Here is a 263,445-nt window from a genome sequence, read left to right on the forward strand (position 1 = left end):
CCGGCTGAACTCCGACCAGATGAGTTCCGATGCGTCTGCGCGGATGCATCGGGTGTGTTTCTGCATGAGCACACACACACAGTGTGTTTGCGCGAGGCTGTGTGTTTACATGTCAGCAGTCGTCACCGACAACCCAACAAACCGACAAACCAACAAACCGACCCCCGAGGAGGTGGGCCGGCCTGTCAGCCTCAGTCAGACATCACACACACACACACACACGGTCACAGTTTTAGATACATGCCCATACATGCAAGCAAAAACACACACACACACACACACACACACACACACACACACACACACACACACACACACACACACACACACACACACACACACACACACACACACACACACACACACACACACACACACACACACACACACACACACACACACACACACACTCTTTGAAGATTAAACAACCACACACAGGTCATAACCTCAACAATCTTCAACCAGAGAAAACACAGACTCGTGTGTGCGTGTGTGCATGCGTGTGTGTGTGTGCCATCCTTACAGCTGGTCCTGCTAAAGTTCACAAGCAGCCTCGACTCCTGTCAGTTACGTGCGGCTCACAAAGCTCGACAGTATTAATGGCAGCGGTGGTGTGCGACTGAGTGATGCACACACTCTTACTCACACTTCTGCCGTCTCACACACACACACACACAAACACAGAAACGCATGCATGAACCGAAGTAAAACAAACAGATTGAAAGGCAGCTCTCCCCTGCAGAGGCTTTCCCGACATGTTGCAGTGGGAGTGTGCAGGTGCTCCCGCTGACTTTAACGACGGCTCGGTTTGATTTTAAATACGACACCGACTCACACGGGGCACCGTCGTGGGTCTGCAGCGCCCACGCCAAACCCAATTGTGCCCTTATTAGACAAACTGGATTTATGACGAGCCAAAGGGTGTGTGAAGCGGATCCTCTGGGTGAATAAAGCCTCTTGTCGCCACGTTTAGAGCAGAATCAGGCTCCGTTTACACGACACTTCAATTCAATATGCTTTGTTTTTGCGTCACCGTTATGAAAATGACGTCTTTTTCCACAAATTCTTAATCTGATCTTGATGATTATAAAAACAAACGGTGCCAACTCGTGACCTGGCATGCCAGCTACAATGTTTTCAGCATTTTTTCCTGTTTACAAGTAAACAGACATAATTTTCAAAACATTAGCGTGAAATTTTGTCATGAAAATGTAAAAAAAAAAAAAAAAAACGAAGCATTTTAAATATAAACATTGTTGTTGGCCTAACTCTCACTGATGGATAAGAACATCTATTTTCTATTTTGCAGGATTTAAAAAGAAAAAATTATAGTCCGGAAAATACGGTACATAATTAATATTAACAAAAATCTCCACAACTGCATTTTGCGGATCAGGCCCTGTGTCTGTGGGCGTTCATCAGGCTCCTGCCCTCAGCTCTTGGGTGACGGAGATTATTCTTGTTCCAGGAAGTGACGGGTGGTCCGCAGCCTCTTCAATGACGTCCCACTTCTCTGTCTTTGTGTCTCCGCCGGTCACACTCGGGCGGCGTGGTGGCCGCTCGCTGCTGCTGATCGTGGGTGACAGGGACACTGCTGGCCAGAGGGAGCCGGGACCGTTGGCATGGCGATGGTGAAAGGTCATCGCCACGGCTCTGTCAGCATCACCGCGGTGACACGGGCGGGGAAGAGCCGCAGAGGACGGCGAGCACACTCGCACGGCTTTGTTTTTTTGTTGTTGTTTTTTTCCGACTTCAGCTGAACACAAAGCGCATGTGGGAGGTTTACAACCGTCAAACACGCAAAAAAAACAAAAACAAAAGAAAAACAGAGCTAATTTCATACAAAATAGGCAGAAAACAAAATGTGATGGTCACTTTGGTTTCTTTAACAAACAGTTTTGGGATAATTGTGGTTGTAAAACACTTGAATGACTTCAGAAACTCTGATGGAATTAAAAAAAAATTTAATTTCAAATTGCAAATATTACACTAATTGGAAAACAATATTTCAATGAATGTATTCCTGAACAAAGATGTATAATGTAATTGAAAATGCAACTGCACAATCATGACATGAGATTATCCCACTGCAAAAAGCCATTTTTAGTTGTTTTTAAAAAAAATGTCCTTAATATATCAATAATGTCTGAGAGACGGGACCAGACCCTCTGCCGTTCAGCCGGGCGACGGTACAGACAAAATATCAAATTAGAAATGTACACATTTTTATCATTTGTGCGACAGCAACAATTTGCATGAATTATTATTTAACATTATTTAATAGTGAAAATGTACACGACCCCAAACACAGGTCAACGTATTCAAGTGGAAACACAAAACTTTTGTCGCGTTTTAGGTGTCCGTTTCCATGACAACGGCGGTCAGAGTCACCGAAAACACAAGCTTTTGAAAATGGCTGCCGAGGTGCAACTTTTTGAAAATGCTGAGTCTCCATCAATGTGGAGCCATGGCTCATGAGCACCACGGTCGTAGTAAATAGTTCTTCTGCACATGCTCAGAAGATGGACAATAACAATGTTTCCTCCACAGTGTCGTGAGTCCATATTCTCAAGGGACTTTTATTTTGACAGTCACCATTATAACAATCCAACTTGGTCATCTGTCCGTGTTCTCCCATTGTTCATGTTTATAACATATTGTTCTCTGCGTGCATGCATGTGTGGTTTCATTACAAGAACAAGTAACTGCGCCATCTGGTGGCCTGGCATGCCAACTACATCGTTTTCAAAATGTTAGCGTAAACGTGAGACGACGCGGCAGTTGTGTAAACAGGGCCGCAGATTTGCTTATTTTGTTCGTTTCACTGGGACAGGTGTTATATTCCTCGCGATAATATACTGCAGTGTGTGTGAAGCTTAATAACATATATTCATTTCAGCTGGTTTTTTTTCTTTCTCTTCCTCTTTTCTATCCATTGTGCTTGACTGCCTCGTGCTCTTTGTCTCTCCGTTCTGCTCCCTCCTCCTCAGAACTCCTCCAGTTGGAGTGGGAGCAGAGGGCAGGGGGAGGGAGTGATTGGAATTCATTACGGTCAAATGATTGCAAACTCTGGAAGCCGAGAGGCTTTTCTAATCACAGCTGAATGGGCTGGAGAGTTAATGTGGGCAGACTGCGGAGAGGAGACGAGAGGAGACGAGAGGAGAGGAGGAGCGTCTGTGTCGCGCTGTCGAGGGCTCTTCACTCCGCTCTAATGGTGGAATTGTTCTGACACTGAATGGATACGCGGGATGTTGTTTTTCATGGTCGTGGCTCGCTGTAAACTGGAGCCCGCTTCATTTCACCGCAGGGTTTCAAACACACGTTTTCCTCCGAATGAGAACCAACTATTTAGAGCAGAGCGTCACACACGTTTTAGTTCAGGGTGCCACGTACAAACCGGCCGGACAGGTGAAACGGTGCCACGATCACCTTTAGAATTCAACTTTAAAGTGTTTCTTTACGCCGATGATGGAAAAGTCTACGTTTTCACATAAACCAAGCAAATAGCACTGAAAATGACGACAATCTCAGCATGAAGCCAATTTTAATGGTGTAAAATACCGTGAAAAAACATCTTGTATAGACAAGCTTGAGGGCAACGAGGTCGCTAGCTTTCATCGCAGCATCGCCGATGCCTCAGCTCAGTGTTCTTCTTCCTTTACTTGAATTTTTTTTTTTTTATTCTTTTCTTGGGGGTAACACCGCTTAAGAATATCAGAGGTGTCAAACATAAGGAATCCCAGAAGAACTCCTGGTTTTCAGCAGTGAACATTCAACAGATCCTACAGTCGATATGTTTCGCTCCTACAGCATGTTTTAACACTTCAGCTGTCTTAACGCTCTTTATGTAAACAGGTAATGCTCTGATCAATATGCGACGTCTGGCACGAAGAAGTTACAGGAATAAGGGCTGACGGAATACGACAGATAAATTGTAATATCAATATCGTCCGTATACAAAAATGCAAAAGAATGAAATTTATTAGATAATATATTCAAATTTAAAAAAAAAAGATTACGTTTCAGTTGATCATTCCCAGACTGGCACAGTAGATTTCTGGTCTCCTAATGATGCGGAGCTCCGTTTACTTCTATCAATGAAAGCAGCGACACTGTGACTGATTGAACTTCGCCAGGGTTTGAACAAAGTCCTCCAAAAAAAAAAAAACATTTTTGGCAGCGCTGCGCTGGCTGTGCCCACTTCCTAATATCGCACAGTGGAGGAGTCCTGCCTTTCAGATCCTGTTTGGGTCTGGGTGCTCCTCCTCCGCCCGTCTGGCCGTGTTGGCTGCCACTACAAAGGAGCGGAGTCGTTGGCACGCCGCGGGCATCCGAGGGCCCGGGGATCAGAGGGGAGCGGATCACTCATCCTGCCATCCACTTGGCGCAGGCTTTCGGGACGGACTCACTACAGATTAGCCCGCCGTGCTAACCTGTACGGCTGCGGACCGTTGGCGAGGCACATCAATGGCTAAGAGACTCCCCGCAGACTCTAAAGACATATGTGCACATGGCAGATCAAATTAAAATGCTGACACTGAGGTGGTTTCATCTTTTGGCACGGCGTTCCAAAGAGCCACCTGGCCGGTGCTGCGTGCCTGTGCTCATCGCGGATAACTGCCGGTGTTAGCCCGGAAACTTCCAGCTCGCCGATCCAAAGCCATATGTCTCTGTTAGCATGCGCATAATACTGAATACATTATGGCGGGGACTGCTGTGCTCCCGCGTCTTAAATTCACGGAGGTCCAAGAAGGTTTGGCCGGAAACAAGGGCGGGGGTCATTAGTTTTAGAAACACAAAAAAAGTAGAAACTAATCAGCGAATGATGACAGAAATACACACATTAATATATATTTTAAATGGTAAAATGACCAAATAATAAAAATGTTCCGACTCTTATAAGACACTGGCTTAAACCTACTAAACATCATATATGACTTATTTGTCATGGAAAAAACTGAATTTTCTCACTGAAGTTTATTTCATGTCAACAGAAGAGCAAATATTATTAAAATATCGTGATTGTCGTTGAGGTCACGGTAATAAAAACTGTATTTTATAATGGGCCTTTTCACAAAAAACACATAAAACGAGTGACGACTTCTGCCTGGCAACAACATGATCTGGGTGTTGCTGCAAAATATTTTGTTCCATCATCCGTCAGCCAAAATCAGTCCAGACGTTTTCTAATCAACCAGCCAAGCAAGCGACCGACCAGCCAAACAAGGTCGGAGGTTAAACATACCTGGCTTATAGCAGTTTGCGTTGCACTATTCATTGGGATATTTGTGTGTATAGTTTATCGTGAAGGTGGAGACAGTAGGCTTGAGCGAAGAGGGGACAACATGGACTGGATATCCTGGAAGCCGGACATCAAACTGGACATCCTGCCGCGTGGAGAATTTGCGCCCGTGTTGCCCCCGCGGCTCCATGGTGTAGGGTCACCTCGGCCCCGCGCGCTGATCCGGGGCCGGGCGGGCTTCTGGGTGTAACTCTAAACGGTGTTAAACTGTGCTGCAAATATAAGTCCCCGCCGCTAATGAGCCGGTTTAGCCAGCGGAGGCCGCACATAGCTGGAACGCCTGAGACTGATCGCACTGCTCAGAGGCATTTATTGAAGCTGGCAGATCTTATTTTCACACTCCGTGCAAAACCGACTCCTAGTGCGAGTCAGTGGGCGTGTGTGTGTGTGTGTGTGTGTGTGTGTGTGGGGGGGGGGGGGGGGGGATGATATGTGCGTGTGCCAGCTGCATTTCACTGATGACGGACACCAGCAGATTTATGGGAGGCCAGATGGGTCTGAGGGTGTGAGGGCTGAAACAAGCTTTTTCTGGCACTCCATTTCCCCCAGTTAGTCGGAGAGTAAAGGTCGTGCGCCCGGGCGAGCTTTCTTGTCAGCGGTGACTCAGCAAAGACAGCAAGAGGGCACGTCGGCTTTATTTATAGGGCGAGACCGCAATTAACCGCCCGTTAATTAACGGGGGGGGAGGCAACCGTGGCAGGCGTCCAGAACACGCACCGCCGTGACCCCACCGGTTTAATCAGAGTCGGGGGAAAATGAGATTATTAAAAACCCCAAACACCACCCGGGGAGACCTGACAGGCCTGGACGGAGCTGCACGCTGCTCCGTCAGCACGGTTTATAGCACTGCAGTCATCAGTTAGCGGGGAAGAATGCATCAGAATGCAGTCGGACTGGAAGATTCTCACAAGGAAAATTGATTACCAGCTAACCCAAACCACAAACGAAAAGGTCCACGTCCGAGTCTGGTTCTACAGAAACTCTCCACCTCAGTCTGGTTCTGCAGGTTTCTTTCTCTTTCCAGCCTGTCCAATGCTTCTTGTTTTATTTTTCTCTACAAGTGCCCTAAGACGTCAGTGTCGCTGCTATATAACTAAAATACAATGAGTATTATGGAGAGACACACTCGTGTTATAAACTACAGCAAACAATATGAAGAAAAAAAAAATCAGATGAGAAAATGCTGTTTTTTTTCAGTTTGGATGAGAAAAACAAAACAATAAAGCTTTAAAAAAGATGCAGCTGCAGCAGATAAGTGTGCAGTGAAAATAAATTGCAGAGGTTCAGTTCTTCCATGTCTTTGTTCGTCTCTTTGTTGGACTCTGACAGACACAATCACGGACTTCAAGATAGGAAACTGCCTGTAAGGCGGCCCCATTTGTCCATATCAATATGATTTAAACCCTTTAGCTGAGCCTGTCCGCAAAGATGGGGGGGCCCCCCATACTTGTTGTCGCTGTGTCGTGGTTAAAAGGGGGCTGAAATCTGATCCCAATCATTGATACCAACAACACAACCTGAAACCTCGGACTGCAACGACACATCAGGAATCTCCCCTGCGAGCAGCCGCCTGACTGGTGCCGTGAAATTAATCATCTATGCTCCTCCACCAGGATGTTTCATACCTGGGGCCCCCAGCATGTGAACAACCCCCCCCCCCCCCCCCCCCCCCCCGGACACAATGAATCAGCACTGCTGCAGGCGGCCATGTTGCTTCTTTGTAATTGTCATGCGACACTGCGAACCGCGGCACGGGGGACTTCCCTACTGGAGACCATCTTCTAGTCAATGGGAGTTCTTGTCCACGGCGTGGAGATGGAAGCAGCCTGCAGTACATATGTCCGTGAGCGGCGGAGCAGCCGGCGCGCTCGCTCTAAATATAGAGGCTCCAATGCCTCGCGCCGACCCACCTCCAAACATCTGACAATGCAAATCTAATCCCAGCAAACATGCCACAGTTATGTCGCGCCTCATTTTAGGTTGGTACCGTTGGCCTTTAACTGGGATGTGGAGGGCAGACACCCACCCCCCACCACCACCCCCACCCCTACCCTCACCCCCGCCCCCTCCGGGTGAGGTGGGGGTCAGGAGGGTTTAAGAGGAAACGACAGGTGGGGTCTTGGGTGATGAATCCTGGACTGCCCGTGTTGGGAGCTGCTGGTTGCTTTCAGCGCGGTACTGCGCTCACCCATTGCCCAACTGTTTGACCACTAACCCCCCCCCTCCCCCTCCCCCGCCCCAGCTTCCCGGCTTTATGCCCTGCCCCCTGCGGCAGTAGCACTCCATTCTGCCCACACCACCCGCATGACAGCAGAGACCCCCAAGCAGCTGGAGCTGATGACACTTGTCAGCAGGGAGATAGTGTGTCCACTGTGTCCCACTGCAGACTCGCGCAGGAGTTTCATGCATCGACATGTTCACACTCACATGCTTCCTGACAGGAGACGTCAGCTGATCATTCAGGACGCCCTCCACGGAAGGAGGAGACGAGAGAGGAGCTCCACACAACCCACTGCGTGGTCGTACCGGGACAATACACAGCGCAGTACATAAACTCAGGGCGATATGACTAAAGGTACAGACTCTATTTGGGTGGGAACGGAACAGAACTCCTCTCCAAGGGAGCGCTTCCCTCTCTGACAGAAACATCTCAGGGGAGACTAAGATCATGAATGAGACGCTGAAAATGTGGTCGACCGCACAGAAGCAACTAGAAATGTCGAGCTCCATTAGCGAAGCTACTAAAATAGCAGTAAATCCAGAGTTTGTCCCCTCCGCCATGGATACAGGAGACAGCAAGCGGGCAAACAAAGGACTGAGTGAAATAGCACAAGCGTTTACAGGACAGAACGTGAAGTCCCTCGAACAACTTCGGAATGAGTTTACCTGCACCAGACTACTGGGACGGGATAAGACCGCGTCAGGAATGGAGGACGTATTTATGTAATTTGCAGAAAAAGATATAAAGAAAGGTGTTATTTAAAAAGTGTATAAAGGCATTGCGATATGATTTCAACGATAACAACGCGAGGGTTAAAGAAACATGGGAACTAGAATCAAACATTATAGAAACAGATGGACAACGGGGGGAAGCATTTAAAGAGGGACATGAATTAAGAAACGATCCGATGTTTGACTGGAAAGTCAAAAATGAGATACTTTTAACATCCATCAACATCAAAATACAGCGCGACTCCTGATCTATGCTGGATGGGACAAAAACATGCAAAAATAAATAAATCACATTCTCGGCACCAATTTGATCTTGAATGCGCGGACTCTGTCTCCATGGAAACGGGAAAACTTCGAAAATGCTGCTACTGGTCATGCGCACCAGGGTCATAGTAAACAGTTGTTCTGCACATGCTCAGTAGGAGGTTTCCGCTCCAGTGTCGTGACTCACAGTTCATATTCTCCTGGGACTTGGTAGTTTTATTTTGACAGTTGCCATAATAATAATGCAACATGGTCATGTGTAAATATGAATGTTCCTGTACTCCCAGTGTGTGTGTGTGTGTGTGTGTGTGTGTGTGTGTGTGTTCTCATAAAAATGCAATTTTTATGAGAAACCAAAATGCGAAAATGTGCTTTCACTTGAAAGGCAGTGTAAACGGGGCCTTTGTGGATGTCTGTGACGATGAGCTTTGTTCTTTGTCTTTTCTGGACTCCGACTCCTTGTATTTGTGAACGTCCAAAACTCCATGTGCGTCACATAAAACCTCCCGGCGTTACGACACAAGATCACCATTCATTCACAATGTACAGCGACACAAGTCAACGTGTGCATGTGGTGCTTCTTCAGCACTGTCCCCACCCTTCCACTTGGCATGTGGACAGTGTTCGAACATGCTATGTGAACTTGACAGCCTCTCCCTCCGTCGCCACCCTGCCCCCCCCCCGACGGAGCAGGCTGAGGCGCGGTGTCATGTGGCGATCTGAATTAAAGCCGTGTCAACACATTCGGCCTGGCGGGGATGGATTTCAGCGACTCCCCGACCATTTTGTCACCGTCGTAGAAGGGCAGGCACGCACTCTGTGGCCCCTCAACCCCACACACACACACACACACACACACACACACACACACACACACACACACACACACACACACACACACACACACACACACACACACACACACACACACACACACACACACACACACACACACACACACACACACACACACACACACACAACATTATTAATCACACACACACACACACCAATAGAGGCCATGTCATGCACTCAATCCATCCATTGCTGTTTGTTTGGGGTTCGGTGTCTTGCTCAAGAGCACCTCGTCGTGTGGACAGAGGGAACGAGGGAATCAAACCATCAACCTTCCCGATTGAGACGACCACCAACAACCCAGACACAGCCAGCCACTGTTAATCTATTTAAAAACACCATTATAATGATTATCCTTCACAGAAGCAGCTCTCACTAATGCATCTCCACATGCAAAACGTTCGACGTCAAAACGTGTAACAAGTCTTCAAATATTGACATTCGATACAAGCGGAAGTTAAGAAAACATGAAAGACGTTTGATTTTGATAAAATGCAAACTTGTGGAATATATGGACGTGTAGTAAGGTGATATTTGGAACCACTTCTTGACCAAACATCTCTATTTGGTTCATGAGCTTCCGAAATTAGGATATATAAAAAAAAAATCTATTTAAAGCAACTTTGTAAAACAAACCGTGCATCACCATGTTAAACCTCTGGAAGCGTAACAGCAGGGGTTTGACAACTCTCTCACCAGCATGCAGCAGGAGGTGGATGGCTACTGAAAGGTTGCAGGTGACCTAAAAAAAAAAGGACGTTCAGACAAAAAAGCCTGCGAAAGCTTTGGAAGAGGAAAGAGTACACAGAGCGTTTTGAAAACGTGTATTGACAAACACAAATTTTCATTGAAATCGTTGTCACGTGACCCCCCGACGCAATAAATCATGCATTTATGAGTCTAACTCACATAGTGGCTGTCAATAAGGCACAACGATTCACCCGCTTGAGACCAAGCAGGACGTCTGAGGTCAGTGACGGTACGAAGTGTGACACGTGACGACCGCAGAGTGGGAGTTCGTACATCAGAACAATGCCGAGACGAGTCTTCAGCCAAAAGCTCCGTTTCCTGGAGCGCCCGCTTCCTGACAAGCTTATTCCACTTGTCACACAGACCTGAATTATATTTTGTATTACAAAGGACAACTCCACCACTCGGGCCCAAAAATATCTTCGTCACAGGAGATGATTGAAAATGTCAGGATGACGCCTCGTGACAGTGACGGCTCGCTGAGGGCTTTTCTTCCAGAGCTGGTGCATTATGGGGGGAAAGTACAAGTTCATGTCTGTGTGTCTGTGGGCGGCGTCTTGTGTTGTGATCGCTGCTCGTGTGTGTGTGTGTGTTGACTTGTTGGTATGCGACTCAATGGTGAAGCTACTTTCTGTTACACATTGAGGCAAATGTTCTGTGCAGAACAAAATGTTTTTTATTAAAGAACAATTAGAGAAGCACCGATACCGATATTGGGTCTCGGGTCCCAAACTACACGGAGTAATCGTACTTATGAAAGTTCCCCCGACATAAGGTGGATAAGAGAGCCCCAGCGATGTCCGCAGTCTGGAGGGTTTTTTTTAAATATCAATGAGGACGACAAACGTAAGACAGACTCTTCTGTCAAAAATATCAAGAGGAGAACGATTGTAAAACCTCAGCAACTGCATCACAGGAGACATTTAGAAGAGTTAGCTACACGTCGCTCATTAGTTTAAGTACTTGGCGTATTGAGGAGGGTTTAACGCCGACCTGTGCTACATGCTATATGCTAAAGGGTACACACTGCGCTATGCGCACTATAGGCAGTGAGACCGTTGTACATGTGGTGTCGATACACAGGCTGTGCCGAGGGCGTTCAGCTACGCGCAGCCTTCACACACCGTTTGCCTGCGGAGTATGAATTATCTTCATGAGTACTCGTTTCAGTACTAAGTATCGGTACTCGGTATCGGCAGGTAGCTCGAGGTTAGTACGCATACTCACTCTTTAAAGCGGTATCGCGGCATCCCAAGAAATAATCTTTCAGAGCGACACAAACACCAAAAGTTACATGTTGAGTTAATAAAAACTTCACAGAGTTCTACTACTTTTAAACATGGCCACCGTCTTCACTGAGGACGGTGCAGATTTAATCCCTGGCAGTTTCTTATTGAACTGACTTGATGTAAAACAGGCTTAAATGTTTGAGATCCAAAGAACGTGAGGACGTCTTCCCGGGAGGAGTTTGGAGGTTCTTACTTTGTCTCCACTGAATGATTTAATTAGTGTCATCAATGTTTTTGTCTTGTGGCTTCTGGTTTTATTTTATTTAGACATACTCTTCTCTTGTTTCAGGCAACTCGCTCTTTCCCTTTTGTTTCTTGCTGGTCTGATTATCCTCCTTTCGCCGATCGTCTCCGCACGTTCTCTTTTATCTTTTTGTGTCTGAATAGTCGTGTTTTCCTGAATCTCGATGGAAGGAAGTACCAGGAGAAAAATCCCCAAATTACTTGTAGCTGTGATCCTGACTGTCCCGCGAGGAAAATAGTGTCAAAGATCCTGGTGATCGTGAACAATTAGTCGTCATTGGATATTGTGTTAACTAACTCAATATCCCACCTAGTGGTGTAAACTCGTATTGCAAGATTAAAACGGTTGGTTGGATCACCAGCAGCAAATCCCGATATAAACTTTGAGATGAGATCAGGACCTCGGTTCAGATTTTGTTAACTTAAATATTGTAGTTTTAAAGTCGGAGCATTGATGTAACACCTGCAGGAGTCCAGCCAAAGGATTCAGGTGTGAAGTCACACCTTGGAGTCAAACTCATCTTCATCACCCTCCTCTTCATCCACAAACTTGTCACCTGGACAGGTTTTAATTATCATGTGAGAAGCCAGGAAAGAAGGGACACACACACACACACACGCACACACACACACACACACACACACTCTTGCTCTGGTCGGTTCCCTGTGCATCCAAAGCACTTTGCAGCTTGTTAGTGGGGTGGGAGTGTGTGTGTGTGTGTGTGTGTGTGTGTGTGTGTGTGTGTGTGTGTGTGTGTGTGTGTGTGTGTGTGTGTGTGTGTGTGTGTGTGTGTGTGTGTGTGTGTGTGTGTGTGTGTGTGTGTGTGTGTGTGGTTGGGTGGGGGGGGGGGGGGGTAGTGCAGTACCCCAGAGGCGGCGGCGTGAAGGTGACATCTATCACTTATAGTGCTGGCATGCTATAAATACCAGCGGCGAGCTCCCTGCGGTCCCGCCTTGTGACAGCTATAGCTCAGAGTGGGAGGAAAACAGCTGACGTGAGGGGAGGGAGGGAGGGAGGGAGGGAGGGGGGGGAGGGGGGGAGGATTTACTGCTGAAGGGGGGTGGGGGGTCTGATGCCTCTTGTGGATGCTGTCACTACCAGAGTTATCTTAATTATATCGCTCAGAGTGGGAATCCACCTACATCAGTACTGACATTTACATTATTGAATTTCCAGATAATTAATGCTTCATATTATTTTATTTTTTTTTACAGTTTTCTTGTTATTAGACGTTGTTGGTTTACTGTCATGATATTGACACGGTTTCCCTCAGACCCACTTTACGCAACAATTTTTCAAGTAGAAACGCAGCGTTTATATTTTAGAAAGATTTCCCATGTAATTAAAAACAATATAGTTGGCATGCCAGGCCACGGGGTAGTGTTGTCGGTTGTTTTGGTAATGAAACCACACACGAGTGCAGAGAACGGGAGAACACGGACATTCTAGTGGATTGTTCTTACAGTGATTGTCAAAATAAAAGTACCAAGTCCCAGGAGAATATGACACTCTGGAGGAAAACATTGTCGTTAATGTCCACCTACTGAGCATGTGCAGAACAACCATTTACTCCGATCGTTTCCAGAATGTAGAATTGTCGCCCGTTCACACAGCAACAGGAGTTGTAGAGTTTTTGAAAAGTTCTACCTATGGAGCCATTTCCAAACAAGTTGCGTTTTCAGTGACTTCGCGCATCATCGCCATGTAAACATGCACCCAAAATGCAACAGCTTTTGCGTTTTCCCTTGCGATTATTTCCATATAAATGGGCCCCTGCAGTGTTTGTAGATATTTGGACTCCTGGATTTCGTTGGTTGAGTCCACATGTTGAGCGTTGTGGAAAACACAGGGTGTTCACCGGATTATCTCTGTTTGCTCGTCTTATTTTTAGAGCCGTTATTATGAGGGAATCTGACTAAACACAAAAGACTTTCTTTGTTCAACAGTGAGTAAGAAACACAGTGTTCTTTGCCTCCGTCTGTCCATTCAGCTCCGAGTGTGTTCTGCTTTACCTGGAGGATTCCACCAGATTACCAAAACTTCACTCGCCCGTGTGACAGGTGAAGCCGCGGTACAAAGACGGGAGTGTCCTGAACCAACAAACCGGATCAGGTATATGCACAAACCTGCCTCCAGACCGTCGCATACTTCCACCTCTGTTATAGTTATGACTCACCCGTCCGCCTCCCACCTCCAGTCGGCATATTATCCATCTGTCATCACACAAAAAGCCTGAAACCACAAAAGCTAGAACTCCGCCACAGATATTTTCCACCGTGTCTGAGGCGTGTATTTTCCCCATGATGTATTAGATTCTTCATCAATGACTCTAAAAGACTTGGCCTGTTTCTTTCACGCTTCAGCTGGTTGGCGGCGGAGGAGCTGAGAGCTCGAACAACAAGCCAGACACGTCGAAAAGAATATAAAAATCTCATTTTCACACAAGTTTGATGCAGATTTCTCATGAAAAAAAACCCCCAAAAAACAATAACGCACCGGAAATCTGAAGGTCGTCTGCAAACGATATATTTTCGTTTGATTTCTGATCAGCAAGCCATGTAATTTATAGTTAATGTGTGTGCTCTTTGAACTCTCCAGTCAAAGACGGTCTCTTTTCTGTGTTGTTGATCTGCATTTTCCGGTGCTGTAAAAGTACCTTTATCTTGGCCTGATCTACTCAGATCCTGCATGAAATGTGTGAAATTCTATGCAAGATGGATTGAACTTTGACTTAGCAGTAAGACTAATAACTAACAATGAACCCATGAGTGACATCACGTGCAAACAGATTCGAATATACTGTCATACCATCTGGGACCACAAGATGTCACTGTATGACAACAGAAAGCTGCTAAAGCACCACAGAGAAAAACAAAAACAAACCTCCCATTTCTACTGCATTTAAGTACAAATGATAAAACATGCATCAAAAATCCAAAAGGAAAACAAAGGAGGCGAATCGTGCGGTAAAAGCTGAGGAACAAATTCATAGGAGGTTCTAGAAAAGCAGCAGATGGACTCATGGATTATCAAGACCTACATCTGGACATGGAGAACACATGTTCTTAAACACCAATAAGGTTTCAATGGTTTTTCTTTCCTTCTTTTTTTTTGTAATTTATATTTTGACAGATATGACGAATAGTCCAGAAATGACAGTAATCACAGGAGCAAAGATTGATTATTTCAATAAAGCAGACCCAGACCAAACTGGGTTGTGCGGTTCCACCGTAGGGAGTGACCCCCCCAACCCAACCCTTCACAGCGTCTGCGCCTCGTCAGCACCTCGGGGTGCTGTGTTGCACCAACATTTCAAGAAACCCAGTCGACAAAACAGCCAGTGAGCACAACGCGGAGTGTGTAGACAACGACTAAAATATGGCTGCTTGTGGAGAGCGACGTAAATCACTGACCAATCAAGCAGACGGTTGCGTTTTGCTCCTCAAAATGGGCTCCGCTCCATAGTGCTAGGTACGCTAACACAAAGGGTCATGGAAAAAATCATAACCCTTTGATACGGTTCTTTCGGAACCATGTGAGGACACGTGAAATCTGGAACCGGAGAGGCTCTAGTCCAGAGAATACGGTTACCTTTGACAAAGAACACCTGAAAACTTATTTTACATGACTGTGTGAGAGAAAGACACTTTATTCTGGATATTTTCTTGACGTATAAAAGCACCAAATAAAAAGGCACGTCCAAACTTTTGCCCGAATAAATCGACGGGAGGAATAGACGAATAGATTTTGTCTCGACGTTTCACAGCACATTTTCCAGATTGTCTCCATTAAAGACGTGTTTTTCACTTCATAGTAAACCGAGTTTACGTTAAGTACCCACAAACGACCAGTTCCCAGACGAGAGAGAGAGTAGAGAGGAAATGCCAAACTTCTAACAAGCTCTCAAGAGGACAAAAAAAAAAAATCTTGTTTATGTTCCCGTGTTCATAACCGGGCTGTGTATTGTGGTGGGGTTTTGAATAACAGCGGTTTGGCCGGCGGTGCCGTGCGCACAAACCTCAGGCCTCCACTGTTCTGGCTGAACTTCCCTTCAACAGATGCTGTGAGACTCCGTTGGAAAAGGGAGGCCGAGCTCGGCTGTGGTCACCAGACCTGTTTATGGTATTGTCATGTACACGCCGGAAAAAAAAAAAAAAAAAAAAAGTCACTGCACGACTCCGATCCAATCGCAGCCAACACGCGCCGCGTCCAAAACCACCGGCAGTGCATCTTTTTTAGTCGGCGAACCACAGAGGGGCTTTGTGTTTGTGTGCATGCTTCTATCTGCTTTGAACATATGAGCAACAAATTGACTACATAAAAATATTCTTGGACCTTACGAAACATATTATCCAGTTTTTAATTTAGCCAGCATGCGGCCAAGAACTAGCAGGGGATTTGAAGGCGCTCGGCTGCCAGTACCTTCTGCTCACTTTGTTGTAGCGCGGCGCCAAGCGAGAGGAAAGTACTGGCAGCGAAATAGTAACTCGTCCAGGAAGCGAGGCTTTGATAGGCAGAACTTTACGGGGATGATCTTTATCTGTGAAGTGGAAGTGGGTGAATCTGGCACGGACCGCTGACGGGAAAGAAGAGCAGCTGAGAATCACAACGGCCGCTTTGAAAACCAGGAAGATGCATTTAGGAAGGCAAAACTCAAAGACATGCATATATTGAGATAATCTCATAAATCCATGACTAATTCTCAATAGAACGTTAAAGAAGTTGTTACATTAGCGGCTCTTTTTCAACTTGATAGCGACAATAATTCTCCGAGAAGTTGGAGGAGCATGTTTATCATTAAGGCAGAATGCAGCTTTGGAACATTTGAGCATTTTGTACCAGAAGCGATTTTAAAAATTCTCAGAATGGTCTTGGTCAAAGGTACATGACGTTTTAAGAGGAAATGCGTAGCACATGTGCAGATCTACTATTGCGCAATCGCAGGGTTTCTACTGTTAGGCAAGGAGAAAGAGCCTGAGTGTTTTCAGTTTGCAGTCCATTTACTATTATCTAAACTTAAATTTAGTGGAACAACAACTTTTGCGGCAGACATGGGTAAGTGGTGGCTTGTGGGTCTTATGAGGTCGTCGTCCTTCTGGCCTGTGAGATCGTTTAAATGATGCTGCAAGATGAAGGTCAGATAAGTAAAAAAAACAACAAAAGAACCCTACATTTTAAGGTGGAAATGATCAATGAAGGAATTGATTTTTGCTTCATTAAGCTCAGTTTACAGCCACTGAGTTCACTTTAAACATGCAGCTCAGATTCTTAAGATTGGTGAGTGACCTATTGCAATTAGCGCATGAGATAAAGGTTGAAACTCCCTGAATGCTTCAAACCAGAGTTGTCAAACACATTTCAGTTCATGGGGCACATATCACATTGTGACACAGACTAAATGTGATAGAAAACCAAACAATTGAAATTGTAATGAAAATTACTACAATCTCAACATCGAGACAATTTTAATTAAACATTCTGGTGTAGAATGTAGTGAAAAGTTGCATTATGTTTTTGTTTTTGTGAGGAACAAGCTTTCAGAGCAGCGTCACTGATATCTCAGCTTGGGTCTCAGTGTCGTGTTAGGAAACTTGTGAAGGAAAAAAAGTAAAAAAATCGATGTTTTCTTTGCTTGATTTGGCTCATTTTGGCCCTCGGGCCTCATATTTGACACTCGTGCTTTGAGAAGGTACCTTTGACTCCTGCGAGGAAAAGCAGCAGGATGGAGCGACGGTTACTTCAAAACTGTCACCACAACAGGGCCATATAAATATATTTATGCCCGGCTCTCCACCGTGACTGAGGGGCAAGAATTATTATATCTATTTCAGTGGTTTTCACCAACAGAGCCAAACCGGCTTTCGAAATGTGTTTTCTGTGTGCCGTCCAGTAAGCGATGCTCAGTGTGGAGCTCAGGATGTCACCCCGCTGCCCCGGGCCTCTTGGCCAGGCTGGCGGGCCTGTTAGGACGGCTGCCTTCTGCCATTAGCATGGCTCTGATCAGATTAACAGGTGGGCCCGTTGCCAACGGGGGAGGCAAGGAGCCCAACTGGCTGGGCCAAAGCATGGCACATTTAGAATGCTGGATTGACCATCACATTTAGCACAACGTCACCGCGGTGGCACGAGTGGAGAGGAGCCGCTGCCAGGGGTGGGGGGAGGAGGGTGGGGTGGGGGTGGGGGTTCACCACAGCAGGATGACAGGATTATTCATCTATAGACATTCACTGTAGTAGCAATGTCTTTTATTGGTCGTGACGTGTTCATGGGCCGAATTCAAAATGGTTCACGATCAATCGGTGCGAATATGACTCCTGGTTTTGTAACGCTCAGGCAGCAGCGGGGCTTTATTCGTCCCAAAGGTGCAATCTGTGGTGGAATATAGATTAATTCCATACAATGGAGACATTGACAGAGCTCTTTACGGTTACTGAGCAGACTCTGGTGTCGGTCGGATTTTCACGTTAGAACTGAATCTCCGGGTTCCGGGTTCACGATTTGATTCTTCAAACTGAACCAGGAGTCACAGGTCTCCTTTAATCTGGATCTCATCAGTCTTCTACCTGCTTAGTACACAAGGTGAGTTGGCAGTGGATTGACATTAGCGCATTCATTGGAAACAGTTCACTGATTCGAATTCCCGGACTCACAAGGACTTGAATAATTCAGTTGGCTGTCATCAATCCAGTTAATTGGCGTCTCTTAGGGCCTATTTTACAAAAAACTTTCTCTCAGAGCCACTGAAAATGCAACGCAAAGTCCCTTCTGTCCGTATTGTTCTCTGTGTGTGTAGTTTTACTACAAAAACAACCAGAAGCACCACCTTGTGGCCCGGCAGGCCAACTGCATCGCTTGCAGCATTTCTGCCGTTTCCATGTAAACGGACATTGTGTGAAAACTGTTGCAGCGTAAAACGTAAAACGTTATGATCTGTGCCTTCCATTATCCGTCCATTCATCGTCCTTTCATCTCTCGTTTTCCTTCAATACTAATGAGGCCGACTGTGGATGTGAGCCACTTCATTTCGAACATATTTGTCAGGAGGGTTTGAGTCGATTCACGATTAATGAGGCTCCTCCTCACGTAAACATGAGTTTATTGTAATAATTTCTTTCTCCTGCTGCCTATAATTGCTCATGTGGGACTGTTCGTCTCTCTTCTATCTTTTATTAAAGCATCGAATGTTTATGTAGATGATGGCTCTTTTGTAAATGGCCCAACGTGAAGCTACCTTCTTGTATATGTGTGTGTGTGGGGAAAGCGTCAATAAAGACGAAAGGCTGAATAAGGAGAGCGGAGCGGCGGCGAAAAACGAGAGGAGGTGGTGAGGAGTGGGCGACGGCGCTAGAAAACGACGGCGTGCAGAGGAGGAGCACGAAGCGCCAGTGTGGAGAGACATGGCCGCCCCCCCGCCGCTCTACCTGCGGTGGAACAGATTGGACCCGCCGCAGAGCGTTCTGATTGCCGTGTCCGCCGAGCGTCAGCTGACAGATGGCTGCCTCCGAGCGCAGGGCCGTCCAGCTCGCACTCGTTCCAACTGCACACACACACACACACACACACACACACACACACACACACACACACACACACACACACACACACACACACACACACACACACACACACACACACACACACACACACACACACACACACACACACACACACACACACACACACACACACACACACACACACACGCAGCGCGAGTACCGAGGACGCGCTTGTTTTCGTCCCGGAGACGTCGCCGCCGTCGGCCAAGACAAACACGTCCAATCTGGGTCACGTATATCAGAGAGGCGAGCAAACGGAGGGAGCGCCATGTCGCTCCGGTGGTTCAGGGTTCCTCAGTGGCGTCAACAATCGCGTGTTGTGCGTCGGATAACGGCGCGAGCAATTTGGCGACGTGACAACGAACTCTCACTCCGTCTTCTCCTCAGTGTCCCTGAATCAAAAAGCCAGCGGCAGCGGCGCCACAGCGAGGGAAACATCAACCCGCTACACCGGCTACAGCAGGAAATAAAACTTTTTTTCTATTGATTTAGCATTCTGAAAGCTACCGAAGGACACATTTCTGCTTACTGAGAAATAATACAATCTACTGGACTCAATCTGGGAAAAATCTGCAGTCATGACGCCATTTTATAGATTAAATAAACTATACAAGCAAGCAGACGGCTCTAAGAAATTGAAGCAGACAATTGAAGCCAATCGCAGCTCCTGTGGATCAGGTTTGTTTTCAAACAACACATCAATTCATCTTTCAAAGCATTTTAGAAAGATTTGAAAGAAAGTAAAAAAAAAAACTATACTGGAGAAAGTTGAACCTCACCTGCAGCTTTTCAGCCACTTTTCTTCTTTCAAACTGGTAAGATAGACAGATGGATGGATAGATAGATATTTAGATAGATAGAGCGGCTTTTCTCAACATTCCCCTTGCCTCCACTGGGGGGCGTCGCCCCGGCGCACTCTATTGCCCAGCCACCAATGGGATAAGCTAATATAAGTTAATACTAATGTTACTTACAGTGAGATGGTTTACTTCATATGCAAATGACGTGAAGGCGATACGTTGCTGCGCGTCACTTCAGCACAGCCTCTGTAGCGACGCATTTTTAAAGTAGAAGAAGTCGAAGTACCACATTATAGAAATGCTTTATTCTGCACCGGATCGACTTTTTAGATGATTATTGATTCTGTATATGAAAGAAAAATTATGAATCGTGATCGTCGGATCAGATCAGCAATCGACTTGTCTGGCGACTAATAGCTTTACTTTTGTTGACGTTTATCTTGAATCAGCAAACTTTCTTCTCCTCTGCTTAGCCGTCAACGGCCAATCGGATTACCGACTCTACCGAGAGGTTAAGGTGACATTTTGGGCCTCTGCTGGAATGTATTTGAGCAATCAATGCAACTTCAGTTCTGAACGGTCTGTCCATTATAGATAAGCTTAATAAAGACGTTGGCATCAGATGAATTCGCCTCGGACCTGAAAGTCAGACGAGTCTCGACGCCAACCGGTTGAGAAAGAGAGCCGGCCTCCGTTATTCGGCCCAGACGTCCCCGTGTTAAAAACACCCCCCTACAATCCAGTCAGCAAACCCGTACAACTGTGAAATAGACAATAATACAGCATATCACAGCACCCATTTCCCTACACAATTCACTTTCTTTCTGCGCCATTTACTCTCTCTCTCTCTCTCGCTCTCTCTCTCTCTCTGGATCTCCGAGGCAAATGGGCTTCGTGTCTCACGCTTCTCCAACACCTCCTGTTGCCATAAATATCTTGTTATGAAAGGCAGGTAATGAGAAGCGCTGCCTTGGTAATCCGTGACGGAAGGCAGTTTCATGCTAGTTTAGCTCCCGTCGAACCCCCCCCCCCCAATCCTCCCTTTCCCCCACTGATACCAGTCCTTGTCATCTCTCATCTCTCTTCTTTGTCCCTTTTGCAGACATTTGGGGACATGACATGCGTATTTATTTGATTTCTTCTATTTACATATACTTTTTTGTCACTCCAAGTATCACAAGCTTTATACTTCCTTCACATTTGTCAAATATACTTGTTACTGGGAAGGACCACCAGTGTTTCCAGTTGGCGTTTTCAAGATCCTGGTCTTGGTTTTGACTCGGGTGTTTTCAGTAAATTATGTCCAATCAGCCGAACTGAGGCAACGTAGCAACTGAGGGCAATAATGAGCAGGTGCTGATGGATGGATGGATGGATGGATGGATGGATGAATAGATAGATAATTACTTTATTCATCCCTGAAGGGAAATTGTTTTGTTGCATAAGCACGAGAAAAAAGGAAGATAAATAAATAGTAAGGTGCAGTGGCAGAGCCATTAGAAGTAGGCATTATATAATAATAATAACAATAATATAATGCCTACTTCTAATGGCTCTGCCACTACACCTTACTACACCTTACCTTTTGCTTGTTTCTGTGATGAAACCACACACACACACACGCATGCGTTAAACGTTAACAATGTCCATCTACTGAGCATGTGCATAGCAAGTACAGCCAAGTGCAAAATGCTACTGAAAGTTTTGCGTTTTTGAAAATGTTGACAGAGGTTGTGCGTCATCCAAGTGTTTGTGTAAAACACGACCTGAAATGAAAAGTTTCACCAGGTTCTCCGACATCTTTTGATCTCACGTTGGAGAGAAAAAGAAAAAAGAAAAAAACGCACAAAAAAAAATAAAAAAAACGAAATTCACCTGCTTTGCTTGGCTCCTCGGAGCGAGAGCCATTGATCAGGGCGGATTGCAGGAGACAGCGGCTCGGAGCCGCGGCCCCTCGGAGGAAGACCCTCGCTCGCGTCCTGGCAGCCCTTCCAACAGAATAGATAATTCCGGAGCGCTCAGCTCCCCCACTTCGCCTGGCGCCGGCACATTTACAATTCAAACGTGGAGCGAGGTGCTGAGGAGTTACCGATCGAAAACACTTTGATTTGTTTTTATAGGAGCTCTGACAGAGGTCGCATACACAGGAGCGCCCGCAGAGGGAATTCAAATGAACGTTCTTGATATTTTACCCTCTGCCTCCATCGCCACCATTTCATAATAGTTTGCATTCACAGTGCAGGTTTAAATCCTGTCAAGTGAGCAGAGCACAATTAAAAGATGGTTATATATATATTGGCAATCATTTAACATTTTAATTAAACCACTAACAGTGGGAGTTTATCGTTAGGAGATGAATACGAAGCACTTTTTATGCCAAGCACTCCGTTAATTGCAAAAGTAGACATTTTGCTTGATTTTTATATCACCTTTTTCAACCTGACTGCATTATTGAAGTAAAAATATTGGCATGAAAAAGAGACTGGAGGATATTAATATCTATATGATGCCTTATTAGAATTTTTTTTTCTCAAAATTCTTTTTTTTTTCCAAATTTCAAACGAATCCAACTCTTTCACACGTATTAGTGTATCGACTCAGATAAAGGACCAGTACAAGTATGAGTACTAACCTTTAGCTACTTGCCGATATGAGTGCTTATTAAGTGCCATAAATCCTAATATAGACTCCATACGGAAACCACACGAGAAGGTTATGCCGCGAACCTCCTCCGCACAGCCTCTACATCAACGCTCTGCACGTCCAACAGCCTGAAGCTGAGCAGCGAAACTGAAGATCGACATCGCGGACGTCACCGTTGAACTCAGGAGCTGCACTTTTATTTTCACGCCACATATATACGCATCGAGCGTAAAGCTGTTTTGTGCGGTTTATATATAGAACAATGGGCATGACTTTTGTTTTACGGCGAGTTTTACTCGGAGTGAAATACTAATGCGCCGTGCGTTTCTCAAGTTCCATGAATTCTGCTGCCACGAGCGACGTTAGCCTGGTTTCTGTTTTCTCTTCCACGTCCCCAGTTCATTCCCATCTCCAACTGGGAAGTCCAACACGAGAGTCGAAACGGGAAATTGGCAAGCGCTGAAGCTTTGGCAGCAATTAACAGCTTTAACTCTGAAACAGTGACTCAATGCTGCCACCCAGTGCATGGAAGTGGTATAACTTAAACCCGACATGCTGCGGCTTTAAATCTCCAGTGTTGACGCCATCATGTTGGGAGAAGAACGAATTGGGAAAACGGGTTTGGTTTACGGTTATTGCGCAATACTTTATGGCGATCCAGTGGTTTGTGTGCTTGACCGTCTCTGGGTAAACCCGGTGTCGTTGAGACGTTGAGCCGCGTGAGCCGGCGTTTGTACGTCTACGTGCCGCGACACCGAGCTCCCCCGGACTATGTTTATCTCTCGCCATGCGCCTTCGCAGCCTTCAGGCATGAGAGCTCAGGTTCCACTGCCCTCGACCGAAATTGAAAAGCTCATCAGGAGATAATTCTGGGAGCTGCCACAATGCCAGCTATGTGCTCCTGTCACTTTATCTCCCGGGAACCTTTTTTTTTGCGCCCCCGCCGCCTCGGTCCGCACCCCCGGGGAGGAAGACGGCTTAGTGCCCCACTCCGGCTGCAGCCGAGGAGAGCGGGGCGGCGCAGATCACTCATTTTAATAGGCCTGTCACATCTGTTTTTAGAAGCTGCAGAGGTCTCCCGCTGCAGGCCCCTGAATGAAGTGACCCCAAAATGATGTGACAAGCTGCGATGGGCTCGGGGAGCGGCGCTGCAGGGCCGGGGGAGGGAGGGGGGAAGGAGGGGGAGGAGGGGAGGGGGATTAAAAAACAGGGTGCAGAGATGAAGGGATCAACATCATAAACTCCCGCACAGCCGTGAGGTTTCTACTTGGTTTCATTTTCGGGTGACGGGAGGGCGAAAGCTTTATGTGCAAGGTGTTGTGGAGGGAAACCAAAAAATATTGAAAAAAAAAAGTAGGGATACCACTTTTTTTTTTTAAAGTACCAACCTGTAGCTACTTGCTGATATGGAGTAGTGACACCAGTACTCCAGTATACTACTGCATCTACAGTAAACACCGAGCAGTACGGAGCGTCTCTATATGTTGCTACAGTTAATGAGTCTTATCAGTCATACTTTAGTCACGTTAGCATGTAGCATCGCTGGTGGTTGTATGTAGCACGTAGCATGTAGCACGTAGCATGTAGCAAGGCTCAGCGTCGCATGCTGAGCAATTAAACCAATGGACTCACTCTGCTGGTCCAAATGCTGTTGAAGATGTTGCACAAACTAACTTTCACCTCCTTTTGATAATTTATCAGAACGCAACTTACAGCCTGTACTACTTCTGTCATTCTCCAAATTGCTGACATCGTTGCAGACGCGTGACGGCACGCAGTACTCGCCGGGTTAGTACAACATAGTAATTTCGCTCACATTTGCAGATTTGACCCGCAGTGAGTGACGCCCCTAATCACTATAACGGCTGTCATTGCTGCTACAGGAGCTGCAGTCGTTCCTGTATTCGATTTAAATTGATATTTAATAAATTGTGGCTGCATGATTAGCGTTAGCGGGTGGCTACACGAATGAACTCAAAGGAACTTTCTCAGGTGCACTTCTGGAATGTAAAAAAAATGATTACAATACCAGCCACCACCACCACCACCCCCCCCACCCCACCACCTCCACCCACGTTGATGAGAACAGTGTTCTTAATGAGTTTCCTGCAGTGGTGGGGAAGCACATCGAGCAGAGTAATGGATTCCTGAGCCATCAGAGAAATTTGTAGAGCTCTGTTAAGAGGACGTCTCGTTCCAATCAGCAGCTGCAATCAGCTCAGTTTGGCCGCTCATTAATTACTACTGACCGGCCACTAATGACCCGATACGTCTGCCTGCTTCGAGCAGACAAACAGCGGGACTGAGAGGCTGCCGAGTCAAAAGAGGAACCGACTGCAAGGGGCTCACACTGTGGCGTTGATTTTTTTTTTAAATACAACACATTTTAAAACAGTTTCTAAAACTGTGTGAGTCTTTAGTCCGTGTCCCCATGAGACACTATTTCCAATAAACCACGCAGATGTTTTATTTCTTTTTAGTTGAAGCTTTCAGTGAAACACTTAGAGAATAATATCTGAAAGTGCTTTATAACAAATGGTAATTATAAAAGGTCAAACTGTAATCAAACCAAACAGCTCTTTCATCACTGAATAAACCCTTTTGATACCTTGTATAAAAAAATATCTCTTTCAAAGATCATTCCAGTAAACACACAAATATTAACACAGAGTCTCTTTAACAGGGCCTAAAGACAACTCTAAGTGAAAGCGCATAGTTTTTGTTTTCATTTCATAAAAGTTGTATGTTTACATGGCAACATTTTAAAAACAATGCCTATTTCCATGGAAAAGGCTAAAACGCTGAAAACAGGCCACTAGCTGGCGCTGTGGGTCGTTTCTGTAATGAAACCAGACGCACAGAAAAATATGTAATAAACGTGACCAAAGGGGAACACAGACATCACGTATGGGTAGACTGGGTTGTTATTACAGTGTTGTTACTTGAACAAACATGCAGAAGAAGTACTTATTACGGCTGTGGTGCACATGTGCAGTCGCAGAGTTTCAGAAAACTTTTCCAGTCTTTCTAAAGAGATGGATTCGGAGCGTTTTTGAAAAGTTGCATTTCACAACCGTTTCAACGGACCATTTTCAAAAAGTTTCACGTTAGAAGCCATTTAAAAAAAAAAAAAAAGTTATGTTTCCAGTGGCTCCGAGCACCGCTGTGGTGTAACCAGTAAACCAAAACGCGACAAAAGTTTTGCGCTTTCACTCAAAAACATTGCAGGGACTCAAAGTAATTAATTCTCAATTCCAGCCATGTGTAATTTTTTTTTTTGATGAGGAACGCGTCACGAAGTTTTCTGAGCATTTTAAAGCAAAAGTGGCGCCGTCGCTCCCGCCGCCGCGTCGCCAGCTCGCCTCGTCGGACACGCACGTCGCGGCTCCTTTGTTCTTTGTTCGTCTTGACCTCGTGTTCCCTGCAGATTTTCCGCTTGTTGTCTGAGTGCACCCACATTACTGCGTGTCCTCCAAACATCAATGAGAGAGCTCTTATCCGCCACATGAAGGGCTTCGGAGGAAGTGCACACAAACACGCCTGGAGAGCGAGCAGTGAGCAGAGAATAGGACACCAGAGACAGGCGGGTGAATCAAAGCCGTGACGGGCAGGTTGTTCCAGAGAGAAACCGAGATTAATTGTTTTATTTCCAATGATGGTAATAGAGAATCGGTTCCGTCTACCGATGTGGATACCCAACAAACAAAACTCTTGGCTGTATCGTTTACATTTTTGCATGGTGGTAGTTTTATTGCTGCCGATTCTTCGTGTCATTAGTTCATGAGTCTGTTACTTTTCTACTTTTATGAGGAAGATTTTCCACGATCCGGAGATCAGAGAGGCCTTCATCGTCTGCTTCACGGACGGACAACGACACGTTCACTCTCTGCTGGCTGCCTGATGATGATGAGCTGAACTAAACCAACACTAATCCATGTGAAGCTCCCATTTGCTGGTCCCTGTGAAAATCACCCCGCCCTCCCCCTTAAATGGCAATTTAAATGAACTGTATCCATGCGGAATTGTGAAATTGAATATTTAAGGGGTCAAGCAAGGACTGCCGACTCATAAAAACGCAGGGCGACACGGTGACACGTACATTTGGACATTTGGAGCCCAGTTACACGACGCGTTTACGCGAGAACTGGAAACTTTCGAAGCCTTTTGGATTCCGTTTCCACGACGACGGTGCCCGGAGCCACTGACAACGCAACCTTTTTCCGTTTCTGTATAAATGGACATCACTTTGAAAACGCTGCCCTGCCAACGCCAAGTTTTTCTGAAATGAAACTGCAAAAAATTTCTTTTTGTCGGGGCCCCAGAGGCACCAGGCAGATTTTAAATGTTCTTCCTATTCCAGAATGAAAACATTTAAAATGAACTAATTCAGTGCAGTGAGATCGTGTGTGTGGCGTGAAGAGACACGGCGGTTATGTTAAGTTATGTTTCCAGTGGCTCCGAGCACCGCTGTCGTGTAAACGGTAAACCAAAACACTACGAAAGTTTTGCAGTTTTCACTCAAAAACATTGCAGGGACTGAAAGTAATTCATTCTCAATTCTAGCCATGTGTATTTTTTTTTTTTGATGAGGAACGCGTCACGAAGTTTTCTGAGCATTTTAAAGCAAAGTGGCGCCGTCGCTCCCGCTGCGACAACTGGAAACTTTCAAAGCGTTTTGGATTCCGTTTCCACGACGACGGCGCCCGGAGCCACTGACAACGCAACCTTTTGCAAACTGCTCTTCAAAGTGGAACTTCTTGAGGGAGCTTCTGCCGTTTCTGTGTAAATGGACATCGCTTTGAAAACGCCAAGTTTTTCTGAAATGAAAATGTGTTTTTGTCGGGGCCTTAGAGGCACCAGGCAGATTGTAAATGTTCTTCTTTTTCCAGAATGAATACATTTAAAATGAACTAACTCGGTGCAGTGAGATCGTGTGTGGGGAGTGAAGAGACGGTATTCGGGGGGGACAACGGCGGTCTGCAGCCCACGGCTTCCATCAAGCTGCTCTTTGGCTCCGGCTTTGGATGTCGGCGGCTGTTCAAGGTGCCGCTCGAAGCCAAGCTGTTAGAAAAACTGTCATCTCGGGGACAATAGCACTATAAACTCAAACCAATTCTCTCAGCGAGAGAACAAATCTGTCGGAGGAGAAACGCGGGGGAAGACGACTTCATCCAGCCGACAGCCGGAGTGTCACTTAACGCTTCTGTCCTGGCTGAAGAGGGCAGGATAAAGACACGAGGGCTGTTCCGGCTTCCAGCTCACGCCGACTGGAGAGCTTTTAAGACGTGCCGTTTCCAACCGAGCACCTGAGCCCACAGGCCCCCGAGTAAAGAGCCATCCGTCATCCAGGATCGGCTCCACTGACCCGGGGAAACCACAACATCTCATTTCTCTTCAATTATAAATGAACTGCGATCGGCTGATGACCAAACGACACCTGCAGAGGTGGCAACAGTTCTCACGTTACCTGCATGGATAGAAATATGGATCCGTAACGCGATGAAGATAATCGCCGCTCTGAAGGTTGGGTGATGATAGCATAATAAGGCATCCCACGCTATCTAAAGGAAAAAGCAATGGTATCTGTTATTTATGACGGACTTAAGCAAAAAGCTGCTCAGAAGTGAGAAAGATGGCGGATTGCTTGACATCCAGTACGAGTTTCCTGGAAGGAAATGCTTTTCCAAAACAGCGATTCCAGATTTCTATAATAAAGTTAGAAAAGCGATCAAAATGCAGCTGTTGGGTCCTGGCAGTTACTCACTCACAACCGATACGTGGGCGTCAGCTAACATGACACCATATATGTTGGTAACTGATCACACCATTACACCTCAGTGGAAACAATGAAGTCCAAATTGGCTCCAGACTATTTACTTTCCTGAATGCCGGACAGCGGCGCTCAGAGACGTGATTCAGGATTGGCAAGAATAAGCTTTTACCGGAAAAACAAAACAAAACTGAGCGCCATTAGGCTATAGCATAATATCATCGGGGCATTTTTCACACAGCTGGCAGGGGAACTGCTGTTACAATGACAGACGTATGATTGAAAGAGGAACCGACGTGGACATGCAGTCATTTCTAATTAGTCACGGTAAAACCGTGTACTGGGGAAAATATGGGGAAGGTTTAACGGCATGGAAACATGGATACCACTCAACTGCAGTCGCTCCACAATTCAATTATGTGTCCCTGATGTTACGTCGTAATGTACCACCAAGCAAGACGATAGAATTGTTAAGGAATTTCTGTGGGACGAAAAAAAAAAACAAACCCTCGAATTAACGTCACAAAAAACGATAGTCTCCACGGGACAAGGGGTGAACGGCTTTACTCAATCTAAGATCCAGCATTCCAAATAACAAGACTGGGGCACCACTGGAAAAGAACAGAATATCTTGTTTTGGATCCGACCTGGGAAAACTGCTCGCCGGTGAGAAAACATTAAAAATGAACGACTTCTGGGGGGAAAAAAATGGCGTGAGAAGTTCAGAATGTCGTCGCTGCTGTCAGGAATCAGAAAACGTCATCACCATAAACAACAAAACCTTGTCGGCTGCAGTCTTCTGGGAGCAAATTTAGTATAATAATAATTTACCATCACTGTCGCTACGGTCCAATCATTGTTGTCAGTACGCTTCTGTGCTGCTACGCCACCTACAGGTTTGGGAGGATCATAGTTAACTTAACAAGGTTTTCATGCAGGTTTGTGCCAATGAACAATGGTATTTTTGAAAATGTAGAGAGGGGAAATATCCATTTTAGTCACAAGCCGGTAATGTGTAAAACCTAGACTATGTCCAATAGGGCAGTGTTTTTCAACCTTTTTGAGCCAAGGCACACTTTTTTCTTTGGAAAAATCTGGAGGCACACCACCACCCGAAAATGTTAAAATGTGAAACTCTGTAGCCTCTATTAACAATATAAAGTCTTTCTCATCAATGTTTTATCAACAGGAATCAAATAAATAAAGAAAAAAAGTATTTCCCAATTTCTTTTTTTTATTTTGACTCCCTCAGTGTGAAACCTGGACCTGATGGATGAAGAGCTGAGATCCTGGTTCACATTCTTCCTTTTCAAAAACTTCTCCATCACTGTCACTGACACAGTACTTTGGTACAAGATGGTAGCAGGAGGTGGAGATTAACCAGACTGACGTCTGTCAGTTTCGATTTCACCTGCAAAGTTCTGTGCTGCCATCTATTGGCGAAGAGTATTTATACATGATTACTCTTCAACACACTGCTCTCACAGCTGACAGCGGCTCTGAGAGCAAATGATTTTTAGAAAAAAATGCGAAATTGGATCATTTCCCAAGGTACACCTGACTATATCTCGCGGAAACACCAGTGTGCCGCGGCACAGTGGTTGAAAAACACTGCAATAGGGCATCAACCAGAACTACCTTGTATATCAAAATGTGATTTTACTGCAATAAAGGAGGGAACGAACACAGCTGCCAGGATAGTCCTGAGAATATAGACAAGCTACAAAACATGTCTGTCATAAACAAACTTCAGCTTGTGGATTGGCGCGTGTTAAACTGCATCAGCGTTTTTGTCTTTCTGAAGCAAAAACACCAAAATGAGAAATGCTGTTGTGTAAACGGGGTGTTAATCCCTCCTGGAGCTGGACGCTTTGGACTTCTTCGCTCTTAATATTGCCGACGTGAACAAGAAATGATCGAACGCAGCTAAAAGAACGTGAAAACACCCAAGAGTTGTCGTTTTAAATGCATAGAGAGAAAATCCCATTCAAGCCCGAGGGAGACCTTTTCCATACTATAAACATAATCCAAGCATAACGTTACAGTGAGACCATTGACACGTCTCTGCCACCGTTCCCTCGTTAACTCCGCGAAGTTGTGAAAATGTCACTTTTTACAGTGTTTGGATAACCAAGAACACTTCCCACCACACATTGATGAGAGGCGGGATAAGAGGCTGAGAAAAGGTTGCATAATTAAACAAATTTTGGAAGAAGGAGCGAATACAAAACGATCTCTAAATGGATCGGCGAGAGTGTTGTGAGACACGAGGAGCGTGTCGGAGCAGCCGAAACAGAAAACTACACACAAACCACTGACATTTTAACGACGTGCCCCAATTTGCCAAGAAAATGTGTTTCCGTGTCGTTTCTCTTTAACGTTTCTGTCGAGTCGTCCAAACAAAACAGAACAGTGAGAGTGAAGTCCCAGAGAGAGCCGCACCACACACACACACCAGCAGCTCTGCAGGAAGGAGTTGGAAACAAGGCAAGGGTATTACACACACACACACACACACACACACACACGTTTAATGACCCTCTTCCTGCGGAAACCACTAATAACACATGAGATTCTCACTCATTATGAAAGCGAACACACTCTCCCAGAAGGAGGAAGGAAACACTACACCCAGAGTGTGATTGCCTCACCGTTTCTGTACAATGCAATGTGATTTCCATTAGTGAGCGCTGAGGAGGCTGTGCAGCAATTGGGGGAAGTCGTCACGAGGAGGCGGCGCCATGAAAACGAAACCCTCGAAACGCAACTGAGGTTCAGCATTATCAGCTGAAATCGTCGCTTGTAAACCAAAGAGACTGTTTAGTCCCAACGAAGCACTAAAACACTGTCAGGGGTTTAAATATAAATCACTGTGACCACAAAATAACCATAAACTGTCTTCCAGATGTATTTCGACTCGTTGGCGGGAACTTCATTAACAGAATTAATCAAATCAATTACAGGCTTTGTGATTAATCGAATCACATTTTATCATCGTATTTTATACAGTAAGCAGTCATTTCACTTGAAACTTGTTTTGAGTAAATGACTGAATAAATAACTAGATGTGTGTACGTTTACATGACAAATTCCGATTTCACTTCATTACTGCCTCGATATTTTCTAACCTGGCGGCGACGAGGCGGAATTCAGAAGCACAAAAACATTAACACCGTCAACGTAAGTGTTTTTTTTTACAAATAGCATTCTTTCTGTAATACTCAACAACATCACCACATGTTTGTGTGATTCCATGCAGTCATCAAACGGATGACCTGGACAAGCCGAGTGTGATTTGTGGAGGACTTTGTTACTGATCCACACAGTGAGAATCACCTCTGCACCCACCCCCCCCCCCCCCCCCGAGTGGTCCAACCCCCGAGGAGCCCTTATATTTATATCTGTTGTCAGTGGAGGGCTGGAGAGCCTCATAAACCTGTCCATGCTTAGCAAGCACAAATTTCCCCCTCATTAGAGCTCGACCCCCCGTGGAGAGACCTGGAGGACTCCACATCCTGCCAATCAGCCCCGGGGGGGGGGGTGAGTACGACTCCTCCTCTGCCGGAGGCCGTGACGCCAAATACATCTGCTCTGACATGACCGCGTGTCTTTTATCCATCAAACGATTTAACAACCGAAAGGTGCGACTCCCGCGAATTAAAAGTCCACCACCTTGGATGACGTTGCTCTTTAATGCAGCTTGTTGCTCCACAGAGCAGGGAAACACATTAACCTCGTCACACACCAACGGAGGCGGCTGCCGTGTGCCCACTGGGGGCAGTTCGGAGATCAGTGCCTTGCTCAGGGGCACTCCAACGTGTGGACAGACGGGGGGAATCGAACCTGCAACATTCTGATTGGGAGACGACCCGCTCTACCAACCGGTGGGGGACAAAAAGCAGCTTTTCTGAAACGCTGTTACTGCACATGCTCAGTAGACGTGACTCATGAAAGTGGACGCAAATATTGTCGTTATTGTTCAGTACTTGGTAGTTGGTAGTCTGTAGTCTGTGTGCGCCCACTGATACAGTCTATGTTGCATTGTTTACTGTGCGTGTGTGTGTGCGTGTGTGCGTGTGTGCGTGTGTGTGTGTGTGTGTGTGTGTGTGTGTGTGTGTGTGTGTGTGTGTGTGTGTGTGTGTGTGTGTGTGTGTGGTTTCATCACAAAAACAACCAACAGCGCCGGCTTGTGGCCTGGCATGCTAATTACACCATTTGTCAACATCCATAATCGCAGCATCTTTGGCTTCTTCCCGCACCGGTGTCGCCCTGTGGGTGGATACAGCCCGTCTTTGAAGCCTAAAGTGGAGCCACAGCGAGGTATAAAACCTGCTCAATATGCCCCCCCCCCCCCCCAACCTCCCACACTAAGCCTCAGCCCTTCAGTCAGGCTTCAGTCTCTCCTCTCGGGGGAAACATGTATGTCAGAGACAGCAGGTGTGAAGTGAGATTAGAAAGCAGAGGGAGGGAGAGAGGGAGGGAGGGAGGGAGGGATGATAATGGGAAGAAAAACAGGGGTGGCGTTGCCGGTGTATGTGGCAGCGTCTCACTTTGTATGCGAGCAAGTTGTGTTAAGTTAATTTTGTGTGCTCGCGCCTCAGCTGTGCACATAGCCTGCTAATAGCCTTTGTTTCTCCTCGGAGGACGGCGCTCGTCGGGCCCGTGTGATGGACAGCTCGGCGGCTGGCGGCGGCAGATGAGGGGAAGCTCCCGGGCCACTCGCTCCTCGGAGCAGCAATTATCTCCTCGCCTCAGCCCCCCCCCCCCCAACGCCATGGGCCTGCATGAGAATGAGGCCTGGGGGGGGGGATCTGCCAACGTCTGGCGATACGGCACACGGGGACGTCGAAGCTCGGGAGTGACGGATGCGGTGTGGTCGTACCGTCCTCCAGCGTCGGCTCCTTGAAACTGACCTGCCGGAAACGTCCGCGGGGGCTCGACGTGGGAGGTTTGGGGGAAGCGAGGGCCTGACAGGTGAGGCCCTGTGGCCGCGGGGGGGGGGGGGGGGCGTCGCCGCAGCAGCCTCGGGGTGAAACACGGCAAAAAATACCTGGATCGGCTAACTGACATGCACAAGGCCAAATAATCACGGAGTGATGGAAACTCCCGAGGCTGGAAGCAGCTCAATAAATCAACAAGCAACCAAGTCGGAGGTGAAGAAGAACTTCATTACTGAGAGTGTTCATGGATCTGGGGGAAATATTCTTCACCTTACACCCGCCCCCCCAACACGGCGTGGAGACCAAAGTAACTGAGTAACTCCCCGTCACTCAAAACGCTTCCAGCTCTTCGGGTCCAAACCCGTCAAACCTGGAGCGAAAACTCCGCCCCAACAATCGGCTCTGCTGAATACAAACTGATAAAAAAAAAAAAAAAAAAATTTCGCCAAAGGTTGATCTGGACTTGTTTTTTCACTTTCACACAAATAAAGAAATCAAGAAATGGCAGGCGTATATCATTTTAATGGGGATTTCTAAGGCGTAACGTCTGTCTGTGGTGACAATCTGGCAAAGATCCGTCATCTACTTTTTACGTAATCTTATATATTTATATATATATATATATAAAGATACTGTATTTTGGTACTGTAAATATTCATATCGTCTGTAAACTTGCATTCAATGCAATCTTTTTGATTACCGTTTATTGTATCTGAACATTTTACAAGGCTTGTCGAGTTAAATATCATTTGTTGTTGTATAAATTTTGTCTCGGTATCGTCTTCTATCATCTGTTGAAACTCCTTGAATTGTACCGGCCTGCATGGAAGAAGCTTTTCTAAATGAATTTTGATTGGAAAGAAGGGAAAAGAAGGAAAAAAAAAAGCCCCTCAATGTAAAAGAGATGACTATTGTTTGACTTGTTTGGCATGAACAGCAGGCACATACGGCCCACAAACAAACACAAAGCTACAGTCAACATTAGCCTGTTTGTTTATTTGCTTGCCAAGCCCATCACTTACACTGGTGTTTTGTGCCCGTGCCCAGAACAAACAGGATTTGAAGAGAATGCTTCTCCACCAGCTGAAGACGCTTGTACTTCCTACCCACTTCCTCCCCGCTGGAGATCGCACTACAAACACACCACAGCTGCGCTTTCCCCGTCCCCGCTCGCCGAGAGTCGCGGCGAAGTTCGGCCACGCTGTGATTTCCATCGCCTCTCTGAGAAGCGGGTACGAGGACAGAACGTGGAGGCAGGTGGAGGTTCCGCTCGCATCTCTTTGACGTCTCAGTCCCAGTTTTGTTTGTCTCGTCGCGACGCGAGTGTGAAGAAACGCCATTTACCAGGCACCAACACCAATATGGTATTTACAACCGTATTTATACTTTTGAGAAAAGGTGGTGTCGGTGCATCCATAGTCATTACTGCTGCTTGTATCCATCATGATAAACATGAAAAAGTTAATTGACGGCGGCAAAAACGGTGTGATTATATGGAAAAATGCAATAGGTTGTAATGAAGGGGGCAAAGTAGAAGCGATTCAAAGGGTGAATCCCAATTCTACCCCTTAACCCTACCCCTTTGAATTGTGCGTTCACGAGAGTCTGAGGGTTGAGGGGAAGGGCTGTTCACCCTTTGAAACGGAGCGTTTACAGATGCAAACTTTAAACAGAGGGGTATGAGGACATGGCGCCGAAGGACTCGCATTTCACATATATACGCTTCTAAAGTTATATAAACCTGTTGTGTTTTATACTAGTAAGAACGGCAGTAGCGCTGCCGTATGGAGCTTCCGTGTGTATTTGTTTGGTAGAGACCGTGTTTATAACATTTTATTATTACACTGTATAGTTCCAAAGTCCAAAGGGGGTGTAAGCAGAGGGAGAGGGGGGTCCCAAATCTAATGGCTGAAACTGCCTTTGCCCTCATTTTGGAGGCGGAGGTGGAGGGCTAAGGGGTAGGGGTAGGGGTACAAAATTGAATTGGGATTGGGCCAAAGTCTTTGTTTCGGACAGACGTACATGACGGACAAAAGGATGTTTGGGAGGACAAGAGGAAAATCTCACAGAAGATTAACGGATGGAGAGAATGAGAACATGAAGATTCGTCATATTCTCGTCTCAAATAGTGAGATGCTGTTAAAATGACAGATACATGAATGAATGAAAAGAGATTTACAACAAAATCTAATTTAATAACAATGTGTATGTTTGAGTGTCGACAACATCGTCAATCGCCTCAGTGAGCTGGCGGCTACATGTTTATTGTTAACCGGTGGTGACATGTTCAGACCTGAATCAATCAAACATGCATGGTACGTTAAGAATATGGGCTTTCATACTCAAGTACTGAATTAGGATAGTGATTGTTTATGTTTGCTATTCGGGTCACAAACAAGTGAATTTTCTCCTTGATAAACTAAGATGACATTTCTGCTGTTTTCAACAAACTAAATCTCATAAAAACTGAACAATCTGAGTTGTTTTATTATTTAATTTAATTTTAAATCAATGTAAAGACTTCCTACCTCCACAGGAGTGAAGACGAAGCAGGTCCTCATCCAAGATGGCGGCGATGTTGATCTTCTGCATGGGGATGCCAGGAACTTTATGACTCGCACTGTGAATAGAAAATAAAGCACAAATAAGTGTTTTTAACTGAAATTAAAATCAACACGTACGCAGACGATGCCATACACTGAGCGTTCACACAACAACGTCTTAAAGTGAAGACGCAAAACTTTGGTCAGCTTACGTGACCGTGGCACTCAGAGCCCCTGAAAATGTCACTTTTAGGCAACAGATCTGAAAAGTGGAAGTTTTAGAAAACGCTACAACCCCGTCTCCGTGGAAAATACAACTTTTCGGAAACGCCGCGACTGCGTATGTACGGTGGCCCACAACGGATGACAGAGCACAAGCATAATGTGACAACTTCAACACGGTGACCAACATTGCCGGTTAATTGAAACGCATGACAACATTTAATTAACAATCATTATGCAAAAGCATTTTATTTAAAATAGTCCCGTCCGCTCTGCACTTCCATTGTCGAATTTTGCAGTTGAGGCTTTCTGCTGTTGCGTTTTGCCTTTTTTTTGCTGTTGTGATGTGCTTTTGGCCCTTCTGGGCCACCATACTGTACGTACGTACACCACAACGGGAGTAAGAGTTCTTCTGCACACGTGCAAGTAGATGAACAACAACTGTCCATACGAAGGTCCGCGTAACTCCCACTGTTAATGTCTGTAGCGTGTTCGTCTCTGCATGCAAGTGTGTGTGTGTGTGTGTGTGTGTGTGTGTGTGTGTGTGTGTGTGTGTGTGTGTGTGTGTGTGTGTGTGTGTGTGTGTGTGTGTGTGTGTGTGTGTGTGTGTGTGTGTGTGTGTGTGTGTGTGGTTTCTTTACAAAGATAACCAACAGCACCAACTAGTGGCCTGGCATGTTAACTACACCGTTTTCCGCATTTCTCCGGTTTCCATGAAAAAAAATCCCAATATCGATTTCAAAACATCACCATGTAAATGCAATACTCTGAGGACGTGCAAATAAAAAAAAACGTGTTTCCACTTGAACAAGTCTAAACCTACAGCAGCTGAGCTAAAATAACTAAATAAATAAATAAAATCCTCCTGACTGATCTGAACTCTAACAGTCATCAATGAGGAAAAGTTGACGCGGTGATCAGAGTCGCAGCAGCAGCAGCAGCAGCAGTAGAAGCAGCAGCAGCAGAGCAGCAGCAGCAGTAGAAGCAGCAGCAGCAGCAGCAGCGCCGGGTTGTGTTTATGGAGGCGACCAGGTGACTTCTAGGAAAACACTGTTGTCAGAACAAATTCCCCCCTTTTTTTTTCTGCCGCTCGGCAAACAGTTGTGTTGAAGATTTTTTGCATGAGGCTTAAATCCTCAACAGCCGACTGACACGAAGAGAGATAAATACTCAAGTGATTGAAACAATTTGTCGTCAGGAGAGAGGAAAAACAAAACAAAACAAAACAAAACAAAAAAAAGAAAACCTGCTAATAATAGAAAAAAAAAAATGTCTTTGTCAAACAAGAGGGCGCCTCGGGTCAGAATCAGTCCAAATTCCTGTCTCTTTGTTTTCTCCTCGCCTTTATTTTCATCGACTTTATTGTGGCTGCCTGTGTAGACAGAGCTGACAAAGAGAGGACGTTTAACACACACACACACACACACACACACACACACACACACACACACACACACACACACACACACACACACACACACACACACACACACACACACACACACACACACACACACACACACACACACACACACACACACACACACACACACACACACCCTCCGAGCTCCTCTGTGTGCTCTGCTAATATTTACCCTGCCAGCCTGAACACTGCCACTATTGAGTTTGGCCATTCAAAATAATGTTTGACCAGCATTAGAACAACAGTGAAGGAACACTGTCTGGGCAGTAAGGTCGCTCTCCCTCAGGTTGTGCCCCAGATAGAAGAAAAGAAAAAAAAAAAAAAAAAAATCTTTTCACACAAGCTAAACATCTCATGAGTCACTGTGTGTTTTTTGTGCTGTTGTGAAATGTTCGCCCTCTGAAAGAAATTAGCCTTTAAAAAAAATTTTTTTTTATTTGTGAAGTGACAAAAAAAAAGCCCTGTTTATGTGACATAAACTCTGGAGGAAAACTTTGTTATTGTCCAGAAAAATGATCTATTAAGTCCATGGTGACCAGGAGCAGTGTCTCCACACTGTAACGGCCAACATACAAATTAATGACAAAAGATCATTTCACCAAACTCAGTTTTTACCAGCCTGTTGAGAACAACACTTGTAAATAATTAAGTAGTAATTTGAGGACAACATGCTTAACTCCTCAGGGCAGCTGTGGCGGCTTACGTAGTTTACCACCACTGAAAGAATAATGCAATATATAAAGCATATTTGAGTGTCGAGTAAAGTGCTATAAAACTGATGCGTTATTATCTGTTGACTTTAATATGATGAATGACAAACCAAAGATAAGCTTTCAGTGACTTTGAGATCTGCAAACTCAAAATGAACAATTACTATCTAAATTCTTTAATTTACTTTGAGTAAATTAACTTAAAATAAGTTACCGTAATCGAAATTCTTCAATTTACTTTGAGTTCTGCAAACTCACAAGAAGTCATTTAAATTAACATTAGTTTTTGTAAGACCATGAGTTTACTTTTTTTTTTTTTTTTTTAATGAAAGTCAACATATTTTTGACAGTGTAGTCGGAGATGAAACGCGAGCATTTTCAAATAGACTGTTGTTAAGGCAGAATTGGAGGATTTTCAAAACGCTCCACCTTCGGGGTCGTTTAAAAAAAAAAAAAACAAGTTGTGTTTTCAGGCTTATTATAAGCAAGTTTTGCCGTTTCACTTTAAAATGTCATGAAAACCAGGCCTCAGTCAGAAGAAGTCAGTTCGAACAGAAAGTCTTCTCAGACAAAATTATTCATTCCAACATGTTGGAATTTCTAAGTAACAAATTTGCTTTAAATGATTTCTCTCATGCAGCTCGTCTCCTACGTCTCCATCAACATTGTTGATCACATTCATCCAGTCACACACACGCTCACACACCAATGACGATGGAGCTGCCATGCGAGGTGCTCAATCCAGCAGTTTGGGGTTGAAACGTCTTGCTCAAGGGTCACAGCGACGCGTGAATGGGAAGAAATGGGGAATCGAACCAGCAGCATTGCGATGAGAGAGGAGCACCCGACCAACCGAGCCACAGGATTGTATTTGAGTGTTTGTAATCCATTACATCCACCCCCCTGTATAAGCCTGAGTGTGTGTGTGTGTGTGTGTGTGTGTGTGTGTGTGTGTGTGTGTGTGTGTGTGTGTGTGTGTGTGTGTGTGTGTGTGTGTGTGTGTGTGTGTGTGTGTGTGTGTGTGTCTTGTCAAACATAAGCTGGACTTCCTGTTTCTCGATTCTAGTGACCAGCAGGTGTTCGGTGGAAGAGAAATGAATGAAAGAAAGAATGAGGGAGAAGCGAGGGATTGGATGAATGTGTGTGTTTCAGAGTGGAGGGTGGGGGTGGAGTTGGGGGGTGGGGGGGGCAAGATGGGGACAGAATCCTCCACCTGCCAGGGCATCTTTCATGGGCAGTAGTGCCATCTACTGGTGAGAAGGGGGAAATGAATCCCTCCTTATAATTATGCTTTTAAAACACTGATAATTAAGATTATTTAATGTCTGCAAATGCGGGAAAATTACACCCTGCTTTGAATTTTAATTGGGCACAATTTGAGTTTTTTTTTTTTTTTTTTTTAATAAGACTATTTTTTATCCTTTACATTTCTATAGAAATATCTAGACATTGTAACAGACCGCTTCCTATTTTTTGATTCACGAGTAGGTTAAATCTTGGTTTTCATCGCTGTACATAGCAAGATATTCCTTCATTGGTCCCACAATGGGGACATCTAAATCTCTACAGCAGCCAGTGGACAGTAAATAAATAAAAGAGATAAACACAAGAACAATACATGTGCAATTATAATGCACTTGCTCAATATTGAGCATTTTTCCTCAAAAACACAATTACAGTACATACATGTGTATTTCCTTTCCATGCATGTCATATTTGCTATGAGCTTCTGCAAGAAATCACAAGAAAAATGGAATACTCCCGAGTTTAAAATTAATATTGACTTTATTAGAATATAGGCAAACATATTGTACTTTAAAGGCCCCATATTATGCAAAATGACCTTTCTCGTGGTTTTCTAACAGTAATACGTGTCTCGAATAGCCCAGAAGTGGAGAAAGACTCATCTCCTTCACTTACTTGCTACACTTTTAAGGGAACGTGTGCTCATACAGGCGAAGCAGAGATCTTCCCTTCATGACATCATGAGTGGAAATAGCCACTACTGGTAGTGGAGCTTTGCCTTTCTGGTATACTGAATAAATTAACTATAACGTGAAAAAAACGTAACAGTTACCCTTACTGTTAATGCGAGCTAGCGTTAGCTACTTGGCAGTAACTGTACCAACACGTACAACCAAACCAAATATTTTTAAGTTGCCACATTCTAGGTTAGGTACTGGTTCAAAGTGGTTCGGTTGAAAAAAAAAAAAAGATTAATACGAGTCAAGTGTTTCGGATTAAGTTGGTTTCCCGGTTAAATGGTGACCCAGTTCTATGAGCGTCCATCGTTGCCGCTGGTAACGGCATATATATATCAAAATAAGACTCACAAAAGGGACGACGTTTAGAAACTTCATCGTAACACTGTTAAACGTCGTTCGTCGGAAACAGCCTGTTCTCAGTAGAGTCACCAGAGGGACTTTTAGACCGTTGGACCCATGTGAAATTCTTTGAACTGTATAATATGGGACCTTTAATATTATTTGATGTCTTTATTGAGCACGTGCTTTACAAATGGTGGATTGTAATTTCAAAGAAGCTAATTTCTCAGAAAGCGTCGCTTTTTGCGAAAAGTTTCCACTTTGGGAGCCGTTTCCAAAAAGTGTTCAGCGGCTCTGACCAGCAGACGAGAATCGTCGTGTAAACAGACCCTCTAAATGCTCGGAAATGTTTGCATTTCACTTAAAAGCGCCGTCCCGAGTCCGTGTGCCGTTTTACTTCAGTGAAGTTTGGGAAGTACTCAAAGTGTACATGAACCTCAGATAAATCTGCTCTCTAGTCATAAAATCAGTTTAATATCTCTCAATCACATTAACCGGGACAAGGATCAGTGCACGTCGGTTATTTAATGATAACCGGAGTCCGTTTATAAGAAAAGTTGACGTAACCTCAGGGTTTATACCCTCGCCTATCGACGAAACAGCGAAAACAAATATTAGCTTTGGAAGGACATTCCAGCCCATCAGGTCAGTGGCGACTTTGACGGTTCATAGCTTCAGTCCAAGCGGCTGAAAACAGACGGTGAATGGTTAAGAGGTGTTTTAATAAATGAAGGGGCATTAAACAGTATGGATGCTTTATCGCACTGCAGGGAACCCAACGTTTACGATCGCCGACTTCTACGCGACTCCACTGGCGGCGGCGTCAGGCAAGATGAGGCAGATGTTGGAACCGGTTAAATTAAACATTAAAAAAGAAAGAAGGGGAAAATGCTTGGAGCCAGCCGAGCTGATTTTGAAGAGGGAATCGAGCGACGCAGCAGAATCTAGAAATATCCGTCATAATTTACGGGGAAGCATCTGGAGCCAACTTTACTTAAACAACTATTAAACTCTTCTGCTTTAAAAGCTTCACTTATTTCTTTATATTAGAATATCAAAGTGTACAGACAGAAATTGAAATATTTGGAAAAAGCACGATCCCGATGCCCTTCTGCTCCAAACCCCCTGAACGGGAATCACAGCTTTAACCGTCCCGTCACGAAACATCGTTCAATTAAGGTGATTCTACCTTTAAAGTATTTTGTTTTCCAACATACATTTGACATGCTTCGGCTTCGTTACTCTGTCTTCGTTAGCGAGAAGGTGGAGGGACACCGTCAACGCCGAGGATGGAATTTGGCCGTATGTGGCCCTCGAAGCAGAACGTCGTCACTAAACTGGTTCAAATCTTCACACTCGTCCATTTTGTTGAACTTTGAGGACAAAATGTTCGCCGGCTGCCTGAAACATCACGATAAAACCACCAATACATACATTCTTCTTATTGTCCATCTAATTCCTGCAAAAGCAGAACTATTTACTGTGGTGGCGGTGCACGGGTGCGGCGCGTCCACAGGCTCTAACGATCAACTAACGATTATTTTAATAATCAATCGATTACTTTTTTTCGATTAATCGGTTAAATAAAACAAAAAGTCAGATTGTAGGACCAGTTGATATTGAACGAAACAAACAACAAATATACAGTATATAGTTATTTAAAAGCAAATAACTGAACCAATACAAAGATGTGTACAATATATCTACATATATACACCTGTATATGAGATTATTAAATAAGATTTAATGTACTTCAGGCCCCACATGCAGTCCAGTTTCATCCCGCGTGACCCGACTGGTAAAATATTACTGTAATAACCTTTAAATTGACACGTCAAAGTTATTCTTTGTTGTGGTCACAGTGTGTGGAACGAAATGATCTATATTTGTTACAAGATCAAAGAGTTAGCACTGAAATTGATTACAATTTAAACATAAATTTTGTGACGGCGTGTACGGTCGTGCATACGCCAGAGCTTGTGCGAGGAAATCTTCCGTCTCCCCGTCGGAACAATCACAAATTTAAGAGGAAATAAAGAGCCACACGGCTCAAAAATTCCATTCTATTCTGTTCCGTTCCCCCTCAGCCGAGCTCCGGGAACACGCTCGGTTATAAAACATTGGGATGTCTGAGAAAATGTTGCATCTGACGTGAATGCCATGTCAAAGTCTAATAATAGGGGAGCCACTGTGTGATCTTTAATAATCACATTCGAAGTGACAACGTCGGCTTACTGGGAAAAGAAAAAGGAAAAAAAAAAAAAAAAAAAAAAACCTCTACGGGGAGAAAAAGAAGAAAGAAGACTTGCTCGGCTATTTTCAAGAAAACCAGTGTGAGCTGGGCTGAAAAGAAAAGCAATTATGTGTCTTTTGAAAAGCCACTTGGACAGCTCTTGTGGCAGCCTGTGAGTAGCCCCACTCATACATGACTCATTTCTACTCATTTTCATCCAGTGACTGAAAAAGGCACCGCACTCCGCCGCTCCTGCCAGCCCTTCTTTTTTTTTTTCTTTTTTTTTGGTGCAATTATACCCGAGCTGCTCCTCCACCCTCTTATCTTCTCCCATCTGAGGTCGACCGAGGTCCTCGCAGCCACGTGTTTTACGATTTCTGCATCTTAAAAAAAAAACGCCTCATGCATTTCAATCAGAGGGGAAACAACAGCCTGTGATATTCAGTCGGAGTCAGATAGCAAAAATAAAAGGCGCACGTAATAGAAGAGACACAAGTTCAGACGACAAAGCAAGATTTACCACACCTACTATATAAAAGCATATTTAATTGTATTTATATATTATTGTATTATTGTATTTTCCCCAATAATACATTTATTTTGTGGTTGTTTGACAACTCGTATTAAGAAAATATAATTAAAATATGCCATCTGTGACCACTAGGTGTCACTGTATTGCAACAGAATGCCGCTACAGTACCACAGAAAAACCTCCAATACATTTGAAAAAAAAAAACCAAAACCATGTGCATCAGTAAATTATTGCATCAAAAAACAGAAAGCGAGCAAGAGAAGGACTTCAGACTGCAGAGAAACTGTTCTTGCGATGAAGAGGCTCATCAGAGGCGAAAAGCAAATTGACAAAAGTGTCCAGGTTCGGATGATCAAAGGTTATATTTAGAGGAATAAAAGAGACTTCAGACAATCATCTCAAGTGAAAACGGTAAACTTCCATAGCGTTTTCTGGAGGTCTTCTCGAAAACATTCCAATTCCATCTCTGTGGAGACGAGAAAAAAACGCAACTTTTCTGGCCGTAGTAGATCCGTAGGCCGTAGTTCTTCTGCACATGCTCAGTAGAGGGACAGCAACTACAATGTTTTCTCATTTTACATCATTGGCTAAATGATTAAAAGTCCACCTACTTGGCTCGTTAGCGCCACAAATACTCGTCGGCCCATTTTCACACTTTGCGTTTGTCGATCCTCGTGTGGATAGCAGATGACTCACGGCGCTCCTCGCCCTTTCACAGTGAGCTGATAACGTTCACACGTTCCACGAGGCCTCGTATGTGTACGTGTGTGTGTTCAGTTGCGTAAACGCCGTTATTGGAAAGCAAAGGTGAGAGCAGCAGATAGATTAGCAGATCGCTGGACGATCAAACGGGGAGACTGGGGGCGTGTCTCTCTGACGATCACACTGGGAATGTGACTCGCTGGGTTAAAAAAAAAAAAAAATGCAGAGGGAGTTCATCCGGAGCCACGTTGAACATTAACGACGGTCATTTATTCCGTTATCTTGTTTTGAATTCTTTGGGAGAGATGAACTTTAATGAGTCAGGAAAAAAACTAAACTTTCAGGCTTTCTTGTTTTCACAAGGGTCTGAGATATAAACTCGTCAAAACTATTTAAATTACCAAGAGATGTCTTAGGTTTTAAGTAAAAACCACTGTTTTTAATCAGCATAAACCCGAAAGTAACGACAGAATATGTCCATAATGGAGGAATGCTTTCAATCTGCATGGTTTTTTCTTTTTAGTTTTAAAAGAGAAAACATTTTAATCAGCATTTTTTTGAGCTAAAAAAATTATGACGATATTCAGATGTTTTTTTTAATGCAGGTACGTAAAGGCCCCGCTTACACCTTTTCAAGTGGAATCATACAACGTTCGTCGCGATTGTTCGCCGTTGACGTGACGACTGGGCTCGACACTACTTTATGAAAATGCCCCGTCTCCGTGGAGGCAACAGAAACCACGGCCGCGGAAAATAGTTCCTCTGCACATGCTCAGTAGACGGACAACAACAACAGTGTTCGTCTGCAGAGAAGTCGAAAAGAAAAGCGTTTTTGAAACGACGCCCGATAAATTCTTCTGTCTGAAGATGAGGGCCACTGTGGAAAAGAAAACCTTGAGTTCTGACTTTTTTTCTCAGAATTCTGACTTTTTTCTCAGAATTCTGACTTTTAAAGTCAGAATTATGAATTAAAAGCCAGACTTATGAGAAAAAAAGCCAGAATTCTGAGTTTATAGTCAGAATTCTGAGTTTAAAGTCAGAATTCTGAGTTTAAAAGGCAGAATTCTGAGTTAAAAGCCAGACATGAGAAAAAAAGCCAGAACTCAGGGTTTAAAGTCAGAATTCTGAGTTTAAAAGTCAGAATTCTTAGAAAAAAGTCAGAATGCTGAGTTTAAAGTCAGAATTCTGAGTTTAAAGTCAGAATTCTGAGAAAAAAGTCCTAATTCTGAGTTTAAAGTCAGAATTCTGAGAAAAAAAAGTCAGAACTCTAGGTTTTCTTTTCCACAGTGGCCCTAATGAGAAAAAAAGTCATAATTCTGAGAAAAAAAGTCATAATTCTGAGAAAAAACGTCAGAATTCTGAGAAAAAAAGTCAGAATTCTGAGTTTAAAGTCAGAATTCTGAGTTTAAAAGTCAGAATTCTGAGTTTAAAAGTCAGAATTCTAAGTTTAAAAGTCAGAGCTCAGGTTTTTTTCCCACAGTGGCCCTAATCCTCTTCCGTACGACACGAGATATTTCTGAAAACAAAAACACAAAAGCGATGCATTTTCACTTCAACTGCTGTGTCGGCAAGGTCCAGATTAAATGAGCCTTACTGACAACGTAGTTAAAAAGGTAACTGAGTACTGGTGTAGTACTTTCTACTCCAACACTACACAACAACCATTTCAATGTTGGATAACGGAGACCGATCCAGTCTGGTGATCTTGTGCCAATCAGCAGGAGTTTATCATCTAAATGACATGAGAGTGAGATGAGGCTGGTAAAATGATAAATACGTGACTTATTTGATCGCTACACGTATACGTCCTTCACATGACGGCGCTCGTTCAGACACTTCATAAAGTTTTCAGTGGCTACAACCACTTGTTGGCGATAACAGGGACATTTTATGAGGTGAAGATAAGCGAAGGCCACTGGGTGCAAAGAAAAGAAGGTCGACGTGTTCAACATAAGCACATTTACATTGAACGTAGGTTTGGGATATTTTCCCCCCGAGAGACACGATGTTACAACAAACTTTATACCATTTCAGGAAAAAAATATGCGGATGGTAAGTTTCAGTCTCATACTCTAGCAATTTAAATATTAGATATCGAAGCGAAGCTATTGAATATTCAATATTATCACGTGACCAGACTGATATTTATCACACTGTGCAATTATTCTTTTTTAATCTATCCCATTTCTCATCCTGCTCTTTTATTTATCGTTCATATGCACCTTATTTTAAATGTTTGACTGTTTGCACTACTTTTTTAAATATATTTAAATACGTCTTTTTTTAATGCCTTTTTTACCGGTTGCTAAGCAACGACATTTCGTTGCCAGGTCCTCACTGTGTGACGTACTGTGCAATGACAATAAAGAAAGTCTAAGTCAAAGACGTCTAAGTCTAAAAAAATATTTCCTTTTACTGGGCTATTTTTAGATTTTTTTTTTTATTTTAAAATCTGGCCACATCAGATGATTCCGTTAGCCACTAGCTGCTAACTATTGTCTCCCAAGAACTTTTAGTTTGGAATCCTGCAGTAAAATTAGTCAGACGAGATTCAGACTAGATTTATTTTTCTCTTTGTGGACTGCCTGTGAGGCGAGTAGATCAGTTTGACGACTTTTTAATGTGCTCTCCTGGAAAGAACAGAAAAGAAACTTTTAAAACCTACAAATCTGCACGTGAGGATCAAAGCACTCCAAACTGCACCAGAATTGCCTCGGTGCACGTCTGTCAGTATATTTAATTACCTTGATGTTGTTGGGGTTTTTTCTTACCGTCACAGTAAACGTGGTGCCGTCACTCCCCAGTATCACTGCAGTATTAAACGTATTAAAATACCACAACTGTTCTGTCGGCTTGTGGCAACCAAAAGCCTTGAACCCTTTTCCTCAATATCGGGACGTTTGTCATCAAAAACTGCTCCGTACTTGTTACTAATGAGTATTTTTGTGTTCATAATGTCGGATGGAGGTTGATGCAAAAATCTGAAATCTTTGTTGTGCTGAACAACAAATGTCCCACTGCAGTTCATCCCGGAGGGACGTAAGGAGGCAAGGCCACCCAGAGCGCAGTCCCGCTACAAAGGGTGGTAAAATGTAGGCGGGTCGTGAACGACGCAGCGACGTGACGTCATTACGCAACAATAATGGCACGAAGAACGTAGAATTGCGGCTGCAGGTCATGACAGCGGCTCAACTGGTGTCTGAAGCTGGGAGCTTCCTGTACCTTTCAGAGTAAAACCGCTGCGCTGCGGAGCGCCGACAGTTCCAGGAGGTTCATTGCAGACTTGTTGAGAGTGACGGCAAATTCTAGTGAATTACACAACAACTACAGGACATTGAAAGCCTCACCACTCACACTCATGGTTCTAACAATCCCAGATCTCCCACATTTATCTTCCGTTTTAATAATGTGTAGCAATAAAGGAGCTGAGAGCTGCAATGCATTATGGGAGTTTCTGTTTGTCGTGTTTTAAATGTAATTATTGGGGGTTATGTTAGGTTTGTAGTGTTGGTAATAACTGTGTTGTGTTTTTGTTGCTTAGTTCATGTAGTTTAGTTTATTAGTTGTAAGTTGTCAACCAGCAGTGAAGAAGGTTTTGTGTGTCGTGTCGTCCTGGCATGGTCTTCCTGTGGGACTGTCAAAATAAAATGTGTGCGGCTCTCTGGGTGTTGTGTTCAGTGGGGAAACGGGACCAAATGGCTCTTTGAGCATTAAAGGTTGCCGACCCCTGCTCTAGAAGGAGTTTAGACGAGAACGGCGGCGGGGAAGCCTTTTTAACGACGGACCATCAGAGGCGAGCAGAGCCAGCGAGAAGTCGGCGAAACCACCGACAGCTGCAGGAAGCGGAGGCCGCGCCAGCAGCGCCAGGAAAACATCCAACCCACTTTGGCCGAGAGTGTTTATCCCCACCCCCCGCCCCCGCCCCCCCTTGACGACGCCGTCCAACATTTTCTGTGGATGCGAGGAACCCCGAGCGCTCATTGTTCTTGGCACGGGCCCCCGTGTCCCGGTCGGTGTTGACGAGGGAGCGGCTTAACGGCGGCCGCTCGCAAATGCATTTATCTTTTATTGCCCGTGATGGCGGCCCGCTGCCTCGCAGAAGCTCCGACGGACGGACAGACTTTGGACGGTCGTTCGGGACCCCCCCCCCCCGGAAGCCCAGGTGACCCGGAGCATCACAATGAGCCACTTTAACAGTTGGTTTGCCTTGGAGCCAGAAAGTCATTACAGACCGAGCGGCGCGGCGCCTCCAAGTGAAACAAAGCCAGATTAGCGCATTTCTTTCCACTGAATCAATACAGAGAGCATCTTTTTGTGTGTGTGGATAGAGGGTGAGGGCCTCCAGTAATCTATTTATAGTATTTGTTGGAATTATGTTTGCGCTGGAGGCAGGCGGTGGGGCCGAGGCTCGGCGGGGGAATTTGTGAATGGGATTTTCTACCGTCAACGTTAAAGACGTGATATTACGGATGGATTCGTTTCCCTTCCGCCATGTTGCCGGTTTGGTTGTGCCTCAACCGCGCTCTGCCGATTGTGGCTAGGGAAGGCTCAAATCGAGAAAAACATGTTCTTTCTGTTTGAAAGTACTTTCTCATATTGGGCTCCTCGCTTTCACGGCCTGCCAACGGAAAGCCAGTGGAAGTTTTAGCGGAGGCCTAAAGTCTGTGGTTTAAGTGAAAACTAAAGAGTGATCCTTTGACTTTATTGGGGATGAAAGAACATCAAAGAGGTATATTGCCTTGCCTAATGGTCCACCATCCAGTGGTTGGGAACCCCTGAGAACAAAAGGTACTGTAGTTTTGCGAGTTGGCTTTTTCTTCATTAGAGGGGAGGTTCCATCCATGTTTTTACACATCATCTCAGGAACATATACAGAAGGGTTTTCAAAACAACAACAAATTATACATATCGTTGGAAAGTACAACCCTTGTGCTTTCCAGCCGCAGGTTACTTTATATCAGGATTTAATTTGTTAGCCGTAAAAAAGTTACGTTTTGTTTCATGAAGGCCATCGTCATTAAGCTGCTGACACCACAGCACCCACTACTGGCCAATACCCATATATTGTACTGAGAGAAGGACACATGTACTACATATACACTTAATAATATTTTACTTCATTCTGTGCTAAGACGCAATGCCAACGTCAAATTGTTCAATATTGCGTAAAATATATATATTTTTAGTTTTTTTTAAATGGCCAATTGTGTTGAACTGTTGTTGCTGTGGCAACCACGTCTGGGCCATACCCATATATTGTACTTCAAGGACACCTGTACTACATATACAGTTAATGCAATTTAACTTCATCCTGTATTATAAGAGGGAACGCCAACATCATGGGATTTTCAAGTATTTTAAATATTGCGAAAAATGTAAAAACACAAAAAAACATTGCTATGGCAACCACCCCTGGGCCATGCCCATATATATTGTACTTAGAGAAGGACACCTGTACCTGTACTAATTAATCGAAAGACACATACAGAGTTGGATTGAGTCTCTTTCAACCGCTGGACGTTTGCATGAGACACCGTCTCCTCAGGCCGTCGTCCCTCTGACTCATGGGGACGAAGTTCGGGAACTCTGCACCGTCCTAATGTATTATTGAGAGCGCGGCCCCGCTAATTGAGTTTAATGTCAGTGGCCAGTCGCGGGGGGGGAAAGTTTACATCTTGATAGATTACAGCCGGCGGCGGCTCCAAAGGTCACGGCGCCGCGGAGGAAAAGCACCACGACCTCCGTGGAGTTCAGAGGGAACCTGGTGTGACCGTTCAGATCGGCTGGGAAAATGCAGACACGGCTCAACAAGCTCCACATACCAGAGCGTGGTTAAAACAAAAAGTTCCTATTTGTGGCTCGGGGTGAAAGATTAATAAACTTAAGTTTTAACTATAAAATCCCTTGGTTGTGATTTCTACTATTTATTTAATTGCACTTTGTTTTATTCAATTGACAGTTTTCTTCTCGATTAAAAACAACAAAGTAAATAATTTATACAATAATAATTCACTATTTAGTCACTCATATTTATTGCATTAGTTGATTAGGTAAAACGGCCGAATTGGATACAGCAGCAAACACATTATGGATAAAAGAATAAAACAATAAAATGGCTTAAAGTAGATAAAACAACAAAAACAGTTGAATTGTTTTAACTTCTTACTGAGATGCAAAGAAAAAAAATGGCTCAAAATAGTTTCAACAAAAATCATAAAACAACTAAATGGTTAAAACCAAAATAAAATAGCTTTAATTGGTTAAACAGACTCAAATAACTGTATTATAGCCAAGTTTTCTGTTTAGCATTTCAGCTAAAATGCTAAAAATAAAATGTTAATATTATTTAAATGTCCTCCTGGGTGTTTTTCAAGGCCAAGACTCCGATCTCAGTCAGGCCTTACCTGCTGTAGTGGAAAGGTGCAAAGAGACCTTCCTGAACTTAAATGTGCTAAAAAAACCCTGAGAACTAAATCGCAGAACTTACGCAGAACAGCGATCTGCCACAAGGAGGCGCCGTTCACAACCAAAAGGTTGGAATTGTAGAGTCCTTATAAATATCTTGGCAGCGTGTTCGACTTGCAGCTTGAATTGGATATAAACACGCAGCTGATTGCCAAACGGGGGAAACAATTTGATGAGGAGGATAAATATCTTCTGGGAGGAACGAGTGGCTAGAAAAGCAAAACGAAGCCGGACTAATTCTCCGCCATCAGACCTCAGCAGACGTGATGAAGAAAAACTAACAGGTACTTTATTACCGCCCCCGTAAAGCTACGAAAGTCAGACCACACCCACTTTAAATGACTTTATCTGGAAGACATTTGTCCTCGTCTTATTTAGCGTTCCTGCCATTTTACTATCTTTGCACTGCCGTCGCTTTGTGATCGTCTTATCTGCTCTGAGTCATTTCTTCCGTTCTGACATTTCCCCGTGTCACATGACAGATTGATGAATGACTGAATGCATGTATGTAAATGTACAGGCTGGAGAACTACAAATTAATTTCCCCTTGTTGGAAGAATAAAGGCGTCTGAATCTGAAAAACACGGAAAAAAACCTCAAAAACCAGTTATAACAAATCCAAAAGAAAGAAGAAGAAGAAGAAAAGAGGCTCAAGCTGCTGGTAAAACGACAAAAAACAGCCGCAGGAGCTCAAACGGATCAAATGTGGACAGATATAACAATTAGCATTATCTTCATTATTTTTCAAAATAAAACATGCTTCAATGGGTTTGGCTGAAAGTCATTTGGTGAGAAGTTTTGAAAACGTCAGGCTGCAGACCTCTGCCTCCGTCAACATGCAAGGAGCCGTTTTAAAGAATCAACAGTGACGATAAAAAAACAATTTTTAAGTTATTATAGAATAGAATAGAATAGAATAGAATAGAATAGAGCTTTATTCCTCCCCAGGGGGAAACAAACTTACAATGGCTCAAGGTAAAAAGGTGCAGAAATTATAAAATTAAAGAATTAAAATATGTAAACATATGTCAATATCTAAACAAGAGCAAAAAAAGAGCACAAAAAAGAATAAGTAAAAATAAAAAATAAAACAATCCAGTAAGAAAAGAAATCCTCTCATTTACAGTGAGTTGTTAAATATCCTAACAGCTGTTGGGATGAACGACTTCCGGCAGCGTTCTGTTTTACAAATGTTTGCAAATTCATTTGTTTTCGGGATTCGGCTGGACGCACCGGATGAACGTTTCCATGCAGTTTTAAATTGAACTCTGCAAATTCCAAAACACCGACTTTAAACATGAAAGAAAAGTCACAGAAATTGTGTGATTATATAGTTTAATACAGAAAGACGGATGTTTTAATTGGGAAAAACAAATCTTCAAGCGCAAAGACATGAAGGTCCAGTTTGCACATTATTTTTATTTTCGAACTAGAAAAGTGTTGAAATGAGGGAAAAACGCTGCTTTTTGTGAAGCGCTGCCACGGCTCATGAGCAAATATTTCTTCTGCACATGCCCAGTAGATTGTTGTTGTTGTCAGTGTTTTCCTCCAGAGCGTCATGATAACAATCCCAACTTGTTCCATGTTCTCCCATTGGTAACGTCGACAGTGTTTTGGCTGCGTGTTTGCTTGTGGCGTCATTATAAAAACAAGAAATCCTCTAAATCCTCACATTGATCCAGACACATCTGATATCCAGAGAAAAAAAACCCCCAAGAGGATAAAGAAAGCCGCGATGCCGCAGATCGATGCGTCTCCAAGTTGAGAGACGGTCCACAGTTTGTCGGCCGGAGTTTGAATGCGGCGCACAAACAAACAGGAGGAAATTAGCATTTTAAACAGCAGCACATTATGTGCCGCGGCTTTGTGGAAATCATTAGTTGCGCACTTCCTTGCAATTAAGTTTGCAACTTCACCCGACACGTTGCATATGATAGGGAAGGCGGCGGTCTTTATGAGAGTCACTCACCCACGGCGCCAGATAAGCCGCGCAATAACTTATTTCAAAAAATCCCAACCGGCTAATTAACATTGTGAATCCAACCAGAAAGTCAGTATTCCTGCGACAAGTTTAACTGCATTGATGTGTGAGCCACAATTAAAGGGCTCAAACGCGGCTGCCATAGGATTTCCTCGCCCCGCACACTGTAACAGGATTTCTGATTTCCTCCCGGCGTAATGGAGTTTAGCCTTACCTGAGCTCGCTTGATGATTTAAGGGACTTAAATGAGTTTTTCCTCCCAAGGTTAATTATGAAGCGCCGAATTAAATTTGCCACTGTGCCGATTGCTTATTTATGAAAATGTCTTGGGTTGTGCTCCGCCGTGATGCGATTATTGCATCGGACGGTCGTCTTTAAGCCGGGCGGCGACTTCAGACGGTCAGAGGAGCTACAAACACATTCATACTGCTACGTACGGAATAAAGGCCTCGCTTGTTCCTTATTCGGAATATGTGAATCACTTAAGAGGAATATATATATTCGTGCTGCCAGTTGATTAAATAAAATTTGCTAATTAATCGCGATTAATCGCATTGTTTTTCTACTGAAGACTGATGCTTGTAATGTATTTATTCAGGGAAAACCACAGAATTAATGTCGACTCGACACACAGAGACTATATTTAAATTATAAGACTGCTTTTAGCTTTTGGTGAAACTGTTTCTCTCCCAGCTCAGCAAAATAATAAAAAACATAATTAAATTAACATTTTACTTGCAAGTCCTGCTCAGCCAGCATGGCAACCTGCTGTTTCGCTGCAGAAGTCGTAAACTTCGGCTTTTCAAAGTAAAGCTACTTTCTCAATCAGTCGTCAGGGAAACTTTTTAAAGTGAAACTTTCTACCTTGATATTATTCCACTGGGTATTGTGCTGCTCTGGCGTCACCGTCATCCAGAGACGCTGCTGCTCCTGGAAGAGAGTGGAAAAAACAACAACAAAAACATAAGTAAACAAAACTACGTTAATTATGTAAAGATTTTTTACAAATTAAACATTTCGAATCAACTAACTAAATTACCGCGTTATTTTTGACAGCACTAAAATAAATATATATGTACATTTTTGTGATTAAAGGTGATTTATTCACACAAAAAAATCCCAAAAATGTGAACAGTTTGAAAACAATGTAGTTAACATGCCAGGACATTAGTTGGCGCTGTTGTTTTTATAATGACGCCACAAGCAAACACGCAGCCAAAACACTGTAGACGTTACCAATGGGAGAACACGGAACAAGTTGGGATTGTTATCATGACGCTCTGGAGGAAAACACTGACAACAACAATCTACTGAGCATGTGGAGAAGAAATATTTGCTCATGAGCCGTGGCAGCGCTTCACAAAAAGCAGCGTTTTTCCCTCATTTCAACACTTTTCTGGTTCAAAAATGAAAATAATGTGCAAACTGGGCCTTCATGTCTTTGCGCTTCAAGATTTGTTTTTCCCAATTAAAACATCCGTCTTTCTGTATTAAACTATATAACCACACAATTTCTGTGACTATTCTTTCATGTTTAAAATCTATCTTTTGGAATTTGCCGAGTTCAATTTAAAACTGCATGGAAACGTTCATCGGGTGCGTCCAGCCGAATCCCGAAAACAAATGAATTTGCAAACATTTGTAAAACAGAACGCCGCCGGAAGTCGTTCATCCCAACGGCTGTTAGGATATTTAACAACTCACTGTAAATGTCCTACATTCTTCTCGTGTACCGTTTACATCTGCACTGAGTGCATCTCACTTTCTACCTTCTACACAGTGTCTATATCAATTCTGTCAATTTACTCCATTTTTAGAGGATTTCTTTTCTTACTGGATTGTTTTATTTATTTATTTTTTTTACTTATTCAATTTTTTGTGCTCTTGTTGAGATATTTACATATGTTTACATATTTTAATTCTTTAATTTTATAATTTCTGCACCTTTTTACCTTGGGCTGTTGTAAATTTGTGTTTCCCCCTATTCTATTCTATCAACAATGTCATTATGTGGTGTTACACATAGAATTTAAAGCGGGAAAAAAAATAATATTTATTTTAGAATGAGGCTGCAACATAAAATGTAGAATAATTTTAATGCTTACAGTATAGGGTCATTGGACGTGTTCAAATTGCATCAACAATTAAATTTTCATTTAAATTAAAAGTATCTTGTAAGTCTATATTAGTTGAAAGCTTTGTCTCTATTACACTTAGTTCTATATAAGAAAAGCATGCGTCTGTCCCGACCCACACTTTGAGAGCCACTCATCATCCGGCCCCCCCTGGATGACCTGCGATTGCCCTCATTGTCCACACGGGCGACCGCCGCAATTCAGAAGCGAATCTATTGAAAATGACAATAATGGAGAGTGATTGAGCTCATCCCTCAAGTTCCCGCACCGCTCCTGAAACACCCGCGGAAGCTCCTGAACGAAACAATTAAGATAATTGACTGTACAAGCCCCATTAACGGGGGCGGCGATTAGATTAATTCACATAATGGAGAAGCTCTGGCTGCTTCATTGTTCGGCCCGCTTTTGTTCCAGGTGACGCTCAAATCCTGCGGACGAGGCTTCATGTCGGCCCCGAGATGCCGGCGGCGATTGGAAACGGAGTGAAGGGCGGCTCAGAGTCGGAGGCAACGGGAAGTGTAGACACACACACACACACACACGCACACACCGAGGACCCGTTTCCACGACAACGTGAAAATGCGTCGTCTATACCAGTGTTTTTCAACCTTTTTGAGCCAAGGCACACTTTTTTGTTTGGAAAAATCTGGAGGCACACCACCACCCAAAAATGTTAAAATGTGAAACTCTGTAGCCTCTATTAACAATATAAAGTAATTATCATCAAAGTTTTATCAACAGGAATCAAATAAATACATAAAAAAGTGTTTCCCAATTTCTTTTTTTAATTTTTTTTGACTCCCTCAGTGTGAAACCTGGACCTGATGGATGAAGAGCTGAGATCCTGGTTCACATTCTTCCCTTTCAAAAACTTCTCCATCACTGTCACTGACACAGTACTTTGATACAAGATGGTAGCAGGAGGTGGAGATTAACCACACTGACGTCTGTCAGTTTCGATTTCACCGGCAAAGTTCTGTGCTGCCCTCTAGTGGCGAGGAGTATTTATACATGATTACTCTGCAACACACTGCTCTCACAGCTGACAGCGGCTCTGAGAGCAAATGATTTTTAGGAAAAAATGTGAAATTGGATCATTTCCCACGGCACACCTGACTAGATCTCGCGGAAACACCAGTGTGCCGCGGCACAGTGGTTGAAAAACACTGATCTTTATGCCTTCGTTTCAGAAAAAGGTTTGTGTTTATATGTAGTTAGCATGCCAGCCCAGAAGGTGGCGCCATCGACACACATCCGCCCTTTATAAACGTCAACAATGGGAGTACGCAGACGTACTCGTGGACAGACGACCAAGTCGGATTGTCGTTACGGTGACTGTCAAAATAAAAGCACCAAGTCCCAGGAGAACATGAAACCTTCTTGTTGTCCTCCTACTGAGCATGTGCAGAAGAATTATCCAGAATGGCGATTGTGCTTGTGCACTGGTGGCAGGGTTTCAAGAAACGTTGCATTTTACTCCTCCGTTTCCACGGAGATGGACGATTTTCTAAACGTTTTGCCGCGAGTCAGCAACGTCGCCGGCAGGTTCACGAGAGAGTGACGTCCACAGTTTGGAGAATATTCAACAATAATAATAATAATTGTGTTCTGCCAGAATATCAAGAGGACGAAGAGTTTGTAAAACTCCAGCAACTTAATCACCGGAGAGATTTGGAGTTACTTTAGTTCAACTGTTCAGTGCATCCATGAGGATTTTACTCCGCGCTACATGCTACATGCTACACGCTAAACCTAGTTAACGTATGACTGATACACTCAGTCTACAGTACAAAGAGGAGACGTACCATCGACGCAGTCTTTGGACATTTTGAAGGCATCGTAGGTTTTTTTGGACATGTTTTGCAGCAACGTGTCAAACATGCGGCCCGGGGGCCAGAACCGACCCGCCAGAGGATCTAATCCGGCCGCCAGGGGATTTTTTTTCTAAAGTACAAATATGAAAACTGACGGAGGCTGATCTAAAAACACTAGATTGGCAAAAATGACATTCAAAACCGGCCTTGGTCAGAATTTGACCCCCGACATTAATGCATCTGTGGAGGTCACATGACGCAACGCCTTTCACAATAAAACAACGATGGTGACAAATTGTTTTAATCCTGAAAAAAAATACGATATCCAGATACAGGTGACTGTACAGGTACAGGTGCAGTGTAACATGTTACGTTTGACTTGTTGGGCCTCCAGAGGTCAGATCAGGTTGATGTGGCCCCTCAACTGAAATCAGTTTGACGCCCCTGCTGTAGCTTTTGCAGTGCGAATTAGACTGAGTAGCATTAAATAAGCACTGGTATCGATACCGTGTGTTGCGTCGGTCCAGCTCTACTGAGGAATGGAGAGATTCATCCAAGAAGGAAATGATTTTGCAGAAGTGGAGATAAATACACCTTGAAAGGAGAGTTGGTCTCCCCTTCTTCTTCTTCTCTTCTCTCTCTTTTGTACCACTTCCTCCTCCTGCTCCTCCTTCGTAGGATCAACATTTTGCTTATTAAAAGTTCCTCTTCCTGAGAGGTTATTCTCCAGTGGGCTCTCTTTCCTGTCCGAACGATGATCTGCATTCCTCAGCTGGCTGCAGTGGATCTGCTCTGAGCCGAGCGTGACGGGCCGCGCCGCCGAAGGCTGAACTCCCCGCCAAGTGGACCCGCTTTAGTGGAAATAATGATTGTGGTGGTAAAAAAAAAAAAAAAAAAAAAGCCCTATAAGACACAATATCACAGCAGCGAATTTTGGAACATATTACTTGGCCGAGACACAAGGAGCTTTTCCTTTCTAATAAAAACGGGAGCACAGCTGCTTCGGGTTTGTCTGATTTTTTTTTTTTTCCTGACCACTTGCAGCGAGCGCCAAGAGGCGATGTCTGCAACCGAAGACAAAGCAAACAACCCCCCCGATCCGACCTGCACGGCAAAACAAATAAACACGGGCTCCCCCCCCCTCCTCCCGCTCAGGAATCTCACTTTTATTTTCCGCGAGGTCTTCGGGGCCAATCCGAAGGGGTCAGTGTTGCTTGGAAAGAGTAAAAGTATTAGGTCAATATTTTCAGGGAAGCCGGACTTATTGGAAATGAAAAGGCTTCCCTCTTCACCCCTGAACTCTAACGCGTACAAATGTTGTTGTTTTTTCCGTCGTGGAGCGATCGGCAGTCCTCCGGTCAAAAAAAGGCAGGAAAACCTGGACGAGTCGTCGCGTTCATCGGAACAGAACGAAACCCGGCAGGACGGAGCTTCTGAGGAGGTCCGACACTTTGTTTTCTCAGCTTTTTTTTTGGTTGTTTGTTCAGGATTCCTTCTCATGTGGCTTCAGGCAACCTGCCAGACAAATCTAATATGGATTTATATACAAAGAAAGTGCTTAGTTTAACATAATGAATATTTAATCATGCATGGACCCTGTAAAGCAATTTTGCTGAAATAATTGAAAGCAGACTTTGTCTGGAGGCTTGGGGGGAGGAGGGAGGTGGGGGTGGGGGGGGGGCAACAGCTAAACTGTTGACCCAAAGGAGCCCAAAAAAAATCTCACGCTGGATTAAATGTCTGCGCCGCCGCCGAACACACACTCTGATAAATGAGGTTAGAAAACCTGCCGTGTTAAATCTGCTGAGTCTGACGCTCAGACGCCACAGCGCCGTCCCACAGCGCCGGCTAAACGCCGTTTCACACTCCTTCACTCAGAGTTAGAGAAATAAAATAAATACATACATTTAAAAAAAGATGCTTTGGATTGATCTTCCGTGAAAAAAAAAATGTGAATATGAATTGTGGAGAAGACTCCAAAAGAACACATGAAAAGAAAGATTATTGCTTCACACCAACTAGAAGATAAGAGCAGATTTATTCTTCTTTCTTTATTTGATGATTTAAGAGTCAATTCTCAATATAAGTATGACCTACAGTCTTGAAACATGCTATAAAATGAAGCGAACCAACAGGCCACTGAACCACATGGACAACAGCAGCGACGTCTTCCTCCAAGACTTTTATTTTGACAGTCACTGTAATAACAATCCAACTCAGACGTCTGTCCCTATAAACGCCCGCGAAAACGACACGTCTTCGCTTGACAAATCGTCATTTTAACGAGACCCGAATCCGAACTAAACACCCGTCTGCCTGACGCTGGATCCGAGACCCTCGGGGGATAAATCCTGTGACGATGGCGTCACCAGAAACGTTCCGTCGTGATTATTAGCTCCGGAATTAACAAAAGGGACGACGACGACGCGCCGCCGCCGCCGCGTGCCACAGGTAAATACAAGGACAAAGCTGGAGAGCGGGGGGAAAGGGGGTGGGTGTCGGCAGGTGGAGGGACGGAGGGCGGGATAAGCGGATTTTGAAGCAAAGTGTTCACTTATGCAAAATAAAACAGGTTATCGGGTCTATTTGGCGATTCCCCTGCACCCTTAATAAATCAGCTCAGGGTTGCGGCCTAACGGCTTCATTCACCCCACAAATCTCTGCACTGCAATAACATGCGCCAGCGAGCACAGATTAATTTAATAACTCTTTAATATTCCCGATGAAAAAGAACAGGAGACCGGTGAGTCGGGGGAGGGGGGGGGGGAGAGAAGGGGGGGGGGGGCTGTCTGTGGAATAGGATATTACTGCAGCAACAGATTGAATATTACGTAATAATGTCATTTATATTCCAGTCCAGGAGCTGGTTTCCCAGCCGGGCGAACTCGGAACAGAGCTGGGGGATTTTGTCCGTGATGGAGTGCAGCGCTGCGAGGAAGAAAGTTTGCGCGGGGGGGAGTGCGAAGACGAGCGGACGAAGAGCAGGAGACGGTCCGTCGTTACCGGGATGCACAGAAGACGGCAACCGCAATAAGACTTCACATTAACCAACTAATTAGCGGCGCTGAAAGACGTCCGCTCTGCTTTTTTAATAACTTGATATGAACTAATGTCTCCCCTCGAGTAGGAACTTTCATAAAACAAGCAATGTTCTCGTCGCAGATTGTTTTATTTGGTCTCGCGGGGTAAATCTAGAAGATTCTGCAAAGACTGAAGAAGTAAATGGGATTTTATTCGTTGCCTTGCTTGTTTTTTTTACATAACCTCTTAAGTGAAAACACTCGCTTTTGGCAATTTTGTTTCAGACAGGTTGTTGGGTTTACGTGACGAGATTAAACAAAAAACAAAAAAATGATGTTTCCATGGAAACGACAGAAACGCTGCATGAAGGGTCACGAGTTGAACACACTATAAACATTAACATTGAGAGTACGCAGACGTTCTCATGGACAGACGGCAGACTTGGATTGTTATTGCAGTGGCTGTCAAAATAAAAGCGCCAAGTCCCAGGAGACTCTGGAGGAAAAACATTGTTCTTATTGTCCATCTACTGAGCATGTGCAGAAGAACTGCACGGTAGCAGTGTTTCAGAAAAGTTTACATTTTCAATCAGTTTCCACAGATTGGAGCGTTTTCAAGAAGTTCCACTTTGAGAGCCATTTTTTTTTTTTTTTTAAGTTGCATATTCAGTGGCGCCGGGGACCGTTATCTTGTAACGCAACAAAAAAAAAATGTCCATTTTAATTTAAAAACGTGACATAAATGGGGCCCAAGAGTCGATACGACTTCATAAATCAGCAAAAAAAAAAAAAAAAAAAGTGATCCACTCCACTGGATAGATCACGCCAGACAAGCTAATTTGCCATCATTTACCCAGAGACACTGGGTCAGACCTGCTTCCCCTTAACATTGACAGATTGAAGGCTGTAGAACGTTTAATGGTATATGTTGAGTTTGAATAGATGAAGCTAAATTTTAACCGACATCCAAGTTATCCGCCACGAACATACCAAATTTAAATCTGGCCGATATGACTTTTGGTTTACCCACAAAATACTTCAACACCAAACGTAAAAGCGGCTGTGAAAACGGCACCGTCGGATTACAGCCGCTGGGTCGATACGTCCATCACAAGTAGTGTGTGATTTTGCAAATTTCGAGACATCTTTTAGAGTTAGTGGGAGGAAGATGCTCTGTAATCTGGATGTCAGGGGAAGTTCCATCAGTCAATACTGAAGCCTGCTAAATTGCAACAAGCAGCTGCTCAGCATGCAGACGGCTCTCGGTTAGAGAAGCGAGATCTCAAGACAGCGGCGGTACCGTCGGGGTTACATTTTTACAAGTGTGCAGCCTCCTGCATCATGTTATTGCAGGAGGGGTTGTTTTTTTTTTGGTTTTTTTTCTGCGGCCATAATTAGAGATCATTTCATCACCCAGCCTCACAGAACAATGATGTCTGTTTCCCATTTTGTGCTAAAGATGATAAATACCCTGCAATCAGCGAAACGAGGCGCATTAAAGTGACACGTCTGCGATGGGAAACAAGTGTCGAACACATCAGATGGCGGCGCGGCGCGGAGGGGTGGAGGTGAAGCTCGTGCAGAATAAACAGAGCTTGCAGACTGTTGTAATGAGAATTTGCTCCATTTGGCAGTAGCCCGCAGCAAAGGTCTCCCATCTGTTTCCTATTGGAGAGGGAATCAACAGTTCTGAGCGGGGAGGGACGCAATCAGTTGAGCGCAGTGACATCTCGTGGCAGCAGGTGGTACGACAGGAGACGATGCTCCCATTTACTGTCGTCACGGTGTGTATTTTTCAATCTGCTTTAATACTTTTACAATCAAAAGTGTGTGGAAATGATCATCTCCTCACATGACTGTTTTTACGGAGCAATTATGTCGGAGTAGAAGTGTAAATATTACCCGGTTCATTAAAGCTGGTCATACCATGTGTCTTACTACTTCGTCAACCGATGACTTGGAACTACTCCCATTACAGTAACGCCTTATTTTTTTTTAAATACGCATGTTACAATCCACTCGTGCCATTCCAGAAGAATATGGAGTGGGAGTCCTGACGCTCCGGAGGACCTTGGGAGCCGATTTCAAAACGTTCGGATTTCAGTTTCGCCTTCGAGAAAACAGACGCTCAAAAAGGGCAACCGAGGTTTTGCGCCAACAAAAACACAAATTTTCCCCACATCACACTACTACACACTACTTCCTGTCAGGATGCCAACGGATTTAACGTGACTAAATCAGTTCACGTAAAAGCAACACGTTGGACAGAAACACCCCTTAAAGACGTGTTAAAGTAAAGCGAACGACCTTCGCTAGCGTTGGGTCGGCCCGCCGTGGCGTTTCCGCCCGGCCCGTGTCCTTGTGCTCACTGCCGGGAGTCGGCTGACACTGACAAAAGATTTGTTTGCATATCGAGTGACGGTCGTTTGTGCAGGAAGATTAAACACCGGGGTCAACGTTGGACCTGTAAAAGCACTCAGCGGAGAATGGCGTTACAGTCGTTATTAATGTGTGTGTTTAAACTGGGCACACACACTCCTGTTTGGTGTGCGTGTGTGTTTTAAGAGGGTGTGAGGGGGCTTTTAGCGGCGCGTGTAAACAAGGCCAAGCTGAGACAATCACCTGCAGAGGATGTTATAGCTTTGCTCGGCACACAGGCCCTGCTTTTAGCTGTCAAAACACACACCAAGCGGCTGGAAGGTGAAATGTCAACCAACACAGAGACAGTTGTATTTAGATCTACAACACACACACACACACACACACACACACACACACACACACACACACACACACACACACACACACACACACACACACACACACACACACACACACACACACACACACACACACACAAGAGCATCTTCCCCCCACTAACTTGATGCAACCTCAACCAATATCCAGATTACAAAACACAAGCTTTTGTGCAAATTATGGCACTATTTCACCAGGAGCACCAAAGATGAAATTGGGTTATATGTGAAATAGAATAGAGCTTTATTCCTCCCCAGGGGGGAACACAAATTACAACAGCTCAAGGTAAAAAGGGGCAGAAATTATACAATTAAAGAATTAAAATATGTAAACATATGTAAATATCTAAACAAGAGCAAAAAAAAAAAAAAGAGCACAAACAATGTGTATTTTCTGGGACAGAAGATGTGAAAAAGTGGTGGAAAAAAAGTACTGAAAATATGTACTACGAATACGATACAACTACCCAAAATAGTGAAGTCGTAGTCTGCGTTAGATTAACAGACAAACTTTAACAAACATTTTAACAGCTGGTTGCTAAATTGGCTTATATCCGGTGGGTTAAATGTTACGAAAGCAGCTAAAAAAAACAAAGAACAACAAACTCACCTGTATGGAATGTCGTTTCTGTCCCCGTGTGTCGTTTTCTTCCCGACTCGTCGTGTTAAAAAAATAAATCTGGGTGTTTGTTTGTTTTTTTAGGCGAATAGATTCGCTAATCAGTTAACTTCCGGTCAGCTGTGAGGCCGCCGCCATCTTGGATGGGGCTCGAGCGCATCCGCAGAGCTGCAGGAAACTTTATTTAAACACAAGAACAACCTTCGCAAAGTGCTTTTCTTCAACTGACAGGAGAGAAATTAAAAGAAAAATGAATTAAAACATCACAGCAACAATAATTTTTTTTTTAAATAAGCTACAAGGTAGAGGAGTTGATAAAATAGAAAAGTCTGAGCAGGGAAAGCTGTAAACTAACAGACGTTTTCAGATTTACACGAGACCAGAGTCAAAGAAAACGAAATAGGGAGGAAAGCAATGCCGAACTCGCTGCTGCCGAGAGCATCGGCATCTTGTTTAGCAAGCAGCTCAGTGGCGTGTTAGTCGCGACGCTCCTTAGCGGGTCCCCCGTTCAGTTGTGTGCCGAGCCGTTAAACTAACGAGCGACATCGGGTTGACTAAATGTCACTGCTGATTAAGTTGCTGGTGGTGTACAAACCAGCTTTCACCTCCTGGCATTTAATAAGTACAAGTATCTGTACTCATAATGACAAGAAGCTAAAGGTTATTACGCATACTTAAAAAAAATGGAAGCGTGTCATTTTTAAAAGATATATATATGCACAGTTTTTAAAATGATCTGCAAATACAGAGGTAAGCGGGAGGAAAAAATGAAGAGCATCAGCAAGAGACAAATCAGATAAAATAGGGTAAGGGTTGCTAGGTGTTTCTTAGAATATGGCTTCTTTAAAGAAATCTGAAGATGCTGAAGATGCGCCAGACCAATAAAACACCCAAAGTTACTCCTCGTCGTGACGACAGAATATCACAAACTGCATTTTGCTCATCGTTGAGCCACGAGGTTCATTTAGCTTTTTATTCCACAGAGGTGGAGGTGGAGAAGAGTGTGACGGAGGTGGTGGTGGAGGTGGAGAAGAGTGTGGTGTAGGTGGAGAAGAGTGGTGGAGGTGGAGAAGAGTGTGACGGAGGTGGTGGTGGAGGTGGAGAAGAGTGTGGTGTAGGTGGAGAAGAGTGGTGGAGGTGGAGAAGAGTGTGACGGAGGTGGTGGTGGAGGTGGAGAAGAGTGTGGTGTAGGTGGAGAAGAGTGGTGGAGGTGGAGAAGAGTGTGACGGAGGTGGTGGTGGTGGAGGTGGAGAAGAGTGTGGTGTAGGTGGAGAAGGGTGGTGGAGGTGGAGAAGAGCGTGACGGAGGTGGAGAAGACTGCGGTGAGGTGGAGAAGAGTGGTGGAGGTGGAGAAGAGTGTGATGAGGTGGAGAAGAGTGTGACGGAGGTGGAGAAGAGTGTGACGGAGGTGGCGGTGGAGAAGAGTGTGACGGAGGTGGCGGTGGAGAAGAGCGTGATGGAGGTGGAGAAGAGCGTGATGAGGTGGAGAAGAGTGTGACGGAGGTGGAGAAGAGTGTGATGGAGGTGGTGGTGGAGAAGAGCGTGATGGAGGTGGAGAAGAGCATGATGGAGGTGGAGGTGGAGAAGAGCATGATGGAGGTGGAAGTGGAGAAGAGTGTGGTGGAGGTGGAAGTGGAGAAGAGTGTGGTGGAGGTGGAGAAGAGCATGATGGAGGTGGAAGTGGAGAAGAGTGTGGTGGAGGTGGAAGTGGAGAAGAGTGTGGTGGAGGTGGAGAAGAGTATGGTGGAGGTGGAGAAGAGCATGATGGAGGTGGAAGTGGAGAAGAGTGTGATGGAGGTGGAGAGGACGAGAGTGTGGTGGAGGTGGAGAGGATGAGAGTGTGATGGAGGTGGAGGTGGAGAGGGGTCACAGAAGTTCAACTTAAATCTTCTTGGTCCTCACAGTGAATCCATGTCGAGTCCACCAGAAGGAGGTGAGACGTTCTGACGGTCTTTAGCTCCCTCTGCTGGTCAGACTGTAAACTACAAGCCTTCAGATTAAACAAGTTGTTGGAAAGTAACTAAATACATTTACTTGAGTACTGCACATGAACACAGACTGGAGATCCCTCAATACTCCCAATTGTGCTTTTTGTACATCTAGATTACATGAATTAGTTTTCTACTGTCAGAGTTTTTCTTTGTTGTGGTTGTAAAGTACATTTTCACCCAATTACTGCTGAAAACAACGACAATCTGAACATTAAGTCAATTTTAATGAACATTTCTGGTGCTAAATACAGTGAAATATACTAAAAACTGTTTACATTTGGAAAAACAAGGCCTTAAATTGTTTTTTTTTTCTTGTAATGATTTTAGCTGTTCGCTCACAACTTAAAATTGCCTGTTAAAAAATGTCAAACACCTGTAATTAAGTTAAAATAAATTTCAGCGATGACAAAATGAGTTTTTTCACCCCATAAATATTTAATTTGTTGCATTATACATTAAACCAGGATGGATTTCTTCATTCAGAAGAACCACTAGACATCAAAACAACTTTGATTTTGAAATTCAACTAAAAGGACTAATCGAAAAATTCCTTTATTCACTCACTTGATAGAAGCTAAAACAATAGTTTTTTCATAATACAGTCAGAATGTTGCTAAAGTACATTAAAAAAAAATCTTATATTAAATATTCAGGTAGGAACTTCTACTAAATCCACATACTTATGTAAACGTGAAGAAACTTGTTACGAAGCTGTTCAGGTTTCGTTTTTTTTATTATAATTACAAAATGCATTCAGAGGTTTCTAGTCCAGCATGTAAGAAGGAATCCAGCAGGTTAAAATAATCTACAGGATGTGGGTGAGGATTCAGGTTCGATTGCACGCTAAGAATAAAGTTACGTGGGATAATTGTAGAAATCCGACTTCTAGAAAAATATAGTTTGGTTCAATGTTCAGAGAGTCAGACAGGAGAAATATTAAAAAGTCCTTCCCGTGTCCGTCAAGTCATCAGGTCAAGGTTTTCTGCGCCTGCGGCGAAAGGAAAGTAATAAAAAGAGACACTTTAAAATAGTGTGAAAGAGAAACAGACTGAAGTTCTGCCAGAGAACTGAAACTCCACGTTTTAGTCCAAATGCATGTGAACCTCCAAGTAAAACTATAAATTATGATCTCTTGAGCTTTGAACCGACGTATCCATGGTGACGGCAGTTTAACTTTGCTATGAGTTCGATAATAAAAAAAAAAATAAAAAAAATTTAACATTTCAAAAAGTGTACTTTTTCCGTGTGTCTTACTTTTGGTATCCATATGCGTAGTTCGTCGTCGAGCTTTGCGGAGCCTGAATAGAGAGAAGAACAACAAAACTCATGGAAACTTATGTCCTGTTTATTACAGATTAAAATCATGAAGGTGGATCAGCAGTTTGCTTTTTTTCTTAAAAGAACTGACCTGATTTTCAATGTCCTGCATGTTGGAAGTTCCTTCTCCAGAACCTGAACGCCTCTTCCGACTGGGAAAAAAAAAACAAGAAAATATTCACATTACGACAACAACACATATAGGACTAATAACTCAGGAAAATGTGTGCGTGTTGCTTTATTATCCTTACGATTAGCAAACATTAACTTTGTTTTGACCAGATTTAACAATAGTTCATCGATATGAAACCAACCCGAGGTGACTTCCTTCATAAAATGTTGGGAAAATATTTGTCTCTTCAGCAGGAGAGAGAGAGAGACAGAGACAGAGAGAGAGACAGAGAGAGAGAGAGAGAGACAGAGAGACAGACAGAGACAGAGAGACAGACAGAGACAGAGAGACAGACAGACAGAGAGACAGACAGACAGACAGAGAGACAGAGACAGACAGAGAGAGAGATAATTACTTTATTCATCCCCGAAGAGAAATTGTTTTGTTGCAGCAATCTGGTACATACGAATATTATAAAATACGATAGAATAGAAATAAAAGTAAAAAATAAAAATATAAAAATATCTGGGTATAAGACATAAAGTAAAACACAGAACGGAACATGGGCACGTAGAAATAAGCACGAGATAAAAGCAAGATAAATAAATAATTGGGAGTACATTGCAGATTTCACACATGTAAATACATGAATAGAATAAAGACATTTGGGTCCCAATACGGATCCCTGAGGGACGCCACAAAACCACAGTTTGACTCTACCTGGACGCCGTTGGACATTCTTGTCTGAGCGTCTCGATGTCGGTGAACTGCACAGCCTGTCCTCCCGCTCTGGTCTTCAGCACATTTCCCTGAAGCGGTTTGGGACAAAGTCAAGGCGCCGTCGCACACAAGGAACGGAGCCTGTCCACGTGTTAATACCGCAAACCGACGGGTGTGTGTGTGTGTGACCCCGGTAGAGGGTGAACCAGGGGCCCCCCCCCGGTGCGGTGAAATCAATCGCATGCACAATCAACATCGTCCCGGGATCAACGTTACCTTGATGAGCCGGGTCTCGATCTCCCCGTCCGAGGCCAGCTCCTGGTGCCTGAGCACGTACTTTTGGCACTTGGCCAGAGCTTTCTCGCTGGGGGTCGACACCCTGATCGCGTTGGGGACGATCGGCTGCATGACCGTGTCTAGGTTCAAATTAGAGGGCGGATTGTGGTCTACCCATTTCTGCCCCCCCGCCGAGTGAGAGCGCCGGTGGTGGACCGGGAGAGCCGCCTGCTGGTCCCCCAGTGACAAACACAAACCCAGAGGTCAATCACATGTGAAGGGGGGGGGTTAGAGGTGATGGGGGGGAGGGGGGGGGGGGGTTCGCTGTTAAGTTAGTTAGTTAGTGAGATATTAGTTAGTGAGTTAGTTGTGGCAGTGCCCGTGTTACTGGAGAACAGAGGTCCGGTTTACACAACGTCTTCAAGGGAAGGCGCAAAAGTTCCGTAGTGTTTTTGAGGGTCTATTACCGAAAACGCAACTTTCCAAAAACGGCTCCTGTGGTGTAAGTTTTGGGAACTATTACCAAGACGGGGAAACGTTGGACTTGGAGGAAAGCGCTGTTTTATGCGACTCCGTGAAAACTAGGAAAAAACTTTTTTTTTGTTGTTGAAAACAAACCATGTCTGTGGAAACCAGGGAAAATGTAAACTTTTGAAAATGATCAGTTTCCATGGAAACGTCAAAATACACACACAAAAAGTGGGAAATGATGAACTTCAAACTTTTTGAAAACGCTACACTGCTGCACATGGCAGCAAGTCCAGGATGTTCTGAATTTCCCTAATTGGGGATGAATAAAGTATTTATCCATCCATCCATCCATTCATCCATCCATCCATCCATCCATCTCCATGGAAAAGCGCAACTTTTCAGAAACGCTACTGCACATGCGCCCCATGGTTGTAATAAATAGTTTTTCTGCACATGCTCAGTAGATGCACAATAGCAACACTTTCCCCCCCAGAGTATCACGACTCAATAGTCTCCTGGGACTTGGTAGTTTTATTTTGACAGTCACCGTAATAACGATGCAACTTTGTCGCCCGTCCATGCGCGTGTGATTCCATTACAAAAACAACCCACAGCACCAACTAGTGGCTCGGCATGCCAGCTACAGCGTTTTCACTGTTTCTGTGGAGTCGGACACCGTGTAAAAAAAAACTTTTGCCGTGGAATCGAGAAAACGTTGTGTAAACGGAGTCTAAAACACGCGATGAGGAAGGACAGGTCTAAAGACACACGAGGGGGGGGGCGGAGGTTTGCCGCCGTAGCAGAAGCAGCTCTAATTCATCGACACTGCGGCTCTACGTGAAGACGAGGCTGAAGCCTACAAGCTTGTAAGGTGGGGGGGCTACATCTACGAGGGGGGTATCTAGCATCTAACACACACACACACACACACTGACCCTTGTGCCCGCCTCTAGGTCGAGCCCGTAGACCAGGCTGGTGGGCGGGGCCTCAGAGTCTGCGGCCCAGCGCTGGCCCCTCCTGCGGCCCACGCTGCTGCTGACGAGGCCGGGGGCCCGGCTCCGGGGGGGCCGCGGGGTGCCCTGCTGACCGGGCTGCTCTACGGGGAGCCTCTGCTCCCACTCTGAGACGCAGGAGGCCACTGAGGGGTAGGACGGAGTGGAGGAGGAGGAGGGGGGGTGGTGGGGGTCCTGCACTGCTCTAACACTGAACTGTCTCTGGTGGGCGTGGCTGAAGTCCTGAAAAGTGATTGGGGGGGGGTGGGGTGGGGGTGGGGGGGTCATTGTGCACATTAGGTGGAAAAGAAGCCCACGTGTCCAGTGAGGAGAATCACAACAATCAGTGACATGCAGATTGCAGATTGGAATTAGAAGTTGAAGATTGTGAGTTGTGTTAAAGAGTAAACCACTTACAGGAGCCGGGGAGGGGGAGGTGGACCTCTGCTGGGGGGCGTTGCGGTCCCGGGACCTCGAGGGCCTCTCGGGCTTCTCGGGGGGGCCGCCACCGCCACTGCCACCGCCGCCACTGCCGCTGCCGCTCTCCGTCACAATGGCTTTGAGCTGCTTCAGCTTCTCGTCCTTCACCCACAGCTTGTTCTGCAGCTCCAGCTGCTTGGCGTTCACTCGCCTCTCCTGATCAACAGAGACGACAAAAAAACTATTAAAGAACCACAAAAAAAATCACTAAAAACACCAGGAACCTTCCAGGATCCTTCCAACGCAACAAGAACCATCGGAGGAACTGTTTCACGCCTCTAAATGCACATTAGTCTCTGAAGTTATTTTTCTCCCTCCAAGGAATAAATGTAAGAAAACTGCTACAAGAGGCAACTTAAAAAAAAAAAAAAAAGATTGTGAAAGCTATTATTGACACTGTGATTTTTTTTGCGTTTGATTTGAACTCCTTGTGTTTTTCAAAGCAGGATCTTATTAACAGAGTCCCATCGTCTTAAATTAACCTGATGTTAGTTCACATATTGTATAGAAAAAAAATAATTTTTTTTTCTCGTTATTCTGGATTTGAGGCGTTAACGTCGGCTTGGATCTCCGTCCACTCACACACTCCTTCTCCCACTTCATCTGGGTGTCGGTGACGACCCCGTGCATGCGCTGCTCCATGCGCCTCCTCTCCGACAGCTCCTTCTGCAGCCGCTGCTCCCGAGTCTCCAGCTCCTGCCGCAGGGAGCGTTTGTCCTGCTCGTACATGTCCGCCGTCTTCTGCAGGATGTCCATCTGAGCAGGATGACCAACAGCAGACATCAGATTTTACTCCATCAAAGCGGCACTTTTAAGACATTTTAATAAGATGGACATTTTTAAAGTGGGGCTGAAGCAGGAATTCTCAGTATCGGCGAGCAGCATTGAGAAAGTGTCGACGGTGCGGCCCCCCCCCGACCTTGTATTCCAGTGTTTTGGACTTCTTCTCCAGCCGCTCGATCTCCGTCCTCTGGCTGGAGATCACCCTCTCCTTCTCGCTCAGTTTGCTCCGCTGGTCCTGGAGGAACGTCTCCTTCGAGCTGAGCTGAGAGTCGAACTGCTGCAGCGTGGACGTGATCCTGTTGGCTGCAGGGAGAAAAACTCCCATATTAGAAACAAGCAGGTTTCTCTGGATTGAAACTACAAATAACGAATTAAAGAAACGAAGCCAGTTTAGGGCCGTTGTCGGAGTCTGCCTTCAGCGGCAGGCTCCGACACCCGCAGTGTAAAACGGAACGCTACCAGAAGTCATTCATCCCAACAGCTGTTAGGATATTTAACAACTCACTGTACCATTTACATCTGCACTGAGTGCATCTCTTTTACCGATCTACACTGTGTGTATATCAATCCTGGCATTTTACTCTATTTTTAGAGGATTTCTTTCTTTTTTTTTTTACTGGATTGTTTGTTTGTTTGTTTTTTTCATTTTTACATATTCTATTTTTTGTGCTTTTTTTGCTCTTGTTTAGATATTTACATATTTTAATTCTTTCATTTTATAAGTTCTGCACCTTTTTACCTTGAGCCGTTGTAAGTTTGTGTTTCCCCCTGGGGAGGAATAAAGCTCTCTACTCTTATTTTTGACACCCCTGCTCACGAGGGTTGAACACGAGTGTGAAGTGAAAATTACTCATGTTTTTCATGCACTAATATGGAATTTTTTTTAACTTAAGATTACTGTGCTTTATAACTGATGTGTTTGGGGTCCATGTTATCTGTTGGTTAAACCTGAGGAATGAAGATTACGTAAACAAAAAAAACAACAATTAAACTGGCCGAGATCATCATGGAGAAAAGAAAATTCACTGATGAAAACGAAGATTTAAAGAGTCGACGAGCCCGTACCGGTCTTGTTGAAGTGTTCTGCAATCATCTGTCGGATCTGAACTCGTCTCTCCAGGACGTCGATGAGGCGGGGCAGCGTCTGGTCGTCCGCAGGGTCCACCAGCTGGGAGGGGGGCAGCGGGGGGAGGCTCTCTATGAGCTGGTGCAGCAGAGCCAGGTCATCCCCTGTGGAACCACAAGAGGGTCAACGCAAAGAAACGGGGTTCAGAAAAATTGACATTTTTCTTTAAAGTTGCATTTTCAAAAAAAGTTGGGTTCAGCTGCTCTGCCAGTTTTCTGCTTTCACGTAAAAAAAAAAAAACCCTGGTGGTTGTAAGCGGAACCTCACCGGCGTGGCAGGGGCCTCCTCTCTCCTCCAGGCGGCGGGCCAGCTCGTCTCTCAGCGCCTGGTTCCTGTACCTGCGCCCCGGAGCCAGGCCACAGATGGGCCGGTCCACGGGCCGGGCCACCTCCACCTCCTGGGTCATCTCGGCGAAGCGCATCACCAGCTGCAGCACAACAGGGGGGGAAATAGTCTGAGGAACGAAGCTTCCGCTTTAAAGTCTTCAGCATATCTCCAAATCTAACGGTATAGAGTTTAAAGTCCTAGTGAAATGAAGATTCGACCTCCAAAACACTCTGGCTGTCGCTTCAAGGATCCTTTTTATGCTAACTGGCCGAAGGGTAAAATGTTAAAACACGGCAATCTGTGAGAAAACATCCGATAAACAGCGCTATTTTCACTGCTGGGCGGAGCTTCTGACAATAATAGAGTGACATCACGAGTTGTGCACACGCCCAAGTTGTGTTTACATTATGGAGGATCAGAGTTTTGACCACGAAGAGGCTGAATTTAACGATATTTCATCATCATCATCATCATTTCAAACCCAGTGATTGATGAAGACACAGAATGTGTCGTTCTGCCATCGGTGACCCCGTCTGGAACATGTTTGAGGAAGCAGAAGACGGTTCGTCTTCCATTTGTCCTCGTCTCCTCGCCTCAGCAGCCGCCAGTTTTCACCTTTGAGGCTTCCTGACTTTTGGAAGCACAACCCGCGCGAGCTAGCCGCTAGCCGCTCTCGCCGCCTGTGCTCCTTTTCTCCTCTCTCGGTCTCTTCAGGCTCAATCTTTCATCAAGGCTCATAAAACGCCGACTATAACTTCAAAACACTGTTAAAACTTGGATATTTAAGAGGAAACAAGCCAATGTAAACACAACAGATCGAGATCTGCACAACTCTTGACGTCACGCTCACGAAGAAGGATTCCCCCGACTTCCTCGGCTGGAGATTCAAAATTCAAATAACTTTGTTATGAGACAACAGTGGTGGGGCAGAGTCGGAGGAACCTTAGAAGTAGTAGCCCAACTATCATTTTTTTTTGCAAAGTAGTGTTTTACATTTCACTAGGCCTTTAATAAGTTCATTAAATTCATTATTTCACCATCGTCTCTTCGTAGTCGTCAGCCTTCGGGTTGACGCACACGACCATCCGGACTCTTCCCTCCCCGTCGAAGTAGTTCTTAAAGAGATGCGTGACTTTAGAGTCCCTGTATGGAACCATCTGGGAGACGGGAGAGAGAAACAAGACTGTAAGAAAGTTAAACTGTGACGGTATTAAAGAGAGAAGAGGAGGAAACACCCACCCGGTTGGTTCCACATATTTGGTTTTCACGCAGGACTTCCATACACGTGCGCAGAGTCATGAGGGACTGGTTGATGTTCCCTGTGAAGGAGACGGAGACGTTTGGTCACTTCGTTACAAGAACTGTGCTTTCATGCTCCGTCAGGTCTATTCAGGGAGAAGGAAGTATTTTGAAGTGCCAAAGACACGAAGCTGACGTTTTCTAAAATGTTGCGTCTATTGCATATTGTATTGTTATTAAAATCATCATTGCATGTTCATGTTATCTGTTGTGCTGCTCTGCTGTGAGACATGGAGATTCTTCCTCGTGTTAAAATGAGGGGAAAAGATCCGAACGGGGTTTTTGATGTAACCTTTCTGAAACAACACGGTTTAACTTAAAATGCTGTGTAAACAAGGCCTCGGTCTTTTTCTGTTTCACTGCAGCAGGCTATTAAGTGACATCTAGTTTTTAACAGATGATACACCTGTACAGATCCCCAGTCCAAAAAAAAAAAACGCAAACTGTGACTTATAGTCCAGAATAATCTGGTCGCTCGTCGTCGTTTGGGGTCATTTTATCCAATGAAAAACTAAAATGGACAGATAGAATTAAACACGACGTCACACGTTTCCTCCTCATGAAATAAAGATGGCGTTTCTTTCGTCTTCAGCTCCCGACATGTTACACATTTTTGTAGTAAATCATGGGACGCTTGAAAAGTTGTATTATTATGTCTTCTGATCTGTGGAGCATCGAGTGAACCAAAGTTTGATTTAATTATTTATTCGTAAAACAGACTCTCTGCATGTGCTTCACTTCATTTATGTTTTATATCATTAGGTTAATGGACAACTGACCAGCAACAGAGTGTGTGTGTTAGTGTGTGTGTGTGTGTGTGTGTGTGTGTGTGTGTGTGTGTGTGTGTGTGTGTGTGTGTGTACCTGCTTCTCGGAGGCGGTTCCCCTCTGCTCGGCTCCTGTTGGTGCGCTCGCTGCCCGCCAGGTCCACCAGACACAGCTGAGTCACGTTCACCTGGTTCCTGTCCTGTTTGTTTTAAAACACACGCCGTCACTCAAACACATCAGTGGAGAACGAAGAGTGAGGTGGGCGTCACCTGGGTGGGTGGAGGTGTCACGGAACAACGGAGAGGAAAAAAAAAACCAAATCCATCTGCAGGTCAGGCTAATGTCTTTCTCTTAAAGTCCTAGTGAAATGAAAATTCGACCTCCAAAACACTCTGGCTGTCGCTTCTAGGGACATTTTTTATGCTAACTGGTCCAAGGGCAAAATGTTAAAACACGGCAATCTGCGAGAAAATAGCCGATAAACAGCGGTATTTCCGCTGCTGGGCGGAGCTTCTGACAATAATAGAGTGATGTCACTGGTTGTGCACACGCCCAAGTTGTGTTTACATTATGGAGGATCAGAGTTTTGACCACGAAGAGGCTGAATTTAACGATATTTCATCATCATCATCATCATTTCAAACCCAGTGATTGATGAAGAAGACACAGAATGTGTCGTTCTGCCATCGGTGACCCCGTCTGGAACATGTTTGAGGAAGCAGAAGACGGTTCGTCCTCCATTCGTCCTCGTCTCCTCGCCTCAGCAGCCGCCAGTTTTCACCTTTGAGGCATCCTGACTTTTGGCAGAACGACCGGCTTCCTGGACCATGTCGAAGTGCTTTTCCAACTGCGTGGAATCACCGAAGATGAGTCCAGGTATTACTTGATCGTCTACCAGCCGCCCGAGCTAACCCTAGCGCCACTTTTGCTTCTTTTCTCCTCTCTCGGTCTCTTCCAGGCTCAATCTTTCATCAAGGCTCATAAAACGCAGACTATAACTTCAAAACACTGTTAAAACTTTGATATTTAAGAGGGAAACAAGCCAATATAAACACAACAGATCGAGATCTGCACAACTCTTGACGTCACGCTCACGAAGAAGGATTCCCCCGACTTCCTCGGCTGGAGATTCAAAATTCAAATAACTTTGTTATGCGACCACAGTGGTGGGGCAGAGTCGGAGAAACCTTAGAAGTAGTAGCCCAACTATCGTTTTTTGCAAAGTAGTGTTTTACATTTCACTAGGCCTTTAAGTTGGTAAAGAAATCAGTTTTTTGCCACACGTGTTTTTTTCCTCTCCAGAAAATACAGTTCAACCAAAACTGCAAAGGAAACCAACCGATAAAAAAAGACTTTTGCAGTCAGCAACGATCCCATCATGCTCAAACCTAAAACCAGTGATCCACATTCTTTCCTCACTCACACTGAATTAATGCAGACTCATCAGGAGTTGGCAAGACGCCAGAAAGTCGTTCTTCCGTCTCTCACCTGCAGGATTTGTTCGCCGTCGGCATCGAGCGGCGCCTGGACCAGCTTCAGCGTGAACACGCTGTGGGAGCGGCTGGACTCCTGGTTCAGCTGGGTGTTGCCGATCCTCCTCTTCTTTTGTCCTGAGATGAAAGAGATCGTTCACTCAGTCAAAGCCGCGGGAGGACAATGTCTCTCAAGGTGGAACTTTTGGACGACGCTCCAAACAGCGGCGGCTCAAGGCCTGGCAGGCCAACTGATAAGTGAAAATTGTACTTTACTTATTTATCACTTATTGCATGGTATAGTGGAAATTGAAATTCTTGAAGTTATCATTGATTCACGCAGGTCTATTTTAATCAATGTTCTGTTTTAAATCTGCAAGGCCACGAGTCGTCGTACTTTGATTTATCAAAACTGTAACGACTCCGAGATGTCTTCAAGGTCTCTTTGCCATTTCCGTGAAAACGGTTGTATTTGTAGTTTTTTTTAAATGTTGCTGTGTAAATAAAAACGCAGAAATGACGCCTTTTCACTTGTGAACAAAGTCCCGATTCCTTCCATCCACAGACGAGATTCATTCATCAACCTTAAGAAGACGGAGGTTAAAGGTCAACTCACCCTTCCAGAAGACTTCGAAAGCCTCCACGGTGGATTTGACCTCCACCTCCGTGCAGCCGGCCACGTACATGTTGTGGTTCTGATCTTCTCTGAGGATCTTCGACTGCGGCGGCCTGAAGAAGGCAAAACAAACCGTCAACGCGTCGCAGCGTTGTGTTTACGTGGCGAGTCGAAGCTGAAGTGTTCCCGGTGCGTGAAGGCAGGCGCCTCGACACCAACGAGCCTGAATCACGTCGGCCGCCCGCAGAGCGGGAAGCAGCATCTACGTCAAACTCTGAGGCCTACAGCGCCGCCATCTTGGGGAGGTCTCCCGCTTCTGCTCAACATGCACTCCCCCATGCAGACCATGCCAGGACGACACGACACACAAAACCTTCTTCACTGCTGGTTGACAACTTACAACTAATAAACTAAACTACATGAACTAAGGAACAAAAACACAACACAATTATTACCAACACTACAAACCTAACATAAACCCCAATAATTACATTTAAAACACAACAAACAGGAACTCCCATAATGCATTGCAGCTCTCAGCTCCTTTATTGCTACACATTATTAAAATGGAAGATAAATGTGGGAGATCTGGGATTGTTAGAACCATGAGTGTGAGTGGTGAGGCTTTAATGTCCTGTAGTTGTTGTGTAATTCACTAGAATTTGCCGTCACTCTCAACAAGTCTGTAATCAACCTCCCGGAATTGTCGGCGCTCCGCAGCGCAGCAGTTTTACTGTGAAAGGTACAGGAAGCTCCCAGCTTCAGACACCAGTTGAGCCGCTGTCATGACCTGCAGCCGCAATTCTACGTTCTTCGTGCCATTATTGTTGCGTAATGACGTCACATCGCTGCGTCGTTCACGATTCTACATTTTACCACTCTCTGTAGCGGGACTGCGCTCTGGGTGGCCTTGCCTCCTTACGTCCCTCCGGGATGAACTGCAGTGGGACCGAGGCTCAAGGAGCCGCAGTGGAGGGATGAAAGAGCCGCGGGTTGCCGACCCCTGTGCTAGTCGATGCACAAATAATGAAGAAAAGCTCCATCCTGCGGAAGATGTTTCACAATGTATACTCCACAACAAAGAAAAGCTTTGATGTTAAAAATCAAAGGTTATCAGGTCACTATTTTACCACTCTGGGGCAATAAAGATAAAATTGAGCTCGTCTGTAGCCTCTGGATTAAAATGAATTTAGTGCCGCTCATCTAGCTGGGACCAATTCATCCTCCCTCATTTAGAAACACTCTGCTACAGTAAGAAATACTCTGTTCTTCAGTTCACACACACGTCGTCATTGCTGCCTCCACCCTGCCACCTGATGAAAACAGCACTTTGTCAACTCCACCAACGTCTCCAGCAGGAATGCGACGCCGGGTCGTGACGTTTGCGATCCAGAGTTACAGTGGGAACATCTGCAGCGTTCACACACAGCCTCCATGTGTCCTTACTTTGCTTTGATGGGGTCGAAGGGGGCGTCTTCCAGGAGGTCGTAGATGTAGTTGTTGTAGATCTCGATGTAGGACACGAACACGCTGTAGCAGCAGTCTTCGTCCACGCTGTTGGATTTACACGAGCCGTCCGAGGTGATCATGTCCGCAAACTCTGGGTCCGCCTTCTGCCTGGAACGGGAGGAAAACAGACCTTTTTATGCAGGGACAAGGAAACGTGTCGACACCAGACGCCGCAGCGTTGCAGTTCAAGTTAACAAAGGAATCTTCCTTTTGCAGTTTCAACTCATGACTTCTCACAAACGAAAACGTAAACATGATGCATTTTCATTTGGACCGTCGCGTCTTGGAAGACGTTGAGCGTTCCAATTCAGCCACACGGTGAGAACCTGGCATTTTCCACTTTTAAACGTGAAATTCCAGGCCGTGAAACAACTGAAACCACTGGTATCTACCGGGAGGAGGGCGTTCTGGGAACCGCCTGCTGGCCGTCTTTCCTCTGCCTCTCCAGGACGGCGTCCACCGGGCTCTGGATTTCCATCCCGTTCTTGTCGTTCGGCTTGAAAACCTTTGAGGACAAGAAAAATAGATTTCACTCAATCGGGAAGAAGAGCTCAGGAGGCGGACGACAAAGAGGAGCGAGTCGTACAAATCTGTCGGCCTGGAAGGGCCCGATGCTGTTGAAGAGCATGTCCAGAGATCGGGGGAGGAGTCCTCCCTCGCCGGGAGCGCCGGTCATGGTGAACGTTTTCCCGCTTCCCGTCACTCCGTATGTGAAGAGCAGGCCTGGAAACACAACAACCCAGAACCCAGGGGGGAGGGTCTTACTCTACTGAACCACCGGCATCAGACGATTTTATCATCTACACCAGGGGTGTCAAACATGCGGCCCGGGGGCCAGAACCGACCCGCTAGAGGATCTAATCCAGCCGCTATGTGATTTTTCTTTTAAAGTATGAATATGAAAACTGACAGAGGCTGATCTAAAAACACTAGATGGGAAAAAATGACATTCAAAACCTCCCTTGGTCAGAATTTGACCCCCGACATTAATGCATCTGTGGAGGTCACATGACGCGACGCCTTTCACAATAAAACAATGAGTCCAATTTATGTGAAGTGATACTTTAGACACGTAAACTCAAAACAATTTCCAGACAAATTGTTTTAATCCTGAATAAAAAATATGATATCCAGATACCAGATATCTGATTCACTTTAATATGTATATTTGAGAATAGACTATTTAAATTCTTGCAGTTACAAAAGGATCAAAAGAAGGAAAGACTTTGCATTTGTCCATATCTGCAGTTTAACATGTTATGTTTGACTTGTTGGGCCTCCAGAGGTCAGATCAGGTTGATGTTGCCCCTCAACTAAAATGACACCCTGCTCTACACGGTTCCTCACCGTTCTCGCAGTGGATGAGATCCTCGATGAGCGGCTTGGCGACGTCCTCAAACAGTTCCTTCTGACTGGTGTTGATGCCAAACACCTTTTTAAAGGAGTACTGCGTCTGAAAGGACGACAAACGACACACGCTGGGTGACACCTTGCTCGAGAATATCTATTACTATTTGATACTACTCGAGTATTTGGGAAGAATAAAGTAATCAACCAAAACATTACAGCACCAGACAGGTAAAGGTATTTAAACTGCAAAATAAATATTTAAAAATAAACGGGCCTTGCACTGTGCATTTATTCTCTTTATGTCAGCAGTTTAACTGCTTTAGATTGTGAGAAGTTTTTCCACTTAATTTTGTTCCATATGTGGAAAAAAAGTGAAACTAACTGAAAACTATAAAGTCATATATATACAGCTCTGCTTCTGAAACACCGCTGATGTGCAAATAAACGTCGGAAGCCGGTGAAACAGACACTATCTCAGCTGCTTTCTGAATGAAAGTAATTCAGCCCAGGCATGATGCTTCAACTTTTTCAAGCTACCCGACCTGGAAAAAGCTGGAATTTAACTCCACCAAACCAGCTCTCGACTAAAGCCTCTGTCGTTCTTAAACTTTTTGAATTCTGACAAAAAGAAGACGGGGGTCCAGCAGCACATCAAGCCAACAGTTTGCAACCCAAGTTCTGAGCTCAAGCGAAAAAGATCAAACATTCGGAGCGATTTGGGGTCTGTTTCCATGGCGACGATGCTCCGACCCAGTAACGACGCACCTTTTTGAAAGTGAAGTGACTCCACGTAAACAGAGGAAAACTTTTCTAAAATGCTGCAACACGAAAACGACGTCTTTTTCAGCATTTCCATTGTTTGAAACCATCGATGTGCAAACGAGAAACCAAACAAGGCCGTTGCTCGGCTAATCCCCCGCCGGAGGGCTTTATATTTTCTCACAAAGCCAGCTCTAAGGCAGCACACTTGGTACACTAGAGGGTGTTCCATGGGTCCTAGTAGATAATTATGTAGAATCTGAAAGGTCTTCTTCATAAGCCATGTCAAAATACGTCTCCAGAGCCCAAAAGGTGTTTTTATGCACTTAGTGACCCTGTGACCTGATATGCAAATGAGGTCATGGTCACCATGGTGCCCCTTCTCCCCAGGTGGAGTGTCCATGTGTGAAGTTTGGTGACTGTGGGCCCAGGAACTGCTGAGAAATGAGGAGAAATGTTTATATGAAAATACATGTATTGTGCAACCGTGACGAGCAAACTTCAGACCCTACCAATCTTCAAGGTCAAGGTCAGGTCACTTGGTATACTGGAGGGTATCCCTGGAGTGTGTATCATGTGTGTATAACATTTCAGAGCCCTAGCTCAAAAACCTAGGCCTCCAGAGCCCAAAATGTGTTTTTAAGCACTTCGTGACCCTGTGACCTACTTAATATGCAAATTAGGTCAAGGTCACCATAGTATCCCTTCCCCCTCTGAGATGTATCCACATGTGAAGTTTGGTCACTGTGGGCCCAGGGGTTGCCGAGATATAGGTAGAAACGTTCGAACGGATGGACGTACGGACGTACGGAGACTGTTTCAAGATCCCCCTTCGGGGCCTATCAGCCACGGCGGGGGATAAAAATGTTTTTACTTGAAACTTGGCCCTCTGAACGGGTTCCTCGTGATCAAAACAAACTTTCAAAATAAACCCTGATGGAAACGGTCTCGAGACTTGAAAGAATTGATCTTGATGAGGTTGTGGAAACCCAAACGTATTCAAACGTGCTTTATTCGTAGACTTAAGGACGAAATGTTGAGAAAGTTCCCGTCGAGTCCCACCCTCCCCTCACAGCAGACTGCCTGGCGCTGTGACACGGTGGTAAAGTGGCTCACCTCCTTGTATTCCCCGTGGCGGTTGGCCTTGAGGCCGTCGGGAGCGTGAAGCTGAATGGTGGAGCTGCTGATCATCTCCACACAGCACTCCTCATCTTCTGCTCCCAGCGGGCGGATTCGACAGTAAACCTGCAGGACGAACACACGGAAAGTCAGAGACTTATTGACAGATCAGTGGTGAATCTGTACGTTTCAACTTTTTTTTTACATTTTTATTAATTTGATAAGAAATACAGAAATCTGCGAGCCTGAATTTTAAACCAAATAAAATTTATCTGGAGCCCGAAATCACAAAAAACATCATAAAATAAGTAAATAAAAATAGTTGTACATACAAAAACAGATTGCATTCATAAAATGTCTCAGATACAATTTTAGAAATATTTTATTACATTTTCATCTTTTTTTAAACATGGATTTTCCCTACTGGTCGCTTTAAGAGCAACTTGAGCGATACAAGCTATTTTATTTTTGCGTTGTGATAAAAAAAAGAAGCTGTGATGGCAATTAAAAAAATTGTAGCTCGACCATTCTTCCTCTATAATTTCACTTGAGTATTTTTCTTAATGTTTCTAGTAGGGCTGGACGCTTTGGCCTGGAAAAACAAAATTAAAGAAAAAAATTCGAATTTTGATTCCATTTTTTTCCCTCAAAGCACTTGAAAATGACTGCAGACATATTGTCAAAAGTGCAACTTTATTGCTGTGATTGTCCTCAGAGATAAAGCGCATATAAACAATCCCAAAATAAATGAGTAGTGAATGAGGCTCAGCTTTAATCAGGTTGAAGCAAAAGTGCGGCAGCAACTACAGAAACCCACAACAAATTGTAGAACGGAATGTGAAAAATGTTGAAACACTGTGCGGAGGGCAACATTTTTTTTTGTAAAATAAAAAATAGTTTTCAGCTACAAATTTTATAAATCAATTAAAATGATTTTTTGCCCAGCCCTAGTTTCTAGCAAACCCCATCCATTCTGAACGCTGTCGCCAAAATCAGTGTCGAATGCAAATAAATCCAAACTGAAACTAAAATGTTTTATGTACAAATAATATCTGAAAGCTTCATGGAGCCACGACAGAGGAGCAGCGGAGCGACAGGTTGAACTCCCCGGGTGACGGAGAATAAAAGCTCCGACAGGCGACGGAGGAAACTTGTTCACTTACTCCCACCGGATCCTTCTCGGTGTTGTTGGCCCTCTTCGGGCCCGGCCTCCGAGGAGTCCTCCCTTTACTGCAGGAGGAAAAAACCAAACGGTTAAATATGACGTTAAGATACGGGGCCTTTTGAAATGCCTAACATTTGAGTGAATACATGATCTATTTCTGGTCGTAGTTTAACGCATAGACATTGCAAACGTCAACATACATTGTTCACTTTAAACCAGGGGTGTCAAACTCATTTCAGTTGAGGGGCCACATGCAACCTAATCTGACCTCTGGAGGGCCCAACAAATCAAACAGAAAATATTAAACTGCAGATATGGACAAATGCAAAGTCTTTCCTTCATTTGATCCTTTTGTAACTGCAAGAATTTGCCAGTCTATTCTGAAATATACATATTAAAGGAAATCAGATATATTTGCAAAAGAAACCTCTATATCTGGATATCGTATTTTTATTCAGGATTAAAACAATTAGTCATCATCTGGAAGTTGTTTTGAGTTTACGTGTCTAAAGTATCATTTCACATAAATTGGACTCGTTGTTTTATTGTGAAAGGCGTTGCGTCATGTGACCTCCACAGATTGCATTAATGTCGGGGGTCAAATTCTGAATGTCATTTTTGCCAATCTAGTGTTTTTATATCAGCCTCTGTCAGTTTTCATATTTATACTTTAAAAAAAAAAAATCACACAGCGGGCCGGATTAGATCCTCTGTCGGGCCGGTTCTGGCCCACGGGCCACATGTTTGACACTCCTGCTTTAAATAAAGAAGAAAATGGCTTCACCCTGACAAAATGACTTCGAGGCCAATTTGAGTTCGTCATCTTGTCGACGTCACTGAAATCGGTGTCGCGACTCTAAAGAAATGCATTGCAAAATACAACATTTCTTCTAATTTTCTACCACTTGCTTGGTGTTTTGGCCCGATTGGAGGCTCTTGCTGACCGGTTTTGCCCCGCGAGCCTCATGTTTGATAGGTGTTCATGGATCTCTGGTGACCCCCGTGGGGGTGGGGGCCCCCAGGTTTAGAATCTTTGGGCTAGCTGACTGCCAGTTGTTCCTTCATCCTTTTTTTTTAATTTTCATCTTCTGGTAATTCTACATTATATTCCAATTGTGTGCCGTGTAGTTCAAAAGAACCATCCCAAATGTAAAAACAATAAACCTCCCTCTTTGTGTGCCAAACAGTCAATAAATTGATCAAATAATCCACATGATGTTGGGAAACTACAGACGTCAATGTATTTCCTGGGTTCCAATGTTATGACAGCGCCACTGATTAATCAACTCTAATTAACGAGCTGAACTCACTGAGAAAAAAAAAGTCCCCTAAAGATCTAAGATGTGTTAAAGCGAGATATCTGAAGCTGTGTTGTTGGTTTTAACAAATACGACTTTATCTTCTGGACTTTGTTGAAATCAGCAGGTGAACAGTTAGCATGTCATTAGCTCCAGTTCGCTTGTTAGCTGTTAGCACCAGCAGCAAGCGCGGAGCTAGTTTGGTAAGCATAAACTACAAACTGTCACCATGAGTCCTCTTGAGGGTGAGTTTCGGGCCAGTTTAAGGGTGTAAAAGTGAATAAAAAAGAGGGGATACAGACCCGTATCGCTGCATGTTTTGTGTCGCGAGCTCCTCACCGCGGCGCCACTTCTTTTCAAACGTTCACTGGAACGAATCCACCAATCAGAAGACATATCCGGCGTCACCGGAAGTCCCGCCCACAACAATAAACTATTAACCCTTTAGGAGCCGGATTCAATTTATCAGACACGTACTATAAAGAAAATGAATCTCTTTACACTGTTTGGAATGTCTGTATCTATCTACATCTCTCTATCGGCCTAGATAGATATTTTAAAAACGCAATATATACCGTAAGTGCTAAATACATGATACCTGTAGCGTTTTCCCACTGCTTGAACAGTCCCCAAAGCGCTTTGCTATGTTAATGACATCCACCCAATTAAAACTCTAATGAAGCCATGCAAAGTGACCCATCAGTAATTTGGGGTCCACTGTCTTGCTCAAGGACACTGACATGTGCACAGAGGGATATGGGGAATTGAACCTGCAACATTGAGGCTGATAGATGACCAGCTTACAGCCGAACCAAATACAGGAATTAGGAAATATTCTGCTTTTTACCCCTGCTATGTTTCATTCTTCTTTTATTTAATTCTGAACCAAAAGCAAACAGTTCAAACAGCATTAATGCGTGTTAAAAACCTATTTACCTAAATGATGACTGATTTAATTCCAATCCCATAATTACTTTTGTTAAGGTAGAATTGCTAACAAAGCTGTAATTATCCCAAATAAATATATTCACTCATAGTGAGTGGACTTAAAACACAGGATGTCATAGTCAGGTTTGATTTACAGTTTATTTGAAAAAGTTGATAATAAATAGCTCTGTGCTTAAATACTTTCTGTTTTGCGTTAAGAAAAACAATGTAACAATATATTTAGAAAATAAAATACAAATAAAAAAGGAAAATATTCATCATGTAGGGAATTCAATTCATCATCAGCTCAACCTTCTAATCATGATGTATGTATGTATGAGTGCAAATTGATTTTTTTGTATGTTTGTATGTATGTGTATTTTGTGCATGTTTAGATACGTCAAGAATAAATTAATAACAGTAACTTAAATCAACCCCAGTTCAGCAAAGCAAATCGTTACTTTTCCACCTAAAATGACTTTGCTGCTTTGCCAGAAGCTCAAAATATCTTTCCCCATCAGAAGTGTCATATTCATATTTGTCATATTCAAAGTTTCGCTCTTACACAGTAACATATTGAAAACGAAGTCCGTTTACATGGAAATGGCAGTAATGCTGAAAACAACATAGTTAACTACGAGGCATCCAGTTAATGCTGCAGTTTTTTTGTTTAAAAAAAAATTAAACACATATATGCACGCAGAGGAAAACACGCTACAAATATGAACATTTACACAGAGTTGGAACGTTGTCAAAAAGTTTGTTTGCCAGCGATTTCGAGTACCGTTGTCATGCGGAGGGACAACCAAGGAGCAGCGAAAGTTTTAATGTTTTCACTTGAAAATATTATCATGGAAACGTGGCCTTAAATATATATTTTTTTTTTAAACAAATTTTGGGTAAAATTTTCTGTTCTGCAGTCTCTTCATACAAAAATGTGAGTGAAATTTCTAAAGAAATGTGAAACGAATTTCTCAATAAACTTGCAAATCATCCGAGGCTGCAAAAAAAAAAGTTTCCTGGATTCCTCAATTGAATCGCCGTGACACCACCCCCCTCCTCCTCCTCCTCCTCCTCCTCCTCGTTTCAGTCCGATGACGGGCTTTGACCTTCAGGGCGCCTCTTCTTCATCTTCGTCTTCGTCTTCGTCTTCGTCTTCGTCTTCGTCTTCGTCTTCGTCGTGCAGACGGACTCGGAGAGGAGCGGGAGGCTGAAGAGCATGACGACGCCCAGGCTGATCACCACGCAGAGCAGAGCCGGGCCCAGGGAGTTGGAGAACGCGACGGGGACGGAGTTCTCGGAGAGCCACCGGCGCCGCGTCACCATGTCCTGCTCCACGGCCTTCATCTGGAAGTGTGTGCCGAGGATGCCGCACACGTGGAAGAGCTGGTGGCTGTGGCCTGCAGGGGGCGACAGTCGACAGACACAAAGACACAAAGACAGACATGATGTCATAAAGGAAACACAGGAACCATTGAGAAACATCAAGGACACAAAGAAAAATACAAAGAGACAAAAGATCCAGAAAGAGACACTAGAATATACAGCTAAATAGAGGACGATGACTCATCTGGACCGACAGCGAGGCTCTAATGAACAAATAATCAAGTGAGTTCAATATTAATAACTCATATCTTGATTTGAACAAACTTGTTTTGAAGAGGCGCTCAAGCGAATTATCCTTCATTAATGCGGCGCGGTTAAATCTGATTATAATACTTAACGACATTAAAGAGAACAAGCCTGCTGAGAAGCTGACATTAAAATAAAAATTCCTAAACGAGAAAACAAACGTAGAGGTTGTGTGCGTGTGTGTGTGTGTGTGTGTGTGTGTGTGTGTGTGTGTGTGTGTGTGTATGTGTGTGAGTTGTAGATCATCTAAATATGACAACATTTGACCTTTCAGCCACTAGGGGGCAGTAGAGAACCTTTCCTCCTCTGCCAGTCTACCTGTGTTTTGTGTTTCTGTTTTTTGTTTTGTTTTTTTGTTTTTTTTAACATTGAGAACAGAATCGACCTCCTGATGTGACTGGAAACCACAGAAGAAGAGACCAGAGGGTCAAACTACTGGAAAGGAAGCAGCACAGAGAAGAGAAACACCCCTCCTCCTCCTCCCCCTCCTCCTCCTCCCTCTTCCTTCTCCTCCTCTCCTCTTCCTCCTCCTCCCCCTCCTCCTCCTCCCCCTCCCTCCTCCTCCACCCCCTCCCCCTCCTCCTCCTCCCCCTCCTCCTCCCTCTTCCTCCTCCTCCTCCTCCCCTCCTCCTCCTCCTCCTCCCTCTTTTTCCTCCTCCTCCTCCCTCTTCCTTCTCCTCCTCCCTCTTCCTCCTCCTTCTCCTCCTCCTCCCTCTTCCCTCCTCCCTCCCAGTCTCCCTCCTCCTCCTCCTCCTCTTCCTCCTCCCCCTTCCCTCCTCCTCCACCCCCCTCCCCCTCCTTCTCTCCCTCCCCCTCTCCTCCTCCTCCCTCCTCTCTTCCTCCTCCCCCCTCCTCTTCTTCCTCCCTCCTCCTCCCCCTCCCCCTCCTCTTCCCCCTCCTCTTCCCCCTCCTCCTCCTCCTCCTCCCCCTCCTCATCCTCCTCCTCCTCCCCCCTCCTCCTCCCTCCTCCCCCCCTCACCAATGTAGTCGAAGCTGCCGGGCGCCAGGCGTTCAGGCAGATGTGTGGCGAACAGGAACCCGGTGAGTAAGGACAGTGAGATGTGGTAGTAGTGCAGGACGTTGGCATCGTTGTCGGTGCAGCCGTCTCCCACACACACAAACACCTGAGAAGAAGAAACGCCATCGTTCACCCGCATCGTTCACCTTGCACAAAGTGGATTTCCCACTTGATGTATATTTTTTTTTACAAAGGACAGTAACTGAGTCCGGACACTTGAGGGGGGAGACAACGGCGTCCTTACCCTGTAGAAGAGAGGAAGGCTGTCGAACAGGTAGGGGAAGGCAAAAGCGACAACGCGGAGCATCTTGCTGAACCTCGGACTCCGACGCTCTGGAAATCTGAAAACGATGCGAAAAAGACGTCAAATCATCAAGAGTGAAATGGTCGAGACGAAACGCTCGGCGCTCCACAGCGAGGCGTCGAATCTCAACATCCCACTGTGAGGGAGAGTTTGTAAAAACACCCACAATGCAACAGCTTTAAGAGAAGATATTTAAACATTTCTATGTATTTCACACCGGTGATTAGCTTTAAGTTTGGCTTTTTTTTTTTTTTGTCGATTTCAGTCTGAGTTGTTCACATATTGTCTGCGCCACAAGGGAAAAACATTCAACTTTATATTTAAAGGTTGTCACGGCGCTCAAGATGAAACTGGGCTGGAGGTGAGGCCTGAACTAAAATTTCTTTAAGGAATCAAGTCAATTCAAAAAGTAGCAGAAAGTCAAGTACATGATGTAAACTATAGATTTTACTTGTTTTATAAACTTTATCCTGATTAAGCTTTTACTGCACTTATTCTATGTTTGAATGTATTTCTTCTATTTTATTTGTAAAGCTGAATTTCCTGCAGTCTGAATGTTGCTTTATGAGATCTGAGGCTTGGATCCAGTGCAACATCATTTATAAGGATATGTATGCAGTATATTTGATATATTTATACAGATATTTAAGAAGTGTATATATGGTATAAATGTATATAGATATATGTATGAAATGTATATATTAGTATTGCTGTATTAGATAACGATAAGAATATCTGTGTACAAACTAAAGAATAGGTAATAAGGGGTGGGAACTTTAAAAAAAAAAAGTTTTGTACTTCTCCCCATTCCTTTTTTGGACAATGTGCAGTGTTTTGTTATGTATTGGCTCCATGTTTATTTATTTTACTTTTTCTTTCTTTTGTATGAACAAATAGTTCGAAATAAAAAAAAAATAATTCATTCATTAATGTATTACTTTGTGTGGTTTTTAAAAAAAATCTTTTTTAAAGTATTTTTTAAGTTCTTGGGCTTTAAGTGTGGCTTTCTGAGCCGTTTGCGATGAAAGTGTGTTAAAGTAAAAAGATCTATGAATCTATTGTTCAGTCAATTTGCCTTGCTTTGCCTTAACACGGAAAATTCCCCATTTCCCAGTTGGACTTCCCAGAAAGTCTGCAGGTGCATTAAAAACAGGTTCTGGAGGAGGAGGAGGAGGGAGGGGGGTGGGGGGGTGTTGGGGTTCCAGGGATTCAGCTGGAATGAGGTCGGTTTGTTCCGGAACACGTTTGTCGGCTCTGACTCAGTCCTCTCCTCTCTTCTCCTCTCGGGTCGGTCAGGTCGGTCGGGTCACACCCAACCAGTTAGTCAACAAAAAGTTTCACCAGCAACACATTAATTTACTCACTTTTTCATGGTGTCGTGGTCGAACTGAAGGAATGGAAATCCCAGCCTGAGAGGAGGGGAGAGGAGAGGAGAGGAGGGGAGGGGAGGGGAGGGGAGGAGAGGAGAGGACATGAGAGGAGAGGAGAGAACAAGGAGAGGAGAGGGGAGAACGAGGAGAGGAGAGGAGAGGAGAGGAGAGGAGAGGAGAGGAGAGGAGAGGGGAAGAGAGGAGAGGAGAGGAGAGGAGGGGGGAGGAGAGGACATGAGAGGAGAGGAGAGAACAAGGAGAGGAGAGGGGAGAACGAGGAGAGGAGAGGAGAGGAGAGGAGAGGAGAGGAGAGGAGAGGAGAGGAGAGGAGAGGAGAGGAGAGGAGAGGAGAGGAGAGGAGAGGGGAGGGGAGGGGAGGAGAGGGGAGGAGAGGACATGAGAGGAGAGGAGAGAACAAGGAGAGGAGAGGGGAGAACGAGGAGAGGAGAGGAGAGGAGAGGAGAGGAGAGGAGAGGAGAGGAGAGGAGGGGAGAGAATGAGGAGAGGAGAGGAGAGCAGAGGAGAGGAGTGGAGGGGAGGGGAGAGAACGAGGAGAGGGGAGGAGAGGAGAGGAGAGGAGAGGAGAGAAGGGGAGGAGAGGAGAGGGGAGAGGGGAGAGGGGGGGAGGAGAGGAGAGGAGAGGAGAGGAGAGGAGAGGAGAGGAGAGGAGAGGAGAGGAGAGGAGAGAAGGGGAGGAGAGGGGAGGGGAGAGGGGGGAGGAGAGGAGAGGAGAGGAGAAGAAAGAACGAGGATCAGCTCGTCAATGTGATAAAACTATCGCTGCATGACAATCATGAAAGTGACGCGACGTCACGGCGTTGGAGTGCTGTTTTGTTTTGTTTTGTTTGTTTTGATGGAGTCACACATTCACTCTGGTAAATGTGCAGCAGAGAAGTGAGAGCTGCAGTAAAACATTGTCAGGAAGTGGAATCAGAGGTCGCGGGACGAGCGGCACGTCGTTATATTGAGCTTTATTGAGCTCCAGACATTCCTCTGGTGAAACGCTGTCACGTTTTAAATAAAAATAAAAAACAACTTCCTGGATGTCTCTAAATTGTGTGTAGTTTTAATATGTTTAAGTTTTAACTACAAATGTACACATTTACAAACTAATTAAAACATTTTTTCAAGCATCAAAACAATTCCTTGAGCATGTTTGTGACTTTAACTACAAGAAATGATGACTTCTGAGTGTTTTTCATTCAGTTTCATGAAGTAGATTTATTTTTAAAGCTCAACTGTCATTAAGATGAATGTGTGTGTAAAAAAAAAGATTATTATGTCCTCGTTAAGGTTACCTTCTATTATTCCATGTAGAATAAAGCACTACCGTAATTTCCAGACGTTGAGCACACCCGAATACTAAGCTGCACCCACCAAATTCGAAAAGAATAAAAAGAAAGTTCGGAGCTACGTGATGCACCTGAACGCATCACCCATGTATTGGAGGCGTGAATCTCATTAACCTCTAAAAGAAAAATTATAAATTAGTTGCGTCATCCTTTCGGCAAACTCCTGTGAAAAAAGTAGCGGCTTATAGTCCGGAAATTACGGTAATATTTCCAGTTTGATTGGGATTCAAAGATTTAGTTTGTGTGGCGTCTCACCTGGAGTAGCAGGACAGGACGGTGCAGACCACCGTGTTGACCACGGCCATGACCACGAAGCCCCGGTGGAAGGACCCGCCCACCCACCTGTCGGGGAAAACGTACGCCGAGTAGACGACGGCCGAGCCTGAGGGAGCGAAGGAACACTTTGATCCCACTTTGATCTCAATCCGTACCAACTTTGATTGAAACGTTTTTATAGACACCGGTTCGCCAATGAGTCACCAAACCTGTCTGTTTACATGACAGCAGTCCTGAAAACAACCGTTTTTCTTTTGTTTTGTTTTTTTAAACGGCTCACAAGGTGGAACTTTTCAAAACTGCTCTGACTCCATGTCCACGAAAATTGGAGAAACTTTAGGAAAAGTGATGTTCATTTTTCCAAATGTGCATCTAGCATTTGGTTCTGTTTCATTACAAAAACAAACAAAAAACAAACAGTGCCCACTAGTGGTCCAACATACTAACGTCACCATTTTCGTGTGAACAGACATCAAGATTTTTTTCACTTTTTTAAAATTTTGAAATACTATGATGACGTAGAGACCAAGGAGACGCTCCAGCAAACCTGAACTATTCCGCTGAGGGTTCGGTTTCTTACCCAGGCTGTAGAAACTGAGAGCCGCGTAGTCAAAGAAGAAGCAGATGTGTCGCGCTCGAGCCGACATGGTGCTGAAGGTGTGAGCACAGCTGGACGCCAGCGGGTAGACGCAGCAGGACAGCAGGAAGACCAGCAGGGGCCAGGTGAAGGGGTCCTGCCAGGCCGTCTGCATGAGCACCACCGTCACCAGCTTCCACAGGAAGTACCTGTCAGCGGGGAGGGGGCGCTGTCAAGACACTGAGCTGGACCAGGAACTATAATCAGGATGTTAGAGGAGGAAGATGCTCTATAATCTGGATGTTAGAGGAGGAAGATGCTCTATAATCTGGTTTAAGAGGAGGGAGATGCTCTATAATCTGGATGTTAGAGGAGGAAGGTGCTCTATAATCTGGATGTTAGAGGAGGAAGATGCTCTATAATCTGGTTTAAGAGGAGGAAGATGCTCTATAATCTGGTTTAAGAGGAGGACGATGCTCTATAATCTGGATGTTAGAGGAGGAAGGTGCTCTATAATCTGGATGTTAGAGGAGGAAGATGCTCTATAATCTGGATGTTAGAGGAGGAAGATGCTCTATAATCTGGTTTAAGAGGAGGAAGATGCTCTATAATCTGGTTTAAGAGGAGGAAGATGCTCTATAATCTGGATGTTAGAGGAGGAAGGTGCTCTATAATCTGGATGTTAGAGGAGGAAGATGCTCTATAATCTGGATGTTAGGGGAGGAAGATGCTCTATAATCTGGACATTAGAGGAGGAAGATGCTCTATAATCCGGATGTTAGAGGAGGAAGATGCTCTATAATCTGGATGTTTATTACTTAGAATGAAGAGGCAGCAACTGTTTTCACATGAACTTAATTATCTATAACGATATTGATCATTTTACAAAAGTGAACAGTAAAATCAAAAAGTGTGTTTTCCGACCGTGTCAATCACAAAAACATGACAAGACAGGAGGACGACATCATCATCATCATCATCATCTTCCTCACTGTCTTGTGGATGAACTCAGGACATGACGACTTGACAGATTAAATTGACGGACGTCGTTGCGCCTCATTAACCAATCAGCTTCAGTCACTGTTTTGTGTTTCGCTTTTCGTGGAGGAGAGATGAAGCTCATTAGGAGCCGCCCCTCCCCCGACACACACACCCAGGAGGCAGGCACACACACACACACACACACACACACACACACACACACACACACACACACACACACACACACACACACACACACACACACACACACACACACACACACACACACACACACACACACACACACACACACACACTGCAGCCAGAGCAACCTGCTCTCAGGGAGGAAACACAAACCTTCACCGTGACTTTAACCCTCAGACACAAAACACACAAACATCAAACACGAGACCAAGACCAGGACCAGGACCAGGACCAGGACCAGGACCAGGACCAGGACTAGGACTAGGACTAGGACTAGGACTAGGACCAGGACCAGGACCAGGACCGAGTCCAGCTGTTGCTTGTAGGACCACTGGATGAAGGGCCAAGCTCTGGTTTTATCAAGCAAAGCTGCTTTTATTTACTTGAATTTTGCCGAATGAAAACTTTAAATATCGGACGATAAAAGACAAAGTGACAGAAGATCGACCTTCCAGGTCTGAGCCGCGAGCGGCGGACTCCTCTGAGTGTCACCTGCTTGTACCCGTCTCATTAGTCCTGCGTCTCTCAACATCGAATGTCCAAAAAACACGATTTTCCAGCTCTGCAGGATTCCTGCTGCACGAAGCTGCTCCGTCTGGCCACAACGAAAACATCCTGCTTACTAAGAAATATGTCTTGTTGTTATACGACAAATTCTTCTTCTTAAAAAAAAACAACAACTGTCATTTATATGACAGAAAATTAAGTGTGAAACAGTTCTGGTTAAGTGAACTACATTTAGCCTTTCTTCTTGTTTTAAGGGATAATTTAATGTGTGATGGGGGGGGTGTTTCTCTGTGTTGTATTGTCTGTGTGCATAAAAACAATCAAATGTGACAAAATAAAAAAAGAAGAAAGAAATCTGTCATTTTCCGAAATAAAGGAATTGAATTATAAAAACAAAAGTGTGAAGGCGTCATCGCATGTTTGCGCCTTCTACTAAAAAGACAATCTAAATTAGTAAAAAATAAAAATAGAATGACAGTGGATATCTTCAAAAAGCTTTCAGAGGATTTGTTTTCATCAAAGAATGGTTCCATTAAATACTGAGAGCGGTTGGGTCAAAGGTCAAAGGTCACGGACATATTTCCGTCCCAATTGCAGTCAGTTTTAATTCGACTGACGTCAAAACAAAGCCAACATGTTCAGCTTTCAATTCCCCATCCTCTGACGTGTCACATGATGCAGTGACATCATCACCCTGGTTAGGGGTTGGGGGTCAAAGGTCAGCGGGGGAGGGGGTCACGTTGAATTTGTAAAATGTGTGTCAATCTGTGAAAGTAGGAAGCAATTCAAACGGCCACGACAAACGATGAGAAGGAGCGGTGGATTAAATAACCTCGTAATCCACTGGTTTCCATGGTGACAGATGTGGTGTTGGCGAAGGTCATGTGCTCTAACGCGTGTCGTTCGAGCTTCTATGTGTGATTCTGTCTGTAATTAATCCGCTTTGTATTCAGTTCCAAACTGCAAAGATTCTGCGGCGGTGGCGGCGGCGGTACCAGGTGGGCAGGAAGTGCGTCCAGATGTTGAGCGTCTCGTTGGTGAGCTGGAAGAGGCTGAGGATGCAGTCCGTGGCCGAGCTGCGAGGGTGCCGGTACCCCGACATGATGCTGTCCTCGTGGAAAACCTGGAGACGCGGAACAAAACGGGTTTTGTTTTTTTTCCCCCCAAAACAAGAAACAAAACTTAAAAACTGCAAACGGTCCTGAGATCTACAGCAGTGTGAGAAAAAAAAAACAATCCCCAAAACGTTTCAAACTCAGCCTTTACAAAACTTTACAAGAAGGATTCGTCAAGATCGTATTTGGCTTCCAAATGTTTTTTATGTTATAAAATATTCTCGTTTAGAAGTGCTTTAGAAAGTTTAATCTTTACATGGCAACATTTTGAAAATAAAGTCCGTTTACACGACAGAAATGCTAAAAAAAAAAATATGTCGTTAGCATGTCAGGCCACAAGATACTATTATGGTGACTTTCAAAATAAAAGTACAAAGTCCGAGGAGAACATGGAGTCATGACGCTCTGGAGGAAACATTATTATTGCCCATCGACTGAGCATGTGCAGAACAGCTGTTTACTATGGCATTCAGAGAAGTTGCGTTTTCATCGTTTCCATGGAGACGGAGCAAAAAGTTGCATTTTTCAGTGACTCCGAGCAGCGTAGCTTTTCCTAAACCGATTTTTTTTTCTCTTGAGCACGTTGTGTCTAACTGTTTTTCACTGTTTCCATTCGTCTCGATTAATAATAACGATAAATTCAGTTAGAAAACCTGTTTTAATAAAACAACAATCACTTTTTTTTTTTTACAGTTCAGCCATTTGGTTTCTATCAGGATTTGTGGGAAAAGGCCTCCCCCTGACCCCCCCCCCCCCCACCAGTGAATCTGGATAAATCTGGATAAATCCCATGTGTCCCGGTGGGAAAAGCTCCCCAGTGTGAGCGTGAACTTACTTTAGGAACCTGGTTGATGGTGAAGCCGCGAGGCAGCCTGAAGAGGCTGAGCATGGCTCCTCTTGACGACCTGAAACCAGGTGCGAGGAGCAGATCTGCACCGCCGCCGGGGCGCGCCTGGCTCTTTATTGGCTTTGTGTTGCCATGCCGTCCTCCCGGTTCCTCCCTTCCATCTCCTCCCTCCTTCGTACCCAGAGAGAATACCTACCTGTGCCCCTCCTCCTCCTCCACTCAGGTGTATTCTCTCACACTCGCATACCTGCTGCCGCTGGAGGACGAGTTTTTCCAGCTGCGAGGTGAAAGTCACGCCCGCCGCCGTGGAGCCGAGTCTCAATCACGACCACGGAGTCAGAGAAGCGAGTGAAGTTACTCCACTACTGTAGTATCTAAAGAAGTAACTGCCAGGTGCAGTGGGATGCGGTGCACACTTGAGACGTTTGTACCATTTTGTCATTTCAATCTAATTTATTTTTGCATTTACATGGAAAAGATTTGAATCTTGCTGTGGGGCCACTAGAGGGAGCCGTTTCTCAATATTGATCAATATCAAAGTTGAGCTCCTTTAAAGTGTCTTTATCCGTCGTTTCGGTTCAGCCAGAAGCCGTCGTTTAGTGAAGTCACTAAAAGAAGTTTGAATCCTGCAGGGACTCGTCTGGATCGATTAAAGTGTAACTCAGAATCGAGCCGCCCGGGTTAATGCCTGATGTGACGGCAGGAGTGTGTTAATGGTTAATCTTCATCTTCACCTTCATCTGGCTTCTGTTTGCTCAGGCGAGACTTTAAAATCAAACACATTGAGACTCCAGATGAACAAGAATAAATCCTCATCAGGAAATAAAATACATGTGAAATGCCTATTAAAATATATCTACTTCAAAATGTCTCTACTTCAATTACAGAGTATAAAGTCATCAAAAATTTTTTTTAATATAAAATAAATATCATTTCCATTCATATTTGATTTTTGAAAAATCTAACCCTAACCCCATCTATTATCCATTATCTTTTAAGTTGATTTATTTTATTTTTTCTTTATTGCTTGCATAATAATTTTTTTTTAACTTTTGTTTCTAAAAAATTCCATCAAATAGAAACTTCTTTTTTTTTTTTAATCTTCAGCATGAACTAAATTCCGTCACTTTCCTAACTGGCCACAAGGTGTCAGTGTTTCCTAAAGAAACAACGGAGGTTGGAGCTCACTGAAAAACATGAACAAGCATTTTAATGATATTAAAGGATATTTCAAGGATTCTATAATTCAGACTTCATTAAAACAATAAAATAACACTTATACATATTAAATCTGTTTTTCCAACTCCGTGGACTTGGGTCAATTTCTTTGGAAGCCTGGTGGATTTCACTGGAACCCGGCGAGTCGCTCCTTCAGGTTCGGCGTAAAGAAGTAAATGCCGAGTCATGTTCTCTTTGCTGAAGATCAAAGGCCACTTTACCGAACCGAAGATGAAAAATGGGTGGTTGCTCTTCAGGTGTCTTTGGTTCAGTGTTGCTGGATGCTTCCACATATCCCCCCCCAACCACACAAACAAATCCAATAAGTTCAGGTTCAACGGGGTGTTAATTTCATCAAGTGGGGAAGTTTATGGGCGCCACAAAGCCGGCGGCCTCTTGAGGATGTGGAGCATCTGAAAGGCAGTGGGGGAGGGGCGCCGAGGACATCCTGATTATCGGGTTTATGTGGGGGCTAATTACAGGAGCTGGGGGGGCTGTCAGGAGGGACAGTAATATCACCAGTGAGGAGGAGGATGAAGAGGAGGAGGAGGAGGAGGGATGATGCTGCAGTGTATTAATGGCAGCAGGTAATGAAAACTGCAGGCGGGTGGCGACACAGATGCTCCGTCTCCTTCTCAGGTGTCGGCGGATCTGAAGACTCTAATTAGGATAAATTATTGATCCGGATTGTTTTTCTCCTCGGCGCTTTCTCAGAGCCAACAAACTGTTTTTGTGTATGACGAGCGAAAAAAAGACGACAAACTCTAACTGAAAACAGAAAAACATCACATACAACAAACTTTAATAAACTAGAACTACCAACATCTACATCAAAACTACAACTGAACACACGAAAGCGTCAAATTCAATAAACTACCGTAAAGAACTGCTACAAGTATGACAGACTACAACGGAACATGCAAAAGCGCCAACTACAACAAACTACAACACCTTCAAATTAAACAAATGGCTCCATCAATAATAAACAAGAAATAAAACTAACTACACCAAACAATGACTCCATCTATAATAAACTACAAGAAATAAAACAAATCGCTCTACCTATGACAAACACATAAAAGCTGTAACTGCAACAAACTACAAGAAACACCAACAAACTACAAAAATGGCCCAATCTGCAGCAAACTACAAATGAATACAGAAAAAACCTCAACTACACCTTGAAAGGAAAAACAATGGCCACATCAACAACAAACTACGAGTGAATACATAAACGTTGCTTCAAACTAAAATTAACAACAAACTACAACAATGTTTTCAAATGTATCAAACAATAACATCCATAAATGGAAAAAAGTCTTCAACCAGAACAAACTACAACGTTCCTAAATCACAACAAAAAGACTCTAAATACAATAAACAATGGCTGCAACTACAACAAACTACAACAAACCCCAACAAGGTACAAACAGGAACATCTGCAAAATAAACAAAATGCAATGTTGCAAATACAACAAACGTCCGTAATTATAAAAAAAAAACGTCCAACAACAACGCCACCAATTATAATAAACTACAACTAACAAGACCTCCAAACTACAACAAATGAGAAAAGCAGCAGCAAAGTAAACAACAGTAGCAGCAACTAAATCACCAACAGACACAAACACCTTCAACGATAAAAGCAACAGTATCAATTTTTAACTTTCACTTTGTATTTTTGAAATTCTTATCTTTTTAATCTGTGAAAAGCACTTTATAAATAAACTTTACCGGCAACAGCAACGAAAAAAAGAACAAACACCACAACAAAGACAATAAATCAACAAAAACGACCCACAATCACATCAACGACACACAAAACAGAAAATTATTATTTACCGATGTCCTGCTGTTAAAAGAATGTAAAAAGATCAGGTTATTTCACAGTTTCCGTTGAACGATGGACCCTCGTGACGAAGAATTGGAACAAACACAAGCGACACGGACGTTTAAGAAAAATGCTTTGTTTTTAATTTTGTACACCTTTAAAAAGCAACATTTTCAAAGCACAAAGATTTCCTCTGTATAGAAACACCTCTCTCCCGAAGGACTAAAAAAATGGTAGCATATGCACATTGTGCTTGGATTGCAGAGTCTGTACAACGGCTCTGGGCCTCTCGCGGTGTCACGACCCCAGTAAACATTTTATTGCATAAATCACATTTGACCTCAGCGGTCAATTGTTAAGTTGTTGTTTTTTTTTGTTGTTGTTTTTTTTTTTTAAACAGATGGTGGAAAAACAAAAGAAAAACCCAAGTAAGAAGCTCTGGTAAGCTGTTACACAGTGAACAACAGTAGCAGCTTTCTTAATGAAGGCGTCAAACATCGTCCTGTAAAGGAAAACAAAAACCAAAAACAAAATAAAGTGACGACAGACGACACTTGTGCTTTTATCTAATAAAATTAAAAAAAGATCGGAACGCTCCACAGACGACTCCCAACACTCCGCCACTCTTTTCCCGTGAGAACGATAGCAGGCTAAACACTAAACTCTAGTTGCACACCCCCGTTAACAAAAAGCAATTTTTACATTATCTGGTTTTTTTAAGGGTTTTTTTTTTTTGTTGTTTTTTGCTAAAATCTATTCACCCGACGTTGGAAAAAACTATCATCTGTCAGAAGGCAGTGTCTCTCTGCGGCGTCTCCGGTGAGACGCAACGTCGATAAATGCTTAATGGAAGTCGCTTCGCACAAAAATATACAGATTCAAAATAGACGATGACTTTGGTATAAACGACATGAAGTGTGTCACATGCACACAAGCAAACACACAAACTGGTCTTTGTTGTTTAAGGGGACCGGGACCCGGACCGCCACTGGCGGGGACCTTGATTTCTCAACGCTCCATTTGGAATTTCTCCTTTTTTTTTTTTGGCAAAATGGCTAATTATAGAGACAAATTGGACAGTACTGTCCTCGTGGACCGGGCGAGTACCGCGCACGTTTTGAAAAAGTGTGTCTGTGTGGCGAGAAGTGAGTGCAGTACCTGTACCGGACCCTTGGTGGAGCCGTGCGCATTCAGATCCAAACGAGAAATGGGCGTTTTTGCAGCAAAGATAAAATGCCAAAGACTTCTTCAGAATCGCTTCAAGAAATATTGCGATGTTCGGAGGATAGATGTTAATATCGCCTTAAGGATGGGAAGACACACACACAGACACAGAGACACACACACACACACACCCGTCAGTTCCTGAATGTTTCCTTTAAACTACTATAAAACTGATCAACTGGAGGAAAAGAAAAACTAAAAAACTCTGAACATTCATGCAACAAGGAAGCTCAACAGTTTGAAAAAAAATCTATATTTCAATAATTTTTTATGGAATACATCCGCTGCTCAACGGCCACGTTTTTAACCATTCTATATTATTTTATAACACAAGTATTTTGCTTTCGTCTTTTCAGGCGAGTAGGTTTTTACATCACACCTTTGACGTTTTGCCGCGTCATCATGAAGTTTTATAATGAACTAAAATGACGAGATTTAAGTCTGATGATTTAATCCGTGTCAGAAAAATGTTACCGTGTTGAAATTTGTAAAAGTACTGATCCACGCATTTCTTTGTTCGGTTTCAGTAAAAAAGCTTCGGGAAGCCGAGGCCTGAAAGTTCTGCCTCCCGTTAATAATCTGCGAGGCAGATCGATGAGGGCCTCATTGATGTCGAGGGCTCCGCTTTGTTTTTTTCCACGGCGACGCCACGGAAGTGCCGAGTCATCACGACTCCGCTGTGTTTCCGCGGCTCTCCGGCCTATTAGCCCGGTGAGTTGATAGCGTCTTGGCTGGCGTCTCTCTCTCTCTCTCGCTCCGCTCGCGTGAAAAGCGCTGAGTTCACGGACTCTCGGCGAGCGGGGCCCGCCGGGACCCGGCGTTCGCCCGTTATTGTCGATTTAGAGCGTTATGAATTGACACGGCGGTGATGGCGGCCCATGTGGATACGCAGAGCGGACGTCCGCACCGCCCACGCGCATCTCCTGCTATTAGCGCTCTGAAGGATGGGTTACAGAGGGAGGAAGATTCAGAGCATCCGTGTGTATTTGTTTAGTCGAGACCGTGTTTATAACATTTTATTATTACACTGTAGAGTTCCAAAGTCTTCCAATATGGGTGTTTGGAAAACAGGGACCCCCGAGCAAACAAGGAAGCTCCTCCGCTCTGCTGATGTAACGGCGCCGGATTATGATGTCATAACTGTGAGACGGAGCGAGAGGGGGAGGGGTGGAGGGGTGAGCAGAGGGAGAGGGGGGTCCCAAATCTAAGGGCTGAAACTTTTACCCCTTTGCCTTTGCCCTCGCTTTGGAGGCGGAGGGCTAAGGGGTAGGGGTACAAAAGAGAATTGGGATTGGGCCTTAGTCATTGTTGATCTGAAATGACCTCAAAAGTAGCCAAGAAGTCCAGCTTTTCTTCATGCGTCTACTGAATATTTCTAATAAACTGACTGCTGAAATGAAAAGATGTTTCTGAAGGGCCCGAATAGGAATCGCACTACCAACTTCTAGATCAGACACGACCAACAGCTCCATCAATAAACTGAACTATGAAATAAAGCTATAAAAAACAAACAGGACTGATAGTGAATCTCAGCCGAGCTTCGGACTGTTTTTAAACATTTCAGACCAATTTCTACTTATATTTAATACATTTTTAGCGTTTTTTAAATTACAATGCATTTCAGATTTATTCCCGACATCATAGAGAACCGCCTCACTACTCGTTTCTGTTCCCGGGACCATTAATAGACTGGTTTTTTTAAAACTTTGTGATCCAAGAAAACCACTTTTCTGTTGGCTTTTACTCAAAATTCCTCAGATGCTCGAGACTCCTAACGTGTGTAAATTTAATTAGAACTAACTTTGCATGGCTTGATAAAAAGCAACTTCCCGTCCCGTCTCGTCTCCTGCTTCACCTCCGTAGAGGCGTCTGCAGCTCGTCACCATGAATTATTGAGACGCTCTGTGGGATCGTCGCCGGGCCTGACGGGACGACGCAGCAGCTGCTGGCCTCGGATTCTGCAGAGCTGATTTATACGCAGCTATTTAACACAGAAAACCAAAGTTGATCTGTAATTACCTAATGTGACTCACGATTACAGTTTACTCGTATTTATGTGCATTTAGAGTAATGAGATTAGAAAAATAACTGTTTTTGTTCCAGTAGATTTCAAAGTGTGGAGATAAACAGGCAAAAAAACCCAAAGTTGTGCTTATTGGATTCGCTGAAGTTTAATAATAACCAGAATTCAGTTTTTAAGTTATTGATTCTATATGAAAGCTTATTTTAAATTGGCAATATTTCAGAATTGTGGGTTTCAATAAAGTATTTAAGTTTTTCACATATTTCTGCTTATGATTTGTTCGCTGTTTTTAAAAGGCTCAATGGCGCCCCCCAGAGGATTCCACAGAAAAAAACCCAAAACAAACTGTTTATATGTTGTTTTTCCTTATAGATATGTTTTTTTTTTTGTTTGGCAACTTTCTCTATTAGATCATTTGTAATATCTGTTATTTACATCTTAAATGATTTAATAAACTCTAAATCTGACAAGATGTGGTAAAAAAATACAGTTGCAGAAGGAAACCGGTGGATGCATTGAAGAAACAAAACAAAACACACACAAACTAGGTCTGTGCATAATTACAAACACGAGCTGGCGGAGAAACGGGGAGGAGAGCGAAGGTCAATGCTGCAGAAAATATAAATCCTGGAACGGAGCACGCCACGAAGTTTCAGTATTGAGAGCTACACACACACACGCACGCAAATTGTGTGTATGTAGTACGTTTGGTTTGTAAGTGCATACTGAAGTGTGTGATATAGGTTTGTTGTATGTGTACACCATTTGTGAATCCGTAACAATGTGTGTGGAAGTATATATGTGCGTGTATGTAATTAGATTTGTGTGTACACAAAAAAACCGTAAACAGTTGATATTTCCGTCTCTATAATACGATTTGCAAGTTTGCAAGACTTTTTGCAGCCAAACTGATGAATTGATAAAATGTGGGTGTTTTTTGTGTGTGTGATTTTAAAACCAGATTAAGATTTTCTACAAACTCTGGAACGTTGTTCTTCAGGTTTTCTCTGACGATCGTCAACAGCATTAGTTTGAAAGAAACAGGAAGTGACATGGAAGTTTTCAAATATGGTCATTTGCCAATAAAGGGTTACGTTCGCACCTTTCTTTATCACAAACCGAGACACACACACACACACACACACGCGTTAAATTATCCCGGGAACCGGCGGCTCTCGCTCGCGGACCTCCTAGAACCTCTGGTCTAGTTGTGCTTGGATCGGAAGCCCTTCATGTAGCTCTTCCAGCGCTTGACCACGTCCTTGAAGATGGGCGCGCTGTCGATGGAGGCGAGCAGCTGCAGCTGGTTGATGTGCGTGGTGTGGTAGTCCCAGCGCGCCAGGTTGAGCGACGTGCCCAGCATGAAGTGCCGCAGGTCGTAGATGCTGCCGGAGCCCGAGTCGTAGAGCGGCAGCATGGCCTTCAGCGACGCCATGCCGCGCTCGTACAGCAGCGCCGCGCCGCGGCCCAGCTTCTCGCCGGCCGTCTCCTTCAGGTCGTAGAGTCCCAGCAGCGAGTAGATGAAGCCGTTGAGCACGAAGGAGCCGGGCGTGGTGGGGTACTCCTCGTACCAGTCGTACTTGTCCATGAACACGGCCTTGACGCCGTGCTGCGCCGACGGCACCTTGTAGGGCCCCGTGGCCCTGACGGCGGCGCTGAGGTACGCCTGGTCCCTGGTGAGCAGGTAGGCCCGGACCAGCGTGGACATGGCCTGGCCCTGGGCCATGGCCGAGTACCAGCCGGGCTCCAGCGGCTGGAAGCCCTCGCCCAGCTTGCGGGTGACCATGATGGGCCAGCCGCCCTGCTTGTCCTGGTTGCGCACCAGCCAGTCGCTGGCGGCGAAGAAGGCGGCCATGTGGGCGGTGGTGGAGACGGTGACGTTGTCCACGAAGCCGCGCCCGTGCAGGACCAGCCGCACCACCCGGCGAGGCATGATCTGGGAGGAAGACGCAAACTGAACGGGTAGAAGTGGGATTTTTTTTTTTTAAAACCGGAGCCGCTCGGACGCAGCCGGAGTCGCCTGCACCGAGCGCTCACCACCACCACCACGGGGGACAAGACTTTGTGGTCAAAATAGATGAGAGAATAGGAAAAAGGTTATTTATTTACACATTTCATTTTGGGGGGGGAAAAAAAAAAATTGCATAGAGAAATAAGAAATTAATGTGGAAGAAGTTAGGGATGCACCGATACCACTTCTTTAAAGTAGCTAATTGCCAATAATGAATACAAGCACTTTTTGAATTCCATTAACCCTTGTGTGGCGTTCAAAAAAACTTCCTTATGTGGCGTTCGTGGCTGTTTTCATCCACTTCCACAAGTTTGACAGCCGTAAAATTATATCAGAAGAAAAAAAATTTCAACTTTTTTTTTGCATAAATCTGTTAATCAACCTCAGTCCTGATCAAAACTACCAAATATTTAAAAATATATATTTTTTATTAACCCTTTAAATGCCCATTTGATGAAGTTACTGTATCTGGTTCTGGTTCTGCAGGATTCTCCAGCTCTCTGTCTGGTTCTTCAGAAAAGTTCCAGATTTCAGTGTGGTTGTGAAAAGATTTCTTTTTCCCCATTTCCACTCACACGGTAGTGGTAGGTGTCCTCCGGAAAAGTGCCTTGAAACAGTTCTAATTTGGCTCTACAGAAATTGAATTGATTTTTAACGTCAATTTTCATCCTTCATAGTGAATAAAACCGATTTTAGTCAAAGTTCGTTTTCAATCAAATCTGATTTTGCCTGAATTAATTTTTTCAAAAGCACTTTTCATTTTATGCCAGAAGAAGAAAAAAAAACCCAAAACCCCTCTTGTCTTGCTCTGTGGTGCTTTGACCTCCAGTGTTTCTGCCCTGTGGACGGTCCGACTCACCTTGGTGGACTTCACGGCCTTGGTGTTGGACAGCCCCACGCCCTTCTTCAGGTCGGTGACCAGGTCCCGGGTCAGCGTGCTCCAGGAGGTCCGGGCGCCGATGCCGTAGGTGATGTCCCGGTCCTTGAAGGCGATGAGCCGCGTGTTGGTCACGTAGTGGATGGTGAAGGGCGGCCCCTTCTCCGTGGTCTCCAGGACCACCGACACGCTGCCGTTGGACACGAACCTGATGTCCAGGCTGAGGACGAAGTCTTTGGCGTTTCCCAGCTGCCGCTGAATGCCGTCCGACGACTCTGCGCGGGACAACGGAGGACTTAATGGCCCGTTCACGTCGGGATTCGGAGCCACTGAAAACACAACTTTCAAGAAAATCCTTCAAACCCGGTCTCCGTGGAAGCGGCGGGGGGGGGGGGTGCAACTTTTCAAAAAAAAAAAAAAAAAAGTTCCTTCTCCCTGGAAACACATGCACCACGGCCCTAGTAAAGAGTTGTTCTGCACACGCTCAGTAGACGGATAACAAGGTTTGGACACCGAGTCCAGATTCTCCTGGGACTCGGCACTTTTATTTTGACAGTCGCTGCAATAACAACGCCTGAACGTCTGTGTTCTGCCACTGTAAATGTTTATCGCGTGTGGTTTCATTACAAAAACAACCAACAGCGCCGACTCGTGGACCGGAATGCAAACTGCATTTCTGCCGTTTGTGTAAACTTACATCGGTTTTGTGTGCAAAAACAAAAAATGATGCATTTTCCCTTGAAATGTCACGTTAACAGGTCGGTGAGCCAGCTCAGTCACACACAGACACGTTTGAGTATTTGTTGAAGTTTCCTACAAAAAATAAATAAATAAAACATTTTTCTCCAACATTTTAGTGCGTTGGGCCTGGAAACACATGACGCCTCACGATGTGATTCTTAAACCCTTCAAACAGGCAGCGCATGATAAAGGTTCTTTTTATAGCCGGCTGTCTGGAAGCCTTTAAACACACCCTCCCTTGATAGTCTGTTTATATCAGAGCTCCCGTGTCACCTTATTAGACTTTGAAGATTAAACAACTTTGGAAATAAACTGAAAATTGCCATTTTTATTAGATGAGCTACTGTATTGTTATTGCTGTGTGTGTGTGTGTGTGTGTGTGTGTGTGTGTGTGTGTGTGTGTGTGTGTGTGTGTGTGTGTGTGTGTGTGTGTGTGTGTGTGTGTGTGTGTGTGTGTGTGTGTGTGTGTGTGTGTGTGTGTGTGTGTGTGTGTGTGTGTGTGTGTGTTTGCAAACACTCAGAGCTTGTGCAGGTCCTCCTGGGACGTACAGTACAGATGTGTCACTGCACACTGGGTTTAATTAGGACGGGAGGAAAGAGTCGAGCAGCAGGAAGGAGGAGGAGGAGAAGAAGCTCGGCATCGCCGGCTTCTCTCCCTCGTTCCTCCACATCTCGCCGACAAAAGCAGAGACAGAAACTCAAGACGACGTTCACTTTTCCAGACTGTCGCCCGGCAAGCTGCTCCGACTGTCACTTCACTTCGCTGGAAGCTCAACACTTCTTTTCAAGCCCGTCAAACTGTGGTTTTTCCCCAGAGTGGGACGCGACTGCAGCTCCTGCAGTTCCTGCAGCTCCTGCAGCTCCTGCAGCTCCTGCAGCGGGTGAGAGGAGCTGCATCCGTATCCTGGCCACTAAGACGGGCCTGTTCAATGTGGCCGCCTGCAGCGTTCACTAGAACACTTCAGTGTGAAGCAGATCAGAACCTCCAGATCAGAGTCTGGGACGAGAGACAGAGACAGAGAGAGAGAGACAGAGACAGAGACAGAGAGAAAAAGAGAGAGAGAGAGATAAAGAGAGAGAGAGAGATAAAGAGAGAGAGAGAGACTGAGCGAGAGACAGAGAGAGAGACAGAGACAGAGAGACAGACACAGAGAGACAGAGAGAGAGACGTCCACGAGAGACACAGCGAGAGAGACGTCCACGAGAGACAGAGACAGAGAGACAGAGAGAGAGAGAGCGAGAGAGAGAGAGCGAGAGAGAACGAGGTGGATGTTGGTGCAGCAGAGTGCAGAACCTTCTCTCTGTAGGCCGTCTCGTTATTTCTACTTCTCTTTTGGAAGTAGGACTATTGTGGCAGGCTTCAAGCTGGGGGGGTGGTAGTGGGTAGTAACAAAAATAAATCGATTGAATAGATTTATCGAATTTGGAAGCAAATAAAATATTTTTATTTCGCAAATAGTTTATCAGCATTTACCACGTTGAGTTCTACCAATCCTCGTGGGTTTCTGTAACTGCTGTAGCACTTTGTTTAAACCTTCATTGTAAAATATATGAATGACAGACCAAGAAAAGGGGGGGGGGGGGGGGGGGGGGGGTTGAGAAGCACCATCGATCTCTGCTTTGGCCTCGTTAGGAAGAAAAAGAAAAAGAAAGAACTTTTCCTAATCAAGGCTCCCCAAAGGATGCAGAGGTGTGGGTTTCCAAAGGGAAGGGGGAGTAAAGTAAAGCCTGAGACGAGGGAGGGTGAAAATGAGTCGGTAGACAACGAGACGGAGGAGATCTCACATGACGAGAGCTGAGGCAGCAGATGAAGCGGCTGAGACACAAAGGCAGTCGATCAGGAGGAGAATGAAGGGAAGAGACAGTCAGGCAGGGGCCTCTGGATGACTACGGCTCTTTAATGCACTCATAAATCCATTACTTAAGGCAATCCACAGAGTAAGTGGATTTGTACTCTGGCCCTGTGATTACTCTGCCATCAATAACGGATGGGCAGGGAATATAGAGGAGATTCCACCTCCGCCGCTCCGGCTTGTTTAGCAATCAGTCCGAAGGTGCTGCCGGAAATAATGTCATCGTGAAAGGGGGGGGTGGGGGGGGGGGGGGGTCTTCAGGTGAAAACGTAAAAACTTCCGTTGCAGTTTCGTCCGTTCACATGACGACGACGCTCCCCGCTGTGGAAAAATGACTCTGGAGGTTTAAAAAACAATAACAACTTTTAACCTTCAGAGTGACTCCGCCCAGATTCTCCTGGGATGTGTATGTGGTTTCATTACAAACAACAAACATCACAAACAGACTCTCGCAAAATGAGAAGGGTTCCTGCAAATCGTCTGACAAGTAATCGGTCTCATTTCCACGGCGTTCACTCGAGGCCGATGATAAAAAATAAATAAATCATCATGCGGGTCACGAGCCGACCTGAACAACTGGACTTTGTGATGTTGGTAATAGCAGGCGTGTTTTAAATTTTCTTCCTTTCTGTTTCGTGAATGTGTCTTTAAGAACACATTGACAATAAAACCTGTGTATAATGATTATTTTTTTATTTTTTATATAAACCATTCTTGATTATAGAGCCCAGCCGTGTCATTTTGCATGGAGACTGTGAGTGGGAAGCATTTTTCCTCCCACTGATTCCAATTTGGACTCAGTTTCAACGTCGATAAAGTTAGAATTGCTTATGAAAATAAACCCTATAATTAAGACACATTTATGTTTTCCATTTTTTTTTAGGTCATGTATACACTAATTTAAATATATGGTGAAATAAGATTCCAGTCGATTCGAATGATGTGTTGTGAGCAGATGATAAAAATGCTCATATTAAAATTCAATCTTGAATTTTTAATTTAAAAAAAATTACCATTGGAAAGATATTCCATTTCTGCATGCATCACCTTCTTTCTTTTGATTTTGTTGGATCCAACAACTTATTTTGTGATGATCGAGATCATGCTACTAATAATGCCAGTTTATAATCATAATATCACTGCTACTAAAACTGTACAGTTTTTCTGCTCAATTAAAAACTATGCATGTTCGTTTTTGGTTCAAAACTTCAACAGGCCACAAGTGAGTGCTGCTGTTTGTTTTCGTAATGAAAAACCAAACACATTAAACAACATTCTAAAAAGCGATGGAAGCTCACAAGACATTCTCGTGGACAGTCGACCCGAGTTGGATTGTCACCGCAGTGACTGTCAAAATAAAACTACCACGTCCAGGAGAACATGGACTGGGAGTCACGACACTCTGGAGGAAAACGTTATTGTTCATGTGAGCACACGTGTTCAGCAGCACCGTTTCGGAAGCGTAAAACCAGAGGGGACAGAGCGTTCTCTGTTGTCGGCCCTAAGCTGTGGAACGCTCTGCCCCTCCACGTCCGAACAGCCCCCCCCCCCCCCCCCCCCCCACTGTGGACTGTTTTAAATCACGTCTTAAAACCCACTTTATTCTCAGGCTTTTAACGCCGCGTGAGTCGTGTGGTCCCCTGTGTCTTTTTATTTATTTTATTGCTTTTTAAGCGTTTTTATATTTCTATTTATTCTTTTAAATTGTTTTATTCTTATTTGTAGTTTTTTAATGTGTTTGTAGTTTTTATTTTTATTGATGGTTTTATACTTATTTAGTGTTGGAGCTAATTTTCCGGTTTTATTGTTTTTATGTGCAGTCTCACGTGCAGCACTTTGGAAACGCTTTGTTGTTTAAATGTGCTATATAAAAAAAGTGGATTGGATTGGAAGTTGCGTTTTAACCCGTTTCCACAGAGACGGAGTTGCATTTTTCAGTAGCTTCCGGCAGTGTTTTGTACCCTCATTTGAAAACGCCATATGAACGGAGGTGGAAAGTGGGGGCGGAGGCCGTTGTCGGGATGTCGTCACAGCGTCTCGGTGTGAACGATGTCAGGCCGGCCAATCGCACGACGGCTTGTGAATATCAAAGCCATAAGTCAGCGCTTCATTTTCCTCCCGGTCCTCGTCTGGAGAAACTCCACAAAACATGTTTTCTGAACTATCGATCGGCGACATGAAGGTGGCGGCTGTCGGGCCGTGCTGGGTCAGGAATGTGCAGATGGAAGATTGTGGGAGGAGGAGGGGGGGGGGGGGGGAGGGGGGGGTGATAATCAGGGGACACACCATTGATCTTCTTGTCACACTGTGAGGGATTGTTCCACACCCGTGGCCTCCTTACAGTACGGACGGGGGGAAAAAAAAAAAAAAGGGAGGGGTGTCAGAAAGAGAAAGTGACAGCAGGGGGAAGAGAAGTTTGATGAGAGAGCAGAGAGAGGAATTAGAGCCGCTCCACCAAATGTGACAATTAGGAGACAGCCGAGGGCCGGCGAGAGGGCGGGGACGAGTGCACGGAGGTGGAAGACGAAAAGAAACGCACCAGATTGAAATACAGAATGAGAAAAAAATGGAGGGAGAGAGAGAAAGAATATACATTTTTCAGTTGTTTTTGAATAAAAGTTGTGCGACGAGCCAAACTGGAAAAAAAAAAAAATAAATAGAAGTGACTTTTCGTCTGTGAACTCTCATATACACCGACTTTACAGTGGAGCACCTCTCTGTGTGAATTCCTTTCATAACGTTCCATACCCACCTACTGTGAACGCAACTGGACTTCCTGTGCAATACTTTACAATGTGCAATATCATTTTTACTTTCCACCCACAATGTGAACACATCTTGTATATAGTATATTTATTTCCTGTAAATGACACACATCATACTGGACTGTGCACCTTACCTCCTTTACACCCCCACCCTCCTCCTTGCACTATTTTCCTTACTATGTCTTTCACATATTCTGCACTTTCTTTTTCTTAATATGTTTTTTACATATTCTCTACACTGTTGCTGGAGTTGTTTTTAATCTTATTGTACCTGGTATAGTGACAATAAAAAGGCATTCTATTCTATTCTATGCTATTCGTCACCCCCACGGCTGGGAATGTTTTAGTACTATTAAAAGTGTTTATGTGATGTTGTGTGACCGTATGACATGAGCATGTCTTGTAAAAAAGCCATTAAAGAGACGAGCTTAATGCCGTCACTTCCTAATAAGGATAATGGAGGGTAATCGTCTGTGGCTGACGGCGTCTGGATACAGATGTGACCGCCGATATTGGCGTTGTGGCTCAGCGAAACAGAGTTAAAAATGCATTTTATTAATTATTATTTTCAATTCATGTTTGTTATTGTTATGTTGAGTATTTGTGAATTTGATCTCAATAGTTTCTTTTCATTGCCAATATTTGATTGATTTTGCTTTATTTTTTAAATCGCCTTTTTGCAGTCTGTCTGGTTTGTCCCTCCCGGGCCTCCGTCGTTCCTCCCGTTATCCTCAGTGTTGGTTTTAATAGCTGAGGGCAAGTTGTATTGGAATTCACTGCCGTGACATCGTGCTGCTTTGTCTATAAGTGTAGTAGTTTATGTCGAGGCTTTTGCTGAATATAGTTTGTCATAGTGTGGCGTCATGTTACTGAGCTGCTTGGTTTGGTTTTAACCTCTATTTTAACTTTCAGAGACATATATAGGTTCTTTCATTTTGGCGCGATTTGCCAGTAAAGGCACGCCGCCCGGGTGAACACTATTTGTTTTATGTTGAGAACCAGAGTGGAGAAAGGCCAGTGAGAAGATTAATTATATTTTAAATCTTTTCTGCAGGTATGTTTTAAATTTTTGTTGTATTTCCGTTCATTTGTCCCACCCCGTGCATCGTATTTATGTATCCAACAGATGGCAGTATTACAAATTTTGTATTTGATTGGATTTCATTGTTCAGATTTAATGTTCAAAATTTACTTTTTAAACTGTTGTCAGTGTTTTAATGGCTGAGGAACCAGAAAGGCCAGTGAGAAGATTCATTATATTTAAAATCTTTTTCTGCAGTGAATAAAATCAAGACTGAAGAACACTCAATCGACTCGTCGTTATTTCGAAGTCTAAATCACGTCCATCACATCAGTGTTTTTCAACCTTTTTGAGCCAAGGAACACTTTATTCTTTGGAAAAATCTGGAGCCACACCACCACCCAAAAATGTTAAAATGTGAAACTCTGTCGCCTCTATTAACAATATAAAGTCATTCTCATCAACGTTTTATCAACAGGAATCAAATAAATACAGAAAAAAAAGTATTTCCTAATTTCTTTTTTTTAATAGTGACTCCCTCAGTGTGAAACCTGGACCTGATGGATGAAGAGCTGAGATCCTGGTTCACATTCTTCCTTTTCAAAAACTTCTCCATCACTGTCACTGACACAGTACTTTGATACAAGATGGTAGCAGGAGGTGGAGATTAACCAGACTGACGTCTGTCAGTTTCGATTTCACCGGCAAAGTTCTGTGCTGCCCTCTAGTGGCGAAGAGTATTGTAGCGATCACTGAGTTGGTCGCTGCAGGGCATGATGGGAGTTCAGGTTATGTGTTGCCGGAGGTTATTGAGGGTCATTGTCGGGGTTGTTGTGTGTGTCGATTTGTGCTTGTGTTGTGTTTTTGTTCCTCGGTTCAGATAGTTAATTATTTTGTCTAGTTTGGTTTGTTGGATGTTGGTGAGCAACCGTGAGTGAGAAATGTGTTGTGTGGAGTCTCATCCTGTTATGAAGTTCCCGTTGTGTGTGATCATGTCAAAATAAAAGCCTCTGGTGATCAGCTGGCAGAAAAGAATCTCGGCTCAGAGCAATTCTTCCGTGGCGCGAAATTCGATAATTTCCCACGGCACACCTGACTAGATCTCGCGGAACACCAGTGTGCCACAGTGGCTTAAAAACACTGCGTTAACATCAGCACGGTGAAAACCCTTGTCGACTCGGAGTGTTTCGTTGTGTCTGGTTAAGTAGAAACCAAAGCCGGATGAAACGTTGCACTGTAGCGAGGCCGACTGTGCTAGCGGCGGCGTGACGTACCTGCGGCGCTGAACTGACGCACCGCGCTAGCTCTGCCGGAGTCGTAGACGCGCGTCAGGCTGCAGCACTTCGCCACGCTCCAGCCCGCCAGGCCCCGCTCGTCGCCCGTGTCGTAGACCTCCACGCTGGGGGCGTGCTCCGTCAGGTTCTTGCTGTAGTGGCTCAGGCCGTACTGGGCGATCTGGATGGCGTAGAAGTAGCCCTGGGGCCCCCACTGGGTGGACAGAGGGACGCCTGGACGGAAGACGAGCAGAGGACACTCGGTGAACGCGGGTTTTTTTTTTTTTTTTTTCTGCAGCTCTTTATAACAATCAGACGTGTTCAGCTCGTTTCAGTTCAGGGGCCACGTTCAATCCAATTTCATCCCCGAGTCCTCGGGGAGCCGGGAAACTTCATTTCATTTTTTTTCCCCATTTCATTTTATTATTCATTTCATTCATTTAAAACAACGCAACAGCAGCATTTCATATGAATGAAAAGGAGCAGAAAGAAGTCAAACTTATAACGCCTGCCCCTTGTCAACACAAAATCATTTACAGTTCCAGTTCATTCACATGCAGCGTCTTTTTCCAAAACATCAAACACAAAATAAATAAATAAGGTTGATCTGCTGCTCCGCAGTGTCGTATTTCTGTAACATTGATAATTTAACAAGTTTCTTAAACACATCAATGGATTTAGAAGTTTTAATTTTAAAATCAAGACTGTTCCACAGACCGACTCCTTCCATTGAGGTGCATTTTTCCATTATGGCCGATTGAAACCTGGGTTTTGTAAAAAACCTCAGTTCCTTTCAGTTCATATCTACTTTTTCTCTTGGCGAACCTGTTTTACAATTTGTTCGGTAAAATTTCCAGATGAGCTTTAAACATGGTTTTTAGAAGGTTATACGCCACTAAATCTTTAAATTTCAGTGTTTTTAGTTGTCTAAATAAAGGATTAGTATGGTCTCTGTAACCACTTCCAAAGTAGTAGTACCTTTAAATTTAAACTTGCTGTGACGCAGATTGGAAACCCCTGGACACCCCTGCTCTAAATATTTAGCTAAAGTTATATATAACTGTGAGATACTGTGGGAGTAACGAATCGCCGTACTTTCTGGAGTAAAAGATGCAGAAAGTTGCATCTGCCCAAAAGAAAAGGAAAAAAAAAAAGTGTCATGATACAAAAATCAATCAAGCCTCACTGGTGTTTATTTGCATTCAGAAACATCTGGGCCAGGGTGACGGCTTTTCCTTTGATTACTGTTCAAGAAATCTTGATAAAACACGATAAATACAAAGTAAATCTAGTAAATACTTGATGACAACACAATCTCTTTTTTTTTTTTAATTGTAAGATGATTTGAAACAAATATAAAATAGTATTAATTGTTATTTTATGCAAATATAAATGAACAAATGTATTTATTTGAGGACCAGGGTGAGTTCAGGTGATCAGGATTACCACAGTGTCCACAATAATGATCATTTCGACAATTGGACAAATTATTCTGATTATAATCAGAACCAGCCTTTGATCGTTTGCAGTTCCAGCTCCATGTGTCCAAATGTTTTACATCATTCAATCCATCCATCCATCAAAAGAAAACACACTTCCAGGTGTGGTAAACGGTGAAAACCCAAGGTAAAGTGCAGCGCTTCACCGGAGGCGACCCTGACTGTTCCGCCAGCCAGAAATAGCTCCGGCAGGGAGGAGAATCAGTCTGATTAACAGATAGCTCACTTTCAGACCTTGTGATGGAGAGGGCACATGTGCTACCCGATCTCCCCGTCCTCCTGAGGAAGAGCTAATACACTCGGATTAAGGCAGAAAATGAGCCGCCACCTTTCAAACTAATCACCGCGGCTCAACACAGTGTGCTTTTCAGGTTCACACCGACTCAGGTTATTGTAATCGGGTGGCATTTTGTTAAAATATGTAACGCATGTGCAACGGGTTTTTACATTTTGCCGTTTTCTGCTGATGTGAGAAAAATATCCCAGACCGTGACAAAAAAAGAACATTATCAAGCTACCTGCTTTCTCTTTATCGGTAATCTATCCGTGTCGTCTCCTCCTATGGATCCATTTGGTTTGTATCCTTCCATCTACACAAGCTGGTCTCTACCCGTCTCCTCTGTACGACTACATGGATCTACCAGGTCTCCATTTTATCCATCCACCTGGTCTCTATGGAATCTCTATTAGAAAGGACAGTCGTTGTCCTGGAAGTGACCAATCAATCATGACAAGTTGAAACCGTTCCTATTAGACCTCCATTGGCCATTGGTATGAGGAATTTAAGTTTGGATTGGACTGTTCGGGACACTTAAAGGGAAGCAGAGTACTGATTGAGCCTCAGTTTGGTGAAGTACTATGAAGTAGTGTTGTAGTCAAGACCCCCGAACCCAAGACCAAGTTTAAAAACCAAGACTTCAAGGCAGAGTCAAGATCAAGACACAAATGCTCCAACACCAAGACTAAAGCATCATAAAACCAAGACCTTCAGAGGCCCAAGACTGAGTCAGGAACAAGATCTTGAAAAAAATGGCCTTGAGGCCGACTGGTCTTGAGTACTACAACACTACTATGAAGTATTTCCACATAAAACTGGTGACAGTCCAACCCTTCGATCGCCAATCAGGCCAATCCTACTCACCATCCACCTCGTCTTTATCAATTCTATATCTCTTTGATCTCTATTTGTTCCGTACGAAATCCTATAGTACTCAAATTCCAAGTACCCTTTCCACGCCCGGTGTATTTCAGTGAGGAGAATCTTTAAGATGCAATCACCCGTTTCCAGATGGGTAAACCTCGCATCAGACTGGGCGAAGCCGTCGCAGCTTTCAGGAGGGACACATTAGTGTAAATGGTTGGAGACAGTCTCTCATTTTACTGCTTAGAAATCATGGAACTGCTGATAATGAGCATAATGTTAATAACGATAATAAAAAATGTCATTCTGGCATCATTTCAGCTCATAAAATTTGCTTCCAAGTGCTCCACAAACCAGAAAAAAAGCCATTTCAGCAGCAGTTAAAATGACAATGGATGATTTTTACTGCTAATAAATATTTAAATTAGTGACACTGAAATGAAAATGATCATTTATGCACACACACACGCACGCACACACAATAGTTATTCACTGTTTCAACTGGGTGAAACTGGTTCCGTCTTCAGATTATGTACAAATAATTACGATTTTTTTTTGCTTTGATTTGCGTCAATTCCTGAAGAAGGAATAGGAAGAAAAACTAGTCAGTACACTCGCATATAGATTCTGATGTAGAAAAACTGATAAACACGGTAATGATCAAACTTATGTCGTCATTCAGAAAGAAAAAGATCGATTTCTAAACTCATTAGACAAATTTAAAAAAGCAGCTTTATAAAAGACAAATCCGAGTACCGTATTTACCAGAGTAGAGTCTCACTTAGTTACAGGAAGAACACCTTCCTGGAACTGCAGCCGCCGGACCTGGATTATCAGCAGCTAACATGGAAACATGATTTGAACTTTGTCGCATTTCTCCCAAGTGTGACCTCTAGTCCAGAATATACGGTAATTGGAAAACTGATCGATCCCTCACAGTTTCCGACAGCTTTGACGTTTCAGAGGAGCTAAATAACCCAACAACCATGATTGTTGGAGGAAGCTCTAAGATATTTGACACATAATAAACTAATAGTGCGGGAAATCATTTCTGTTCCCCAGGTGGTATTGTATTCTTGTATTCACCACAAATGGTATCGTTATCACAACCCTGAAAATTAAGCACATCCATGCGTCTGGTATTGCGCAGCCCTATAGGGAAGAGTCACTCGAAGCCCAAAACAGTTTAAAATGCCTCCAAACAGCCAACAATGTACAGGAGAAACAATTGGGGGGGGGGGGGAAATAAAACACAACAATGATCGCACGACTGATTCCTCTCGAAAAACTCAATCTGACTCAAATCAGAATTGAGTTCTAGTTCCACAGGTGGAGAAATCCACAGCAAAGGAAACGTTCTAATTCCCTACTGGATGCTCCACGGCTTCATCTGCCTCACTTTCCATTATGTTCCCAGCTCTCCCTGTCACAGACATCACTTTTAATAGGCGCCTCGTCTTCAGGCTAAAGTTTCCTTCTGGTTTTTTTTCTCCATTTGTCACGTATGAAATTCACCGATTAATACAGAGAGGAATAATATTTCATATCGTATAGTATCGCATTGTTATAGTTCACCAGTATATTAGGTCCCGGCTGTTTTTGTCTTCCAGGTGTCATTAGTCACGGCTCGTTCCGAGACATTCTTGCTCATCTTCCTTCTTTTTGCCTCATTATTTTCCTTTCCTGCTTTCACAAGCTTTCCTCCGCTCTCTTTGGAAAGTGTTGCAACAATTCTCGCCAAACTCACTGAGAGCGTGGAGAAGTGACTTGACGCTCGCTGTGATGACATTAAACAACCTGTGCACCCACCGGGTTAATATACGGCAACTGGTGCATCAAGAGACGCTCAAAACTTCTCGTTGGAAAAAGTGTGGAGCTTCGACAACCAAAGATATCCGGTTGGTGCTCCGGCTTGTGTTGGGACTTTCAATCATCACTCTGCATGCACACTTTGTTTTTCTTGATCATTCTTGTATTTCGTTCTGTATTTTGTGGGCCTGGACATTCGGCTAGTGACCTTGTGAACAGTTTCGAATCCCACTTCTGACGGAACAACACGACCATGACCCGCCGGGCAAATCCCCTCCCCCACTCTGGCAGTCGACTGCTCTTATACGAGAAAGATATACTTTACTGATCACTTCTGCGAAATAGTATACCTGTATTCTTCCACTGCCCTTGAAGGCTCCCCCAAACAGGGACTTGAACCCTCCACCCTCCAGATTATAAACCAGTTTACACCACAACTTATCCTTTTCTGGCGACGGTTTGGAAACGATGCCAGTTTCAATGGAAATGGCAACAAGAGTGAAAACGTTGTTGTTTTCATGTCGGGCCACTAGTGGGTGCTGCTGGTCGCTTTTGTCACGAAACCCCAGACGCGCAGAGAAAAATACACTATAATGATGGGATATATGGAAGGTTGCTGTTCGCTCCAGCAGCTCACGGGGAACTCTCCTCTTTTTTTAATGCCTGTCTCAAAATGGTTCCCCAAGTTTGAATTTCACGCGCCGCATGTCGGCTGGAGAACATTCATCTCAGCCCGACTTCCTTGCCGGTCGCCGCGGACCTACCTGCCAGGAGCTGACGGGCGGAAGCGGGAGCCGTCGCCGCTCCCCGCGGTGTTTTCAAGCTGTCTAAACAAGCCTCGTGCACGCAGGTTTCTCCGTGTGCTGGCGCCGGCTCTGAAGAGTCACAAAGACACGGCGCCGGCTGCTGATGTTCAATACGAGCAGCTCCTGGAGGTGCAGCGTTTCACTTCACTACTCAAATGCACCGTGGAAGTGGGAATAGGGGATGCCTTTCCCCCCCCCCCCACTCGAGATTTTGCTAACCGTCAAGCTCCGTGGAGGTTATCCATCGCTGCATCGTGAGTAGACGTGCAACACTGATATTATTTTTACTATAGTATGTTTATTGTACTTTATTCTACATTTTTTATTCTACATTTTTGACCATATTTTTGGTCCTTAGAGTTCTTGATAGTCATTGTATATAAGATACCTTTATTCTTATCTAACCGTTTGCACATTTCTTGTCTTTCCTACTCATGAGTGTCCTTAAGAGCTGAATGGAACAAGTACATTTCTCCATTGTGAGATCAATAAAGGCTTATCTTCTCTTATCTTATTGTGAGTAGACGGCTGTAAACTTCGATTGAAAGTTTTAAACCATTCAAGCCAAAATGCAGGTTTTTTTGCATTTCAGAAATGTTTCACGTTTACACGGCAATGTTCTGAAAACAATGTCCATTTACATGGAAACAGCAGAAACATTCGAGATGCAGTAGGAACATTTTCAGAAAGTGCCGTTTTAAACCCGTCTGCTCAACGATGGAGTTTTGTTGTAAAGCTTCACTTTGGTTTTAGTTCCCAAATAGTTCCTTTGTTGTGTAGATCGGCAACACCGAGCTAGAGAGCAGGGTGTCTGGACAACATTGCAATAATTCACTCACAGCACTGTCTTTAATATGAAGATCGATAAAAGCTTATAGCCGTCACTTCAAGACACAGTGATGCACACCATTTCATTTTCACAAAAATGAAATTCCTTTGACGGTCAATATCCTACAGCAGGGGTGTCAAACATGCGGCCCGGGGGCCAGAAGCGGCCCACCAGAGGATCTAATCCGGCCGCCATGGGATTTTTTAATTTTTTTTAAGTATAAATATGAAAACTGACAGAGGCTGATCTAAAAACACTCGCGGCATAAATGACATTCAAAACCGCCCTTGGTCAGAATTTGACCCCCGACATTAATGCATCTGTGGAGGTCACATGACGCAACACCTTTCACAATAAAACAACGAGTCCAACTTATGTGAAGTGATACTTTAGACACGTAAACTCAAAATAATTTCCAGATGATAACTTGCTTTAATCCTGAATACAAATACGATATCCAGATACAGATGACTGAGGGTTTTTTTTTTTGCAAATATAATAATATCTGATTTCCTTTAATATGTATATTTCAGAATAGACTGGCAAATTCTTGCAGTTCCAAACGGATCAAAAGGAGGAAAGACTTTGGTCCATATCTGTAGTTTAATATGTTATGTTTGACTTGTTGGGCCTCCAGAGGTCAGATCAGGTGGATGTGGCCCCTCAACTGAAATCAGTTTGACGCCCCTGCTTTAAAGGCTCAGCAGGAAACAGAGGAGAAAACAGGGAATACAATGCTCGCATGCCCACCGACTCCTCCACTATCCTCCGCTCCAACGTTGGATCCAACCACGAACAAATCCAAGTGCTTTTGATGAGCCCCGACTGTTCATTAATGCATTTTCGCCAATCTGATCTCTGCTGATCGGGCAGCGCGAGTTTCCTTTAATGTTTGTATTTGAAGGAACTAGAGCACAGCGTGAGCCGGTGGCGCGTTGAATGAACAGTCATCAGAGACGTCTTTGGGACTGGCTGCGTTTTGATCAATGTTCGTAAGAGGACAAAAAGAGAAAAGGCATATTTCCCCCCCGGGCACTGCTACCTCCCGCTACTGGCATCTCTCTTGACGACTTGAGTCAAATGAGTCAAAGTCGGAACACGTTGCGTAACACTGAATAATCCACGTGGAGTTGACGGTTAAGCTTCCATCTATTCTCAAGACTCTGGAGAGCGGACTTTTCTTGAAATCTTCAAAAGCAGGGTCTTCTGCCAGTTCCAGTGAGTTTAAAGTCTGCTGGAATTGCACCATGCCGTCTGACAGAAGCCGTTTTCATCCTCTCTTTTTGATCAGTAACTTTGTTTTAAACCTCTTGTCAGGGATGCCATGGTTGGAATGTGATGCACCCTTGGCACTATGTATAATGTTGGGGGGGAAAAAACGGTTAAGGAGTCATGTTATCCAGCTTTTCAACACTTTCACTATGGTCTTGTTGGTTCAAAAACATGGCAATCAAAGTCTATTGCCCAGTTTTTCCGCCATTTGAATATTGGATCATAGGAGCTGCACTCAGAATCTGCTGCGTCTGTGTGAGCTGGACTGGCTCCGCCCACACATGCCCATACTTCCTCCAGTGGCGCCATGTGCCAGAGCAGAGCTGCCTGAGTTTTGCAAGGGGTCTAAGGGGAGGAGCCTACCTTGATTGGGATTGGCTAAACCCCCCGATGACACTATATAGGGTTTGATTTCTGATTGGCTGGTTGGAGCAACACACTTTAAAAAAAAACTGAAACAAGCCAGGGAGAGAGAGGACACACTTTCTTCACTTCTGGGGCGTCGGTCCAGGAAACATAAATGCTTCACATGTTCCCTCAAACCTCTGGGTAGAAAGTTGAACTTTCCAAATTCTTGCCCTATAAAGGATCAACAGCCCTGTTTACACGTCTTCAAGTGAAAACTGAAAACCCTCGTAGCGTTTTGGAGTCCGTTTACATGACAACGGTGAAAACGGCTCCCAAGGTAGAAAATTCTCGGGCAGTAATGAAACTTTGTGGAAACCACTACCGACATCGTTTTCATCGTTTCTGCCGTTTCCATTTAAATGTGAAATTTCTCTGAAACGGAAATGCAAAAAAAAAAAAAAGACGCGTTTTCGGGACCTAAATATGCCGTTTGTACATCATTCTGGATTTTAATAGCCTGTGTTTCTCTCTCTTGACACTGTGGGGAGAAAAAAATAGAGCAATGCTCTCACACCAATTCTGGACCACAGTTTAATTTAATCCAACATGACACAGATGGAGCCGGGCTCCACTCGACTCGATTATATTGTGGTTCTTGTGGCGTTACAGCGAACCCGGCTGCAACCGCAACACTTTGCATTAGTGTCCCGGGCCGTGTGCGGAGCCCATCCATCCAGGTCCGCCGCAGGCTGCAAAGAGCTGCATCCGTCTCGCTCTGCGAGAAGCAACACCAGACCACCTGTAATTCACGTGTTTTGCACGGGATGTTTTATCAAGCGAGGTTAAGAAAGCACGTTTTCAGACGCTTATGAAAAAAAAAACCCGGCACAAGCGGGAGTATAAAGACCAACAGAGTAGTTTTTCACTATTTACATTAGAGCTACGGTATAAAGTTACATTTTTACGGCATTGAGCTTTTATTTTGGTAACCACAGCAACCGGAAGTTCGGTAACGGAAATGGTGGATGGAGAAAAAGACGCCACGGAAGGCCACGGAAAACGTTTAAAACTTTAAAGTTTAGCTTCAGTCAATTGGGGAACAAGGTTTGTTATGTTACTGAGGAAGATTATTTGAGCTAATTGAAATGATTATCATAACATTGTAATTTGGAACGCTAACCGATGTGATAGCTGTGTAACAGTCAAAATGCAATTGCAATTATTGTTTATTTGTTTTTATACCCAGCTCTTACGTTGGTTGACGACACGGACGGCAACAAAAGTCATTTACCACCAGTTCTGGCTTTCTACAATATTGACTGGATGCTACAGGGAGGAAGCAATAAAGCTTGTCCAAAAAACAAAAAGGGGAGAAAAATAAATAAACAAGAAGTGGGGGGGGGTAGTGAGATCTTGATTTAAGGTGCACAAGAAGATCGTCTACTTCAAGTATGAACAGTCTTCATGATGCTCAGGTTTATTTAGAGCCGTTTGCAACCATTTCAAGTGAAAACGCGAACGTTTGTTTACTCCTATAGAGGCCAGAGCCATTAAAATACTCAAGCTTTTTTTAAAAATGGCTTTCACCGAAATCCATCATTTCAAAATTGTATCAAGGAGTTGCGGCGGGCAGGGGAACCTCCACCAACTACATTAAAGAGAGATGGGAAAAGGAGTTGTGTCATGCAATAACCACGGAACAGTGGAACAGTATGTGTAAGACTGACGTCAACAGCATGTTCTGCGAAATGAATTTTTTGGAACTGTCCTAAAATTAAAACATATTGGGAAAATACTGGAAAATCATACAAGAAATTCTCAGTCTACAGATCCCATTCACTTGTATGACACTCTATTTAGGTGATATACCAGAAACAACTACGGGAACTGACAGATATCTGTTGAAAATGTTTACTGCAGCAGCGAAAAAAAGCCATCACTCGCAAATGGTTACAAGTCGACCCTCCCACACTGGATAATTGGCTTGAAATCATTCAGGACATACACGAGATGGAAAGGTTGACTTTTGTTTTAAGATTTCAGACGGATATTTACTCTTCAAAATGGACAAAATGGACAAAATGGACAGTGTATCCGAACCATTTACTTTCCATAGCGGTTCATTACAACAGATACAAGATTATTGTTACATGAATGCTGCTCAATGTTTATATGCTGACAACTTTGCTGTAACTGTTATGTGGAAAACTGTTCAATAAAAATTGAGTATAAAAAATAAAATAAAAATGGCTTTGAAGGTGGAACACTTGGGCTGTGTCGTCTCTCTGGAAAAGGCTTGGGTTACTGCTGCCGCGCAAACGCAACACGGTTCACCTGCACATGCCCGAGTACGTCGACAATGACAATACTCCCTCTTGGGTGAAGAGAATTTGACATTTGGAAGCGAATCCCACACGCAGGGAGAAAACTGCACATTAAGAGATGCTCAAGCCGAGAGACAAAAGTGCAAACCGTTTAACGTGGCGTTCAAAGTGCGAGACGCGCGAGACGAACGACGAGCTTCGTGCTTGTGGCTTTGATTTGATACAGCGGCGTGGCGAGAGAGTGTGCAGTGGCGAAGCTACTGTTAAAACATTTAATGCTTTTGGCTGAAAGTCCTGTTAAATAACTTCTCCAGTGGTACCGGGGTGCACTGGGAGAGAAATGCTCCCATGACCTGGTTTAAAGCCCCGAGGAGGCTCCGACTGTGACAGGCTAATTAATGAACTGCTATTTCCACCTAGGAAAATCTGCTAAATTGAAGGGCGGCGCGTATGATTGTGTATGTGGGGTGTTAAAGAGGAACGAGCCTTGGGCTTAATTCACAGATCCTGGTGTGTGTGTGTGTGTGTGTGTGTGTGTGTGTGTGTGTGTGTGTGTGTGTGTGTGTGTGTGTGTGTGTGTGTGTGTGCTTGACGATATTAAAAGAAATGTGCAGGAACCAGACGAGACACACTCCCCCGCCTCGATTCCCGTCTGCAACTTCCTTCATACGTTTTTCCCCAGGTGAGAGAACACGGCAACATTTAAAAATGTGAGCACGAAACACTGCGATGATGTCGTCGGGTATTGCAATCACAACATGATAAATGCAAACACTTTGACCTCAATGTCTTTGCGCGGGACCGATTATGTTTTTTTTGGTCGATGCCAAATTAGCCTGTGCGGCTAGCCAGCGATGCTAACAGTTGTTTCTGTTCTGTGCCAGTTCCACATTAACTGAGGCGAACAGATCAGCTGTTTTCACCTGCTGGACGAACGTCCAGACAAAATGTGCCGGTGCATCAAAGTTAAGTAGCTTATTCTATCAGCAATGCAACACTACCAGTACCAGCATTGGGTCCGATACTACACGGAGTACTCGTGCTCATTAATGCAACCCGGAGGGTATTACATGTACATGTATTACATGTCGTCCTGCATCAGCAGCGCCGCCCGCAGGTTGACAAGGGAGCACGAGCTGCAGTTTGGAGATTCTCTAATATTCATGGGAATGACGAAGGTTCGTTCTTACAAAATATCAAGAGGAGGAGAAAGATAGTTCGTACAATAGCAGCAACTTAACCTACAGAGACACATACACACATATATATATATATATGTATATATATACATATGTGTGTGTGTGTATGTATATATACACACGCACGCACGCACGCACGCGCGATTTTGACTGATGATTAAGTTACCATCCATAATGTTTTGGCTGCTTTATTTTCCCCTTTTCCATTTCTCCACTGCAGCTTTACCTCAATAAAAGGAGGACACTTAATATCTGTTTTGTAATTGCGTTAAAGCACACGGACACTGTTCAAGGCGGAGAGCAGAACAATATTGACGACAACAAGGTTTCAGCTTGCATCCTTTGAAAATGAGCTATTGATTCTTTCTTGGCTTTGACTTTAAGGCGAAGCTGGAAAAGGGAAGAACAGATGGGAGGGAGGGCTGGGTGCAACATGAAGGGAGACGGTGAACAAATATTCCAGATGTTTGTTTCGATGAAAACAACAACTGTCGTTATGGAGTTAGGTTGCAGGTCAGTCTTGAAGAAAACTGCAAGCATCCAGAAACGATAGGCAGAAATGAGTATTTGACATTTAAAACATGGCTTTTCTCTTAAGCCGAGCTCTATGAAAGCAGACTTAAGGGGTTTTTTTTTTGTTGTTTTTTTTAAAATCCTTGAACACTGGTGAAACTTTTCTCGATTCAGAAGAGAGACGTCAAACTCATTTTATTTCAGCGGTTGCATACCGCCCAATTTCATCACAATGAGGTCAGACTTGTCTAACAAGAGCATATAAAAACAACTCTAAAGCCTTCGCTCGGATTGAGTGAAAGAACATCGTGACAAAACTTTTTCAAGAGATCCTTATCGAGAGCGTTTTTTTCCCCCCACATTAATCTTAGCTGAAGCATATTTCTAATGAGAAAACTGGATTTCTGCAGACTTTGGTGCCCGTGCCGTTCCATCCACGGCGAGATCAAGACTTTAAGGGGTCGAGCCCGTGTGAAGACCAACACCAGGCCATAGGGGGCAGTGGTGGCCTAGAGGTTAGAGAAAGCAGACTTGGGATTGGGAGTTTTAAGGGTCAATTCCCAAAGTGGAGAGGTCACTACTGTAGGTCCATGCACATGACCCTTGACCCCCCATCAGCTCCACAGAGCACCTCTTATTGTCGCTGCCCACTGCATCCCAGAAATAGGATAGACACATTTTCCCAAAGGGATTAATGAAGTAGGATTGGTTCCTTTTTGTTTATTAGTTAAAACAAATATCTTGTAAAGTAAAATAATGTGAACTTTTAGCCTATTTTGCTTCATTATACAGACCGCGTGATAGTTTGACTTCTTTCAATACAACTCTTGAGCTTGGTTGAACACACCGAAATTTGATTACAATTGTTCATACGTATGCAGGACAATTGGGGGAACAACTTGACTCTAATGTTCAACAATTCCATAGTGTTATTTTCCGTTTCTCTAGGTTTGTCCTGTGAGGGACTGCTGACCCGTTCAGGTGCAACCTGGTATTTATCCACAGTCATGTGGGATCAGTTGAGCTCTTTGCTTCGGTTTGCTTCAACTGAAACCTGATTCACAAAGTTCTTAATGAAGGAACTTTCTGTGTCAGCTGATGTTGGATTTCAAAAGAAGACCTCTTACCTTCCACTCCACTAATACACTTGACACGATCCCGAACCTCCACGTTGTACGCCTCGAAGGACATGAAGACTCCCTCGGGGTGATAAGGCTCCCGCTGGGCGTAGACCTTCGAGTAGCTGTGCTGGAACTCGAAGCGCTCGTAGCCGTCGTACTGGACCACTTTGCCGTACACGTCAAAGTACTTTTCTATCCAAGAGAAAGGCATGTACACCTCCCCGCCCTCTCGCCGCCCTTTGATTGTAGAATCGTCGTTGATCAGGCAGTCGACTTCTTCGTACTTGGTCCCACCGACGACCACGGCGACGGGCGGGGGCTCCGGGGGCTGCGGCGGATGCTGCTGGCTAGCGAGGCTGGCATCTCCGATTTTGGGACTCGTGTCCATGAAAGCGGAGCGGGGCAGGAATCGCACGCCGTTGTCGCTGGAGCAGCGGTTCCAGAGCAGCACGGTGATGAGAGTGAAGAGGGCGGAGATGACGATGAGGGTCTTGTAGTTCACTCGAGCGGCCAGGCAGCGCATGGTCACAACCGTCCTGCAAGACACAAACCACGAAATCGTGAAATCTCACGAGATCAGGTACTGAAGTTTACATCAAGTACCCAAACCAGAGAGGATACTGTGGACGTTCATTTTCGACTCCGTTTATAAGTTATCGGAAACTTTTGTAAAGGATACTAGAGCCATTGAAATAAACATTATCCTCAAGGTTTTTATCTCTGTCACTAAATTTCACCAAGTTTTGCATTTCATAAGATGGGCTACTCCAGTCGGTGCCATTTTAAGTACGTGGGAGTAGATGGAAATTCATATGGACAGACGACCAAATGGGATTGCTATCACGGTGACAAGCTTTACCTTGGGAGCGGTTTTCAAAGAGTTGCCCCAAAAGCACTGTTGTCAGGTAAACGGTACCTACCTACCCCCCCCCATTAATGATGTATCGGGTTATTCCATCCTAATTTAGTTTTTTAATTTCAAGCAGAACATGACGCACTGCAGCTTTTATCTGCGGCCTGCTCAGCTCACACAGTATCTTCACATTTCTGCACCCTTCTTTGTTGGATAGGTTTATTGCTCATGTCTATCACTGACATATTTGAACGCGGCCCTCTGATATTTCTGTGCCAGTTCTACATCCATGTAATGTATCCACACAATTGTTTTCCCATTCAGTACCTAATGAGGTATTCAGTTCATTTCAAATCCAAACATGTCACGTTTTTATTATAATTGTGTCGGCAATAACGGTTGCTCCAGCAAGGGTTTGGATTACAATGCAACAGGGGAGCGTTAGTGAACCGACTGGCCTGGACTCATGTTTTCTAGGTCCTCTGTGTTTTTCTGACATTTTCACCAAGAAAACAAGAAATCAATACACATCCAAGGGTCTTCCTCCTCTTCCTCCTGCTTCACAGCAATTAGAGCTTTCTGCTCAGAGAATAACTGTTACAGTGACGCTTGAGCCCCCGGTCCTCGGAGGACCGAGGAGGGAGGAAATCATTACTTCCCAAGTTCATTTCACTATCTTTACTCAAACCGGCACCGCGCTGAAGGTCAGACCAATTAATGCGCACTAATTGGACAATTGTAATCTGTGACAGCCATGCAGAGTCGAACCGTTCCGCAAGTGGCCTCTCCAACAAATATAGACTGAGATAACTTCACCTCAACCCCTGAAAGTGGGCTTGAAAGCAGTTTCTACGGAAACAAAATATAGGAAGAAAAAAAAGTGAAGAGATGCAAAGTTAGAAATTTGCTTGAAGGTCTGGTTGGATTGATCAATACGTTCATGGATTATTGGGGAATATTTAATGGCTGCTGGATTGGTGGACTTGTTGGTGGCGGTGTTGGTCAGTGGGTGGTCTTGTTGGTGGGATTCGTGGGTTATTGGAAATGTTGGTTAGTTGGTTGGTCAGTTGGTTTGTTGGATTATCTGGCCGTCTGGTTGGTGGGCTTGGTGGCGAGTCTGTCGGTTGGTGGGATGAGCTTAATGTTCAGTTGGTAATTTGTGGGGTATTAAAAAACACTGGTTGGTCAGTGAGTGAACTGTTTGGCTGTCTGTTGGTTGGTGGGAGGGCGAATTAGCTGGTTGATGGTGTTTATGGGTCAGTGGGAATGTTGGTTGGTGAGTCGGTTAATTGCTTGGCTTGCGGATTGGTGGAATAATTGGTTGGTAGGAGGGCTGATGGATAATTGTGAATGTTGGCGGGTCAGACAGCTGGGCTGGTTTGCTGGTCAACGGGTAAGACGGTTTCGTTGTCTGGTTGGTGGGTGGCTTCTTGGTTGATTGGTGATTTGGTTGCTGTGCAGTGTGGAGCTTATTAGCTAGTCGGAAGTAGGGAAAGTTGTCGATATGTTGGCGCATTGACTCATTGGTTGGTGTCACGATTGTTTGACTGTTTCGTTGGTGGGATTGTGAGCTGGTTGGTTGCAGGGGCGGTCAATGGGTTGCTGGGCAGGGAAAATTCTTGGTAGGTTGTTGGGTTGGCTCATTAGTCAGCGGGACAATCATTTTGTTATTTGGTTATGGGCACGTTGGTCGCAGTGTGGGTTTGGGAGGAGGCTCACCTTGCAGTTTTACTTTTTTTTTTTGCCGTTAACTGTGTGTCAGAGGGTGAAGGGAACTGTGGAGTATTTTCCCCCTCTGACAAATTATTGCCACATAAAAACTGTAAGTGATATTTGCAACAACGACAGCCTGGCGCTGTGATGACAGATTGTGCTGATGGGAGCTGTGACAATGCTGAAAATGGAAGGAAGGCCTGGGGACCACAACCTGAAAGATAAGTAGGAGCGACCCTGTCAGGGAGCCGGCGATAAATAATTGGCTCTTTCCATAGCGATTCGTCGCCGGTGTTGAGCTCAGGCTCAAAGAGGATATATACGCGGGCTTAAACACTGCAGCACGAGCAGCATCCTGAAACCCTCGCTCGGATATGATCGGCCTCAAGTCGAGTCCCATCACACAAACATCTGAACGCCGGCACAGCAGAGAAGCGAGCTAATGTCACGGACAAGCAGATTACAGCGTACAGTTTGTTTACGGATCACAAAGCATGGGCAGCCTGCAGAGAGAGAGAGCTCAGACTCGGCAACATGTGACAGCAAAATAAGCATCGTGCGACTCGCTCTGAGAGCTAAAATCAACCGTGAACCAACTGGAAGAAGGAACATTTCTGATTTAAAAAGGAGCAGAGAGATCCGCGATGGAGAGGGGAAAAAAAAAAAAAAAAAGGACTGTACACCCGGGGAAAGCTTGTCATAAACAAATGTTTAACAAAGCGAAGCATGTCCTTGATAGAGATTCAATCCTTCAGCTTCAAATAATAATTTTGACCGTATTGTCCATCTTTTCTGAACAGGACTTTTTCTTTCATGAAAAGACTGAAGGTCTCTCGGAATAAAAACGACAATATGCATGGTTTATTGAAAACCCTTGGGAGCTATTTTATATTTTGAGAGTTCATGAGTGCACAGAAACAAATCTTCAGAGTTCAGTGGTATTTATTCATACACAAGCGATATATTGTCAGTGGTAATTTGTATCTGGTTTGAGGGTAATATTTCTACAGTTTTTAAGTCATTTGGACAGTATTTTTGTATCTTTTATGCAGAAACATTGCTATTTAATATATTTTATACACTATGACAAAATTCATTACATTTGAAGAAAATCCTTGCCAACATTGTTTTACTTCTAAGTTTTTCCCCTCAATCATGGCTGAAGGCAAATCTAAGCTACATGATGTGAAAAATTCAACCAAAAATTAAATATTGAATTATTTCACAAGAACTGAAATAATTTTGATAACATGGTGACTAATTTAGAAATGTGAAAACCAAAGTGTAAAAGCCTCCAACATTCGCAGAACCAGCACTGTGTTGCCTGTGAACTCCAACAACTTCTAATAATGATCATTTATAATGTGGCAAAATGAACTCCTGCGTTCATTAAAGAAAATGTGAGAAAAAAAAGCATGTGCGGTGTGAGTCGGGGCTCATTCTCCCACATCACCTGCAATTTGTGCAAACAAAAGGAGGATTGTGGATTTAAATGATGCACGAAATAAAGAAAATTACACTGACGGCTTAGGTTTACCAGCTGCAGACGGTGTTATAACAATAATGACGATGTTTGCAGATGATCCGCGCTGCGATACGCTGGTTAATTACAAGGCAAACAAACAACATTTAGCTTGTTACGCACACAGTCGCGCCGCTGTCCCCGGTGCATTCTGACCTAAATTCACTTACATCCATCAGGAGTCTGTTCTCGGCACAAGAACAACAGCGGATGCTTTGTTTGCTCAAAAGCTTTCAAAGAGTCTCGTTTGTCTGTGACTAACAAGTGGAGAAGTGGCGAGATGGCCGCTCGGCGGAGCAGATTCTGCTTCAAAGGGTCATTTTAATGATTTATTTGTTTATTTATTATGACACAAAACTAAATCTCCAAATGTTTATGAATATTAATGCTTTTAGTTATGATATTATAGTATAAACATACCGGTAAATAATCTTAAACATCATTAACAATTTATGTTTTATGGTTTGTATTGCCATTTCCATGCTTCTACATGCAAACAAAATGTGTTATTCAGGGCCAGCAGCGTCTGGAGGCATGATATTTAGATGCTGAACATTTTGTAAGGACTCATTTTGATCAAGAGTTAATTAAATTTTTTTGCTCTGAAGTCATTAAAATGTATAAAACGCGACAAGGTTGAAAAAATACTATTTATGGTAAAGCAATATATAATATATATCAATTTCTTTGTCAATTACTGTATTTGTCCAAATATTGCAACCATGATGATGAATGGTAAATGTGCCTTCATACTCATTTACTGGGCTCATTAATGGAAAGATTGTGTTTCTATTATGCTAAGTTTTTAGAGACAGGCATGCAAGGGAAGTGAAAATGCGATATTGCAATATGAATTGAGATAAACAACATCTATGTCAATGTTAAAATCTTTGTGTCGTGATCTTTTCTTCCAAGTAAAAGCAATACAAATTAATTACGAAAACTATTTGATTTATATTGTGTCATCCTGGTAAATCAAAAGTTATGAACATGAGCTGCCGTTAAAAAATACCTCGCTGAATTGTGCCTAATAAGATGTAGTGCTGTTTTTATATTTTAAAAAGCAGGGGGGAAAAAAAAAAAAAAAGAGTTGAAGGTGATCATATTGCACAAATCGCTAACATTTTGATAAACATGACCAAACACTGTAATTAATGCAGTTTGGATGAAAAGCCACAAGTGGGTGCTGCGTTTTAGTAAACCAAGAACCTACGCATGCATGTAGAGAACATTTAACCTCCTTTAAACGGTCTTTCTTCGTCTTGCAGGTCTGCTCAGTATCTGTAACAATAGGTTATCACTGTATGCAGATGATGGTGCGCTAAATGTCGGCGTTACTAGAAATTGTGTGCCCCGAAATCCGTTATCATGTTAACAAACTGCAAGAAAATCCCAAAAAGTTAACCATTTTCACTGGAAAACATTGTGTAAACTAAGCCTGAGCCTTTAAATTCCACCAGACGTCACCGTGCAGCGGCTGCAGGATCCGCCAAAGCTTCTACGAGTCGGTTTCTACTCTGCAGTTTAAGTGGGACGACTTGTTTATGCGATACAGTATCTCGGTGTAATCCAGTGGCTATCAGGAGATATGGAGTCGATATAATCCCTGCGGTGATGACAGGGAGAAACTACACCGACATATAAACAGATACAAAGAGAAAGAGAGCGGGAGAGAGATGAAGCTGGACAGGAGGTGGAAGACAATCCTGTCAGGGGGATGAAATTCTCTCGTGTTTGGCAGATTAGGGCAAAAAGACGGCGGAAAACAAAAGCAGCTTTTCAGCTTAGACGCTCCTGGTGTCCTGCTTCGGGGAGATGAAGTGACTGCGACGGCAGGTTAGGGCTTGCCGGGTTACACTAAGGCACGACTGAGTGCATGTTTGAATTCACACGTAGAAATCGCAGAGAGCAATGAAGAAAAGCCGTTTCTGTGCCCAGTGCCCACGCAGAATCATGGGGCTTTGCACCGACGCAGCTCTGCTCAGTTCGGAGGGTTTTTCTATTATGGGAAAAAGACCCCCAGCTGCCTTCTTACTGCCCTCCAGGTCATTAAAAAAAAAAAAAAAAAAAAGTGATGAAAGGAAGCCATTCAATAAACTGCATCTGAAAATGGAGGTTCTTTAAAGCAGGGGTGTCAAACATGAGGCCTGTGGGTCAAAAGTGGGCCACAAGATGCTCCAATCTGGCCGCCAAGTTTGTTTCTGGTACATTTCATCGTATTTTACACCAGAAGGTTTCATCAAAATTGTCTTTATGTTGAGATTGTGGCCATTCTCAGAAGGAATTGTTCACATACAGTCCCTCTAACAACACAGAAAACCTTTAGAGTTTAAATTTAAAGGGGGAAGAACGATCATATTTTATTAAAACCGTCTGATCGAAGCGATTCATCAGAAACCCACCGTTGATTAAATAAACATTAAAACTGATCGGCGGTCGCATGAGAACTTCCACACCAACTTCTCCACTCACGCCACAGTGACACGCTGCTGCCAACTCCCCCCAGACTTGGGTAATGATGCGTCTCTGACAGCCCTTATATGACACCGCTGACGGCTTCACACTCTCAGAGCCCGGGTGAGCGACAGCTTCACAGGATGACGGGTCGAGGAACTTCACAAGCCGTGATTCCGGAGGTCCCGCAGCACTCACATGTCTAATAATACTCAAGATTCCTCACTGCTGATCACCATCAAAGCAGCTCAGACTGGGAACGCGAGTCTTTGAGCTGTGCTGAGTGGTGCTTATGGATTTATTTTAACTGTGATGAAAGTGACATCATAAAGAAGGATTTGAACTGATGAATAGTATTGAAAGGTCTTGTATCACTACAGAATTGTCTTGCGTTACATCGCGGCGTATCGTCGTATCATGATACCGTCTGTATTTAGGGTGTTGCACTGTATTGTGTTTCATTGTGAGTAACCTGCTGACATCATTTACCCAGAGACTGTGATCCTGGAAAAGACTGCACTTTTTTTTCCCTTCTTCTTATTTTGGCGAGCCTGTTGCCGTGAACATCCCTGATTCCCACGTCTAAGATCCAATCTATTCAGGAGCATGTTCAAGTCAGAGGAGCTGTGAGCTTCCTGCCGTTTCGTGCACAACAACAACAACGCGCCTCCAGCAGCAGTGGAGGATCCGTCCGTCCCGTTCGGCTGCAGTGGAAACATCGCAAGCAACTAGGGATGTCCGATAATATCGGCGGGCCGATATTATCGGCCGATATTGACTTAAAAATGTAACATTTGGAAATATCGGTATCGGATTTTTACAACCGATATTGGAATTTCCGAGTCTGCATGAACGCAGCATGGGACGTTTACGGGCGCGCGCTTGATGACGTTTAACAACAACAAATACAACATGCTGGACTCGTGGCTAAGAAGGAGAAGCCCGGTGAATGAAATGTCCGTGGAGGACTGGAGGCTCAACCAGGCCCTCTTCCCTGCTGGGCCAGTACCTGACTGCACCCTGCACCAGTGTTGACAGTGAACCACTGTTCAGCACTGGTACCAGTACCTGACTGCACCCTGCACCAGTGTTGACAGTGAACCAGTGTTCAGCACTGGTGCCCACATCATTGATGAGAAGAGAAATCGCATACATTGCGACAATGCTGAGATGCTTGTATTCATACAGAAAAATCTACCTCTTACACATGAGGACATGGGGAAAAGAAATAGACCAGTTATATGGACGAGTCAACTTCAGTCTTTGTTTTTGTTGCACTTTAAAGGAGGGCTGTTTTAATTTTGTGAGCATTTCTGTGCCTTTCTTGTTTATATTTACACTATTTTGTTACTCTTAAAAGAGATTGAGCCCAGTTTGAGTCTATTATTTGACAAGTTATGGCCAGTTATTCATTCATTGACTGTTTACAACTAATGGACTGCAGATATGCCTCTTCCTTTTTTTTAATATTGTCTGTGGTGTTGTTGAGTTTGTTGTTGAGGTTTCTCTCTAACACTAAATAAATATGGCACTTTTTTCCAGAATTTAAGTTGTTGTTCTCTTATTTTTCTCAGTGTGTACATTTGGAAAGCCATGTTTGATTCACATATGCATCCAGTGGGGCATCACAATAAAATTAGGCATAATGTGTTAATTCCACAGTAGGAGATATTTTATGTTGTTGTTACCTAACAGTTTTGATGTAAAAAGCCAGCATATATCGGTATCGGTGATATCGGTATCGGTGATATCGGTATCGGAAATTAACAGTTGGACAATATCGGATATCGGTAGAAAAGCCAACATCGAGCATCCCTACAAGCAACCGTCGCAGCAAGCGCAACAATGCGACACGCCTGGTGAGGCGCAGGTGTCGTGGCCCAGATTGAACCCCTGACATGGGGTGAAGTAAGGTGGAGCTTTCAGACTGCCTGCTAATGCAGAGGCTTGTGAATCATAGCATGCGAGTGTGTCGTCTGTGTTGTACGGTTCTGAGCCTGATTATAATGCTGCGGCGGCACGCAGGCAAATTTAAGGCAACAACTGACAGGAGGGAGAAATAAACAACTTCCCCCGTCTCTTCCAGCAGAATTTTGTGTCGAGACGTCGACTCGCTGAAATCTCTCATTCCGTTTGTTCCAGAACTCGCAGTCGCTCCCAGTACCCACAAGTATGCAATTAATGAGAAGTGTCTAAAGAGCTGGAGAACAATATGCACATTAAACAGTGGCCCTAAATATTATGACAAGGGTGTCAAACTATGATTCACTGTCACTGAAGTTCCTACACGCGAATCCAGGCGAGTGAATACCTTCAAGCAAGACGGTGGATTAAAAACATATTATGTAAGGCTATATTTGATTGCTTTATGGATTGAACCAGACCTCGGCTCTTAATTCTGTCCCATCGAATGTGTAAACGTGGACGGGCCTGACAACAATGCCTCGTAAGAAAAGGTGACGCAAGAAAATGTTGCTGTAGTTTGCATGCCAGGCCACTAGTTGATGCTGTGTTTTTGCTAGACAACCATGTTCACATCGAAATACAAGCACTTTTTGTTGAGAATTTCCTCTTTCAAGTAAAATAGCTTATCCTCAGTCAAATGATTCCAAGTTTTTTTTATTGTAATTTTTTGTAAATTAATTGTGGTGATCACACTTTTTCTTTCATCTTTGAAATCCAGTCATTTTCAATTTGCAGAGCATGAATGCACAGTGCACAGAAAGAGTAAATTAAATCAGTCATCTGCAAGAATAAAAAAAAAAAAGTAAATTAAAAATAAATCACCCTTGTTGATACTATGATCACGATACATTTACAACATAATGTGCAGCGCCAGTATAAAGATGTAGTGGAGGTTAAAAAAAAAAAAAATTGTGTCTCAGCCTGTGATCCAGATGACGGTGTAGTAAATGTACACGTTGTTGCAGAAGCACAAACACTCTGGAATAATCCATCATCCTGTTGTAAATCGACTTTCAACTTACATTTACAGTACGGCGTGTATCGCAAAACGTGCCATTTCTCCGGTTTCACCGACTCGTAATGCCGTTGTCGTGTAAACAAGCAGCAACAACGTTTTCAGTTTTTACTTTAAAATGTACGAACAGGCCTTAGAAGGAATCTGAGGGGGCTGCAAGGGAAGTAAAAAAACAAACAAACAAAAAAAAACCCCAGCTCCACATACGGCTTTGTTGCGACGGGGGCTAATAAGGGAGTAAACTGCTTTGAAGTTAATGCATCCGTGTTCTTTATCTCTTGTTGGGCGGATTAGGCCGGTCATTACCAAAGAGCTTCCAACTGAAATCTGCGGGGGGATTAAACAAACTTCATCAAAACGGGGAGATCAAGGAGACGAACGCGGGAACCGTCTGGCAGGCGGGTCGTGTCGGGTAACGTGTTCTACAGCACTGATAAAAAAAAACCAGCGGTGAAAAGAGCTCAAGCGCATCCGGAAATGCGGCAGACGTGAACGTAGACCTGCTGCCACACCAGTCGGACAGCAGACTCCATATCTACAACTTCTTTAAAAAAATTCCACAAACTAGAAGAGTTCGGGTGGAAAACCATAATCGGGTATTTTATCACTCCATCTCAGAATCACTACGACGGAAACACCCCTGCCTGCCGGAGACGATGCGGAAATCAACGAGCGAACCACACACATATTTTCTGGGACTGCCCCTCCATCAAACAATACTGGACAGACATTCACGGAACACTGCAGGAAATTCTTAACTGTACATTTGCCTTTGAAATGAAAACTATGTTTTTTGGATGTGAACCACAGAACTGGGGGGAAAAAAAAGATAAGCGTTTGCTTAGTGCCTTGCTGGTAGCTAGCAAAAAAACGATAACTAAGAAATGGTTATCCTTGGACATACCAACTTTAACATTATGGTGGGAAACCAAAGTGGAAATCTATAGGATGGAAGAGTTGACGGCTTTGGTTAATGATAAACGTGGCTGGTTTGACGCATGTTGGGGTAAGAGGGTGACACACCAATGCAAAAAGGCCCAATTACATACTCAAAATGTAGACTATAGCTAGTCTTTCCTTTTCTCTCTCTCATCTTTATTGTTGATATATTTTCTTTAATTGAGAATTAATTGTTATCTACTGGTCACTCCCTGTTCTACAGTGTTCTGTAGGTTTTATTGTGTCAAAATATAAAAACTTATAAATAAAGAATAAAAAAAAAAAAATAAAATTCCACAAACTATCAATTTCTAGATCATTTGTGGCAACAAACAGTCGACGTGGTGATCCAATCAAACTTGATGGTCCGTCCATACCGATGTCCGCGTTCTCCCATTATTACTGTTTATAGGATATTGTTCTCTGCACACACGTGTGTGCGTGTGTGTCTGGCTTCATTCCAAAAATTTAAAGCTGCGTTGTTCTTTATACACGTGCATCGTCGAAATGTCTGCTGCCTCTGAACACAGTGTACCATTGTGTGGACTGTGTGCCAGCGCTGAACGGGCCTCACTCAGTGTGGGGAGGGAAACCGATTGGATGACCTTAATGTACAAGGCTCTTCTTGGCTCGGTTCCCTCCGTGTGCCGTTCTCCAGAGAACCAACAAGCCGTTACTCCCTTTGCTCAAGTGACATTCTGCAGCTGCACGTTCCTACGACCGAGTCGGTTTCTTTAAATCACTTCTGTGCCGTTATCGTGCTTCAATGAGCGGGGGACAGACTGATCAATGTTCTTGCTTTTAAAAGCTTTTACAGTGAATAAATGCACCTTCAAATTCCTTTGCAATTTATACAAATCTGTTTTAAAAATCAGCATTTTACAGTTTACATTTCGTCTCAAGTCATCGGCGCTTTTATCTTTGTAACTATTGTATATTCTTAATGGTGTGAAATCAGTTTTAAAGGTTTTGAATCTGAGGAAGTGATGTAGACCTCTTGGCCCATCTTCCAGACCCCAGAGAGTGATGGGTGGTACCAGAAATCACAAAAGGGGGCTGAAGGCTTTGTCCGCATGGAAGGCGTTAAAAATGTGATTTACACTTGTCACAGGAAACAGAACAAGACCCTTTCTCCAGTCCGGGGCAGACGTGGGAACCTGCCGACTGCTTTTACTGAAGATTCAAGCTCATTTTGTATGTTGGTGAGAACTGCTGTGTTACAGTTTAACAGTTTAATCAGAGATTACAGATATATATATATTTTTTTTTTTTGTATAGGAAATCTTCAAAGGCTCAAAGGAAAAAAAAAAAGAAACACTGTCATAAAGGGTAGCGCCAGCTGGACGTTGTCTATGTCTGCTGCAGTCTGAATGGAGATACACAAAAAATAAAACCAAAAAAAAACCTTAATAAGTAAAAAAAAAGAGACAGCTTAGCTCCGGTTTGTCCTTTTTTCTTTATACATTCTGAATCATTCTACACCGCCTGTTCAGGCTGCTTATAGCTGCCTCAATGTTCCTGAAATAATTGATCTTGTGCAACAGGCACAACTCTTGCAAGTCAAACTACGACATTTGGATTCTCATCTTGTGTATATCTGAATTTACAGGGAAGACAAAAGCTAAATAGACAGAATGCCATCTTGAAGCGTTTCGCGGTTTTCTGAGCTGATAAAAGTCTAAATTCGTACACGTTGTGAGCTGAACATTTCTCTGCTTTGCCCCCCCCCCCCCACTGCTCACTTTCTGATTATCCATCAGACGAGTGGAGTTCTGCAGAGGGCCAAATGTCATCGTTAGCGGCGCTCAGACACACACAACCACTTCATAACTAAAAGAAGTAAAAAAAAAAAAAAGAGCAGGATTGAATGCGATTGCCCTTTTTAAACGCTGTGATTGCGAGCGCCAAGTGCGGCATACATTAGCCGCCCGTTCTGATCTGCACACCAAACCTCTTCACCAACAGCACATGTGACGGTGACGGCGCATGAACTGCCGTGTGATTATCTGCAGATTTTTTTTTTTTTTTTTTATCAGCGCCGCAGAGCGGCGTGTGTCAGAGGCTTCTCCTCGCGCAGACACACAATTACCCGAGTTGCACAAGCTAATGAAGCCAGAGTTATTTCAAAGCGCCGCGTCTCTCCTTGTGCCATCAGCAGTGATTGGGCGGCGGCAGACGTGCAGGAGTCGCGCGTTGCAAGATGTGCTTATTAATTTCATCGAGACCAGTTTTTCCCTCGGTGGATATAAAGAGGAGAAAATGCATAATTCAATTTGTTCATGCAAAAAATGTGGATGTAGGAGGGCTTGTGCTGCATATTAGAAGCCTCTTTTACGAGACGGTGTTTAAAGGGACAACGTATGTTTTTTTTAGAAAGTCTCACGTTCGTACAGCAACGTGTTGAAAGCGACGTTCGTTTACGTGAAAAACGGCAGAAACGTGGAAATGTAGGCAGTTGGCATGTTGGGCAACGAGTTGGAAAACACACACACACACGTGTGCGTGCAGGGAGGAATACGCTCTAAATCAGTGTTTTTCAACCTTTTTGAGCCAAGGCACACTTTTGTCTTTGGAAAAATCTGGAGGCACACCACCACCCGAAAATCTTAAAATGTGAAACTCTGTAGCCTCTATTAACAATATAAAGTCATTCTCATCAAAGTTTTATCAACAGGAATCAAATAAATACAGAAAAAAAGTATTTCCCAATCCCTTTTTTTATTAATTATTATTTAATAAATTATTTTATTATTTATGAAGAGCTGAGATCCTGGTTCACATTCTTCCTTTTCAAAAACTTCTCCATCACTGTCACTGACACAGTACTTTGATACAAGATGGTAGCAGGAGGTGGAGATTAACCAGACTGACGTCTGTCAGTTTCGTTTTCACCGGCAAAGTTCTGTGCTGCCATCTAGTGGCGAAGAGTATTTATACATGATTACTCTGCAACACACTGCTCTCACAGCCGACAGCGGCTCTGAGAGCAAATGATTTTTCGAAAAAAATGTGAAATTGGATCATTTCCCGCGGCACACCTGACTAGATCTCGCGGAAACACCAGTGTGCTGCGGCACAGTGGCTGAAAAACACTGGTCTAAACATCAACGGTGGGATTCGACGCACATTCGTATGGACGCACAACCAACTGACGCGTGAGCAGATGAGCTAGTTCGTTGCGTCTCCGGCGACCGCCGTGGCGTAAACCGACGCCGATAAACGAAGGAGATTTTTGTGTTTTCATGTGAAACCGCTGGCGTGTAAGTGTGTCTCTGGGTTAAAATATTAACAATAATAGGACTGCAGACAACATTATAACTGGGTCATAATCGCGGAGGATGTACGTGTAAATTATTCATGTTTAATGTCATGTAGCACTTTTGCTACTTATGCAATGGGAAAAGGATTTGCCGGCGGAAGGAGCCAGAGTGCACGCATTAACAGAACACAGACATACATTATCATCCCGTCATAGAAACCAGGAGCTGATTTCAAGAGCGGATAGAAACCTGGAAATACGGGCGGCTCGTTTGTTGGTGACGTTCAGGATAATGAAAATATAAACAGAACAGAGGGTTTTAGTACAAAGGAGGAGAAGGTAAGAAAGAAAAAAGTAACACAAATAAGATAGACATGGTAAAAATGTTGATCAGGATAGAAAAAGACGAAGGTCGTGAAGACAGAACAGATGAAGATGAAGAGGATGACAAAGACCACAAAACGAGGATGGAGGACAGGATGAAGCAAAAGAACACGATGGAGGAATGAACAAACGGCAGATGAATAAGGAGCAGACGAAGACGAGAAGGAAATATAAAAAAAAAAAAACAGAAAGAGGACGGAGAAGATGATGATGATGAACTCAAGTAAACAAGAATGCGTCAAAGATGAAGATCGCAAAGAAAAATGCTCCATACGTGAGGCTGAAGTAGACGACCAGACAAAAGAGACAAATAAGCTGATGCGGAAGAAAAACATGACATAAACAAAGAACAGGTGAACGACGACGTGACAAAGACGAGAGGGAAAAAGACGAAGACGACACAAAAGACTGCCAACATTGAGGCGAGGAAGACGGAGACCATGAAGAAGTGAAATATGAAGGAAAAAGACGAAGGTTAGAAACTGAGGAAGGCAACAAAGACGAGGAAGACAAAGTTCGACAGCGAAGAAGAAAAGGAAGAAGACAAAGAAAGCGAGGAAGGGCAATGAAGAACATAAAGATAAGGACAAAGTGGAAGAGGAAGATAAGGAAGAAGAAAACTAGACGAGGCGGAGGAAGATCAAACACACAGGAACAACAAATTCAAAAGGAAGAGGAGAAAAACGACAACAACATCAAAGAGTCGAACCTTCAAACGTCTTTGAGGAGTAACGTCTGTTCGGAACGCGGCTGCTGACCTCCTGGCGTCCGCTCACTGTGACGCCCAGATGTTGGATGTGGAGTCGCCGTCCACAGCACCTGCACACCCAACACAAACACACACTCATCAGTCGAAACACTGTGTATGTGTATGTGTGTGTGTGTGTGTGTGACATGTGACACCGACACTCCTGCTGGAAACAGAAAGTAACACACATGGAGCTCGGTGGCACTTGTGACTGATTACACAAGACCTCAAAATCAACCTATCAAACCATTTCCATGGGATGTGATTATCTTGTCACATGCATGTATGCAGGAACGACACTTTGAGCCAACAGCGGGTGACACATTGGATCTAATGCAGCGTCGTTATTCGTACAGCTGTTCGCAGTATGGCAGGAAGGAATGTAGACTCTGGAATAAAAGGCTGAATCTTCCAACTCCATAAGACACTGTCCGGCCGCCGTCTCGTAACGACGGCTGACGATCGTCTGACCTTTAAAAATTGTGATCATGAGGTGAAACGTTCTATCGTTTCTTTAGTGCACATGCGAAGGTGTAAAAGAAGGGAATTACAATGGCAGCAGGACGGAGTATCGGGGCGTGTTCATCTGATTTCTGCTCACTCGTTTACACTCTCAAATGAGTAATCTGAAAACACTATTAATGGATTCACTATGGGATTTTTAATGCGCTCAAAAACTAATGTGAGGAAACAGATGCACGGTTTGTAATTGCGCCTGTGATTAATTTACAGTCAATGTGAGGCTGATGTATGCATGAAGTTAGACGTAGGCTATACCTCCACCCCCCCCCCCCCCAATTCATCAACATCCCCATTGAAATAAGCTATTCAATTAAAGACGGTGCTAAATAGCCACATCAAAGCGGACATATCGATCTTCGTATGAAATGTGCTTATTGACAAAGCACTTAAGCGGGATATTAGAGAAATGAGGAGCAGGCTTCCTCGGCCCGCTGCAGGCCGACATGACAAGGTGAAATGAGCAATATCTCACAATGTAATGCTGCCCAATTAGCAGTAAGGGAAATGAGTGCCGGCACAATTCATTACCGCGGCGATTTGGCCGCTAAGTCGTCTCGGACTGAACGTTGATCGACGACACGCCGCTTTCCGTCGTGATTGAGTGACTTAAGTGTAGTAATACCGGAGTGGCGACAGATAACTTCCTCACACATTGTCGTCATTAATGAGCTTCAAAGGTCGAACATTTAGTTTGGAATTTCCGTAATGTTGAACTGTTTATTTTCTACAGGCTGTCTTTTTTTTCTTTTTTTTTAACGAAGATGTCACAAGTATAAATGGTTAAAATGGTAGCTGGATTCCACTCACAGTTCTCAACTAGGTGAGCAGTCCCAAAGCGTTTTACGCCGTTAAATCACATTCACAACTCCATAAATAGAGACCAACGCCATGCAAGGACACGGATTTTGGGTTCAGTGTCTTGCTCAATGACACTTCGGCATGTGGACAGGTGGAGATGGGAATCGAACCTGCAACCGTCCAATTGGGAGACGACCAGTAATTATCTTTGTTGCATGTGTATGACATATGGTATGCTCATCATCTATTCTTGTTTTAAAGTTTATACTTCTAAAAATGAAAAAAAAATGCATATACTTTGCAATAAAAAATATTTCCGATTCACAGTTTCATTATTCATAATGTTGGCTTTTAGGCCAAAAAGTACAGTAACTCAAATGTCTAAACGTTTTCATAAAATATTTTTCTATTGTCATTTATGTTGACAGCAAGTACAATTTAAAAAAACAATTAGTGATACACCGATGTCAGTATGGGGTGAGAAGCAGCGCGGAGTACTTGTACTCCTAAAAGCTCCCCTATACAACCCGGCAAGTATTACGTCAGCAGGTGGACGACAGAGGACGACGTGAGCAGCTTGGAGATTCTCGAATATTAATGAGGATGACAAAGGTACGACAAACTAAATAATTTCTACTACTAAAAGTATCAAGAGGAGACGAAAGACAGTTCGTACAACAGCAGCAGCTTTTGGACCAGCAGTTAGCCTAATGTCTATCGTAATTTTTTTTAATAACGCTGGAAAAAAAAAAGTAACCCTCCCTCCAAAAAAAAAGAAAAACCACCCCTGCCAACGAACATCCGACTTATGAAGACCACAGTTCAGTGGATGGTGTTTTTGTGGATTTGTGCATATTTCCGAGGGTCGGCGTGTTATTTTGGGTATGAAAGCATGTTTGACCCGACGGCAGCCCCGCCGCTCGCAGCCTCAATGGACAAGGAAGCAGAAATGTCAGCAGCCTTAATCAATATTCCCGCGGCTCCTGTGCCGCATCACCGGGGCGGCGGTGCTCGGTGGGGCAGATGGTGTGGAAAACAAAAACGAGTGTAAACATCGGCCGGGAGCAGCTCCTGGATATCTGCGCTCTGCTCTCCCAACATCTGGAGGCAGCGTACAGAGACATCCATTCACGGGGACGCAAAAAGAGCCATCAAACACACTCACACAAAAAAATAAAAAATTCTCCCTACGGGTTTCTGATAGATTTTGAGTTTTAAATTCCATTATATATCTATTTCTTATTTTAATATGCAAAAGTGTACCCCTATAACTAAAATAGCAAGTTTGCCCTTTTTCAAATTCGCTCCGACTCTCATGTCGTGGAAATAGGGAGAAAATTTAACTTTTTTTTTCCAGGAGGTAGAACTTGTTTAAGTGGTCCACTGGTTTTCAGCTTCACTTTCATATTTTGGCAAAGCAGAGATCAGAGAGGAGGTCCGGTAGCATTTCTCAGAAGCACTTCTCTTGAGGAGGCTTCAAGGTTTGGAGCGCGATCAGGAGCCAACGCTTTAATCACTGATAATCAAAGAAGCAGTGATTTCATTGGATTTGATGAGCTTTTTTTTCTTCTTCCCAGGCTACTTTTATCTGTGGTGTTTTGCGTGCGGCTGGGCGGCGGGGCGGTGCGAGACGTCTAAAAATAACCTCTTCAGAATATGCGATCAAGGGCAGCAAAAGCCGAGCGGCACTCGAACGCCTCGTCGGGAACGCGACTCCTCGTGGCCCCGACACCACTTCCACTGCCTCCTCGCATTGTCCCATTCAATCCCCACTTTCTGAAAGCGAGGGCCTGACATATGAATCATTAACATCGGCTTCCCGCCTCTCTCCTGTGAATACATCTCCCACATCACGGCCGGTAGGACCGCTGGACTGGGAACGATGCGCCGTCATTCATCCGCTGTCGTGGCGACAAACAGCCGTGTGAGACCGATTGAACCGTCTGCTGGACGCATTTCCTCCTGGGAGTGGACGGCGGCCCAGACGGTGAATGATCGCACCGCCGCCGTCGATGGCTTGGAAGCGACCATCTGAAGCCCGAAGCAACGCCAAACAACAGGAAGTAATAAAACACTATTACTGCCCACACGACAGTACGTCGTTATGGTCAATGAAGAAACAAGCAACAGCACCCTCTAGTGGCCCTGCAGGAGAACTTGAAAATTTTTTAGCGTCGCTGCTGTTTCTGACAACAGACGGCAGTTTTCAAAACGTCGCAGCCGAAATGCGAAAAAAAATGCAAAACAAACCCAAACAAACCCAAAAACATAAAAGGGCACATTTTCACTGTAAACGTGTGGAAATGGGGCCTAACTACAAGGCTGTAAAGTGTGTTGGTTTTTTTACTCTCCATTTATCAATAAAGAAACAAGCAACAGCACCCTCTAGTGGCCCTGCAGGAAAACGTGATAATTTTTTAGCGTCGCTACCGTTTCTGACAACAGACGTCAGTTTTCAAAACGTCACAGCGTAAACACCAAACTTCTCTGAAACGAAAATGCAAAAAAACAAACAAACAAACCCAAAAACAAAAAAGGGCGAATTTTCACTTTAAACGTGTGGAAATGGGGCCCAACTACAAGGCTGTAAAATGCATTGTTTTTTTTTTACTCTCCATTTTTTTACTCTCCATTTATCAATAAAGAAACAAGCAACAGCACCCTGCAGGAAAACGTGATCATTTTTTAGCGTCGCTACCGTTTCTGACAACAGACGTCAGTTTTCAAAATGTCGCAGCGTAAACACCAAACTTTTCTGAAACGAAAATGCAAAAAAAAAAAAAAAAAAAGGGCGCATTTTCACTTTAAACGTGTGGAAATGGGGCCTAACTACAAGGCTGTAAAGTGTTTTGTTTTTTTTACTCTCCATTTATCAGGTTTTGTTGCTGGGAATAGCCCCCCCACCCCCCGCCTAAGCTTTCTCTGGCCGCGACAAAAAGAAACTCAACCCAAAACTTTGAAAAGCGCTGCTTAAATCAACAGTCCCCTGCCGATCTGTTGCAGCCATCAGGGTGATTTCCACACTGGGACGAGGAGAACAAAGACGTGCTCAGAGGGCCTCGTCACATGCTGCGAGACGTGCTTCGGTTGTCACAAGCGCTCAAGAGTGTGGATGGCGAACGCGGCGCCGCTTTGCATTCGCGTCAGCGGCGCCGTCGCTGTGGACCCGATGGAGTGCAGCTGTTTAACGTCTGAGAAGATCCCAAGCCCAGCGACACGTCACCTGTGGCCTCATGTGGTACTGCGAGGTTCGGCCGTCTGATCGTGGCGAGATCAGGAGGCAGGCGGAGTAGGGGGGGGGGGGGGGGGAGCACAACAACACAAAATCAAATTCCCGGCGCGGGAGGCGGCAAAGTAAAAGCGTGCGAGAGGAAGCTGAAGATGAAAGTCAAACTCTGGAGTTTGGAAGTTTTGTTTTTTTTTCTGGAGGGAGAAGAGATGAGCAAATACCCCCGGCGCCTGTCGACTCTCTGTGAAGAATAACTTCAGTGCTCACGCTCGTTGGCAAAAGCGGGCGGATGAGCGAGTTTAGCATCAAACTGCAGCGATAAGTCACATGTTGAGAAAATAAATCCACAAAAACAGCATGCGGGGAGTGAAAAAAAAAAAAAAAAACGCCCGCCGAGGCTCGGGGAGTCTTCACCACCTCATCAAGGATGTCAGTCACAGATTCCAGCGACTCTGTGAGAAACACTATGTTTAGGATTTTCTTTGTAATGTAAAAAAAAAAAAAAATGAGCGAGGCTATACAGCTAACGATCAATTCACATTTTTAAAACCGCCATCAATATACTGCTCATCCTTCATCTCCACACTTGATTTATTCTGCACCGCTTCAAACAGGCTGTTCGGCATGTTTGTCGTGAATTAAAGTGGATTAAAAGGCCATGAGGAGAAGATACTACTGATTATCTTGCAGTGACTGCCATCGGCACCACGAAAGCCGCTAACGCTAGTGTCAGAACTGCTAACAGCGCGACTGTTGATAACATCGCCGTCGTTACTCCTACAACCGAAACTACAATTATAACAACCACGATGCTACAATAGCAGCATCTGCTGCCGCGATGGTTCTGAACGCTCATGTCACTACTGCCACAACAGCTGCAAGTGACAGTTGGCGACAATGCTAACACCGCTACCATCCGTCAAAACCATCGAGTTTGGCCTTTTTAAACAAGGTTTTCAAGTGAAACACCAAAGCTTTCCTTTGTTTCAGGGTCTGTTCACACGACACCAAGATGGAACTTTGTGAGAAAGGCGCCCAGTGCATATTCTCCAGGGACTTGGTAGTTTTCTCGCCGCGAGTGACCCTCATACCGTAACCTGTGTACTCGCCCTTGATACAGGTTACAGCGTTTTGTTATGAAAACGTTGTTTTCGGCGTTTCTGCCTTTTCCGTAGGAACGGACGTCGACGTGAAAACGTTGCCGTGTAAACAAGAAGCTTTTCTGAAATGAAAAGGCAACGATGATGCGTTTTCTTTTGAAATGTGATCGTGTCAACGGGACTCATGGCTGTTACTGCAACGACCGCGACCACGACAACCGCGACTACCACCAATACTTCAATTAGCGGCATTACTACCACCGCAACTGCTGCTACGACTTTAAATGCAACCCCCCACCGCATCGGCAACCATTGTTACATTACTACAACCATGTTAGCGATTACCACGAAAACTAACAGCCGTTACCGTGACGACCATTGAATCTACCACAGCTACTGCTACTTGTGCTCCAGCTCAATCTCCTGCCTCCACTATTACTCAAAAGCAGTAAACGTTTTTTATCACATGTCAAAACGAAGGAAGGTGTGAATCATTAATCAAGCATAGTTTTACTCAATCGAACTCGTCGTTAATCATCGTTAATCCTGTTCACTTTCTGACGTCTATCTTCTAATACATCTCAGAATCCGGTTTTATGAAAGCGGCGGTGCCGTAAAACAGAAAAAGGTTTGGTCTCGAGAGGACGGAGGACAGACACTCCCTCGGCCCGGGTTCTGAAAATCAAACGACACGAGGAGACCTCGCTGTGGGCCGGGCGTCTCGACGAGCGGCTCTGCAGAAGAGGAGGGCTGCTCCCCAGCCGCCTCGCACACGAAGACAAGACTCGCATCTCTGCAACCTTGTTAGTTCTCTGAAAAGGCCACCGACTAGTTTGGAATATTAAGCAGCTCACGCTGTCGGAAATCAAAAGGATTTGGGGGAGCGAGGAGGAAGCCTGAGAACGGCTTTGATGGTATACATCGCTCAATCTGCCGCAGATATGACGGAATGACAGAATAAAGACGGGCTGACAAAGGAGGAGGGCGGAAGAGGTTATTCTTCTCCCCTCACAATGCTGCATCTGCATTTATCATTATTCCACTCTTAAAAGTGTCCAGACATCTGAGTGGAGAGACGGAGAGAAAGACAGAGACAGAAATAGAAGCTCAACGAGGGAAGTAGGACACCAAAAATGTTTCAGGTCATTTATCATATCAGACACACTCAAGGAAGGCAAACTCCCACTTCCAGTAATGTGGGAAGACTTTGGAGCGCATTTACGTCATAAATAAGTCAGTCCCATTGCTGCGGTGCTTCCTGCTTTCAGCCCTCGCACCGCAGCGCAAGATCGGCACAAACCACAAGCAGTTTTAGTACTACGACCAAATGTTCTCTCAGGTAAACAGATAATGACTTCTCCAAGGTTCCTCTTATTTTTATGGCTCAATCCAGGCTAAAACCGGCAACAAACTAGCCTGAAACTCTCCCCACATTGCAATGGGACGAGGGCAAAACTAGTAAAAGAACCAGTCTGAAACTGGTGTGAAATGAGTTTAAAAGTGGGGATAAATCTGGGCCAAAATCTGTCCTGAAACTGGACTCGATCGAACCAGACCCTAGCCCCAACGTACGCTGAAATAAGGCCGAAACTAGAACAAAATTAATCAATAACTAGTCTAAGTCTAATTCATAGCCAACCGCAATCTGAAACCAGCCCGCTCGACTGGAAAAAAGACAAAAATTTGAATAAAACAAGTCTGAAACTGAATATAAATCCAGTGGAAAACCAGCACCCAAATAAGACGCAAATTAGTATAAAGCAATTCCAGAACCAGCCATATTCGCCTAAGTTCAGGCTAAAAGTAACGACAATCTAGCTTTAAATCAGGCTCAAACTAATCACACACACTGGCATAGAAAAAACATGGAACTAGTCTAAAACTGGACAACATTCAGTCAAAAAACAACATCAAACGAGCCTCGAACCAACTGAGAACCGGCCTGAAACAAGCCTACAACTATTTCTTTAAAGTCAACTTTTTACATAATAACTCCAATTTCACATTCAGCCATGTGTAATTTCTATAAACATCCTGCCATCATGTGACTTTGAAGATTTCCAGACTGACCATTGCTTTCCAGTGTGGGAGTGATGATGTCATGGAAGAAGAGGAGGGGTGGGGGGGGGGGGGGTATGGGGGGGGGTATGGGGGGGTTCCTGCCTTGATTTTATTTTCTACAGAGGTGAAGGTCAGGCACTGGAGAAACGTTTGCGATCGGCTCGTTTGCGGTCTGTGCGAGAATAATTACAAAAATATGCAGGTTGGATTCCCCCGTCTACATGTTGAAGTGTCCTTGGGCAAGACAGCGAACCCCAAACTGCTCGCAATGAATGGCCCGGGCGCCTTGCACGTACGTCGGCCTCCCCCCCATCGATGTGTGAATGTGTGTGATTACCATAAAGCGCTCCGGGGACTGCTCAAGCGGCGGAAAAGCGCCGTACGAGCGGAATCCATTTACCATTTTAAACGAGGACGGAATTCAGGAAATTGGCAGAAATGTCAAAAGTCACGAGCAACAAGAGGGAACATGAGTGGTGGAGCGGCGGGGAGCTGCTCCCAGAGAAAGCCACAAGGCCTGAGGTGGTTAAATAAAAAAATAAAAAAACGGCGCCTTTGCAGCTGACCTTGTCTCCAGTGCAGATTATCTGTAACCGGTAAATTCCTCCTCCCGCTCTGCTGCCAATCTTATGCTTCCCCTCCTGGATGCAATCGCTCTTTGATAAATCTGTTTGACTGCTCTGTGCAGCGCTTGCCCCACCCCGCCCACCCTCAGTCAGTGTCAGGACACGCGTTGCCATGGCAGCGCACCGACGCGTTCGGGGGCATTAGGGTTATTAGGGAACGTTTATGGGATTCATGATGGCGATCATGTAGATTTAAGAGGCTGTGAAACGAGGCCGCGCCGGGTTTCTTGGACGGCGTGTGGGAAGTCTGTCGTGTCGTCGGTTGGATTGTAACCCAGAAGGTCCGCGGGGCTGTGATGCAACACTTCCGTCACGATCCAAATGTCCACTGGAAGCATTTCAGGAGCAGAGGGACTGTGGAAGCCTCCTCCTCCTCTGACCTTTTCGTCATTACGACGGGTTACTGTCACATGAGCTCAATTGATTTGTGCCCGCATGTGGACACGGTGCTTTGCGTGTTTATATTTGCCTCAAATTATATTGGTATGAATAAAGCATGATGTAGTGCGAAGTGGTGCTGATCGTTAACGACTGAGCCGTAACTCTGGCTTAGGTCCGGTCCCACCAGTTCAAAGTTAGATTAAACTTGACTGAAACGGTCCAAAACTAATATGAATCAGAAGTTGAAAGCAGCACAAAACACATTATAAAACCAGCTGAACGCTAACCAAAAAAACAACACGCCAAGTAGCTTAAAACTGTCCAAAACTGACCTAAATAGAGCATAAACTAACAGCAATATAATCTAAAACTAGCATGAACATTAATATAAAAATATCCCAAAAGATTCCAGCGACACACAGTGAAACGAGCTCGGATCCAACAAAGAATTAGTCGCAAATTATGACGCTGGTGTTGTTTGAACAATGTTTTGCTTCCTCTTGATATTTCAATAGAACACAATTTACAGTCTGCGCTACCTTTGTCGGTCTCATGACTATTGAAGAATCTCCAAACCGCTGACATCCCTCCACTTGTCTTCTGTACGACATGGCCAGAGCGTGACGTCACGCAATACTCACCAGATTGTATGGCAACAAGTACACGTAGTCTGCGCAGTATCGGGCCGATACTTGCTTCAGTATCGGTGCATCCCCGGGCAGAATAGATTGGTCAGACACATTACCATGCAGAGGATGAATGCACAGTGCATTGAACCCTCATTTATCTCCGCTAAGTCAGTCTTTCGCACAATTTATATTGTTGATGACTCAAAAAAAAAAAAAAAAAAAAAACTTGTGATACATAAAGAGTGGGCTGAAGTGGCGGCGCCAGACACGCCAGCACGCGATTGGCTAATGATGCATCAGTATGGAGTGTGTCGCACATCACGTCCCTCCACACCGACAGGCCTGCTCCTGTGTCAGAGGAGTCTTTACATTAGATGCATAACGTTGGGCGGAGGATGTGACATTTGCATGGTGCGGAGCCATCGGGTCCGTCAGCGCTAACGGGGGCTGCATGGTAAGTGTGCTCAGATGTACTGGAGATACGGATCGCGGAGGGGCCTTCATGTGTGAAACGGCTCTTCCCTCGGATTTTATTCAGCTGCAGTCAATCACAAGTCAGTCGAGGGGAAAAGGTAAAAAAAAAAAAATCTCTTCAATCACCTCAGGAGCATCGGAACATCGCCATCTGAGCAATTTGCAGTGTTTTCCATTATGCGCCACACTTTTTCAGTCGTTTGCTCGCCGGGGTTTTATCAATGATGCCGTTAACGTGCGATCGTGGAAACAAATATGACAGACCGAGGTGCGACTTCTAGTCCAGGCAATACAGTAATAACTTGAACGCAGCGTAGATTACAGAACCCTTGTTAAATGAGCCAGTTGTTGACGGACGGCAGTTGCGGAGCTCGATCGGGCCGGGAACAGTGTTTTTCTTAAGTATTCCGACGCTAACCACAACTCACACGTGACGCTACAAAAGAGACTTGTGGAAGAAAAAAGCTGAAACAAGTGCTGATGAAGCCAGTGCACTTGGTCTTGGATAAATACTAGCGGGGCGTCTCCCGAGCTCAGTGCGTCCGGCAGATCCAATAAAGACTTAACGGGTCTCTGGGGCCAAGGTCGCGCCTCCCACCCCACAAGAAGGAAAACTTCATTTGCAAGTCTAATGGAGTGTGAATGTCACAGGAGCACGGCAAAGGATAAAGGAGGAAGGCTAATTTCCTTCGGAGAAGATGAGGCGGCTGTAGACTCTCCCAGTTTTGCCATTTCAGACGGAGTGGAGTTGTAAAGGTGGCGATTAAAACAATTAACTAAGACATCCTTTATCCGCGGTGGGTAGTAAGGCTGAATGGCTCTTGTGAGAGTGAGGAGGGAACGGCAGCCGGGGGATGTTTGACTGCTAGACTTTCATGCACGGAGCCCCTCAATTATTGAACTGCGCGGAAAAGAAAGACTTCATAAAGACGAAAGCGTTTGTCAGCTTAAGTGAATCTTTGGTAAAAACCACTTTCCTGCTTCGAGAACAATTACAGCCATTTCAATGTTCTTTAAGTCGGAACGCACCGACAGTGGCTATCATTACCTTTAAAGCTTAGACATGAACTTTAATCACAACTGCCGGGCCACAGGAGGGCGCTGTTGCTTGTTTTTGCAATGAAACCACACATACATTTTTGCAGAGGACAACACACTGTACATGAACAAATACATCCACGAACAAGATCGCGACAATCCGACATTCATGTGAACAGACGACGAATCAGATGCTATCAGGGTTGTGTCTCAACAGCAGAACTGCTAATATAGACTATATAAACTAGATTACGGACTGGGAGTCATCCCACTATGGGGGCCGCCATGTTTGTTTCTGGCACATGGGCAGAAGGAACGCAGTGGATCCGAGCACAGGTGTTGTGTAAACGAACCCCCCCCCTCACAAAGTGAAGAAAGGAAAACAACCAAATGCACCAACATGTTGCGTGGCATGCGTTTCTGAAGCTTCCGTGGAAACAGACGTTGCACCACAAACAAGGCTTCGGAAACAAATATGCAAAAAAACAATGCGTTTTCACTTGAAACGTTGACGTTAAAACAAGGCCTGCCATTATAAAAAAAAACAACTTAATGGTTTGGAGGCTCCTCCTTTAAGACTTTGTTTTTGTCTTGGACGCTTTAAAGTATTTTGGCTCCTAGTCATATACGTACATTTTATTTGACCCCAAAACAAGGTGAAGGAAGGAGGAGGGCGAGTCGTGCTCCTCCTCCTTTCACTTTGTTTTGCGGTCAAATAAAATGAACGTATATGAATAGGAGCCAAAATATGGGGTTATATTTGTGCCAAAATTCTGAGCGAGCGATGGGAAAATTTGAGCGCAAAAAAATTATTGTGCAAGCGCACTAATAACATTTTGAGGAAATATTTAAATTGCGCAAAGACAAACTTGAGATTACGCGCTCAAAAATCATTTCTGCGCTCAGATTCTTCCTCTGCGCGCTCAACCTCTCTCTCTCTCGCGCTCAACCTCTCTCTCTCTCGCTCACTCAAATCTCTCCACGTCCGCGCTCAAGTTCTGCTGTGCGCTCGCTCAAAATATGCAAAGCCCAAATGTGACAGACACGGTTGTCCACCAATCACAGAAATTTGGGGCGGGTGTTGAACTCTGATTGGTTACTTCGGATTCTGGAAGTGCCTCATAACCAACAAAGAAGAAAAAGAAGAAGAGGGAAAAACAAACTGTGGGGGAAAACATGTTGTAATCCAGGATCATTATCTTTAGTTTTCCTTATTTCTGTTTTCCTTCGCAGTTTGTTTTTCCCTCTTCTTCTTCGTCGGTTATGAGGCACTTCCAGAAATCGAAGTAACCAATCAGAATTCAACGCCCGCCCCAAATTTCTGTGATTGGTGGACAACCGTGTCTGTCACATTTGGGCTTTGCACATTTTGAGCGAGCGCACAGCAGAACTTGAGCGCGGACGTGGAGAGATTTGAGCGAGCGAGAGAGAGGTTGAGCGCAGAGGAAGAATCTGAGCACAGAAATTATTTTTGAGCACGCAATCTCAAGTTTGTCTTTGCGCAATTTAAATATTTCCTCAAAATGCTGTTAGTGTGCTTGCACAATACATTTTTTTGCGCTCAAATTTTCCCATCGCTCGCTCAGAATTTTGGCACAAATATAACCCCATACCAAAATACTTTGAAACGTCCAAGACGAAAGGAGGTGAAGGAAGGAGGAGGAGGGCGAGTCGTGCTGACTTTGTGTGTCTGCACACGTTAACGGGCGCTCTGTCCTTGAAGTTCATTTATATTATGGTAATGTGAAGCCGCCTCCTCAATCCGTTTACCAGGATCCAGGTTGAACAAACCTCCACAGAGGAGGGGGGGGGGGGACTATTAGCACATCCCACAGTTACAATGGCTGCTATTTTAAGAGGGGAGAAGTGTGTTAAACAAAGTCCAAGAAGTTCTCTTTAAATGCAAAACAAGTAGAACGCAGAGAAGAGCAAACACACACTCCTCTGGCACAAAAACCAACAAGCCAGCACGCCTCGGACAAACATGCTGTTTGTGCAGTTGGTGCCAAGTTAAGCGTTTCTGAACCTCGGTTCCATTACAGACTGCGATTGTTTGAACAAGTGAATGACACGGGAAGTCTGCGGCGAGTAATAAATGAAGTGTGAAGCATTCAGCCTGTGAATGCGGGGCTGCAACAACTCCGTTCCAGCGCTTGAATGAGGCGGCCACTGGAGCCTGCAGCGATCCGACACCGGGGGGAGTGTGAAGAGTTCCAGCACAAGTGCTGCACGCAAAATGTAACATTAAAGAGTGAAGCTAAACTTCTACTTTTAATGAAAGTGTCTGATATTCATTTCTTTCTGAGACAAAATCCACCGAAAAAGCTGCAGTATGCATACCAATATCACAAAAACAGAAGACGATGGAAAAGGTCTGAGAAAGTGAGAAAAAAAAAAAGACCATTTTCTGGACAAAAGACGAAGCAAAAAAATCCAACTAAAGGGATCAGGCTGGATTATAAACCCGAGAAATCCCTGGAGAATATCAACGTGAGGTCAGTGGCTTTACCAGCATGAACATGACGTCGTCGTGTCACTGGGTGGCAGGTTACTGGTTGGCTGGTTACTGGGTGGCAGGTCACTGGTTGGCAAGTTACTGGGTGGCAAGTTACTGGGTGGCAAGTTACTGGGTGGCAGGTTATTGGTTGCATCTGAAGCAAGAGGTCACAGGTCTCCAGAAAAAAAAGATGCTTAATGGAGTCTTTTCAGATTCAGTCAGTTTGGGAGACGGTTTCAGAAATGAGCAATTTCACTTTGTGGCGAGACAAACTTTGTAAAAGAAACGTCTCTCCGACAAATAAAGAAACGTACGCAGCTACACCTACACCGCTCTCAATGTGGACGGCTCGATAAAAGTTAGCCTTCATATTCAGAGCGAAGAAGCATTAGAATATGTTGAGCCTGAAATCGTGAAAATGTGCGATCGGCAGGCTGCATAAAAATATGAGACTTGAGGTTTTTTTGCTGACATGAAGAAAAGGGAACCTTCTTTTATGTCCGTTGCAATAAAATGTGAAAAGAAAAATTCAAAAAATTTCAACTGCATCAAGACGCTTCACTGAAAATACTTCAATGTTGAAATTGCACTTGTGTAAATTTAAACATTGTTTTAGGTTCTGTAATAACCAAGATAAGACGGACTTCCTGCTGTAGTAACAACAGATTGTGAGGTTCCAGCAACTGTCAATATGCGCTTGTGAATTTAACGCTGAAAACATTTTTATTTCACCGAGCTCCAGCAGCACGAGCCGGTGAATGAAGAGGAGCGGCGTGCCCGTGGTCCGTGTGCCCGAGAGCAGTGTGTGGGGGGGGGGGCACGTTCTTTTGTTGTACAGAGTGGATGGTATTCATTGCCTGGGGGAGGGTCGGGGCTCAAAAGTATGCAAACATAAGCTGCCTGCATGTTGCCTTTGAAGCCTTTGAAGCAAGCTTTACCGTGGGGGTCACAGGGCAAGAGCAACACCAGCGTCCCGCAAAGAAGCTGAACTCATCCACCAACCCACGGCCAGAAAAAAAATGAGGAAATCTGAGCCAGAAACACACACACATAAAAAAGAAAAAAACAGCTGACAGTGAATAGAATCTGTCTTTGTGAAGGTTTGGGGCCTGCGAGCTGCCGACACTACGACGCTTTTGAAGCAGGTAGACATTTTCAATATCACAAAAATATAAGTTTAAAACTACAAGATCTGAAATATCATTTTGCCAAATCGTTTATGCATTTTCGCTCCAGAAAACAACAGTGTTTACAGGACAATGTTTCGAAAACAACGTCCCTTTAGACGGAAACGGCCGAAACGCTGAAAACGACGTCGTGGGAATGACAGGAAACGAGCTGGTGCTGTTGGTCAGTTTTTGTAATTCAACTTCAGGCACGTGTGCAGAGAACATATAAGCATTAACAATGGACATGCACACCATTTGCACGGACTAACGACGAAGTTGGATTGTTATTACGATTACAGAGTCCGAGCACTTTCCAAAGGTTTGACCTTGGGATCCGATTTCACAGACTTGCGCTTGCAGCGGCTCGTTTCAACAGACACCGTAAACCCAACTTTTTCTCGTCGCCATGTAAACGAACCCTCAGAAGGCAACATGTTCAATACCCATGTGTCTGTCCCAATAACAGAAAACCGAAAAATCTTACGATAATTCACCAAAAGCGACGAAATCGTCAAACCTTGTTTCATGTCTGAAACAAGGTTTGAGGAATCTGACGACTCGCCTCAAGAATAAAAGCACCAAGACATTGTCAACGAAGGCGTTTCGTTCGACTCACAAAGTCACTGCGACACTTGCCACTATGAAGCTGTAATAAAACACATGTGATTTAGACTCGGTGCTGTAGGATGAAGCAGAGATTTGTCTTTATAGGAGACAAAAGTGGAACGAAGGCCAGCAGCTTGAGAAAAAGGCACAAAGTGATGAGCGGCTTCCTGCAGGATTCACATCGAGGCGGCTCGGCATATCAGCTCTCATCTTCTCTTTGAAACTGTTCTTTTCTGATGGAAAGCACCATAACCAACAAATATGAGGCCACATTCCTCTTTTCAACTGCAGCGCCCCCCACCCCCACCCCCCTTTGTGCCGGAAGCCTTTCTTCCTCGGCACATTCAAGGTTTGCTTAGGAGGATTGCTCAAGCTCTATGTGGTGATTTATATTTAATAAAGCACTTTATTTTCAACAGAAGCACTGCAGCCTGGAGAGGAAGAGACGCGTCTTCCGACACCGTCAGTTTCATTTTGGACGTTCTGGGCTTTCGTACGTTATTGCTGGCGGTTTGGGAACCGCTACACGATAGCTCCATTTACGCGACAACGTTCCAAGTGAAAACACATAATTTTTGCGTTTTCATTTCAGGCAAGTGTTGCGTTTACGCAGCAAAAGTTTTGAGAGCAATGTTCATTTGCATGGGGAAAAAATAAATACATTAGAAACGCTGAAAACAACGTAGTTAGCATACTACGAGCTGGTGCTGTTAGTCATTTTTAGAATGAAGCTACACATAAGCACGCAGAGCTTATACGGTATAAACACCGACAATGGGAGTATATGAACATTCATATGGACAGACATCCACATTGAATTACAATCCTGGGTGACTGTCAAAATAAAACCACCAAGTCCCAGGAGAATATGGACTGGGAGTCACGACACTCCGTTAACACTTGTTATTGTTCATCTACTGAGCATGTGCAGAACAACTAGTTTCTACAGCTGCGCTTTAGAAGAGTTGTGTCTTTGGCTGTTTCTATGGAGACGGAACATAAGTTTGAAAAGTTCCACCTTGGGAGCAGATTTTCAAAAAGCTCAATTTTCAATCACAGTATTGTCATTTAACGCGAGGACTTTGTTGTGTAAACGAGACGTTTTTTGGCCTGTCGTCCACATGAGGCGTGTTTTAGAAGCGTGAAGACTGGTTTTTTTTTTTTTTTTTTTTTTAAAGGGTCCCAGAGTGGGGAAATTTTAAAACCCAGGCTCGTGCCGGCAAAGACGATCATCTGTGGAAAAAAAAGACGACGTATTCGCTCCCCTCTCCACCGTGATGTCATCAAATAACCACAACAATCAGGGACTAACAAGCTGCGGTCGAGCTGCGGCCATAGACCTATAGAACTAGAATTATATAGAAGTTATTTCTGCTTCTAAATTTCTATGTGCTTCGTCTTCTTCTGTGTTTTTGGTGTGTTATGGTGAGTCACAGCACCTCTAAAGGCCTGGCATGTGTACTACACGCCCCGAATCCTGGTGTTGAGTCATGTGGAGGAGGCCGGGGAGAATAAAGATCTTTTTTTTCCGTCTGGCATGTTGATGATAGTGGACTTCTCCATCAGTGTTTGGCTTCCCTGGTACCATTTGGGTGAATCAGGAATAAAAGCGTTTGACGTGCCCCAAGAAGTAAAGTGCGGCCGCCACTCCTCTAAAGATGAGCTTCTCAAGTTCTGTGAATACACACCTTTCTATCAGACAGACCACCACTCGGAGGGGTAATTAGGAAGTAAATCGAAGCAATGAAAGAAAGCTTTGAAAAGGAACAACACCCACAAAAAGACAGGCCTGACTGCTCCTTTGTTCGATGGTTGATGTGTGCAAGAAGAAAGGTGTTTGTTGTTACCTTCAGCCACTCAAGGGGATCGGGAGAGAATCTGCCATCTGTCACCCGGATCACAAACAACATCCATCTGATCCCCTCACCCGAGGGCCAGTATAGTGTTCACAACTTGGAAGTAGCTATATGAAGACATGTACAGCGCATAGTACTTTTTAAGGGAATTTAACGGAGAATATAACCAGATGGAAATGTCTGGCTTGTTGCGAACGTGAATGAAGCACCTGACAAGCTGATCAGCAACACCGCCTGCGACATATGTTCTTCTTCTTTTTCTTCCACAAAAAAAACTCTCTCTGGCTTCCTAAACATTTCTGCTAACCTCTCGACACGTAATTACCATAATTACCAAAGTGGAACAAAGAAAAGAAGCAACTAAGTTTTAATTATGTAGTCGATGTGGGGCTGCATACATAAACATAGATTACCCGCTCGTAGTGACGGCTTGCTGACGAGTGTTTTTCCTCTAAGAGATAACTGCTGAAGACAAAAGACAACTATTTTTTTTTTTTTTTTTAAAGGGAGGATGAAAGCTATTTAAAAGTCCACGGCTTATAGCTTGGCAGCATCATTTGGTCATTGTGTGCTCTTTGTGGAAAACAGATGGGAGAGCTTCGAGTGTGAGAAGACAATGAACCTGGAGTAGCCCTTTCCTTTAAAGCCTCATTAAGATCATGAACACACTTTTGGGGAAGCGCTCTGGTAAACGTAGATGAAAATCCATGTTACATCTGCCTCGATATTTGATCGTTCAATCATTACAACTAGTTAACAATGTTACGGCATCGTTGATAGTTGGATTGTCGTAATGTCATTGTCCATCTACTCGCATATGTGCAGAAGAACTATTTACTACGACCGTTCCCCTGATTACACAGTGACTGAGCCCTAGGCATTTTCAAAAAGTTAAATCTGGGAAAAACCTTCTCAAATAGTTGCGTTTTCAGTGGCTTTGGCAACCGCCGTCATGGAAACGGACCCCCAAAACAAAACTGAAATTTTATCGCTGAAAAATTCAGCTAGCATAAACGAGCTCTTGGTGCCATCCAAAAACTGAGATACTGAAACATGAAGTTATCTTGGAATAAGCAGCAGAAGCTCTGACTCATCATACGTTCTTATCGATCCTAGAACCATCAAATCAGAATAAATCCAGGCGCACTGGCGATAAGAAGGTTAAATCTAGACAGAAACAAGCCGAGGCTCCACCTCTCCGGTGATGAATGGGAGGAGAGCGCCCATCTCTCCCGTTGGTATTAACTTATCACAGCCACCCATCTCCCATTCACATCCTCTTCCCTCCGCGAGGGCACAGCTGTGTGGAGATAAGGGGAGCTTACGCATTGTAGCTCCTTGTTGTGTCTCTTTTTAGAACGCTCCTTATGTGTAGTGGTAAACGCCACATACACGCCTCCCCTGGGAGACCGCCAGAACACCGGCGCGATTCGCCTCGAATTTGAAGGACGCCTCATCTCCCCCGCTCCGAATGGTGCCGACGACAAACACTCTTGACTTTCAATGCGGGTGGATAGAGAGTCTGAAGAAGTACCTGCGAGAGACATTCGGCCGGTGTTTACGCCCCCCCGATTGCTGCCAGGTCTTGTCGAGACGGACGCGTTTAGACTGAGGTTATCGAACCCGGGAATCCCACCGCGGTGACACGGAGTGGGGTTTGTTTGTTTGCAACTGAAGGGTGAATCAAAGGGAAAATTCCAGAGAGCAGTCGCAGGTCTTAAGGGGCAATTGGAATAGTGAACTAGACTGGACGTGCCACAACAGGGACAGATGAAGGGAACATTTCAAAGTTCAAGGCTCAAGGTGTTTTATTTGTCATTTCAACAGTAAAAGCCAGGTTTCACCGTGTAATGAAATTCTTACTTTGCAGTCTACCCTGGTGCCGACATACAAAAATAAATAAGTATATACACAAGAAAATAGAATAAAATAAAATAAAATATAAAATAAAATAAAATAAAATAACAGAGCAGCGCAAAGTATTAGTCAGAAAGTGAGATGTGCATTGTGTGCAATTGTACAGATTAAATGTAAACATGTTCAGAAGCTGTTCAGAAGTCTGATGGCAACGGGGAAGAAAGAGTGAGAGCAGAGCGGTACCTGGAGTGAAACTTGGAGTTCAAACATCCACAATTTATTATTAAAAAAAAAAGAAATTCATGAGAGTTCGTACAAATGTTGCACTAAACTCACTGTACAAACACATGATGACACGACTCTGGCAATGTCTATGAAAGTTTTGCATTTTCACTTGAAATTGTTGACATTTCTGAGACCCTCAATGTAGAGGACCCAGGTTCAAAGGTCCAGATGTGCCAGCGAAGGAATCCCGGGGAAAAAGCTAGCCAAGTCTATCGTCCTTCGTCTTACAGCGCGAAACGTGTCAAACGGACCACCTGCGCATACAGAATCTTAACCAAAAGTTCAATAAGGCCACACTTCCTGATTAATCCCTAAACTTAAAAAGTGATCGACATCGCTTTGAACCAACGACCCCACCGAGGCCCCGCCCCAGTACTACACGTCATACATCTGACTTCCAGTCGCGCCAGGCGGTGCGACAGCCACAGACCAGAGGAGAGTTCAACAGAAAACACCAATTGACAGCTTTCTGTATCCCCAACATTTTGAAACCCCCCCCCTGTGTTTGAAACATTAAGAGAGATCTTCAGCTACAAGGACACTTAACTGCGACGTGCAGTGTGGGGAAATGTGCTGCCCTCATCAGAGAAGAGACCGAAATGGCTTTGGAAGGACATGCATCAGTGATAAATCAAAGCGCGGAGACATAAAATTGCAGTCAGCCGAAAGCGGCAGACGGGCAGCAGATAGGCCCGCGGTGTTTAATATTTACTGGAGATGATGGAACGAACGGGCAACTGTGGGTTTAACACCGTATTTACAGAGAAGCAGCCGCAGATTCAGCAGTTCGCTCCGTCTGTGTCGACAAAGTACACATTCAGGGACGGTATCAAGCTGTAGGTCAGCCAACGCACAATTACTGTCGTTGAAAATGTAGAAGACGGGGAGGGGGGGGGGGGGATTTAATTGCAACAAAAGACAAACAAATGGACTGCTTGCATGTCTCAGACTGTGTGCAATACACTAGATTCTGTGCAATAACATGTACCTTGTGCTCAACCCGCACATACTATTCAGCCAAGGTACCTCAAGTAGCTAGTTTTGTATTTTCTGTAACTTATTATCGGTATGTTTCTTTTTTACCTTACTGCACTAATGTCCTTCACTTACTCACTCATCTGGGTGCGTGTGAGCGGGTCTATATGAGAGCTGAATGTGCGCGTGAATGTTTAGGTTATTCTGTATACATGGTATGTCTGCTGATATGAAAGCGATGCTGAATGTGAGAATGGCTGCCTGCGTTCCATTGTATGTCTACTGTGTGTCTACTGTAGCTGCACCGCAATTTCGTTGTACCGTGTACAATGACAATAAAGCTTCCAATCTAATTTGCCAAAACATTAGAAAGCAATCAAATGCTATTGGACACGCCCACATGAGGTCATTAGCTACCCTCGCTCCTCAAGACAAGGTCTCATTATGGTTTTCTACTTTATATGTGAAAATCGAACTTTGACAACAACAAAGCAGAATGAGTGTTGCGTTCCCTGGAGAGGGACATGGACCTCGGCTTGGGAAGCGCCACAAATTAAAACATTTTAGTCTAGTTTACTGCTAACCCAATAATTGTGTTTCCACATCTGGTTTACGGTCAGAGTCACTGAGTATTGTTCAAAGGGTCCGACTCGGCTGCGCCAGTAGATGATTCAAACCGAATACACAATGAAAGAGTTGGGGAAAAAAAAAATCCCTCTTGAGGGCGTAAATATGTAGGTCAGTACTTTCCTCCGTATAATCATCAACATGTGTGACAGAAAACAAAGGAATGGTGCCAAGGCATGAGGTACAATTTGCTCCACAGTGGGAAACGGCCACAATACATCTCCAAGAGGCGGGTAAAGCTGTTGATCAATACCGGTGAGTAAAGGATTACTTTGCCCTATGCTGAGATTCATGGATTTCATAGCCCTTTGTTGGGTTTAAATTAGATTCTGGGAGTGCAAGGTTCAGTCAGTCTTGTCTTTTCCAATGAAGAATTCCAACACTTATCTACTTGCAAACGCGCACATATTTTGCTGCGTCTTTCATTTCCCAGGTTGAGTCCTGTGACGACTGAGTAGTCCGCGGTGTGAAGCTAACGGAATGAGACGTCTCCGGGACATTTCCAGCCTCGCAGCCGTGTCACAAAGGCCGAACACCCGTCATGCAAAAAGTGTGGCGTCGGTGTAATAAACCAGTGAACTGAAAACCAAGCCGGAGGCAGCATCTTCACTTTCTTTTGAGATACTTCACACCATCAGTATTTAAAACACTGCCCTTCCCCTTGAGCTCGACTCGAAGGCCGTCGAAGTGAGACGACAAAAAAAAAAACCAGCGTTTTGGAAAAGTTTCACATTAGCCCGCACCTACGCACCAGCAGGTATGTGAATAAAGTGAAGTTAATTACTGGCTTGGACCCAGACACACCCGCCGCGCCCGGGTATAATATTAAAATGCTCGAGATGACTGTGGCCAGACTCTGAAGCCGTTTTTTTTTTTTTTTTTTTGAAGTCAAGTTGTCCGACTTAGTCGACTGTCTTAATTAGCGAAGCTTGCAACTTCTTCCAGTGCTTCTGCAATCTGCCACAACACAAGAAGCAGCCCACCTCCACGCTCCATGGAGCAGCGTGTTGTGTCTAAGTCTTTTCTGGCACGTTTCTAGTCACCCTGGCTGGCTGTGACGACGCAAGCGAAAATAAAAAATGGCACCGTGATATAGTTTCTAATAATCGCCCCTAATTTATATGCATTTGCTTGCTCCCACCAGCCAGCTGGAAAAAAAAAAACTGGTGCCCCACTAACTTTTAAGCAGCTTTAGTGTGTAAGAAGTTGTTTTGGGTTTTTTTTGTATTTGACAGATAAAAGAAATTTCATTTGAGGGTTGGAGCGTGTGCTAAATGTGTCCTGATGAGCTTATTAGTGTGCGTTTAAGTGTAGAGATTGTGTCTGTGGAGGAGAAGACAAAGAGCGTGCAAGGAGAGAGATACTAATTGCGGAAACATCATTATTATACACACTCGCGTCAATAAAGATAACTTAATCCAAGAAGAAGCGGCTCATTAAGATTGTGTCCACAGTTCCCCGGTGAAGGGATTCAATCGTGACTGAAATTTATTTCATGCGTTTTGGCAGCAATACATTTGGATGAATAGAAACTGGGGATGTACGGATACCACTTTTTATTTATTTTTTTTGACGAGTACCGACGATTAGCTACTTTTCGACAAGAGTACCAAGTTGAGTACTTATTAAATGCCGTTCAGCTTAATTCATGCTGCTGCGAACAACCTCTGCAACGCCTGTGCGACACCAGTGTAACTACTGCGTCTTACTAAAGACTTACTAAAGTCATCCTTTAATCATGTTTAGTATGTAGCATCGCCAGTGTGCGAGCCCTGAAGCGCTTTAGCATGTAGCATAGCACAGGGCGAAAACCTTCCTGGATCCACTTCGCAGTTCGACTAACGAGCGACATCGGGCTCAATCTGTTGGTCCAAATGTCTCCGGTGATCAAGTTGCCGACGTTGTACCAACCATCTTTCATCTCCTCTTGATATTCTGTCAGAACATAATTCACAGTCGGTCTTAGGTTTGTCATGCTCACTGATATTAAAGGATCTCCAAACTGCTGACATCGCTCGTCCTCTCCGGTCTACCTGCTGCTGGCGCTCTTTGTGTCCCACCGAGATTCCCTCGCCTCTCGTATTCACACGTAAAATAAGAGAGCGCCAAACCGCGGCAGCCACTTTTAGAAATGACGCCGTGGCCGGCTGCCAGGTTTCAAAGTGGGCTTGCCAATGTTGACCCGGCGGCTGCCGTCATACTGGAGATCACTACAGCCTCTGTACGACTGCGTCCCATATTTCACTTTAAATTTTAAACCAACGCTTGCCCAAATGTTCGCTTTCCTGGAGCTCCCGCCACATCTCACACAGTCGGTTGATGTCCTCGAGATCAAACAGTTTAAAGGTAGCTTTGTTTCCTTCCCTCAGGGAAATCAACTGACAGCCATCTAATCACATTATTAGCACATACCGTATTTTCTGCCCTATAAGGCGCACCTAAATACCTCAAATTTTCTCAAAAGCTGCCAGTGCGCCTTATAGCGACGACTGATTAATTTTTTTGATGCTTATATAAAAACAGACTTGAGGCTTCTTTCTTTTTTCCTTTTTTTTTATTTAATAAACCGCTCCACTACTCACTGTTTCATCTCATAACTGGAAGAAAAAGCATGTGGACAATATCTATTATGTAAATGTGGTAAGGTCGGCCGATCTAAATGTAAATCAGGTCGTACGCCATAATCCCGATCCACATTTAGATAAGCAAGGTTTAATTTCCCTCCGGTGAAAAATCCTCATTTTCACATAAAATGAATTGATTAGCCATGTTCGATTGCTGGCGAGATCAATAACAGTCGAGTCGGAGCCATAAATCAGCCGGCCTGATGTATCCGCTGATGTTTCAGGAGCCCAATGTGGAAGAAATAAGTGAGGAATGTGCAACATACACAATCCAATGTATGCTACTATTTGATCGCAAAAGGTATTTACCTTTATAAATGTTATATTTGCACTAGGATTTATGCGAATTTATTTTACGGTGTTTTATCAGGTGTTATCGGTTTAAACCCCTGGTTTAAACCGATAACACCTTGAAAATGTCAAGTGCGGTGAGCTCGGAGGAACCCAACGGCAGGGACGGTGGGAAAATGAGACTTGTAAGAGAAATGCTACAACACACAAGTTCAGTGCCTTGTCTTGTTGGACGAACAGGCAAATGGATGGACTGGTGAGCCGCCGGATGGACACATTGATGGATGGACGCTTTTCAGATTGATAAGATAACAATTTCACATGGATAGTTGATAGAAGAAGCCAAATTCCACACCGAAGCGTCTCAGACTAGGCACGAGGTGGAACGCATACCTTCGCCGACGTCACATTTGTCACCATGGAAACCGATGGATTACAAGGTCAACCACGCCATCCACCACACCTCTCCTTCCATCATTTGTCGTTTGAACTGCTTCATGTTATTACTGTTTGACATTGATGTAGACACACTTTACAGTTCCCATATCATGAAAGGCACAGGCCTCAGATTTTATTTTAAGCCACATAATGTCTATTTGTGGAGGGGTGGATCATGTTGGAGCTCATCCGTGTGGAAACTTCCCTCCCTGTCCAGTTGACAAGGCTTCACATGAAAATGCTTTTTTTTTTTTTTTTTTTGCTGCTGCTTTTTGGAAAGGTTTTGTGTTTACACAGCAATTTTTTGAAACCGGTTCCAACTCATGCAGTGAACTTAAGTGCCCATAATCTTTTCTTGAGGACAACCAAAGTAAATGTCTTCTATGGACTGCGCTACATGGTGTCATATCTGTTTTCAGCTATACATTCTATTTGTCTTTTAAGTAATGTTAAATCCTAATCATGATTAACTCGCATAACGAGACATTATTATTCATGGCCGTGGGGACAAATAGACATTTAAAAAGCACAAGTCTTTTCCTGTTATTGGTTGTCGCTAATTATCTGGAAAATCTTTATATAAAGTTTGCAACTGTCAAAACTTTGGTTTTTGCAGTAAAACCTACAGAAGACTTGAACTCCACAGTTGTCATGCCAAGAGTCAAAGTCAAAAAACATGTTTAATGTTAGCTAATGACTAATACCGCATTTACGCGACAAATGTTTCACGTTTACACGCCATTGGTCTGAAAACCATGTCACGGTCATGGGATTGAACACTGTTATTGTTGGTTGATTTTGTAATGAAACCACACACGCATGCACACAGAGAACAATACGCTACAAGCGTTAACAATGGGAGAGACGACATTTGTATGGACAGACGGCCAAGTTGGACTGTTGTTACGTTCTCTATCAACTGAGCATGTGCAGAACTGTTTACTGTGGCCATGGTAGGCATGTGCAATAGCAGCATTTTTGCCAGTTGCAAAAAGACTTCAATGTTTACAAAAAGTTGGGGGGGGGTTTCCTCCGTTTCCATGGAGACAGAGCCTGTTAGAGGCTCTATCAAAAAGTTCCACTGTAGGAACTGTTTCCAAAAAGTTGTGTTTCCAGTGGCTGCGAGCATGGCCGTCATGTTAACGGACCAAAACGCTATGGACATTTTTGCATTTTCACCTGAAAACATCGTGGCCTAATTGTTTTGCAATGTTTTCATCATGTACATTGATGCCACAACATGTTTAAATCCAAAGGTTATTGTCCGGACACCTCAAGATGATATTGGACCGTTTGTGACCACTGAACTAAAACTAGTTTGACACCTCCATTCACAAAAAAAACTTTGTCTAGTATGAACCAAACTTCGTCTGTGATTTTTTTAAATATTTTTCCCCCCAGACATGTCAGACAACTCAAAATAGCCACGACACCTTCCAGAGAAGAAGAGAATAACAGCTGCGGCGGCCAGCAAAACAGAGCCGGATTAGTCTGGGTCCAAAAGCGGTCCTCTCCCCTTGTATGTCCGGGGGGGGGGGGGGACGGACGACAGCCTGCGGGGTGGGGGGGTGCAGGGCGGAGAAGTTTACCGAGGGGACGAGAGACAGTCGAAGTGGGACGAGCTGGAAAAGTGCGGCTGCTTCAACACAAACACAGCCCGTATGGACGCTAACGGCTAACAAGTTTGTCAGTCCGGTGTCATGGCTTCCCGTCACAGCCTCCTCCTCCTCCAGGACAGCGGGACTGATCTTCTGGAGGGGAACACAAGGCAGCCAGCCTGACACCCAGAGGAGCCACTTTAAACCGGGCGGATGTGTCGTTAGCTTGCAGGCTAACCGGGGGAAGGGGGGGGGGCATAACGGAGAAGGGAGCTTTGAAGTTCCTGTATCCCCTCCCTCCCTCCGGTTCCCCCGCACACACACACACACCAACAGGCTGCGGGGTTCAACAGACACACTCGCACCGCAAAGTGTGTCACTACCGTTACCGGGAGCGGAGACGCTGGGGGAACACGGAGGGGGGATGAAGTGTCGCTCCGCCGGTGTGAAACTCAAAACACCGCGGCTAGCTCCGAGGATCAGCGTCTGGACCGCACCGAGCCACCGGGACGAACCGACTGCAGCCTTACCTGCACGGGGAAAGGTGTCGCCCGGAGCCGGGGTGTGTTCCCCGGGGGGGGGGGGGGGGGGGCGGCAGCGATGCTTCTCGGCGATTCGGGCAGCCTGAAACACTCCGTGGTGAAACGGAGAGGGAAGAGACGGTGGGAGTCCGAGCGGCTTCAGAGTCACAACAGACTGAACGGAGAACGGCGGCGGCTCTGGCTCTCCGTTAGGAACGAGAAGTATCGCGAGAAAATCGCGAGGCACCGCGAGAGCTTGGAGAGCTGCGATGGCCAATCAGAGGAGCCGACTGGAGACCGTTTGTTATTGCGAGAGAGTACAATAAATAATATATTAAAACAACAAATAAATCATAAGCAACTTAAAACTAAAGAATAACAGCAAGTATTAAATGATTAATAATAATGCAGTAAAATAAAAATTCAAACTTGTTAAAACGAAATAAAAAAAACAAGATATCTAGAAAAAAACGAAATATATTTGAGAATAAAGCCAAAACAACGATACTTGAAAAAAGACATAATAATAATAATAATAATGATGATGATGATGATGATGATGATGATGATGATGATGATGATGATGATGATGATGATAATAATAATAATAATAATCAATTAATTAATTTAAACAATTATTAAAACAATCAAACTCTGAATATAAGTCTGGCAGATGGTGATTTACAGTCACTGTCTTACATTTGTCATTGTCATTAATTTAAAAAAAAAATCTCAGTTTTGTGACCACATTCTTCTGTCTCATGTTCTATCGCTGTATTGGTAATTGGCAGTTAAGACGTGCATGTGTGCGTGTGTCTGTATGCAAAAGGGAACACAACTAACCTGAATTAAACTGAACAAACTCCAAAAATGAATCTTACTGATTCATTTTGGCATTTTGTAATAACTTACAAGGGACCACTTGGTACTGTATGGCCGGCACTATTACCTCACTATGAAATTCAGTTCAAACCACAAGAAAATGTATGAAACTAAATTGACATAAAGTAAAACAAACTAACATACAAACAAACAAACAAAGGCAATCTGTTCTTTTTACAATTTTTGCACTTTGTCATGTGGACAGTGATGCGGTGAGCAACGTGTGTGTACCTCTCAAACAGAATGTTAAGAAAGAAAGCATATACACGATTTGAATAACTTCAAGCTGAACTCGTTTCCCTTTATTAGTACTAATCTTCCATGTCAGAGAGAAAATAGGTCAAAGTGTGACCAGAGATAACAAAGCAAGCAATGCAACCAGAAAAACGAAGATGTTATCATGAGCAACCTGTCAAAAATCAAGCAAAGGCATCAAAACATGAGTGGAAAGCAGAACCACTGAAGCCTGCACATACCGGGGCATCAGGAGAGAATTGAGCTTCAAAACCCGGTGTAAATTATTCCATCAGGAAGGCGGCATACCTGAAGAAAGACTTTCCACTCTCAGCATTTCCCTCAGGAACATGCAGCAGAAAGCAGACTGCAGATCAGACTGTTTGACGAGGGAGGTGGGAGACCCAGGTGAGGTGGAAGGTGCAGTATTTGAGGTTACAAGAGGAATATATTGGGTTTTTGTGCAGGAAAATGTCTTTATGTGAACTTAAATGCCGTCAATCCTTTTCTTGTGGACAACCGGAGTAGATGTCTTCCGTGCACCGAGATACATGGTGTCATATATTATCTCTTTTTGGCAATATATTCTATTTGTTTGAAGTCTTTTTTTAATAGCCATTTTAAATCTTAATACACGATGAGACTCACATGATGAGATGTTATTGTTCACGGCCACAGGGACAAAGAAAAAAAGAAAAAAAGCAAAAGTCTTCCACTGTTACTTGGTTGTCACTCTAAATATCTGGAGAGTCTTTATATAAAGTCTCCAAACCGGTTTTCACTGTAAAACTGTGTTGTATTTCTCTGCACACGTGTGTGAGATTTCATTCCAAAAGCAAAAAAACCACGAAAAAAACAGGACTACCTCATGGCCTGGCTTGGTAACAACACTGTCTCCAGCATTTCTGCTGTTCCCGTGGAAGCAGGCATATTTTTCCATTTCGCTGTGAAAACCATAACTTTTCAAACAAAAACGACTTGTTTTCACTTGAAAAACGGGACCTCGGAGCGATTCTTTAGCTTTTTTGCCTCATAACCAACGAAGAAGAAGAAGAGGGAAAAACAAACTGCGAGGGAAAACAGAAATAAGGAAAACTAAAGATAATGATCCTGGATTACAACATGTTTTCCCTCCCAGTTTGTTTTTCCCTCTTCTTCTTCTTCTTCTTCTTCTTCTTCTTCTTCTTCTTCTTCTTCTTCTTCTTCTTCTTCTTCTTCTTCTTCTTCTTCTTCTTCTTCTTCTTCTTCTTCTTCTTCTTCTTCTTCTTCTTCTTCTTCTTCTTCTTCTTCTTTCTTCTTCTTCTTCTTCTTCTTCGTCTTCTTCTTCTTCTTCGTTGGTTATGAGGCACTTCCAGAATCCGAAGTAACCAATCAGAGTTCAACGCCCGTCCCGAATTTCTGTGACTGGTGGACAACCGCGTCTGTCACATTTGGGTTTTGCACATTTTGAGCAAGCGCAGAGCAGAACTTGAGCGGACGTGGAGAGATTTGAGCGAGAGAGAGAGAGAGAGAGAGAGAGGTTGAGCGCAGAGGAAGAATCTGAGCGCAGAAATGATTTTCGAGGCGCGCAATCTCAAGTTTTTCTTTGCGCAAATTAAATATTTCCTCAAAATGCTATTAGTTGTGCTTGCACAATAAAAAAAATTTGCGCTCAAATTTTCCCATTGCTCGCTCAGAATTTTGGCACAAATATAACCCCATACACACGCACACACACACAAAAACACACACAGCCTATCCTTGCTGTAACACTAATTGCCCTTTGGGGGCACATATAAAAACTGAACTGCACAAATCATGTGTGAGCGCACACACGCACACACACACACACCCAGGGTGTGTGTTTTATTTGCACTAAGCCGACAGAGCTGACCACTACACCACCGTACCGCCATCTAAACTCATTACATAAAACAAAAGTGTTGGAAGAAAACAGTAGCCTGCAGTGAGAAACAGTGAGAAAACAGGAACCGACCGTTACTTCCTCTTGCTTTCAAAGTAAATCCCCTAAAGTCCTATACAGATTTTTTTTTTTCTGTGTAAAACAGAAAACAACTTTAAGGCCTAGGATCAAACAGGGATTCTTTCTTTTTTTTTTTTACAAAATGCTATTGTTGCAGAAATTGAGAAACTGTTTCCTGTCCCGAGATGATGTATTATTTAATTCCTGTCCTGCAGCGTATGTCCTCTCGTTATCTTTCATTTATGTGGACGGTCCCCTGTGTGTGTGTGTGTGTGTGTGTGTGTGTGTGTGTGTGTGTGTGTGTGTGTGTGTGTGTGTGTGTGTGTGTGTGTGTGTGTGTGTGTGTGTGTGTGTGTGTGTGTGTGTGTGTGTGTGTGTGTGTTCATACACTGGGAACTGTTTGTAATTAATTTCAGTTATGTTTGTGTGGCGCCAACAACAACATATAATTTCCAAGGAATGTACTTTCAAAACAAAAGGGAGAAAAGTCCAACAATTCCACGCGAGCCGCTCTACTAAAGGCTCCAGCAGAGACGAACTCAGACCCTGTTTACGCAACGCTTCAAGTGAAAACGCATCATTTTTTGCGTTTTCGTTTCTAGGAAAGTTTCACGTTTACGCAACAAGGGTTTGAAAACGATGTCCGTTTCTATGGATAATGCTGAAAACACTTTAGTTTTGATGTCGGGCCACTAATTGATCAAACATAAACAATAGAAGAAAGGCAGCAAAGTAAGAATTTCATAGTACAGAGGGAACACGTTTCTTTACTGCGCACGTGACAATAAACACTTTGAATCTTGCAGTGGCTCTGAGCATTGGACCCTGAAAACACTTAGAAAGTTTTCCATTGTCACTTGAAAATGCTGTTGTTCTCTGCTTGCAGAAAAAAAAAAAAAAAGCTAACCACATCATTTTCAGCGTATCTGCCGTTTCCGTGGAAACATGCATCGTCGTGTAAACCAAACTTTTTCTGACACGAAAATGGAAAAACAACAAGTTTTTTTTTTTTTGAAACGTCGCGTAACCGGGATGTTTAACTACGACACTCCGGAACGCTAAAACAAGTGTTTGCTTGGTTTACACAGCGACATATTGAAAAAGATGCCTGCTTCCATGGAAATGGCAGAAATGCTGAAAACAGTGTAGTTACCATGCCAGGCCACTAGGTGGTGCTGTTTTTTTATTCTTTTGACATGAAATCACACACATGCACAGAGAAAACAGAAAACTTTCAGTGTTTGCAGACTTTATATATCACTCAATCATTCAACTTCATTTGTATGGCACTTTTTTATACAATCAATATAATACAACATGCCTAACATGATTTAAAAACAGTGCAAAGGTACAATAGATAATTTAAAAAAAATACATGAACACACACACACACACACACACACACCCTCTGCTGGCTGTCACAACTCGTCAGCGTGAAGAAACAAGAAGAAATGTGGGAGTTTTGATCAGTGGAGCCACAAAGAGTTATTTCTGACTGGGATGAGGAAACACTGCTGAAACGCTCATCTGCGTTACGCAAAGTGCAATTTCAGGCTTTCTGTCTGAGCTGCAATGTCTTTTTTTTCACGGGGCTCCATGTGGATATCGCACAGGGCCTCCAGTGAGATAACAACCCCCCCCCCCCCCCCCCCCCCCCACATGATGCCAAGTCTTATGAAACCTGCCATGAGAAACAGACGAGAGCTGATATCATCCTGAGCAAAAAAGAAGCCCGGCTGCTGCACGTGCATGATGCAAGACCGCAACATCACCCCCCCCCCCCCCCCCCCCCCCCCCCGGATGAGAAACCCATGGAAGCTTACTCACACTTTATCTGAGTAAGTGTCGCATATATTCCCCGTTAACTGGCAGTAATACAGTCATGGAAGCCGTGGCTGTCCCTCGCTGGGGGACGCTCATTAAAAGACGCACCACAGGCTCCCGGTGCTCGATAGTGGGTTCCAGCAGTGTGGGGACAGGATTCAAGCTTCCTTCTGTGTTTTCAACCGGAGCTCGGATGTTTGTCGACTTTAAAGCGTCGCCCGTTATTCTTTTAATGAAGTCCTTTTTTCATCCATCTTCTCCACCAGCTTTATCTGATCCCACCTGACTGTGGAGGAACGAGCAAAAACCCCCGAGGATCCGACAAGACGTCCCGGAACCTTTATGACCAGAAGAGCCATTTCTGTGGTTTTTCTTCATTTAACTGGAGCCTCAAAACCCGTTTGACCTTTGCTTGCTTGTTTATCTTGTTTGTTTATTGTGGATCCTCATTAGCTTCCGCATAGCGAGACGCTATTCACCCGGAGGTCCTGCGGCCCGTTACCGTGGCAATACATTTCAAACACTAATATTACTTTCACGCTGCAAAACACTCTTTAACATATATCATATTAACAATAACTACTGAAAATGTTACATGAATGAAAAAAAAACCCAAAACAACCAAAAGAAACAATCACAAAGGCGCCGTCTGATTTTAAGCATCTAGAAGATAAACATGATTACATTAAAAAAGAAAGAAGAAGAAGAGGCGAACACAGTTTCGAGGGAAAGACGTACAAAAACTGTATCGTGTGTTGCAGTTTTATGAAGTTTCAATTACAATCTAAGGTGATAAACGTTTCATTACATAGCTGATTTTGTAGAATAAAACAGAATAGAGTAAAATAAAAATTAAATTAAATTAAATTAAATTAAATTAAATTAAATTAAATTAAATTAAATTAAATTAAATTAAATTAAATTAAATTAAATTAAATTAAATTAAATTAGAAAAGAATTACTTTACCGCTCCGTGCAGAATAAAGAGAAATAAAATTTTATATAAAATAAGACGGTATAGCAAATACATTTTAGATATGAATATGTAGGAGACTTAACGGAAAGTAAAATATACAGAGAAAACACAAATTCCCTCACATTCTGTCCTCTGCTCATAAACCCGGTCGTCTTCCAACACCACCGGAGTTTTTTCTCTTCTTTCTGATATGTTCTTCTGACACTTCTCTCTTACAGGAACAAAGAAAGCCCCGGTGATATTAATTCTACATGTGTTGTTTGGAACCGACCGCGGGGCCTCGTTTTCACAGTGCAGTGATTACGTACAGCTTCGCTCGCAGCTCCATTTTCAATAAAGCTCCTTCTAACAAACTACCTGACAGGAGATAAGAAGCTAAAAAGCCTCCAGGACGCTCTTTTAATGGGAGATAATGATTCCAGATGATTCAAGAAGGCCTGTCAGGAGGATATTGGAAGGGAAATAACTGCAGAAGGTAATATGATTTTACACTGTCTGGACATTTACACAAATATTGTGGCTTAACTTTTTTAATTGTGCTTTATGGATTCATAAAATCTCCACAACAGCTTGTGCTTTAGATTTATTTTCTGTAGGATCGGTATCTTAAACACCAAAATTCACACACAAAAAAAAAGACCCATAAATATATTTTGGAATTCATTTATCAGCATATGTGGAGACAAATGTTTGGAAAAAAAAGAAGAAAAAAAATAAAATCTGCATTAAAAAGTGTTCGAGTTTCATCCAGTTCAGTTTAGTTGAACCTGGTTTAGTCAAATATAACTTATTTTAGTGGAGTCTAATCTAGTTTAATCTGGGAGCCTCGTCTCGTCTCGGCTCGTCTCGTTTGGTATCGTCTACTTGATTCTAGCTCTCGTCTAACCTAGTTTACAGTGTAATCCAGTGTCTGCTTGTCTCGTCTCATTTTGTCAGGTTTCGCTCAGTGCGGTTTATTTTAAACTTTCTTAATCCGGTCTAGTCTAGTCTAATCCAATCGACTGTGATCCAATCTAGTTTAGACTAGTTTTGTGTGGTTTAGTTTACCCCGGCCTCGTCTAGTTCAGTCTGGTCTTCATCATGTCTAATTTAATCCAATGTAGTTTTGTCAAGTTTATTCTAGTATCGTCTTGTCCGGCGTAATCGTGTTTGATCAAGTCCAGTTTAATCCTGTTCAAACTGGGCCCCGTTTACACCACAACACCAAGGTCGCCGTAAATAATTGTTGTTAGTGTTTATAGCGTTTTATTCCCTACACGCCTGTGGTTTTGTTTACAAAAACAACCAACAGCTCCACCTCATGGCCGGGCAGGGTAACTACATGTTTTTTCTGCGTTTCTGTGGTTTCCGTGTAAACCAGGGGCGTCAAACTGATTTCAGTTGAGGGGCCACATCAACCTGATCTGACCTGTGGAGGCCCAACAAGTCAAACAGAACATATTAAACTGCAGATACGGACAAATGTCAAAGTCTTTCCTTCTTTTGATCCTTTTGTAACTGCAAGAATTTAAATAGTCTATTCTGAAATATACATATTAAAGTTAATCAGATATTATATTTGCAAAAAAAAAAAAAAACAATATCTGGATCTGGATATCGTATTTTTATTCAGGATTAAAACAATTTGTTATCATCTGGAAAAAAAATTTGACTTTACGTGTCTAAAGTATCATTTCACATAAATTGGACACATTTATTGTGAAAGGTGTTGCATCATGTGACCTCCACAGATTGCATTAATAAATTCTGAACCAGGGCGCTTTTGAATGTCATTTTGTGCCAATCTAGTGTTTTTACATCATCCTCTGTCAGTTTTCATATTATTATTATATATATATTAAAAAAAAGAAAAATCACATGGCGGCCGGATTAGATCCTCTGGCGGGCCGCTTCTGGCCCCCGGGCCGCATGTTTGACACCCCTGCTGTAAACAGACAGGGTTTTCAGAAGGTAATTTCAGGTATTTACAAGGTATTTTTTAAATAAGGTTTCATTTCCGTGTTTAGTGTTCTTCCCTATTCTGATCTGCTCTGGTTTCTTTTGTCTGGTCTACTCCGGTTTGGTCGAGTGAAGTCAAGACAAGTCTATTTTAGTCGTGTCAGCACACGTTTTTCAACTTTGGGAGGAAGCTGGGCTACGCTGGGGGAAAACCTGTGTCTGCACTGGTAGGACATGGAAAGTTTCTCCAGACAGGCCCCGATCCTGCACTGAACTGTGGGTTTGTAACAGACATCAGGTCACAATCAGCTGTCATCAGTAAACCTGCATCTTTAAAAAGAAATAAAATAAAAAATGAGCAGTGAAATCCAGCAGTCTGCTTCACACAGACTGATATTCAGCACTTTCACCAGTGAAAAGAAGCTGCACCGCCTTCATGCTCACACAGGAATCTAAATCTGGGATTAAGTTGAGCCAATTCAAGATCATCGTCTTTTTATTTTTTTTTTTTGAAAGAAGAATATTTGTTAGAAACTCACACAGTCCTTCAGTAGAAGGAGAGCATTTCAGAGCTTAATCACTTTTTTCCCGCAAACAGCCGTCTCCATCAAACCCCTCCGGCCGAGGAAAACGTGTTGTTTCATGGAAATTAACAAGCTCTTTTTATTTTATTAATTTTTTTTTTTTTTCTCCCCCTGAATTTCATCCAAGGGCTGATTAAACACGTCGCAGCTGAAGAGATTTCTGAGTGTATTTTCTCCTCCCGATGGCCAAAAAGTCTTAAGTGAACCTCAGAACTATGGGCTTGGTGAAGCTCGTTTTAAAGGGCGCTTCAAACAGACGCTCCGTTTTTTAAATACCTGTCAGGAATCAGGCCGGAGCCGCCGCGGCAGAACAGAATTTACATTAGCGGGTTTAATGTCTTAAAAATTACACTCCTCCTGCAGGAAGTGGAGTCGCACGGATCAAACGCTGGGATTAGTAAGAGTGGGTGAGATTTTCCGTGCAGGTCGGCTTTTTTTTCCTCTTCTTTTGAGAAGGGAACGAACCTGATTGAACGTTTGTCATTGGGTTGTCGGTTCAATCCCCGTCTCACCGTGTCAGATTGAGTGAGATTCAGAACCCCAAGTTGTCCCCAACGGCACACGATCACCATCCATTTTTCTTTTTCTTCCTTGTGTTTCTACCCCTTTTATTGTTACGTTAAAATAAGACAATTAGTTACGAGTGGTTCCTCAATACACATTTTTACTGAGCACTTGTGTTTTTGCACGACAGGTGATTTTCTCATTTGAATTTGCCTTTCTCCTTTTTGGTCATGTCTCGATGGGAAAGTGCCCAAACGGTATAAAAAAGAAATCTATTTACCGTTGTTGTACGTCATGTACAATTCTAAAATGATCTCTTTGGCAAAAATAAAGATCAGGTTTAAACTCTACACATCACTTTAAAAAAAAAAAAAAATCAAGATGTTCTTTAGGGAAATAGGCAGTGCAGAAAAATTAATAAATAAGACAAATTTAAGGTATAAAACACAAGCTGCAATACAAATGTTTAAGTGCAACAGGTTTGACCAATGAGACACTCTGGAGGCAGATATCGTCGTTATTGTCCGTCTACTGAGCATGTGCAGGAGAACGATCCACTTTCGCCGTCTGAGCTCGAGCATTTTCAAAAAGTCGTGCTTTCCACGGTTTTGCACGGAGACGGAATCGGAGCGTTTTCAAAAACATTGGTTTTTCGCTGGCTCGGAGCTCTGTTGTCGCCCCGAAACACAACAAACGTCTGACGCGTTCAGCCGAACGTGTAAAAAAATGGGTGTGCGAGTTTGCAGCACGAGCCTCGGTTTCTACGCACGATTCGAACGGCGTTATCGCGGATCTAAAAAAAAAAGGTACCCGGCAGAGTGAATTCTCCGCGAGCTGCACCTGCAGCCGTGTGCAGCCGGAGGCCGGACGTCTGAGGCCAGAGTCTCTTTTAATGCCGGCGCCAAAGTGACTGGCGGGGGGAGATAAGGCGCTCCGGAGCCCTCCTTCATTTTGATCTCTGGCTATTTTGTATTCTCAGCCTGTCTTCCCATTTTAACTTTCGCAAAAGGAGGGCACCCCCCCACACACACACACACACACACATATCTGAGATCAGCCTCGGGCCGCCAGGAAGGAGAAATGAAGTGAGCGGTGTGGACCGAGACGGAGGGAAGTCTCGCCGTCCTTCACAGCCACGTCCGTCCGGTTGCGTCGTTCCTTCTCATTTTGCGCCCGGCTAAGCTGCGCTGAGTGTATAAAGCGATTTGCGCTAATGAAGAGCGGCGCGGGCCGCCGCCTCGTGAAACCCCCCCAAAAAAAAAAAAAAAAAAAAACCCCACAGAGACGAATGAGATTGATAAGAGTTTGTTAGTCAGACTGCTAATTCACATCCCCGGTCCTCCAGCGCGCTGAAGTCGTGTTGCTAATGGAAGAAGACGGAGAGCAAAGGGAAACGATCAGATGCTAATCTGGAGCTCGGGGGACGGCCAACGCGCGGTTAGCTTCGGAAATGATTACGCCTGCGAGCTGTTCGCCGTTACGTTTGTCGGCGAGACGGGGTTTCATACGCTCAGGTAGAGATTCGTGTCACAACCCGTAAAAAAACCAACGGAACCGACGCCGACGTGGCTTTTTTGCAATCATTGCTATCATGTCACATGTCAATGGGCGGCGTTGTTACCTGCGTGACCCGAATCATCTGGCGGGACAGATGTTGTTGCTGGCGGGTCCGGGCGGGAGGATGACCGCTGCAGTGGAGCCGGTCCGTCCAGCTGAGGGACGGACACGACGTCCAACTTCGCCAGAAAACGTTTCGCCGCCAAAACGTGAAGGAAGGTTTGTAAAAACCTACTTGTTTGAAAAGGGGAAGATGAAATGTTATGAACAAACCAAAGACACCAAATTGTACTTAATTAAACCTAATTTGTTGGTACAGTGAACCCTTGTTTATCGCCGGGGGTTACGTTCTAAAAATAACCCGCAATAAGCGAAATCCGCGAAGTAATTAACTTTTTTTTATTATATATGTTTTCAGGCTGCAAAACTCCGTCACCACACACTTTATACACTTTTGGCAGACAGGAATGAACATTTTCTCACATTTCTCTCTCGTTTAAACTCTCCCAAAGTTGAAACCTTTGTAGATTTTAAAGCATAAACATTTATGTTTGGTAAAAAAAAAACCCTGCAAGAACGAGAGAAGAGAGACAACCCCAGTATCGAGAGGAATAAAGATTCAAAACAATCAAGTTGCTTGTACAAGGGCAGATAATGAAATCACCTCACAGCCCGTTCATCGATCAGCAAAGTTCCTTCACTCAGCAGCCCAATTTCATTCACACAGTTTAAAGTAGGCGGTTACATTTCATCCAGAGATACAACAAAGCAGGTAAACACTGGTTCCCAGGACTGTGTGTGTGTGTGTGTGTGTGTGTAAGTACACTTCTATGTGAGCTGTGACAGTGGGAATGCCCTCAGATAAGATGTTCTAAGATGTTCCTCCGGCCCGGAGGCCAGAGACCTTGAAGACGTCTCACAGTGGTTACAGTTTCAATAAATCTTCCCGTGAGTACGAAGAACAACGACTCGTGGCCTTGCAGTGTAAAACAGCGAACAGTGATTAAACTAGACATGCATGAATCAACCATAACTTGTATAATGTTAATTCCCATTATACCAAGTACTAATAATTAATATAAAGTACAAATTTACTTAACAATTCCTCTGCCTTTTGGCTGCGGCTTTGTCGGTGCAGAACGTTTTGTCGACATTGTGGGTTTGTCAGGAACAAAACTTGCAAACATGCAACACTTCAGAGTCACAGTGCTACCGATCAGACATTGATGTATTTGCAATATGTATATGTATATGAAATATGTATATGTATACGTATAAGTATATGTAATATGTATATGCAATATGTATATGTATATGAAATATGAAATATGTATATGTAATATGTATATGCAATATGTATATGTATATGAAATATGTATATGCATATGTATATGCAATATGTATATGTAATATGTATATGTAATATGTATATGTGTATGCAATATGTATATGTATTTGCAATATGTATATGTATATGTGTGTCGAATGCATTCACGAAACGCGGCACGGAGATTGATTGACAAGGGTCTACAGTCCCTTAGCCAATCAGGACACAGAATTCAATGTGCAGGTTCTCCCTTAGCCAATCAGCAAGTTCATACGCCTTAAAAAAAAAAGAAAAAAAACTGTACAGTGAACCCTCGCTATAACGCGGTTCACCTTTCACGGCTTCGCTGTTCCGCGGATTTTGTCTAGTGCCGGTTTTTTTATGCTTTTTTTTTTTTTTTTACAATGCATTGTGTTCTGCATCCTGATTGGCTAAGGGACCGTAGACCAATGTCAACAGTCTCCGCTGCCCCGTCTCTGTACAGCCTGCCAAATTTACGTTTGCAAATTTTCTCCATGACAAAACCCACAATGTCGACGAAAAGTTCTGCACCGACAAAAGTCGCAGAAAAAGTTAAACTTCTGGACGTTAGAAAAAGTCGCTGCAGCGGAGCGGAGTCACGACGAAGAGTCACAATGTGTCCAACCTCTATTAATTATAAAAATTATTATTTTACAGTATTTCTAAAAACTAGCACAGTTATTTGTGAGAAAACGTGTATATTTTTTATTTCTTAAACAAATGCTTGGGCCTGAAAACAGGTTTTCATCTTTGGTTTCATTCTATAGTACAGTATTGTATTATAGAATTATAGGGTTCTTTTTGGAACGTAACCCCCGGCGATAAACGAGGGTTCACTGTATTACCTACATCACATTGGGTGTTAGTGTGCCACCTGTTGGCCAAACATGAAAAGTGTTTTGCGTGAATACTTTTAGCTCGGCTAACATCCGAGTCTTGTTTATTGTTTTTGCATTTGTTCGCGTTCTCACTCAGTAACCAATGAAAAACCTTCCCCCTCCTGCATCCCCCTCTACTCGTATTATCGCATTTTCTGCACTTCCTGTCGGGCGGAGCTCCGGCGTCACTCCAGGTTTGCGTCCTCCGGGCCCCATCGGCATACGACTGACCCGCGATTGATTCCGGCTCGGCCTCTTTTGTCTTCCCTTCGTATGCTGCCTCGGGGCTCACGAAGCATTCATGTCGTATGACCGGCGGTGTTGTTCGGTGCAGCTGAAGCCACACGCGAAGAAGAAAGGAAGGTCCAGTCAAGTATTACAGGAACATAGTCCATCACGCTTGTCTCCCGCAGCAAAGGTCACTGGATACACTGCGAAAGTCCACGAGAAAAACAGGAAGTTGTTTACGACTTCACCACTGATAATTGTTCTTTGGGAGACTCTCCTCCACCCCCGGAACCTCTGCGCCCGGGTTTTCCGGATCACCACTACGAGGATCGGACACAAAACTAGCGTGAAACTCGTGTTTATTTCATGGCGGCACGTTTGCAGTCTCTGGAGTCCGTCGACACTCAAGGTGGTCCTGGAATTCTCTGGACTCGGTCCGACAACACGTCTTACAAATTACAAGGACAAGACGTGTGCTGGGAATAATGAGGTTTCTTTTTTTTTTGTTAGTACATCTCGTGTTTTTTTTTGTAGGAAACGTGGGACAATTCAAAGTGTCCAAAATGATGAGTTTCACCAGGTGTTGATCGAACGCTGACAAGAAGACGTATTCTGAAGTCAAAGACCACAAATCTGTGACATTACAGGCTTGTTGATAAGAAAAACACAAAGTCCTGAATAAAGTCTCAGAGGCTTTCCCACAGTCACTCCTTTCTAATGAATACGAATTCTTCCGCCTCATAAACAGCTGCAGCTTTTGTTGTAACACTCGAGATTAACTCCATTTTTCCGCAAGAGGAGAGGATGAGCAAAAAAAAGGAAAAAAAAGCAGTTTGAGGAAGGTGGGCCACTTCTTATGGGATAATGGAAATTATGCAAATGAGGGGCAGAAAAATACAATTTAATCATCTTCACAGCTTCTCTCTTTTACTGCCGTGATTTATATTTCTTTAAGTAAAGTTCAGATGGTATCAAATTATTTTTACGGTGTCCGGTCTTCATGTACATCTATATTTTTTTCTATTTCACATATTATAAGTTGCTCTTTAGCTCCTTTTCTTGTCAATTTTTTGTTGAATAAAATCATTTTAAAAATTAAAAATGTTGTGTAACTGGGGCTTCAATAAGGCCGATTTTTTCAACCTGAATATTCGACAAACATGTCATAATAACACCCGTTAGTGAGGTCGTCAGTTTTTTTGTTGTCTTCTTTAACCTCAACATTGATTTGTTGAAATACAAGATTGAACAAAAGTAATGAATTTGATGATGATGTAAGAGTATCTCCCCACCTGGAGGTCTTGTGAGGTGTGTCGCGGTCGAAATTGGTTAAAAAAAAAAAAAGGAAAGTTGTGGTTGAGGCCTCCATGTGGTCCTCTGGAGGCCTCCGGCCTGCGGGTGGCGCTGTAGGATGCAGGATGAGATTCCTTTCAATAAGAGCAGGATGAGCAGGTCGTCTCACGTCTCTCTGAACTCCACGGGACCTGTGGAGACGCCACGAGATGTTTGACGCCACAAGATGTTCGACGCCACGAGATGTTCCGATGCCACAAGATGTCCGACACCACGAGATGTTCCGACGCCACAAGATGTCCGACACCACGAGATGTTGGACGCCACAAGATGTTCCGACGCCACGAGGTGTTCCGACGCCACGAGATGTTCCGACGTCACGAGATGTTCCGATGCCATGAGATGTTCGACGCCACGAAATGTTCGACACCAGAAGATGTTCCGACGCCACGAGATGTTCGACTCCACAAGATGTTGGACACCACGAGATGTTCCGACGCCACGAGATGTTCGACACCAGAAGATGTTCCGACGCCACGAGATGTTCGACTCCAGAAGATGTTCCGACGCCACGAGATGTTCGACTCCGCGAGATGTTGGACGCCAGAAGATGTTCCGACGCCACGAGATGTTCGACTCCACGAGATGTTGGACGCCACGAGATGTTGGACGCCACGAGATGTTCCGACGCCACGAGATGTTCCGACGCCACAAGATGTTCCGACGTCACGAGATGTTCCGACGCCATGAGATGTTCGACGCCACGAAATGTTCGACACCAGATGTTCCGACGCCACCAGATGTTCGACGCCACCAGATGTTCTGACGCCACGAGATGTTCGACGCCACGAGATGTTCGACGCCACGAGATGTTCCGACGCCACGAGATGTTCCGACGCCACGAGATGTTCGACGCCACGAGATGTTCAACGCCACGAGATGCTCCGACGCCACGAGATGTTCCGACACCACGAGATCTTCCGACGCCACGAGATGTTCCTACGCCACGAGATGTTCGACGCCACGAGATGTTCTGACGCCACGAGATGTTCCGACGTCACGAGATGTTCCGACGCCACGAGATGTTCCTACGCCACGAGATGTTCGACGCCACGAGATGTTCCTACGCCACGAGATGTTCGACGCCACGAGATGTTCCGACGCCACGAGATGTTCCGACGTCACGAGATGTTCCGACGCCACGATGTCGGCAGAAGTCGATTTCTCAGACGGGAGCAACACAAATCACACCCCAGCTTCAAGAATGAAGAAACCTGAGTCACGACGACGTTCAACGTGAGCAGGAAGCAGCCCGCTCAGCATTCACGCTGCGGGAGATTTGTGTGTGTGTGTGTGTGTGTGTTTACCGTCTTCCTGTCCACAGGACGGGTATTGCATTACAAGGTAGCGTCTCCAAACTGCCAGAATCAATTAACATGAATAATGAATGTCGGGTTGACGTTCTCTCTCTCTCTCTCTCTCTCTCTCTCTCTCTCTCTCTCTCTCTCTCTCACATTGTTCCCGCCCATGCAGAGCAGGTCAACGCTGCAGCAGGTAGCAGGAGTGAACACGAGGGGAGAGTCCTCATCAAACCTCGCTCAATTCACACAAGGGGTGGGGTGGCGGTGGAGGGGGGTGTGGGGATGGGGGGGGGGGGGGGGGGGGGGGGGGGGGGGTGTGATGGGGTGGGGGGGAAGGGGGGCACTGAGACGACACAAACAGGAAACATTGAGGCAACGAGGGCGTTCCTACACTGTGCGCGTTCCGGAGGTTCCGTGGCGACGTCTTTAATTTTGGCTCTAAGTCGGTCGGTGGGCCACCTTACGGAAGCGAACGTGGCTCAAAACATCCATTTGAAATGTATTGACAGAAATACTTTTTTCATTTTCAGATTAAACTACATTTTTTTTTTTACTCAAAATTTAAAAACAAATTAATTTTTTTTAAATCCATCGTCCAAACTGCATTTTACATTTTCTTATACAAAGGCGGCTTTTTCTGCGACTTAATTGAAATGAAAGAGAAAAATGACGTTTAAGTTTTAATTTTCAAAAGACACTCCAGCAAATAGTGATCAAAAGTTATTTTTGAAATGTCAAAATTTGAAAAAATTAAATGTATTTTTCTCCATTTGGAGGTTCTGGCTGCTTTATCTTACTCATGAATGAAATTAATAATGATTCATTCAAACTGCATTTTAATGTCCTTATCCAGGCTGCACATTTTATGGCAGAACTCAAAAGAAAACATAAAGAGGGAAATGCTTTTTCCATTTCCATGTCTGCCCTTCAAAATAAGGATCACAATTCAATTTCGATTTTGTGTTTCCAAACAACGCGGGAGAGTGACCTCAGCACTACTTATTCATTTTTATTTGTGGGTCATGACAAATTCAAATTTTTTTTTTTTTTGGAGGAAACTGATTCACGGTGACCGTCAAAATAAAAGTTCCAGGAGAGATTCAGTACCAGCATGTTTCCAGTGGCTCTGAGCCTCGTTGTTGATTAAACCCCACAACCTGAAACATTCTGTGTTTTTACATGAAAACATTCGAGGAAAAATAAATGTCTTAAGATAATCCCAGGTTCAGTGATATTTTCATTTTTCACTTCGGTTGTGTGATCACACTCTTTTTTATTTTCCCCCTTGTGATCTCTTAAAGCGACAGCGCTCAGTCTGACAAGACAAGGATTTCTTTTTTTACTGTGAAACAAACTAAACATAAAGCCAATTTAATGAATCAACGATTTCAACGAAATCGTGACCTTATGATCTCCTCATCCGGACTTAAAGCAGCGGGGAACATCTGGATCATTAGTGTTTTACTAGGTTGTTTATTCCTGGAACGAAATGAGTTTCGTGATCAGTAGCTTCCGTTTCGTCAGCCCGCATCACGTTAATCATTCCTTCCCTCCTCCTCTCTCCTCAATGCCATTCTCACTGTCGAGCGCTGAATCCAGACGACCTCTGCTGGAGGTTTTCTCCCTCTTCAAACTGATTTTTTTTCCATCTCCTTCATCCCCGTTGCCATGATAAGAGAAAGATGCTTTTTTTTTTATTTATAGCGAACGCAGTCTAGACAGTCCAGCTGCTGTTTTGATTTCACGCATTTTCATGAGCACCTGTTTCATTTCTGCATATATAACATAAAAAATGATATATATATATATATATATATATATATACATGCCAGAAAAAGCAGCAAAATTACTCCAACAGAGGAGAACGTGCTGCTGAGGCTTCGCAGGCAGCTGCTGTTGGGAGAGGACTTAATTAGACTTAACGGCGACGCGCCGTAACCAGGAAGATTGAGAGGCCGTGTGAGGCGTGCGAGGTTTACCGCCGACATTAAAGTGCTGCCGTGTGGAGAAAAGTGGAGGAACTCGATTGTTCCACGCTCCGGCAAGTCGTCGGCCGGCAACTTAAAGCGACGAGGGGCATGAAGTCGTCTCGGGCGAGGGAGCTCGTAGTGAAAAATGTGCTGGAAAACACAGAGTTTAGGAGGATTTAAAGCAGGGCCACGTTTTTTTTTGTTATTTTTTAATTCACAGTGACACATTGCAAACTCGACACAGGCCCAGATCCCATCACTACAACTCTATTTCAACCCGAAAACCTTTACCAGGAATGTTCCAAATCTTTGACATGGAAACATAAATCAACGGGCTGATTTGGAGTTCCGAAAAAATGGCATTTTATTTCTCTCAGGCTTCGTTTTGACACGTCTTAAGCATGTAAATTGTGATATGTCGTCTTGTGAATTAAAGACAATGAGAAAACATGGCCGTTTGATCACCTTGTCTATAATGTTTTTGATCAAACTCATCCAGTTGACTGGCGCTGTCTTCTTGACAAGTAGATGAATACTGCCATCTGCTGGTGAAGGACTGTCATTACAATTACAATTTCCTTCACATAACGAAATGACCTTTTCTGGAAATTAAACAATAATCACTTGTAATGTAAAAAAAAAAAAAGAGAGAGAGAGACCTGCAGCATATTTTAAATATTACATTCATCCCTATTTATTTCAAGTATTGATCATTAATCGTATCGACATCAATCAGGATTCAACTTGCATCAGAGTTTTGAGTCAGAAACTCAATTATTCTCTAAATTAATCCATGAAAAACAAATAAACTTGGCCGGATCTTATAGAAAACACAGCACAACAAATATATAAAGTGAAAAATATATAGTTATCTCATTTAAACTGTTTAAATAAACTCAGAATTGTACAGGTTTGCTCTCTCTTCATTTCAAACACGACAGTTTTGCCTCAAAAAAACACGAGCCAGATTCACACATTTATAATTTATAATCAGCAAAATAAAAGTTTGCACATCAGTTTTTGACTACTGTATTTTATTGTAATATTTTTTGTAACGTCTGCCAAGGATGTAGTCAAATCAATGGGGTATATTTGTTTGTCTTTATGTCTGTTAGCAAGATTATGTCAAAACAACTGCACGGATTCACCACAGATTGATATTAGGCTACGGAAGATTCCAGTAAATTTTGGAAGTAATTAAACTTTTTTCTGAGTCTAGGTCATCCTTTAGTGTATATCAATCCCTGATTGCTCGTATTATTATTATTTTATTTATTATTATTATTATTATTATTATTATTATTATTATTATTATTATTATTATTATTATTATTATTATTATTATTATCCGATATCAAATGTGTGTTATTTGTTAAACTTACACATTTTTTGTATATATTTTATCTTTGAAATGTCTTGACTTGGATGACAAATGGTTTTAATGAGACTCCATTTGAAATGCTCCTGGCCAATTAGCTTCTTATAAATATGAATCACAAAGTATTGATTAATTGTCATTGTGTGATTTTTTTCCTCAAACACAAATCAGCACATAAAGAGTTAAACTGTAACTTCACAATTCTCAGGACTGAGGACCTCTGGTGGCAGGAATTAGTCATTACACCAGGACAAAACTTATTTCACATAAAAACATCAAGAAAGGACGATAAGATGGTAAATACAACACGAGAATGAAGAATAACTAATACCTCTAACTGAAAAAAAGATAAAGCAGGAGAGAGAGGTGGAAATTATTCAAAGAAGACAAAGAAGAAATGCTGTCATGATCAAAAATAAGGTCAAACTGATGCTAAAAAAACAAAATAAGCTTAAAAATAAGACATGAAATGTTCAGATGAAACGATATTATGGCGGATGAAAGATAAAACTGATATTAGCAAGAGCATATAAATAATTAAAATCATGAAATCTTGACAAAAACCTGACAAAATAAGTTAAATCTGTTATGAAATCTTGGCAGAATGAATACAAAGACACTGCAGGACAAAGTAAAATAGATTAGAAAAATAGATTATATAAAACATAAATTGTGGAGATGAAATAAATGAGCAGAAATAGAAAAGGTATCACAGAATGTTAGAATATAAATTAAAGTAATTAAAAAATACAAAACACAAACTATTTGAAACATGAAGACAAAGAGAAAATAATGAACAGAATGATGGAAAAACTGATATAAAAACACATGGAATCACTGGAAATGTGAAATATGAAAATAAAATGTTTATAAAGTTGTTTCCCTTAAGGGTTTTTAAATATTTTTGTTGTTTTTATCTGTTTCTGTGGTGGTTTTACAAGACGTGTATAAATATATTTCCTATGTGTTTGTACTCTTTTTTTGTATTGGTTTTTGTGTCATTTAATGTTTGTTTTTTTATTGTTTTTTACTTTTAAGATTAATTTATGATGCTTTTTGGGTATCTCTTTTCTTTTCAAGTCCTTTCATGATTTTTTGTTTTAATTATTTTTACTATTTTATGTCAATATAGTAATTTTGGGGGCTGTGTTGTTGTTTTGTACCTCTTGGAGAGAATTTGAAGTTTCTGTGTTGATTCATCAATTGTTTTTTTAAATGTGGTATATTTGTATGTTTTTGTATGATCTGTGGTCATTTGAAGTTTCTTTCTGAACTTTTTGAGGATTATTTTCTAACTTTGTGTTTCCTGAGGTCATTTTACATTTCAGTTTCAATATTTATCCTGTTTCTAATTGTCTGTCTCATCATTTTTCTCTCTTTAACAACTTGTGGTCACTTTTCATCTTTTTTTTTTTACATTATAACTTTGTCTCTGACTTCTTTTTAAATTATAATGAAATCACAAGTATGTCTTTTCGTTATTTAAAGACAATTTGTAAAGTTTATTTGTAAAGTTTTTGTGGTTCATTTAGTTTTCTTGTTGTTGTTATTTTTCACGTCTTTAGTTTTAGTTGATGGTCTGCATTTGTTTTATACTTATATTGTCATTGATTGAGTCTTACGTTTTGTATATTTCCACGAATATGTTTTTTGTGCTATATTTAAGTGTCTTTCTATACTTGTAATTATTTTTTGTTAATGCATTTTCTTTATTGTGTTTTTTTTTTTGGTTTATAATTTTTACATTTTGTAAGGTAATGTCTGTCCTTTTTTTTGCTGTTCTGAGCTTATTATGTCCTTTGTTGTAGTAATTTCTAATCTTTATTTTCTAAAACAAACATGAATGGATATTGAATTATAATAATAAAAAAAATGATCTTCATTTAGAAAGGTTTTTATTATTATAAATATGTTTTTAGCTGGATTGGAAGGTTTTGTGATTAAATAGGTTTCTGGTGTGTTTCACACTAGTGACATGCAGCAGAAGGGGTAAAGTGGAAAGCAGGGCGGCAATAACGGCTATTTACCCCCCTGTCTTATCACTCACATGCACATTATTTATCTCGATTGATAGACTTCAGGCTGGTGAAGCTGTCAGCTCTCTCACTTCATCTCCACGTTGTGTACCAGTTGGGCATTTTTTTTAAGATTTTACTACATTTCTTCCTTCTCAATACGAGTTAAAAATAGAAAATACTATGCTAGTATAGAATAAAGTCCTGATTTCCTCCCAATGTGCAGAAAACAAATGTTTGAGGTTATTTAGTCGATGTAAACATAATTATTTGTTACACTCTGAATTCTAAAAATCGATAAAGCATTACAGTTTTAGTTTTTTTTAAATACATTTTTGTCCGAACCTTAAAATCAACGGTTTGGTCTACTGCCAAGTTATTAAATATGGTTATACATTTATTTAATCTCATTGATTGGTTCTTTATTAATCAATATAATTATATATATATAATAATATATATATTATCAATAACTACTGAGTGAAAATATACTTATTTTTAAGTGGGTATATTTATTCCCTCATCATGCTGAGATCAAATAACCACAAACAATATAAAAACAAAATAAAAATAAGCTGTCCTCATATGCCCTTTTTAAAAACAATGACAGGGGCCAATCAAATAAGAGTGGGGGCGGGTCCTCTGTGCCAGTATGAAAGCTCCACCCCAATCAAAGCCACGCCCATGGTCCTATTTTTAAGCCCCGCCCCTATCTGGGGATAATTTGTTGTAACCGCTGAAATAGCTCCAATGCTACATTAGCTATAATGGCAAAAATAGCAATAACTATAGCTAAAATGGCTATAACATCTAAAATAACTCCAATGTTACTTTAGCAATAACAGCTGAAATGTTACATTAGCAATAACATCTAAATTGACTATAGCAGCTAAGAATGCCACATTACATATAACTGCTAAAATAGCAATAACAGCTAAATGGTTATATATAATGGTTATATTATCTGAAATGTCCTCAAGACTTTAGATCAGGGGTGTCAAACATGCGGCCCATTTTTATTTTTTTTTTAAGTATAAATATGAAAACTGACAGAGGCTGATCTAAAAACACTAGATTGTCAAAAATGACATTCAAAACCGCCCTTGGTCAGAATTTATTAATGCATCTGTGGAGGTCACATAACGCAACGCCTTTCACAATAAAACAATGAGTCTAACTTATGTGAAATGATACTTTAGACGCGTAAACTCAACAAAATGTCCAGATGATGACAAATTGTTTTAATCCTGAATACAATATCCAGATACAGGTGCCTGAGGGTTTTTGTTTTTGTTGCAAATATAATAATATCTGATTTCCTTTAATATGTATATTTCAGAATAGACTGGCAAATTCTTGCAGTTACAAAAGGATCAAAAGAAGGAAAGACTTTGACATTTGTCCAGATCTGCAGTTCAATATGTTACGTTTGACTTGTTGGGCCTCCAGAGGTCAGATTAGGGTGGATGTGGCCCCTCAACTGAAAAGAGTTTGACACCCCTGCTTTAGATAGATAGATAGAACAGCTCATATAGCTCCAATGGCTAAAACAGCGAATACAGCTGAAAGGCTATATTGGCTAAAACAGATAAAATAGCTGACAGTGCTATTTACCTTTTAGCTGCCCATACATATAGCTAAAATGGCTTGTAAAACATTGTAAAATACCAAAATAAATGTGAGCAGTCATAATTGTAGCTTTAGAACTGCACTGAACTCAAATTTTATATGGGAATATAATCGGTGTTATTTATTTGGTGTAAAGTGATGATTGTGCAGACCTGTGGTTACCAGGACTCATTTCTTTGTTGAGTTGAGGTGCTTTAATTTGCTGCTCAAGGGCTGAATTCAGAGTAAAATCCTCCAACATGAAGACATTTGAGTAAAAAACCTCCAACGTGACTATTTCCACGCAAACTGGAGTTAACAAACAACCGAACCCCGACAACAAAACCCCACCCAGGTTTATTGGCGCGCTCCTATTGGCTGCCCGGTCTGTAAATCCCTTCCCTCCCCATTCCGCCTCTCCCATTGGTCGGCGGTGACGACAATCCTCCCATTCGGTCCCGCCCACCGAGCGGATCAAGTTTGAATGAGCAGCAGCAGCCCGCTCCGGAGGTGCTTTTACTTGCTTTTTTTTTTTTTGCGGTAATTATTAAAAGTGTGTGTTCGTGTCACGGGCACGCGCGTGCGGTACGTCGAGGATGAACATGAAGAAGCGGATCCACCTGGAGCTGCGGAACCGCACTCCGTCGGACGTAAGTCGGCCTCGCATGTCGCCCCGCTTCCTGCTCATCGCGGAGGAGGAGGGGAGTTAGAACCGTCTCGGCGTCCGCTCTTGTCGCGTGCGGACACAAAGTTTCTCCTTTCGAAGTTCATAAAGGATGGACGGCGCCGCCGGGTCACGCTGCTGCTCCGCGGAGCGCGGCGGCGGGAGCCCCGCGGCGGCGGCTCCGGCTCCGGCTCCGCGGCTGGAACTTTTATCCCGACTCCCGCGTCCGCGCGCGGTGCAGCTCGTTCAGGATGCCGCGGCTCGTTTTAACGAGATAAACAAGGCGACGGGAGCCATATTTCGAACTTTCCGTGCCGCTAAAATCCCCCCCTTCCCGGTGACAGACGCGCTGTTGTTGTTGTTGCCCCTCTCCTCGGTGCACGCTCGCGGAAACTCAAAGTCATTTTTAACAACGATGAATAAAGAGCGTCGCGTGCCGCCTCGCGGAGGGGTTAAAAGCGGGGGAGGGGAAGAGGGGTGGGGATGGTGGGTGGGGGGGTACCAGAGCCGGGCGGCGCGGGAGCTTCGTCTCTCCGGCGGGCACAGGGTGCCTCTCTGGCGGGGACCGTTAGGAGCCGCCGGGCCGGGTGACGATACGCAGGAGTCAACCCCCCCCCCTCTCCTCCTCCTCCTCCTCAAACACGACCGCGTGGCTCATTGTTCGACCCCCCCACCACCACCATACGATTAAATAGAAGGGGGGAGGGGGGGGGGACGCCGCCGCGGTGGAAGACAAACCATCGAAAGGCGCCGAGTTGTTGTCGTCGCTGCTCCAGTTTTCCAGAACTAGGACAAGCCGCCCGCCGCCATTTTACTCAGAAACAAAAGGCGATCCCAAACGCACCGTAACACCCCCCCCCCCTCCTTTTTTTTTTTTTTTTATTCGGCACGAGTCGTCGTACCTTGTTTTTTTGTTGCTTTTTTAACAATAATAAGACAAGCTGGAGTCCGTTTAGCGACTGTTTAACTCGAGCAACAATGCACCGTTTGCCTGGCAGTGGTCTAATCGGCTTTAAGCAGCCCCTCCTACTCACGAATGACCCCGTGCACGACTCGTACGGCTCCGGAGCGTTTTTTTACTCCCGCGCGCGCATCCCTGCGCGTGCGCTCACCCGGAAAATAATCGCGCTTTGTCGCTTTCTCATACGGGGGGGGGGGGGGGGGTCGACAATTCGTGATATTTACGTAATAGACGCATCGCGAGAATAGTGCGCTGACCGATAAATACAGATGGACGCTGGGTTGTTTTTTTTTTTGTTCGTTTAGGACGTCCTCGATGCTGATTGGCTGAGACATGGTGGATAACTGCACAATTATGACCAAATAACACTTTTTTTTTGCATCGCAGTGTGTTCATACACCCATGCGGTTTTCACATAGCCGGATACTTGTTTGATTTGTTTACGTGGAAACCACAAAAGAGCCGAACATATTGACATATCACTCTTTTTGTTCCGTGTAAACCGGACCTTGTTCTGTAATGTGAGGCGATAAAGTCCATGTAAGCAGCTACGGGCTTTTAAAGGTGCAGGATGTCGAACACTTTATCTGGGGGGGGGGGGGGGGGGGTATAGCATGTCGTGTGCAAAGCATTACGAGCAGCACAACAACAATATTTTTTAAACGTGCCTGATGACGTAGATCCACGATTGGCTACCCAACTACCCTCATTTCAGTGTATATTTTTAAATTTTGGGGTACGAGCTCCGGCCAATGCGGAGGTTGTTCGTAGTTACAGCCTTTGTTTATGAAGAGTAAATTAGGCTTCAGTTGACAGCCTTGTGCTGAGAACAGATAACATTCTACAGTGACTCACTGCATCATCTTGTGGAAGAAAGTGGTATTGCAACATTGCAAAATTGACTAGCTTGAGCGCACAAAATTTCAATTGATTAAAATGGGTTATATATTTTTCATTTCTGAAGGAAGAGGTTGGGAAATGTGAATTCCGCATTGAGAAAAATGTTGTGTAAATATTATGAATATCGATGCAAATTTTTCCATAATACTCGATGCCGATTGGCTGAGACGTGTTCAATGGCTGTGACGCAAAACACAAGAATAATACACGCCCTCATTTTCCATTGATTTAATGACTTTAAGAGGGAACTATGAGGTATTCGACTCCTTTCATGTTTGACCGATTGGAAGAACGATGATCGTATCTGTTGTGCAGGTGAAAGAACTCGTGCTTGACAACTGTCGCTCGAATGAAGGAAAGATCGAGGGTCTCACAGACGAGTTTGAGGAGCTGGTGTTTCTAAGCACAATCAACGTTGGTCTGACAACAGTCGCCCACTTGCCGAAGCTAAACAAACTCAAAAAGGTGGGTGGTTTTTGGGTTCTTTTCCTCCCTGCAAGGGGTCCTCAACTCCGGGTTTTAATGATTGTGCTGAACCTTTTGATTTCCCGCATCAGCTCGAACTCAGCGATAACAGGATCTCAGGAGGGTTGGAAGTCCTGGCAGCCAAATGCCCCAACCTCACACATCTCAACCTCAGTGGCAACAAGATCAAAGACCTCAGCACAATAGAGCCGCTGGTAAGTGGTTCACCGGGGGTCGTGTGGTTCAGGTCAGAGGTGGACGTGTCGTTTCTCAGCCTCCCATGTTTCCATGTCCGCAGAAAGAGCTGGCGACCCTGAAGAGTCTAGATCTGTTCAACTGTGAGGTGACGAACCTGAACGAGTACAGAGACAACGTGTTCAAGCTATTACCCCAGCTCACGTACCTGGACGGCTACGACAAAGACGACAAAGAGGCGCCGGACTCGGACGCCGAGGTCTACGCCGAGGGCCTGGACGACGACGAGGACGACGACGAAGGTCCGCTTTTCGGGGACGCCCTTACCTTCGTCCGTTTTGCCTTCCTCCGACGCCTCGGGGAGTTGGCAGGCGATTAACCAGCGACCGCTTTTTCACCCAGATGTAGACGAGGAGGAGTACGATGAAGACACGGCGCCAGGAGACGAGGAGGAGGAGGAAGGAGAGGAAGACGAGGAGGAGAATGAAGAGGAGGACGACGACGACCTCAGTGGAGAGGTAGGGCGGCAGTGACATAAATACGCTCTCTGTAATTGTTCAGTTTGAGGAAACCGCATTTAATCAAATCTTGTTTTATTTCCAAGGAGGAAGAGGAGGAGGATGTGAATGACAAGGAGGTTGATGATGAAGATGAAGAAGGTGAGTGACGGACAGATCTCTTATTGCCATCGTTTTGTTTTTTTTACTCGCACTCTTTTTAATTAGTTTGAAGCTCAATTGCATCACAAAGTTTCCAGAAATTTTTTTTTTGTAGAACAAAATAAGACGATTTTTCCAACAAAATAAAGTAAAAAAAAAAAAAAAAAATAGCAAGGGGGGAAAAAGGCCTGGTGTGAATTCTGGTCTTCTGGAGTGTCTCTTGAGCCGTTTCCACTTTTAATTGTAATTTGTGTCCGTTTACATGGCAACGGTGCTCGGAGCCACTGAAAACACAAGTATTTGAAAACACTCCATCTCCATGGAAACGGTTGTAAAGCTACTTTTCAGACATGCTGCTATTGCTCATAAAGAGTAAAACCTTCTACTGCACATGCTCAGTAGATTGACAATAACAATGTTTTCCCTCCATATTCTCCTGGGACTTGATACTTTTATTTTGACAGTCACTATAATAACAAGCCAACTTGGTCGTCTGTCCGCTAGAGTGTCCTTGAATTCCCGTCGTCGATGTTTACGGCACGTTGTTCTCTGCGCTCACGTGTGTAGTTTCATTACAAAAACACAACAGCACCAACTAGTGGCCCGGCATGCAAACTACACTGTTTTCATTGTTTCTGCAACTTTCTTGCGCAAACGAGCATCGTTTTCAGAAACGAAGCTGCAATATTAGAATCGTCGCGTAAACGCGGCTTCAGTGCGTTCAGAAGGGGGTTAAAATTTGCACAACACACTTTCTTCTTAGTGTTGTATTTACATTTTTTTTTTTAAACCAGAAGCTACAAAACTCAACCAAAACCTGGACGTTAAAGTCACTTTGCATTAAAGTAACATCGGAGTTCGATGTACTTCGCGAGCCTGTCCTGTGCGTTCCGTGCGTCTAACCGTGCCTCTTGGCGTTCTTCCAGAAGAGGAGCGAGGTCAGAAGAGGAAACGGGAACTGGACGAAGAGGGCGAGGAAGACGAAGACGATTGAAAGTCCTCCTCCAGCTAAGTTTGAACTGTTATAAAACTTGTATCTCCCAGTCACTCCCCAGCCCCTCCCTCCAGTTTCATATTGCAGTAGGAGTGATTTTTTTGTTTGTTTTGTTTTGTTCTTTTTCTGCGTTATCGGCCAGTCAGGTAGCCGGGGTTACCTGGAAGAGAGGGAAGACCCCCCCCCCCCTAAGATTTGTGTACCTTTGATGCTCCCGTGTTCCTTGAGATCCACTTTTACCTGCCGTGGACGCCCGTTTTGTAATATCTACCAATAGCAAAGACCTTTTAAGAAATTTGTTTGTTTGTTTTCTCACCGTTTGTGTACGTTTCTGATGACTTGTGTATTTTAAACTCCCCTTAAGAGAAAAAAAAGAAAAAAGAAAAAAAACAAACAACCGAGTGCATGTCTAATACATTTTAAAGTCAACTACTGGATTTCATGTATGGCTGTCCTCTCCTCGTCTTAAAACTTATATATATATTTTTTGTTTTTTGCATTGTACTTTTTTCTTTTTCTTTTTTTAAGTTATGTGTTTGTAGTGTCACCAGTATGCCAATACTCTCTGCTGTCCTGGTGTGAAACTTGTGTCTGATCATGCACAGTGTGACCCTGGGGACATATTTTTAAACTCTTAGCAAAAATAATGTCTGCCCTTGTCAAAGCTGCTCCTCTTCCTCCTTCACCCTCCTCCTCCTCCCTCCTTCAAACCCTCAGCTTTGATAGTTCGGAAATTACGTGTTCTTGTAAATAATGACCAAATCTATTTTTTTGTATTCTCTTTGATGACGGCAGACATTACACAGACAACTTGAAGAGAAACTACGAATTGTAATAAGATGTTAGATATGTATGCTGCTTTATCGGAGGGGAAAGAAAAAAAAAAAAAAAAAAGCGAAACATGCAGTGTGAAATTTCTTGAAATTTGAACATCTTTGTATGCATAATCTTTCCACCAAGGGCGTTCAACATCAGATCTTATTGTTGCTCTTTGACATTTTGTCCTCCACCCACACCCCCCCTCCCCTTCCCCCCCACCCCCCCCTCGTTCTTTTCCGTGACACACCGGTGGCAATGTTTGAACTTGTGGTGGTAGTGTAGAGAAGTTGCTCGATTATAAAACGGAGGATTCACCCGCAGCATTGTGTGCATCGAAAATTTTATTGTTTCAAAGTGTAAGACTGTGGAAAACTTGTCACTCTCGTTTTTCTTTTGTTTTCTCCGGTTGTACGCGGCGGTCGATTTGGCCTACCTCAGTGATCCTTCACTCTATGTTGATTCCACTGTCATCAGCCAAATTCAGTTTCTTTTCTCCCCCACTCACTTCAAATAAATCCCTTTTCTACACGTGTTTGGAGTCTGCGGGTCCTTTGTGCGTCGGCATCTTCGGTCTTGATTTGCACGCGAGGGGCAAAAACAACCAACACGCTTGATTTGTAAACGCATTTTTAAATGTGAATTCTAGCCAGAGAGAAACTGAGCTTCACCTGAATCAAGGAAACTTAACATGTCCGATGGCAAACAAACACCCGGCACCAGTCAGCCACAACATTAGAACCACCTCCTGAATATTGTGGACGTTTTCCCCTCTGGACTCTGTTCAGCCAAGATCAGCGGTGTTGTCCACCCTCCTCCAAATCCCCCATGATGCACCACTCGACAGTATCTACGAGCCTGATTGACCATCTTTTTCTCTAATATGATGGAAGCTAAGACCCGCACTACTCTAGCTGGAGTTGGTGACAACTTGCTGCATGTTTACAGTGCAGTGGCCAATCAGAGGAAGACTAGTACGAGTCGCAGCAGATTTATACCAAAATTATGTGAAAATGGAAGGTCTTTTCCGTCGTGGAAGCCGTGAGGTGGAGGCTCGACTCAAACTGGTCGTTGGGCTCCTCGGACCTTCTTAGCTTCGTGTCGGGTTGCATTACCGGCAATCTGAATCCTCTCAGTGGCCTCGAATCCAGGAACCTCTTCATCACATCATGAACGTTTCAGATGACTGGTGCAGCAGGAAGAGACCTAAAACATCCAGGGCGGGGGACGTTCAGGGACCAGGGCGGGACTCCTGTGTCATACATGGGCTGAAGTTGATGCTACGTGTCAAAGCAACAGATTGATGAAAGTGTGACACTGCCTCCACCAGCTCACCTTCTTCCTATAATGCATCCTTCTGGAAGGTAATCCAGAGGTAAACCACCACTGGGAAAAGCCCATCAGACCAGCAGGTTTGGAGACGTTCCGACCAGGTTGTCATCAATCTGACTTGAATCGTGACACTTGCTCCCAATTCCTTCTCAACGATTAGTCAAGACGGGTCACACAAAGCCAGATCGGTCCCACCCACTAACAGCAGGAGCCACAATCCAGACTGGGCAGTCGTCGTAATGTTATGGCTGAATGGTGTAGAACAACTGTACAGACAGACCTTCAGTCATATGACACTCTCTGCTTTACTGTCCGTTGTGATGTGACAAGAGAAGACTTGTGACATCCAGACCTGAACTTGCAAATCCCACTCTTACGACGCAGGTCTCTGATTAGCCATTTTCGCTTTTCTGAGGTCAAGAGGCTGGATTGTTGATGTGCTCACACTTGATACGTCTGGTCACACCCTGGTACACTTTCTGCTTTGAGGTGGTTCATTTGATCTGCAGCTTGTGGATCGAATCTGATTGAAATGTATGTATCTGTACGCTAGTAAACGGCGAGTACATTGAGAGTATGAAGGAAACCTTCCAAGGGTTTATAGACTGGGTGAGGTCTGACTTGGTCAATAAACCCAACAATCCATACATCTTCTCCACCTTTTTTCGGGAGTTCAGAGTCACAAGGTGCTGGAGCCAATGTGAATCATTCAGAACCACCCAGGGTTTGGCACGATGTTAATGAACCAGCAGCTTTAAAGGGAAGTCAAACTCACAACATAAAGCTCCGTCTTCTCCTTGATCCCAACTACATGGTGGCTGTAACAGACTAGACCGAGGAGGCAGAGATAGAAGACCCAAGAAGACCAAAGCATACGATTTTAGGACTGCAGTCATTGTGGAACACCACCTCGTCTTTTATAAAGGATCGCTGCAATTCCCATATTTTGCTGGGATTTTAACTGTTCCTTTGTACCAGGGAGCAACGCCACCAAATGTGAACACCATCAAATGCCGATTCAATGCAAGACCGAAGGAACATGTGTTTCACGGTGAAAACGGAGGCATTTAAACTCCAATTTTAGGCCGAGCCTACTGGTACGAGTGGAAGAAGAGGGGCAGATGATCTCAAGTCTCCAGAGCAAAACTACAAATCTACAGGCAAACACGTCTCAGTTATAGTGATATACTTGGCTAAAATGTAAAAGGATGGTTATTATTACAGCTTGTACTGTCAGGAATAGGCAAGATTTCGGCTTCATAACGTATCCCGTTAGGCTTGTTGGAGTCAAAAGGATTAATACCGCCACAAAGTGCCGCTTCACACAAACATCTCGCGCCAGAAACATTCAGCGAAAAACCTATCAAGCGTCACAGTCATTACTTGCGCAGCCACGTCGTACAAAAAACAATGGAATTAACAAATATACACGTTTGTTAGCTAAAAAGGTAAGATGTCACAAAATAAATAGAAGCAAATGTACATCACCTCCTCCCCAACCTCAAAATTAGCCCTAAAAAAACCAGCAGCGGCCGGCAAAGCTTCCTTTCGGACTGCGTTGCCACGGATACGCGTCTCCACGTCCGCTCTGCTGCGTCCGAGCGACGACGCGGAGCCGTCCGCTTTTCTTGGGGGGGGGGGACTGCATTTTTAAGAGCCGCGCCATCTGGAGCTGTGAAGTAGAGTTATGGCTGACGCTGTAGGTGAGTATGGGGTAAGCAGCTTTGTGGTGAGAAAATAAACAAAAACATGATCCACGTCTGTAAAAGGTGCAAAACTACTTCACGTCCACCATTTTGAGATGATGTTGCAGCTCGCTGCAAAACCGGGTCTGCAGCAGGGTCTAAGGCTTCAGGGAAGAGGAGTAAAAAAAAAAAAAAAGGAGTCAGTTCATCCCTACGCTTTCACAAAAGGTGGGATTTCAGAGGTGGTTTGGTCGGTAAGGAGTCCGGGGACGCGGTCAAGGCTTCGTCACTTGGACAACAGGGCAGGGATGGTGAGACGTCCATTGCTCTAAAGTCCCCACGTCTCTGGGCTGCGACAACAATTACAGATACGCCATTATTTTCAGTTTTCTGGAATTTCCTGTAACGTGAACGTTGCACGTATAACGTCCGGCAGATATTTGGTCCAAATAATGGCCGGAGTTCAGATTTACGTTGCACGACGCTCGCTCAACATTTTGCTCAAAATCGGCAATCAAACACTCTCTCGACATGGCCTGAGGTTTTGTACAACACTCCTTTGACTTTCGTTACGACACTATCGACATTTTCAAAACACTCACTCTACGTTTCCACGTTACTTTCTCGAGCTCCACACAACACTCGCGAAATGCTCGCCCAACGTTCGGCTGAAGCTACGGTGACGTTCACTCCACATCAACTGACACCTGCAGCACGACGCTGGAGGTTTGCACCATACTCGCTCTAGTTTGGCTCAACAATTGCACATTTGTAACAATTGTGTGAGACATCCCCCCCCCCCCCCCCCCCCCCAGTCCAATTTTGTCAGCAAACCTCCGAAGTAATGCAAAAGTTGTTGAAAGCAGTGAAGATCCACATCCCGATCGAGAGGGTTTGGAGATGAGTTTGAGACCTCGGCAACGACTACGAGCACAAAGGAAACCCTTTCACAGTTTGTCGCAGCCCAATGAGATCGGGGCTGAAGTGATCCTACCAATGGAGGGAACGCTAGATCATTAAAGGGGCCACGTTATGCAGATTTTCAACACTTTCACATGGTCTTATTGGTCCAACAACATTGTATTGAAAGTTTATTTGCCCCAAATCCAGCTTTTACTTGATTTTCCCTCAATTTGAATATTGGATCATAGGAGCTGCATTCAGAATCTGCTGTGTCTGTGTGAGCTGGACAGGCTCCGCCCACACACACGCTCCTTCTTGGGAAGAGATGACAGTACTTCCTCTCGTGGTGCCATGTGCCGAAGCAGACCTGCCTAATTGTGGGAGGAGTCAAAGGAGAGGAGCCTACCTTGATTGTGATTGGCTAAACCCTCGATGACACTACATAGGGTTTGATTTCTGATTGGCTGGTTGGAGCAACACACTTTAAAAAAAAAATGAAACAAGCCAGGGAGAGAGAAGACACTTTCTTCACTTCTGGGGCGTCGTTCCAAGTATGGGGACAATTATTACCGTTGGAAAACCATTAGAAAGTGAATTTTGCATAATATGACCCTTTTCATGTTCACCTATAAAAAGAGAAAAATCCTCAAATTGAGCACATCTTCAATCGTCTCGAATCTTGATTTAATGCTAAAGTTAGAATCCCTCAACTGTCTCACCTCCGTCACCCGTGATATTTGTCATTATTACAATATTCCAGTACTTGCATCTGTTAAGACATTGCGCAACATATGATTGAGGGCACTAATGCGGGGCAGCAGGACTGAAGTCATGATATCATGTGGCATATCAAAAGAGCTGGACGGGAAGGCTCAGAAGCTCGTCGGAGGTCAGATGGCGGGGGGGGGGGGGGGGGAGCAGCTTGGCCAGTCCCGGAGGCTGAGAGGTCAGACGTTGTTGGGGCTAACGTTCTTCAGGTTGTTGAGCTCCAGCTCCAGCTGGCGTATTCGCACGTCCTTGGTGGTGAGCTCCTCCTTCAGCCGCCGCAGCTCGTCCTGCTGCCGGAAGAACATGCGCAGGAGCTGCCGAAACACGGAGAAAACACGGGAATGAATCTCCACAGTGAGAAAATGTCGACAGCAAAACATTTGAAACCTTCGCCACAGCATGTTTGTCAGGTCTTCAGCACTCTCGCATCCAAAACGTCATATCGGACTGAAACCAAGGAAACAATACAAGGTGGGATGAACAACTTCTAGGACCGTAAATATAAAAACAAGAAAAAAAAAGCCACGACAATTTCCTTCAAAGCAGCTTCTCTGTGCTTTTGGGAGGAATTTCTCTCTAAAACACATAAATGTCAAGTTTCATGAGTTTCGTTTGCATAAAAGGACGGTGCAACCTTCGACTCATTGAAAAGCTGCGATTCACCTCGCTTTCATCGTGCCGTCTGCACACAGCAGACTTCACGTCATGGCCTAAGTCTATTAGATTCTTGTTGCACAGTGTGGTTCGGTGCTGTCAACTCATGAGATCAGTGTGTAGCGAGCTTTAGGTGAGAAAGGCCGAGCAGAGACTGGACTCCTACAAGAAGCTCGAGCTTGTGTCTTAACTTACTGTTGTGCTGAGAACAAGGAGGACCTGCAGAATGTGTTGAGGCAGGCAGAGCATCACAGACAAACTGGAGACATTTACTCTGGTTCCTAAAGGACCTAGTTGCATGTTTAGGCCATGAACAGATCAGCTTTGTTGGATTCGTCACGTGGTTCAGCCGTAAGTGTAAAAGTACAGAAAATATACCCAATCCCTCGGAGCAGCTGAAAAATAATTGACATCCTGATCAATAAAGCATCTATCATCACCTGATCACCATCTTGCCCTATGGAATGACATTTATACCCTTTAAAACCACATCAAACACACTAAAAGTTTTGACCTCCAAGCAGACAGACTCTTTAATCAGATCCGTTCAAATCTAACGCCTCGGGTTTCCGCCGTCACCTTTGGTGATCAAAGAATTGGATCCACTTCCTTGGAGCACCTTCACTATTTCCTCTGCATATTTTTAATCACACGCTGGTGCAAAGGGTGAAAACGTTAAAGGCCTTGTCCGCACCTCGTTCTCCGTCCGGGGCGGTACATTCTCCAGCAGGTCGATCCCGTTCACCACCACGCTCTTCTTCTCCTTCGCCGGCGCCTTGAACACCAACTGGTTTGGCCGCTCGTAACCGTCCTTCAGGGACATCAGCACCGGGTCTGTTTGGAGCACAAACAACCGTCTTTTTAAGAAGCTTCTTAAGCACGTGAACATTTTTAACAGGAAACTCTTCTGATCGTCTCCTGACAAGCGAAACCTTCGATATGAAACCGTTGCCATTGGGCGACACAACGGTCATTGTAGCGTTGAATGAAAAAAAAAAAAAAACGTGAAAACTTTATATAAAACACTTTCACAAGGACAACACTGTGAATCACTTGCAAACAGACACAGTGTGGACCTGAGAAAGTATTGTTTCTGAGCTGATTTATTTGCTCCAATACAAGGTCATTTTCATCAATATTAGTAAATATGTCGTCGGCTTCCTGTTAAGTCTATGTTGGGTTTTCTGTTCTCACCTCGATCAATCCCACTCAGCCATTCGCTGGCGGTCAGTGCAGGTTCGGTTCCAGCCGTCATGGGGTAGATGTCCTCTTGGTAGGTATCCGACTGTAAAGAAAAAAAAACAGTTCAACGCACTTTAATCTGCTTCGTTTTGAAACATCTGAGACAGTAAGAAAAGGCATCAAATCTCAGTATCGTGAAGAAATAAAAGGGGTTTCTTTGCACGTCTGATCAGATTCTGCAACATCATAAATTTTACCGACCCTCAAGGCAACATGAATAGAAGATGTGCTTCTCACCTACATCCGATAAACATCAATATCTCCATGATTATGGCTTGTCATTTGCACGATAACGTTTTGTTATTTGCAGCAGATTCACGCGACATTCACATAAAATTTAGGTGACACCCGACTGAGATTTGCGCAGGATTCGCTCTACTTTTGCGTGGTACTGGCTTGGTAAGTTGTTTGATATTCACACAGTGATGTCCTCACCCACATTGCTCTACATTTGCATGATATATACTTTGCATTCCCTCGATACTTGATCTTCCTGATCTCCACCAGTTTGCACGTCAAAGTGTCCTTGAGCAAGAGACTGACCCCCAAACTGCTCCCAGTGGATGGACAGAGTGTGCGTGAATGGGTGAAGGTGACTGATTATTGAAAATCACTATACAAATTAAATCCTTTTACCATTTTCTACCTTTGAGCAATACTTACTGGACATTTGCACGATTTTTACTTGATATTGACACAACCTTCGACATTTGCACGATAACATCTTGTGGTTTCCATGGTATTAACTTGAAATTTCTACGATACTCGACCAACATTGGGACAGTCCTCGCTCTACAGCTGTTTGGCACGAGATCGTCGACATTCGCACGATATTGGCTCACCACCAACACACTCGCTTGTATGATAATTCCTCGATATTCACAAGATATTTGCTTGATATTCAACACTCACTCCACATTCGTGCAGTTTTCGGCGTCTGCACGACACTTGCTGAATAAAGAATTAGGACCCAGACCGAGATGAAGACTATTGACGGTTCATATCTTACCTTGAGGAAACTAAACTAAGGATTCGAGAGGATCTTCCTAAAGTTTACACGTTCGGTTCCAGTCTGGAAAGTTCTTTGTTCTCAGGGTCTGTACCGGCCCAGATGGATCACAGCTGTATATTATTTCTCTCGGCCATCATCTTCGGTTGAAGCCGTGAAAACAAACTATGTCCTCGTTCACTCTCAGCTCTGATTAGTTCAGCGCTATAATTCTCTCCACCCAAAACACTGGACGTCACCGTGCAGCCAAAAGATGTTAAACGAGGCCATTAAGTGCCTGATAAATGTATTAAACCGCAGCCGCGATTGATAATGAGAGAACGTCACCTCATTTATATTAAGCCCCACTTACCCTCCGAGGTACAATCATGGAAATGGGCTCGATCAAGCCTTTGAGGGTGACGAGTTTGTAGAAGCGGAAGACCTCGCACGCGGCCACGTCCAGGCCGTGTTTGGGCATCACACCTGCGGAAACATGAAGCAGAATTCCCACGACATCAAAACCTCTTCCCAGAATTCATTAAAACCGCGAAGATGAAGAAAAAACGAAGCCGCTGGATGCGTTTAGAGGAGCTCATTAAGTTTCACTGGGGGAATATTTTTACTCGTCGTTTGTTCCTTTCAGGCGTCGTTTTATCCTCACTGTGACTCGTTCCCCGTTCCGATTTCCCGTTTCCCAAAAGACGGACGGCGGACTCACCGAGTCCCTTCTGCGGCGACGGGGACCTGAACTCCATGAGGTACTGAAGGTACGGCTTCTCCGTGGTGACTTCGAAGTACCGGATGTTGCCGTCTCCCTGCCGAAGCAGCGCGAGAGTAACCGTGTCACATTCTGGATATTCACAAGTATGAGCGTCTTTCCTTCCTGCTCACGCAATTGTAACTACAGACTAAGAAAAGCACAAAACGAGCGTCTTTAAACGACAACGTTTCAAGTGAAAACACATTGTTTTTGGTGTTTTTCTGTTTGAGTGTTTTCCTCACTCACATGTTCATAATTTTGTGTTTCGACTTGCATGTGTTCGTTGTTTCAAGTGGGTTTTTTTATGTTTTTAGTGTATTTTAAGTATAAAATGCTGCAGTCTTTTGGTTTTCACCGACATTTTTTTTAGCTGGATGAAGGAGCACAGGAGATGGATGGAATCGGCGTTTGACTTATTGGTTTAATTTTTGAATGAGAAAATTATTAATAATAATAATAAAAAAGAATGTAATAGATTAAAAAAAAACAACAACTTTGTGTCTAACCTTGCCTGCCAGGTACAACATGTGTGTGTCGGCATCATAGAAGGGGAACAAAAGTCCTGAGAGGCCGTCGATGTCCTCGTCCACGATCGGCATGGACAAATCCTCCTGGGACGAGCAGCACACACACAGTGGGATTACACACACACACACATATATATATAAATATATACATACACACTTACACACACACACACACACACACACACCTGGTCCCAGAGAGCGATCTGCCGGGTGTTCCAGCGTGAGACCCCGGTGGTGAGCAGCCGCTTCATGTTGCCCAGGAACACCACTCGGTTCACGCGGTGGTTCTTGCAGCTTGCTTGCTGTTGGCCAAGACAGAGGGGGGGGGGGGGGGGGGGGGGGGGACACAGAGCGTCGTAACGGAGATATTTATCGTCGCAGGGGTCGCGCCGTCGGTTTCGTAAAAAAACGTGAGACCTGAAGGACTCGTCCGGATCGCGGCTCGATGACGCGCAGCTTCTTGTCTTTGCAGCTGGTGGCCAGCAGGCCGCCGTCCGTGTTGAAGGACATGCTGAGGATGACGTCGGTGTGGCAGTCGATCATCTTCACCGGCTCGCCGATCTCCAGGTTCCAGATCAGGATCTGGCAAGAGGTGCACAGGACCGTTAAAGTCCAAGATGAAATGAAAATTCGACCTCCAAAACACTCTGGCTGTCGCTTCTAGGATCCTTTTTATGCTAACTGGTCCGAGGGTAAAATGTTAAAACGCGGCAATCTGCGAGAAAATAGCCGATAAACAGCGGTATTTTCGCTGCTGGGCGGAGCTTCTGACAATAATAGAGTGATGTCACGAGTTGTGCACACGCCCAAGTTGTGTTTACATTATGGAGGATCAGAGTTTTGACGACGAAGAGGCTGAATTTAACGATATTTCATCATCATCGGGCGTTTCAAACCCAGTGATTGAACTGCAATCTTTCGTCAAGGCTCATAAAACGCCGACTATAACTTCAAAACACTGTTAAAACTTGGATATTTAAGAGGGAAACAAGCCAATGTAAACACAACAGATCGAGATCTGCACAACTCTTGACGTCACGAAGAAGGATTCCCCCGACTTCCTCGGCTGGAGACTCAAAATTCAAATAACTTTGTTATGCGACAACAGTGGTGGGGCAGAGTCGGAGGAACCTTAGAAGTAGTACCTCAACCATCGTTTTTTTGCAAAGTAGTGTTTTACATTTCACTAGGCCTTTAATGCTGCCATTGCAGTTGTTCGGTCTGCTCTGTAGACACACTCCCGTTGCGTATCGCTGCCGCCCTACCTTGTAGTCGTAGCCGGCGCTGAAGAGGATGCCGCTGCTGGTGGGGTGCCACTCGATCAGGCCCACCCGCCTGCTGTGGCCGTACAGCTCCAGCACCGCCTCCGTCATGTTGCGCCTCAGTCCGCCCTCTGGGATCTCCCACACCCGCACCTGCAACAACGCAGGAACACGCGCAAAACTCACCAAAGGCGAGGAAATGTGGAATATGAAGTCCAAATATGTAGTGGAAATAAAACTGTGAAATGTGCCAATTTAACCTCAACTTGTCCTGTTTAAGGCGTTTTGTTTTTTTTAAACCGCTGCTGAAAATGTTCACTCTCTTATTTTTTGTGTATATGAATGATTCTTATGTATTCTCCACTGTTGTATCGAGCATCCACAGCACAGAGATGGTAATAGATGTGAAAAAATTCCCTCAAAGGTCCCATAATAAACAGTTTTTCAACAATTTCAAATAGTTGTCAGAGGTCCAACAACAATATTCAAAGTGTATGTCCCCAAATGCAGCCTTGGTCCTGAATTCCAGGCAGTCTAAAAGTCCCTCAAGTGACTGGACTGAGAACAGGCTGTTTCTGTGTCTGTACCTTTAAATGCTACCGAGCCGTGGTTATCCACGCCATTGTCTGGGAGAGCATCAGCGTTGCCTCATTGGGCTTCTTGGGGAGCCTGTTTGTGTGACCCTTGTTTATTTAGCGCAGTTCTGTGCTTATGACATGTCCTTTATTATGCACACGAGAGTGGTTTTAACACGGGGTTTCTACAGAAGTTGAGGTTTGCATTAAAAAGTAATTTTTTTTTAATAATGTGGGGACCTATAGAGCTCATGGAATCATGTCTTCTCTTTACAGTAACATCATTACTACACGTTATTTAACACTCTTAATAATGGGCTTTTATTCTTTCTTTCTTTTTACCTCCAGAAGTGTTTCACTATAAAATCCTCCCGGCAATCAGTGCGACACAACTCCAGATCCCTCTGATCAAAAATAGCCACCAGCTATCAATGCAGCCGGCTGCATTCGGATTAGGCCGGATTACAGCGAAGGCTGGAGGCTCCATGTTGGACCAGATGAGATTAACTTTCAACAAGTGAAAGCACGACGGGGGACAGAGCGTTGACGTGCCTGGTGGAGGAGTGTAGCAGGTGCAGGTCGGAGCAGGACGCAGGCCTGCAGTATTTCCACATCTGCTACTTGATGTTTTAAGGGCAGAAAAGGACGGCACCTATTGCATTTTTTGGTGTCTGTTTAACAGTGCCACTGAAAATGCAACTTTTCAAAAATGCTGTAGAATTTGTGGGTGGGAGAACGAGATTTTTCCAAAACGCTGCTATTGCGTATTACATTGTGGCCGTAGTAACTGGTACTTCTGCACATGCTCAGTAGATGGATTAACGTTTGCCTCCAGACGTGAAACTTTTCTTTAAAAAAAAAAAAAAAAAACACCAAACAAACGCAAAAGCAATTATGTTTTCCTTTTGTCGTGGATATGAATTTGTTGCATTCATTTTGTTGGGGTGAGGCCTGCCGTCTGACGGCTCCAGTGGCGCCCACTAGTGGCCGGTGGCTTCATGACAGCTGAGCAGATTTTTACAGACAAAGATTCCTGGTGCAGACGAGGGTTTCATCGTGGAACTTTAGCGATGATGCGTGTCCACAGTTATTGATTTTATTATGATATGGGGTCTGTAGAATTGTTCAAATATACGCAATGTGAGAGTTTATGGCCTTTTTTTTCTCATTATTTCGCCCTTTTTAAAAAAAAATATAATGTGTGTTTTCAAATATGGACACAAACCTTGGTTTCTCTGCTTTGTGGCAGTCAGAACAAGGCGCAAAGACAAGTTCTAATTAAGTTTTAAAATAGCGGCGTAACGAGGCGGGAGGTGTGCCACTGACCGAGGTGTCCTCCGAGCAGGACGCGATGATGTTCTCAAAGAACGGGTTCCACTTGATGTCCAGCACGTTCCCCTGGTGTCCGCACACTTTGGGGAAGTGAGAGTCCAGGCGGCCGGACTGAAACACAAACACAAACAAATAATTCAGACGTCGCGAAAGCCGACTTTGGTCTCATTACTTACAAAGACGGAGGATGAGGCCGATTTCTACGTTCATTCAGTGCCGTAGTGGTTTGCACGCTCGTCGCACAATGACCAGTTCCCCGATTCAAGTACGACAACACAACTTCTAATATTCGATTATGCCAAACGATAACAAATATAGTAATAATATAGGGATTGAGATCCAAGGCGTCGCTGTGGAGTTTGCATGTTGAGAAAATGAATACAATAATTAACAGGAAAGGAATGCAACTACAATAAAAATACAATTTGCACAAAACATGAGCAGAAAATATCAGTTTCATATCATCTCAAATTATGTTTGTCTGCCGAGTAAAGCCCCGCTTCACTTTTATTGAGCATGAAAGACTCATATAAGGTAATAAAAATGACGCCACAGAGAAGCAGAATGGGTTGAGGTTATTGCAGAGGGACGTCCGAGGTGTTGATGTAATAACAGGCAGAGTACACAGGGGGGCGCTGGCCCATAACCACACAGTGGAGTCAGTCAGGATGTCGTGAATGTTTCATGTCACCTCGAATCCACTGACCTCCTTTTCTATGTCTTCTCTCTCTCTCTCTCTGTCTCTCTCTCTCTCTCTCTCTCCATTAACAGCTTTGCTGTAGTGAAGCAGATAAAAAGCAGCGAAATGTAATTTTTGCAACTCGCTGCCAGACGCGTTAACAAGACTGAGGGACTCGAGCCAAAACCAATAGAAGTCATTCTGAGCCAAAACAGATCGGCGATAATCCAGCCGAGGTGGAAGAAGACAGAGGAAAGAGGAGACGGAGTGAGTCAGCAAGACGCAGCGATTCAACAAACACAATGAACTCAATCACAAAAACTGAATTGTGAAATGTCGAATTGTGAAATGTGCCTCTCTTTTTCCTCACATTTGATTTTAATCTGTGACTCTATTGAATGTTTAAAAACCATAAACTACCAACAACAACCATCAGCACCTTGTCACCTGACAGTGCATTTCCTTTCTCTGCCACTAGGCGGCAGTCATGAGCCCAACAAATGCATCCAGCTTGACTTTGCCCACAATGGTTTTGAAGACAATGTGGAATTCACGAGTTGACCGTACTGTATATGTGGAAATTAGATTGGCTCCCGGAGGCTGTGTTTACACAACGTGAATATTTTGCACTTTTGTTTCAGAAAAGTTAAGCGTTTACGCAGCAAAGTTTTGAAAACAATGCATTTCCATGTAAATGTCAGAAATACTGAAAATGTTGTAGTTAGCATACCAGGCCATTCGTTGGCATGTTTTGTAATGAAACAACACACACACATGCCTCTCTGAAAGTGACTCTCTGATTATTAACTCTGTCACTTCTCTTCTAATTTATCAGTTTGAAAGAAGAAATTTGGCTGAAGGTCAGATTCAGTGTTCTCCAATATAATTAATCATGAAGCAGTCCTTCCAGATAACACCTCGTCTGTTTTCATGTGTATTTTGTTGAATTGAAACGCGAAAATAAAAATATTCCAAAAAAAGAAAACGCTCTCACTGAAACGGTGCTTTAATTCATCCGTGGTTATTTCTCCCACAGAAGAAGACACTGCGACAGGAAGTCAGGCAAAGCTGCGCTACCAGTGTTAGCACATGTGGCTAATCAGTGTCTTCAGGCTGAAAACAGACGGGAAACAGCAAAAATGTGCTGGACTGGGATTAATCAGACTTTCTGTTGTTGTCATGTGCATGTAGTGATTATTTCTCTTCTCACCATTGTTACCAAAACCTTTTTGTCAACTCGTGCTTCTTCTGCAGTCCTCAGCATGTTTTCATGAATCCACACGCTAATGCTACTGCGTTAGCAATCAGGTCGTTAGCCCGTTCCCTTGTCGACCTGCTATGAGGCCAGTTTTTAGGAACGTGATCTAGAAAGCGTAAGATCCGGTGAGCAGAGTGAGTTGTGGCGACAGCTTCTCTTCCTACAAACGTGACTGTGAGGTTTTAAAGTGGCCTCATAATCATTAATAAGACTGGATCCCAGGGACTCCCTTTTTAGTTGGAGCTAATTACCTGCAAAGAAAGAACGCCTGCCGGGACCTGAGGGGTTCAGAGGCTCCGCCGGCTGATAGGAGGAAATCGGAAATGATAATGGAACTTTAAATGAATCAAGCTTCAACCACTGTTACCGAACTAAATATCATCGACACGCATTGCGTGTGAATGGATGAATGTGACCAACATTGCAAAGAGCTTTGGGGGCTCTTAAAACAGAGACGTAAAATCCATTTCCCATGCTCTCTTTGCCCTCCAGAGGCAACGTGAACAAGGTATTTCTACTTCTACTTCTACAACAGGTTTCAAATCCAAGCGGAGACGGAATCTCTCCAGCAGGAGGCACCGGAACGACGTCTTCGTTTTCCCCACATGTGCATTTTGCCTGTTTTACAGTTTCCACACTCTGCGATCCAAGTTAAAATAAAAGCTCCCAAAACGTTTGTTCTAAATACGTTTTTACATATATTCTGAAATATACTGTTATATCCTAAATTTGACTGGAGAGGGCAGAAAACCCCATTTTGGATTTGTGTGTCCATAACAAAGTTTTACCAGCTTGAGCCTCATTTATTAATTAAAATGTATTTATTGCAGATTATTGAATGCAGACCAATAGATGTAAATCGTAGACATGCAACGTGGTCATTAAAATTATTACAAATGGGATTTTTGTATTTTCCATTTTCTTTCTTTGCAGCCCTCAGTCCAATGTTGGGTTCCTAAATCGGCTATCAACAGTTTGAGAACCGTATACAGCCTCGACTTTGAGGCCTTGTTTACGCAACGAAAATTTTAAATTAAACAATGAATTAAAATTAAACAAGACAACTTCGGCAACGGGAATGTGTACACGTTGTTTTTAAATGTATTCAAACTTTTCGATTTTATCTCCATGGAAATGAGGGAAAATGCTACTTTTTTGAAAACGCTACATCGTTCCCGGCATTTCTGCCGTTTCCGTGGAAACATCGTTTTCAACATGTTGCAGTACCAACATGAAACATTGGGTCATTGGTGTCATTTTGTAATCAAAGTCGATGTGTGGAAGCAGGAAAAGGAACAGTTCAGAGGGTTTGACCAGCGTCGGGTCGGAACATGAAAGAAGACTAAAGGAAAGAGATCATATAATGTTTTGGCTGATGTGTGTGTGAAAGTCAGCAGAATGAACTTGCTGACTCTGAACTGCATGCACACGTTCTCTTTTCCTTTAACGAGGAGGAGAATTTCACACGTTCCGAAGCAACGAGGCAGTTTTTTTCTTTTTTTTTTTGTTGTGTTTATGGGCGAAGCAGCTCGGCCTGGACGAGCTTCACTGGCAACGCCACTCTGGCTTCAGATCTGCGCCTGGCGAGCTTTTCCACGCCATTTAAGAGTCTGGGCTTCATTTCACTGAAGACTCAGATTTTACTATGCTGGAATGTGGCTGGGAATATCAGTCATGTTAAGCACGTGGAGTCAGTTTCATTACATGTACCGAGTCCAAAAGGCTTCTTTCAAAAACCGACAATATGAATACGTGTGATGAGCTGGGCCAGGGGAGTGAGGGTTTACCTGGGACACCGGGATGACGATGAAGGAGCCGCCGCCGGAGCTCTCCGTCACCACGGCGACGAACTTGGAGTTGACGGCACAGAAGTGGTTGTCGTGGACGTTCTTGGTGATGGGGATGCCGTCGAAGCAGTGCTCCCTGTTGCCCACTTTCCCGTAGACGTTTCGAAACTTGGAGCTTCGGTAGGTCGGACGCCATGACATCTGAGCGAGGGACAGAGAGGTCACAGGTCGGCATGAAGATGTCTGCTGAACCTGCCTTATCCTATCCATCTATATCAGTATCGAGTCCAATACTGCAGAGTATTTGTACTCAGATCTCCGATACATCTCACGGAGTATTATGCGACGAGAAAGTACAAGCAGTTTGGAGATTCTTTAATATTATTGAGGAAAAACAAACGTTAAAAAAGACTGTAAATATAAATTTGTACAACAGCAGCAACTTAATCACCAGAGACATTTGGACCAGCAGAGTTCGCCTGATGGGTATCATTAGCTTAACTGCTCACGATGTAACTCCGGGTCGTGCTAAATGCTACGTGCTAAAGAGTTTCAGAGCTCGCACACCAGAGATGCCATAGATATAAAACACTAGATGCCTCACGGTGCCGCCTGTGACGTGCCTACGGTGCCGCCATCTTAGGGAGGTCACCCGCTTGCGCGTGAAAATCCACAAAAACATTTTGTAGCTCGCTTGCTACGTATCAACACCATTAATACCTCATTTTAAAGCTGAAGAAAAGCTCTATACCGTGGAAACCTCATGGAAAAATTATAGGGGGGGGGGGGGGGGGTCATCCTCGGGATGTTGTTTGGCAAGAGTGAGTGACCTCTCTAAGATGGCGGCGATGTAGGCACATCGCGTCAACAGCCGCTGATAGGCTGTGCGGCATCAAGTGTTTATATCTACGAGTGATGCTACATGCTAAACATGACTAAAGCGTGACTGATCAGTCCCCCATGTGCATTTTCTTACTGTGTGGTTTGAACACTGGGTGTTTTCCATCCATCATTCATCCATCCATTCATCCATCGTATCAGACAGCATACGACTTATTCGTCACTATAACTGCAGAGAAAGAAGCGGTGAAGACTGGACGCCACGTTTCCCCTCTCGCAGAACGCACAGTTGCTGGGTAGGCCGTCCCGTCTGTTCACACGCGATAAGAGTCACACGTGCAGTTGTGGGAAATCGTCCAAATTGGTTCTGGGTGTGAGACGTTGAGAGGGTGAAAAACCGCTCTGACAGTGTGGCGTGTCGCCTCCGGAGCTCATGGTTAATGTGTCAAGGGGGAAAGACGTCAATTACCCCACAAAGAGGAAGCAAAGTGATTGATATTTGACAAGCAGGTTGTAGTGTGTATATATATATATATACAAGTTCTAGTAAGTCTTGCTCAACAGAAAGTGGTAAATCTTCAAGGTTTCACATTGGGGGTTCTAAACAGTTTTCAACGGCGTTTCAATTTGCATTTTCACTTGAATTCATTGCCGTGTAAACGGAGTGTTAGGCAACTCGTGGTTCATTGTCTTGGACAGATGGACAACAGGGGATGTGAAGACGCCGCCACAGACGCCATTGTTTGCAGCCACCGACGACAACAAAGGCGAACCGATCGGACTCAAGACGCCTCCTTTGTTTGCCGACTCGCCACACAAACGCACTTCTGCTGGAAGCGCTGGATTACTGGTCGTAGTCGACTCAGCCAGAGGACGTGAATGTAAAACGACCTTTGACCCCCCCCCCCCCCCACCAAATGGACAGAAGCAGTGGGAATTCCTCCAAGCTATAATCGGGGGGAATTTTGTTTTTCAAACCGGATTCATTTTTTCAATGAGACAAATGACTGAGACTTTATCAGTTGACCACAGGAACTCTGCGGGGAGGCGACTGTGGTCAGATCAGTAGCCGGGTGACATCAGGCGATCCTCCATTCAGTATTGTTGCCGGGATAAGGAGAGGAACTGGTGTATGCATGCAAATAGGAAGTGTCCCCTGCTGCCTTTGTTTCCCCCCAGTCAGACCACACAAGGGACGGGGATCGCTTCGTGGTTAATTCAGCAACTTAAATACAGAACTTTCAGTATCTGGCAGCTATTCAAATCTTGCCGTGTGTTTATGACGGTACTCAGCGGATCAGGCTACAACAAGTCACGTGATCGACCGTGATGAATTGTACATTTATTTTTTTTGCTTCAACTTTTCTGGATGGGCTGTAAAACTTATTATATCAAACTTATTCAAACTTTAATCAACTGCAATTTAATCTTGAGTGGGCAGGACCTTGTAAAATTGTGCTATAATAAGCTTGAAATTTGAACCTAAGTGTTTTTCTTTGTTGTGGCGCAGAGGAGACGTGACGAAAATGTCCATATTTTCACAAAACTAAACAATTACTACAGAAAATCACCAAGATCTCAACACAAAGCCAATTTTAATGAAACTTTCTGGTGCAACACACAGTGAAATGCCAACTTGTGTGTTGAATTCAGAATAAATGTTCATGTTGTTTTAACTTCAGCATCTCAAATGAATAAAGTAAACAAGATTATTTGCTTAATCTATTTAGATGAGACTTTTTTTTACAATGTTATCCACCTGGCTGAATATTTTACACAAGTTTAAAAATAGGCTGCATTTCCTATACATGATGGAGTTAATGAACTTAAAAAACGTAGCAAATGGAAACTAATCAAATCAAAATGCAAATGGCGCCCGTTTGCCATGAAATGTCTCCAGGCTAAAGACGCTTGTTTGTTTTACACATGTATCTGAGCGTCTCGTGTGGTTTTGTCCATCACAGGCAAGCAAACAAAGAAAACAAAGGAGAAAAAAAAAAAAATCATAAACCCTCCCAGCAAACTGGGTGTAAACCTGCCAACCTCAGTCTGTTGTGATGTTCTTTAGAAAACAAAGCGGAAGCCAAAGAAATCCGATGGAGACAAAGGAACCACGTGGAATGACTGAAAAACCAGTTCGATCTACGGGATTTTGCTGAAATGGAAACGCAGAGACCCAGAAGGGTTTTTAAAGGTGTGAACCAGGAGTGTCAAACACATTTTACTTCAGACCGATTTCACCTCGATTTCATAATGTCGAGCCGTAATAACCTTTAATTTTACACTTTAACGCTTTTCTTTGTTGCCATGCAGAGTGTACCTGATGAAAATGTTGCGAAGCCAAACAACTACGACCAAAAACGACTACAATCTGAACATGAAACCAATTTTAATGAAACCGTCTGGAGTAAAATGTCTCTGAAATGTCAAGAAAACGTCTACAGCCGTTGCATTATGCACGTTTTTACAATCTCAGCTCAGGTCTCAGTGTGGGTTTGTGTCCGTTACTCTTAAGGAATGTGTTTTGAAATATGTCTTTTGAAATCATTTCCCTTTTCTTGATGGTTTGATGGGCCGGAGTCTCTTGTGGACCAGTTCTGGGGCCTTCATTTTCTTTTAACACCACTGGTATAGATAAATAAAATGGACAAGCAGAAGTACTCTGGTAGCTAAACAGTGTGAATAAATGTGAAGATTTGACAATGTCTTTTGGGGTTGAAGGATTGTTGTTTACCACAAACAAGCTTTACAATGTATTGGACCTTTTCTCATGTTGGCTGGTTCGTCTGCGCTTGGTTGTGTTCCTGCATTTCTTCTCCTTCTTTTCTCAGTATTTGGATTTTTGTCCAAGCTGATCCTGGCTGTGTTCGGCTGCTCGCTCCACCTCGTCTTTCCTCCAGTGCTTCTAATAAAGCAAGTTCCTGGAACCTGAGCAGCAGTGTCTGGCTTAATGAGTCCGTCCTCAATCACGACCCCTGACAGCAGCAGTGCTGTTGAAGGACGCACCGACTTTGTGGAACAGTTACAAGAAAATCAGGAATTCTTGACCTCATAAATGTGGCTGTAGCTTTTTAAATAAAAATAAATTTGGCTACGTTTTTGATCGTGTTTGATCTCGTAAGACAAAGGAGATTAGTTGAAGAATCTAAAGACACAAGCAGACATTTCTACCTGAATCTCATTGAATTTGTGTTTTTTCGTATGTTGGAGGAATGTCACAACTTCCTGGGGAAAATTGGAATTGACGCTGTAAAATACACTCTCACAACTCTCCCTTCAGATCAACTTTAACTTTGACACGAGCTCAAAACAGTTGCTCCACGACGATCACAAGATATTACATTCTTGGCAAATAGAGCAGAATGGAAATCAGAGAATAACTTCAGAAGCTGCTGGATGCAGACCAGACTCACATGCTGAAGACTTCTTGATTTAATTTTTGTTTTGGACGTCGACATGACAGCGGTGCGCCGAGCCCCTCGATAACATCTGGGCTCCGTCACTGTAATAAATCACTGTAATAACAATCCAACTTGGTCGTCTGTCCACTAGAATGTCCACTGGAATGTTTATAAGCCTTTTGTTGTCTGCTGCTTGTGTGTGTGGCTTCATTACAAAACTGACAACACCAACTTGTGGCCTGACATGCTCACTTCATCATTATCAGGGTTTCTGCCGTTTCCGTGGAAACGGAGATTGTTTTCAAAACGTTGCAGTGTAAATGCGAAACGTTTCCGCAACGAGGCATCAAAAACGTTTTTACTTGTCAAACTTAAACCGGGCCTGAGGGGCCGACCACACGAGAACGCCTGTTCACGTAAATGCGGCGTTTTAAGCCAATCATCTACAGGAGGCGGAGCTTTAGAATCCCGAAAACTATTTTATTTTATTAATTTTTTTAACATCGGGGGAGTGAGGGAATTCTAAAACCCCGGCTCGGCTGTGAGGCCTGGACGACAAAGACAATCGACTGTGATTAAAAACGATGATGTCATCACCCCCCACGGCGGTCCACGATGTCATATAATAACCACAACAATGGCGGACGACAAGCTCTAGTGGTGCTGCAGAAGCTACTAATGCTAGCAGGGCCATAGACCTATAGAACTAGAGTTGTATAGAGAAGTCTATGAGCTGGAGTCCAATTCTAAATTTCTATCTGCTCTGACTTCTTCTGCGTTTTCGGTGTATTTGGTGAGTCACAGCACCCCCTAAAGGCCTGGCATGTGTACTACACGCCCTGAAGCCTCGTGTTGAACCGAGTTCATCGTCTCCTTGAGAACGCCAAGGACAAACAAGATCGTTTTGTCTCGTGTGGATATTTCCTAACTTGTACAGTTTGGGTTTTTTTTTTAACTCATAAAATTTCAAGCAGCAGGTTTCTCGAGGCTCTATGATCTTCCAAAGTTCCGAAGCGTTGGCGCTTTTCTGGTAATGACAGAAAACATGAACCAGACACGACAGATTAGGAAACGACCAAGAAGACCCTCCGAGACACGGATCAGCCAGACATGAGAGACGACGGCCGGCCACCGGGGCCGGCGACGACGGCGGCGTCCCGTCCCAACTTGGCCTAACTTGTTGCAGGAGATGCTCCCCCGGTGTGTATGTGCAGCATGTAAACATCTCATGCCGTGCCTCTGAAAACACGCCTGTCCTGTGTGAGCGGCATAAAGGCGGCTTGTTAAAGAATTAATGTGGAACAGAAGAGCAGCAGCGAGCAGCCGGAGGGACGGTCGGAGGACAGAGCCGCTCTTTCATTGGTCAGCGGCACAGAGGGGACGTCTGTCTGAGAGTCTTTTCTTTCTTATCTCATGAGGGAGTTCACAGCTTGACGAGACACACACACAGACACACACACACACACACACACACACAGTGTCATAAGACTTCTTGTGGGTTGCGAGCATGATTCCCTGTGGCTCCACACAACTGTGAGGCCGCTCCAGCGCACTTTCACGTCGTCTCAAACTCCACGTCCACTCACACCTGACAAACCTCGCGCGCCTCCTCGGCCTCGTCAACGCGCCCGAAAACGTCGCCTTACCTTCCCGGTGTCGTCACGGCGACGCCTCCTCTCAGAACACGAGCCTCCGCCCTCCTCTCTGGGGCAGCCGGGACCTTTCCTCTGCCTTCCCTCCCTCTCGAATGTGTCTGCTCTTCTTCCTCCTCGCTCATACCCCCCCCCCCCCTCCCCTTTTAAACTGGCTCTTCCCACCCTCTTCTCCTCCCACGAGTACAGATAGCTGGAGGGCTATCTGTACCCCCCCCCCCCCCCCCCCCTCCCTCCCTCCTCACCCTTCTCTCTCCCATCCTGCCACTCAGATCTGCAGACTGGAGGCCATTCATCCTCCTTCCTCTCTCCCACCCGCAGCTTGTTTGGGAGCCACATGGCCTTTTTCTGGACGCCTGCCGGCCAACGCTCTCCATTTCCTCACATCCACTCTACTCTCTTATCTGCAACACTCGTCATCCTCCGCTTTAAACGCGGAATCTGTCCGAATTCACCCATTTGAGCCCCGGGAATAAATAGCTGAAGTCACCTGGACAGCCAAGCAATCTGACTGGCTGGCGTTCACACCGCGAAAACGCAAAGTTTGGAAAACGGCTTCCATCGCGGAACTTTTTTTTGAAAATAGTCCCAACACTCCATGGAAACGGGGGTGAAATGGTGCGAGTGGAATCCTCTGCCAAGTCGAAGGCAAATTAAACCTCTTCACTGATGATGAAGTGGATTCAGAGATACAATAAGTGAGGCAGCGACGGACATCATTTTCAAGTCGTTGCCACGGAAACATGAAACTTCTTGCAAACAGTGATGCATTTTAACTTGGAATTTTGTCACATCAACGGAGCCCATCTATTCAAAAGGTCTATTACTTTGCTCTTTCAAGGCCAATATAAATAAAAATGTGTAGATTCCTCGCTTGTTAACAGTCGGTGGAAAATTAATCAGTTGTAGCTGGTTTTTGTCACGTGATTTACGAGGAACAAACACTGATGTTCAAATTAATTGAAGCTTCTTCAGGAGCCGATTGCGTCTCATCATCACATTTCACACCACAGTCACACAATGATAATACGTAGGGTTGAACGGTTCATTAAAAAGTCATCCACGTCACACAACAATGGTTGTCAAACGATCTTATTACTTGTTAAATCAGGGATAACATAGATTTAGATAATAACATTTCATATTAGAGTCATATTCGACCTTTGAATGGTAGAAAAACAGTTTCTATCACCGACAAAGTGATTTTAACTCGAATTTTATTTCCGACCACTATATTTCCCTCACATGTCAATACTTTTAGCAAAGTGAGCTCACGCTCATATTCATAGAAACAGGTTTATCTACTTATATTTTGAAGGAGCAAAAAAAAGAACATCTTTTAAATAAATATTTGCCTTTTCCAAAAATGTGTTTACCTGGACAGGTTCACACCTTCAGGATATTTAGGCCCCGTTTCCATGACGACATTTCAAGTGAAAACTAATTGGGTTGTTTTTTTCCCCAGAAACTTTACAAATTTTACAAACAAACACTGAACGTTTTCTCTTGACAACGTTGTGCAAATAGGTCCGAAGTTTATCAAAAAATAAGCTTATTAAATCTAAACCCGACTTCGTCAATATATTAACCAAAATATTCTTTGCAAGTCAGTAAAAATGCATCATACATACATATTCTGTTCACATTTCAACATGTCCGTTCCTCTAGGAGGTATAAACGACCCCGGGTCGGGTCGATCCTCTGACGCAGGTGTTATGGTGAAAATGGCTTCCCTTGATAATTGCGTGTGTGTTTGAGATCTGGATGGACGCCTGCAGCCTCGCTGTGAAGTAGGGTCCTCTCGTGTGTGTGTTTGCTCGTGTACGTTAGCTACACCGTTCATTGCCCCGAGGCGCCGCGGTCAGCTGAGAAAAAGGATGTTTACTAAGATTTTTTTCTTCTCGCTGCCTCGGGACACAGGAAACTGTTTGTTTTTATACCTTTTCTTTCGCCTCGATCTGTATTTGTTTGTTGACGTAAAAACTGATAAAGGAAAGAAAGAACTGGCAGTACATCGGCAATAAAACACACAAACAGGTTTTGTTTTGTTTGTGAATTCAAAACACTCATCGCACTGAAAAAATTTTTTTTTACTTTTAAAATCTAAACTGTCAAATTTAGAATATTCATTTAACATTTAACAGGCAAAATGACCATAAAGGCTCACGTTGATTTTTCTCCTTATAACCTTAAAAATAATAAGTCCTCATCATTTATCTGTTGTAGAAAAGTTTCACATTTACACACCAACATTTTGACAACAATGTAGTGACCATATAAGCCCACTAGTGGGAGCTGTTGTTTGTTTGTAAGCACAATCTTGGTATCAATTTGAAGGTGAGACAGCAGAGAATTTATTTCCAGTCTCTGTAACATTAGAACTATTATTTTAAGCTGTGTAAATTGTGAAAGGGAAATCAAAAGGTGGACTTTTGGTGACAGCGGTGGTGAGCGTGTGATAAGTTAAGATAAGTTGTGAGAGGTAATGGTGGAAAGAGGAGTTGTATATGCTGCATGTAAATATGCGAATAGCTATTGTATAAAAACATGTGATACTGGTGATGTTTTTGGTTCTATCACAGTTTTACAACGATACAGGCACTTTAATAGGCGTTGAACCCAAGCGCCACCTGGTGGACACGGTGCAGACACCATCAGGTTTTTATTATTAATAAAAATAACACTACATTTTTATTTATATGCACCTTTCGGGACACCCAATTTCACTGTACACAATGAATATCCTAAAAGACATTAAAATAAGTGAAGGAAAAACTTTCAGTAAACTCGTCATGGTCTAATCTGCCAGTTTCTCCCAATTTCAAAGTGTTTCAATGATTATAAAGCGATTCGATGAAATGTGAATGGGTTAAAATATTCCAGTCGGGGCTTCCTTCAGGTTCGGTGCCAGATTAGGAAGTGGGACCATCGGGTGCTGGAATTGAAAAGGGAACAAAAGGGAGGCGGCCGTCACTCATCGCCATCGCAGCTTTCTTCCTCTCTGCTGGCTGTGACAGCGTACAGTCGCTCTGATGACTTCCCTCATTTCACAACAGAAAAAAAGAAGAAGAAGAAGAAGAGAGATCCTATTAAATCCTTTGGCCAAAGTGTCTCCCGGTGTGAAGTGGGCTCTCCGCCTCTGACTCACACAGGAAGCGTCGCAGCTTGGCTTCGAGTGTTTGGATGTTTTCTGCACTTCTATGGCAGCGACGCCTGATGGGAGAGTCGAGCTTATAAAAGCTCTTTTGTTTGCCGTGAAGCCGCCGATTAATAGACCGCAGATGATTTATACATGGGTTTTTTTTACCCCCCATTTCACAACAGATAACGTCGTCGATTGGCTCGTAATCACAACTGATTATTAAATATTCATCGGCACCAAGAGGAGTCCCGGTAACCAGTTTCTTTACGCGACACGTTCAATTTAATATGGAAAACTTTCATTTCAGGTTCCGTTTAATGAACAACGGTGCCGGCAGCCACTGTAACGCAACTTTTTGGAAAAGGTGGAACAATAAAAAAAAATGCTCCATTTCTGTGCAAACGGGGGAAAAATGGGACAAAAACAACCAACGGCGCCAACTTGTGGCCGAACGTGACAACTACACCATCGCTATTTGTCGTTTCTGCGTGAAAGGACAACGTATTCAACCTCGTCAAACACGAATGTCATGCAAACGTTCTGAAAACGTTTATTCTGCTATAAAGAGAACAAATCCTATGTAATTCAATTACAAATTTGAAGTCCTTTCACGCTTATTTTTTTTTTACAAACAGTAAACTTTAGTTTAAAACTAGAGAGGGAGAGTTCTGGAGCGCCATCTAGTGCCGGATCTCAGCATTACAGTGAAGCAGCCTTGGTTTAACAGATTATTGTTTCATTGCTCCAATAAGTGAGGATATTTCATTGTTTATCCGATTAATCTTCAATATGCAGAATTTAAATTAGTGATAGTAAAATGACTTCTTTTTTTGTCCCACAGCATGTTAATAAATTTGTCTTTTACAACTGTAATGTGTATTTTCATGCCAGTTCTACATTAACTTTAACTTTCAAAATACATTTTATGACAATAAATAGCATTTTACTCCATTCTTTAAATTATTTGCTCTTGAAAATCAAACAGAAATGTGCATTTGAACAACATGCAGGATTTGTTGCAAGCTACACAATGCATTAAAGATGCCGACAAACAAGTGTCCATTAAAAAGCCAGAAACAGAGGCAATAAATTCAGCGCAAACAAAGAGCGCATGACCAAGACTGGTTGGGAAACCAAAGTCTTTTGTGCCATATCCAACGGGAGCGTGACATTAACAGAAGTAGCAGCTGTGAGTGGAATAAACCCAGGAGAGACGAGGTTCGGCACACCTGCTGAACTCCGGCGGCCAGAGCGGCGGTCCAGCTGGAGCGCCGTCACACTTTTCCAGATGGACGCTTCAGGAATGTTGGAGAGGCTCACTTTTATTTCAGCCTGCATTGATTTCAATCACCCGTAAAGAAAGGTCACACGAGCCGCTGGAACTCTTCCGAGTCCCACTTATCCGGACCGCTGGGGCACGTTGGGATGTTTCGGTGAGTGTCTCTGGTAATCATCTGCACACCGGGAACGCTCAAACGTCCCGTTTCACCACGTCCGGCCGTTCAGGTGAGGAAGTGGGAGGGTCACGTTTGCTAAACTGGAGCAGGTTGCGGCAAACAAATAAACAAACACAGACTCACATCTTGCCTGACGAACCCTAACCCGCTCACGACACAAAAGAAGTTCTCAGCACAAGTGCAGAGCGACTGGCTGATGTTTTGCCGAGTCAGCTTTCATCTTAACGTGTGACGGGAGGTTTTACGGCAGTTTGTGGCGCCTTGTTTATTTTATTCTTTCCACTCAGTTTCATGTGTGGTTTCATTTAAAAAAACAAAAACAAATAAAACAACCAACAGTGCCAACTCGTGGCCTGGAATCCGAACTACATCACCTTGAGCATTTTTGCTGTTTCCATGGAAACGGACATCTTTTTCAAAACATTTTCTGTGTAAATGAGAAACGTTTCGAAAGCAAAAACGCAAAAAACTCTTTTTCTCGTCACCCATTGGCTGATTTAAGTCAGTCTTTAGTTATATTTTAATCGCAACCACGATAAAGAAATAATCACTGTCACCTTTAAAATATAATTTATAAATAATATATACATCATTCACATTAATATTTCATTTATAAATAATCACCTTTACATGACTGGCTGATTTCATTAATTCCACTATTTTCCATGGGATAAAGCAGTAATGTGGCCACAGTGAAAACCCCACTGATGCACACACCAGGGCAGGAAACACAGAAACAACAGCGAAGGGCACTTATTGGAGTCTCCGTCTCACAATCCATCCACCACAGGTAAAACATCATCATCCAGGTAATCCCATTACTGCCAGTGTGCGCTGTATTAACCCCTGTATGATATCTCTCACTGAAGAAAACCTCATTTTCCAATCAAACACAAATCAAAGATGCCATTTTTTTTTTTTTTTTTTATTCCCGTTTCACTTAAAAGGTCAATCCTCCATAACAAACAGAAGGGTCTAAATTAATAATGTCCCCCGAGACCGACGGCCTCTCCCTCCGGAGCTCCTGCTTTCTGGGGCATAATGATGGGCCGGAGACGGGGGAGAGGAAAGTCCAGACAAAAGACCCGCAGACAAAAGATATCATCTGCAGAATCGGGGAATAAGGAGAAAGGGAAAGAGGAGGAGGAGAGGAGAAAAGGGAGGCACAATGAAGAGGGATGAAATATTTAAAGAAACAAAGAAGAGAGCAGACAGGGAGGAGGAGCAGGAGGCTTTTAGCAGGCTGATTAACTCCCCTCTGTCAGACCACCTGCACACACACACACACACACACACACACACACACACACACACACACACACACACACACACACACACACACACACACAAAGATAAACTGTATAAATATTGACGCCGACTGGAAAAGCTCTCAACAAGACAATCAAAACATTAACGTAGAAGAACCACTGCTGCTGCTGGACGGTGATGTCACAGCGCTGTATTATATATAGATATAAAAAGGGTTAGGTTTAGGATATATATACATATAAGGCGTTAAATGTCAACATCCGTGACAATAACACCAAACAAAATGAGCTCGTATCACGTTTATCTAATATCATGCAGCCAAAACGGGAAAACCAATACGACTATATGAATATTAGATTAGAAACTCTCTTTCTGAAACAAAAACGCAGAAATGGTGCATTCTGACTTGAAAGCGGGGCCTGAAAGCATTTTACGTTTCTCTTCAAACAAACTGCAGATGAAGTGTATCTTATAAGATGAAGATGTCATTAGCAAGGTTCAGCATATAAATAATGGTTTCTACATGACAAGAGTGACTGAAATGATGGATTTCCACAGATCTCAGTTACGGCTCATCAATATCGGAGGCAAATGTTGTGTTATTCATAGAGACGTCCCATTTGTTACCTGCTGTACTTCCATTTGTCCAACGTTATTGCAAGAGTATAATTGCAATAATTTTTCTACGTGGATCTTTTACAGTCGAACTATGAAACGAGGTTGATTTATGACAAGGGACACAAATTTCATCAGCTTGAAAATGAAAACCCCCCCGGCAGTGTTTCAAATATATGGAGAAGAAGAAGAAAAAAAAAAGTCACTGAGGCCAAGATGGAGCGAAATGAAGGAGCACTTTCATCATGTTATTGAGATCCGTCAGTGAAATACGACTGAGGGTTGATTAATCAGCCGGTGAGTTACGATTTCAGATCTGTGACCGTGTTGGAGGTTGCCGACTGACTCACAGACGGGAGGTTGCATCATCGGCCGTTTAACCCTTTGTGCCCCGGAGATTGAAGCGCCGACCTGGTTGGACGCCGCAGCTCAAAGCCTGCTGAAGAGACAGTAGGTGGACGAGCCGTCTCATTCGTCCGTCTCTCTGTGGCCCGAGGAACACGAGTTCTGGCCGTTCCAGACGAAGGATGAGAGATGAGAGAGTATCGTGGTGGAATCTTTGGTCTAAGGGTCCACACGATGAGAAAGATGATCTTTCTCTCCCCAGCCTTCTACAAAAAAAAACATCAGTCCAACGATGAAAGTGGACTGATGTCGGTCCAGACCCAGACGGGCTGAGCGGGGAGGAGGCAGGAAAGAGCAAACCCAGACAGACGAGTGCCAGACCCCCCGCGGAGCCAATAACTTCTGTTCCCGACCGAGCCCGTCGGACCCTGACCCACAATCTCTTTGTGTGGCTGAGATGCTCGTACTTCTGTCCTTCGCTGTACAGATTTGATAAATAATACAAGTTTCATTACTCAAAGAACAAGTTATATAAACAACAACAAAAACATTTTTTATTTTATCTTTGCCTTTTTGAATATTTCAAAGTGAAAACATACAATTTGGATTGTTTTGAGTTCCTGTTTCAATGACAACGATCCTTGGAGCCACTGTAAATGCAACTTAAAAAAAAAGAAACACCTTGTAAATGTTCACAGCATATTGTTCTCTGCATGCATGCGTATGTTTGTGGTTTTCATTACAAAAACAACCAACAGCACCACCCCGTGGCCTGACATGCCAACTCCATCGATTTCAACGTTTCTGCCGTTTTCCGCGGAAACGGACGTTTGTTTTCAAACTGCTTGTGAACGGGGTGTTATTCAACGAATGTGGTCCAGGAAACGAAAAGAGTGAACCCAGTAGGATAGATTTAATGACGCGTGTTCGGTTCCAGTGTCTCCGTCTGTGACCGACTCGCCAAAACTGCCTCGAAATGTTGGACCGTTAATCTGTTATCAAAGAGAGTTTGGGTTCAAGACCACCTCTTCCCATCCTGTGCATTAAGAGAGTTCATCATTGTGAAGATGAAGAAATACCTTTTTTTTGCTTTGATGTTCCTGCTTTGATCTTGAAGCTCAAAAAGTCGGGCGGTTATGCCGAGACATGTTGCTCTTTGTTTGGGTGCGGGAGAGTCCGCAGACGTGTGCAGACACCAGCGAGCAGCTGGAAGCCGTAACGGGGGTATTTGTGTGATGCTGTTACTCAGGGAAATGAGATAACTACCGTCCTTGTAGAGGAACCTCTTACAAATCAATATCATATTAGTGACCCGGGTCAGAGCGCCGTAATCTCTTTACTGTTACTTGTAATTTAATAGAGTATATGATACTCATGGACGGGGGGAGGATGCAGGGAGCTCGAGGAGAGGAAGTGAAGAAATGTCCGAGATACGGCCGCATTAAGTGTGAAGCAGTGATTAGGTGACGATGGAGGACCTGGACCAGTGGTTTACCATAAAGCAGGACAGGAATCAGTGGTGCACAAAATATTGCACGTTTTTTTGGGAAATGACAATATTTTAGTAACTTCCAAATCACTTTCTTTGACTTTAAAACAAACAATGAGAGGCTGTTCAAGACGTACCAGACAATAAAAATTACATTTTGTCGGGACCCTGCCCATACGTTCTGGTCATGCTCTAAACTAGAACAGTTCTGGGAGGAGGTCTCTAAGATCCTTAAAGAGGCGTTTTTGTATTTATGTTCCCAAAGATCCACAGGTGATCTTACTTGGACTAAAACCAGCAGGTATAGCGGGAATGGCTGCAGAGTTCTTATGGCGAATCTCCCTGACTGCAGCTCTACAATGTACAACCATTAACTGGATGAAGGTGGCGCCACCGACCTGTCACCTGTGGATCCAAAGAACGTGGGATATTTATACAACGGAGCGGATAACCGACTCTCTGAGGCTCCAAAAACACATTTTTTTCATAAAAGATGGAGCCCCATGATGAAACTGCTCATTCATTATACCCCATTTTATTTATTTAGTTATAATTGTTTCATTTTTTGTATTTTTTTTATTTTTTTTACATATTGTTTTGTCTGTAACAAGATAATCGTATATCTGCTATAAACTATATGCTATTGTTTGTGTAACACACCTGCTGCATGAATTACTTAATTCAAATTTGTAGTTTACACTATTACCTGCTGTACTTCTCTCCATACTGTGGTGAATTGTAAACAAGATGTAAAAAAAAAAAAAAAAATGTAAATGCTGAATGTTTCCCTTGAAGCGTTGGTGCCTGAGAGACATCGATAACTTTGTTAAATGTTGAGCTTTGGATAACATTCCTAACCGAAATACCCAACAAATTGAGCTCGTGTCACATGTTGATCTACGACAGGAATATCAATATGGTTGTGTTCAATTAGAGACTCTCATGATGATATTAATCAGCTCACTGTATAAAAACAACAACAAAAAAAGACTCAATCTGTGACGTAAAGTGGCATCTCATAGTGGAGGAGGATAACTCCAGATGTTCCCATTTGTCAGAGGTCATAAAGAAAGACTCCTGATGAGTTTTTCTCTTTAAACTATAACATTAACGTCTTAAAGCCGTTTCCGTCGGCTCAATAGACAAGCCTCATCAAACCTGATGCACTCCTGCACATTTGGATTTATTTCGCTCCAGTCCCAACAATATGACATCTTCAGCTTTTGTTTTACATATAATAGAAGGAAACATGCATTTCCTGTTAAAAAAAAAAAAAGGAAAACAAGAGGAAAAAATAGACGCAGACGGAGAAACAGGCGGCTGTAATCGCCTTTGCGTCTGTGTGTGTGTGATCCACATTGGAAATGACAGTATTCCCATATGTGCATGAAGGTTAATGTGTTGTGAATTTGACCCAGTTCTGCAAAGCCACAGTGCTGACGTGAACAAACGTCTCTCTCTACGCAGCCTGCCTCCGTCCCTGTGCCATCACCTGGTTTACATCACTGTTTCCACTGCTGCAGAGCATCAATTTCCTGCTTTATAGAAGAGCATGACCCTCTCTTCCCCGGGCCAATATGTTGGATATCCATCATATGACCACTCATGCACGTCTTTCCAGTCTGTTGCATTGATCTGCTCGTTGCAGCCTGTCGATTGGACTCACAGCACACTGAGCTTTTATGTCCCAGTTTGAAAAAAAAAAAACCCAACAACCTGATTTCACTTTCCCTCCGTGAAACACTGATGTTTATTTACATCCGCCAAGGATGTAATAAAATCATCGACGTATATTTGTTTGTCTGATAGCTCTGATAGATTACGTCAAAACGACTGCAGGGATCAACACAAATATACATAAGGAGATTGAAGACTCCATTCAATTTTGTAGCTGATACAGAAACTTTTTATTTTTCCCTCCTTTAGTTCGGTAAACAAATGTTAAATTGCCCCGTTTGACCTAAAACCTCTTTAGAATTTCTTAAACGACTCCCCTCTGCAATTAATAAAGTATTTCAACTCTATTCTAAAAAGCTTGTGTGTATCTAGAAATGCAATAACACCTATTTACACAGCATTTTAAGGTGCAAACAGAAAACTCTCATAGCGTTTTGGGGGTCGTTTCCATGGCAACAGTACTAAAAGCCACTGAAAATATAGCTTTTTAGAAAGGTGGGATTTTTTGAAAATGATTCTGCTGTGGAAATAGTTCATATAGTTCTGCACATGCTCAGTAGATGGACAACAACAACAACAATGCTCCAGAGTGTCATGACTCCCATCTTCTCCTGGGACTTGGTAGTTTTATTTTGACAGTCACCGTAATAACAGTCCGACTTCTGTCCATGTCGCTCTCTCTAAAATCCCCGTCTCTCTCCGTGTCTTTGACATGTGTTTCTCTCCTCCTCCTCATCCTCCTCTTCTCTTTATTTCCTCCCATGAATAAACGAGCGTGCACTGATCCTGCGAACGCTCTCGGCTGCAGTCAGCAGCTCCCACAGCGAAGCGGCTCACGGCTGGTCTGCAGACACAGCTGGACCTCAGCTGTCCGGTGGACAAGGACACGCCAAGAGAAGGCAGACAGGAGGGGGACGGGGACAGGAGGAGGATGGCAGGGGGACAAAATAGGCTGAACGACATTGGTGGACTAAATCTTCCCAATCAAACCACATTAGTGGATGTCGAAGGGTATACGTAACAACAGAGTACTTCATCTGTACTTCATCAGCCTCGCTAAATCAACATGGCTGCTGAGAATGGGTGGAAAACAACGTCTGACTCTCACGACGCACTTCTGTTTTCTTTGTAAAGAGCGGATTTCTGGAACTCCCGACCAAAAATAAGAATAAGAGCCAAAGATTCCAAAATCTGACAAGAGGAAAGCCAGACTCAACGCTACCACCCAATGTCCAATAGAGGCATGACACGAATTTAACACAGTGTCCCTTTAAGGAAGCGACACCCTCGCCAACATTCTGACTTCTCGGGTTGGAAGCAGAAGGTGTCAGGCAGGTTTTTACTTTTTGATCCATGAATGTCGCCTCTTCTGCTAAAACCTCGATGTTTCAAGTGAAAACTTGACATTGACATTCGTATGGACTGTTATTGCCCAAATGCTTGTTGTTAAGTGTAGAAGAACTATTTACTACAGGTGTGGTGCACAAATACAGTCGCAGCGCTTCTAACGTCTCAGTATTTCCAGAAAGTGTTTTTTTTTTTTTTGCCCTGAGTCCAAGCAAAGTTCCACCTCGAGAACCGATTCAAACAATTTTGACTTTTCACTTGAAAGCATTGCCGTGTAAACGATGCTTAAGGCTATGCTAATGATGATGAACGTTGTTGCAACAGTCATGCTAATATTTCCAGTTTGACTCAGCTGGACTTGTATGAATTCCAAAGTCCTTTCTTTTTTCTTCTTCTTCTTTTTTTTTTTACTAAAAGCTCTTTGCAGCTCATTTTGTTGTTGCACCGTCTCTTTTCACACGTCCGTGCCCACTGCGTTACTATAGCGACAGCAGCACAAAGTCAGACAGCTGGAATTATCAACAGATTCTCCAAAAATATGAGCCGCTTGAGCTTCATGTTTCTCAGCCGTGAGGGTAAATATCTGGCAAGGACGCGTCAGGAAGACGGATATTTGTGAAAGACGGGAATTTTATTCCAGCACGAATTAAACTCGGTGACACGTTGTTGTGGCCTCACAAAAAGGCCCTAAAGGGCAAAACCTTTTTTCTGTTTGTTCCTCGTTTTCAAGATTATACAGTAAACATATTGACGTCCGACCTGGTTAACATTACCTACATCTTGAGTTAGTCTTTGAAAAATCTGCTTTTCATTCTTGAGCTCTTTTACTCAATTTTAGAAAAGTTAAAGTTAAGTAATAAATCCTGCCTGAGCTTGAGGAGGATGAATCAATCCCAGATCTCATTTCAAGCATCTAAACAAACCAGTTGAGGCCGCCTGTGTTGTGGAGCAGTAGCTTTTCCAACACGGTATATTCAGAAGGTCTCAGCGTAATGACAACTGGTTTGGGTGGAAGTTTCGTCTGAATGCTCCAGATGCTGGATCAGTAACATGATGGAGCTCCAGGACCAGAATCTGATAAAGGTTTAGATGTGAGGAAAGCAGGTTGCTGTTTACATGCCTGCAAACCAGAAACATCATCAAGTCACCCTCAAATCTTTTGGGTTTTTTATTTATGAAAGAAAAACAATACCTTAAATGTACTTTTTATAGAACACATGATAGGTAGCTGGGTTTAAAATAAATTTCGTCCTTGTTTACGTAACAACATTTCAAGTGAAAATGCATAATTTTTCCGTTTTCATTTCAGAAAAGTTTCACGTTGGAACGGCGACAATTTGAAAACAATGCCCGTCTACACGGTGGTGACGGAAACACAAAAAAATTAGGTACTTAGCATGTTGGGCTACGACTTGGTGCTGTTGTTTGTTTTTGTAAATAAACCTACACAGAACAATATGCAATAAACATTAACAATGGGAGAACACTGTTCTAGTGGACAGACGACAAACTTGGATTGTTGTCATGGTGACTTTCAAAATAAAAGTATCGAGTCCCAGGAGAAGAAAGACACAGGACAGAACCCCGACTCTTTCTTGCCAATGCAATGTCTCACTTTATATAATTTTCATTATATAAGCCCTGTTTACCTTCTGCATCTAAGTCACATCGTATAAAAAAAAAAAAAAGAATCATTGCATTTATATAACAAAGACGTCAGAGGATAAACTGGCTGTAATTTCTCTCTTCTCTTCTTTTTTTTTTATTTTACAAAATAATCCATGAAAAGTCGTATTTATGTTTTTGCAGCTCTCCCAGTCAATGTGTGTCGAAAAACATTGCAGATGATTTCCTGTTGAAATCCGATTGCTTTGCTCAATTGGGCCTCACGGTGGAGCGTTGGCCCGGCGCTGAGTCAGGATAATCCAGCAACGCACTCTGATGTTCCTCAGCACGGCGGCGCCACCGGGGCCTCTGCTCATCCTTCGCCTGCACCACCTGCACCACCTGCTCGCCGCTCTCTCCTCGCCTCTCAAAGCGATATCGAACTCATTTACCAAAACTGCTGACACGTCGGGCTCCGAGCGCAGCTCAATGCCGACACTTTCAACCATAAACTGCTTCCTTCATAAGAGGCTTACACGCGGGGCTTATATGTTTATGGTTCACGTGAATCCCCGATCCAATTCCATCGCGATAACGTCCACTTTTTAAGACGCTTGGCTGCATCTCGCGTTCGCCTCACCGAACAGCACAGATGGTCATTAGATATCTGTGAAAGTGAAGATTTGAGGAAAGGAAAGGCGGCCGCATGGGCGAGGGGAATGTAAGAGAGTGAAGTTCTCCGTGCGCCGCAGACTGATATCTATATTTACACTGTGATCAGTGCCCATAGGCGATACCCAGAGCTGGATTTGACCCTGACGAACTGCGATGTGAAAGTCTGAGTGAGTGAGGAGAGAGTGCGAGTGTGTGTGGGTGGGAGTATTTTCCTTGATGGATGTGCGCTCACCCCCACTCCCCACTCAGTGCTCCGTTATGTTCACTCTGGCTTTTCCAGCACCGTCACATGCAGTGGAAAATACCTGCAGTACGTTTCTCGCGAGGAGAAATTCATCATCCGGTTTAGCGGCGAAGTCTGAAGACACTTACAGATCATCAAACATGACCAAAACAATTTACGCGTCAATAGACACAAACCCTTTCGGATCTCGTGAAGGAACATATCGCCTGTTTCAAGCCTGTGGCAGAACTGTACCCTATACAGGAGTGCGAGCATCTGATAGGGATGGGCCCGCCTCACATACAATTAAACATCCACCAGGCACGTGAATTTAAGAAGGAAGCCTGAGGGTACGTCCGAAAAGTCCAAAATAATCCGACGCCGGCGTAAGCTAGTGACGTCTGCCGTGGCGGGGGAACGCACTACAAGTTTCCGAAAATGGACTATAAAAAAAAAAATCACATTTAGGTTTTAGATGATTTAAAAGTTTTTCAAGGCAGACTATTGCTTTGGTTGCTTACATCAGTGTTTTTCAACCACTGTGCCGCGGCACACTGGTGTTTCCGCGAGATCTAGTCAGTTGTGCCGTGGGAAATGATCCAATTTCACATTTTTTTCTAAAAAAAACATTTGGTCTCACAGCCGTTGTCAGCTGTGAGAGCAGTGTGTTGCAGAGTAATCATGTATAAATACTCTTCGCCAATAGATGGCAGCACAGGACTTTGCCGGTGAAATCGAAACTGACAGACGTCAATAAAATCTCCACCACCTGCGGCTGCTCCCATCTTGTATCAAAGTACTGTGTCAGTGACAGTGATGGAGAAGTTTTTGAAAAGGAAGAATGTGAACCAGGATCTCAGCTCTGTGTTCATCCATGAGATCCATTTGATTCCTGTTGATAAAACTTAGATGAGAAAGACTTTATATTGTTAATAGAGGCAACACAGTGTCACATTTTAACATTTTCGGGTGGTGGTGTGGCTCCAGATTTTTCCAAACAAAAAAGTGTGCCTTGGCTCAAAAAAGGTTGAAAAACACTGCTTTAAATGTTGTCGCCGCAATGAATTGTGGGTCAGCATGAGCTTGCCTCCATTGCTAAAGGATGCATCAGTGCTATCCGATGCTAAAGGAGGCTCTAAAGGAAGCAACGAGTCTCCCTTTCTTTGCTTATTGAGAATTCGGACAGTCCTTATCATGGCCGCGACACAAAACTCTTCCGGGGTTCAGTGAAAGTCGAGAGATAAGGAGTTAAGAGGTTCTGCAAGATGATCTTTCAGTGTCATATTCATCTCAATCTCCTGTCTTTTCCAGGTCAACATTCTCCTTTTGCAATGTGTACTTTAACAGTGTTAATAAATAACCGTTTTAAATGTGTGTTTGTACGTCATACTGTATTAGGAACACCTGGAAAAATGCCGATTGCTGGTATTATTCAATCACTTGGCAGCGGTGCGGCAAACAAAATCCGCCTGCATCCAGGTCAGGAGCTTCAATCAGGGATCCAAACGGGGCCAAACTGTGACCTCCGTGACGTGACGTTTGCCCGAAGAGCGACCGGCGGTGCCAGATGGGGAGGTTTGAATATTTGCTGAATATCAAGAGATGATCTCCGGGGATTTAAACCACGGGAGTTCAGAGCGGGGCGAGAAAAAGCCCTTCGCTAATGAGGGGTCAGATTAAAAAAAAAAAATAAAAAATGGGTGGACTGAAGTTTTCAGACAGACTCTTCACTTTGAAGATCCACAAGCGAGTTGAGTCCCGAGGGAAAAGGGATGAACCAGAAGCCAAGAGGAGAAATATCACCGATTCAGTATCGCCAGTTGACACAAGGTGGAGGCTGCAGCTGTAGAGTTTCCCTCTTTCCAGCCAGAGTCCATCTCAGGTATCGACAAGGAATTCTGAATTTTGAAGTAGACATTTTCATACCGCCTGTCTTCATCACCCTTTCTCGTATCTTATAACTGAATCTTCTAAAATGTGACAAACTGTGGGATAATTTTTAATATCGACGCTCACAAAGTGACTTTGGGGGAACAACGTTTAACGACCGTTAGATCAGGGGAACCTTTAGAACTCGGTGCTGGAGGGCCGGTGTCCGGCAGGTTGTCGTTCGCTCCCTGCTTCAGCAGACGTGAATCTAATGATGATGTCATCACCAAGGTTGTGAAAAAAGCCCAATAACGAGCCCCTCATTGGAATCCGATGTGCTGCAACTGGGAGAAGCTAAACCCTGCGGGACGCCGGCGCTCCAGGACCGAGCTCGGACACCCCTGCTTTTAGATTGTAGGACAGTCGTTCTGGATGCCGACAACTAACTTCACAAACAAAATATGAACTATATCCCTTATAGACACATTTTAAACTCTATAAATTTGAGGTTCTGAAACGCACGTGAGCTCCCTCTGGTGGTATGTGAGGGCGTCATACACTTTTTTTGGGTGGGGAGGGGAATATATCAAATATTAAAAATATAAAACAGAAAATTCACATTCACAAATCCAGAGCTAACAGAGTTAGCGTTCACTACTGTGAGTTCAGGTGAGTCACTTGGTGGAGCTGGACATTTTCTCAGGTGAGACACGGTGAAAAGCTCGCAAGCCACTTCTACAAGTCATAAAATAAGCATGTGTATTTCAACTTTAAGTTAACTTGCAGTCAACAAACTTTTATCCTCTGAGATTTCTCCCTTTATCACCTTTAAGAAACAATTCAAGATCACGATTTCAGTAAAAACGTGGACGGAAGGAAACACTTCTTTTTTTTTTTTTTAACCAGCATACAAAACTAGGAAGTGAAGACATTTCCAAGTTTTATTTTCTAGATTATAGTGCTTTATTCTGGTATAATCTGTGCAAATGGAATTATGACCATGACGTAGTAAACGACGAACCAAGTAAAATTGGTTATTATCTGATCTCAAATCAAAGGTTTTCTCAAACTGGTTTAATGGTCGTAACCATTACAGAGCCTTTCCTCTGTCACTTGATTCAGATCACGTTCTTGGCGTAACAGGTGCTTTTTACCGTAAATTCGCAGTCAGCGATTATTGTCGTGAGCTCAATCCGTGAGTATTATACAGTCTGAATCTACATCAACTCATTTCCACGGAAAGATGTTTAAGGATATTGACTTAAAAAAGAACAAAACAAAGCTGAAGATCACAGGTCCAAGGTCAAATCTAAGGTGAATTCAAAGAAACAAGTGGAGACAAGAGTCTGAGCATTGAGCTCGTTATTCTCAGAAAAGCCGAGGATCCCCTCTGATTTGTCAAAACATTACAGCAACAAAAGCATTCGCACTAATGCGAGAAGGCAGACGTTTCCTGGGCACCACGTTCTAGATTGTGGCAAGTTTATTTGCATTTGAGGATAACTCTATTAACCTCAAGAAATGACCAACAGTTGTATCAACAGCAGCTGGTTCTCACTCCTGCAGCTCAAACGAGAGGAGAGGCGCTGCTTGCTCTCGCGCTGAACGCAGCGGCGGTTTTCGTCCACAAACAGGAAGCACGTCCTGCGTCCGTCCTGCTCTCACCGACAAGTCACACTGGATCTCAGCTGGAGCGCTGGCGGTGGTCACTCTCTGCTTCATTGGCTCCGGAGGAGCTTCGCAAATACTTTAGAGTGCTTTTTATTTTAAAAGGAACCTCCCAAAGGGGAACGATACAAAAAAAAAAAAAAGAAAAAGAGTGTTTTTAATCCAAGAAAAGTCACAACAAAGCTCAACGTCTTCCACGAATTCCCCGCATATTTTGGTTGGAAGGTCCGTGGTATCCTTCAGGAATTCATGATGATTTATGCAGAGGCACAAAGAGAAGAAGAGTTTCTGGGAAATGCACTTTTCTTTTCACGCAGAAATGAAAAGCGTGGTTTTTAACACGCAGAGTTGAGGAAGCTTTCTGACAGGCAGTGAGCTCATGAGATCTGAATGTCTTCCTGTGGTGAATGCTTTTCTGTGGCTTTTTCCTTTTTTCTTTTTTTCCCTCCTCACACTTTTTGTTTGCCCGTCCTCTTCACACGTACAACTCGCTCTCTGTTCACTCTCTTACCGGCACCATTAGGGGGCGAAGATTTCGGATTTAGAATTCCTGATCTGCTGAGCTGTGGTGTGTTTCTCTTGATTGGGGGTTCTGGCAGCTTGTCAGGTTGCGAAGGTGAGAGAGGGCGTGCAAGGAAACGTTTATGTGATAAGAATCTGAACGGTTTCGATGTGACTGGGTTTGTTTACTTCTCTTTTACGCGAACGGGTGAAATTGCGACGGGTGCATTGGACGGGGGGGGCGGACAGGTCGCGCCGATCTGAACGGCAGAAGCCGCTCTATAAACACTGGAAATGGCTTTCAGGCGTCTTTCCAACCGCACGTGTGCGTCTGACATCGCAGCAGAAGGCCTCCTTCATAATTGGGGCGTTTGCAGAGACGTAATTGCAAACACACTGGACGCAGCTGGTGCGCTACTTGGAATCGTACACAATTCACGTCAGCGGAGTCAATGTACAGCGCAAAATGGTGTCTTTTTTATGTGCGCGTTGGTGCATCGAGGGCTTGTTTTATCTATACTAAAGAGGACCTCTTGGCTTGGCTGAGCACGGAAATGTGGATTTATGTCAGTGTGGAGGTCCAAAAGCCTGGAGGTGATTGTATGGTCGGATTTAAAGAAGGAGCATTCACAGCAGTCTGTGTGTGTGTGTGTGTGTGTGTGTGTGTGTGTGTGTGTGTGTGTGTGTGTGTGTGTGTGTGTGAGAGAGACGTCTGAGAACAGACATCATTTATCACCACATGGACTCTTCAGTGTTCATTGGTGACTAAAGTAACAAAAAGGGGGGGGACTCAGCCGCCCCCCCATTTGTCTTCTTCCATTCCTGGTCACTCTACCCCCCCCCCCCCCTCCACCCCCCACACCGACTGGCACGCTGCTCTTTTTTCTCTGGTATCCAACCAAAACCAAATGGAGCATTTTAAGAGTCTCTATGCAGGTTGCAGCTTTCTAATTAAGGGGGAGGGTGGGATTGGGGGGGAGGGGGGGGCATGAGAACAGTAAAAATGTCCACGCCGCTATTTCTGTGCCAGTACTGTGTCATTATGCTTTATAGGCGCACGTGTAGAGTTTACTAAAAGCTGGGAAACTGCAGGAATATGAAACTGAGGCCCGTTTTGAGGTTTTTTTTTTCCTCTGAAAGGGTCACATAGTGCCTATAATTCCCCCCCAGCCCCCCCCCCCCCTCTCTCAATCCCTGTGGACTGAGTCAAAGGAGAGGTGACAGGAAGGTAAGGCAGCAAGGCTCTGGTGGTCTCCGTATTGTCGAAGGACACTGAAGTGAGAACAAAGTGGGGGATTTCAGCGTTTTGCCGTCTGGGCTCGAGCGGATTATTTCATATAACAGAGCAGCTGCGGCAGTAACATGAGGTCAGGGGGAGGCCGAACACCACGAAAAGCAAATTAATGAATGATAATAAAGACGTGCTACAATCGCTTTAAGACAGGGTCGTCACACAAAAAACCCGTGGGTCAAAACCGGCTCGGAAACGACCAAGCAAATGTAAAAACTCAATATGTTGCTTGAGTAGCATTTAAGTAAAGGGAAGACACTCCACGTACATCACAAGATTATAAATCCCTGTAAATCTGTAAAATATTGCGCCATCCGGTGTTGCTTTGCTCATCTCATCGCTTGATTGTCGGAGACGTTGCCTCGTCCTCCGTCCGAGACGTCCAAGCTTAACCATCGGATATGAAAAGTCCACATGCAGCAGGGCTCGCTCTTTCACCGCTCTTCAGAAGCTCTTCAATGCCCAGAACCTCCTCGGTAGTAATTTTCCTCCCACCTACACGTAACATGTCTGCCAGCTCACATTGTACGTCCTCCCACCCGCGTCCACACAAGACAAGAGCTGTAATCACGCAGCTGATGAGAACAGAGAGTCCACATATAGTCGTTGTCGACGAGGAAAAACCATCTCATTCACTCTCCCATTTCGTGTCTGAGTATTGTCCCAGGTCACGGGCAAGAGAGGGAGCCAGAGGAAGAATCAGATGAGCCGAGCTCTACTCAATTCTGCTCAGTCCTGTGATGAGACACGGTAAGTTCAACGGCGGATTTCCTGCTTTTAATCCGTCACATTCTGCTATTTCGCTGCACGTTTTGTCTGATGACGAGTCACACTGTAATCTTACAGCTAAATAAAGAGTCCAGGTCATCTTACTACTGTGTCAAGTGGAGGGTTTCCCCAGGTACTCTGGATTCTGCTCATAGTAAAAAAAAAAAGAAAAAAAAAAGTGGTGGTGTGTGACTAATAACTCAACCACCATTATTTGATATGAGCTTCGATACGCTTCAGAGACGTCTGGTTTGGATGAACAGACTTTAGGCCCGGCACTTGCCTCATGCCCTCAAATTCATGTCGGTGGAAGTTTTTGAAAAACATTTCATGTTCCATCAGCGCTGTGTCATTCACACCAGAATTGAAGTAAAACCAGATTGCGGCTCGGGGGCACCTGCCGAGTACCATCTGAGATGTTCAGGTGGATCAGCCAGCTTGCGACCTAGCATGCCCGTTAGCATGCTAGCAAACATTGTCCGATTGAGCTGAAATTTAATAGATGGCCTAATGGGGGTGCTGCAGTCACGAATCACTAGCTAATTAGCTGGTTTGGATACCGTTTTTTCAAAATAAGTCATTAAAAAAAATATTTTTTTAAACTTAAAAAAATGATCATTAACTGGTCTAGAGGATTATTCCCACCCCGACCGGCAGTCTTTCGCGAGGTTCCGGCCCATGCTGCTTGCAGCTTTAATTTTATTTGAGCTTCTTTACGCTTCAGAGACGTCTAGTTCGGATGAACAGACTTTAGCTTTAGGTGTACACCAGGGATCGTCGAGGGCAGGTGAAGAGGTTTGGGAAAATGAAAGACGAAAACATGATCAAGATGCCTCTCAAATCGAAAGGAGACCCACGAAACCGCCCATTTCTTCTAATTTGAAAGCTCCTGCTTCAGTACGTCGGTGAATTTCATCTGTCCACCAGTGTTTGTCTTCACTGGAAATCGGAAGGACAGGATCCACAGTCTGTTTTTACAGGAAATACAGACGAGCGACAGACTGGCCTCGAGACCACGTTTTCAAGATCTTTGACTTGATTTGGTCTCACCCCCTTAAAGTCTTGGTCTTGTCTTGCTATTTAAATGCAAAACCTTCAGTAAATCAATCATACTGCGTCCGTTTAATCTAAATTCCTTTTTATTGACGTCACTGAACCTGAAACGTCAATATTTTTCTATTTTTACACCCGGTGAGATTCCTCATCGGCCAAAACACTGAAATAAAAGACTCAATTTGATGAGTCTCCACCTGAAACTGTTCATCAAACTGCCTTCATAATACAACTTGAGGCGAATTCAAACAAACTAAAGCAAAAAAAGTTGGATGGGATCAGATATTTCTTTAAACCATGTTGTATTTCTTGGTTTTCACTGAAACTGCGGCTGAGGATCATTGGAGTTCTCATCCAAACTCGTTAGAGGGCTAATATTACACACCCGCGCAGCGCCGTCAGGTATTTTACACCCGCGTCATGGTTTTCTATTTGCGTTCTGATGATATTTGGTGGCAGTGTACGAGGTAAACATCTCAGGCCAAACAAATGATTGCCCGTTGACTTAAGTGTCGGTCTTGAAAGGCTAAAGAGCTTACAGTCCGGCCTCGGAGAGAGGACTGGGAGCGGTGCGGCCGTGTTTGAAAGCAGAGGTCGCGGATTTAAACCGCAATGACCTACTTTTCCCGTCAGCACTTTAAAAAAAAATCAAAAAAAAAAAAATTCTTTTCTGTCAGCTTATCTGTCCATCTCATTGAGAAAGAAGCAGAGTTACATCACACCGTTTAGACCCAAATTCTACAAATATGGTCATCAATCAAATGAAACTTGGAAATTAGCATTTTTGCTATAATCTGGCATATTTACACTGTTTTACAGATGTTCATTAATATGCACTGTCCCTACCAAATAAACTAATAAATTATTAAAAAAAACAACTTTGAATTCAGCACTTGGAACATAAGTGGGGACGTTTAATGACAACGTCCTCCACCAGTCGCTCCGTCTCGGCCCCGACCACAACCGACAAGCCGCGGTTCACCGAGGACACCTGACGTCCGACCCTTCAGATTATTACAGACCTAATCCAGCGTGTAACTCTAGTTTCTGAAGGCCTTCGTGCTGCTGCGAGGGATAACCAGGCAAAACGGGGATGACGGTTAAATCACACTCTTTTACAAAATGAAGCAAAACAAAACACTTGTAAGTTATATAAGAATTCACAGATACGAGTTTAACAGTTAAATCTCACAATGGAGGATAATTGCTGACGTTTGTATGACTGGCTTACTGTTAAAATGACACACACACACGCGCACACACACACACACACACGTGTAAAATGTTGGTGACAGTTCAGGACTGTACACGCGACAGTAAAACCGTGTTGATGCAACATTTTCAAGTGTAAACATCAATATTTTGCTGTCTTTTACGCGACAACTTTGCTCACAATCACCGGAAACGACTTTTGGAAAAAAAGCTCCCAAGGTGTAACTTTTTGAAAATGATCCGACTCCATCTCCATGGAAACGGAGAAAAACGTGACTACTCTCAATCAGCTGCAGCTGCACATGAGCACCACGGTTGTAGTAAAATGGTTCTTCTGCACATGCTCAGTAGACGGACAATAAGAACAACGTCTTCCTCCAGAGTGTCGCGGCTGCATGATCTCCTGGGGCTTGGCACTTTTATTTTGACAGTCACCTCTCGTGCGTGGAGATGACGCCACCCCCCCCCCCTCCCCTGGACGCTGGGGCGACATCGTGGCGCCCGCGTCAAGGCCGCCCTTCGTGTGTAAATCTACCCCGTAATGACGAGAGGACGGCGAGTGGACGAGCTGCGTGTCGTCTGGAGGGAAGGCGGCCGTTTAGCCGCGTCAGCATCCCAAGGTGACTTCTGTGCTGTTGGCAGGCAGAGCCATGATAAAAAAAAAAAAAAAACTCGCTCCCCAGACCCTCCCTTCCTCCCTCCCTCCCCGCCTCTCCCACACACCCGTCATCCTCCACACTGCTGGATAACTGCTGCTTTCATACCTTCCTTCACACTTTTTTTTTTTTTTCCACGACCTCGCTTCATTTCCATAATTGCAGGTCGGATTTCGAAAATGTGAGCAGAAGAGGAAAAGGAGAGGAAGCAGCGGAGAGGTGGCAGCCGTCCGAACCGCCGGGTCGCGGTTCGATGCCGACGCACCTGACCTTCTTTCCTCTCTCGGTTCTCGTAGTGGAGAGAGTCCTCCTACGCAGCACACACACACACCAGCTTTCTCTCTCTCTCTCTCACACACACAAATGCAGGAGAAACTCTGGCAGCAAACTGTCTGACTGCAAAAATCAAATCACGTGTGAACTCCAGGCTGCAGGTGGACCATGAGGAACTGGGTCGTCGTCCCGTCTCTGCACTCGCTCGTCTATTTCCGTCCAGGTTAAGACGCTACACGGGAGCAGCTGTGCTAATTTCCTCACCTCGCTCTCTCTCTCTCTCCGTCTCTTTCTTCCCGCCTTCTAATTGGTTAAGAGGATTCGCCGGGCTGCTGGAACCCGAAGCACAGACGGCCCCGACAACACACACTCACTCACCTGACGCCAAGATCTAACGTCAACACACACACCAATCATTTCATTTCTTATAGAACAAAGTGCAATCTAGATTAAAAAATTTTCCTAATTCTATAATTGCATATTTCTGCCTCGTGGACATTTTTCGCCATTTAATATTTTACACGTTATATTTCTTGGTATATCGCAATTTTTTTTTAAAGATTCGTCACATTTTAGTGTTTATTCAGTTTTGTACGCTGAACTTATAGCTTTGCGCCATTTGTATATTCTAGTTTGACCCTGTACCGTTTTGTCCCTGTGCAAATGGAAACCAACGTCCAATCCAACAAACATTTATGAAATACGTACGACGTAAACGTTCAGACTAATTCAAACTGTCCTCATGGTGTCGGGCCACTCGCTCTCTGTTTATGCAGATGATGGTGAAGTAAATGTTAGTCAAATGTTAATCAGCAACGGTGCATCCGTAATTATTCTACAACATAGTTTGATATGTTTATTTTCATTTTAATACGCATCGTTTACTTGAAATAATGACTGTATTTATAATTCATCGCAGCCACTGGTCCTGATTTCCAAAGTATAGAAGTACAATATAAGGTTGTATATTGTACTTGAGTATAAGTGCATATTTTTAAGTACACTCACAAACATAAATGTACAAAATTATATTAATTCCAGCACTTAGAATTTGTAATTTCCACCACGTGATATTAAAAGTTGTAGTGTAGATGTATTAGTGTAAATAGTACTAGAGTAAAAGTTGCATGAAAAACACAACCAGGAGTATAAATACTTAAAAACATCACTTAACCAGAGTGAAGAAAGTATTTCTGAGTTATCTACGTGGAGGTTCAGTCATTTTCACCAGATTACTGCCAGGAAACCTCAAAACGCGACGCCCAAACATGAACCCAGAGATTTCGTGGTTTCTTTCTGAATTCTGAACCATTCATTAGATAGAAGCTTTTAACCAAAGATTTGTACTAATTGAGGCTATTTGAAGCAAAATGGGCAAAAAAAACCCCCACTATTAAACGACCGACACTGTACGAACACATAATTAAAGCCTTTACATCCCCGTAGTCACATATGAATGTTACACAATAATTTCAGTGCAATCTGTAGTCTTTTTCTTAAAGTTTTAGTGTGAACTATCCCAATAAATTAACATTTGTAGAAGCCACTAACACTGAATTGGTCTCCAAATGAACCTTTTAACGTCGACAATCTTAAAACAGAATTAAGCATGGATGTGTCACATTACCCATATTAAGATTTCTGACAATGTTCCCGGATCACCTCTAAAATTTTCACGAAATCTTGATCACAGACAGAAAAAAACCCCCAAATATAGACGCTGAGGATTTCATGACGTCCTTGGCGGATGCAATTCTACATCTTCCAAACAGAACGGGGTTCTTGAAGAGTTCTAATCGGACTCTTCGAACAAGATCCAGACTCTGAAACTGAAACTCCCGTTAAAAACGCCTGGGACTGTTCAAGCAGACTCGTCGCTATGGTGGCCCAGAAGGGTCGAGGGCCTTGTTTCCTGGGGACGATACTTTCTGAGGGACTGATTGGTCAACGGGAGAGTTTCATGAATCGCAGGTGAAACGCTGCTGCTTGATGATTGTGATTCCTGTCATTTTCACATACGACCAACGTTGGTCACCGTTTTGTTTCGTCAAACTTTCCCGTAATCGTAAAGTATTCCGTCAGAAAATATCGTCCCCCGGAACGAAAGCCCGTTTCTCCGACTCCTGTGGACTTCTGTTGGTTGTTTACTTCCGTTGGCCGCTGCATTGCTGCTTTTACCAGTGAAAGTGAAAATGCATCATTATCACCATTTTTTGTTTAAGTAATGTTTTGCGTGACTGTCAAAATAAAAGCACCAACTCCAAGGAGAATATAAACTGGGAGTCAGTGCAGAAAAACTAGTTACTACGGACGTGTTGCTCATGAGAGGCGGCAGCGTTTTGTTTTTTTCCCTTTTCCACAATCAAGAGCATTTTCAAAAAGTTCCACCTTGCGTGTCGTTGTCAAAAGGTTGTGTTCACAGACGCTCTGAGCAAACGGACCCTGAAAATGCTCCTTGAAACAAAAAAACGTGAAAATGATGCATTTTCTTCTTCTTTGCTGTACAAAGACAACGACTTTTTTAAAGTCACATTTAGTGTATTTCCTTATATAAATCACATGTATAGGCCAGTAGTGCTCCATGATGAACTGGCAGTTGTTGAAATGGGTTAATGTGAGATTTTCATCAGTTTTTTTTCACACCAGGAAATACGACGACACACGAAGCTGAATCTGCACATTAAAACATCACATTTCTATATGAAGGGGCAGAATAATCAAATGAAGTTGAGGCAGTTTCCCCACGGGGACAAAATCAAACTTCCTGGTGCCGCCGACACACTGCAGATGTGAGGACGTCCCAGACTGGGAGTCTCATCATCAAGAAGGACAGATGAACACACACACACACACACACACACACACACACACATATCCCGAGGCAGCGGATGAACCGGCTCCAACTGCACTGCATCGCTGACCCCGGAGCTCAGTCGTCCTGCGGACGTCCTACGGTAGGGAGACGGGAGGAAAGTTGCAGCCTTACCTTTGTGACAGTCATGCAGGAGCAGGAGTGAGGAGCAGGCCGGGGTCCCCTTCAAACTGAGCAGTGCCGCAGGAGAGGCAGAGTGATGAGGAGGAGAGGAGGGCAGCTCTTGCTGAATATGCAGAGGGAGGGAGGGAGGGAAGGAGGGAGAGAGAGAGAGAGAGAGAGAGAGAAAGAGGAGGGGACAGACAGGTTAGAGTGTCTGGCTCACTGTTTGCTGCTGCAGTGAAGTAATGGCTGGCAGTCGGCGTGCGGTTGGTTACTACAACAGGGAAAAGCTTCCTGCTAGGATACACCCTTCCCTCCTCCTCCTCCTCCTCCTCCTCCTCCTCCTCTTCCTCCCACACACATACAGACTATGCTCTCTCTCTCTCTCTCTCGCTCTCTGATTAGTGATGGCTAATACAGCTTATTGATGAGCGGACAGAGCTGCAGGAGGAGCTGCTGGGACAGGGAGGACTGCAGAGTGACGAAGAGGAGGAGGAGGAGGAGGAGGAGAGAGCTGGACGCTGTGTCGCAGTCTGCTGCTGAAGCATCGAGCTGCACGTCATCCGTGTGTGTGTGTGTGTGTGTGTGTGCTAATGTGTGCATGCTAATCTTTGCTCTCATTCAGTTTTGACCGTTTTCTGACTCGTTTTCATGTTTCTGCTTATAATTTTGACGACGAGTTTTAAATCTTGCCCTCTTCTGATAATTGTTTAAATGATCATGAATTACTAATAATAATAATTTGTTTTTTGTATTATTATTCGATTCTTATCGATATGTTTTGTTGAAAGAAGCCAGAAAAAACAACAACAACAACAACCATAATATAACTGTTATGATATTGGCTTAAACCTTAAAATGAAATTAATTCAAATTAAAGTATTTTTGGAGAATTTGTTTTATGAATTGCAGATGAATATACAACAAAGAAATAAAATACACAAAATAAAAAATAAAAAAAAGAAGAAATTAAGTATTTCTGAGGTTGGTTTTTTTAATAGCATTGTTGGTATTTTATTCATTGGACTCCAAATAAACCAGATTTTTTTTTTGCCTTAATTTATTTTTCAACTGTGCACAGATGACAATGATGAGCCATTTGAATATAATATGAAGAAAATGTGTCGCCAAGTCAGAGGTACTGTAGTGTCCCCCCCCCCCCCCCCCCCCCCCCCCCGACACGCGGCAGTGCAGTACGTCACCCAGGGTCTCCGCCTCAACGTCCAGCATGCTGGGGTCAAAGGTCACACAGACAAACAAGAGTCCAGAGTGGACGACAAGTTGTCCATCACAACGTCATCCATCATGCATTTCCTGACCGGAACAATCGTTTTTTTCCTGTTTCTATTTTCATTCTGTCGTCGTGCAGAGACGGTTTTCAAAAAGAGGATTTTTGGTATTTTAATGCTGCGCTTGAAGATGGGACATATAGGTCATGTTATTTTGAATTTTACTTCATTTTAGCAGCAATAATCACAAACGTGTTGGGATGGCTTCCTCTGGGGGGCGCCGTCTGGATTCAAAAAATCTGTTGAGTCAATGGGAGAACATAGTTTTTGTTTTGGGGTTTTTTTTCAATTTATGAGAAGAAAAAATAAGAAAAATAAGACTTAAGTGGACGGTAAATCACTGCAGGTTTTATTAACAGTGAATTAATTTTAAGTGTAACGTAGAAATAGAAAATAGAACGACTCGTTTACTGGAAGATGTAAAAAGTGATAACATAAAGCTTTTGAGCGTCCGTTAGAGCAGTCGACTCCCAGCAGACATTGAAAATATCTTTTAATAATAATAATGGGCATGGATTCCAATGATAAAATAAACTTTAGTGCAACTGTTTCAGACTGTAAATCTTTATCGTTCATTATAATCCACATTTAAAATGTCCAACGAGCACAGCTTCTTATTGTTATTCTAACGGTTTGTCCAGATGTTGACAATAATATCTTTTAATGTCAACAAAACATGTCTGGTGTTCATTTAACATCATCTTAAAACTCTATTACCCCTCCTGAATTGAACTTCTATTGTTTTAAATAAATCTTCTCCTATTCACCATTTTCACTGTTTCTTGGTTGTTTCTATGATGCTAAACGATCAATTACAAGCAAAATTGTTTATTAAAATGGTCATTTTAGAGGAGTGGGGGGGAGAGAAACCTCTCTCACAGGGTGGAGGTAGTAAATCTGGAAACCTACAAGAGCCACAATGTCTCTCAGAAAACAAAGAATGTTAAAAAAAATGGAGTGAAACTGCTAAAATATAGTACAAATCAGCTGAAAATATAATGGAATTTTCTTCATCCTGAATTGTACTGAAAGTTCATAAATGCAATAAAAAGATAGTTTTTGTATAAAAATCCAAACTATATATATGGTAGAAGCCGTGTGAGACATATTTTTGAAGGTTAAACGTGTTTAACATTTGATTTGGTGAAAAGTGACAAATAAAAAAAAACACCTCTTTTGGTCATAAAGGTTTCTGACCTCTGATCTATGCGCTCCTACTGCGGGTCAGAAAGGCAGATGGAATTCAAATTAGTGTCAAAATTAATGACGCACACATGAGTGAACAGTCAGTGTAAGACCTCGTATAATCTATTCTCAATAAATATGGAATATAAACCAAATCTACTGCGACCAAACTTAAGAATCTGCTGCCCTCAAGCGGCCAAGTTACCACATTACATCAATGTGATTTCTCACCATGGGATATTTTCCTTATTTGTTCACGAACCACTAAACTTGTAAACTAAAGCTGATAAACCTTGAAAATAATTACCTTCAAATGGGCTGCAACCAGAAATGTCGACATAACTGATGTAACAATGTGTCTCGGCAAATGAGAACAAATAAAATATTTTATCTTTATCATCTTTTTTTGTTTTAAGGATCTCAACAACTCCCTAACGATACTTGAATACTAGTGAATGGAAGTGATAAACAACGCACGTGGAAACATTTGTGCACTAATAACATACAATTGTGTCACAGTGAACGATATTAACTACAAATTGAGTGAAACCAGTCCATCTACCCCCCCTGCTACTGCACGTGTGATTTACCAGGTGCTCTATTCAACTTTTTATTAGAAAATATTATTACTCTATATTTATTTTTTATAAACATATTAGTGCTGTCAATCATCAAAAAAATATCTAATTAATTGCACAACTTTAGGTAATTAATTACGTAATCAATTGATTTAATCGATTTTGTCAACATTGTTTTTCTACTGAAGCTTGTAATCGATATTTATTGAGGGAAAACCACGGAATTAATGCCGACTCAACACACAGACAATATTTTAATTCAATTTAAAACGTCCTTTTGGCTTTGCCGAAGATTAGCAAAATATTTAAAACATTAAAAATAATAATAAACGTCTAAGACAAGTCTGGGTTTAGATAGAGTGCAGGTCCACCACTTTGACAATTTGAATATTTCGAGAAACAAAGTTGTGGAATTATTACATGAACTCAGTGGCAATAATATACTGTAACACACACACACACACACACACACACACACACACACACACACACACACACACACACACACACACACACACACACACACACACACACACACACACACACACACACACACACACAGGAGAGCCAGGGAAAGAGACAAAGAGTATAAATTAATATTTTACCTGCCAGTATTTCCAGCGTTAGTTTGGTTTGGTCAGCCAACATGGCAAGTACTTCCGTGGGTCGTTAAATTCGGCTTTTCAAAGTGCGTTAATTACTTTCACGTGCTCAGTCAGCCAGGGAACTTTTTTTTTTTTTTAATGCAACTTTTTGCCTCAACATTATTTCACTCGGTATCGTGCTGCTCTGGAGTCACGCTGCCGCTCGGGAGACCGAGCACGTGCTGCTGCGCACGCAGGTAAGGGAGTGAAAAACAAACAAACCCGGAAGTAAACAAAACCGTTAATTAGGCAAAACATATTTTAAGGAGTTAAACGTTTCAAATCAAGTTATTAAATTAACGAATTACTTCTTAAATTAACGAATTATTTTTGACAGCATTTTGTACAGTGTTGTGCGGCGGCCATATTGGATGGGTCCCCCTCGCACTCCCAGTCTATTTATTTACACTGAGAACAACTCTCTGAATAATGTTTACACTTTTAAAATACGAGTTTTAATGCTGAAATACTTTGTATTATTTTCTTGAATGAAGACAGAGATATGATAAGGCATGTTTATATTATATGTCGTGATAATTTTATGTACAAATTGTGAAACATTTTGCAAAAACATAGACTTTACAGAAGTCTTAGAACGTCACAGAAAATTGAAGCTATAAAGTATAAATTTTAAGTTTATTGTTGAATTATTTTTACTGGTCTGTCCCTCTGAACATGAAATTGAGTACAACTGTACAACAAGACTGTAAAGTAACATGCAATACTATGTGCAATAACCCCTGCATCTGTGCCACTTTATCTAAGTCACCTTATCTACGTCACTTAATTGACCACTTGTACTAGGACTGAACCTGCACTGCCAACACTGGTATTATTTTTTACTATAGTATGTTTATTGTACTTTTGTTCTACACTTATCTTAAGTTGGACTGTATGTGACCTTTGAGCTAAAATGAGTTTTACACCCCCGGTATTAGACCATTAGTACAAATTAATTCTTCCGTCTGTTCTTGGTTAATGAGTCACCCTCACTGGGTTTCATTCTGCAGACATTATTCAATGAACATGCTGAGACGACAGACAGTGAAGACAAAACATTTAATATGAGGTGCAAATGAAAAGGAAGTCTTCTCATGGGAAAAAAAAAAAAAAAAAAGGCCAACCACATGAAAAAATAAAAACAAATTCAGTCTGGGACCCCCGTGGTTGTTGTTGTTTGGCCCCTCAGATGAGTCACAATGCACAGACCACCTTTTACTCTCAGCCAGACGGCTGACTAAACGTCTAACTCAATGTTAAAACTGCACCGGCTGCTTAAAAAAAACTGCAAAGTGCAGGAAAAGTCATCCTCCATGTGGGACTGACACGTCGCTCTCACATCTGTATGTAAATCTGAGACAGACTTTTACAGCAAATCCAGAATCTGTGAATTTAAATGGGAAGCGGCGGTTTGTGTCACTAGTAAGAATCAGAAACACCGTGAGAGTTGTGTGATAGAATAATGATGAGTAACGGCATTACCGGCCTGAGTCACTAGGTGGCGCTGTGATATTGAGTCATGATTCACTTCTGTTCTTTCGCTCCTTCACGTGTTCATTTTGCAGCTTTTCTCACTCAGAGAGAAGAAAGAGACATGAAGCGAAGGTATGTGGTCAGAGTTGGTCATATTGTCCATCAAAAACCAACTCCTCCACCAGCATGACCACGTTACCCCCCTCACATCATACCCCAGCCCCCCCTCCCCCCCTCGGTTCCTCCGACACAAACCCACCACATGATTTCCCCTCTCAGAAATTGTTGCTCTAGTGGAACATTTAATGCACCGGGGCTCAGATTTCGGCTTCCCCGGTGCACGGCGCAGTGTTCCAGCCAGCCACAGTCTGCACACAAACCACTTCCTCTATCTGGGACCAGGAGAAGAAGAAGAAGAAGAAGAAGAAGTAGCAGAAGGGGGGGGGATAGGGCCGGGAATAAATGGAAGCAAAGGTCTGGAGAAATTGGGGTCCGAGGGAAGTGGAGGTGAGACGGTCTGAGGTTCAAGTCGGTTTATTCTACGTATGATTTTGCGCTGGTTCTTTTCCCCGGTTTTCTCTTTCATAACTTGTCTCGTGTAGACCCCATGAACCCTATTTCTTAATATGGTGGTTTGTTTTCGGAAAATGCTGAACAGGGGGGCCCCCTGCGGGGGGCACCAGAGAGCTCGCTTTCAATGGAGACGGAGTCCTGTTGATTTCAAGAAGTTATGTATTCTCCCGTTTCCACAGACTCCAAAGTCAGAGTGGTTTCGAAAAGTGGCGTTCTTCCTGTTTCCATGGCGATGGAGGCGGAGCATCGTAGGAAAGTTCCAACTTGGGAGCTGTTTCCACAACGTAGTCGTTTCTGAGCACCGTTGTCGCGTAAATGGACCCTCAAGACGCTACCAAAAGTTTTCCCTTTTCTCTTGAAAACGTTGTTTAACCATTTGTGACCCAACAGTCATTACCGGCAACATCTTATGAGATAAAAACAAAACAAAAACACATTCTTGAAACCAGAATTACACAGGAAATTTTCCCAAGATGGATTAAACTTTAAGTCTTTTTCGACGGTTGTGAGAATCTCGCATTGCAGATGTGCGACAGCCACCATAGCGGTTCCTATATAACGCTTGATTTTGACATTCCTGGCGATCATGAACGGTCTTGAAGTTTGGGAGTTTTGGAGAAACGCGTGCCAAACCTTGACAGCGGCGGCAGGATAAGTTAAAAACGGTTAAACGTTGCGTAAACGGTCATTTGCCGTGACCTCAGTCACCCTGCGGTTCACTTATTGATAGTTAGCTGTAAGGATATTATACATGATTGAATTAAGACGTTTTCGGTGATTTATTTGCTCCAAATAGAGGCTGAAACTAAGAAAGCAGCCGCGCGGACACATTTCTCTCTACATTTCTCGCCCCGGTCTCTTCGTGCATCTGCCTCGCCTCGCATACACACTTCACCACACACAGAGTCTGGAAAACAACACACTCGCGTTCAGCCGGTGACAGCAGTACAAAGGCTTCACATGTGGTAGCAGTTAAGCAGCCTCTTTGCAATCCAGCAGAGCTGAAATAAAGAAGGGAGAGAAGAAAAAAAAAGAAAACGACTGGAAACAGCACACACAGCTTCTTGTCAAATCCAAATGCGACAGGAGAAAAGAGATACCCTTTTACCTCATTCCAGAACGTCAGGCTCTAATAGAAATGTTTTGCTGGTGATGCAGAGGAGCGTCAGCTCACTCCTTTCTCTTCACCGGCCAAAAACTGTATATTTGGTTCTCATAAACGCCACTAAGCGCATTCGTGGCTTATTATTCTTCCCCTGGGATCAACTCAGTGAGTCAGTCTGGCAAAATCTGTACATTTAGAATATTCCTTCGGTCAGCTCTGTCCCCGCCGATGAATATAAAGTGACTTTTATGTTCATTCGGTTTCCATTTGGAGCCACGTTGAAGAATACCAAACTGGTACACTCACATTGGAGTAATATGCCGCCGTGATCCTGGGGCTGGTACTATATGTGTGTGTCGACCTCAGATATTAAAGATGGTGAAGATGTGAGAAGGTTGGCAGCAATAATTAATCATAATTAAAAAGTGGGTCCTCTGGCATTCATTCATCCATCGTCGGTACGGTGGGTCGTGAGGAGCTGATCAAACCAAGTAAGACCCCGTCTTTTCTAGAAAGTCTCATGTTTGCGCAGCAACATTTTGAAAATTACGTCTGTTTCCAACACGAAGAAGCGATGTGGTGAGCATGCCAGGCCACTAGTGGGGGCTGTCGCTTGTTTTCATTCTAGTGGACAGACGACCAAGTTGGACTGTTATAACGGTGACTGTCAAAATAAAACTCCCAGTGCCCCCAGGAGAATATGGAGTCACGACACTCTGGAGGAAAACTGTTGTTATTGTCCATCTCCTGAGCGGTCTGAATGTCCTCCGACATGCCGCCTCTCTGTGATTGGCCGGCGACGTGTCCAGGAAGTACTCAGCTTCTCTGCTTTATCCACTTCGGGCTTCGCTGTGGCCGATCCCAGCTGACCATCAGAGGATCCAGGTTATACCCTGGACAGTTCGCCGGGCCATTAAAGCAAATACCCAAGGGTTATTATCTTTACACAGTTCACATTGAGGGGTTAACGACTTCAAAGAGTGACGTCGGAGGCATTATCCCTCTTTTCTCACACCGTTCAGCCCCTCTTTGCCCTCAATCAGTCCAAAAAAACAACATCAGCCTCCTTTTTTTTTTTTTGGTGATTGAGCTGTTTTTGATCCTCCACTGAGATGATAGTCTAAGACAAACAGGAGCCGGATGAGCGCAGTTGTGTGGTCTGCCTTGCTCAAAAGCAGCAGGCACAGACAGACTCAGATCGTCGTCCCGCATTAAGTCCGACGCTCCTTCTTCGATTAGCGCAGCTCCCGTGTTTGCTTACACAGCTTGCTGGCCGGCCCGGAGTTTTCTCTGCTGCGGCTTAGCGCTAACAGGCTACGGCTTATCGTAAAAGCAGAGGAATGCTATTGAACCTCCTGCGTCTCCTCCAGTGACATGCCAACAGCCAAAACAAAGACTCCTGAATCACGTTTGCTTACGTCGGAGGGTCAAAAAGTCAGCTCGGAAACTTGATAGTGCCGAAATATCTAAACAATGAAGACTCCTTTCACGAAAAGCTCGAAAAAGTGACACACGTTGAGTAGTTTTTCCTCCATGGGACTCCTTTCTCGGTTCCGTGTCGTCCTGTTCCTCCAGCTCAATTCCAGTCCAAGTATTACTTGATCAAGGGGAAACGTTTCATTTTTGCATTTTCGTTTCAGGAAAGTGTTGCGTTTACACAACGAGTTGAAAACGACGTAGGCCCACAAACAGGCGTGCAGAGAACAATACGCTATTGCACAATAGGAGAGCACAGACGTTCGTATGGACAGACGACCATGTTGGAGTCATTAAAGTGACTGTCAAAATAAAAGCACCAAGTCTCACGAGAATGTGGACTGGGAGTCGTGACACTCATGGAGGCAGCCATCGTTGTTATTGTCCGTCTACTGAGCATGTGCAGAGCAACTATTTACTGCGAATGACCAATAGCGGCATTTCTGCCGTCTGAGCTTTTTTTTTTTTTTTTTTTTTTTTTTTTAAAGTTCCACCTTAGGACCCGTTTCCAAAAAGTTGTGTTTTCAGTGGCTCCAAGCACCGTTGGTGTATAAGTGGAGAGAATGTTTCAGGTTTTCACTTGAAATCGCGGTCGCTTCCCAACTTTTAGTCTTAATTGTTGTTTGACTGAGTTGTAGTCAAACGTGAATCGCACACGAAAACATCTGACACGCAACAAACCAGACAGAGTCGTTCAGGTTGACGATTCTCCCTGATTCAGTGTGACACAAACCAAATTAGGTGAAATCCCCAAAGATATTACTGAGCGTAAACCTCATTCCGGGGTGTGTATCCCATTAATAAATAATTGGATTGCGGTTACAATAGTCTGTTTTGTGAAAATATGAATGAGTTAATGAACAAAATAAACAATTTAAATAGCTGCACCATGACCAGCTTGGTCCAGACTCACAAATGAGAAACAGTTTCAGGAAACAGGTTTGAATTATGAGTGAACCAGTGTGTCTGCGGTCTGCGTTTCCTCATGACTTCGCATCTGCATGCTTCACATTAGAGCAGTCAATAGACATGCAGACAAACAGCTGGCGGATCGAAGGCGACCACGAGTTATCGATTAAGGTCCCGTTTACACGTTAAGGTTTTGGGTGTGCGTTTATACGACAACAGCGCTTGAATGAATTGAAAACTTTTTAAAAACGGACCGACTCAGTGGCATTGAGGAAAACAACTTATATGAGACACTGCTGTTGGTCATGTGCATCACATTTTCTCGTAAAACGTCTCGTAAACCTTCTCCTTCACTCTTTCTGCTCTTCATGTAATCCCCCCTCCCGTTTACACTGCGACGGCGCACAGAACCACTGAAAACACACGTTTTTAAAAACGCTCAGTCTCCAACTTTTCTGAAACACACATGTGCATGTACAAGAACGTTTGCTTCCAGAGGGTATTTTAAGGTATTGACATGTTGGTATAGAACACTCCTTGAACAAAACTTATCAATTGAGTCCGGAAAGTATTGAGATATGCTGATAATTGGCTCAAAATTTCAGATGGGAAACATTAGGAGGTAAGGAACATAAGGAATTTCCCCATTAATTATACTACTTAATGCTAAAATAAAAAAAAAGCAGGTGCTGATTTACTTACTGACTCATTATCTGTGATATAAGAGCAGAAAAATACAGTTTATATCACGGTCATGTGTTTTTGACCCAAAGTCTCCAGGTGCCAAAGCGACTCGGTGCTCATAAACTGTAAAAGTGTCTGGTGCTTCCAGCTGTGGACGTCCACAGGGGGCATATTTACCTGTTCTGGCACAAGGAAACGAACCCTGAGCAGCTCACGCCCCCCCTCTTACAGTAAATCACAGCGTGGTCGGGGTCCTAGGAATAGTTTGAGTTGGTATTTCCAGCTAAACAACTCAATCCGGGACACCAGCTGCTCGGCGGAGTTAAAAAAAAAAAAAGCCCGCCAGCTTCACGGCGCGGCGGTTTCTGGTGAAGGTAGCTGAGGTGTGATTATTTTCTGTGGCTTGTTTCTCAGACTCTGCGGTGGGAGAAGTGGAGCGTTCATTATATCTTTAATGTGACGTCTTTGGGATGAGCGGCTTTATTCAAGACAGGGAGAGCGTGTGTGTGCGTGTGACGAGCAAATAAATCTTATGTACTCTTAACCAGGATATTATATTGAATTATATAATTCAATCAAAGCCTGTTATAGTGAGTGTATTGGTTAGAAATTGGTAAAAAAAAAAAACTGCATACATAGAAAGAGGATATAAAAACATTGAATTCCAATTCAACTTTTAGGGCTAAAAACTCCTCAGTGATTGAATTCCTTGAGTTTTAACAGTTTCAGCAGCCGAGGTCAATATAAACGCGGCAGCCGTCATTCCGCGCAGGTCTAGGCGCTAAGTACCAACTAATGTGGGATTTGTGAGGAATACACTCGTATTTTATTGGTCCCCGAAGTCCTTTAAAGTCACTTCAATGAGTTACAGACAAGACTGTAGAGTTTCTCAGGCATCACCGTCCCCTTTGGGACAATAAACATGCAAAAAAAAACTTCACATACCTAACGTGCCTTCATTCAGATGTCTTGGAAATGGACCTGGAATGGTGTGCAGTGGTTCACGATGCAAAATCATAGAACGTTTCCAAGCAGGGCTTGGAATCGAGTCGGGACAATTATTTCTGGCTTGTTAGTTACTGTAAATGGGACACTATGGACGGACAGGCGACCCGTCCACAGTGCAAACTGCCTTTGTTCCATTGTTGACTTGGACAGATTTCAGATTTTGCAGGTTTCCGATTTTTACGTCACCGTAAGGTCTTGTCCAATCAAAGATTTTAGACAGACTCTGCAGCCTTACTTAGGTCTTGACCAAAGAGACCACGGACATAAATAAGCAGTTCACATGTTCCAGCAGTTTCCCCACCAAATAGGCACCTCTCAAAACCAAACGCTCCCAGTATGAGCACAGTTCGATATAATGTGCCACATTCATTTTTTTTTTTCTCTCACAGATTTATTCTGTCTGACTTCTGTAACGTTTCGACCTTTGCTGCCTGTTTTCACACATGTCATCCTATCCCCCGGTGTCCAGGGGCCTGCCCTGGCTGGGGCCCTTGTTGACCTCAGGGCAGGGCCCCATGTGGCGAGAGGCCAACAGCAGACCTTTTGCTTTGGTCAACCATTAATCTCTAATGTGAAAGCATGTTGAATTTTTTCCCAACGCTGAAGAGCAGGTTGAACAACCTTGACAGCACAGACAGGCAGGTTTGACCTGAACGCTGCTATAAAATGTTATAAAACTAAAATTTTTTTAAAAATAAGGTCCATCTGCTTCCTACCAGAATCTAAATAAAGCAGATTTGCTTCATTTGAAGCTCGGTGTCTTGGTTTTAACTCAGTAGTTCGCGGCACGTCCTCTTCCCGCCGAGTTTGGGGCAGATTTATGGATCCGACAACGTCCTGCCATCCGTCTTCTGAACTGCCTTATCCCACCTGGAGTTATGGGCTCTGGTTACGTCTTGAACAGTCCACCGCCACACGGCACTCAGAGAGAGGCAGACAGTCACGGCCTCTTACATTCAATTTTAGAGTCACGGATTAACTTCACATGCAGTCGGAGTGGTGGGGCTGCGATGCGAGGAGATTCACTGACGTGAGGATGTAAAGGGACACGTTGGACTACTTCTGTCAACGTCGCTCCTCAACGACACTAATCTCCTCATGTCAGCAACAGGGACGTCGCATATATATGCCTTGACAGTTCAGATTTGTGCCGGATGTGAGAAGAAAATCGTAATTGACTTTTCCTGCAGTGAACGTAGCCTGAAATTCTTGGAAAATGTTCACAGAGTGGCGAACAGTGATTTTGTTCAGAGTCCATGCGTCATTCGTCTGGATCTATTATCAATACATATTGCACTGCCGTGAGCCCATGTTCATACAGAATTACTGTGATTCTGCGTTCGGCTTTCGTACAGTTAAAGTGAGCTTTATGCAGTTTGGTTCAGTTTTTGCCGAGCGACAAGAGCAACAGCTTGTCCTTGGTTTGATGGGTCTAAATCATAAATCATACGTTCTTTTGAATGATCAGCCTTATGGTTCCGAAACGCATCAAAAGGAAATTGAAGGAGCTGTTTCCAGGTATTTATGAATATGTTTGTATTTTCAGATTAGACTGAATTGTACAACCTTGGAATGACCAGTATCCTTCCTCTTTGTTGCTCTGCTCCCACAGAGAACAGTTTAATTCATGCTGAAGTAATCACATTTTAATTTCTCACAAGCTCAGCTGAAGTCATCTTTCCAAGATTCCAAGCCCCCCCACCCCTTCCCCCCCCATAATCCATACTCACAGATGTTGTTAAACACGATATACAGCACAAACTATAACAGAATTAAATCTTGTTTATGGCAGACACCATTTTCTCGCCAAATCAAATAGTTTCTTTTTTTTGCAAAATATAAACATAGTTAGGGAAACTATATCCGTCTTCTCCTGAGCTACAGAACTGCCAAGTCTGGTCGGATAATAAACGGGAGGCTTAATCTCCGGTCGGAACGGTAGCTGCCAGGGTGTAAGACAACAGAAAGACCCGTCACACGTCGACTTTCCCCGTGGAAACGCCACGCCACAAGATGCGTTGCATTAACCGTCCATGTGTTGTCACAGGGGCTGCATTGAGGGAGGCTTAACTTGGTGTTCGAGTGGTCAACCTGCAACAGATAATTGCATATAAGCTTCGTGAAACCTAATAATTACAAGTAGAAAATTGTAGACCGTTTGGTTTTCCATTCAGGTCCAAGAGCAAAGGGGGGGAAAAAAAGAAAAAAAAAAAAAAAATGCCCGATACAGTTTTTCCATCTGCCTTACAATGAGTGTAAATCCAGTGAAACAGGAGCGTGTGTTCGCTCAAATGATGTAGACATGACGGAGGGAGAAGTTTATGTTAGGCCACAAGACGGGATGACCTCAGCCTCTGTGTGAGCCGAGAGCTTCGGTCGGCGGGAGGAATGTGGTGAGGGACGGAAATTCAGTTTGTGCATTTACTCAGTGGAGTAACACAAGAATGCATTGATGGGAAGTGACAAAGTACAAAAACTTTTTTTTTTGCTTTACATAGACTACTTTTCAGGTACATGCAGTAGTTTTTTTGGGACACATCAGACCTGGTCATTGTACAGTCCAAAGACTCAAACTCAGCGCTTTGGATTTCTCTGACTGTCCATATGCACCGAATCCATGAAATGTAACTATTAAAAAAAAAAAAAAGTGGACGAAAGCAAAGCATATGTTTAAAAAAAACCTGTGTATTTTTATGAAATACTACAAAAATATCCATTATGTATCTCAGGACCATATTTTCTGGACAATTAGTTAAACAAATGTTGGTGGTTTTTGTGTTCATTCAACTTATATTAAGTTAATTAATCAATTTTAATTAAATTATACCATATGTACCATCTGAGACCACTAGATGTCAGTGTATGACAGTGTAATGCTCGTACTACAAAAAGAAACCTCCGTTACGACTGTGTTTGACAGACAGAGCTATCTAAATGTAGGCCAAAGACAAAGTTGCACGGCAGAATTTAAACAGATGAAATGTACAAATATTTGCAATGGAGTTCTGAGTGTGCGAGAAAAGCACAGAAATATATTACCATGGTCAGGTTTCACTGAAGGTTCTGGAACAAACAGCAGGTGGAGAAACGGGATTATTAACGAAAAACGTATCAGTGAGACAAATGTTCTTCAAATTTAGATTTTTTTTACTAGATGAGTCTTAGAGTTATGGAAACACCATAATTAGCATTTTTTACCGGATTTTCCTTCAATTTCTCATTGTTGGTGAAAATAAAAATACTCTAAAATACTACTTAATTACTTTGTCATTGTTTTGGATGTATTTGCACATGCACAGAAGAATCATTGACCGTCGTGCACGTGTGCACTTTAGACTTCGGAAACCGGTGGTTTGAGAAACATTCCGCCAACAAACAGTCAAAATTCAACCAGTTTCCCGTTTCAAAATCTGTAAACAGTCTCTGAGCGCAGTTGTGTTAATTATGTGTTAACTGTATGTTTGCCTCGACCTCTTGGCAAGGGACAAAACAAAAAACTAAAAACCCACTGCTGTTCATCCCTTTCAATAGAAAAACTAATTTCAGTCACTTGGCATGTTTGCCCAGATTCGGCATCTGAAAACACTTCAGTGTGTTCGTCACATTGAAGCGTTCTCACGCCGGCTGCCATGCACGACGCTCGATGTGTCTCCCAAAGACGATTCAACATTTAGTTCGACGAGATCAACGTTGAACTAATGAGATAGCAACAAGTAAAAAGACCCAAGAGAAGATTGGGAATAGTTTGTTTCTGACGGCACGGATCAGATCGGGAGGGTGTCGAGCAGTGGGGGTGGGGGTGGGGGGTAGAAAGCGTGGCAGTGTTGGAACGAAGCAAAAACAAAGTGGTCACAAACAGTTTCGTAAGAAAAAAAATGGAGATACACAGCTGGCTGGGCCGTTACCGCTGAGGTTCAACAGCAAACTGGTGAGGAATGCAGAGGCCCAGTATTTACGCTACGGCAGGTGGAGGCGGCAATCAGCGCCGAGAGACGGCAAGTGTTCGGTCAGGGGAGTGGCCGGGGAGCCGGGTCGACATCACACACAACACAGGAGAGGGGGAGGGAGAACACAGGGGGGGAAAAAATGAAAATCACAAACTAAAACATAAATCCTAACAATCGAACCGCCAACCCTGGGATTGGAAAATGACTCGCTCTGCCGACACAACCGCAGCCGCCCCTTTGTCATTTTTCAAGCTTTCTTGAAATTCGAGTTCACGAGGGCTTTTACTGTCCCACAAGGGGCAAATCGCATAGTTCACATAACGTAAGGAAAAAAACACAAACAATAACAAACCCCAACGTATAACGTAGAGTTCCATACGTTCATTCAAGCAGCAGCTGGACCAGATTAGGTTTCTGAGCATGTTTGTTCTGCTTTTTTTTTTATATCACCGACTGGAAGGAAGCAGAGACATTTCTCTTCAGTGGCTCAACTCAGCCAGGATTGACCTGGTTATTCATTTTTCAAACAAAATTAAAGACGTAATTGCGGAACTATAGCGAGGTATGTCAAGTGTTACTCGTTGTCACAATGTTCTCACGAACAAAAACTGAATAACCAAAGCGTCATGATTTAATTCTAATGAGACGTCAAGCAATTAAAATAATGTTGTAGGTGATTTAATAACATTCAAGTCCGGTTCACATGTCGAAATGAAAACGGAAAACTTTGCTGCTTGTTCACACGAAGATGTTGTTTAGAATCACTGAAAATGTAAGTTTTTGAACACTGTTTTCCAAAACAGGTTTTCTGAATTGCTGGTACTGGACATGTGTATTGCGTTGTAGTAAATAGTGTGAGAAGTTCATCAGCAACAACAATGAAGGAATCTGGAGTGTTTGTGCTGCTTTCTCTTTATTTAATTTATCAGCAAGTGTACATTTAGCAACATTCACTGCACCATCATCTGCGTAGAGGCAGATTCATTTATTACACACTACAGGTAAGAAAGACAGATACAAGGAGCCTAATTATTTGTATTGTACTGTTTTCTGCATCCATGCATGATGTGACTGGAAAAACAAAAAACAGCATGCTTGTAGCTTTTCTGCCTGTTTTTTTTTAATTTTGCCGTCTGAACATGAAAATGCAAAAAATGCTGCCATTTTCAGTCGATCATTATTGTTTAAATGGAGCCTAAAGGAACCATTTTTTTCGGAAATCCTGATATGTACAGGCTGATAAGGCACACCGACAACTCAAAACGCCATAGTGACAAAATGTTTCACAAACAATAGTGATGTTTTTCACAACATGCCACTTTTCCTGAAAACAAATGAGCAAAATTAGGTTCTTCCACTTTTATCACACCTTTTTTTCAATCTCGTTATTTGTACATTCATTAAAATGACAGATGTTATAATTGAGAAATTGACTATATATGATGTGACGAGGACGGCGTGTCACTTAGAACCGTATCCACTCCCAGGAAGCAGACTGGAGGAAAAAAAAAAAAAAAAGCCAAAAAAGCCAAACCCTGCCAGACTGCTAGCACTTCAGTTCATCCACGGGAGTAACTTCATATGAGCAGAAAGACTTTGCGTCTAAGCTGGGTGTCGAGAGACGCGGCTTTGCCCCGAATCTGGATGTGTGAGCTTTGCGGCATTCCATTGTCGTTCATCTTGTGGCGTGTGGCTTTAGTTTCCACATTAGTCTATTTCCCCACTATTGCTACTGGCACAGCTCGACCTCCACAAGCATCAGCCAGAGATCTGGAAAAGTTCGCATGACTCACTCCGAGCCCAGACAGAAACACTTCTCCCCATTTTCTCGACGCTGATCTTGAATACGCTCATTTTAGCTAATTTTTCCATTGGTACCAAACTGCTAATGAAAGCACATAAAGTACTTGGGTTTAAAGACTGTGTGCAGTTGACCAATGTGAAGATAACGGGGAATTTATCTGGCCCTGCATGGTGGCCGACTGAAAAGTGCTGAGTCATCGCTTGCCCCTCGGACGTCCGTCCTCAAAACCGACTATTAAGCGTCTAATAACACGGTATTTCAGATGCTTAAACCAAAGTTTTTGTTCTTCAGGTCGACTCAGTGTCAACAAAATAAGTGCCGCGGAGCCATTTTGGTTTGGATCGCCACGAACTTTAGAGGAGAAGTAAGTTCTGTTCAGGTTCATGACATTACTCAGCCAACAAGCCTCTCAACTCGACGCAAAACCACAGTCATAATATGTGACCGTAGAACTGCACAACTGCACAATCGAAAACATGCGATATTCCAAGATTCTGGGATTTGTGCTTTCAGAGTAACAGCGCTCTTTCTCTTCTTGCACCTAGTTTTAACCAGACGTGTGTCTCTGTGATGCTGCGATATGTTCAATACTGATACAGCCCCAATATAAAGCACAAAATGAAGCACATAAAGCCTAATTAATACTCTGTATGGAGAGGATTCACAAAGGTTATTTGTATGTATGTGATATATATAATTTAGAAAATAGATTTGGTCTCTATCGACGAAGTCATTGGCTGACAAATCAGGGAAGGTCGAGTCAGATAAAGGCAAAAACAGCTGTTGCTCTGCACTGAAGAATTTACAGTTTTCAATGTTCAAAAGTGGAACCGTCGGCCTGAAATACATGAATAGCATCAAGTCCACAGATTTACATCTTTGACCTTTTTTCGAAAAAAATCAAGTCTTTTGTTTATTTTTATATCATAATTTGTCATTAGGTCTCTACCAGTAAAACAACGACAAAACAAAATATACACCTGTAATCAATTTGTTAGGTCATTTAAAGGTAGAAAAAGTACCATTGCTGCATGTTTTTCAAAAGTTATTCTCCTTGCAAAGAAAAGCAAATGTGTATACTTATGTACACAACTTTAAATAGGCATATGTGGCTCTTGTCTGACAACATGACTCATTTCTTTTATTTCTCATTTGACTCTAAAACACTTAAATAAGGCATTCATGAGAAAAATTATCTGCGTCGGCTTTCTATTATTATATATTTGAAATGAAAGAACACAATTTGAGAAATCATGCTGTTTCTGTAGAGTTGTGTTTCTTTGGTTGATTTATTCTAACTGGGTGATGATTTGTTATTCTTCTTCTACTTCTTCCCATTATTATTATTCTGTTAGGCTTAATATCTGGTCAATACTTTCTATTTATTTGTTTTGAGCAATTACATGTTTACATTGTGGGAGAACAAGCAAGGCAGTATTTTGATCCTTCTATTTGTTTTGCATGTGCAGTACAGATTGACAGCAAGGCTCACATTGACTTTGTGTTTTGTTCAACAATCTCTGCTTAATTACTGCCAAAATTATCATCAGTCTAGAATCGTATATCTGTATTTGTGAAGACGAAACTTGTTTACATTTCATCGCATGTGAGATACATTCCACGTCAGCTTGGTTTATCTTAAAACCACGGAGTGCAGATTAAGTGCGTCCCTGTGACGGACTTTTGTTTGCTCAAAACGCCGACTTTTGGGAAAACGTATACGAAGAATGTATAGATCGTTTCCCATACACAAAGAGAGACCTCTTGCTGTGTTTATTTACTCATCATCTGTGGAGACACGTCTCTGCAACAAAAGAGGGATCATCTCAAGCCGTACGCATCCTCATGGAGGACAGTAACAGCGAGATAAGTTTCACAGGATTCTTAAAAAAAAAAAAGAAGAAGAAGAATACATTAAAAAGTCTGCGGTTTAAAAACCACCAGATTTCTCTGTCCGCCTGCATTCTGTCACTCAAGCTCTCCTCATCCAGATCCTCTCGCATTGCTTTCATTTGTAGTGTTTTATTGGAAGACTGTTTCCTCCTGCTGCTGAGAGATGATTGTCTACATGTGGTGAAACAAAAGAACTGCAACTCTATCGCCAGCTGTAATTATTACAATAAGCGTATCACAGTAAGAAAAAAAAAATCAATTTCAAACAGTGTTGCAGTAGAAGACTTGCTTGAATGTTTAATCGACTACAAATAGATGTTGGTCTGGGATGAGCTTCAGCTGTGGTTTTCCACTTGGGAGTGGGTGCGAGCATCAGGCCTCAAAGTGGACTTTTTTTTTTTCATACTTCAATATTGTCAAAATGACATTTGCACATGTAACAGAAAACCAGAAAAAAACCGCTTTAAGCATTGAGCTTTAAGCCGCCGATCGTTGCACTTTGGTGGCAATCACAGTGTCTCAGGATAAATGATGTCAACGTAGAGGGTGGGAATTGTCGGGAATGAAGTCAGTTTGAAGAGCGTGTGTCTCGTTTGAAGATTCCATGTGTGTCTCAAATTGTGTGACGAGTCCAACTTCTCCAACTGCTTCATTGTTCAGTGACATATTTTTACATTAGGTGCCGACGGCTAGTGGCAATACATGAAAACGACATTGTTTTCGGCATTTCTGCCATTAAGGTTTAAAAGGACTTTGTTTTCAAAACCTTGCTGTGTAAACATGAAACTGTTCTGAAACAGAAATGTAAAAACGATGCGTTTTCACTTCAAATGTTGTCGTCTAAGAGTCCAAGTTTAGATTCAAAACTCCAGCGAGTCTTTAAAAGAGATTCTGTCTGGTTTAAGAAGAAATTATTGATATCAAAGAGTTTTTAAAAATGGTCTAAAATACATGTTAGGAGTTATAAACCAATATTAGGAAGAGCGTCTGTTTGGATAACAGTTGGAGTCTCTGTTGGCTCATTTATCCTCCAGCAAATAATGCTTGACAAAGACCACTTCCGAACACTTTCTCCAGGTTAATGCTTTACACAGGGCCTCTCTCTCTCTCTCTCTCTCTCTCTGTCTCTCTCTCTCTCTCTCAGCACCACCGTCTCCACCATCCTCACTGCAGATGAAAGCTGGGCCAGAAAACCAGCAGCGTGTTTCAAGAAGATCCTTGGAGAGGACTTTGACTGAGCGCTCTGTTGCAAACCCCCCCCCCCCCCCCCCCCCCCCCCCCGACTCATTGTTTCATCCTGCTCTTGCCTTACTTGGCTGCGATTTATGGAAAGTAACATCTCTCCGGGTGATAAACTTCAGCATGTACAGTTGGAAGTACTTTCCATGAAGTACTTCAGGCAGAAACCGAGTGGGTGGGGGGGGGGGGGGGCGAGAGAAAGGTATTGGACTGTTGACATGACAGCTTCATGGAGGTGATGGTTTAGGATTCACACCCAGAGACGAGCTCAACTGTCACTGATCCTCTGAGACTGTGCGATATGACAAAGAAGTGGATACAAGGGAAGTCGTTTCCTTTTTTCACAACAAGCTTTGTCCTTACTTGCCTCTGAACACTGACTATCTATATGTCACGGTACCTGTTAGGTGCAATATATCAGGTAGGAAGTGATTGTTTTGTCCCCAAAGTCAATGTTTGAGGTGGGAAGAAATGTGAAAAATAACAGGATTTGACCGAGTCAAAGTCAAACCTGCAGCTCTCCCCAGCGCTTCAATAAGGGTCCTGTGAAACCAAAGTCAAGGTCGTGGACGACCAAGTCTTATTGATGTTGGCCCGTGTGGTTCGATCAAACAGACGAGCTCCTGTAGCTCAGACTGCAGCAGAAGTTCACGCTGGTTTCAATAGAAACCTGCCAGAGTACATAGCACAGCGCAGTCCGTTGGGTATGGAGCTGCAGAATCACACACTACGAAGCAGGTGGTCGTAATGTTGTGGCTTATTAGAGCAGGCAATGTGCTTTGTTTCCTTAGTTTTGTCTTGACCTCATTTTAAATGTCCGCCTCGTCTCGTCTACTCACATTTGACTCCATTTTTCCTCTCATCTGCTATTTTTGTTTTTGTATAAAAAAAAAACCTTCATTGCACTAACCAAAGTCCCGTGTCAGCAATGTCAGGCATGAATGATGCAACCATTAGCATTTTGATTTTTTTTTTGTTCTTTTCTTGCAGTAAAGAACCAAGTTTAAAAAAAATAAAAAATCCTCTGAATTACAGCTGGAGACGTTTGTGGGAAATGACACATTGGAGTCGGACTCATTCGACTCCGACCTTGGCTGCTGAACTGACACTTGAAGGGTTGACGTCTTCTTGCACAGAAGCAGCAGAACTCAAGCGCCAGAGAACAATCACGGAGGTCTCAAACTCCACAACATTGGACATTTGCCTCCTTTTTGTCCAATCCCAGATAAGTCGTCCCTTTCCAGCACGAGAAAACAGCCATATATATATATATATATATATATCTCACACACAAACAGGTAATCCTGGGGTGATTGAGGTAATTGCTTGCAGTTGTGGCGCGATGTGGAGGAGGGCCGAGGAAAGGTGAGGTAAGAGCAGCTCCTGTTGTGTATTGATTTCAGACTGCGCTGCACAGTGGGACTCTGTGTGTGTGTGTGTGTGTGTGTGTGGGGGGGGGGGGGGGGGTGAATAGGGCTTCATAATCAAATTTTTCACACACCGTTAAGTTCGTCTCTAGCCCCACTAACCTCAGTCTCCCCCCTCGCACACAGAGGGCTAAATATCTACATGGCAATTTTGGTTAGCAGGAAAGGATTGCATCGGGTGCCCCCCCCCCCCCCCCCCACCACCACCACCACCACCACCCCCCCACCACCCCCCTCGGTCTTGAAACAGTGACAAGAAAGAGTCGGACTCCCTGAAGCGGCGCTGGCACACTGCCCTCCATTCAGAGCACCAGACCTTAATGTTAATTGCAGGTTCCTCTCTCATCGCTCGTCTGTCTTGCGCGCTGACACTGGGAGATTCTTCAGCTCTGAGCTTGTCGCCACAATGCCGAACGAAACAATTCGTGTTACGAAACTTTTCATGTTCCCTACAAAACTATTCCGCGCCACGGCGTCTGCCAAAACCCTAAGATATTCATGACTTTCCTCGCAAATTTGCTCCCGTCCGATCCGAAAGTGGAGGAATGCTGCCTTTTAAAGAGATTGGATTGTGTTTGGGGCGCCGCGTGAGGAAATGACTGCGAGCTGCATTTCGCTTTCACTTATTATACAATTGGCTCGTGATTGCGAAGGTACGGCGAGAAATGAAAATCACAATTTTTTTCATTTGTCATTTTAAAGTCAGCCAAGTTGTACGTTGCTTTCTGTTGCGCTGTTTTTTTACCTCTGGTCAAGATCTTCCCGTCTTCAAAATTAAACTTAAATGAAGTTCGTATCCACCTCTGGAGCAAAACCTGAATGTAATTCACGATAAATTACAAGTAAAAAAAAAAGCTATCACAGTTTGTGACTACAAAGTGAAACCATTCCACTTCTAATGCAGTGTTTTTCAACCTTTTTTGTGCCAAGGCACACTCTTTTCTTTGGAAAAATCTGGAGGCACACCACCACCCGAAAATGTTAAAATGTGAAACTCTGTAGCCTCTATTAACAATATAAAGTCTTTCTCATCAAAGTTTTATCAACAGGAATCAAATAAATACAGAAAAAAAAGTATTTCCCAATTTCTTTTTTTTTTAATTTTGACTCCCTCAGTGTGAAACCTGGACCTGATGGATGAAGAGCTGAGATCCTGGTTCACATTCTTCCTTTTCAAAAACTTCTCCATCACTGTCACTGACACAGTACTTTGATACAAGATGGTAGCAGGAGGTGGAGATTAACCACACTGACGTCTGTCAGTTTCCATTTCACCGGCAAAGTTCTGTGCTGCCATCTATTGGCGAAGAGTATTTATACATGATTACTCTTCAACACACTGCGGCTGTGAGAGCAAATGTTTTTTTTTAGAAAAAAATGTGAAATTGGATCATTTCCCACGGCTCACCTGACTAGATCTCGCGGAAACACCAGTGTGCCGTGGCACAGTGGTTGAAAAACACTGATCTAAGGTATTATCAACACCTAGAATTTTTTGTAAGGGTAATGAAATACAGTTTTGAAGTGTCTACAAATGAGCAAAACTAATCATAGTCAAGGAGATTCCTTCCACATCACATTTCAAGGCGGGCTACATCCGGGC

General features: G+C 43.7%; 5 protein-coding genes across 7 annotated transcripts; 1 reads left to right on the forward strand and 4 right to left on the reverse strand.

The window, feature by feature from the left end:
* Positions 1 to 65,655: 65,655 nt before the first annotated feature.
* On the reverse strand, positions 65,656 to 82,462 carry LOC308131495 (kinesin-like protein KIF23; the record flags this gene model as incomplete). The annotated part of the gene is made up of 23 exons (XM_080498228.1): positions 65,656 to 65,823; positions 66,090 to 66,133; positions 66,244 to 66,304; positions 66,985 to 67,073; positions 67,261 to 67,491; positions 68,667 to 68,966; positions 69,141 to 69,359; positions 69,786 to 69,959; positions 70,123 to 70,289; positions 71,052 to 71,216; positions 71,380 to 71,539; positions 72,477 to 72,596; positions 72,679 to 72,758; positions 73,602 to 73,704; positions 74,994 to 75,115; positions 75,594 to 75,706; positions 77,040 to 77,210; positions 77,495 to 77,607; positions 77,689 to 77,825; positions 78,450 to 78,555; positions 80,328 to 80,456; positions 81,494 to 81,560; positions 82,440 to 82,462. The coding sequence occupies 23 exons, from the start codon at positions 82,460 to 82,462 to the stop codon at positions 65,808 to 65,810; spliced, it is 2,910 nt and encodes a 969-aa protein (XP_080354354.1). The 3' UTR covers positions 65,656 to 65,807.
* Positions 82,463 to 83,889: 1,427 nt separating this feature from the next.
* On the reverse strand, positions 83,890 to 93,976 carry LOC308132688 (membrane progestin receptor gamma-B-like). Its single transcript, XM_080499868.1, has 8 exons — positions 93,892 to 93,976; positions 92,937 to 93,064; positions 90,253 to 90,458; positions 89,652 to 89,778; positions 88,039 to 88,083; positions 86,615 to 86,711; positions 86,332 to 86,476; positions 83,890 to 85,120 (listed from the first exon to the last, which is right to left on the reverse strand). The coding sequence occupies exons 1-8, from the start codon at positions 93,943 to 93,945 to the stop codon at positions 84,807 to 84,809; spliced, it is 1,116 nt and encodes a 371-aa protein (XP_080355994.1). The 5' UTR covers positions 93,946 to 93,976; the 3' UTR covers positions 83,890 to 84,806.
* Positions 93,977 to 97,092: 3,116 nt separating this feature from the next.
* glceb (glucuronic acid epimerase b) lies at positions 97,093 to 175,303 on the reverse strand. 2 transcript variants are annotated; one of them, XM_080496918.1, is made up of 6 exons: positions 175,183 to 175,303; positions 138,416 to 138,525; positions 123,609 to 124,138; positions 110,742 to 110,975; positions 103,070 to 103,362; positions 97,093 to 102,135 (listed from the first exon to the last, which is right to left on the reverse strand). In XM_080496918.1, the coding sequence occupies exons 3-6, from the start codon at positions 124,123 to 124,125 to the stop codon at positions 101,404 to 101,406; spliced, it is 1,776 nt and encodes a 591-aa protein (XP_080353044.1). In that variant the 5' UTR covers positions 124,126 to 124,138; positions 138,416 to 138,525; positions 175,183 to 175,303; the 3' UTR covers positions 97,093 to 101,403. The 2 variants fall into 2 exon arrangements, with proteins under 2 accessions (XP_080353044.1, XP_080353043.1); XM_080496917.1 differs by lacking the exon at positions 175,183 to 175,303 and adding an exon at positions 164,666 to 164,735.
* A 12,391-nt stretch (positions 175,304 to 187,694) lies between these two features.
* anp32a (acidic (leucine-rich) nuclear phosphoprotein 32 family, member A) lies at positions 187,695 to 193,386 on the forward strand. Its single transcript, XM_080495012.1, has 7 exons — positions 187,695 to 187,847; positions 190,038 to 190,187; positions 190,280 to 190,402; positions 190,486 to 190,684; positions 190,785 to 190,900; positions 190,987 to 191,041; positions 191,968 to 193,386. The coding sequence occupies exons 1-7, from the start codon at positions 187,794 to 187,796 to the stop codon at positions 192,033 to 192,035; spliced, it is 765 nt and encodes a 254-aa protein (XP_080351138.1). The 5' UTR covers positions 187,695 to 187,793; the 3' UTR covers positions 192,036 to 193,386.
* Positions 193,387 to 196,701: 3,315 nt separating this feature from the next.
* coro2ba (coronin, actin binding protein, 2Ba) lies at positions 196,702 to 240,695 on the reverse strand. 2 transcript variants are annotated; one of them, XM_080499733.1, is made up of 12 exons: positions 240,621 to 240,695; positions 208,607 to 208,807; positions 204,877 to 204,993; positions 202,979 to 203,128; positions 202,131 to 202,295; positions 201,899 to 202,015; positions 201,693 to 201,797; positions 201,145 to 201,241; positions 200,797 to 200,909; positions 199,388 to 199,478; positions 198,888 to 199,027; positions 196,702 to 197,853 (listed from the first exon to the last, which is right to left on the reverse strand). In XM_080499733.1, exons 1-12 carry the CDS (start codon positions 240,633 to 240,635, stop codon positions 197,719 to 197,721), a joined length of 1,446 nt encoding a protein of 481 aa, XP_080355859.1. In that variant the 5' UTR covers positions 240,636 to 240,695; the 3' UTR covers positions 196,702 to 197,718. The 2 variants fall into 2 exon arrangements, with proteins under 2 accessions (XP_080355859.1, XP_080355860.1); XM_080499734.1 differs by lacking the exon at positions 240,621 to 240,695 and adding an exon at positions 214,494 to 214,580.
* Between the last annotated feature and the right edge of the window lie 22,750 nt (positions 240,696 to 263,445).

This window comes from Blennius ocellaris (genome assembly GCF_963422515.1).
Source record: "Blennius ocellaris genome assembly, chromosome: 1".
NCBI classification, from domain to species: domain Eukaryota; kingdom Metazoa; phylum Chordata; class Actinopteri; order Blenniiformes; family Blenniidae; genus Blennius; species Blennius ocellaris.

What these genes read in the sequence shown, in the direction of transcription:
- anp32a (XM_080495012.1), top strand. Translation starts at nt 187,794, where the DNA reads ATGAACATGAAGAAGCGGATCCACCTGGAGCTGCGGAACCGCACTCCG. An exon ending in TCAGCACAATAGAGCCGCTG is followed by an intron (nt 190,403 to 190,485) that starts GTAAGTGGTTCA and finishes CCATGTCCGCAG; the next exon opens with AAAGAGCTGGCGACCCTGAA. An exon ending in CGACGAGGACGACGACGAAG is followed by an intron (nt 190,685 to 190,784) that starts GTCCGCTTTTCG and finishes TTTTTCACCCAG; the next exon opens with ATGTAGACGAGGAGGAGTAC.
- LOC308132688 (XM_080499868.1), bottom strand. Translation starts at nt 93,945, where the DNA reads ATGCTCAGCCTCTTCAGGCTGCCTCGCGGCTTCACCATCAACCAGGTT. An exon ending in TCTCAGTTTCTACAGCCTGG is followed by an intron (nt 89,779 to 90,252) that starts GTAAGAAACCGA and finishes TCGCTCCCTCAG; the next exon opens with GCTCGGCCGTCGTCTACTCG. An exon ending in GTCCTGTCCTGCTACTCCAG is followed by an intron (nt 88,084 to 89,651) that starts GTGAGACGCCAC and finishes CCCTCCTCTCAG; the next exon opens with GCTGGGATTTCCATTCCTTC.
- coro2ba (XM_080499733.1), bottom strand. An exon ending in TCGTCATCCCGGTGTCCCAG is followed by an intron (nt 204,994 to 208,606) that starts GTAAACCCTCAC and finishes TTTGTGTTTCAG; the next exon opens with TCCGGCCGCCTGGACTCTCA. An exon ending in AGATCGCTCTCTGGGACCAG is followed by an intron (nt 201,798 to 201,898) that starts GTGTGTGTGTGT and finishes TGCTCGTCCCAG; the next exon opens with GAGGATTTGTCCATGCCGAT.
- glceb (XM_080496918.1), bottom strand. Translation starts at nt 124,125, where the DNA reads ATGCGCTGCCTGGCCGCTCGAGTGAACTACAAGACCCTCATCGTCATC. An exon ending in GCGTCAGTTCAGCGCCGCAG is followed by an intron (nt 103,363 to 110,741) that starts GTACGTCACGCC and finishes TGTCCCGCGCAG; the next exon opens with AGTCGTCGGACGGCATTCAG. An exon ending in AGGCCGTGAAGTCCACCAAG is followed by an intron (nt 102,136 to 103,069) that starts GTGAGTCGGACC and finishes TCTTCCTCCCAG; the next exon opens with ATCATGCCTCGCCGGGTGGT.